The sequence below is a fragment of the Pecten maximus genome, chromosome 16, assembly GCF_902652985.1.
Source record: "Pecten maximus chromosome 16, xPecMax1.1, whole genome shotgun sequence".
Taxonomy (NCBI): domain Eukaryota; kingdom Metazoa; phylum Mollusca; class Bivalvia; order Pectinida; family Pectinidae; genus Pecten; species Pecten maximus.
In genome coordinates this window covers 5949835-6238192 of record NC_047030.1, presented here as the reverse complement: position 1 = coordinate 6238192, position 288358 = coordinate 5949835, and the positions used below count along the sequence as shown (strand labels likewise).

The following is a 288358-nucleotide window of genomic DNA, read 5'->3' as shown; positions in this document are numbered from 1 at the left end:
CATACAAACCATCTTCCATATTCTTGTTTGTCTCTCTTCTTTCAATATCAAACCAGACAAAGATGAGACATGCGAAAATAATTTGATATTTGTTTCCCTCCCTGCCATTTTCACTGTATTTCATTTACAAGTTTGTTCTTTAATTTAAAGAAATTGTTTTCAATATGTCAGTTTGTCAAAATACAATACAAGTGATAGTTTCTTTATTATCGCGGAAGATGATGGCGGAAGCTCCAGCAACACTTTTAGTACTAACGCTAGGCTATTTCACGGAAATAATGAACAGCTACCCATATCTTTGGTTATTGATTAATTATATTACTAATATCAATAACTTTTGATCTCAGTTCTCATAAAGGTTACCTACAACTATGGTAATTTTAAGTCATTAAAAATATCATTGTTTATAGATTTTTCTTTCTTTGAACATTATTTGAGGTTATATATTATACTGCTAATATCATAGTTGACAGAATTAGTGATATCGTATCTGGAAGAGTGCTATTTTAAAACTACTTTGACAAGAAACGTAATCAAATTAATGTCATCCTTTATTGTTAATGTGTTACGAACTTCTACAAATTTATTGATGTTTTGTTTTGTGGGGATGGTATCAATATACAGAACAATGATTATTTATGATCATAAACACCATATGTTTATCGCCCACAGCTGTCCACAACTTTGATCAAGAAGTTATTTGTAGAACAATGAATATTTTACAAACTAGCAATTTTACAGCTAACATATACAAAGGTCTACCTAGTGCGGATTATGGGTCTGTCATGTTACCAATTTCAATATCCATATCCTACGATGGCAAACACGACAAATTAGCATGCTACATTCAAAATAATCGCTTTATTATTATTTTTTGTAAACCAATATTGAACATTATGAAATCTATTGAATTATTGATCTTTTGTACTTCTTTTTTTCTACTATTCGTCTGTCTTATTGCCAGATGAAGGCGTACAGGATCTTATCTCCGATTGAATTATAATTCTAAAAATGAAAACACGACTTTCCATTTAAGAATGATATACTTCATAAACTTAGATCGATAGTAATGCAGACATTTTTCGTTTGATAGAATTCAGGATGACGATTTGCTTAGCTAGCAGGCGATATTCTATCTAGAGTTAGTTGTAAAAAACAACAACAACAACAACAAAAAACAACAAAAAACAAAAACAAAACAAAAACATCAACAAAATAAAACAAAACACACACACACAAACATGTTCAGACAATTTTCATCAGGTACATATACATAGTAACGTTTTCAAGGTTATGTCAATAATAATCTTGTAGTGGCTTGCTGACGTGCCTAATTTCGGGAACGTTTCAAACTTTAAGAAATAAGGCGGGATTTCGTTCAACCCGCCGAGAGGTTTCGCCTTGCTAGGATATATTCTTTTTGAACCTCTGGTTACGACCTCAATCTCTCTTCCCTGTATAATGAGATACTTTTCCGATATCGCCTGTTCTACACCAATATTCTTCTATGAAAACTTCCTTCGATAAATCTGGGTTGGAAAGATATCCCGTCATTGCCAACGGTGACCGTACCTGGATTTTACCTGTTAACCCCCTTTTGATGGGATTATCTTGGCTGTCCACGACCCTGATTTCAGCCCACGCTACGCGTTCACCAATATTTCCCGTCTGAAGACGTTCGCTGAAATTACTGATGATTTTCAAACTGATGTCTTGACACTCCGTTGCGCCATATAAAATCACCATTTCCTGACAGAGTTGTCCCACTGCTCGAATGCAGTAGTTGTCAATGATCTCACCACTAGTATGTATATATTTCAGCCTGAATCTGTCCTCTGCAACAGACTTGGGCATTTCAAGTAACTTGCGGATTTCTGAAGACGTAAGCAAAGCGTCCGAACATGTCTCTTCTTTTAAAATGCGCCAAGTAAAATCTATATTTGGACAAATCAATGTCACGTTTGTTTCCGGAAATACCCAAGTTTCACTTCGCATGACGGTATTAACAATGGATCCTAATCCCCAGAAGAATAATATGTCATTGTAAACAATACGCTGGTAGTTCTCTGTTAAACGTTGCTCGATGTTTGCACAGTCAAAGTTGGAATGACAAACCATCTTTGGTATGCCGGTACTTCCTGATGTTGAGAATATTATCACATTGTCTTCTGGATAGATATGTGGGAGTTCAGCTTCTGCTATATTTTGTGAGAGCATATTTTGATTTATAACTGGCACATTGTATAAACCTGTTTCTCTCAGAGAAAGTATTTTAATATTATGCTCAGTAGATGGATCTGCTGTTAGCGCTCCGCAGCGATCCAGTATATCCTTAAAAGGAGTTAGGAAACTGCTATTTTTACCACAATCATACAAGATGAATTTTGCATTGACAATTTGAATTACATCTTTTTTCAGGTTGGGCACGATAGTGAAGACAACAGCTCCAGCTTTTATTATTCCTAAGGTCGCAATTGCCATCTCTAGTGTATTCGGGCCTAACAAGGCCACAGTTTCGCATTTCTTAATTCCTTGTTTCACCAGGTATCTAGCCTGCTGTTCTGCCTGTTTGTACAGACTGGCAATGGTCAAACTTTAACGTGACCCGTCCAATTCTCTAAAGATTTTTTTTTTTATTTGGACGTAATTGAGCATTTTCACGTGCTGCCTGGGCAACTGTGGTATAGTTGTAGGGTTTGTCCTGCTGGAATGTGCCGATAACTTAGGTCATGTAAATATTCTGTCATGTCAGTAATTCGTAAAACTTATAGACAATTTTGACTGCAATCAACATTGAGTTCGTAGTTAAATATCGCGCAATTTTGGTTTGATCAGGTATGACTTATAGACTTAAAGTAATCAAATTAAGTTATTTGATTGAATCTGTATGCCTATCAAACTAAAAATGTGTAATTTAACTTGATATGGTATCTTTGGTAGACTTAAATGCTAGAGCTTTGGAGACAAACTTCATATTGTGTGCTCGTTCTGTCACTAAAATTGAAAATATTTTTAAAAAATCCCCGCCTTACCGACAGCTCCAACATTTCTGTTTAACAAATGCAACTTCCTGCAGGCCGGTGCAGTTTGATAAACAAAATAGTGCATGGCAATAATAATCATTACTTATTCTCAATAAAATCATTTTATTTATTACCTCATCTTTTAATGAACAACGTTATGAAATTGACTGCGTCGATTTTGGAATTAAAGTTGCTTGAATTTTTCAAAGAAAGGCGTGGACGTGGTCAGATTGTTCATGGATATCCAATCTGGTATGACGTTGCTAGCTAAGGAAGACAGGGATATGTCACCATCGTAAACTTTGTATTTCCTTGAGTTGTATGTTCCACTCTTGCACTCAAGAGTATTTACGAAGCCATACAATAGTGAGTATCTCTGTGATATGGTATCATTGTTCGACCAGAAAGAAAATTTATTTTTGTGTTTGGGTATATGCATTACTGCGTCGCTTCTCGAACTTTCTATAAATTAAACATCCTAAGGCTGTGTTGTGTGTTAATAAAACGTAATCATTCGCATGGAATGTTGTCATGATTTGTGTGTTACTTATGCTATCATAGACTGCAAACCTGTCCACTAAGTTTATTATCTATTGGGTTGTCATAAAAGTGTAAATATTCATGTATAACCGATAATGCAATTCATGAAAACCAAAATCATCCAAAAATGACCGCATATACCTATGTTAAACTGATATTATGTCGTCTCAAGTTCAAAGTCTTTTGATATTGGTCAAATACAATAAAAACCATAAAAACCGCAGATAGCCGGCGGCTCATCAGCGGGAGATTACGATTAGGTAAACAGAATCAAACACACCCAGGTGTTAAAAACCATCAAACAATAAATGAGAAAACTTGACAAACATGAGTATCAGGTGATGGAATCTAACTCAGATTTAGTGTGTCAAAATAGAGGAATTTATAAGAAATGAGAAATCGCAAGAATTGGCGTCCCTGGAATGCATATTAAGGACTTGTTCTGACCGCTGTTATGGACGAGAACTACGGAACAGGAAACACTCTCAAAATACAGTGAATATTAAGAAATCCTATCTTTTTCAGAAATATCGATCAGCCAAATTCCACCTTTCTACTGTGACTTTGGGTTGATGTGCTGACTGGGCGGTGTGTCCGGTTTGGTCATAAGGTAGCTGGTTCGGTGAATTTATCTACCTGTTGATTTACATTATCGATCGACTGCAGCTGTTGACATTCCTTATCATCATTTTAAATTCAAACTAATAGTGACAATGGCCAAATTCACAGACATGATCATATTTTTAAAAACAATCCGATAAAAGAAAAATCTCGAAATAAATGCACTTGTTACTCAGCTACATAACATTTCATTTGAACTGTTTTGAGTTCGCTGGCACTTGTTACTCAGCTACATTTGTTTTGAACTGTTTTGAGTTCGTTGTCCATCCTTCTTTATTTCTTCGACCTTTAAAATTATTGACGATAAAATCAAGAGGCTATGATGACATGGCAACTATATGAATTAAGGTCTGCGAATTCTAGTCTAGGTGCAAGTATATATTCAAAAAAACAGAAATGTTTTGTGTAATACAACAATATACTTTTGAATTACTGATGCTATTTTCAGGAATGGCGGTTTCAACTTGGGACGTCGAATACTGTCAACATATATCCCCTTGAAAATCAGCTGGTCTCTTAAAAAAAGTCAAGCATTTCTTACTCAAAAGAATATCAATTGTTGATATCAAGGTAAATTTTTGAGACCTTCCCTATTGGAAGCTCACATAGACATACCATCATCTCACCTACAGATGACGTCTATTATGACAATGATATCAAGATATTTCTCAACCTAATTCATGAATAGTCTGAGAAATGAAGGTATAACACAAATAATGTTGGAGATAATGAAGAAATTTATTGTAGCACGAAATAATTATATACATTTGTTTATTCCTTATCAGTCAGTCTCGGAAACATCGGTCTGGCCACGACACCTGTTGGGATTTATGTTGTTGATTGATATTAAAGGCATGATACAACCGTTCTGTAATCTGAATATATCAAACAATTAATCAAATATTAGCCATTTAAAAGATCCTCGTCTGATATATCATGAAATCTGCTGGAAGCAGACATTCCTGTTACCACGGTAATTGTGATAAGAAAGACCCTTGATAATATCAATTTCAATGCTTGAGCGCCTTCGGATGTCCCAGGCCGGTCAGCATTTTGTCTACTGACTGTCATGTTACCATTTTCTATCAAATTTCCCGGGAAACAGTTGAAAATATTTAATATCATGAACCTAGGGACAGAAGGTAACAATATGAAATGTTATTTGAATCATACAATACGTTGCACCCATTATACCGTTACAGACGGTTTTAATAGCATTTTCTAATTCTGACATTTGTCGAGTAGAATGGAGATAGATGAAGCACATTTTGGGATATTACAAATAAAACTTCTGCTACAGCTGAAAATTCGTCAAACTCTTGTCTCTAAATATTTATGTAGTTTTAAAGAGAAGTTTCCAGACTCATCAGTTTTAACGCACTGTAATCAGCAGGCCAAGACAAATACTACTAGTATCAGAGAATGTAACTAATGTTTATTTGATATCTCACATTTTAGACAAACATATCGTGTAGTTACTTCTTACACAAATCCTACGATTGCCTGCATTGACACTGTCGCATTATTTCTCTGTTGTATCTAAACATATTTTCGTACAATAACTTGTACATACGTTTACGGTATTTTTACTATCTCATCGCTTAGATAAACAGCTTTATATCATGTCACAAAAATTCAAAAAATAACAACAGTAGATGTATGAATAATATGTGCATATTGAATAAAAGTAATTCCTTATACATCCATAAATAATTCTTCGGTATTGATTACTTTACATCCAACTACATGTATCTACAGCTTTTCATGAAAAATATTGGACCACTAAACTCGCTGGCCTCTCTAACCGGGAAAAACTGGGGAAAGCGCAATTAATATTACTTAGCTCAACACCTCTTCCCCAAATCAACTACCCATGCATTCTGCTTATCCTAGGGAGTAAAAATCTCAGCTACGATGGCTGATTGCTAAGTTGTGAGCCTCGTATTAAATGAGGTACTCAAGGATATCATTTTAAGGATAAGGATATTATTCTCTGACTATATATCAATCAGCCCTCGTATATGCCACGGTTTCGATTCGTATCCATCATAACTTACCAAATCGAAATGGTCATGGTATCGATCAAAAGAGAAAGTAGCACGTGTGGTTGGTACACAGGCCCCGAAACTATCCTCCTAAATAAGTGTCTCAATGCGAGCTTCTAACTTGTTCATTTCCATCGCTATCACATCCTGCTTTGGATTATTAGAAATATCATGTATCAGAACTGATGTCAGAACAGCTTACATCACTACATAGTTGAATTCAGAGCGAAGATTCGCTTAGCCAGCTGTCGGTATTTTGTCTGGAGTGAGTTGCACGAACATTACAATTCACACACAAAACCCTCATTGTATGACGGAAAGATCTCATTTAGACTTTTTTTTATTGATTTTATCTTTTAAACCATGCCAAATTATATCCTTTAGGGTCCTCTGGTTTTAATTGTCAGATATCCCATGTGCTTTACGAATATACTGAGAATTTGTTTTTGTCATAATTAATTGATTTGAGTATGAAATATCGTTTAGTTGGTTGCAACATCGACAATTAACAAATACAAGCTAGTTAACGTAAAACATTAATAACACTGAAAACGTTGACATTAACTATAAATGGAGTTTTTAAACCTGTTTTTCCAGTCAGCTAAAACGTCCATTTTTACTCGTGGATATACTTTATTTCATGCGCTTATTTTCGATGTTGTTATTCTCATCGTTTAACTGTCATATTCCATTGTCAATTCTAATGTTGAAGTGGCTTGCTGACGTATCGCTTTTTTGTCAAGTTTGCCAGATCCTAATTTCGGAAATGTTTCAAACTGTAAGAAATAAGGCGGTATTTCGTTCGACCCGCCGAAAGTTTTCGCCTTGGAATGATTTTCCTTGAAAAACTGTTTAACATCCTCCGGGGTGAGTTTCCCGCAAGGTACAAAGCACACGCAAACCTCTTCATGCAGCTTTTTATCCGGAACAGGTACCACACACACTTCTTTGATTGCTTCCATGTCTTTAAAAACGGCCTCCAACATGCTAGGATATATTCTTTTTGAACCTCTGGTTACGACCTCGATCTCTCTTCCCTGTATAATGAGATTACCATTTAATGATACCTTACCGATATCGCCTGTTCTGTACCATTGCTCTTCTGTAAAAACCTCTTTTGTTTTCTCTGGGTCGGAAACATATCCCGTCATTGCCAACGGTGAGCGTACCTGGATTTTACCTGTTAAACCCCTTATGATGGGATTATCTTGGCTGTCCACGACCCTGATTTCAACCCCTGCTACGGGTTCACCAACATTTCCCGTCTGAAGACGTTCGCTGAAATTACTGATGATTTTTAAACTGATGTCTTGACACTCCGTTGCGCCATATAAAATCACCATTTCCTGACAGAGTTGTCCCACTGCTCGAATGCAGTAGTTGTCAATGATCTCACCACAAGTATGTATATATTTCAGCCTGAATCTGTCCTCTGCAACAGACTTGGGCATTTCAAGTAATTTGCGGATTTCTGAAGACGGAAGCAAAGCGTCCGAACATGTCTCTTCTTTTAAAATGCGCCAAGTAAAATCTATATTTGGACTATTCAATGTGACGTTTGTTTCCAAAATTACCCTAGTTTCGCTCCGCATGATGGTATTAACAATGGATCCCATCATCCAGAAGAATAACCTGTCATTGAAAATAATACGCTGGTAGTTCTCAGTCAAACGTTGCTCGATGTTTGCACAGTCAAAGTTGGAATGACAAACCATCTTTGGTATGCCGGTACTTCCTGATGTTGAGAATATTATCACATTGTCTTCTGGATAGATATGTGGGAGTTCGGCTTCTGCTATATTTTGTGATAGCATATATTGATTTATAACTGGCACATTGTATGAATCTGTTTCTCTCAGAGAAAGTACTTTTATATCATGCTCAGTAGATGGATCTGCAGTGAGAGCTCCGCAGTGATCCAGTATAGCCTTAAAAGAAATAAGAAAACTGTCATTTTTACCACAATCGACCAAGATGAATTTTGCATTGACAATTTGAAGTTGTGCCATTACATCCTCTTTTTTCATGTTGAGAACGATAGTGAAGACAACAGCTCCAGCTTTTATTATCCCTAAGGTCGCTATGGCCATCTCTAGTGTATTCGGGCCTAACAAGGCCACAGTTTCGCCTTTCTTAATTCCTTGTTTCACAAGGTATCTAGCCAGCTGTTCTGCCTGTTGGTACAGACTGGCATTGGTCAAACTTGACCGTGACCCGTCCAATTCTCTAAGGACTAAGATTTCTTGATTTGGACGTAATTGAGCATTTTCACGTGCTGCCTCGGCAACTGTGGTATAGTTGTAGGGTTTATTTGCTGGATTGTGGATATAACTGAGGTCCGATGAAAAAGCCATGTCCGTAATCTGAAAAGAGGTCAATTACAAACCATTAAGAAAAAAATTGAAGACAAAAATAAGTCTGAATTGTTATGGGATGTCTGTTCTTATTGTAACACCCATAATGCTTCAGATGACCATTTCTTATGTAAGGTATCTGTTGAGGCGAGCGAAATGTGCTTTCTTTTCCTTACATATACTGACGTATATTCCTAGTGCAATCATGACTGCTAATATGACAGTATAACATATTTCAATTCATTAGAAGATAATTGAAACACGACAACTACACTAATGGTTTTGTTATCTATCGATGTAAATAACTTTGGACATCAATACAGATTGCCAAAATATCTTAGTTTTGTTAAGTAAATGCAGCGTAATATCCGTAGATAATCTACTATGCTGGTTTTTAGGAACTATTTTAAATCGTGCTATATTTTGCTTCCTGCTGACTTTCCCTTGGAGCTGTTAATACGCTGAAAAATACGGTAGCAATGATTTCGTAATAACATATACTGGAATAGTTTGTTTACTATTTGTTACGAATTTACAATTATCAAAATCACTCATTTGATGGGACATTTGATAGTACAAATGTACAGTTGTCTGACTCGATAAAATTCTCATTTCAAATCATCCGAAATGTGAGAACCCTATTTGGTAATAGAATACCCAATTGACAAATTCAACATAGTTTTTATGCTTTTCGCTTTGCAGTATCATATAAAAATACATGCTTTCGTATGCACCCGGTATCACAAGATTATTGACTACTAGTGAATTCATTTATATTTTCTTTGAAAAACGCAAATGTTTATATATTGGACGACATATCATATAAAGTGTTATTTACATTACTTGTATTATTAGCAAACGTCCTGATGTGCTGATATCAAATAATTATTATTAAGCTGATTTTTGTCTTCTCAAGCTCATAGAACTTATATCAAACATGTGAACATACTGTAAAAATTGCAGATAGCCGGTGATTATCAACGGGAAACTTCGATACGATAAAGGCAAGTTTTAATAAACCCACTTGACTAGTGAATTAGAGATGTTTCAAATGAGTGTTAAAAAACAGAGAAATCACGTTCCTATCGACAGCCCCGACAGCCTGGCCAAATAATATACGGCTCTGCCACCTTTGCCAAACAAACAGGTTCCGTCAGCTGACGTAAAAGGACCGTATTTGAAACTATGTAAAAGTCACACCGAGATTTAATTGTCATTAACCCAAGTCTCAACCCGAGCCTCTCAATATCACCACCATTGGATTTTTGTTAAGCGCCGAAGTGTTAGAACAGGGAAAACACATTCCCGACAGGAATCGAACCTAGGTGTAGCCACAGGCGCTTGCATAGAAAATGAGAGTTTAAAAAAAATGATATCAGTGGTATGTGTACTGTGTAATACGGAATGTTGGCAACTCCGCCACGAGCGAAACGTGCACCTGACGGCAGCCGACTATACACTCACAAGACCTTTCAACTTCGTATGGACAGGGCTGAATGAGCCGTTTGAAAAATGGCGTTCAGAGCGAGGAATTCGGCGATGTTATCATGGATTATTGTGTTTTGGATGTAACAATTCGTATTGAGTAACACGGTAGGTTAAAGATGAATGCTTCCTGATGACGGTAGGATATAGTATGCACCGTGTCAGTTTGAATAAATGTGTTTTAAGTCGATTGAAGTAAGATGGGGTGCCGTTTCGCTAGTGGCGGAGTTGCCAACCTTGAGCTTAACAGATTACACATACCGCTGTCAAATAAGAAAAAATGCAAATCAAATTTTCTATGCAAGTGCCTGTCGTGTAGCATGTATCATGCTCCGTCAACTGAGTAACATAGGCTGTATTTAACCCTCACCGACCTATTCATGTAATACTACCACTATATTGCGTGTATTTTGGAGACAAAAAAGTACTAGTACATTACCACCTCCATCGCATATCACTAGTTGTCACCAGAGTGAATATTTGAAGCTTTTGAACACTTGTTGTCATTGACTACATCATAACTACATTTTCAAGTGCTTGACGCTAAAACAGAACGAGGTCACCGCGGATGATGAAAAGAATTCACAATGTGGGTTTATATGGAGACAATTGTGATATCGCTCAATACTTTTAATAGAAGGACCTATATGACTCTATTTATAACATATTGTTTGAGGCTTCAGGTCCGTGACATCTCACTGATGTATCAGAAAATATCCAAACAATGAAAATAAGAAACAAGGAATTGGAATAAAAAGGATAATCCTGCATGTACAGTTAAAGCGAAAGTAGAACGCGACAAAATAGTATTTGCTTTTGCAAATCTGAATATATACGTGATGAACAAGTTAATGTAAATAAAGTGTTCAGCCGAAATTTTGCGGGGAAAACAATAAAAAAGGAGATTACAATCCGAGACAAAGAATTGTCATCAATTCTTAAACAACTATTATTACAGAATATGTAGAAATGTTACCTTTTACTGAAATATAGATTTGTCAGCGTGCACCTGTCCACTGCTCCCCGTGATTTCTCTGTTGGGTTGGCGATGTGTCTGGTTTGGCCACAACATGGCCGGGTCCGGTATTGTAGTTGATTATTTTTATCTATTGATCAACTACATCTGTTGACACGCCATTGAACTTGTTTCCAAACGAATTCAAAGCAACAAATCGAATTAAAGAACACCTAATTCAAAACTAAACTTTGAAATTACACCGCAGCACGCTTTGAACACAGCATAACGACGTAGATATACAATCACATCTGTTTGCCACGTTTAACTCATTATGAATAGTGAATATGTTTCGAAACAGAAATCGGAATACATAAATCATAAAATAACTTCCCCTTCTGCATTTTAACAATTGGTTCGACCTGTTTTTATTTCCCCGTAGTTGGTTCTAGAACATTACTATTCCTCTCTTGGTTTTCTGGTGTTGTTCCTATAGATAATACATAGTAATATTGACGGCTGACCCCCAAGGCCCTAACCTTGGCAGCTCTCCAATATTAACATGTCTTGTGGAATAAAATGTTTTTTTTGCACCTAAAAAAATAAAATAAAAAAGACTCATCTTTGCTACATGCATGTGTGTACGTTTTCGGAGCTGCTGTACCTTCGCGGTTTCTTCCTTGTAATAGCGCGGACCTTATGCCGCCTTCATAGTGCTACCTTACTGAAGTATATTTTAATTTAGTGATATTATAGAGACAACTGGTGAAGCAGCTGTAGGCTTGTAGCACTCGCATAATGCTAAAAGTTTAAGTAGGAGCAGCAAACTACTTTTTAAGACTTTGGTGTGTCTCTTTTGCCTGGGTACACAACTTAAACTCTTCTTTACTTATTCGGTATAATTTCTATAAACCCTATTTATTTATTTTTTTGGCGAAATATGATTTAGTTTAGTTCATAAATATATTCTTATATAGCCGTTCCTCTTTCCTGGAAAACAAATCTCTCGTTACAAGAGAACGAGATTTAAGATGAATCAACAGATCTTTTAAAGATTAGACAGTATCACAATAAGACTGCAGGCCCGACTTGTTGATTGTACTAAGATAGTAATTAGAAATCTAGATAAAGGTTTGTAGGATGTAATCATCAGAGCAGAATTGGACAATTTTTAGGTGAACAATATGTTGCTAGGGATACTCTGGTAACCAGAAAGCCTTACCCAGCGATGATAGTGGGCTATTCAATAATCGTCTATAATAATAATAATAAGTCAATGGTTCATGACCTATGGTCCATCGTCCGTCCGTAAAAAAATTGCTATGACTATTTATTGAGATTTTCGGGAACAGTAAATGGTTCCTAATTGTACCTTCTGTTCAATTTTAGTTAGATCAGGAAAATAAAATGACCGATACGCAGCTCTATTCGATTTTAACAGTTTTGTACTACAGCTGTATTATTACTATTTCTTGAGAAGCACTGGGACGATGATTCTTAAACTCTATATTTAGGTTCTCTCTAGTTTCTTATCGTGCCAATTTAATTTGGAGACAGATTGGAAAAGAAACATTGCAAACAGTCAATCATCTTAGATTATAAAAGTTGAAATTTGTTATCGCTATTTTCCAGACAGTTCTTCTTAGGTTTTCCCTGTTATCAGTTTGACTTAATACGCATTTCATATTATTTTATAACAAAAAGTGACAGTAAGATCATTTCTATTTCTGTATGTTCCCGGTTTTAAAGTGCTCTCAAACTTAAACAGGCATGGATGAATTTGTACAACAACAATATTATGATATCAACAGTGAACAATATACAGAAACATTAAACTCCTGTTCAGTGATCAAAGTACATACAGATACAAACATTTTAGCCAAAATCCTTTTTTCGCTCCCGACAAATTACAAATAACATTTCATTTCTCAATTTTATCAAGAAATCAAAACTTATCTTATTCATATCGTATATGTCCTTTTTCACAACCCGTTCATCTTGATAGCCAATGGATGCATATAGGGCGAAACTACTAGGAAAATTAATTAAACTTAATTAAAAGCAAAGAGTGTTAGGGGGTGATATAAATATACATATCACCAATAAAATAATTCTGTCGAGGATTCAATACATCTTTTTCATTTCAGAGGTGGTCAAGTGTAATCATTTACCTTTAACCTTGATCAATGACCACCAAAATCTAGTCAGACGTTGTGTTGTAGTTCACAGGAAAACGTATACAAAAGTGTTTCTTTATTTCAAAGGTGATTAAATGCGAGATGTGGCCTTTGACCTTGAACTGATAAAGGCATATTCTAGTAAGACGTTGTGTTGTAGTTCACAGGAAAACGTATACAAAAGTGTTTCTTTATTTCAAAGGTGATTAAATGCGAGGTGTGGCCTTTGACCTTGAACTGATAAAAGCATATTCACTATTTTATACAATCATAGATTAAACTTTTTTCTCTGATTAAATAAACTTATTTATTTCCGGTATTTTTGTCGTCACCAAGGACACCTCTGCTTATTCTAAGTTTGTGTGACTCGCACAACTGAGGTGGTGGTGAAGTCGTCACAATAACACGAGATACAAACTAATTAGGCTTAAAGTATCTTTTCATTATGTCTTAGTGATATTTCCTATTAAGTTTGATTTATATAATCAATTTATTTTAAAAGTTTTTAGATTATTAAACATTGACTACCAGATATTCAGTAGTTGTAGAAAAGATCACCATCGTTTAATTATTGTTTGTATTCGAAACTGATTCTTCCGATCTGTAAAAAAATATTGGATTGGGATGGCTGTGTTTCATGTTTTTTTAATTACTGGAGAAACACCAGAATCATTGGGTGACGCTAGCATAAATCCGTAAAATGGAAACCAGCAAAATAACAACAATGAAGAGTGGTTGGTCAGACTGCCAGAAAGGGATGCTTTGTCAGACCTGCCAGACGGAGGATGATTTGAAGGACACATTTCTCCTAAAATATCTCGTGATTACGCCACATATACAGTATCAACTACCTTAAAAACCATTAAGACCTCATCGTAAGAGATTGAATATATACGTAATAGCGGACGTAAAACCCATAAATAAATAAATAAATAAAGATTGAATATGAAACAAGCAAGAATAATCATCAGATTATCATTGTTATTATCTTTAGATTAGATTGTCATTTCATTTACATGTATGCTTATTAGTATTACATCTCCTGAATGTGATATACTTCTTATTTTTATTTTTTTTTACGAACGTACTTATGAAGGATATGTAAGTTAAAAGATAATTGATATTTAGCAAGTTAATTGTGCCAACGACAAAAATTGATCACTTAAGGATGGGTTTCCAAAGTAGCCAAATAGCAAATTAAAATACAGTACTTCCTTTTTTGAGATTCTAAATTAGAAAATACATGTGTATCCGTTATACAACATTTTTTGCAATGGACTAATGGTGTGATTTCATCATAAAGGGGAGATCACTCGTAGAACGTTTCCGGAATTCTGACTCATTATCTGACCTCTGTCGGTATTATTGTCTGCATTCTCTGTCTAGAGAACTATAATACATGATCAGTTAGTTGTGTACTTGATGAGTTGTATTGTAATATCAAATAATAAAACCACCTCAGTATAGATAAATAACCATTCATATATTTATTCAATAATTACGACAAAATGATTTTGTTACAGAAATATTTAGATTAACGTATCATTTTGAAGGACAAAAGATTTGTTTATTGATAAAGAAAAAACATGTTATTATTGCACTGAGCCACACATCAACACATGATGCTTATAACATTAGAGACTTTATTACCTAAATTTGGCTAAATTACCGAAGCATTTATTTTTCAGCAAACGACCACTATTCTCATCTGGAGAAAAAATATTCAATTTCCGGTTCTGCGCAGAATGTTGCACACATCAAACAACAGGTTGTAAATAGGAGGATCGACACTGGAACGAGGCTGATCCCTATCGCTGTGAGAAACCAGGCTGTGGGAAAGAAGAAGATGAAAGATATAGAACAATTCAATCTAGATGCATCATGGGCAGGATTAGGAACATTAGGTTAAGAACAATCCTTTGACGAAATAGAACATTGAGGAAGGAAATTAATACTAAATACGAGTGCATTTTGAAATCACACATAACACAATGAGGTTTAGAGGTGATGGACCTCAGGGTTTATCAGTGGGCTCACTTATTTTAAATATATTAAAACATTGTGAAGAGTGATAACTACAAAATTCAGTAATTCCTGGGGGTAGATACACTCCCTTAAACAACTCGTTCAATCCGTTTCAACATGTACTATCATTATCTACATTTTTGATATGTTTAAGAAACTTACTTGGAGGCGAATATTGTTTTTCTTTTTGAACATCGGTAATAAATACTTCTAGAAAATTTGATGAAACTCCATAAGAGTCGGAGCAGCAGAATATAATTCTGTAATAATTCGATATCTCCTTATAGTCAAAGGCAGCTTGTTTGGTCGTGTAGAGATGATACTCTAAAAATACAATGATTTTATATCAAGATCTCTATGAATAACAAAAGAAAACAAATGTATCATACATCATGTAAAATTGTTTTATGTTTTGATGATATAAACAATAAAACATTTCATTTTTTTCAGATGGAGCGATAAAACGTATTACTAGCATTCAACGTCCAGTCTTTTCCAATTGCAACATAATTGTATTGACTTTCAATATGTCAAAATCAAAATTAATATTTACATGTGTTATTCTGCAGTGGTATCCACTATTACAAATACGGGGAGATAATTCTAAATTAATTTGAGTATTATATTAATTCATTAAACCATTATCGACATACTTAAATGCATATTTACTGATAAGCTGCCACGTACTGATTCTGTGGGAAATTGTGTGTAATTTAAAAGAGAGAAAGAAGGAAAGAAATTTGGATATGTGAGGTTAGACTACAGACAGTCATTACTTCATACCGTTATTTGTAAACACCAGTTCGAAGTTGGGTGACCAAGGAATAACCTCTGATAATGTACAACACACGCTGTCATTCTCAGAGAAGTCCGCAACATCAAGTTCATATAACAGGGAGGGCGTCGCCACATCCTCGGATATAGACATTTCCTCCGGTAAGTTCAGAAACACAGGAGGCTGGAAAATATGGTTATAGGCAATAAGCAAAATATCACAACCTAGAACGCAGTAAAACAAAAAGTATAGACCATTTGCCTTCAGTAATTTGTGTAGCAAGGAACAAATAATTATTTAAACAAAATCACTACAAAAAAAATCTTTTTTTAGGGATCATGTACTTTATCTTGTTTCTATGCACCTGTTTTCTTTTGACCCCTTGGATATGTCATATCAAATTTAAAGGTTCGAGGTCAACCTGTTTTACTCGTTCAATACATAGATAATGACCTATAACTACGTTGATACCAGTTTATCTGTACATCTATCATATTTAATAGCAGTAGGAAAACTCATTTTTATCGCACATCGTCATATATATAGGCTCTAAGTATTATTTGGCGGAATGAGTTTAGCGATAAAACTAAATTAGCAAGTTTTTGTAAACGTGTCTTACCGCATTGTATGTTGTTATTTCAACTGTTGTTGTGGCAGTGTTTGAACACATATCCCATGATCTCAAAACCAGTGAGAATACGTTATAGTCTTTGGGCATGTTGGATTTTGTTTGTATATGTATGTCATCTGCAGAATAGAAAGTAAGGTTTACTTTCAGAGTTTGCTTAATTATATTTTTTTATCAATATGTTACGATAGTTTTGTGCTATGAATATAAAATATAGTACAAGTTATATCGCGTAATCCACAACATATTGTTGAAGTAAAAATATTGTTATTATTCATACATCGAAGTCAGGTGTCCTGGTCATATTCAACATCTCCGAACAATATCGCTAGACAGCAGCACCAATAGGGAAACGTTTCTAACCTAAAGTTACGGCGTATGCAATAAGAAAAAAGACGCTCATCCTCTCAGAACACCTGGTCTTATCATGCAATTATCTATTGTTTTATATGCTGCCTTTGTTTTATTCATTATTTATCAAAATAACGATTTCATTACCATGACGGAATTATATTTGTCTTGCCAAGAACTTGGTGGTTTGTCATCACGAAAAAATCCCATTAATTACCACGATATGTACTTAATTATCTTTACATAAGATAAACTGACTTACTTGCAAACGTAGTATTAAGTTCAAAGAGTTCGTTTGTGAATGAATGCGTGAGAGTATCATCAGCATCTTCGTCTGTTATCCAATACGGTAAAGTCCGTGTTCCGATCGGACTGGAGTCTTTCACTAATGCCGAAAACTCAGTCTGGTTCACATATGGCATTGTATCTATAATTACATTATTTAAATTGTTTACATTTACAAACTTATCATAAGTGGTAATATCAAAGTATTTTCTACATATTCTCCAAATCAGCAAATACGTTCCTACCATGTTATGATTTAAAAAGATGACGAGAACGTAACAATGCTAGTTTCCACAATAGGAATTTTCTTCAGGACGAAAAAGGTTTTTTGATAAAATTCACATTGCAACGTAAAACGACAATCTATATTCCCTTCGACCTCAGCAGCCTTCAACAAAGCTCTTGGACATTAAAAACAATTTCAACCGTTCTTGATATACCTTTAACTTGTACTATATTGCCTAGGTAGTAATTAAATAATTAAGGAACAATATCAGTACAGACGTTTAAGTCACGTGGTGCGAAGTTGTGAATTCACCAATTTACATTTACCGAAATGAAATACATGTACAGGTATATTGGTATACAAAAATGAAAAATACAAACCTTATCAACTCAATTACAGCAAAAACTTAAAATAGCAAAATCATCTGTAGCAGTAAGATGCGGGAATTTACAATAAACAACTTTGTGAATTTAAATAATGATTTAAACATTTACAACAAACTTGAAAACAATATCAACGGTTCAAACTTACTTGCATGTGTGAAGAATCGTATGGCATAAGCTCTGTCAGGTATACTTGGTAGAGTTTCCCAGTCAAATATTTCAAATTTTGAGGGTCTAGTAGAAAATGAAGACTTGCGAGTTTTGTTTGGACACATTTCACCACTACACTCAGTATACGGAATCATATTTTCTCCGGAGCAATACCTGTACAATGGATAGTAAATGGTTCTTTTAAAACAGTTCGTACCACACAATTATATACACCATTATTGAAATCGCAATTCGGTAGAATGCATTTACCTTAACCAATAAGCATACCGGAGTGTGCTAGTTACACAAGTCATAGTACATGTATTACTGACAATGAAAATGGTAAATCTGTTCTTTAATTATTTTGTTCTTTCTTTAAATATATGTTTTTTCAATAGTCTATTTTTGTCGTTTGTTTTCTTTCACTCCAAGCTTGGCTTTATTTTTTTCTATCTAGATATTGTTTTTCGTCACCTACCATCCAATTTCATCTCCTTCGAGAACAGTTATCCGTTCGCCGGGAGGGAGAGTAAAATTAACCAAATGTCCAACCTGTGATTCTGTAAGAAAACATCATGTAGAAGTAAAAAACAAATACAGTTCCCAAATCATGCATATCAATATAATTTTAAATAATATTAATTTCTATCGAAATCTGAAATTCTATATAAATAAGCCGACTTTATCCAACCAAAATGAAACGAAAAAAATATTTGTATAGCCAAGTTATCAAGTGCCATGTCCGATTACTAACAGTGTCGTATTTCAGAATTTGAAACACAATTTCCGTCACTAGCACCACTAACGAGTTCTAGAATAATGCAATAGCTGTATAGTGAATTTTTATTATCCATGTTTTTACATACTTATTATATTTCAAGTATGGCATTTGTACTACCCGGTACCAGAAGATTTGTTGTTTGCTGAATGTTACAAAGTGCGGACTAGATGCCGATCTGTAGTACAGATAGCTATCCGTTATTTTGATAATCATCATCCACATTGTGTGTGAAAGGCTAGGTCTCCAACACCAATTATGCTGTTTGGTTATTGTAGTGGCATATTTCTGTCATGGTGTTAATTCAAGTCGCTGTACCGTAACATTACTTTTTTGATAAAATTATTGCGACACGTCATGTCGTTTTGTTTTACAATGCGACTTTTACCAAAGTTCATGACGACATATCGAGATAATCCAACTATATTTATCAAATTAACAAAACATATGGTGATGCATAAAATATGCCACATAGTTAACACTGGTAGTACACTTACCGTTCACCATATATGTTACTGATGAAGCTAATTGGTACAACCCGTTGGCCTTTTTTCGCCATATATGGAAATCAATGAGCCCTGTTACTATGGGAACAAACTCCCACGCTGATATCAATTCACAACAGGGGATATCCCAGTTAATGTCCAACAGGATATAGGCATGCTCTGGTAATACAGAATATGTTAATTAGAATAAATATAACACAATTATTACAGGGGTTATGTTATTGGTGCTTACATTCTAAAATATCAGATCGAAAACATTGACATAATCATACATGCTAACGTTTCAAGAAATTCATCTTCAATGTGATTTCATCTTTTAGAGATTGGTAATATATGACATTATATATATTTTATATAACATAGCATATCATATTTTATATAACAATTCAGATGAATTGACACTGATATGAAATCTGAATGCTTATATAAGATAAAACAGAATGTTAAAATCTAAAATGGCCTCGCATGCATGATGTTTAAACATTTGATTACTTCTGAAAACATCATATAGAATGGTAATAAAAAAATATCTATTTACTATAAAGAACTAGCTTCACATATTTATTATGTATCATATGGTAATCTGGATCAAATATATAAATAATAAAACTTCCGTTAAAAAAAGTATGATGATGATGATGATGATGATGATGATGATGAAAAGGATAAATTTGAATATATTTCTCACCATAACCGAATTATTTAGAGTACCTTCCGTTTTGTGTTACGGCTCCATAACATGAAATAAAACTTCAAACTTAATCTACATTACACTTTTTATATGAAAATACGCTTTGATTGATGGACTATGTTACAAACGGCGACGTCATTTTTTAACCACATGAATCTTAAAGCCAGTGAAAAAGCTTGTGTGAAACAAAATCAAATAAAAAACAGTGAGACATTTTTTAACTGTTTACATTCATTCGTGATATCTTACCGATATTTGTGTCATTGTAAATACTTATATTCTTCGGGTCATCATATCCTGCATAATGGTTTCCACAAACTGTTGATGAAAATAAACAATTGAGTAGATCAACATCGTAGCATTTCATACCTACCCAACGTAATCTAATAACCAGGTTAGTTGGTTCTTTTCAAAATTGGATGTTATACAAAAATATACACGTGAAAATATATAACAATGGACAGAAATGGAAAGAATGCATGCCAGTTAACATCTCCTTATTATACAGCGTCAGCAACATAATCTAATTACACGTACCAGTTTATCAGGTCAATTTAAAAGGTGTTTGTTATTCAAAAATGTACACGTGAAAAATATTATTGATAGACAGAAATGAAAAGAATGCATGCCAGGTAGTTGAATTCTCCATTTTATGACATTGAAGGTATGTCACCGTCGCTGCCTACGTAAAACCATTTCATTGGTGAAACATGTATATAGCATTCCCCGCTAGTTTCAGAGACTAGATCATCATGGCATTGTAAAATTTGTACCTGGGCAAGGTTCCGTCATACATGTTTTTGAATCATCTGGTGAGTCTGCGCAGTAAAGTCCAGGTGATACGGTAGTGGGACTGTCACAGGAACGTCTGCGTGTCCTGATACCCCCGCCACAGGTGACGGGAACAGTAACTCCAGGCTTGCCATGTGTTCCACTGACCGTCTCCTTTCAACAAAAATAAGTCAGGTATAGAAACAACAGCACCCTTGTAACGACCGTTTATTAGACCGAACCTTACATACAAAATATAAAGCTGACTTTCTTCGGAATGCAATGTATCATTTTCCCACTTCAATTCAAAAGATGAAATTAGATGTTCATTTTTTTTGTATTGACAAACGAGCCAATACTAGTGTTTCCTGTAGACACTATCTATACGCAGCATCTTAGTATATGCAGTACATAAACCATTACCAAGAACACAATGATGATCAATAATTAACTTACTTGCACAATAAAGAGTTGCGTTCCCTTGTTTTGTATACTGCCAGCAGGGATCGCCAAAGACGTTGTTATTGAAACTAAAAGTACAATTTTCACTGAGACCGTGGCATAGTGATGTTAGTTTTGCTGTAGCAATCGGGTCGTCACAGTCATGGTCGTCATTTCCATAAAATGCAGACCCGACAAAAACGTAATATCCTTTCGGGCACACCATTTGGTAAGCGATGTCTTCCTCCAAATAACCCGTATTATATTCTAAAAATAAAATACAAAATATGTCTTTAAGAAAATTTGGGAATATGTGTAAATTCAGATAACGTCAAGTCTTATCGATGTTTTCAATATGAAGTTTACTTGGTTAGATAGAGATGTATTTGCAGGAAATCTGGAAATTGTATCCTCGAATTTTTGTTGTTGTTGTTGTTATTGTTTTTGTTTTTGTTTAATACTACATTATCATGGCTAGGTATTAGCCCACATACCGTCACATATAGGAAAGTCCGGGATACAATCGATTGTCTCCAAGGCCTCTCCTGGACAGTCCAAGCCCTCTCCAACCTTGGATGGATTACTACATTGCCGGACCCTTGTTTGAGTACCGGCAGCGTAACATGTTGTGCTACATACTGTCCAGTTTGACCACTCAGTCCAACCGCCGTCCACTGGAAGGAATCGGTCGCAAAAATATGTCACTAAACTTATAGCTGCTCGATATACAGATTATCTACATAATTACCATTTTCAGACAAAAATATTATAACTTTAAAGTGAAGTTGATATGGATACAAAACTAACCTTTTCAGATTTCCTATTTCCTTCACACAGCTTAAAAGATCATTGGATATTCTGATCAATTACATTTATAAATTGATATTAGTAGAAGCTGTACACGTGTGTCTTTTGTACAATATCTTAAACTTGTTTACTAAAATTAAAATGCATGTAGAAATACCTTCTTGATTGACAATTTACTTACAATTTTCACACAATATTCCATAAAAGTCGCCAACACATTCACAGTCATAGGTAACTCCTCTGTCGTAGCACGTGGCACCGTTATCACAAGTTACTATACTACAGTGGTCCTCCATACCTGTAAAACAGGTGAAACAGCAAAATAATTAGTATATTATCATACCTGTAAAACAGGCGAAACAGCAAAATAATCAGTATATTATCATACCTGTAAAACAGGTGAAACAGCAAAATAATCAGTATATTATCATACCTGTAAAACAGGTGAAACAGCAAAATAATCAGTATATTATTCACATCATACATGAACAGCAAAATAATCAGTATATTATTCCAATCATACATGAACAGCAAAATAATCATTGTATTATTCACATCATACATAAACAGCACAATAATCATTATATCATTCATACATAACATTGTTATCAATTAACATAGCTGTCTTAGATAATGGAACTCCGCTATGAATAAAGTCGATTGACGTATATGGATAATGTTCTTCGTGATGCTTTAGCATTGCATGTCAACTGTTGGTGCATAAATCTACTTTCGTAAACACTTAAGTAACATGTAATTTTTTCATTTCTCTTGGAAAACAAAACTAATTATCAAAATATTATCAATTTAAGTCGCTTGTCCTCCGTATTTACAACTGTAAAGAATATCTTTATAAATGTGTCACCTTATCTATAAATACAAGTCTCTATTCCATACAAGATCAAACAGTCATGCTTAACTTACCGACGGATATCGCAAAGACATCTGCAATCGCCATATCTGTAAAACAATGAGATCCTCATAGGTATGTCTGGCAATACTATGTGATATATGTATGGTAATGTTATTGTCTTTTTATACGAAAAGCAAGTGAGCCAGATTAGATTTGATTTTAAACATATAAATAATAGAAAATTTTTTTCAATAAATGTATAATTCTAAAACCTAAAATGTGTCTTCTGCATTGGCACAAATCACTGCTCAGTATAAAAATTATGAACAAATAACCTATCAGCAATACAGTAGGACCCATTCGAACAGAGGACACATTAAATCATATACATTGTCAAAACACCAGGACCTTATATACATTGGCAATACACCAAGGACCTTATATACACTGGCAATACACCAGGACCGTATATACACTGGCAATACACCAGGACCTTATATACACTGGCAATACACCAGGGCCATATTATACATTGGCAATACACCAGGACCGTATATACATTGGCAATACACCAGGACCTTATATACATCGGCAATACACCAGGACCGTATAAACATTGGCAATACACCAGGACCTTATATACATTGGCAATACACCAGGACCGTATATACATTGGCAATACACCAGGACCTTATATACATTGGCAATACACCAGGACCGTATATACATCGGCAATACACCAGGACCGTATATACATTGGCAATACACCGGGACCGTATATACACTGGCAATACACCAGGACCTTATATACACTGGCAATACACCAGGACCTTATATACACTGGCAATACACCAGGACCGTATATACACTGGCAATACACCAGGACCTTATATACACTGGCAATACACCAGGGCCATATTATACATTGGCAATACACCAGGACCTTATATACACTGGCAATACACCAGGACCTTATATACATCGGCAATACACCAGGACCGTATAAACATTGGCAATACACCAGGACCTTATATACATTGGCAATACACCAGGACCGTATATACATTGGCAATACACCAGGACCTTATATACATTGGCAATACACCAGGACCGTATATACATCGGCAATACACCAGGACCGTATATACATTGGCAATACACCGGGACCGTATATACACTGGCAATACACCAGGACCTTATATACACTGGCAATACACCAGGACCTTATATACATTGGCAATACACCAGGACCGTATATACATTGGCAATACACCAGGACCTCATATACATTGGCAATACACCAGGACCTTATACACATTGGCAATACACCAGGATATTATATACATCGTCAAAACACCATGATATTATATACATTGGCAATACACCAAGACCGTATATACACTGGCAATACACCAGGACCGTATATACACTGGCAATACACAAGGACCTTAGATACATCGGCAATACACCAGGATATTATATACATCGGCAATACATCAAGACCGTATATACATTGGCAATACACCAGGACCTCATATACATTGGCAATACACCAGGACCGTATATACACTGGCAATACACCAGGACCGTATATACACTGGCAATACACCAGGACCGTATATACACTGGCAATACACAAGGACCGTATATATATTTGCAATACACCAGGATATTATATATATTGGCAATACACCAGGATATTATATTCATCGTCAAAACACCAGGATTATTATATACATTGGCAATACACAAGGACCTTAGATACATCGGCAATACACCAGGATATTATATACATCGGCAATACACCAGGACCGTATATACATTGGCAATACACCAGGACCTTATATACATCGGCAATACACCGGGACCGTATATACATTGGCAATACACCAGGACCGTATATACATTGGCAATACACCAGGACCGTATATACATTGGCAACACACCAGGATATTATATATATTGGCAATACACCAGGATATTATATACATCGGCAAAACACCAGGATATTATATACATCGGCAATACACCAGGACCTTATATACATCGGCAATACACCAGGACCGTATATACATCGGCAATACACCAGGACCGTATATACATCTGCAATACACCAGGACCTTATATACATTGGCAATACACCAGGACCGTATATACATCGGCAATACACCAGGACCTTATATACACTGGCAATACACCAGGACCTTATATACATTGGCAATACACCAGGACCTTATATACACTGGCAATACACCAGGACCTTATATACACTGGCAATACACCAGGACCTTATATACACTGGCAATACACCAGGACCTTATATACACTGGCAATACACCAGGATTATTATATACATTGGCAATACACAAGGACTTTAGATACATCGGCAATACACCATGACCGTATATACATTGGCAATACACCAGGACCGTATATACATTGGCAATACACCAGGACCGTATATACACTGGCAATACACCAGGACCTTATATATATTGGCAATACACCAGGACCGTATATACATTGGCAATACACCAGGACCGTATATACATCGGCAAAACACCAGGATATTATATACATTGGCAATACACCAGGATTTTATATACATCGGCAAAACACCAGGATATTATATACATCGGCAATACACCAGGACCTTATATACATCGGCAATACACCAGGACCGTATATACATCGGCAATACACCAGGACCTTAGATACATCGGCAATACACCAGGATATTATATACATCGGCAATACACCAGGACCGTATATACATTGGCAATACACCAGGACCTTATATACATCGGCAATACACCGGGACCGTATATACATTGGCAATACACCAGGACCGTATATACATTGGCAATACACCAGGACCGTATATACATTGGCAATACACCAGGACCGTATATACATTGGCAAAACACCAGGATATTATATATATTGGCAATACACCAGGATATTATATACATCGGCAAAACACCAGGATATTATATACATCGGCAATACACCAGGACCTTATATACATCGGCAATACACCAGGACCGTATATACATCGGCAATACACCAGGACCGTATATACATCTGCAATACACCAGGACCTTATATACATTGGCAATACACCAGGACCGTATATACATCGGCAATACACCAGGACCTTATATACACTGGCAATACACCAGGACCTTATATACACTGGCAATACACCAGGGCCATATTATACATTGGCAATACACCAGGACCTTATATACACTGGCAATACACCAGGACCTTATATACACTGGCAATACACCAGGATTATTATATACATTGGCAATACACAAGGACCTTAGATACATCGGCAATACACCAGGACCGTATATACATTGGCAATACACCAGGACCGTATATTCATTGGCAATACACCAGGACCGTATATACATTGGCAATACACCAGGACCGTATATACACTGGCAATACACCAGGACCTTATATATATTGGCAATACACCAGGACCGTATATACATTGGCAATACACCAGGACCGTATATACATCGGCAAAACACCAGGATATTATATACATTGGCAATACACCAGGATTTTATATACATCGGCAAAACACCAGGATATTATATACATCGGCAATACACCAGGACCTTATATACATCGGCAATACACCAGGACCGTATATACATCGGCAATACACCAGGACCGTATATACATCTGCAATACACCAGGACCTTATATACACTGGCAATACACCAGGACCGTATATACATCGGCAATACACCAGGACCTTATATACACTGGCAATACACCATGACCTTATATACACTGGCAATACACCAGGATATTATATACATTGGCAATACACCAGGACCGTATATACATTGGCAATACACCAGGACCGTATATACTTTGGCAATACACCAGGGCCATAAATACATTGGCAATACACCAGGATATTATATACATTGGCAATACACCAGGACCGTATATACATCGGCAATACACCAGGACCTTATATACATTGGCAATACACCAGGACCTTATATACATTGGCAATACACCAGGACCTTATATACATTGGCAATACATCAGGACCTTATATACATTGGCAATACACCAGGATATTATATACATTGGCAATACACTAGGACCGTATATACACTGGCAATACACCAGGACCTTATATACATCGGCAATACACCAGGACCTTATATACATTGGCAATACACCAGGACCGTATAAACATCGGCAATACACTAGGACCTTATATACATTGGCAATACACTAGTACCGTATATACATTGGCAATACAGCAGGACCTTATATACATCGGCAATACACCAGAACCTTATATACATTGGCAATACACCAGGACCGTATATACATCGGCAATACACCAGGACCTTATATACATTGGCAATACACAAGGACCTTATATACATCGGCAATACACCAGGACCTTATATACATTGACAATACACCAGGACCGTATATACATTGGCAATACACTAGACCGCTTCCAGTACGAATGAGATTCCAAACGTAACACATTGACAATGCATCAGGGCCCAGTTGTTCAAAAGATTATTAGCTAAATTACTTGGTAAGTGAAAATCTTATTTTTCCTTTACTTCAAAACCTGGGTGTGTATATTTCTTAAAATGGCAGGTAGGAAGAGGCTGAGGAGATCTATAGTTTCATAAAAGTATGTCAGGCTAGTTTTACCAGAAATAATTTTATCAGAACTTTAGAATTGTTGCTTAACACATAAACTATGACTAGCCTAATCACCATTTGAAAAACTGGGGGTCCAAGACTCAAAGAGAACAAATGTGATACCAAACGTAAAAAAAATGACAAAACATCAGAACTCAAACAGTACGAAAGAAAAATCAAAGTAAAACATATATGATTCGGCCGAGACGAAGAATTTCCTGTTTCACATAATATATCATTCATGTATATTCCCATCAATTTCAGATATGGTAATTAATCATTGATGACTCCGCTATTAATTCTGCACAGACACAATGATACTTACTCGTGTTTATTTCGAACCCGTTGTTGTTGTCGGAGTAAATGGCGTAAGGTGTAGCCAGTCTCTGCTCCCAATGACATCCCGACCCTGACTCCATTACTCCAAACCAACCCGAATCTGCCATACAGCCATTATTCTCCTCGTACTCCAGAAAGAAGTAGCGTTGTAGTGTGTTTTGTCTATTGAGAGAGCAATAAATTTTGAAAACGAATACATATAGAAATATAATGTTCATGCATATTAGAAACTTTGGGACAACTGATTAAATGTATAAATCTTGTTGGTTGGGACTGATCCCGTTGCCCCTCAACCCTAAAGCCCTACCGTTTTTGTCGAGGGAAATACATTATTTTGTTCTTGACCCTAAAAGTTAGTGTTTCATAACCTAGAGGAGTCAGTTGCAGCCTCCTTTAAGCATCATATTACAGTCAATAAAATAATCTTATATTTGAACCGCAATTATTTATTTAATTCATTTTAATTTTCATGTTTTTCAACTATGGCATTTTATACCAAATCGTGTGATTTGATAACAGCGCTCTCTACATTGTTGGTATAAGTAGTCAATATTAAAAACTATGACACATGTGGTAAGGTTCGTGTGTGACACAGTTACTACAATCTAGTGATTAATGTTATATGGATGTTTACTGATATATGAGTGTCATACCCTGGTATACTGCAGTAGACCGTCGAGGTGTCCCTATTAAGGTCTTTGTATGATGTATAAAGGATCCGGTCACAATCAAACCAGCTGATCTTGTCGGATCCGTGTGCATCAAACACAACGTAGGCCTGTTCTACTCCGGACACATAAAAGGAAACTCTCACCTACAAAAAGATAATTAAAAAGAAATGTCAAAAAATGTATAAATAGATAGGTAAGTAAATAAATAAATAAATAAATTGATTAATTAATTAATAATGGCACACGCGGTATATGACACAAACGATTGGACCCAGCTAATGATATCAGCGTCTTAAACCTAGTCGTTTTTTGGACCAAATGTCACATACCTGTGTAGAGGCGGGGTAAGAAATGAAATTAATTACTTAATCACTTAAAAATTAGAATAAAATGGAAACTCAAATTTTTGGAAGGTGCTTTTAGCGTAAAGTATCTCAATTTTGATATTGTTTTAAATTGTAAAGAAACCTATTCTTGTTTACAGTCGAGCCTTACTCTTTGTCGAAGACGCAACATATTTATGGCATGTTTTGATATTTTGATTTTAAACTGATGAATCACGGCCTATCCAGCAATACAAATGTTTCTATGTATTTAATCAACCATAATTATTGATGTAGCAGCATTGAAACGACCTCATTTGTCTATTAATGGAGGCATATGTCCAACTTCATTCATCTCTAATGAAATTACTATTCTATAAATGGAGGGCAAATCTTTGAACTTACCGAATTAATATAGTAATTGTTCCATGAATCCACAACACTAGATTTGTACGACTTGGTACCATATTGGAAAGACAACGCATCCTTATCAAACTCATTAAGTATGTAACTCTTTGTCCAAAGGTCATATATTCCTAATGCAGGGTAAACTGATTGACCACGTGACACTTTCATAACAGGAAACCAGCCAATCACAAACACCCCTAGTACATCAGCTGAAGGAAATCCAACACTGTCCCAGTTTCCACCTGCAAGAGTTGATACACTAGAAATGTCATGCAATGAAAAGATACCATAAATGTATGGTATTGAATGGATAAACACATTCCTGTTAGATGAAGATTTCCTTAAATTAAAAAAAGAGACGAATATACCTATCTATTCCCTATTTTATGAAACAAAGTAATAATATAAAGTTATTCGATGTTTCAAGTAACGAATAACAATTCAACTTCACTATGACATTTTATGACACAACTAAAACGATACTTGTAACTTGGTAATTATATCTAAGATATATATCACCGACAGCGTATCAACTTCATACCACGAAATGTATAAAGTGGTACCCGATGTATATGAATACATCTTGTACACAATTAAATTAAAATAATAACTTCATAGAAATAATCACTTAGAAACCGAGTGTTACGTAAAAAGCAGAGCAAGAAAGAATTTCACCGGGGTGGAAAGAATCAATAATTAACTTTTTATTAAAACAAAATGGAAGACCAAACATTTAGAGTGCAAAATTGTCTTTTTTTCTGAATTCCGATTATTGATATATTAAGACCGCCTTACCTGACTCAACCAGGCCAGCGTTGGTTGACGCGCTATATAAGAAGTAAGGCTTCGATCTTCCAGTATTGTCAAATGTACACATTGGTGAACTTCCTGGACTGTCCACGACCATCATCCAAGACCGGAAGTTGGGACAACTGCTGTCGTCATTGACAACAGCAAATGTGTTTATTCCATCTCTGTTATAAGTAAAGCCATGGAAATGCTTGTAATGAAAGTATCATATAAAGAATATGTGATTGGATTGTACAAAACACACACGACATTGGCTCATTTGAATACGAATTGAGAATACGATTCAAGAGAACTAAACATATATTCGCCTAAACCATACAGCTGTTAAGTCATGAGAGAGAAATCTAGATAAGAGATTTAAGTTAATCGTATCAAACTTATGAAAATTAGACTTGCTATTACCACTCCACTGCGATACACTTCAATACAATACTCGTATTGCAATGTATCGTAGAGGAGCGGAAATTACAAGGCTAATTTTAATTAGATTGAGTGATTAGTTAATTTGCCATCTCGATGTACGATTTTCACCTCTGTATTCACCTCATTTATCTCGTATGGTGATGATACTGTATAATAAAAGTGAAACAAACCCAGGAATGGAACAGGTTGACTTGACTGTCGTGGAAATATCGGTGTAATGAGAATAGAGTATGTTTGAGCTAGACAGCCATGATGATTTGTCTGTGTCTTTGCCGTTGAACACCATCCACGAGACTTCCTCGGCATTGGTATAGAAGGAATATTTTACCTGCAAATAATCCATATATCAACATTTATATTTCTATGTAGCATTCCGTTTATCAGGCAATTCCTATCTTGCAATATGATAAGAGGTGGTTTATTCCCGAGAGGAGTTGGTCTACCATACCCTAATCTGCAGTTACCACTATGCATGGTCTGATTTGAATATCATTTCCCACTGTCTAATATAAGACCCATTCGCTCAGCTTAGAGTATGGATGTTTTCTGGTACAGATATGACCGAAGTTGTCTCCTCCTTATTTTCTAGAAAGTAATGCCTTCGTAAAAGTCCGAACCATTTAAGGACGGATGTTAAGAGAGACACCATGCCAAAAAGGACACAGTATGAAGAGAAGAAAGGAAGAAAGGAAAGGAAGAAAAGAAAATCCCGAAATTACTTTAGTAAAATGGTTCACAGAACCCCGAATCCTTAGCAGGACCGACATTAGCTCCCTCTGGAGAGATATAACAAAAACAGTAATAATCAATAATTTGAAGATCTTTAAATACATCACAGCAATATAGATGTCTCAAAGTAGTTCACAAATTATGATCCTTTGTTGGTTGTGTTTTAGGAACCAACCAATGTCTTTTTCACTTTCCTGGAGAGCATACAGCCGGAGCTGCCATTTCAATGCCAACATATATAACATACGACATTTCTGTCACTGCCCAATCACGTACTCTTTTATAGCTAAGTCGACTGGTACACAAAGGAGTTAAGTATCTCATTCAAGGATACAACACTGTGTCAATGCCAGGACTCGATCTAGCGACCCTTCGGTCATTCTGTCCAGCGTCCTACCACTAAACCACCATGCCTCCGTGAAGAATAATTGCAATGTGATACAGAAGGTCGTTAATTGGTGTTTTTATGTCTGTAGATAGAGGATAAAACTTTACCATATCAAAAATCATGAATGTATTCGTCCATTCCTCAATCAATCCCGATTTATATGTCTGAAGATAGAGGATAAAACTTTACCATATCAACAATCATGAATGTATTCGTCCATTCCTCAATCAGGCCCGATTTATATGTCTGTCCTGGAACCTTGGTGACCGTCCGTACTGATGTATCGTTATCTCGCTCGGTGTCACTGCCTTCCCACAGGTCCTGTAGAGATCCCACTGAAGGAGGCGCACCACTAATTCCCTTGAATACCATATGCCAGTCTGGTAAACAAGAGCAAAATATATGAACGTACCAACTACAATGGAGGTGAAAATATCCTCTAAACATACATAAATATCTTATTAAAATTAAAAATTTTACTCTTTAAAATCAATGATGGAAAGACACGTTTACAAAATTAATGATTTTATAGAGAAAATACGTACCCATTACAGAAATAGCTAAAGCATCGCCGTATCCTTTATTACCTGGAAAACAGATATACGTATCAATGCCAGCTCTATTATGTCATCAACGGGTGATAGAAATTATCGATACTGCGCTGTACCTAGCACAACCTGTATGCGTATGTGAATAATTGAACCATCAGACTCAGTTGCTTCTTGGGGTTACATTTTATAAGTTCATTAGTAAAGATTTTCCATTTTCAGTCGTTATGCTTGTTATATGTAATAAACCTTCACGGATATTTCAATTCCTATTAGCGGAACATTTTATCTCACGTTATGTTTCATGACCGTGAATACATCAAAAATGAATTCCTCACAAATATTAACAACTATATATTATCATATCTTAACAAACCATTATAATCTGTATTGTAGAGCACTCTAATATAAAATATATTGTTAGTTGATTTCTATGATATATTACATGTCAATGATAATTATTAAAAACAACTTTACAAACCATTGTGCCACGTGACGTAAGTGAGGTCAGTAGAGTATAGTATATAGGGCAATGACCCTTGGTTAGTGTCCCATTCATCGCAGCCACCACTAGCACCCACGTCCTTCAACATTAACCATCCCGCATCACCTTGGCAACCACCATAAATGTTATTGATAAAGAAATTCCGTTTAGCGTCACCAGTATCACTGTAAACATAGAACATATTATCTGATGTTGGATTAGAACAGAATGGTACCATAAAGTTAAAACATATACATTATATATTATTGCATAGTTAAATAAATCTAACGTGAAAACCACAGCAACCGAAACAACCTGGAGAGAGACCAAAAACAAAGGAAATGTAATATAAATTGATGAGACATCAACGAAAAAGGGAAAACTCACAAATTCTACGAACTATTGACTACGTGATCTAGAAGCGTTTCCGGTACCACATGTGGGTAGCGTCAGGTCGCCGTATATATAAACTATAGTAAATGTTAAACATACTCGATGCCACATAGGTTTGGGCTGCTCGCCTGTAGGTCTGTCCAGCTTGAGTCTAGAATACGAGAACAATCCATCCATCCTGTTTTACTGGTCACGCCCACTGTGTCGAACACTACGTAAGCCACTTCCCGTCCATCTTTGTACACTGACAATCGAACCTTGAAAATAGAAATGGTGATAAAGTTAAATCAAATCAACATAGAAACCGAGACACTGGTGTGCCTGATATTATCATTCATGAAGAAAGGTCTATCATTAAAGTGCACAAAAGGCCCAAGCGGACAGCTATTAGCTCCAGTATACTGGATAATAGATGTACTGCATCATGTTGCTCTTTAAACCCTCTAGGATCGCCTCAGACTAAAATCGTGTGCAAATGAAGAAAGTGATGTCCGGAATGAATCGATATGCTACAGTATATAACTGACAAACTTAATTACATGTGTACTTATTCTTTTGGATAACAACCTAGATGATAAATTACTATCTTTACCGCTGATATGCTATGTTTTGTAGCCCAGTCGTCCAGAATGGATGACTTATACAGAGATCCTCCTGCAGAAAAGTCCCGCATCACCGACACGACGTCCTCATTGTAAGATCCAGTGTCCCTCAGAAAACCAGCCACATCTGTGTGTCCGGCGGGGACGACTCCACTTGGTGCTTTGAAAACCAGTCTCCAAGCTAGAAAACAGTAGCTATAGTTACGACATAGCATGCAGAATATAGTCCAAATTAAACCTGTACGAAAATCGGGAAAAGCGTAATTACTTAATTATAAAAGATTTTTACATCTGGAGGAGAAGGCTATCATCACACAATTTCATGAAAAAAACAATCGTTATGATAATAATGGTACTATACTTACGTCCTCTAGGATTAACGAGTTGTGCATTTTCTGTCAAATAAAATGAAACAAAATGATGATACAATTATTACAATATGAATTTTTTTATATAGTATACCCAACAAACCAAAAAATACTACGATATTAACTGTTTGATATGTTACAAAACATTAAATTTTATTGATAACATCAAAATTGGATATATCTAAATACAGAACACAAATGTCCCCTACACACCGCTTTTTATTGATCCAGCGGATAAACAAAGCTTTACTTTTAAAGCCCTTAACACGGCTAGGATAGATAGATATCTAGACGATTAGCCATTTAAGTCAGTAATATTTGTCTCATAAGCTGCTAACAAACATAATGATTTGATGGATTCCCTACACATTCGTTGTCGGTGGTTTTCCGCTTCCAAAAGGCCTTATTATAACTTTGATGTTTCCTAGTTCCTGTAAATATCTCGTACACTACATCAGAGGTTTTGCTGAAGTGTGTGATATGTAATGTATTTATTACTGTGTTGTTTGGAAAACAACTCGGCCATTAGATATAACACGAAAATAAATATATATATATTAAATGTATAGACGTGTTTACTGCAGAATATATACTAATAAGGTTAGGCTGTGCGAAATTTAAAACATACGAACTATGTCCGACCTTGATAACCCTGTCGTCGGTAACCCTGTCGTCGGTATCCCTGTAGTCGAAAACCCTGACGTCGGTAACCCTGCCGTCGGTAACCCTGTCGTCGGTAACCCTGACGTCGGTAACCCTGTCGTCGGTAACCCTGACGTCGATAACCCTCGTCGGTAACCCTGACGTCGGTATCCCTGACGTCGGTAACCCTGACGTCGGTAACCCTGTCGGCGGTAACCCTGACGTCGGTAACCCTGTCGTCGTTAACCCTGACGTTGGTAACCCTGTCGTCGGTAACCCTGTCGTCGGTATCCCTGTAGTCGAAAACCCTGACGTCGGTAACCCTGTCGTCGGTAACCCTGACGTCGGTAACCCTGTCGTCGGTAACCCTGTCGTCGGTAACCCTGTAGTCGAAAACCCTGACGTCGGTAACCCTGTCGTCGGTAACCCTGACGTCGGTAACCCTGTCGTCGGTAACCCTGGCGTCGGTAACCCTGTCGTCTGTAACCCTGACGTCGGTAACCCTGTCGTCGGTAACCCTGGCGTCGGTAACCCTGTCGTCGGTAACCCTGGCGTCTGTAACCCTGACGTCGGTAACCCTGACGTCGGTAACCCTGACGTGTAACCCTGACGTCGGTACCCCTGACGTCGGTAACCCTGTCGTCGTTAACCCTGACGTCGGTAACCCTGACGTCGATAACCCTGTCGTCGGTAACCCTGTCGTCGGTAACCCTGACGCTCGTGGACAGAGATCGTGGGTTACTGACGATGGGATTACCATCACGTTTAACAAAAAATATTGTACTTGTACCAGTTTATTGATATATTTTGTCAGTATGTGATTGGACTCCTATAAGCAGTGTTTTCTTTTACCTGTGTTGGGTGATAAATAAAAAAAAAACAATATTGTGACATTTACAGCTCTGTTTTGCTGTCTGGAATATCTGTCATTTTTAATTAAATGATTTGTGATATGGTAATCCATGATAAAATATTATATTATAATCTGATAGAACCGCGTAGTTGTTTATCAATTTTTTTTCTTTTAAAAAAGAATGCTTTAACATATATATCGTCGACAAAACCAGCAGACGGTATGGGATGGTTGTTGATATTGGTATTTTCCTTTGTATATCTGATTTATCGGGATAGACATTCTTTTCAGATTTCCAAACAGCCGATGTCATATGATTATTTTCTTACTTAGAAGACCATCAGAACATGTATGCTATCTGATAGTAGATATGTTAGATTCCACGTGACGATTACAGGGTAATGCCCTTACCCGTCAGGCAGGTGATTTACATTGTGTTACCGTCAATCCAGTGTTTGTGATATTGTCAGGGTATGGACAGGGTATGGCATGTAGGTATCACTGACGTCACACGCGGCCGGGGAAGTCAGTAAGTACATAGGGCATGTTTATCAGCGATTGTTTAGGTTCAAGTTTATTCTGATCAGATGATATAGTCTGATCAGATAATACCGGTCACACCCTGTATGGACTCACCGCGCAAAATATCTCACAATTCGGATACTATTTATAGCTTATAACGGACATGGTGTGTGGCATGTTATGACACAACATTTTTGTTGTTTTAAAATTACATTCATTGGATAAGACACGAGCCTCACTCTTCCTTCTATTGTAAAACATTCATTTGCTAGATATTTTGCGTATTCTCATGATACTTTTTGTATTTGTTTTGTTTTGTTATTATGATTTATTTATTTTTAGATTTATCTACTTCCTCAAGACAAACACCCCAAAAAAAAACAAATAAATGTTCGATGAAGGTACCTACTGTCTACTAACCCTAATGTTCAACATTTGATCAATACTTTGTTTACTGCAGTTCCATTTGTTTTGTCTAATCACTTATAGCGGAGAAAATATATCAAATCCATCAGAACTGCAAAAGCCCTTGTTGTAAAACTGGACATTTTAGATACAATAACATTACTGTATATATGTACTATTTTTGGCGCACTTGTTTTTCACACATTTTCCAATAATAACAGTAGTAAGTGTAATTAGCGCAATTCTCAATTAGCTCCATCAGTACTAAGATAATTTACCACTAAAACAAATTACCACTGAAACAAATTACCACTAAAACAAATAACCACTGAAACAAATAACCACTGAAACAAATAACCACTGAAACAAATAACCACTAAAACAAATAACCACTGAAACAAATTATCACTAAAACAAATAACCACTAAAACAAATTACCACTAAAACAAATAACCACTGAAACAAATAACCACTAAAACAAATTACCACTAAAACAAATTACCACTGAAACAAATTACCACTGAAACAAATAACCACTAAAACAAATAACCACTAAAACAAATTACCACTGAAACAAAATTACCACTAAAACAAATTACCACTAAAACAAAATTACCTCTAAAATGAGATTACCTCTTAATTAAGGTTACCGCTAAAGTAAGATTACCACTAAAATAAATTACCACCACAATAAGATTAGCGATAAAATAAGATTATCACTAAAATATGTACATTTGCAGTATTGTGAAGTTGATAAATAATCCGTCTATTAAATATTAACTTTACAAAAATTGTGAAGAATACCGATATACCTGTAATATCGAAACCATAATTCTAACCGGCCACAAAGTACATATATTTGTATGGAAACTCTTGAAAATGTACAAGGAGGAAAAAGGTTGTCCTGACATAATATCTCTTAACATGGAGGTTACTCGTACACATGACGTCAGAGTGAAGTTCGTCATAACATCGAAGCCTACCTGGACATGTATGACTATTGCATGACTGTGTTTGGTAGTCCGAGCCATCACAATAACTTCCGGGATACTCATTGGCGGGGTTGTCACATGATCGTGTCCTTGAAACCACTCCTCCACCGCACAGCACAGGACAGGAAGTCCACGTGGTCCAATCACTCCATCCGCCGTCCCCTGTAGAGAATGAGGCAATTCGACTTTTATATACAATATAGACTCGTTACATCGAATCAGATGGACCAAGAAAGAAAAAAAACGGCCGATTTCCGGAGTATGTGAAATAACGGAGTATCTTTTATATATATATTTTTTTTTCTGTTGAATTTGAATCAATACTCCCATTTAAGCCGAATATTCGAGTTATCAGAGTTCCAGTATAGCAAATAGGGTTCGGTGCGTAATAATGGTACAGCTGAATATGAATATCGGGCCCGAACAAACTTGTTCGGGATCGTGAAACACTTTTAAACTTTTATTTTTGTTTATATCATAACATGTTTAATGAGACCTGATGTTCGTTTGATATGCATTTCGTTCATAGATGTAAGAAATATTGAAATTTTCACGATTTCTAGGATTTTGTCATAACACAAAGATGCAATTACATAAACATAAAGACATTGAATGGACAGATGTTTTTCATCTTACTTCCGCAATACCACTTGGCAACTCCCTCTTTAGATATTCCCGGACAGGGGTTCCCAAATAAGACATTGTTGAATTGGAAACTGCAAACTCTCAGTTCTGCGCACGCATCATGAAGGTTTGTTGTTGAGTCCGTATCCCAGCAACTGACGAAATTGTTTTGCTCGTCCCAGTAGTTAGACCCCCAGGTCGCAAAATAAACGGAAATAAAATAGCCGGATGCACATGTTATCGTGTAGTCTTGTCCTTGCTGTTGTGTTCCAGATTCTCCTGTGTAGGCTGAAAAATATTCAATTTTGGTTAGTCTTCAACCGAGACGTTATTGAATTCATATGACCTGCTTAATTTAATATTTATGCCGTAAACGTTCTAATTTTGGTGTATTCAAATCTTCATGTCTAACTTGAATATAACAGATTTGCTCATGATGTATCGACGCGCCCACAACACTTGCCACTGAAAACAATAAACAAAAACAGCAATAATCTAAATGATAATTCAGTACAATGTTTCAATGAAAAAAAATCGCTAAGATTACTGCTAAAATATATACGTTCACACTTTACATTGGTAAATTTAAACAATCGCAAAACTGTTAAGCAAACTGATTAGAATAAATTTTGGTTCTTTTTTCCCCATATATTGCGGTTTTTGTAAGATTCACCAAACCGCAGGAAACATAGCAATAAAGTTATCTAACAATCTAGCTAAAAACCTACCGAAAAAGCATTTACATGTGCTTATAATAGTATATAGTCTTGTTTATGTTAGGCAAATGCTGTACAAGTAAAATAATCTAAAAGTAGATTCGAAGGAGAGAATATACTAGCGATTCGCTTAACAGTTATAAATCTCAGAATAACTTGTATGTGGCAACATTGGCTCTTTGGTAACCAGATTTATGTCCTAATAACAGGTTGGTATTACATAACAGTCTGTTACTTTCCATATCAATCACACAAGTTTACTAAAAGCTATGTCGAATATAAAGATTACCCGGTTAATTGTTCTTACTAAAATGGATGATAACGAAAGAAATTGAGTGAGTAGGCTTTGTTTTGTTTTTTCTGTAAACTGAGTGTTGCCTGAATTGGTAATTATGACAAAGGTACTTCTACATTAAGAAACTTCTTAAAATAGCTGACATTCACTTTTTGTTAAAATTATTTGTAATACAATCTCACATCGAACTGGTAAATGATGTTATTGTTATGTGTAATATAACTACAGAATAAATTAATACCATTTCTCTATTCGAATATGTAGACTATTGTGCATTAATTACATATTGTATATTAAATAAAATGATATATATCGTTTTTTATTTCTTTCTTGTCAGTTATTTGTTAATTAAGATTATATTTTTCTATCATATTGATAGCGAGATAGTATATCAAAATAGATGTGATATTAAACAAAATATTCTTGTGGCATTCACTTACCTGAAGTTTTCTTTAGATATGCCGATAAGCAAAAACATATTATAAATATCCTTATGAAAGATAGTATTTGCCCCATCGTATCAGCGTCTATTCCGAGTGAAGTAAATTCATTAATCTGGTTGTGTTTGTGGATTTAAATTTAATTTGAAACTTATTGTTCTGTAAAATCTAATAGGTGTAACCGACCGCTCAAACTAGTTTACTTTAACTTGACAGACAGGGTGTGAATCAAACCCCTATCTGTATATCCGGGATCATTGGTTTATACATGTGTTTACGTCGTTAGATTACTATCACTTATATACAAATAAAAGAAACTGTCAGCTTTGTATTGTTTCCCCACCGTGGTCAGCACCGGAAAAACGTAATCGATAAGATATCTCAGATTTCCAGACAACAAAGCAATTTGCTTCCGTGGTTCAATACATGATCGATCTGATTGATTTACCTGTTTACTCATTGTTGACGTAGTGGATTCATGAATATTCATTAGTTTTCAGTATAAGACATAACCGACACAAAAACACATTTTTGGATAACGCAATCATATATCTAATGCATTATTATTTCTCATTTGATTAACATGTACTTAAAGATTATGTAAAGTTGTTGAGTTGTAATTTCACAGAGAAACGATACGGTACTATGAATGACACTTCTCCATAACATCAGTGTCGAACTAAATATTTCGCTGATTTTGACGGCTAGCGGATTTTAGTAATAAAAACCAGCATAAATAAGAGTTATATGATGGCATATGTTTGGTCTGGAAAGAGTGTGTTTGAGTGCGAAATTGAAAACAATTACGCGACAACAACCAGTAATTTGCTTTTAATTCCACCTAATCAACAGCTATCGCCATTTTTAAGGATGCATCGCCACTGTCCTATCTATTTATAACTAACTATAAATATATTGTCGCCATTCAAAATCCGAAAACGAGGCTTGTTTACAAATGACGGTGCGTTCCTGTCTCCTGACGTAGACCGTAGTAATGCAAAGAAAGTCGTAACGCCTGGAGCACTGGCTGTTATGGTGCAAGCGAAGCGCACAACTGATACAGATTCAGGACTTCTGGCTTTCAGATGTCGACATTTTTTAGTTGTGAAATATATGTCTCTGGTCGACATCAAAAAAATGTTGATGGCACATCCGAGCACAAATATACAAACACGATGTAAAACCTAGTTTCCGACTTCCTAGATAATTATCACGGCGTTATTATCTCGGCAAGTAAACTAATAAGACAACATGATTTTCGGTTTATGTCGACATATTTTTTTCATGGCATTCCAAAGATGATTTGCCATCCAAACTTCGACTGTGCAAACATCGAAACACGTTTTACAGCGGACTATCAGCTTACAAGTATCAACAACGGTTTATTCTTCAATGGGACAGGGTCCATTGTAAACGCTATCATATTAAGCAAAACTAGGGTGTTTTTGCAAACAATTATAACAATGAATAGTCCAAATATATATCTTATTTAAAGAAGAGTGGTCTTCGGACGCTTTGCTTCTGATTTCGGAAATTTGCCAATTACTTGAGTCAAAGTCAAAGAAGATGGATTCAGGATTGAATACATATTAACTGGTGGCCAGGTCATATATAACTTCTGCGCTGAAGCATTAGACAAACTCTGTCACAGAATGACGGTATGAAATGACACTTCTAAGCGTCAAGGCATCGCTATGAAAACCCTAAATGGTTCCAAAGAACCTTTTCAGACAGATGTTGGTGGACCCGTACCGGAAGTGGAGATCAGTGTCGTCGGAAGCCAGGATAATCCTATCAAAAGGATTGTATTAGACAAGGTTCAGTCACGCTCATCGGTAACAATGAACGGATATGTTAGCGATCCAGATATCACAGAGGTGGTTTTTACTAAAGAACATTGGTATAGAACAGGCGATATCGGTAAAATATCATTAGATGGTAATCTCATTCTACAAGGAAGAGAGATAGAGATCGCAAACAGGGGTTCAAACTATATATGTACTAGGATGTTGGAGATGTTTAAGGAGATGGAATATATCAAAGAAGTACGTGTGGTACCTGTTTTGTACCTTTTAGGCAACTCTCTTCAGACCATGTTAAACCGTGAAAAGTACTACAAGTAGAACAATTCCAAAGCGAAAACACTCAGTGGGCTTAAGGTAATCCCGCAAGACTTCTTACAGTTTGAAGCATTTCCGATATTAGAGCCTGGAAAACTTGACAGAAAAGAAATACGTCAAAAAGCCAATGAAAGATTAGGATTAACAATGGAATATGTCAATTAACCGATGAGAATAACAATGTCGAAAAATACACAAGAGATAAAGAATGTCAGCTGATTCACCTTTCACGGACTCAACAGTAATGCTAAGGTCCTTAAATGGCCATTAGAAGAGATCGAATTACCGAAATATGTCACTAGAAACGCTAACATCTGGATTGTAGGTGCAAAAAACACAAAATGCAATAGATATCATTTTTTTTTTATTTTGGATTTCAGAACAAAATGAATTATATGTGCATATTCTGAACCGTGTCCCAATTCAAATGAATTAAAACATGACAAGCAAAAAGCCATTAACATTCACAATCAACTGAAAACTACCTGCAAGCGGCTTGGTCGCCTTTTGTCTTTTTTCAAATTGGAAAGCGAAACTGGTAACATAACGGAACCATAATCAAAAGACAATGCAGATTTACAAAAGACAATGTAGACTTACAAAAGACAATGCAGATTTACAAAAGACAATGTAGATTTACAAAAGACAATGCAGATTTACAAAAGATAATGTAGATTTACAAAAGACAATGCAGATTTACAAAAGACAATGCAGATTTACAAAAGCTTTATCGTTTCTATGGAAATGAAGACCATGTTTGACGAAAAATGTTAAAGTTTTCAAATGCGATGGACTGTAGATAACCTGAGTGTTATTTCATTATAGCTAAATATTTCATTGGCGGAGTATTGTAAGCGGTGCTCACCTGTCGACAGGTGCTGATTTATGTACATATGTACATGATACCTTACATTCTTTTTTCTCCTTTTTAACTTGCTAGTATCATAGGGTGCTCGTTCATGGTTATTCATTGTCAACACTCAAGAGGCCTTTGTGGTTGTTAGCTGTAAAAAAATCACAGTACGTAGAACATTAATTATATCACAAATAACTTCTCGATCAAAGCTGTTGACAACTTTGTACGATAAACATATGGTGTTTATGATCATATATATGTTTTCTGTATATTGTTATATGCAACTTTCATTACAAATAAAGCAAATGTTCAAAACAATTTTGCGACAAGCAATTGTGTACCAAAATTATTTGTTTTCAAACTTTTTATGTGCCTGCTGTTTATCACACTAGACCTTTGTTTCTTTTACCGGAAATAACGGCTGTTCAGGGAGTTAAGCTTACTGACAACATTGTTGTTACTAGGCGACTTACTTAAATGTTCCCTTTGATTAAAAATGTTAACGTGAAAATATAATCTATTGCCTTTTACCAGATAAATACAATTTAAGTGACGGATAAAAAAAACGAACTTTTAAGGCCAAAATGCAAACCACGTGCATGGTCTCTGTACCTATAGATCAGTCTATAAAAGGTGCTAAAGCGAGTGTAGTATAGTGTTTTTTCTTTCTTTTTCTTCCCGGTACAAGCGGTAAGACCAAGGTTAGTAGTATTTCTATTCTGAAACTAACTTTCAACTTTTTATTTCAATCGCAGATCTACCTAAATCATGTTATTTGTGGTCATTTAGCGTGTGTTCTAGTAGGATTCGAGTAAAAGCAGGACGAGTAATTATTTTCCCGTGAAGTCCAGTAAAGTGTGTTCTAATAGAAAAGCATCTGTCACTTTTGAAAGTAATAAAGTGGAGTCCGATAGTCATTCATTCTAGTAAGCAGCATGAAGTCGATGACTATGACGAGTTCTTTGTCGATTGTTTTGAGCAGCCCTCCGTCGACGTTCTTCCGAAAGTTACTGTCGTCAGCAGTAACCGGCCATGAAGTGGCAGAAAGAAAGAAGCGTGGAGCTTTGGCGGCACTTGGTGTACCCAAACAATAGGTAGATGATAAGATGGCTTCTTTGGGACAGTTAAAGCAGACGTCGACGAAAATGAATGAGTTAGAAACTTAGTACGGGATATGTATACAGATTAATGAACGGGTATATGTAGAGCTACATCATATAGCTTAGTCGGTAACCAATATAAAAGCAACGCTAGCTGAATTGTTTTTCATTCAAGCAACAATTTCCTTGGTCCGCTTATTGAGGTACATCTAAGGGTTGGGGAGTTTGTCTTCGAGAACAAATAAAAATTCACTGATTCCACTTTACCGACTTTTCAACAGTTGTAGAGGTTTTTGTTTTAACACTCCTAAAGAATGCTTCACTTAATTTCGTCTCCAGAAAAAAATACCTGGATCATCACTACAGTCATGTTTACCTGTTAAAGTGACATCGTGGATGAGATGTATTATGAGATTAATTCATTTGTACCGGTTTAAGTGACATCTTGAGTGATATGTATTACAGAATTCAAATAAAATTACCAGAAACGTCATTAAATGCTTACACAACAGTGTACATTGTTTCATACGAAAATAAATTTCTTCAATGTATCCAGCATAAACTGTTCATACCCGAATGACAGGCGGGCTCGATGAATTTCCGGCATATTTCTTACAGTTTGAAGCATTTCCGAGATTATGGAATGGTAAACTTGACAAGAAAGCAATATGTCTACAAGTCACTTAAAGATAAGGACTGACAAGGTAATCTGACAACTGAGCTACAATGATATAGGAGATACAAAATGTAATACGGAAAATGTATTACAGAAGTAAAGGAAAAGGGAAGTGAATTAGCCAGAACACCGAATCAAGATCGTCATTACAGAAAAGCTCAAACTTTGTTAATACATGTATTTACTTGATTAATATACAAACCTTTATGGATTTGCATACTAAATATCAACGTAACTGTATCCGAAATGAATCTACTTTATTATCGGTCCAGCCAATTCAAAACGAAATTACTCCTGGTAGCTGTAGTTAGGAAGACTGTTCCACACTCTACAGTCTCCTTTCTAACATTACTCCTGGTAGCTGTGGTTAGGAAGACTGTTCCACAATCTGCAGTCTCCTTTCTAACATTACTCCTGGTAGCTGTGGTTAGGAAGACTGTTCCACAATCTACAGTCTCCTTTCTAACATTACTCCTGGTAGCTGTGGTTAGGAAGACTGTTCCACAATCTGCAGTCTCCTTTCTAACATTACTCCTGGTAGCTGTGGTTAGGAAGACTGTTCCACAATCTGCAGTCTCCTTTCTAACATTACTCCTGGTAGCTGTGGTTAGGAAGACTGTTCCACAATCTGCAGTCTCCTTTCTAACATTACTCCTGGTAGCTGCATGTGATAAGGAATATTGGTCCACACTCTGCAGTCTCATTACTAACAGTACTCCTTGTAGCTGCACAGGGTTCTCTTTCCTGAAATTGTAAGATATCTTTAAAACGCATAGGATCTTCGACATTTCCTCCCCAAAACATCGTCTGTTTTCATTGATACATATATGTAATTATTTTACTTTTCTGTGAATTTTGTATTTGAAAATTGTTAGATAAGTATCATCAGTAATGAGTTGGTGGATAATAGTAGTTGATGTTTCCGTAATTAATAATTAACAATGAAACAAAAACAAAAAAAAGCAATGCATGATATTTCTTTAAATGCATTCACTCAACTTAAGAGTCGTTTGCCTGTAAACTGGATTAACATTTTTCACGTGAATATCGCATACATCCTATAGCTGGATTGTCAGGTTGCGGTCAATGTACTTACGAAGATGGTACGATGTTCTACTTAAGGTCACGCTGAGAATTATGGTGTAGTAAGTATAGGGTCATCATCCTTAGTAAGACAGGTATGTACCACGTGGGTGTGTAAAATTTACATACTATACCGTAACATCGAATCCTGGGAGGATTTTTACTCTCGGCTTATATACGGTCTTTGGGTCATCATCCGGACCAGGATGTTTCGATTTGCAGGTGACCTCTACGATCAGGTCACTGAGACATCTCCACGTTACTGTTTAACTAGAGTTCTCTGATAACGGCCAAGTGATACAATTTAAGTTTACTATAGATAAAATACTGTTTAATTAGCGATAACAACCAATCTGACATTTGAAGCTGTGTGAAAGATTTTCGTGAATGGAAATTGATATTGTTTGTTAATTTTTCAGTGAGAGGATTGTGGCAGACACTGGGGTGTGTTCTATACGAGAACATGGGTAAATCGTTTAGATATTTGGGAGGAGTTTTCTTAATGTAATTTAGGTGGAAGGTCTAGAAAAATAGATTAATAATAAAGTTGAGTGTTTCATCTGAAATTGTTATGGATATTGTACTAAGGAAAATGTTGTCTACGTGGTACAGAGAAGCATATCCGAAAACTAGAACAACCTTAAAGTATCACTATGAAGAACAAGGACGAGTTACGCAAGTCCTCTGTGCCTCACCATCCTGATGCCAAGAGTAAAGACGACAGGGTATGGCAGAACGTCCTTCAGATCTGAAGCAGCCCCGGTGTCGAACAGCTTGTCGAATGACTTAAGAAAAGCCGAGAGCTCCAAGACATTCCGCAGGATGTTGTAAACCTGGGATGGTCATACATGACGGTGCAGAATATGTGTTTTGAGTTCTGTGTAATACTGATTTCCACTGGCTTACAGCAGTTCATTTATTATCTTTTATGCACGAGTATCCTGCTGCTTAGGAGCTTTTAAGTTATGTGATTTTTTTCTTGAGAAATGTACATGTGTATATGGCTGTGTCATTTAGCGGCTTCGTCCTTTAATTACTACATCTGTTGTGATAGTTTGTTTATCTGTTTTAATTAAATAGGCGCGATATTTATTTTATTTAATTGTCTAAATTTTCTCTGTGACATGCTTGATTAAACAAAATTTTAATTTAGATATTAATATAATCCTCTTTACGCTATATATCTATTGTCTTACAGCTGTTGTAAATGTGTATGCATGCCATTGCTGTTAAGTTATATTTATAATGTTTTATTGTTGTAATACGCGACCCCAAAATAAATTTTCTTGTGTCTTTTTCTGTGATGGAAAATAGTGAACAGTCAACAGAATGCATAATGCACTACAGTTTTCTGCAGTTAATTGTCCAGGAAAAGATAACGCTACTGATATATACAGGCTAGGTCAAGGTAATTGTATCACAGCCTGGACGATACGGAGTCCACGTGTATAACACCGGTACAAATCCCCGACCGACATATATTACTTCACTTTATGTTTTATAACGATACAGTCTCGTAACATTACATTGACAACCAGTGCATGCCGAGGAGGAGCGTCGACAAGCCATCGCCTCATGTCGTGGTAAAATGACATTGGAAATTATCTCATGTAAAATTAGGATTTCCACATGTGCACGAATTCTAACTTACTACAAAACTACAACAGGGAGCTGTGTTTAAACCATTTCTCGTGCAGCTATTACCATCTTCACAATTACCATTTCCGGTAAGTACTATAAAAGTGATGTAGGCAATCAGTATACACTGTAATACTTTATGGTGTAGTGTATTGTTACGTACATTACGGTATACTTTGTAATACTGTATAGTGTAGTGCATTGTGCATTACAGTATACATTGTAACACTGTGTAGTGTAGTGTTTTGTACATTACAGTATACATTGTAACACTGTGTAGTGTAGTGTTTTGTACATTACAGTATACATTGTAATACTTTCTAGTTTAGTGTATTGTACATCACAGTATACATTGTAATACTTTATAGTGTAGTGTATTGTACATCACAGTATACATTGTAATACTTTATAGTGTAGTGTATTGTACATCACAGTATACATTGTAACACTTTCTAGTTTAGTGTATTGTTCATCACAGTATACATTGTAATACTTGATATTTTCTTTATATACCTTACACTTGCATGCCACAAACAGTACGAAAACTATATAGTAAAACTTTACGTTTTACTGTAATACTGAACAGTGTAAGATTACATTGAATACCGTACACGTTTTACTGTAATACTGTACAGTGTAAGATTACAGTGAATATCGTACACTTTTTACTGTAATACTGTACAGTGCAAGATTACAGTGAATATCGTACACGATTTACTGTAATACTGTACAGTGAAAGATTACAGTGCATATCGTACACGTTTTACTGTAATACTGTACAGTGTAAGATTACAGTGAATATCGTACACGATTTACTGTAATACTGTACAGTGTAAGATTACAGTGAATATCGTACACGATTTACTGTAATACTGTATATTGTAAGATTACATTGAATACCGTACACGTTTTACTGTAATACTGTACAGTGTAAGATTACAGTGAATACCGTGCACGTTTTACTGTAATACTGAACAGTGTAAGATTACAGTGAATATCGTACACGTTTTACTGTAATACTGTACAGTGTAAGATTACAGTGAATACCGTACACGATTTACTGTAATACTGTACAGTGTAAGATTACAGTGAATACCGTACACGATTTACTGTAAAACTGTACAGTGTAAGATTACAGTGAATACCGTACACGTTTTACTGTAATACTGTACAGTGTAAGATTACAGTGAATATCGTACACGTTTTACTGTAATACTCTACAGTGTAAGATTACAGTGAATACCGTACACTTTTTACTGTAATACTGTACAGTGTAAGATTACAGTGAATATCGTACACGTTTTACTGTAATACTGTACAGTGTAAGATTACAGTGAATACCGTACACGTTTTACTGTAATACTGAACAGTGTAAGATTACAGTGAATATCGTACACGTTTTACTGTAATACTGTACAGTGTAAGATTACAGTGAATATCGTACACGATTTACTGTAATACTGTACAGTGTAAGATTACAGTGAATATCGTACACGATTTACTGTAATACTGTATATTGTAAGATTACATTGAATACCGTACACGTTTTACTGTAATACTGTACAGTGTAAGATTACAGTGAATACCGTACACGTTTTACTGTAAAACTGTACAGTGTAAGATTACAGTGAATATCGTACACGTTTTACTGTAATACTGTACAGTGTAAGATTACAGTGAATACCGTACACGTTTTACTGTAATACTGTACAGTGTAAGATTACAGTGAATACCGTACACGATTTACTGTAATACTGTACAGTGTAAGATTACAGTGAATACCGTACACGTTTTACTGTAATACTGTACAGTGTAAGATTACTGTGAATACCGTACACGTTTTACTGTAATACTGAACAGTGTAAGATTACAGTGAATACCGTAACGTTTTACTGTAATACTATACAGTGTAAGATTAAAGTGAATACCGTAACGTTTTACTGTAATACTGTACAGTGTAAGATTACAGTGAATATCGTACACGTTTTACTGTAATACTGTACAGTGTAAGATTACAGTGAATATCGTACACGTTTTACTGTAATACTGTATGGTGTAAGATTACAGTGAATAACGTACACGATTAACGGTAATACTGTACAGTGTAAGATTACAGTGAATACCGTACACGATTTACTGTAATACTGTACAGTGTAAGATTAAAGTGAATACCGTAAACGTTTTACTGTAATACTGTACAGTGTAAGATTACAGTGAATATCGTACACGTTTAACTGTAATACTGTACAGTGTAAGATTACAGTGAATATCGTAAACGTTTGACTGTAATACTGTACAGTGTAAGATTACAGTGAATATCGTACACGATTAACTGTAAAACTGTACAGAGTAAGATTAAAGTGAATACCGTAACGTTTTACTGTAATACTGTACAGTGTAAGATTACAGTGAATACCGTACACGTTTTACTGTAATACTGTACAGTGTAAGATTACAGTGAATACCGTACACGTTTTACTGTAATACTGTACAGTGTAAGATTACAGTGAATATCGTACACGTTTTACTGTAATACTGTACAGTGTAAGATTACAGTGAATACCGTACACGATTTACTGTAATACTCTACAGTGTAAGATTACAGTGAATATCGTACACGTTTTACTGTAATACTCTACAGTGTAAGATTACAGTGAATACCGTACACGTTTTACTGTAATACTGTACAGTGTAAGATTACAGTGAATATCGTACACGTTTTACTGTAATACTCTACAGTGTAAGATTACAGTGAATATCGTACACGATTTACTGTAATACTGTACAGTGTAAGATTACAGTGAATACCGTACACGATTTACTGTAATACTCTACAGTGTAAGATTACAGTGAATACCGTACACGTTTTACTTTTACTGTAATACTGTACATTGTAAGATTACAGTAAATACCGTACACGTTTTACTGTAATACTGTACAGTGTAAGATTACAGTAAATATCGTACACGTTTTACTGTAAAACTGTACAGTGTAAGATTACAGTGAATATCGTACACGATTTACTGTAATATTGTACAGTGTAAGATTACAGTGAATATCGTACACGTTTTACTGTAATACTGTACAGTGTAAGATTACAGTGAATACCGTACACGTTTTACTGTAATACTGTACAGTGTAAGATTACAGTGAATACCGTACACGATTTACTGTAATACTGTACAGTGTAAGATTACAGTGAATATCGTACACATTTTACTGTAATACTGTACAGTGTAAGATTACAGTGAATATCGTACACGATTTACTGTAATACTGTACAGTGTAAGATTACATTGAATACCGTACACGATTTACTGTAATACTGTACAGTGTAAGATTACAGTGAATACCGTACACGATTTACTGTAATACTGTACAGTGTAAGATTACAGTGAATATCGTACACGATTTACGGTAATACTGTACAGTGTAAGATTACAGTGAATACCGTACACGATTAACTGTAATACTGTACAGTGTAAGATTACAGTGAATACCGTACACGTTTTACTGTAATACTGTATAGTATAAGATAACAGTGAATACCGTACACGTTTTACTATAATACTGTACAGTGTAAGATTACAGTGAATATCGTACACGTTTTACTGTAATACTGTACATTGTAAGATTACAGTGAATATCGTACACGTTTTACTGTAATACTGTATGGTGTAAGATTACAGTGAATATCGTACACGATTTACTGTAATACTGTACAGTGTAAGATTACAGTGAATATCGTACACGATTTACTGTAATACTGTACATTGTAAGATTACATTGAATACCGTACACGATTTACTGTAATACTGTACAGTGTAAGATTACAGTGAATATCGTACACGTTTTACTGTAATACTGTACAGTGTAAGATTACAGTGATTACCGTACACGTTTTACTGTAATACTGTACAGTGTAAGATTACAGTGAATATCGTACACGTTTGACTGTAATACTGTACAGTGTAAGATTACAGTGAATATCGTACACGTTTTACTGTAATACTGTACAGTGTAAGATTACAGTGAATACCGTAACGTTTTACTGTAATACTGTATATTCTACCTTGACAGTGAATACTGTACAATATTTGCTGACTATTATTGATCAGTGTAATCTATGGCGTCAGCTTTTGCTGTATGACCTCGACAGAATTGTATTTACTTTGTTCTCACATTTTTTTTTTTTTTTTTTGCGGTAAGCGTCCAATTTGATAATATTCGGTTATCGTATGATATTGAATTTGTCACATTTAGAATGACAACGTCTGCTAGCATTCTTGATAGAACGTAATACTTGTAACAAGGAGGGTACCCGGATATCTTAACAGACTGGTATATCAGACATCATAGTAGACCGGTATATCAGACATCATAGTAGACCGGTATATCAGACATCATAGTAGACCGGTATATCAGACATCATAGTACCCCCTTCATAAGATGTTTACCTGGATGTTAACAAACCGGTGTATCAGACACAATAGTACCCCCACCACCCACCCCTCTGGTGTATCAGAGACCATGGTCCCCCCTCCACACCCACCCCCCACCCCTCCGGTGTATCAGACCTATCACTCTATAACCGATCATCCTATATAAGTAAACTTTGTGTAGGTCACACTAGTTTGATGACCTATAACTCCCTCACTATCACACACAGGTAACACGAGGTATTTTGGGCAGTCCGGTTGTACTATGTCGTAGTGCATGTTTCCTGTTTTAATACAACAGTAGCACCGGCATATCTGATAAATCGCTGTTATCTTCGGTCAGCAATTATATATACCTATTTGTAACTACAAAAGTGATAAAGACAGGGTACAACAATTCATAAAAAAGTTACTCGGGACACTCAGTGGGATATCCAAGTCACGGGAAAGGATCACGTGCTGTGACTTGGAGGTCATTGAATTGGTGCACGAATAGGGGTCATCTGAGTCCTTTGGTGAAAAGGCACGGGAAAGTACTTAAAAACTATACTGAATTATCATGTGATGTTATGTGTGTGGACATGTATGGTATGGTATGGACGGGTGTGTGTAGACTTGTATGATATTATGGACGTGTGTGTGTGGACATGTATGGTATTATGGACGTGTGTGTGTGGGCATGTATGGTATTATGGACGTGTGTGTGTGGACATGTATGGTATTATGGACGGGTGTGTATGGACATGTATGGTATTATGGACGGGTGTGTATGGACATGTATGGTATTATGGACGGGTGTGTATGGATATGTATGGTGTTATGGACGTGTGTGTGGACGTGTATGATATTATGGACGTGTGTGTGGACATGTATGATATTATGGACGGGTGTGTATGGATATGTATGATATTATGGACGTGTGTGTGGACGTGTATGATATTATGGACGTGTGTGTGGACGTGTATGATATTATGGACGTGTGTGTGGACATGTATGGTATGATTGATAGATGTGTGTGTGGACAGTTTACACGTTGGTTCGAGCCATAGCGTGGGCAGGCTTTTTTTCATTATTCCTTCCAATTACAATTTTTCATATTCCTTATAAACAGACCATATGGGCTCACGATGATATATATGATAAGAATAAAATATGAAGACAAAATTCGTGATAACACATAACATAACACCCTGTTGTTTGATGGTATTGTATCATATATGAACGATTCGGCTTTCTTTTTAATAGATCGACTATGATCATGTTGACAAGCAACAGTCAAATTGAACAATATTCAACCCCGGAAATATCATGAACAAAAACAGCAAAGTCGACGGTATATGCTCGTGTATCGCCTTATCACGGGTATATCTAATTATCTATAGGCAGAACTCTCCGCTTCCTGGAGGCGAAATCTAAGTAATAGCCGCTTTAACATCTGGGCCCAGTTGTTCAAAAGGCGATTAGGCTAATCACATTTTAACAACATTTTTCAAATCCTGATACAATAATTTCTGGTAGAACTTACTTGACAAAACTTCATGAAATTCTGTAATTCTTAGTTCTCTTCCAACTGGCATGATTTCAAGACGATAAACTAACAGGTTTTTCAACAAATGAGAAATGAAATTTTCACTAATCAAGTGATTAACCTAATCACCTTTTGAACAACCGGGTCCTGGTATCATTGGTCTAATTAAGGTGTAGGGTTCAGGCCAGATTTATGCGGATATCTATCCATCTGTCCGTGCGTGGCGTATTTCAATTATAATCTTTATACTCATGTACGACGAAACTTCACGTAAACACATTTTTTGTTGTTTTGTATTGTGTTTTTGTTTTCCCTTAATTACATCAAAATTGATTTTTCATCAAGGTCGTGTTGATTTAAAATGAAAATCGATTTTAATTAGATTAAACCTGTCACGATGTTGCTCCAAGATATGATAGAAGGAGGGATTTTAATTGTCTTGGCACGAGATTGACCAACATAATCTACCATGTCTTGATTATTAGGTACACAGGTAAGGTAATGAATATTTATCGGATTTCAAATGCATTTAAATGACATAAGTGTAATCAAGCGAACGCAAGAGCAGTCCTATCCACAGACTGGCCTTGTTTAAAGAGAGTAAAACTAGGTGTTTATGGAGTTTGGTCAACACTGCTGTCAGCAAAACCACTCTGTGTTGCTCTATGGACTTCAAACTTTAACACAGTATACTTATTCATATGATCGCAGTAACGGAATTGTCATGAATCTTATATATCTATTATGTTAAATGTCCCCTAAAGAGCAATGTCCGAAGGTTGGTCATTACAGTCTTACTCACACTCGTGAGCTCTAGGGATACGCTTTGTACAAAAGTTTATAATACTGGCAAATTACACGCTTGTGCGATGCCTTGGAAAAGCATTACAGATAATTTGAAGTTTCAATATTTGAATAATATAATTTACTAAGTTTATAATTTCAAATTCAACCAACAGTTTTCCCGAAAGATTTCATGTTGTTAGAGTCATGTCCCTTGGGTCCATGTGGACTAAAGATCCGTAACTCTGCCGACCATACATCCTCTGTCACTTTTAAATCCTGGTGTCGTTGATATCGTAATTTTAATTAAAAATCTATGTAATGAAGAAATAATGAAATGATTAAATGATATGAACAAACGAAAGACAAAATGGAGAAAATCTAGACACAAAGAGCAGGGGAAATTTAAAACCATGTTTTTCGGAACGGTAAAAACTGTCGTCTGCTAAGGTGAAATTTTCCAACAAGATCGTAATGACGGCAGTGCTCTTCAAGCTGCATCTCCTGAAACCACGTGATGTTACAAGTATTTTCCGGTTCCTAACATCCATTGCGACATTTAAACTGCTTTTGTTCGTCTTTGTCTTTTTCCCCGATTTTTTTCCCGCAAATAAAAATTAATAACAATATATGTCAGATTTAAGACGGACAACTGATTACAATATAGCACTTTAACTAACAAATACACTGAGGAGAACTGGCCGTTCTATACGAAGTCTTTATGTAGCAAATCAATATTCCACATCTTATCATAATTGTTATGTAATATAACGAAGGTGTGTGTCTTTGTAAGCTGATGGCAAGCTAAAACTGGATAGTTACTCATTAGGTGGAATAGAGAATAGCTGTCTAAATTAAATTACAGTCCTTTGTTTTAGCTTACATTGTAAATATAGCAGTCAAGTATAGAATGACTTATCCAGAACTAAGTCGAGTTTGATCAAATCACAGGTACTTGTTGACATGATTATGATGTTTTTAATCAAAATGTTACGTTATAGACGAGTAGATTATTGTAATGGATCAAATTTGGTCAGGAGCATATTTGGGAGAAGGCAAATGGAATCTGACCCCAACACAAGGAATGATTGGGAGATTTTGATCGACATTCCTGGAAAAACTTGATTGTGGTCAAGCGCCAAAACTCGTGTGGTGCCACAATGTCATAATACATGGCATGGTAATAATAATGGATGTAAACTTTATCTATTTTACAACAATTGCGAAATAAGTTATATCAACTTATATTAATCACGCTTGTTGGCGAGTACCTGGGGAAAACCTACGTGGTCGGGCAGGTGACGTCCGATCGGGGAATCGAACCCCGACCGCCTAGGTGAATGGCAAGTGTGTAACCACTGTGCCACCCGACCACCCAACATGGAGCTATCGAATACTGTCACTCATAATAATTGAAGTCTATTCCGGGGATCTCTTACACTCGCCCTGAGCTGGACGTATCCCAGTGTGTAAGCTGTCCAGTAGCGGTGTAATCGGGTTCTCCCCGGGTATTGTTGACACAGGACTGACCGTAGAGTACAGCGATGCTGTTAAATAGCCATGAAATCCTACTTAAAATCCTTTATCTGGTCCCCGTGACCGTCGGTCAAATATGTGGTCAATCTTCACGTTAACACCTTAGGCTCAAGTCTTTTGAGTTATGTTGACATTTCACTTTACTTAAATATTTGCGTCTGAATAGTAGCCAATTGTAGTCACTTAAATTAACCAGTACTGGATCAGTAGGTTACACCACAATAAACAATGTTTGTGGGATGTGGAGGGGTGGTGTGTGGACGGGTGGTGTGTGTGGAGGGGTTGTGTTGGGGTACACCATAATAAACAACGTTTGTGGGATGTGGAGGGGTGGTGTTGGGGTACCTTTACTATACCCTTAAATTGACGCCTTCAACACCAGATAATCATACCCTCATCTCCTCCCCATATACCCTCATCCCCCTTCCATCCTTCATCCCCATCCTTGATACCCTCAACCCCACCCCCCTGATACCCTCAATCCCACCCCTTGATACCCTCAACCCCACCCCTGATACCCTCAATCCCACCCCTGATACCCTCAACCCAACCCTTGATACCCTCAACCTCACCCTTGATACCCTCAACCCCACCTTTGATACCCTCAACCTCACCCTTGATACCCTCAACCCCACCCCTGATACCCTCAACCCCACCCCTGATACCCTCAACCCCACCCTTGATACCCTTAACCTCACCCTCAACCCCACCTTTGATACCCTCAACCCCACCCTTGATACCCTTAACCCCACCCTCAACCCCACCTTTGATACCCTCAACCCCACCCTTGATACCCTTAACCCCACCCCTGATACCCTCAACCCCACCCTTGATACCCTTAACCTCACCCTCAACCCCACCTTCGATACCCTCAACCCTATCCCTTTCCTTCGATGCACTGCTTAATTGTATATAATCGGTAGAGTATTTTGGGCGTTGGCAGTTATCTCCACGTTTCGTTGCTCGACACAAAAGCCTACTGATTGGAAGCAGTAGTCGACAATAATGTCCGTCGTTATTGGGCCTTTAGCAAGCAGCCAATGTCTTCCCTTGGGACCATACAGCCGGAGCTGCCATTTCGGCGCTGACAGATTAAATACCTGACATTTCTTGCACTACCCTACCACGTACTCATTTACAGCCGAGTCGACTGGAACACAACGGAGTAAAGAATCTTGTTCAAGGAAACAACACAGTGTTCCATCGTCGGAGACCCAAGACTGAGTCCACCACGTGTCAACTTGATGTGTGTAGCGTAGTGTAGTGCAACCAACTGTATCCGACGGTGACAGTGCCCGTGCAGGGACTCGAACCAGCGAACCTTCGGTCACGTAGCGCTGCGTCCTACCACTAATTTTCCATGACTCCATTGTATTATAAAACCAAAGTTATTTGGAGCGACTTTGCACTGAACGTAGTTGAAATAACATTCGAGTTATCAGGGAATATTTGCTACAAAAAAATGTATTCTAAAGTTGAAAAAGGGGGCATAACTCAAAGTGAGATACAATATTTATGACCATATTGTATACGTACGATACATAAGTTTGTAACATTGCCAGACAGTAATGGCCAATTCTATCAGAAATCTTCTTTAATGGCCTTTGTAATCTTGTTGTGGAAAATCATATTTTCTCAGTGGACTTTTGAAACATATTTCAAACCATTATCAAAGAACCTTTCTACTAAGCATGTTCGTATCAGACTCAATCTTAATTTCGTTCTTAAAATTGTCATTCACGTTTACAAATATTTGCTCTGAGAATTGCATTATTGATGGTTTTCTGCACTTGAACTAGAACTGCAACATCGGCTGCACATTTCGATTTTGATATTGTGTTCCAGTGATCGAGGGCCCAGCATCAGAGCTTATACATTACGTACAGCTTACCTGTGATTTGTATTTTATCTACTAAGCGCCTGTCCCACTCTGTGACCTCCGTAACCCGATCTCGTGCACATAATCTGCAGGTGTGCGTAATGTTATTATATTAATTCCAGTTTGACCCACATTCGTACAATGGTGTCATTAGAGTATTTATGTCAATAATTACCTTGATAAATCCTACTTCCACCGTCTTACAGGATACGAGAGTTGTATTGTGCAGAGACGGCTTGCTCATTTGCATATAAACCGTATGGTTATGCGATTAAGACCCTTGAAATTAATTAAAAAGCGCATGTAAAATATAAGCTTGTATCAATATATGGCCAAGGATAGTTAAAAGGGGTACAGAAGGGCAGTATCGTGAAATAATTTGTAAAATGATACAAAGGTAAACAAACTTGACTAAATTGCCCCTAGAAAAATCTCACAGCACGTGCTAACACATGTAAACTATGACGTGCGTTGTACGTCATCACATTGTGGGGTCTACAGGTGAAGGTAGAGATGGTATCAGTTTGACATAGCAGCACTAACATCCCCAGACATGGAATCATTCATGTATGTTTGACCATAGTCAAATGTTTTCTGAAATAACTAGAATATCGTCATAACCATCGCGCGACAAATGACCCTCTAGTGACCCCTAGTCAAGCCCCGGTTTCTTATTTCTTAACTTACAATTACTTATTTCCCATAAAAAGGGAAAAATCGAATTGGGGTGGGTGCTTGATTGGTTAATTGGTTAGGGAACTTTCCTTACGTCTCTAATGCTTCTCTATGGTAAATTTGAGGTTTAGGATTTTAAGGAATTTCCGTAAGCTAATGGATGATGATGAAACAAGGACCATATCCCTGGTTTCTAGGCAATGTTACATATATTCATCAGAATTACCTATGACCCCAACATTAGTAAGACTCTCTGATTAACGAGGTGTCCTCATAGCCTCCGTTACACTTATGTGACAGTTCTGAAATTTATAGCAACTATATTCCGACTGTGCCATTCGCGAAGGATAATATTCTATGCGAGTTCCATTTATCAAAGTAAGAGATAGTTATATCACGATCTATGATTTCTTCGAAAGAGAGAGAGAGAGAGAGAGAGAGAGAGAGAGAGAGAGAGAGAGAGAGAGAGAGAGAGAGGGGGGGGGGCGTGGCGTGGTGGAGTGTGAGGTCTCTAAGCAATACAGAAATATGACAGCAAATTCATATCTTTATCTTCGATTAACAACACTTAGTGCATATAATACACTGTGCTAATAATTATATATATAACATAGTAACACAATTGACGAAGGAAGACAACTTTACGACTCGTGCCCTTGCCAGACCTCGAACTCACGATCTATGGCACCCAATCGCCTTGCCAGAAATACCAGCAGCTTATACCACTGCGCCACATCCACGTTGTTAATGTACGTACTTAAAAATAGATTTACACCACATTAATATTACGCTTCTCAATGGCATACCAGGTCAGACAAGAACAGTCTATTTCAGGAAATATCGCTACCATTCCTGTTGTGTCCGAATTATCGGTAAGTAGTATGTATCGCTGTTCTATTACCCATAGTCGTACGTGTATAAGCGCGAGATGAAGCACGTGCCGCAAACCCGCTGCTACAGGAGGCGTTGTTTGTATATTTACATAAATAGCCAACACGTTCAACATCAGCTGTCGGGCATGTGTCTTAACGTGGAAACCGTCATATTTAGTTCTGTTAAAAATAAAAGGTGGAAACATCAAACGATACTGCATGATCAAGGTTCTGAGTGGTTGTTTGTACTACCAGATAACGCAACAAAATAGCTTGGTTTAGTCTTAACTTTTAATTTGGGAGATACAAGCTAGCATTGCACGGAAGTGTCGAAAAATTATGGCGGATGATACGATTAATTTCGTTTTTTCGCTTTGTTGATCAAGTGGCAAAGCAGAATAAAGATATTTAGACCTAGCAGAAACTTGTGAAATCGAAAAGTCGCAAACTCACCAAATCAAAATAACGAACAGACGCCAAAGTATAAAATTAAATTTAGATTCGTCTTTTGATTTTCGCGTTTTTAAAGTTTCTAGTTTTTTTCCGTTTTGGCGCGTTTTCCCTGTGCCGTTATTTCTGCTTTGTCGGAAGTGTTTTAGCGGGATAATAACGCGAAAAGACAAATATCATACAAGCCACCGTAGAACAGATAGAAGGAAGGACGGTTTGTATGGGCCAGGAGAAAGACAAATATCATACCAGGCACCACAGAACAGATAGAAAGAAGGACGGTTTGTATGGGCCAGGAGAAAGACAAATATCATACCTGCCACCACAGAACAGATGGAAGGAAGGACGGTTTGTATGGGCCAGGAGAAAAACGAAAGTCAATAATAACCGCCAACCTGAGTCCAGTCATTTAAAACATTATTTGCAATCAAAGGAATTTAAATTAAACTAACAAAACGTCAGGAATGGCAGTGTCAAATTGTATTGTACAGGATGTTACACAGAACAGCTTCGACAAAGTGTCACTTGTGTTTAGGGCTAACGTGTCGGATTTTATCTGTAAAATGTAAATAATGTTTTGTTGTCAACCATTTATTTTTAGTTAAACTGGATAAATTACATTCACGGGGTTATAAATACATTCAAACTATGACGTCATGTGTTGTCATGTTAACCTTCGTTACATCAACACTTTACACATGGCTTTAGTTAACATTTAGACAGTTTTTATTTTCGCTGAACTCTTTTAGAATAATTTTCCTATAATGCAAATATAAACGAATGTGGACGTCATAATTTTTTTATGTCGTTCAGATGGCATTCATATTTACATTAAATACCATTCAATGCACATTCGCTCCTTTCCTACTCCAGTTAATGCACAGACATTTGTAATATACCATACTAGGTATTTTTTATTAATAGCATTATTCAATTTATAGCTACAAATACCTTCATGTTTCACCTAGAATTTGTAACTATACGCCAGTTTGAAAGCAAATAAATACCAAATAACACATAAACTAATAATATCAATATATATATCATCTATAATACAGAAATACCTTAACAGTACTATTTAACCTCCAGTTGATTTAATATGTATACGTATCGCAACCGTAATATCTAAAAGCGGTTCGGTTAATGTAACGGGCCTATTTTATCAGTAAATGTGTGAAACAATCTGCATTGTTTAACTTGTTTATATTTTTTCCACGGTATGGGACAATATCGGGATAATTATTAGCATTAAGTTCGTATTTTGAATTATCTGTGTATAATTTATACGTGGCTGTCACATTTGAGGGAAAAAACGAACGAAATGGCTCACGTTCTGCCCTGCACGTCACCAGCAGACAAATCACAGAGAAAACAATCGATAAGTCGGTGCTACTAGACACGTACGCATTCCAAGATTTTCCAGCTTCAGACCGAACCGTGGTCCGAAAAGGATGGATTCGTGTAAACAAATACAAATAAACCTCTCTATACAGGTCACCCCAGGGATATCCTGTCCATACTGGCAACTGAAGGGATTACCTGTTTTTACCGGCCATTCCAGGGATAGCCTGTCTATACCGGTCACTCCAGGGGAAAACCTGTATATACAGACTACTCCAGGGATAACCGTGTATACAGGCTATTCGAGGGAAATCTGTCTATACCGGCCATTCCAGGGATTACCTGTCTATACGGCCACCCCAGGGATAACCTGTATAATAAAGGCCACTCCGGGGATAACCTGTCTAAACAGGCCACTCCGGGGATAGCCTGTCTATAAAGGTCACTCCGGGGATAACCTGTATATACAGACAACTCCAGGGATTACCTGTCTATACAGGCCACTCCGGGGATAACCTGTATATACAGGTCACTCCGGGGATAACCTGTATATACAGGTCACTCCGGGGATAACCTGTATAATAGAGGCCACTCCGGGGATAACCTGTAAATACAGACCACTCCGGGGATAACCTGTCTATAGAGGTCACTCCGGGGATAGCCTGTATATACAGGCCACTCCGGGCATAACCTGTCTAAACAGGCCACTCCGGGGATAGCCTGTATATACAGGTCACTCCGGAGATAACCTGTCTAAACAGGCCACTCCGGGCATAACCTGTATATACAGGTCACTCCGGGGATAACCTGTATAATAGAGGCCACTCCGGGGATAACCTGTCTAAAGAGGTCACTCCGGGGATAACCTGTCTAAACAGGTCACTCCGGGGATAACCTGTCTAAACAGGTCACTCCGGGGATAACCTGTCTATACAGGCCACTCCGGGGATAACCTGTCTATACAGGTCAATCCGGGGATAACCTGTCTATAGAGGTCACTCCGGGGATAGCCTGTCTATAGAGGTCACTCCGGGGATAACCTGTATATACAGGCCACTCCGGGGATAGCCTGTCTATAGAGGTCACTCCGGGGATAACCTGTCTATACAGGTCACTCCGGGGATAACCTGTCTACACAGGTCACTCCGGGGATAACCTGTCTATACAGGTCACTCCGGGGATAACCTGTCTATAGATGTCACTCCGGGGATAGCCTGTCTATAGAGGTCACTCCGGGGATAACCTGTCTATAGAGGTCACTCCGGGGATAACCTGTCTATAGAGGTCACTCCGGGGATAACCTGTCTACACAGGTCACTCCGGGATAACCTGTCTATACAGGTCACTCCGGGGATAACCTGTCTATAGATGTCACTCCGGGGATAGCCTGTCTATAGAGGTCACTCCGGGGATAACCTGTCTATAGAGGTCACTCCGGGGATAACCTGTCTATAGAGGTCACTCCGGGGATAACCTGTCTATACAGGCCACTCCGGAGATAACCTGTCTATAGAGGTCACTCCGGGGATAGCTTGTCTATACAGGTCACTCCGGGGATAACCTGTCTATACAGGCCACTCCGGGGATAACCTGTCTATACAGGTCACTCCGGGGATAACCTGTCTATACAGGCCACTCCGGGGATAACCTGTCTATAGAGGTCACTCCGGGGATAACCTGTATAATAGAGGCCACTCCGGGGATAACCTGTATATACAGACCACTCCGGGGATAACCTGTCTATAGAGGTCACTCCGGGGATAACCTGTCTATACAGGTCACTCCGGGGATAACCTGTCTATAGAGGTCACTCCGGGGATAACCTGTATAATAGAGGCCACTCCGGGGATAACCTGTATATACAGACCACTCCGGGGATAACCTGTCTATAGAGGTCACTCCGGGGATAACCTGTATATACAGGTCACTCCGGGGATAACCTGTCTATACAGGCCACTCCGGGGATAACCTGTCTATACAGGTCACTCCGGGGATAACCTGTCTATAGAGGTCACTCCGGGGACAACCTGTATAATAGAGGCCACTCCGGGGATAACCTGTATATACAGGTCACTCCGGAGATAACCTGTATATAGAGGCCACTCCGGGGATAACCTGTCTATAGAGGCCACTCCGGGGATAACCTGTATATAGAGGCCATTCCGGGGATAACCTGTCTAAACAGGCTACTCCGGGGATAACCTGTCTATACAGGTCACTCCGGGGATAACCTGTCTATAGAGGTCACTCCATGAGTATATTGTATATACAGCCCACTCCAGAGATACCCTGTCTATACCGACCATTCCAGAGATAACCTGTATATACCCCGGGCAATTCCAGGCATTACCTGTCTTTACAGGCCACTCCAAGGATACCCTGTCTATACAGGCCACTCCAAGGATACCCTGCCTTTACAGGCCACTCCAAGGATACCCTGTTTATACAGGCCACTCGAGGGAAATCTGTCTATACCGGCCACTCCAGTGATAACCTGTATATACAGGCCACTCGAGTGATAAGCGACCTTTTAACGTTAATACACAGTCAATTGCGTTACGCTGAGAACCCAAACAGATTGACTTTAAAGTGTTTTATCAGGTTGATGTGAAATACAGGGGACCCTAAAAGACGGGTTTGGCAATATAAAATTGCTATTATACACAGGTTTAGAAAGATAATGGTGGCCTTGATAGACAGATTTAGAAACATTCAGGTGGCCTTTATATACGCGATTAAAAATATTTAGGTGGCTTGTATAGACAGGTTCAGAAAGATACTGGTGGTCTTTATAAACAAGTTAAGAAATATACATGTCGCCTTCATTGACAAGCTTTTTCCTTTTCAGGTGGCCTTTCTAGACAGGTTTAGATATAAAAAGGCCTTTATAGACAATTTTCTATTATACATAGGCGGTCTTAATTGACATTTATTTCTTATGTGCTGGTGGAGTTTTAGACTTTTATGTCAAGTTGTCTTAACAGCCAATTTTCTTGTTATATACAGGTGGCCTTTATAGACAGGTTTCTGTTATATACAGGTGGCCTTTATAGACAGGTTATTTACATGCAGATACATGTATAATAAGGAGTCGCTCACGCGATAATGATTTTTTTTTTTTTTGTATATTATTTCTTCTTCTGAATTAAGAATTAAACACACATTAGCCTATAGCTTGATGTCGCTTCCGGTTGATCCCTTATCGCTGTATACACGCTATGGCGGAAATACGTAACCGCCAGAGGGAGGCAGATCGAGGCAGCTGGAGTGGGGGTACTGAAGGTACAAATACTAACGTTGGGTTGGGTCTTACTACATAGTTGCATATCCTGTTCATGTAAAACGGCACGATCGTGCAAACCACATATGAAGCACGTATATGGTTAAGAAGTTATGCTACCTACACGGAAAGTAGATATACTTATGCAATGATGAAGTATACGTATCATGACGTATTTACATTCGGATGCAAGTGTAGGAAGTCACGTACAATTCGTTACATGACAACAACCATTATGATAAGCAATACCGTTTTATCTATGAGGCATCTATATCTATACGATTTTAGAATCGGACCGACAAATGGGACTGATGTGTAAGAGGACCATGAGGAGTTCTGCGATGATCCGTGCTAAATAGTAGATACCTTCATTTTTGTTTCTTTTTTTTGGCCGTGTTTAACGCCCCGTGAACAGCCGGTGCTCATTTTGAGGCGAGGCATAATTGTAGTAGTTGGTGACTACCTCACTGAACAACATATGGGAAGCCCGTCACATGCAATCCAGAGTAATTAGGGTGAGGTGTCTTGCCTTAAGTCGCAACCACAACCGCACAGATCGGCCCGTTTCTCAGCTTCTCGAGAAACACAAACCGACACGTGTAGGGAGCGTCGAACCACGCACCTGAGATTATGTAGACAGCACTCTAACCGACTGAAATATAGCGGCCCCTTCACCTGAGGTTACGTGGCCAGTGCTCTAACCGACTGAACTAAACCCCCCCCCCCCCCCCCCCCCCCCCACCCTTCACCTGAGGTTACGTGGCCAGCACTCTAACCGACTGAGCTATAGCGGCCCCTTCACCTGAGGTTACGTGCCCAGCACTCTAACCGACTGAGCTATAACGGCCCCTTCACCTGAGGTTACGTGCCCAGCACTCTAACCGACTGAAATGTAGCGGCCCCTTCACCTGAGGTTACGTGGCCAGTGCTCTAACCGACTGAAATATAGCGGCCCCTTCACCTGAGGTTACGTGCCCAGCACTCTAACCGACTGAACTAACCCCCCTCCTTTACCTGAGGTTACGTGCCCAGCACTCTAACCGACTGAAATATAGCGGCCCCTTCACCTGAGGTTACGTGCCCAGCACTCTAACCGACTGAACTAACCCCCCTCCTTTACCTGAGGTTACGTGCCCAGCACTCTAACCGACTGAAATATAGCGGCCCCTTCACCTGAGGTTACGTGCCCAGCACTCTAACCGACTGAAATATAGCGGCCCCTTCACCTGAGGTTACGTGGCCAGCACTCTAACCGACTGAACTAACCCCCCTCCTTTACCTGAGGTTACGTGCCCAGCACTCTAACCGACTGAAATATAGCGGCCCCTTCACCTGAGGTTACGTGCCCAGCACTCTAACCGACTGAAATATAGCGGCCCCTTCACCTGAGGTTACGTGGCCAGCACTCTAACCGACTGAACTAACCCCCCCCCCCGTTCAATCATTCGTCAATCATTCTGAAAGCCGCTTGAATTTACATTTCACTGGGAAATTCTGCATACAAATATCGTATGCGTGTACGGTGATAACAAAACGATGGAAAAGTAAAAATGTGTGGTGCAGATTAAATACAGGTGAAAATACTAAAGAAACACTAAATTCTGCAAATTTATGGGTACGTATGACTCACAGGTCATAAATCAGATCTACAAAGTAATATACTTCAGAGGACGATATAAATACATTTTAATCGTCTGAGTGTTTATACTTTACAACTTCTTTAAATGTGTGATAAATCATTATCTTTACAACATCTTTATACTTAAACACATCGCCTCGGAGAATGTATGCAGTATGTTTGTACTATAAATAATAATTTCAAGTTAGAAAGTTTCAGAGCTTTTAGAACGCGAGGTAAAGGTCAATGGAGATTAGATCTTTAACACTAAAGTCACGACAATACATCAATCAATATTTAGACATGAGTTTGTTTGTATTCATCCTTTACAAGGTCGAATGACGATATTTTAGGTTTTGAGGAGACAAAGTAGTTGCCAGGTACTGACCGTAGGTCGGTGGTTTTTCTCCGGGTACTCCGGCTTTCCTCCACCTCCAAAACCTGGCACGTCCTTAAATGATCCTGGCTGTTAATGGGACGTTAAACAAAACAAACAAAACCAAACCTATCAGTTATTAATGCCATGGTGGTCGTGTTGACGTTATGAATATTGTGACGTTATGATTTTAACGTTGGAAATCATTTAAACACTTTCGCAACTGACTGTTTATATACAATATGAAAAATGTAGTTTTCCGAAATGAAAGTTGATACATATATCTATGATCAAGTATTAGTATGAAAATGTTTTGTTTAATTTGTCATTTTATTGTATAAAAGGCATGTGAGGTGGAGTTCAAGGTTTTACTAACAGTAACAGTACCTCTGGCCATATGACGACGGTGTGTCAAGTTCAAGCGAGTGTCATTCAATGGGAACATACAACCTTGACACACTTATATAGGTGTTCTCGACCCGTCACGGTGGACAGCGAGACTCAAAATGAATAACTTGAGTATAGAAAATGATTTTGTTTCAAACGATTACTGTTGGTGTTGTTCCCGTCCCTGAGTCGGTCCCACGATACATCGGATATCACCAGTATCAATGATTAAACTGAAGTCCGCGGAGTAGTGAGGTCCTTTTGTTCCACCCCACTGGATATTTAGGCACGTCAGTCGTCACGCGATGACAAAATAATTGAAATCACGTTGTGACAAGATGGACGACGTCACGTGGTGATCGGATATATGACGTTATGCAGTAATCGGTAAACTGACGTCATGTGGTGACAATATGGGTGACGTCATGTTATCACCGGGTAGTTGACGTTACTTTTGACTGGATAGTTGATGAGAGTTGACGTCACGTGGTATCAAGATGACTTTACCCGACATAATTTTACTCAAAAAACGTTACGAAAGTGAAGTAAATGAAAGCCTACCTGACACAATTTATACCTACCCGACACAATTTATACCTACGTATACCTGACACAATTTATACCTACCTGACTCAATTCAGTATACCTACCTGACATAAGTTTAAATCCCTGACAATTTATACCGAAAAAACAAGTGAAGGTGCTAAAGAGTATGCAAGCTTATTTGAAATAATTTGAACGTCCGAAAAAAACTTGCATCTAAATTAGTTTGTTTCAATATAAATAGTGTTTCCTAGTTTGAGAAACGTAGTCATCTTTGCAACCGTGTCAAGGTATGAAAAATTGTGCTCGGTTTAATACCGGATATGTGATTTTAAACCAATCCTAAGGATGTGAGATATCCTAAACAAACACTTCAGACTTAACGACTTCTCAGTAAAGGTGTAAAGGTGTGATGCACGTGGAATCGAGGACCCTAAAAAGGCACGGTTCAATTGACGTGAGATCCTATTTCAAATTCCCCTCACAACAGTCATCAATCCATTTCAACCCCTCATTTCCAAGAAATTTGTTCGGGTCTTCAAGATAAATAGTTACAGACGCGCACGGTCATCTGCACCAATATGCCCTCGTGAAAGTGGTACTTTGTATATATGACGTCATTAAAATATACATGTATTTTATTTCGGTCTGCAATTTTCATTTTGAATGCCACGCACCATCCAATGAGGTTTCATTGCAGTTAGATAGAAGGCGCATCTAACACGAGATGTTTTAAAGATATTTTTTTTTCAAAATCACACAATAATATTGTTATGTTTATATAAACTGGTTTGTCCAGGATGTATAATGTACTACGAAGTACTTACCTAGAAAACGTAAAGTGTACAATAGTATGTAGCATCGTCATCAATGAATTATATATATAGTACAAATACGGATGTCGAATTGGAGGGACAGGTGCCCCGACCATAAATTTAAAACCTTTGTCCGTGTCCGGTACGCTCGGTGATATCCGGTAATACTAACTAAAGTATATGGATATATCCGGATGTCGGTTTTATTTCGATGAAAACATTTTAGATACGTTGGGTGATAATTTATTAAAAAGCCCCAATACACGCAGGATGTTCACGTTATCAAAGTTATCGCAAATACCTTTAAAAACACAATTAATCGTATAGAAAAAAAGTTACTTGAAAATTGAATGAAACATCATCAAGGACTACATATAATGTACTCGGCGTCTCACAAAAGTCTAAAAAAAATATACTTCAACTCAGATATAATTGTTAATATGTCCGGTTTCGATAAAACTGAGTTAATTTAATACAAAGTACAGATCCGTTTGTAAGCTGCATCAAAGGGATTAGTTTTTGATTTTGTATTTATGATTTTATTAGATCGTAATTATTCTATAAATATAATTTATACAAAGTAGTGCGCTTAGCTCAGTCGAAGCATGTAGTACTAGTTTAGACAACAAACTAGTTGGGAAATCGGTGACGTAATTTGGACAGTGAATTGAAGTGGAAAATGGTTCAATCGTAATATAATTTTTCTCCAAAATTGGACTACCTTTAACCACGATTATGTATTCATCACACGATCGGGAACTCCGTGTTGCCTTCACTAAAATCTCCTCAATTAAAGGTGAAGATCAGTGTATGCATCAATCATTACATATATATATGTATGTATGTGACAGTACAATTTATCGTATAGAATAAAAAGTTACTTGGAAATTGAATCAAATATGATGCATGAACTACAACTATGTATATTTTACTCGAGCGCCTCACAAAGTCTAAGAAAATGCACTTCAAAGATATAAAAAAAAATCCGGTTATAGTGAATCTGGTTTCCATATAATCTCCACTTTTACACTAATGTACAGCCTGACCTTATAAGGTGACCTATACTCTCCACTTTAACAATATAATCTGTGTCTTAATTGGACATCATCGGATCGTTCCCGCATTCCGGGACTCCTGAGAGGTATATATAAGTCCCTACTCTTTCCCCTCTATAAATGGCCACAGTTGTCTTTATAAGTTACGTCTCTACATCTGCTGAACTCCTCTCAAAAACCATATAGTCAGTAGACAACGGGATCTTCTATTCCATACCTTGACATTTCATTGGGATGACACTATAAAACGTAGTCCGAGATTTTTTCTGACTCGATCCGAAGGTTTCTGATGTTCAAATATTTTTTGTATGGGCCGGCTATCATCAGATCATTAAAAGACCGAAATAAAATCAGAAGCCTCTGAATTACTTCTTGCTCCGACACCAGACTTGGACATTCTAATAGATAGACGTCTGGTAGATTCCTCTGGTTCTGGCTCGGTTATCGAATGATGTGCTTGCAACACAAAAATGTAAATCCTTGTATTGACGGATGATCTTGTATATTGCATGCATTGTCTGAACGGAGAATGAGATAGGGTGTGCTTAAGATATTATAAACCAGTATTTATGATCGGGAACGTCCTGATACCTTCACTTATAGCTGTACAGTTAAAGGACAAATCAGTTGGAAAGTTTATACATCAATACATTATCATGTAATTATATATATATATATATCGGTGGCAGGGACTTCCAATTCTTCTTTCGTTATACACGAGAGCGTCCTTATGAAACGGAGAGTGTAATGAGAGTCGGGCGTGGCCATATAAAGCGAGTTGATAGTGTAATTGTATGTATTTTGTGTGCATTGTTTTAGTATAACTTATGTTTTGTTTAAATGTAATATTTAACCCTAACTACGCCGACACTTGGCTTCCAAATACCTTCTTCTCCCTTTCACTAACTGCCAGGCGAGTCGTTCGGTTGCCCTTCTTTGTAAACTACCAGTTGTGGCCATCGCACCGACCGCCTCAAGCTTCCTTCCTCGTCGACTTTTCGGGGAAATCCCTGTATTCAACCGTCGTAAACAGGTTCCACTCTCCCTCACTCACCCAAACCCCACCAACCTGCTTTCCTACTTACAGCGGGCTCCCCTCCGACCACTTCGACATTTCCACGATTTGTATATTCTTTTTTCCCTTGGACAACGGTACAATGTCTACATGAGGACATTTCTGTGCCCCCCTAACAATTTTCTTTCTTGATAAACTACATATACAACGTTCTTATTCGCTTGTCGGACATCAGTTCCCAGATTTCACGCGGTGCCTTTCTCACCTTGTCATTATTTGTCTTGCCTTACTCAATTTGAATACCTCCATGGCCAAGTTGCAGATTCAATATCTTGTTTTACACAAATGATTTACACAGCGGGATTCCTAGTCTCGGCCGTATATTCGCCGTTGGGTTTTGAAGCAGATTCTTCTTAAGTAGACAATAACTACATCGCTGAATAATATGCAATCCAGATAAATTGGGGGTAAAGTGACACTTCACATGACTGAACCAGTCCTGGTAGCCAAGTTACGCTTTAGTCTTCCCTATCTACGAGAGGTCTGAATGCTTTTATGTATCGCCACAAAACGTCAAAGGTCTACAGTAATGTAGAATGATTGCCACTAGTAAAAATGCTCCTCTCACTAGGTATGGTTTCCATCAATTTTCCTTAGCTTGCCTTAATGAAAGTCTTCAAATTAGTAAAAAGCATATCAAAATTAAGGAAAACTTCATAATTGAATTATTTTTAACAAACAAATTAAAATTCGGTAAAAATGACAGCCGCGGTGTTCATTTATTTATATAACAGGTACAAGCGTTGAAATGGTGTACATGCAAAAGACGTTTCGTCCCTCTCGGACTATTCCAAACATGTGATATAGGGACCAATAGTAGAGTATTCCAAAGGGGAAGTCAGTGAAGTAAAATTGTGTGCTAAACCCCATTAAATTTCTTAACACCCTAAAGTTTGTATAATTTTGAAATGAAGATGGGCGTGGTACTCTCGTTATATCGGTTACCTAGGTATATCTGTCATTGGCCTTATATAACCTATACGCTTATGGAGCTCATTGGTTTTGTTTCTCCGCAATCCCTAGCCCGAGTTTTCTCTGGCCTACACCAGACATGGTGACAGGGCCAGAGAAAACTCGGGCTACATGGTGACACGGCCAGAGAAAACTCGGGCTACGCAATCCCATGCAACGCAGCTCCGTAATTTCTTTTCTTATGGGTTCAAATTGATACCCGTGAAAATATTTAATCACGAATCGACATCGTTTGTGATCAGTGAAAGTATAAATACGAAACACTATGAAATTTACTTTGATATTTCATGAAGCTTTCGGTGAAATTATGATCGAATCCTGATATGTGTGATTGGATTAGGTACGTTGAAGGAGCGTGTTATGGGAACTAGATAAAACAACTCGGTATATAATAAGGACAGTGAAAATTACTTACAAAAAGCGACCAAAAACTGTATGATGCAGACAGAGAATATTGGAATACGTTTTTTTCTCTGACCGAAGTTCGGCACTAAACTTTTATAAATCGTACCCTTGGGTAAAGACTAATATAATCTTCCCATGACCTTGAAGGCGTGACAGAGTCGTATCATCAGTTGTGATAACTTGTGTCCGATCACTTTGTCTACTTTCAAGACAACAGAATATATTAAGCTAAGGAACAATTGAATTATGACTGGGGAATCCCCAAAAGAAAGAAATCGTAGTCCCGACGTAGGGGAAGCATCGGGTCTAGGGGAAGTATAATTCAGAAACTATATATAAAAATATTCAGTATCATTGATTTGACCAAATAAAGGCATATCTAAAAAATCATCAATGATCTTACATATTTTATATGCCGATAAATTCTCATAAATGGTCTCACAATATCAATATGCCGATACTTTTGAACAAGTGATCAATATTTATGAGAATAACTTTTGAATTAGTGATACAATTATGACAGTAAGCAGTTTCTATATTCGAAATGATCACGTGTCTCTCGAATAAGTTAAATCACCTGAAGATTGAACATCCAATACACACTTAGTTAGATGCAGTATAGAACCGAAGTTTCGTCCTTCTAGGACGATGGATAGTAAAAACGGCCCTCATTAGTGCCATTGGGAAATACGCACCCATTCTGATGACATTTCCCGCCAAGATTAACATTTCCCGCCAAGAGGGGTCATCTTGGCGGGAAATGTCATCAGAATGGGTGCGTATTGCAACAATGGGTAGATAACAGAACGGCCCTGTCGGATGTTTTCAATTCAGCGTACAGTATTTTCATTCATAACGATTTATTTATCTTTTTAATTTGCTCTTTATAATTATTAGATTATTCATTATGTACGTGGACTTTTATCAAATATATAGATCTAATTCTAAGTGTGATGAAATACTAACATAACTTAGAAATAAATGAAAATGGACAAAATCAAAAGATGAAGATGTACTAGTGTTTACCACCAAACCTGTGGTTGTAACTTGTATCGTACACGTGTATACAATACATAATCTATATAAAATATATGTAAGATAATGAATGGAGGTACAATTAAAACGGGGTATCGTATTTGATTGGATCTCGAGTATTTTCAACTTTGACATCTAATATGCAAGAAAAAATACCGGATTTGTCCCCACCTTATAAATGTGTAACACGAGAGAGCATTTTCAGAGTGACAATTCATTCAATCCGGATGTTTGATAGACCTTTCTCATAATAAAACAATCATCTGTCCATGATACATGCACCAATCAATTAATTTAAGGACATATTCTTGATAACACGTACTCGTTATTTATATCTATAGATTTCAATAAGATATTAAGTTTACACATGTATATAATATTGTACTACGTACGTAGCCACATGTCATAGGTGTGTCCCTCTCGACCAATCAAATTGCTTTAATTTTCTTTCAAGGTTGATACACATTGCCGGTGTTCCACGGTCATCATTTTGATTTGATAACAGCGAAAATCACGCACAGACAGCATGGCTGGGGTAAGTGTGATACGATTTCTAAGATTCATCACATTAACTTGACTATTGTGTATGACATTCGGTGCTAGAACACAGCAATGGACAGGAGTATTGTCAATAACACCGACTGAAGGTCGCCGTTTGTTTCGCCATTGAGCGCTATAGACATGGAAATGTTTGTGTTATGTTTTGTATGCATACAGATATTTAATATTCTATTTTTTTATCAACATATGTTGGAAACATGAAAGTGGTACCAATGTCTGTCCATGTATTCGGAGAATATTATTGAACAACAGAGATTTGTATTACGTGCTTTCATAATGGTCTTTACTACCAAGCTAAACATGTGTCCGCCATTTATACAGTACACAGTAGACCCTAGTACACTGCAGGAGTTTAGTTGGTGAACCGTAACGTCGAAGGCCAGCTACTTGTAGCAGGTCAGGAGCGTGCCCTTACTACTAGCTAGACTTGACCATACACACGTGATACGATGATTGTCACACAACATGTAAATACAGGTCCAGACCACGTGTTGTTGTAAACAATATTAGTATGGCTACTGTATTGAGCTATGGCTTCAGGTAGGCGTTTTATGGGCTTCCTTGTCCTTCACTGAAAGACTGAGGTGTCATAATTATTATATATGATACTCTATAATAATAATAATATCATAAAAATCTTAATCAGTAAAATCAAACCCTAACGTTTGCACCGTATTGACAACATATTTTATTAAAATAAAATGATTAAAAAAACCCCCCAAAAACCCTGTCTTTTGGCCAGAGCCGGAGATCTATAAAGCGACGGACGGACAATTTCTGACAGATGGACGGACGGACAATTTCTGACAGATGGTCGTTGTCAGAGAGCATTGTAGGCAGGGTATGAATATTCGTTCTATATACAACTGTACATAACCTATTGATTAATGAAGACATTTTTTTGGCAAATGACTTACATCAATTGATGTTTTACCTTCCTCAATTGGATGTCAAAAAATTTGTATGCCCCCCCCCCCCCCCCCCCCCCCCCACCTCCACTACTACCACCAAATCTTGCTATACATCATTAATTATCATCACCATAACACAAAAGTACATTTTAAGGATGGTATCCTCAAGTGACAGGGCCAATGACAGACATTTATACTGCTGTGTTAACACAGACACACCTGGATAGGACGACACCACTCACAGATCTTAACTACAATACACAATTCTACTAAAATCCTGAGGTTCGGATCGTATTTCAGACCTGAATAGTTTTTACCTTAAAAAGTACCCATTGTCATTAATTCCAGGTACGGTTTGTACTACTGCATTTTGTACCTCTTTTTGTAATACAGAGTTGTCTGCTCTTGTGAGTAGGTAATGATTGTTATGTCATTTGTTTGTGAAAAACGTCATGTGAAAGGATCATATAATTTTCTCATGCAAACTGGTGATCAAACAATCAATAGCTAATCACAAGAGCAGATAACTGCATTTGGAAAGATGGAATTGAACGGGACTCTGGTCTCTACTAGTAAAACATTATAATTGACTAGTGTACTTCTGTCAGAGCTGACATAATTTTGCACAATGAACAGAGAGTAATATATCTAGTGTGTGTGGGCGTCTAATTCACATCACTGTATCTATAGGTGTACATTATTTACGTGTATATGTTGTTGACATAACAAAAGATGATGAAAGTAATATTGAGGATGTCATTGAGTCATTATAATTATAAGTGTATAAAGTTTCAGCATGATATACTGTCACGATCCATTTCAGGTCTCATTCTGCATGACTTACCAAACACATTTTCATGACATTTTTCTACAAGTTGCCAACTACATATCTGGTGACAGTTGATGTGTACATGATAACACAAAATTACAGTTTTTATTTTTACAGTATTTATAGGTGTAAAATATGATCCTTAATATTGACATTCCGAATGTTTATATGAACATACCAAGTGAAAACTACAAACATTTGGCCATGAAAAACCCTATAGATACAGTTTTTATTTCACATGTTTTATAGACCAAATTTGATCCCATAACTACTGCTCCACAGGGGCATGTCTAGTCTTATATTAAAAAATAGCCAGAAATACCTATATATGGGACATGTCTAGTCTTATATTAAAAAATTGCCAGAAATACCAATATATATATTTCTGGCGATTTTTTAATATATATAAATGACAAGACATGCCCCTGTGACTGCTCTGTACAGAAAAGGGATTAATTAATTTACCCATATTAATTTATCTTAGACATTTTCCAATAGGATATTAGTACTTGCTGTATCAAGATAACTATATGAGATTTAAATGTATGCTAATCAGTTGAGGCCATGTTCTACCTGCACTTGTGTCAGATCATGATTTGTGTAATATAAACATCAGGTAAGAACTGAATGTCATTAAACAGTCCTAGCAGCCAATTAGATAACAGTCGTGGAAAACAGGTCTTAAGGGTTTCATTCAGTGCTTTGTACTCCCTGACCTTGTTAGATTTTAGTCTCCACAAATACTCTTGACAAGGTAAACAAACAAATCTGTGTGCTATACTGAACACAATTTATATTAAGGTTGCCTTGTCAGGATTTTCAGGTAGGGTGTCATTAGTTGATGACATGTATATATGTCTATCAGACACCTGCAGTATTTCAGGGAAAGTCAATAGGAATAGTATGACCTATATATATATCTACATGTAGAATTAAGTGATAAACTACTATACTATACTGAAGGGGAATTCCCACAAACCAGAGATTATACGTAAGGTAAACTTCCTCCTATATAAAGTCTAATTGCCCTCAACTAAGTCAACCACAACTCAGAAAAGTCTCCTAGTCTCCTGTAGCTTCCTCTTGTAGTCAATGGCACCAGAATGCATATATGGTCAACTTCACCAAAATTTAAACCTCTAAAATAGGTTAATACTCAAATAGAAAGTGTAAATGAAAAAATACCCTGCCCCTGTTGGGGCTCGACCTATAGTACTCTCTCACTCTGTAAACAGATGTATGTCCTACCAACAAAGGGAAATCCCCCCCCCCCCCTCCCCCTCCAGGTCGAGTGAGATCATAAGAGGTGACCTGTGCTGTCCTCTGTTATATTGTCATTATTACAGAAGTCACCTTGAGAGAGAGCAGACTAATCAATAATCCTGGATCTTTATTATGTATAGTCACAGCTGCTGGAGCATCAATGATTGTTTACAAAGGGCAGATAATTGATTTTACTAAAACTGCTAGTGGGCGAAACAGCTGTATGATTCAGCAATATTAGTGTGTTCTGTATCTGTTACTAATTAATATCTAAAGGTGATGTGTGTATGTCCTAATAAGATATTAGGATTTAATTATTGGATCATCCATCAACATAAAATCAGAAATTAATGATATTCAAAAAAAAAAAAAAAAAAAAAAAATTTCAGAAGAAATAAAATAATGTTGGTATTTTGATTGTTTGAATTACCGATAACCTGCTTATGAAGTGTTTGGAATCCACAGTATCTTATTATTGATCAGTTGTGACATAACAATGCCAGAGTTGGTTGGATATTCAGTCTTCATAAAGTCAATCAGGGCCCAGATTATAATAGGGTCACTAAATGATCGGTAAATTTCCAAACGTCTTCTGAACAAGTATGATCCAGAACTGCTGGTGTTTTGGCACGGCTTCTAGTTGAATGTATATTTATCCTGGACACTGATGAAATATATTCAATAGCTGAACAGTTTATAGTATGGTGTTACTGATTAATTAGATAAGGTGTCAATCAATGTATGGCTATTGTGTGTCATGACTGATTATTACCTTGACCTGATTATAACATTCCAACAAATGTGACAAACTGGTAATTACAATTCCAGAATGTTTAATTATAAAATCGATTATATATTGTAATTGAAGAAGACTATTTCAAACGTATTAATCCTATTATATAATCAGAATAAAAGGCTTTGTTTAATTCTGACATTTAGTTTGAAAATTTCCAATTGACTATATGAAAAAGACTGATGCAATCAAGTCTGATGTAATAGGAAAATTACCAATTGACGACATGAATGTGATACATGGTATAATTTATAATATTATTATTCAAATATATATATCCATGATTAAATTTCAAAGCTTCAAGTTAAGATTTTTCATTCTAAATTGCCGATAATTTCACAGATAATCAAACATAATTTAGCTTGCACCTAACGCCAAGGTCTCCTGCAAAGCCAAGGTCTCCTAAATGTATTCATTTTAGGATTTTTCCATAATTCAATCAGTTTTTTTTTGTAAATTCTAAGAATACAATCTTATTAAAAAGTCTCTCAGCACAAGTTAATTACCTGTGGTATATTCGTTACACAATTATGGAGTACTTTCATTATTACCGATTTGAAAAAATTGCTGTACATGTATAGAGTTTGACCTAAAGGTTAAATTTTATATCCTAGCTGTATGTATATATAAAAAAAAAATGTTTAAATTTGATATTTTTAGATTTTAACAGCCAAATAAAAATTTGAAAGTATTATATATTTGTCATTTGTTTGGCTGTATTGGCCAAAGTTTCAGATGGGGCTTTTGAGTTTACTTTTTGGAACTTTGAATGGCAAAGGTATAAAAATCCAAAAGCTCAAAAGTTCAAAACAATATTGGATATTGATAGTTTAGGTTTTTGGTCAAAAAACTTAAATTCTAAACATTTTTGGATAATTTGTATTTTAGAACTTTGATCAAAAATATTTTAAAAGCTTTTAAGTCAAATTGTGGAGGGCAAAATCCAAATGGCTATTTATGTATGGAAGTAGCCATTTTGTTGCGCATAATCAATATATGACTGGTACAGGTAACAGTAACTACTAAAGTGTATCATTTTCACACTGAAAAGTGACACATGCAAAACTACGACATAGGCATAATCAATCCCTGGGTAAGAGGACGCTTATATATCTGATAGATTGGTAGGTTTTGTAATAACATATGGGTTCCAATGTTGCCTTTTCTTTCCCTTGATTTCAAAAATCTGTGGTTGTGCTATATCGTCATGTACATGTACATATAAGCACTGATTAAATCTTCTTATACACACGGATAATCCAACACAAAAAATTTACAACTGTTGTTGAATTTTTTATAATATAGTACATTAATACTGCAAATGACCTAAATCTTAACTAATTCTCCGAGTCACGCAGACATGAAAGGCGTTTGTAGTTTGACCCAACCAACCATTAGTAAATAAATCAATGGAATGTATTGTGTACTGGGTGTTTGACAACCTTGTGTTCAAAATCTAGTGTATTGTATTTCTTGTCCCATATATATTTCTTAACCTCTTAATCTTGATAGGCATTTCTGGAATTATTTAAATTTGTTTCTGGTCTACATGTCTTTAATGAAAAAAAATCAGAAAAAATATAAAATGATTAGTCAACACTTAATTACATGTAATAGCCATATATAAAGTACTGTCCAATGATGTCTTTTGGGTTGATTTAAAGTGAAAATCAAATAGGTAAAATCGGTAAAATAAGATAATATTTCCTGTGAAGATAACCATGCTACTCCCGTCATGTATGCAAGTCTGTGATTGTCTACAACCTATGACCTACGTATATATATATGTAAGAATTCATTGTTAGATCATAAAACTAGGCTTATGAAGATTAATGAATTTTGTCTATGGATTAAAGTATTTAACACAAGTTTTGGTATATGCTGAGAAGTGGAACAAGTTTGGTACAGTAGAGTAGGTCACCCTCTATCCATTTATTAATAAATACTGGCGAGGTTCACTAATTATTTACCTGAGTTAACATCTCGTCAGTCACTCTGTCATTAATGTAAACAAACAAGCCATGCGTGACGTGTCTTATACAAATGAAAAATGTCAAATAAGGGGACAGGTGTATGTGCAACTAATTTTTTATGAAAATGTACATAAATCTGAGGGAATGACATCAACATCCCGAAATTATGACATTAGTCGTGTCTAGTGGTGTTAGGAATGCCTCTGACCATTGCTTGTAATATCAATGGGTAGCTCTGCCACATTGTTTGAAGTAGACATGAAAGCGTTAATCATGAAAACTTGGCATATTGAAGTATACATGTAAATTTAATATATATTTGTATAATATTTCTGTAGTACAGTACATGTATTATTTGAAAATAAAGTGAAACCTGACTTTAACGACCACCGATAGTGATTTAAATGACGTCCTCTAACATCCAACCATACCAGGTATCCACCAGAACTGTGACATGCCCGACCCTGTCCACCAGAACGGTGACATGCCCGACCCTGTCCACCAGAACGGTGACATGCCCGACCCTGTCCACCAGAACGGTGACATGCTCCACTGTCTGATATACTGAACCTGACTTTATCGACACACTGTCATATCTGACCCTGTCCACCAGGACAGTAACAGGCTCCACTGTCTGACATACCGAACCTGACTTTATCGACACACTGTCATATCTGACCCTGTCCACCAGAACAGTAACAGGCTCCACTGTCTGACATACCGAACCTGACTTTATCGACACACTGTCATATCTGACCCTGTCCACCAGAACAGTAACAGGCTCCACTGTCTGATATACCGAACCTGACTTTATCGACACACTGTCATATCTGACCCTGTCCACCAGAACAGTAACAGACTCCACTGTCTGACATACCGAACCTGACTTTATCGACACACTGTCATATCTGACCCTGTCCACCAGAACAGTAACAGACTCCACTGTCTGACATGTCGAACCTGACTTTAGCAACACACTGGCATATCTGACATTGTCAACGAAAATGGTAACATACCCTACTATAACTGCCGACACTGACTTTACCGACAAACTGTTATATCTGACCCTGCCCACCAAAATGGTGACATGTCCCTCTATTACTGCCGACATTGAACTTTACCGACAAACTGTCATATCTGACCCTGTCACGTTGTCCAATACAGTGTCAGTAAAGTTAGGGCTCACTGTATTGGGAAATTATTATCTCTAGATTTAAAGTTAATAATTATTGATATTTCCTCATCTCTGTCTGTTATCAATGCACACCCCAATCTAGACAACAGAATGTTATTTAAGTGAAATGAAAAGAAAAAGTATTTTATTGATTTTATGATTCTACATAAAAGGGAGCTTTTGCTGATGATGTACAGGTGTGATTGATGAGGATGCAGGTCTCCCTTTTGTGCGTCACTTCTCTATCGCAATACATACATTTTTTTTATTAATCATATTACCATGGAAACACTGAGGTACATATGATACGATATTATGCATTTAATTAATTACATTTTCACTTTCATGTTATCAAATTTTATGTATAACAGTATTTGTAATGTTCAGAAGTATTAAAATGATACCCATGCTAGGAAATAAAGCTTGTATAAACTAATGCTTTAATGACAAGATAAATTTTTGAAAGCACTAGAATTATACAATAAAATTCAACATTCTAAACTTTAACTCGCAAGAATCTATTTTGAACCGAGCATTTTTCTGAAAAATAAATGATCAAGCTGTATATATTATTAACTGTGATTGTGTTAAGAGTTATTGCCTTAACACCATATATACCTGTGATTTGTGTTAGAAGTTATGTCCCTTACACACCATATATACCTTTACCTTTGATTTGTGTTAAGAGTTATCTCCCTTACACACCATATATACCCGTGATTTGTGTTTAGAGTAATCTCCCTTGCACATTTTATTTGTGATTTCAGTTGAGACTTGCCTACCATGAATATTTTTAACTCTCATTATGTGTTCAGGTATGGCTTCACTGTATGTCTGTGTGTGCACCAATGTGTACTGATAAAACACCTCTTTATAAAGTATATACCTTATGTAATTAGATGAAATTATTCATTACACTCAATGACAGTTGACAACCATACATACATTTTTCCTACCATCATAATTAATATAAGTGTGCCATATCGTATTTAATTAAAAGGACCTTGATTTTAAGATTAATTTAATAAAGGACATCCGTGAACCTTTGAAATTGTAAAGGAATTTGAATAGGAGACACTAACTGTTAAAAAACTGAAGTGGAAAGGAATTTCTGTAGAAGGACATGTAACAAGTTTTGAAGTATTTGGTAATTTTACAGGGGAAGATACTTATGTGGACTTTGTAATTCTCGTACACAAATTAAAATTTTGTTGTTGACATGGACTTTCATAGCCTCAAAGCAGGTCTCAAGAACAATTTCGTTACACATGATTTGTTTACTTGAATTCAATGTTAGTTGTTTGTATAGTAACCTGTATGAGTTTAGTCTATATAACTTTGTAAAACCCAAGTTGTTTGGAATTGACTGTTGTTTTGTAATAGAACTAGAAACCTTGACATTTCGCTGTGATCACAAATTTATCTCTTTTTTTTTGTACCGGATGTAAAAGTTCAGATCATATTTATCATGTTGTCACTGGGATGTGATTTGGGTTTTTTTCTGCAGTTAAGATTCAAAGACCATATATATATTTGTCAGTGTACATGATGCCTGCCATTAATACTGAATTTTTCTAATGACTGTTTCCCAAATAAAAATTATTTAGGAAAACACTGAGGAGAATTCTTATAAAAACTTAAGGCCATAGTTATAATCATTATTTCAGAAAATCCTTGGTTGGGCGAGTTATGTATAGATGTACAAAAAGTTTAAAGATATTCCTTAAGTGCAGAGACAATTTGCAATCTTATCGCTGACATTGTTTCATTTTTTTTAATATTTTTTTTTCATTTAATTCTGAAAAAAAAAATAGAATAATTTACCTAATATTGTATTGGCACACTGTCTGGATTTCAAAACTTTGACATTTCACATTGATAACAGCTCTGGTATTAATCTGTAATACATGTGTGTTACCTGTTAACCTCACAGTGCCTCCTGTACAATCTGTAATACATGTGTGTTACCTGTTAAACTCACAGTGCCTCTGGACTGTCACAGTTTATAGAGTACACCTTTCTTAAAACCTAATGACCACTATTATCTACAATACATGGGAACAGAAATAAAGTGCCTTTCACATTACAGATCACTTTAAACAAGAAGTGTATTGATTAGAGTTAATGTGGTATATCTGTTTAGATGTAGAGAATGTGTATCAGGTTTGATAAAGGACTACCTTTATACACGTGTACAAGTCAGTTACATGTTAGTTATGTAATTGGTAAGTGTGTAACTATGGTTGCGTAAATGACTTAATGTACATGTACAAAGAAACAAGTGTATTTTCTCTGGTAAAAATCTTCTATACACAATGACCTTTTCTTATCTGTTACCCGGAGCATGATATTTATCATTCAGGATAGTTGTGGTTATTGACTAGTTCTAAACTAGGAGTAAGGTTCTATGATTTTGTTTGTTTCAGTGTGAAAGATAAAGAAAAATAAGAATGTTGCAACAAAAATAAATCTGTTGGTTTCCTGTAGAAAATGTAGAATAAAGTTATTTATCATGTCAAATACGGTAGGCTTGCAGAGCTACATGAACTTACCTGGTATGTACATACTCTACCTGAATAGTAGGCATTTCTAACCTGTTGACAGGTGTCTAAAAACCAGACTCCAACCCAATGTATATATGTACATACATTATTGCATAAGACCAGGTCTGTACCAAGCTTTAAAGATTCAAAGATATTGGGCAAGTTCAAGAGGAGATCTCTTGACAGGTTTAAATATTGAAACAAATACACACAAAACAAGGGCAACTACTCTTTCTAAAGTCTTCTTAAGTCATTGAATGAAAAATGCCACTCAGGAAGAACATCTGTAGTAAAATGATTGGAAGTCTTGTAAAAATTTTATAGAAATCAGTTAAAAAACAAAAGTGAAGATCTCCAGACAATATCATTTACAGTGAATGTTATTAACGTCACATCATGGTATTTAATGCTACTATTAAATTTTGACGTGTAAAAACCACATACAGAAAATGGTCTAGGCACGACTAAATATATGTATATTGCTATGTAACATGTACACAAAACATTTCATCAGGTATTGATAGTACATTGATATCATCTAAACTGGAGATTTCATCAGGTATTGATAGTACATTGATATCATCTAAACTGGAGATTTCATCAGGTATTTATAGTACATTGATATCATCTAAACTGGAGATTTCATCAAAAAATACCTTGTATACTGTAACAGGTTGCATCTGGAAGAGCATAGTTAATATCATCAAGTCATAAAAATCTCATTACTCAACTTAATATACAGAATAAAGCAAACTATCACAATTTATTAGTCAGATCGTAAATTTATGAGTGCTTGTGTTGAAGGTATAAAAAAAATCATAAATGTGTTAGTCAGATCGTAAATTTATCAATATGTATATGTATATACAGTTTATTACAAAGATATAAGTACTAGTCAGAGTTGATTGTTTATACAAGTACCTTCAATTTATTTATAGATAACAAATAGATTTCTGTATGGAAATATGTATCGTAATAAGTGGTTAAAGCTATGACGTTAGGAAATTCATAAACAGGATACAATTTACAGCAGGATACGTGGAGGTTGTAGGTCGTCTCGCTTTACAGTCAATATTTCTAATTAAAGGCCGATTGAGGTATATGTACTGATAATATTAATGAAATGTGTACAAAAATTGTATATATATATGTAGATTTATTAACAAGTTTATGAGTTATTTGTCAACAACTACATGTAAACTGATACTAATTGAAATTTAAATCACGGAAGTTAAAAAAAACAAAAAAAAACTTGTGCTATGTTATATATTGACAAATATGTTAACAGAAAATGCATGTAATACTGACGTCACATTGAGGTGTGTCTGTTTCTGCCAATCAGAGTCTACCATGCTAACACACCCATTATTGAACCAGGAATGTAAGGGCCATATATAGTAAGTCTGGTGTCATTGGTGACGTGGAGAAATATCCATTACATTACACATGTTACACCAGTACAAATATTGAATTGCGGGTATACATAGAGGGTAGACATATTGATTTTATAGTACTCCACGACATACATGTTGTCCATTGAATAAATACTTCTGATGAAACTCACAACAAGCCTATATGGATTTTATAGTACTCCACATGTACAGTTGTCCATTGAATAAATACTTCTGATGAAACTCACAAGCCTATATTGATCTATATCTTCAAAGCCGAGATATTTGTTGATGCTTTCATGGACATGGAAATAAAATTGACCATTGACCTTTGCACTTTTACCTATAGTATCCACACACAAGACCATTATATAATTAGTGAAATTAATATTGATATGACCAATAGTTATAAAATTTCATTTTCAAAACTATTCCTTTAGTCGATGGCCATGATTGTTTAAACCTTAGAGATCACCCACAGTAGAGGCAGCTCGTAAAGTAGTTTGTTTGGTGTAACTTGGTGTGGTGTTTTCTGGGCTTTTTCTCACTGGTTTGGGATGGGGCCTTTTTGTCTCTTTTTGGGAAGAAAATTGGCGAATCGGGAAAGATTTTTGCAGGAGTAAACTTCAAATTTTGAGAATTTGGCTTTAAAATGAAATGATTCCAATTGGGAATGGGGCCCATTAACAGCCCCAAAAAGCCCTCAGAAAAAGCCCTGGTTTTTAATCCGAAATTGGTAATTTCAATACGCTACTTTCAATACAGGATCTATGTACCTATGCAATGAACATATCAGTTGAAGTATGAATCATACGCAGTGTATGAAAGTATATATGAAAATTCCTTAGACTATTGGTCTACGGAAAAGTGAAATCTCATGGCCCTAGTCATTTTTCCATATACCCATTTTGTAAACACATATTGTTAAAAGTATCATATACTTTGTCGCTCACACACTTGTATCGTCCAGTTCATACTCGCTCAAATGTTTGAAGCCAATAATGCACTATTCTTGGTAAAATCATCTTGATTATAATGTTTGATTTCATATGATCGTTTGTCAGAAAATATAGGAATGTTGTTTTCACAAATCCTAATGTATGTCAGGACTCAAACTTTTCAAAGCCAATTGGGCCAACATGTAGAAATTTTGCATAGACCAACCAGGTTTTCTATAGCATCGGGCCATCGGACCACCTTTACTTTCGTACACTGCATACGTAATTATATGGTATAAATATATGGTACATGTGAAATTAAATAGGTTTTTTTTTATGGATGTCTTGTTTTAGTATTAACCTCAATAAAACGTTCCAACCTTTGAAGGTTTTGTATACCCATGAACATTTTATGCTAATCAGTATCAGAAAAAAATATTTCTCAAGTGAACATATTTTCTCTTCCACTGAAGTACTAGTGTTGTACTGTAGCTGAAAGGGACTTGCCAGTTTGTCAGATATATGTGTTTATATTGGTCACACATCTAAAGGTATCTATCCTAGATATTTAAATAGAAAAGATGAGTTGGACAGGTATTTTAGAAAAAAAATCATTCTAGTTTATCCTTGTTGTGATATCGACGAGGCGATCTTGTTGACTTTTCATATGCGGCCATGAATGACATCTGTGAAAGGTTTCAAAAAATGGGAACCATACACCTTGAAGACGAGATATCAAAACTTAAGCAAAACCTGAGTTTTTATTTTTCTATACACAAACACATTTCCCATTAGGTTATCAAGATCGGAGGATTTGCTACCCATTCAAAATTCCTCGTGTAACTTAAATAGTATAGGGAGATCTGAAATCTTTACTTAATGACAAAAATATTGGGGCCATCCACAGGGTAATGCAATTTTTATAGAACATCTATAAATGTCAGGTGTGTTGAACTCAGACTCAATGTAACCAGTTGTGAATTTGAATGGTATCAAAATGTATTTATAGGGTTGTAAATATAGCTATTCAGCGGAAAATTGGATTGCTGAGTCTGCTATTTCTGACTTCAAGTACATGTGTATATTGATATCTTATGACAATTGAGGAGCTGTTAAGAAGGAAAATAAACCTTGAGGGTTTTCATCATATTTAAGTGGCTTCCTACCCATTCTTTAATATCCAGTGGCCTCACTGTTGACAGCTCAAAATGATTAAAAGCTAGTATAGAAATAAAAATTAATTGAATGAAGAAATGACGGGAATAGAGTTTGTTGTAACATGTATGCCATGTTTAAACTCATTACAATCATAGTACGGTTCATAATCTTTTGAAATCAATTATTGAAAATTAAAACAAATTAATCGAATTACATGGCTATTGTACCTTCCAATCCAGATATTGACATTTCTTTCGACCTAATATAAATGCTGACGTCTCCTAGGTATCAAATTAGCAAATTAGGCCCTTAACATCACTGACGGGTTCTAGAAAGACCAATCAGATGTATGATGTCCCTAACATCACTGACAAGTCCGGCTAGAAAGACCTGCAAACAGCTGTATGATGTCGAAAACATCACTGACGAGTTCACGAAAGACCAAACAGCTGTACGATGTCCCTAACATCACTGACGAGTTCTAGAAGGACGAAACAGCTGTATGATGTCCCTAACATCAATGACGAGTTCTAGGGCGACCAAACAGCTATATGATGTCCCTATCATCACTGACGAGTTCTAGAAAGACCAAACAGCTGTATGATGTCCCTAGCATCACTGACGAGTTCTAGAAAGACCAAACAGCTGTATGATGTCCCTAACATCACTGACGAGTTCTAGAAAGACCAAACAGCTGTATTATGTCCCTAGCATTAATGACGGTTCTAGAAGGACGAAACAGCTGTATGATGTCCCTAACATCACTGACGAGTTCTAGAAAGACCAAACAGCTGTATGATGTCCCTAACATCACTGACGAGTTCTAAAAAGACAAAACAGCTGTATGATGTCCCTAACATCACTGACGAGTTCTAGAAAGACCAAACAGCTGTATGATGTCCCTAACATCACTGACGAGTTCTAGAAAGACAAAACAGCTGTATGATGTCCCTATCATCACTGACGAGTTCTAGAAAGACCAAACAGCTGTATGATGTCCCTAGCATCACTGACGAGTTCTAGAAAGACAAAACAGCTGTATGATGTCCCTAACATCACTGACGAGTTCTAGGGCGACCAAACAGCTGTATGATGTCCCTAGCATCACTGACGAGTTCTAGAAAGACCAAACAGCTGTATGATGTCCCTAGCATCACTGACGAGTTCTAGAAAGACCAAACAGCTGTATGATGTCCCTAACATCACTGACGAGTTCTAGAAGGACGAAACAGCTGTATGATGTCCCTAACATCACTGACGAGTTCTAGAAAGACCAAACAGCTGTATAATGTCCCTAACATCACTGACAAGTTCTAGAAAGACAAAACAGCTGTATGATGTCCCTAACATCACGGACGAGTCTAAGAAGGACGAAACAGCTGTATTATGTCCTTAACATCACTGACGAGATCTAGAAAGATCAAACAGTAGTATGATGTCCCAAACATCACTGACGAGTTCTAGAAAGACCAAACAGCTGTATGATGTCAATCATTTTTTGGCCTATATTGTATCTTGCTCTGTATTTGTATTGAAAGGTGTTAATATTTTGTGTGTTTTTAGTAAAATCCATAATCCCGAACTCAAGCTGAAATTTACTGTAAAAATAACATAACACTGAACTTTTCTATAACTTGGTGAACTGTGCCACCCCATTTGTTAAATCTCAGATAGCCTAACACCTATTGTAAACATTAACCTATAGAAAAATTGATCAAAGGTCACATGAGCTTGGAACAAATTTTCCCAGGGTATGATGTAATATATATTCACAAACAAATACAGTGACATTTCCCAATCCTCTTGTTTTTGTAAAGCGAAACTTTCCCATTAGTAATTTACACTAAATGCTGAATGCAAAAAGAGTGAATTAAAGTACACACATAAAATCTACTGAGGATTTGTTACAGATTCTCCGTCTATTTCCTGTTTGACATAACAATGCCATTAAATCTAACTGTATCTTTGGTGTTACCAAAAAAGTTATTCGCGTACACATGCATTGACACATGTATGTCAGCTGTATCTCTTGGTGTGTCATTGACACCTGTCTGCTGTATCTCTTGGTGTGTCCTTGACACGTGTCTGCTGTATCTCTTGGTGTGTCCTTGACACATGTCTGCTGTATCTCTTGGTGTGTCCTTGACACATGTCTGCTGTATCTCTTGGTGTGCCCTTGACACGTGTCTGCTGTATCTCTTGGTGTGCCCTTGACACATGTCTGCTGTATCTCTTGGTGTGTCCTTGACACCTGTCTGCTGTATCTCTTGGTGTGTCCTTGACACCTGTCTACTGTATCTCTTGGTGTCTCCTTGACACCTGTCTACTGTATCTCTTGGTGTGTCCTTGACACCTGTCTACTGTATCTCTTGGTGAGACCTTGACACGTGTCTACTGTATCTCTTGGTGTGACCTTGACACCTGTCCTTGTGACTCTAGCTGTTGTGAGGATGAAAAACCTGGTACAAAAACACCAGAAAAACTAGCTCATTATTGATATAATACAGAGTAAGTGATGATATGGAACAATGTATATTAAGACTATTTTCTTTTCATGTTTTTCAGCAAGAAGCAAAGTTGACCCTTAAGCTACTATTAAGTATATTTTTCACAGTATTTGGAAACAGTTTTCTATATGGGTACAATATAGGAGATGTCAACAACCCAGCACCTGTGAGTATATATACTTATATATATATGATCTGAGAAACATGTACAGGTAACCTTACTAACCTGTAGGTAACCTTAGTAACCAGAGAGTAACCTTCCTAATCTGTAGGTAACCTTAGTAACCAGAGGGTAACCTTCCTAACCTGAAGGTAACCTTAGTAACCAGAGAGTAACCTTCCTAACCTATAGGTAACCATAATAACCAAGGGTAACCTTCTTAACCTGTAGTTAATCTTAATAACCAAGAGTAACCTTCCTAACCTGTAGGTAACCTTAATAACCAAGGGTAACCTTCCTAACATGTAGTTAACCTTAGTAACCAGAGAGTAACCTTCCTAATCTGTAGGTAACCTTAGTAACCAGAGGGTAACCTTCCTAACCTGTAGGTAACCCTAGTAACCAGAGAGTAACCTTCCTAACCTGTAGGTAACCATAATAACCAAGAGTAACCTTCCTAACATGTAGGTAACCTTACTAACCAAGGGTAACCTTCCCAACCTGTAGGTAATCTTAATAACCAAGAGTAACCTTCTTAACCTGTAGGTAACCTTAATAACCAAGGGTAACCTTCATAACCTGTAGTTAACCTTAATAACCAAGGGTAACCTTCTTAACCTGTAGGTAACCATAATAACCAAGGGTAACCTTCTTAACCTGTAGGTAACCTTAATAACCAAGGGTAACCTTCCTAACCTGTAGTTAACCTTAATAACCAAGGGTAACCTTCCTAACCTGTAGGTAACCATAATAACCAAGGGTAACCTTCTTAACCTGTAGGTATCCATAATAACCAAGGGTAACCTTCTTAACCTGTAGGTAACCTTAATAACCAAGGGTAACCTTCCCAACCTGTAGGTAACCTTAATAACCAAGGGTAACCTTCCTAACCTGTAGGTAACCTTAATAACCAAGGGTAACCTTCCCAACCTGTAGTTAATCTTAGTAACCAGAGAGTAACCTTCCCGACCTGTAGGTAATTACCTTAATAACCAAGGATAACCTTCCTAACCTGTAGGTAATCTTAATAACCAAGAGTAACCTTCTTAACCTGTAGGTAACCATAATAACCAAGGGTTACCTTCTTAACCTGTAGGTAATCTTAATAACCAAGAGTAACCTTCTTAACCTGTAGTTAACCTTAATAACCAAGGGTAACCTTCCTAACCTGTAGGTAATCTTAATAACCAAGGGTAACCTTCTTAACCTGTAGGTAATCTTAATAACCAAGGGTAACCTTCCTAACCTGTAGTTAACCTTAATAACCAAGGGTAACCTTCCTAACCTGTAGGTAATCTTAATAACCAAGGGTAACCTTCCTAACCTGTAGGTAATCTTAATAACCAAGAGTAACCTTCCTAACCTGTAGGTAACCTTAATAACCAAGGGTAACCTTCCTAACATGTAGTTAACCTAAGTAACCAGAGAGTAACCTTCCTAATCTGTAGGTAACCTTAGTAACCAGAGGGTAACCTTCCTAACCTGTAGGTAACCCTAGTAACCAGAGAGTAACCTTCCTAACCTGTAGGTAACCATAATAACCAAGGGTAACCTTCCTAACATGTAGGTAACCTTATTAACCAAGGGTAACCTTCCCAACCTGTAGGTAATCTTAGTAACCAAGGGTAACCTTCCCGACCTGTAGGTAACCTTAATAACCAAGGGTAACCTTCATAACCTGTAGTTAACCTTAATAACCAAGGGTAACCTTCTTAACCTGTAAGTAACCATAATAACCAAGGGTAACCTTCTTAACCTGTAGGTAACCTTAATAACCAAGGGTAACCTTCCTAACCTGTAGTTAACCTTAATAACCAAGGGTAACCTTCCTAACCTGTAGGTAACCATAATAACCAAGGGTAACCTTCTTAACCTGTAGGTATCCATAATAACCAAGGGTAACCTTCTTAACCTGTAGGTAACCTTAATAACCAAGGGTAACCTTCCCAACCTGTAGGTAACCTTAATAACCAAGGGTCACCTTCCTAACCTGTAGGTAACCTAAATAACCAAGGGTAACCTTCCCAACCTGTAGGTAACCTTAGTAACCAGAGAGTAACCTTCCCGACCTGTAGGTAATTACCTTAATAACCAAGGATAACCTTCCTAACCTGTAGGTAATCTTAATAACCCAGAATAACCTTCTTAACCTGTAGGTAACCATAATAACCAAGGGTAACCTTCTTAACCTGTAGGTAATCTTAATAACCAAGAGTAACCTTCTTAACCTGTAGTTAACCTTAATAACCAAGGGTAACCTTCCTAACCTGTAGGTAATCTTAATAACCAAGGGTAACCTTCTTAACCTGTAGGTAATCTTAATAACCAAGGGTAACCTTCCTAACCTGTAGGTAACCTTAATAACCAAGAGTAATCTTCTTAACCTGTAGGTAACCATAATAACCAAGGGTAACCTTCTTAACCTGTAGTTAACCATAATAACCAAGGGTAACCTTCCCAACCTGTAGGTAACCTTAGTAACCAAGGGTAACCTTCCTAACCTGTAGTTAACCTTAATAACCAAGGGTAACCTTCCTAACCTGTAGGTAACCTTAATAACCAAGGGTAACCTTCCTAACCTGTAGGTAACCTTAATAACCAAGGATAACCTTCCTAACCTGTAGGTAACCATAATAACCAAGAGTAACCTTCCCAACCTGTAGGTAACCATAATAACCAAGGGTAACCTTCATAACCTGTAGGTAATCTTAATAACCAAGGGTAACCTTCCCAACCTGTAGGTAACCTTAGTAACCAAGGGTAACCTTCTTAACCTGTAGGTATCCATAATAACCAAGGGTAACCTTCCTAACCTGTAGTTAACCGTAATAACCAAGGGTAACCTTCTTAACCTGTAGGTAACCGTAATAACCAAGGGTAACCTTCTTAACCTGTAGGTAACCTTAATAACCAAGGGTAACCTTCTTAACCTGTAGGTAACCATAATAACCAAGGGTAACCTTCTTAACCTGTAGGTAACCATAATAACCAAGAGTAACCTTCCTAACCTGTAGGTAACCTTAATAACCAAGGGTAACCTTCCTAACCTGTAGTTAACCGTAATAACCAAGGGTAACCTTCCTAACCTGTAGTTAACCTTAATAACCAAGGGTAACCTTCCTAACCTGTAGTTAACCTTAATAACCAAGGGTAACCTTCATAACCTGTAGGTAACCTTAATAACCAAGGGTAACCTTCCTAACCTGTAGGTAACCATAATAACCAAGGGTAACCTTCTTAACCTGTAGGTAACCATAATAACCAAGGGTAACCTTCCTAACCTGTAGGTATCCATAATAACCAAGGGTAACCTTCTTAACCAGTAGGTAACCTTAGTGATATGATCAGTAGATATTCCAAGTAACCAGACAGTAGCCTTTCTTACCATTAGACAATCTTAGTAACTAGAACTTTATCCTCCGGACAAGTAATTAACCTTAGTAATATAACCAGTAGGTAACCTTAGTAATATAACCATAGATATTCTTAGTAATCAGAAGGTAACCTTCTTAACCAGTAAGTAACCTTAGTAACTAAGGGGTAGTTTTCAAAACTAGTAGATCTTAGTGACCATAAGGTATTCTTTGTAACAGATTGGTGTCCTTGGTAACCAGTTGTCAAACTTGGTATTCAGTTGACCAGCATATTTTAAATTGGCTAACACTAACAGTAAGTTATATGATAATAAGTTTGTTAAAAATTACGATACAAGACTTTTATATTGATGTTACCTAAAACAAATAATGCTTTGTTAATTACCAAAAAATACAAAGTTGATAAATTACAAAGGATACATTTACTTTGAGTGTTGTGTTTTGAAATTTTCACCAAACATATATTTACTGATATATTAACGTTGAGTTGTGTTTTGAAAATTTTCACCAAACTTTTACTGATATATTTACGTTGAGTTGTGTTTTGAAGTTTATATTGAGTGTTGTGTTTTGAAGATTACACCAAACTTTTACATAAGTTTCTTCATCTTATAGGTTATACGAGAGTTTTATGCTAGAATACTATTAGAAAGAAAAGGACTCTTCCCTCTCGCGGAACTTTCACCAAATGAATCTGCAACATTTCTTGCCGACCTTGCCAAAGGACCAGGGTATGAAGCTAATAGTTCTTCAGGGGGCATGGCAGCTATGGCCAATATGAGTTTGGAACAAATTGAGGTCCAGATCATTAAGAAGATGGTGGAAAACGAGCCTGTCATTGAAATCCTGTGGTCCGTCACTGTGGCTATATTTGTCTTATTCGGAATGATCGGAGCGTTTGTGTCCGGAAGTGTGGCAGATCACTTCGGAAGGTAAGGCTGCCATGTTAACACGATATTTCACAGTGCTAGTCTATAAAAATGGCTCCATTGTCTGATCATATGAAGATATTTCCATCGTATGTTAACATGATATTTCAGTGTGCTAGTCAATAAAAATGGCTCCATTGCCTGATCATATGAAGATATTTCCATCGTATGTTAACATGATATTTCAGTGTGCTAGTCAATAAAAATGGCTCCATTGCCTGATCATATGAAGATATTTCCATCGTATGTTAACATGATATTTCAGTGTGCTAGTCAATAAAAATGGCTCCATTGTCTGATCATATGTAGACATTTCCATCGTAGGGAGTTTCTGTTCAGTGATTCTGAACTCATGATAATAACAACAATACTTTATTATTTCATGGTTTTTACCAGAAATTAAAAAGCAGTATGCTTGAAAAATAGAAATAACAGTTTCAATCAACCACATTTTTCGAAGAAGCCAGGAATGCCCTCAAACTAATACACTTTGTTGTATACAATCATAAATGCTAATGCATTCCATCAAAGTAAAATTAACGGACAAATTTCATGTCGAACTGTTTTACAAAGGATGGATTTGATACGTGAGTTACAGATATATTTTTAACTAATTGATTGCTGTTTTGTCGTGCTATAGGAAGAAGGGTATGTTACTGATCACGGTGTTGATGTTCCTCGCCGCCCTGTTTGGTGGTATCCCCATCGTCACTGCATCTTTTGAGATGCTGATTGTACACCGAGCCCTGGTCGGCCTCCATTGTGGTAAGAGAACTCTCAATATAAAGTTTTAACAGATACCCAGTAAGAAGTTTGGTGATTGAGGATGATTTTTTTCAGCGAACGTGTGTATTTGTATTTGGCGATAGGCTTCAGTGAGGTAGCACGGTAAAGTCGGCATTAGTTCTCGGCTATCACAAGGATACAAACATGAACATATTAAAGCCTCCGAAAAACATCAACAAATACTGTATACCTGGTAATTTTCGCCCCAGGTTATTTTCGCCTTTGAGCAACAAAAAACATATTCGCCCCGTTTTAAATTCGCCCTAAATGGTTTTAAAGAAATATCCTTTTCCTCGTTTGTAAAATCGAAAAAATCCATTCAGAATTCCCAATACAGTTGCACTCGGAACACTCGGGACTTATCGAGTTGCCCAATTGTTTTACCAGCATGAGATGTGAAATGTAATCAGATGTCAAATAAAGAACGTTTACCTGTGCTCATATTTTCTTTTAATCCCTATTGATTCAAGGGGAGCCGATTCAAGTAGTTATGGGTATGCATGGGTGATTTTAAGCAAACATGATTAATTGTAAGTTCACCGCGCCGTGACTAATGACTGACCAGGGGGATAAATAATGACAAACCATGTAGTTTAAAACTGACTTTTCATACAAACATTTAACATTGAAAAAAGAAAATCACATAATCGAAAATAGAACTACAAACCGAAATATTATGTAATCAAGCTCAGATGTGTTGTATAACTTATTTTGAATATTTTGAACTTTTCATAGGTATCAACATCAGTTTGGCCTCCATGTACCTGGCCGAGATCTCTCCCCGAAGTATTCGTGGTGCTGTAGGTACCTGCCATCAGCTTTTTATCACTGTCGGTATCCTGTGGAGTAACATCATGGGAGTGTCAAAACTCTGTGGTACGTAGAGTCTCTGTAGATATCATAGGTAATGTTATGTTTTGTAGAGCACGTCTAGAGATATCATAGGTAATGTTATGTTTTATAGATATCATAGGTGATGTTATGTTTTATAGAGCATGTCTAGAGATATCATAGGTGATGTTATGTTTTATAGAGCATGTCTAGAGATATCATAGGTGATGTTATGTTGTATAGAGCACATCTAGAGATATCATAGGTGATGTTATGTTTTATAGATATCATAGGTGATGTTATGTTTTATAGATATCATAGGTGATGTTATGTTTTATAGATATCATAGGTGATGTTATGTTTTATAGATATCATAGGTGATGTTATGTTTTATAGATATCATAGGTGATGTTATGTTTTATAGAGCACGTCTAGGGATATCATAGGTGATGTTATGTTTTATAGATATCATAGGTGATGTTATGTTTTATAGATATCATAGATGATGTTATGTTTTATAGAACACGTCTAGGGATATCATAGGTGATGTTATGTTTTATAGAGCACGTCTAGAGATACCATAGGTGATGTTATGTTTTATAGAGCACGTCTAGGGATATCATAGGTGATGTTATGTTTTATAGATATCATAGGTGATGTTATGTTTTATAGATATCATAGATGATGTTATGTTTTATAGAACACGTCTAGGGATATCATAGGTGATGTTATGTTTTATAGAGCACGTCTAGAGATATCATAGGTGATGTTATGTTTTATAGAGCACGTCTAGGGATATCATAGGTGATGTTATGTTTTATAGATATCATAGGTGATGTTATGTTTTATAGATATCATAGGTGATGTTATGTTTTATAGATATCATAGGTGATGTTATGTTTTATAGATATCATAGGTGATGTTATGTTTTATAGAGCACGTCTAGGGATATCATAGGTGATGTTATGTTTTATAGAACACGTCTAGAGATATCATAGGTGATGTTATGTTTTATAGATATCATAGGTGATGTTATGTTTTATAGAGCACGTCTAGAGATATCATAGGTGATGTTATGTTTTATAGAGCACGTCTAGGGATATCATAGGTGATGTTATGTTTTATAGATATCATAGGTGATGTTATGTTTTATAGATATCATAGGTGATGTTATGTTTTATAGATATCATAGGTGATGTTATGTTTTATAGATATCATAGGTGATGTTATGTTTTATAGATATCATAGGTGATGTTATGTTTTATAGAGCACGTCTAGGGATATCATAGGTGATGTTATGTTTTATAGAACACGTCTAGAGATATCATAGGTGATGTTATGTTTTATAGATATCATAGGTGATGTTATGTTTTATAGAGCACGTCTAGAGATATCATAGGTGATGTTATGTTTTATAGATATCATAGGTGATGTTATGTTTTATAGAGCACCTCTAGAGATATCATAGGTGATGTTATGTTTTATAGAGCACCTCTAGGGATATCATAGGTGATGTTATGTTTTATAGAACACGTCTAGGGATATCATAGGTGATGTTATGTTTTATAGATATCATAGGTGATGTTATGTTTTATAGAGCACGTCTAGGGATATCATAGGTGATGTTATGTTTTATAGATATCATAGGTGATGTTATGTTTTATAGATATCATAGGTGATGTTATGTTTTATAGATATCATAGGTGATGTTATGTTTTATAGATATCATAGGTGATGTTATGTTTTATAGATATCATAGGTGATGTTATGTTTTATAGAGCACGTCTAGGGATATCATAGGTAATGTTATGTTTTATAGATATCATAGGTGATGTTATGTTTTATAGATATCATAGGTGATGTTATGTTTTATAGATATCATAGGTGATGTTATGTTTTATAGATATCATAGGTGATGTTATGTTTTATAGAGCACGTCTAGAGATACCATAGGTAATGTTATGTTTTATAGATATCATAGGTGATGTTATGTTTTATAGATATCATAGGTGATGTTATGTTTTATAGATATCATAGGTAATGTTATGTTTTATAGAACACGTCTAGAGATAACATAGGTGATGTTATGTTTTATAGATATCATAGGTAATGTTATGTTTTATAGATATCATAGGTGATGTTATGTTTTATAGAACACGTCTAGAGATATCATAGGTGATGTTATGTTTTATAGAGCACGTCTAGGGATATCATAGGTGATGTTATGTTTTATAGATATCATAGGTAATGTTATGTTTTATAGATATCATAGGTGATGTTATGTTTTATAGATATCATAGGTGATGTTATGTTTTATAGATATCATAGGTGATGTTATGTTTTATAGAGCACGTCTAGGGATATCATAGGTGATGTTATGTTTTATAGATATCATAGGTGATGTTATGTTTTATAGATATCATAGGTGATGTTATGTTTTATAGATATCATAGGTGATGTTATGTTTTATAGATATCATAGGTGATGTTATGTTTTATAGATATCATAGGTGATGTTATGTTTTATAGAGCATGTCTAGGGATATCATAGGTGATGTTATGTTTTATAGATATCATAGGTGATGTTATGTTTTATAGATATCATAGGTGATGTTATGTTTTATAGATATCATAGGTGATGTTATGTTTTATAGATATCATAGGTGATGTTATGTTTTATAGAGCATGTCTAGGGATATCATAGGTAATGTTATGTTTTATAGATATCATAGGTGATGTTATGTTTTATAGAGCATGTCTAGGGATATCATAGGTGATGTTATGTTTTATAGATATCATAGGTGATGTTATGTTTTATAGATATCATAGGTAATGTTATGTTTTATAGATATCATAGGTAATGTTATGTTTTATAGATATCATAGGTAATGTTATGTTTTATAGATATCATAGGTGATGTTATGTTTTATAGATATCATAGGTAATGTTATGTTTTATAGATATCATAGGTAATGTTATGTTTTATAGATATCATAGGTGATGTTATGTTTTATAGATATCATAAGTGATGTTATGTTTTATAGAGCACCTCTAGAGATATCATAGGTGATGTTATGTTTTATAGATATCATAGGTAATGTTATGTTTTATAGATATCATAGGTGATGTTATGTTTTATAGATATCATAGGTGATGTTATGTTTTATAGATATCATAGGTGATGTTATGTTTTATAGATATCATAGGTGATGTTATGTTTTATAGAGCACCTCTAGGGATATCATAGAAATGTACTGTAAATGAGCTGTGAGATACCTTTAACCTATTGTGATTGTATCTCGAAAATCTCCATCAAAACAATGACTGGATACAAAGTACGTGATTGTTCAGTAAATTCCTTTTCCAGGTACTGCCGACCTATGGCCAATGGTGTTTGTCTTCAATGCTATCCCTGCCTTTGTCTGTCTTATCGGACTGCCCTTCTGCCCAGAAAGTCCTCGCTTCATGTTGATCAAGCAGGGCAAGGAGCAGGAAGCCAGAGATGGTGAGATTTATTATTTTTATTTCTTTGAATGTCTTCTTTTGATGCCATCACATGATGGAATATTTGATTGGGTCATGTACACTTTTGGACAATTTTGGTCATTCCTGGTTATATTAGGAGGGACTAATAGAATCTTTCCCTACCTTGAGGGTGTGACAGAGAAATCTCAACCTGAGGGGGAGATTCTTGAATGTCCAACCCGAGGCTTGCGATCTTTTTACTTGTGACAGTTGAACAATTTTGTCGCGATCGGTGCAGGTAGGTGCACTTGTGCTCTCAGTTTCAGTTGTAGGCCTACAGTTGGGGGATTAATTTGTATTTGAAAGAATGGCAGACATTTAGACGCTTTGTAGACCTGTATTATTGTGTACACAATTTGTTTGTTGACGTAGCAGACGACGTAATGTAAACAAAAAAAGTAGTTCCAGTAGTACTTCCGGTGAAGAAAGTGAGCGTGTGATATCTGTCACACCCTAGGGTATGACAGATTGCACGCGCTAAAAAAGACAGAGAAATCTTGTACACTCAAAACGGGAGACAAATCAGTGAAAGGTGGGAGAAAGTTATATCACATTTGCCTTTTGCCGTTCACCAAGATGGTTGTCCTTTGATTCACCAATCGGATGTGAAAAAGTTTGGGGTCTCCTGCTCAACCACGTGGTTTTTTCCGGGTACTCGGTTTCCTTTAGTGTGGGCTAATAACAGTGATTATTATAAATTAAGATACCCTAGGGGTCGCAGTGGTAGAATGGTTAAGATACCCTAGGGGCCGCAGTGGTAGAATGGTTAAGATACCCTAGAGGCCGCAGTGGTAGAATGGTTAAAATACCCTAGAGGCCGCAGTGGTAGAATGGTTAAGATACCCTAGAGGCCGCAGTGGTAGAATGGTTAAGATACCCTAGAGGCCACAGTGGTAGAATGGTTAAGATACCCTAGGGGCCACAGTGGTAGAATGGTTAAGATACCCTAGGGGCCGCAGTGGTAGAATGGTTAAGATACCCTAGAGGCCGCAGTGGTAGAATGGTTAAGATACCCTAGAGGCCGCAGTGGTAGAATAGTTAAGATACCCTAGGGGCCACAGTGGTAGAATAGTTAAGATACCCTAGGGGCCGCAGTGGTAGAATGGTTAAGATACCCTAGGGGCCACAGTGGTAGAATGGTTAAGATACCCTAGGGGCCACAGTGGTAGAATAGTTAAGATACCCTAGGGGCCACAGTGGTAGAATGGTTAAGATACCCTAGGGGCCACAGTGGTAGAATGGTTAAGATACCCTAGGGGCCACAGTGGTAGAATGGTTAAGATACCCTAGGGGCCGCAGTGGTAGAATGGTTAAGATACCCTAGGGGCCACAGTGGTAGAATAGTTAAGATACCCTAGGGGCCGCAGTGGTAGAATGGTTAAGATACCCTAGGGGCCACAGTGGTAGAATGGTTAAGATACCCTAGGGGCCACAGTGGTAGAATGGTTAAGATACCCTAGGGGCCACAGTGGTAGAATGGTTAAGATACCCTAGGGGTCATGGTGGCAGAGTGGTTAAGGTATCCTGACACTTTATCACTTGCCCTCCACCTCTGAGTGATACGTTAAAAACCGATGTGGGGCAGTTGCCAGGTACTGACCGTAGCCAGTGGTTTTTCTCCGGGTACTCCAGCTTTCCTCCACCTACACCTCCAAAATCTGGCATGTACTTAAATAATTCTGGCTGTTAATAGGACGTTAAACAATTGTAACTGCTGTGAAATAAATATGAAGTGTTATACATGTGGCTGTGATTTCTTGAGCAGAATTTTACTGTTTACTATTTTAGCTTTGAAGGCATTGCGAGGCTGTTCCGACGTTGACTATTGTAATGTTTACTATATCAGCTCTGAAGGCGTTGCGAGGCTATTCCGACGTTGACTATTGTATTGTTTACTATTTTAGCTCTGAAGGCATTGCGAGGCTATTCCGACGTTGAGGAGGAGATCGATGAGATGAAGGTGGAGGCCCGTAAGAGTCAGAGCGTGGAGAGCTTCTCTATCAAGAAGCTTCTGACTACTCCGGACCTGAGGATTCCCGTCATCATGGCCTGTGTGTTACAGATCTCCCAGCAGTGGTCAGGTATCAATGCTGTAAGTGACAAAATACACTAAATTTTGCTATGAAGCATTCCATTGGAACAGATCAAGGATGTAACTCGCCATTTCCAAAATTTGAAAGGTTGAGTCAATTTCCGAACTTTAATTTACTTCATTGTAAGCAAAAAGTTGTAAAGTTTTAAGGGTACCCATTTGATAGGTTATCAGTTCCCATTAAATTTAACATTGTTTCATGTCTTATTTATATGAAATAGGATATACATGTATATATTTACCATTGTATGGCACTGCCACTATATAACCCTACCAATTCAGTTGCGAGTTCACCAGCTTATGAACTGCCAACTGAAATTTGAATTTGAAAATTTCAAAAAAAAAATCGCTGATGGTAAATATAAGCATTGAACGGCTTTCAGTTGGCATTCATAGTCAATATGAATGCCAACTGAAAGCCGTTCAATGCTGAAATGACAACATTTTATCGTTGTTTGAAAGTAAGAGAATACAGACAAAACTGTAATTCCAACTAATAATATAAAAAAAATGAAGGTATTGTATGAAAAATAATTAGACCGAGCTTGGAGCTCCTATAAGGGCTATTGTAGTAATGTATATCTTACAGGAGGATTTCAGTAAAATAACTTGTGTGGGTGGTCTCTGTTTGACAAACCTTGAGTCCTTCCCATTTGGTAGATATTTTACTGGAACAGCCCTAAACTGTACAAACAAATCTATCGGTAAAATATAAAGCATTTCACTGATGACTGGAAGTGATTATAGTGTCATATGTTCTGTAGAGATGCTAGACAAAAGGTTTTAAACACAGCACTGGGCAAAAGTTTAATATTTTATCAGCAGTGATTATTTCCCTGTCAAATAATTGTCAAAGCAATTGGTAAAAATGTACAAACGGAAAAAAAATGTGATTATCTCCCTTTGTAGGTAATGTCCTTCTCCAGCTTCATGTACAAGAACGCCGGAGTACCCACCAACGTGATTGAGTGGGTAGTGTGTGGAACCTCCACGATCAACGTCCTCACCACCATTGTGGCCGTACCACTGATGGAGAAACTCGGACGACGCCCACTCATGATCTACCCAATGATGGGAATGGCTTTGTCCTTCGTCATCCTGACAATCTTTCACAACCTCCAGTATGATACGGATCTTGTTGTAAGTTGTGGGCACTAACATCTTACAAATGATACAGAGTTTTCTACGATTTGTTTTATCCTTTTAGAGGGTAAATCATTTATATTATCAGTCCCCTTCCTAAATGTATGTAGGTAAAACATTGACAATAAAAATATTACTCTGCATATCAATATGGTAAGCTGAAAATCAAGACCTCTTTTAAAAGTGATTTTCATGATCATTTTGTTCATTTCTGGGAAATTTAATCTGATTTAAGTACCAGTTAAGTAAATATTTTGGGATAAATTCCCCAAATTGTTAATATCACTTTCATATTATTGTTTAATTGACACTTGCAGGAAAACCATCAAACATATGCTTATGTTGGAATCGCTGCCATGCACACCTATGTCATTGGTTTTGCCCTCGGTTTGGGTAAGTATTTTTAAAAGTGTAATTATACATTAAAACTAGTGATCTAATAGAACTGTAAAGACCTTGATATCGACATTGACCTTGAATTAATGTTGACCTTGATAACGACATTGACCTTGAATTAATGTTGACCTTGATAACGACATTGACTTTGAATTAATGTTGACCTTGATAACGACATTGACCTTGAATTAATGTTGACCTTGATAACGACATTGACCTTGAATTAATGTTGACCTTGATAACGACATTGACCTTGAATTAATGTTGACCTTAATAACGACATTGACCTTGAATTAATGTTGACCTTGATAACGACATTGACCTTGAATTAATGTTGACCTTGATAACGACATTGACCTTGAATTAATGTTGACCTTAATAACAACATTGACCTTGAATTAATGTTGACCTTGATAATGACATTTACCTCAAATTAATGTTGACCTTAATAACAATTTGACCTCGCTATCAATGTTGACCTCAACAACAGTGTTGACCTCGATAACAATGTTGACCTTGATGTCAATGTTGACCTCAATAACATTTGTTGACCTTGATAACAATGTTGACCTCGACAACAGTGTTGACCTCATTATCAATGTTGACCTTGTTATCAATGTTGACCCTTAATCACAATGTTGATCTCAATAACATTTGTTGACAATTTAATGTTGAACTGGATAACACTGGTATTGTTTGGTAACAGTCGAACTGGTCGACTCTTTAATGTTATTACATTACAAATGTATCTTTATAAATGGGCTGATTTTATTGAACTTTTGACAATTTTCTCTGTCTGCGCTCTTGATATTTCTTTTGTATTTATGCCTGACCTTGGACAAAATGGCAAAAATTAAATGGAAAAAATAATCTCTGTACTTCCGTTATACAGTAAACTGAAAAATTACAGTTAAGATAATAAAGCCATTTTAGGTTAAGATATATTTAGAAATCTATTGTTATAACCCCTACTTTGTAAGCAGCCTATATAAATTAATCACTTTGTGAGTGTTTCCATGGTAACCTTGTGTACATATCTCGTATACCCATGAACAGATTCAGTTCATAATCACACCATAACATCACAGCATCAAGTTCTACACCTGATTAGATTGTGGTTGTCATTGATCAAGGTTAAAGGTCAAAGGTCACACATGACCACTAAGTGTATTCAAGACATATGTTGAACCCCCTGGACAGATATATTTTACTGATGGGGGGGGGGGGGGGGGGGGGGTATTAGGGGTATATCTATGTCAGCCCCTGGACAGATTTATTTGATGATGAAGGGGTAGGGGTATATCTATGTCAGACTGTGGGCCTACTTACTGTGCTTTGACTTTATAATCTGTTTTGCTTTCATAGGTCCTATCCCATTTATCATCGTGAGTGAGATCTTCAGACAGGAGCCTCGTGCTGCAGCCATGAGTATTTCCTTGGCGTTTAACTGGGTGTGCAACTTCACTCTCATGTTGGTGTTTAGATTCATGCAGGTAAGTGTTATGTATTGAGCTGATATTATCATCAGTACCTCTAGGGGTGGAGAGGGGGGAGGGAGGCTGAATACATTTGTAATGGGTCTATAGCTGGCAGGACGTGGACGACACAAGGTAAAAAGATGTACAGTTGTACTTGTGTGATACACCACTGTAGATGTAACACACATCACAAGTCAGTTCCTGATGTGGAAAGAAATTATTTATTAAATGAATAATTTCTTTTAAATTAAACATTTTTTTTGTTTTATCATTTTTACATTAAAAGTTATTCTACTGTTGAGGTAGATATTCATACGGATTCAAACTCCACTTATATCTAGTGTTTTATGTAATATACTTTGTGCATGTATATAATTAGCATTCTTCACCAGCAGAATAAATTTAATTCTTATTTTAAATTTTTTGGGAATTTGATATTTATTGAAAATGATTTTGAAATTTTAAAGCAAGCATTTTACCTACCAGCAGTTTGATTTTCGATGCCCTGACCAAACATATATGTGTTAGGGAAAATCTGGGTAATTACGAACAGGAGGGTTATTGCGGACAAACACTGTTATACATGTATAAAGAAACTATGCTAAAAATTGGCAGTCATGCAGGTCCACATCCCTGATAATACACGTACTGCTTTGATGATAAAGTCGGAAAATACCTTGTACTAAAAATAGTCACCCTAAAATATGACTTACAGTTGGGAATGAATGCTGGGATATTGTCCTTGATTGTAACTTAACGTTTTTATTTGTTTAACAGCACGCCATGAAGGGATATGTTTACCTGCCATTCATCGTCATTCTTGTTCTTGCCATCATCTTCATCATCATTATGGTGCCGGAAACGAAGAATAAGACATTCGATGAGATTGCAGTACAGATTGGAATGGGCCGCGGTAAAAAGGGATTAACTTACGACCAGGATGAAGGACAAGAACTCAACAGCATGAAGACTTAAAGATTGTAGTAATAACATCAGAATATTTAAAATACAAACTTTGACTAAGTTATAGAAGTTGTACTTCTTATACCAATTTAGCCATGTTTCATTGTTGGGGGTTTGAATGTAGTAGTAAAATTGATATGTGTTATTCTTTCCTTTTTTATGTTAAAAAATAATAGCACTTTAGGGTATTTATAACCAGTTCGGTACAAAAATTTCACTAATAGTCCAAATGTTATAAACTGCAGAAACAACATTGACAAATTAACCCTTGTCCATTAATCGGTTTGTTGGTGTTTTTGCAGTTTCGTTTTTTGTTGTAGGTGTCCACAAGCATTTTACAAATTATTCTGTAAAAACAATCAATCCTTATTTTATTTCGTATAATTTTTATGCCGACAGGTAATATTTTTCACATGAATTTGTCAACTATAGAAAAAAAATGACAAAGCAGCTCAAAATTTAATACCTACAAACTAGTTCTGGATGAAACGACTGCAAAAAACTTGCTTCACGAAATTTAACAATTCTATGTATATAAAAACTGTGTAAAGGGATAAACTCAAGTTTGTTTCCTGGGTTTATTGCCCCATTTACAACCAGGTTCATTTTGAGGCTGTAAATGTAGTAGCTGATTGCTACATTGTTAGGCTGAACTACATGCAAAAGGTCTGTTCCATGCTATCTGTGCAATTGGACTAAAGTGTCTCGCCCAAAGACACAATTACGTCAGTGCAGGCAGTCAATAATCCGAGGTTCCTGAGAGAGGAACAATTCAGGAAAGGAACTCAACAACACACCTTTGATCTGTAAATGAAGCATCATCGAGAAGCTCTTATTGTCTGAGCTTTTTTCCTAGAAGCTCTTATTGTCTGAGCTTTTTTCCTAGAAGCTCTTATTGTCTGAGCTTTTTTCCTAGAAGCTCTTATTGTCTGAGCTTTTTTCCTAGAAGCTCTTATTGTCTGAGCTATAGCAGCTCTTAAGCGCAACACTTGCATAATAATGAAGTGCTGGAGATCATTTTCATTAGGCATTCAGTTTACATTCAATTACTTATCAGAGGATGAAGTATAAAATAAATGAATGTGTGTTTTAAGAATTTGAATCTCACAAAAGATGCAATATGTGTACATCAATTGACAATGTAACTTTTAAAGACTTATGAAGAGAGGGTTGTTTGAAAAGGAATGATTGAAAACTAATTTCACATGTTGAGTTGAAAGACATTTAAACACATATTAAAGATATATTTTGCATTAAGTTATATATCCAGCAAATATGCATGTTAGACTTATTGTTGTAGTTTGGCTGTATGTCTGTACCTCAAGGTTTCAATATGCATGACATTTGATGTTGTCTTATAAGGACACTGTTACATTGGGTACACTCCGAGAAAATCTGTCAATCTCTGCTTAACTAAAACAACTGTCAAAATAAAATTTTATCAACAAATTGCAAGTACTTCTAAGAATATACATTTTAGCAGGACATTCATGATTCAGAAATATCAAATGATATGTTCTGCATACAGTTATATATAAAAACGAAAAAAAAAAAAAAAAAAGAAAAAAAAGACAAACCTCTAGATACAAGTACGTAGCTCAGGAAACATTCACATATAATACAACTATAAATGCATTTCAAAGCTCTAGTCCTGAATTTATTTTTGATATATTCTTATTTTGATTATATTTTTTTTTTATTTTTTGACTTTTGAAGATATATATTTATTGGAAAAAATATTACATTATTTACCTTTCAATATCCAAGAATTTTATTCTTTATACTTATATCTACTTTAAAGTACATACATATATCTAAAATTTGTGGTCACATTTGAAATATATTTTCATTTCAATAACATTCTAATTTGCTTTTAAGTATTAGATACAGAATACCGATGGAGAGAATGTGTTATGTTCACATTTTCTGATCAGGCTCTGAAGCACAAATGTACCTTGTTTTGTCTGCGAACAGGTAGAAAGCTTAATTTAATTTTAGCCTCTTCATTTCAAAATGGTGTGCTTTGCTATTTACCCACATTCTGCCATTCTATAACAGAAAAACTCTTTAGAAAATATCTATAGTGAGAAATGAGATTATAAATTTACTTTAGATTTGTTGTAAAAATTATTTTAAATAATTCTAAGATGTTGAATTTGGAGGAATTTTTGAAAAATTTCTGACCACTTGGAACTTATCTATACTTTAAATGCAAGTTGTATGTATATGACATTGTATAAAGTGCTAAAATGTATTTTTCTTACTACTTGCAATTGAGTTCATTAAATACATTACTGTAAGTTTGATGAACTGAAAATTTTATAGAAATATTGAACCTTGCTTAACATGTCTGTTGGTATAACACCTATATTCCTGGTTGTGTTAATCTGCCTATTAGTCCCCTATCAGTAAAACCGGGTGGACTACGGGTTCCTTCCCGTCTGTCTGTCTGTAATTCTGTCCACTCAGTTTTCCACTCTTTTCTCAGCCATGCTTCAAGGTATGTTGGTTAAAGTTGGGTTGTAACTTCAGTACGAACAGCTACAGATCAAGTTCGAGTTTCAGGGTTTTTGGGTCAAGGTAACGTTTAGTCGGGGTCAATAGGGGACATGTACCAAGCATGCTTGTTTACTTCGGACATTCAGTAGTATATATGTACCCTCTCCTTGTTACTGAGACCTTTTAAGTCTTAATATCAAGAAATCAATGATACATTGTATTATGATTTGATTTTAATAGTTAAAAAGAAAATTACTTCAAAACTATCTGGAGTCTTTCAAAAGGAGACGATAATTTAGATTATTAAAGACATTTATGCAGTCTTTTGTGACAGCTGTAAATGATCTAGAATGGAGTGAAGATTTGAAAGGTATGCTGTAGCAGAATGCTTCCTCTGCCAGAACATGACGTTCATCTTATTAATTCAGATTATCTTCCCATATGTAAGTCTATTCATCGCCCAGATTCCTATATACAAAGTGTATGTGATTTTTTCCCGTTGCTAGAGTGAAATTGTAATTTTGGCCTTGTTTGGGTATCAATCATACATTCATATTCAAAATCCAACATTATGTTTGCCATTAGTTATCTGGTACATGAAAACTACCTCTGGAATTACGAAGATGTGGAACATTTTTCCACACAGATTTGCTATTATGAAACAGGACTGAAACAATTCTTATCATTCTGACAAATTGTCTACTGTGTCTGTAGCTAAGATATTGTACCGATGAAACAGTTTTACAAGATAACATGACATCATTGAGTACAAAATATGATGTAACACATTATGTGTTAGGATTTCTTCTCTCACATGGTTCACACAGGCCATGAATCACATGATTCACACAGGCCATGAATCACATGGTTCACACAGGCCATCAATCACATGGTTCACACAGGCCATCAATCACATGGTTCACACAGGCCATCAATCACATGGTTCACACAGGCCATCAATCACATGGTTCACAAAGGCCATCAATCACATGGTTCACACAGGCCATGAATCACATGGTTCACACAGGCCATGAATCACATGGTTCACACAGGCCATGAATCACATGGTTCACACAGGCCGTGAATCACATGGTTCACACAGGCCATGAATCACATGGTTCACACAGGCCATGAATCACATGGTTCACACAGGCCATGAATCACATGGTTCACACAGTCCATGAATCACATGGTTCACACAGGCCATGAATCACATGGTTCACACAGGCCATGAACAGTGCTGGAATTTAAGTTAGTAATCTTTACTTAGTGCTTGCAATATACTGAAAAATGTGTACTTTGCAAAAGTGTTGCAATTTAATGAATATTCTTTGAAAAGTGCTGGAATATTTACACTTAATAGTTAAGAAGCTAGAAGTACTGGTTGAAGATTTTCTCATGAAGATATATTTCAAAAATTTCGAGATATAAACCAATCGCCAAAATCAGTATATTATTTTAAACTGTCATGATGTATTTGTAATTTGTATTAATACTATATTACAGTGTATAATTATATGCTAAATAGTTATGTAACGGTATACATAAGAACTATCTTTCCAAACTTAAAACGTTGGAACTACCTTAAGTGGTGTTTTAATTGTGCTAGAAATTGAAAGATTTCACACAGAAATTATCTACAAAATTTATGATTTGTTGTCACATTTCATGTAAGTTTTTGATTTGTTGTAGAGTAAACCAAGCTGTGGTTTATATTATATGGTGTTACGTTAGGTGTGGGAATATTTGTCAGATTATTTTGCATTGACTTATGACAAGAATTATCTGTTTCATTGTTTTATTATAGTGAATATAACAATGTTAATATTCCTAGGTCATCAAAGGGTAGTTATTGTTTATAGATATTTCCGTGATTGTTAAGCCTATCAATGCAGAGCAGAACAAATTAGTCATGTTATATATATATATGTTTGTGGTGTGTTGCAATTGATTTTTAACAAGATGTAAAATTTTGAAATTGTTGTAATAATATCATTTTTTTCACTTTTATCATTTGTTACATGAGGTCTGTAAGGATGAGGATAGTTCTAGTAGTTCGGTAGTGTGTTGTTCTGTTACAGTATTTTACTCTTAGTATTAACCTTGTTCTAAATCTGATAAAAAAAAATCAGACCTGTAAATTTGCTTCTCAGTGATTTGAAAGTATCACATTGTATTTTATTTTAGAGGATTTGATTGGCCCATTCTCGGTTATTAGCCACAAACTTATTGGCCCATTCTCGGTTATAAGCCACAAACTTATTGGTCCATTCTCGGTTATAAGCCACAAACTTATTGGCCCATTCTTGGTTATAAGCCACAAACTTATTACACATTTTTGATAGAAGTACAAGACTTATAGATGTAATTAGCTTCGGTGTATACCTGGGCTGTTTTCTGTTGCAGTCTGATTGTTCAGATGTAATTAGCTTTGGTGTATACCTGGGCTGTTTTCTGTTGCAGTCTGATTGTTCAGATGTAATTAGCTTCGGTGTATACCTGGGCTGTTTTCTGTTGCAGTCTGATTGTTCAGATGTAATAAAACTAATTAGCTTCGGTGTATACCTAGGCTGTTTTCTGTTGCGGTCTGATTGTTCAGATGTAATAAAACTAATTAGCTTCGTTGTATACCTGGGCTGTTTTCTGTTGCGGTCTGATTGTTCAGATGTAATAAAACTAATTAGCTTCGGTGTATACCTGGGCTGTTTTCTGTTGCAGTCTGATTGTTCAGATGTAATAAAACTAATTAGCTTCGTTGTATACCTGGGCTGTTTTCTGTTGCGGTCTGATTGTTCAGATGAGCCTTGACAACGACTTAGAGGCCATTATAACATCTGCTTGTCTGTTAAGGTTTATGCTTGAAATGCTACATTAAAAAAATCTGTAAACCGTTTTAACCCCATAAATGAACAGCTTGTACAGTATTACAAAAAGGCTTATACCTATTTCAAACATCATGTTAGGGATGGCTGGTGTTACTTTTTAACACGCAATCAATAAATTTAGTTCATTTAAGCACAGGTTGTTTAGGCTTTTTGGGCTTAATGATGGTAAAATATGATAGAAAGCAAGGACATGATGGTGGAAGTCAACATTTGTATACAAAAATAGTCATATTTCTAATAGGGCATTAGAATATATGTCATTGCAATGCATCAATTACATTCTTTCATTTGAAAATAAGTTTAAACAGTATTAACTTAAAAATTAATTGATATGGAAGAGCTAATATTAAAAAAAAAAAAAAATGGAAGATTTTTTTTTATCCATTTAATGTTATGTACAAGAGTTTTTTCTATTGGTACTGAACTCAACTGAAAACTAGGTCTAATTTGACTGTATACAGAGTATTGAACAGAAATTTGTCTTCTAGATCTTTTGAATTCCATACTACCATTTTTGGAGTGTCATGTTGAAATTCTTTATTGAGTACCTGTTGATCAGGTAGAAACACAAAATGAAAATGTATATTGTGTGAATGCTGTTTTAGTGGTAATGTTTGTTAAATTTTCAGCTGAATTTTATTTGGACCAGCAATCAATCATGACACTTTTTACTACACTTCAGAATTTGTTCATTTTGATATTGGATTCTTTTTTATCTTTTTTTTTTATGTTTATTGCTTCCACACAATTAAAGTGCTTCTAATTTTCTTTTTTTAATACAACCTTTTTTTAGTTTTGATAAAAAGAAAAAAAATTACAAATTCTGTATTGGAATATTTAAAACAGTGCTTAATTATTTTCTTATTATTTTATTTTAATGTCAGACCATTTCGTTTTAATAGTGCTTATTTGAATTTTTTAAAATTCTATTTTAAGTTTGTTTTTAGTGCTGATGTACATAGAGAATACATTTGTTTGAGTATCCTAATTTAATTGTTTATGTTATTGGAAATACTGCCATGTATTTCTCAGAAGAGTGAAATCATTTGTCATTATAATTGTGCACTGCATAATCAATAGAGTGGGATCGTCACCTGAGGTTACGTGGCTGGGTCTCTAACAGACAGAGATATTACGACCCCGTCACCTGAGGTTACGTGGCTGGGTCTAACAGACAAAGCTATTACGACCACGTCACCTGAGGTTTGATGGCTGGGTCTCTAACAGACAAAGCTATTACGACCCCGTCACCTGAGGTTTGATGGCTGGGTCTAACAGACAAAGCTATTACGACCCTGTCACCTGAGGTTTGATGGCTGGGTCTCTAACAGACAGGGCTATTACGACCCCGTCACCTGAGGTTACGTGGCTGGGTCTCTAACAGACAGAACTATTACGACCCCGTCACCTGAGGTTTGATGGCTGGCGCTCAAACCAACTGAGCTATCAGGGCCCCTACACATTTTAAAGAATAATTTTGTTTCATTTTGGAAGGAATATATATATTTGAATGATACACTTGGCCAGTCATATTTTGTACCATGTATTATAGTCAAACCAATAACGGTTATGTTGTGATCTTTAAAGCCAAAAAACAGAACAGATCAGATTAGCATCTGATAAGTTATACAAGGGTACCTGTCTTTGTATGACATTATCTAGATCTATAAGTAATACAAGGGTACCTGTCTTTGTATGACATTAGTAATGGGTCTAGATCTGTAAGTAATACAAGGGTACCTGTCTTTGTATGACATTAGTAATGGGTCTAGATCTGTAAGTAATACAAGGGTACCTGTCTTTGTATGACATTATCTAGATCTATAAGTAATACAAGGGTACCTGTCTTTGTATGACATTAGTAATGGGTCTAGATCTGTAAGTAATACCAATATTCCTCATAACATAGTGTTGTACAGTACAAGTTTTTATGTTTTAAAACATACAATATACTCTGTTACTTCTGAACTTGTGATTTCAAGAAATTTAATCATGGGGTAGTCTAGACATCAGATATTTATAGAATATTCAGTGTTACAGTGGATTCCAAAATTTTGTTCAGGAGCAACATTGTGAAAATGATTAAATTTTAACTGGTATAGATGAGTCCACTTTGGTGCTAGTAGTTATATTGCCAGTTCACTGAACGTTTTAATCATGATATTTCCCCAGTCTACTTATGACCATGTATTGTGACCTAAAGATATTTGAAGTTATTTGTGTTTAAGACAGCATATAGAGGAAGTAGCAAAATATTTTGTCTATTTATCAAAATAAAATCATTTATATTTTCATTAGGTCTGTAGAACATTTGTACATATAATATCATTTTTAAAAAAGTATCATTAATCCTTACTAATATAACCATTCTTAAAGCCTGGTCATTTAGTTTTTAGCTGAAAACCATCGAAAATTCTTACAAATTATCCAGAGGATTAAATTCAAAAAGACAAACTTAACCATAATGTAAAGTTTTATGGCTTGACTGAAGGTAAAATAAAGATGTACAGGTAGTAAGTACAAACTTTAGGTTTTTTTGTGTTGTACGAGTTTAAACATAATGAATGGTTTGGAAACATTTATGTATGTAAGATATAACTGATTATTTTTTAGTGTGCAGCATTCTTTCGGATTTACTTAAAAGCTATGATTTTTTTTTTTTTTTTTGAGAAACTGCATCGGCTGAGTTCATTGATAAAGGAGGAAGGAATCCTGGCTAGTTACATAATGTATTTCTCTCTTTACTGAAAATATTTGATGACATTTCAGAGAAAAAAAAATTATATATAGAAAAGACATGACATGAAGATGGTATGTTATACTGACATTGGCATGTCTTAGATAATTTGATATATATGTGTAACGATGGTGAGGTGTTCAGTTTTAATTTTGTTCACTATTTATTGGTACAATAATGCTTAAATTTTTTCTTTCATCATAATATTACTGGTACATTGATTTTGTATCTTGTATTTAAAGAGGTAAAATATTTGTTTTTTAAATCAAAATTACTACTTCTAATATCATCTTATTCTCATTTATTTCCTTTTGGACAATATGATCCAATAGTTGAAAGATGCTACACCACCAACAAGAATATACATTGCTTGTCACAAAATGTCACCCACAGTATAGAAATATGTCCAACACAAACACATTGAACAGTTATAAGACACAATAGTTGCATATCCAATTTTGAGGTGGAATATAACAGAATTTCTTTGGAATGCAATTAATTATTTACTCATTTTAAGTTTAAACTGACCATATATACTGGACTTAACTATTAACTGTGGATTCTTTGGTCTGGAGATATATTTTTTCGATTCTGCTTTAAATATAAAATGTATGCTTGGCTAAATTGTTCTTTTAATATTTTCAAATTAAAAGATAAGCTCGGATTTTTGGAGGCTGGTAATGGTATAAAGTAAGCAGCTTTTGGTATTATGAAAATATATAACAGATGATTCTTGTTTTAAATCGGTCATAATTACACATTGTTGGAGGTGTAGTACCTTTATATCATTCCACTAGTATTTGTTTTAACCCTGAATTCCTCTGTTGTAATGGATTGTTTATAGTGTAGCAATAAATGAGGTTCTGTGTATGCCTGCTATTTATTGTCACAAGAACTTGTGTCACTTGATGTACAAGATCGTTATTTGTTGTGGGTTGTGCCTTGTGTAAAGAACTGTAGTATTGGATGAAACATATATACCCGACTTGTGTGTGCTCATCAATAAAAGAAATAAAATGGATTTTTGTTGATTGATCATTTGATAGACTAGACTCTGACTCCTACATTTACTGCATCACTGGAAATTATATATTAGGGGTACAAGTTCACTAAGGTAAAACAGTGTGTCATGTATCAAACGTAGGTCACTCTGACCTATATTTTGACCTTTGACCTATATCTGGTCGGGACTGTAATTCACCAAATGGTCTTGTTTTTGACTTAATAACTTCTGTTTTATCTTTGATGGGCCGTAACACAATTCAACAATTCACTTTGAGTAAGACATCAGAATAAAAGATCCTACTGAGCATTGGTCTTCAGCTCACAACCAACTGTGTCGGAAAGCTTTTGGTATATGGTGCAGCATCTGTCATCCATCAGGCAACAATTAACAGCTTCAAAATAACTCTGCAAACCTGGGTACTATTATTTGTCCAGTCTGTACTTGGTATAGTTTTTCATATAAATGACCTTTACTTAGCGGGTACTTACAAGGTCATCAGGTTAATATTTTGCGAATTTTTTAAAGAATCTTCTTATCTAGTTTTGGAAGACTTACAGTCCAACTACATCTACTTTCATTTAGCCAACAAGTGCCTGAATTTTGGTACTATAATCTTCCTCGTAAAAATGACCAGTCCCTACTTTCAAGTTCATAGGGGTAAAATATGTTAATATCTTCAAATATTATCTGAAAGTGTAATACAGCGATATTTTGGTGTGTAATAATGACCAGCAGTGTAAATCTTTTTCTTAGATATTAGGTTAAAGGTTGTGATAACAGCTTAAAGGTCAAGATATTAGGTTAAAGGTCAACCTAAAGCACTGAGATCCAGGTTCATTGTATTTTGCCAGCATGGTATTGGATGATGTAAAGTTCCCTAATATAAACAACCTTGACCTACTTTCAAGGTTACAGGGGTCAACTATGTTAACACAACATTATAAGAAGTGTCGATACCTTGGTAGGTATTGTAATTTTTTTTTTACATAATGTTGATTTGGTTTAAGTTTAATATTCAAGAACTCTAAGGTAGTGACAACTGAATTTCCTAAGAAAACTAACAAAGAAAACCACTGATCTTCTATAACAGACTCTTTATTCAAATCCTTAACATATTACAATTTCGTAAATATTTATTTTTCAGTGACAAGACAACATGACAATATACATGAGCCAGCACTGAAACAATGATATAATATGGCAATGCTCCTTGTGGTCATTTTACATGTATTAAACCCCCTAAATGTCATTTGACACGTTTTAAACCCCCTAAATGTCATTTGACACGTTTTAAACCCTCTAAATGTCATTTTACATGTTTTAAACCCCTTAAATGTCATTTTACATGTTTTAAACCTTTACATGTATTAAACCCCCTAAATGTCATTTTACATGTTTTAAACCCCCTAAATGTCATTTACATGTTTTAAACCCCCTAAATGTCATTTTACATGTTTTAAACCCCCTAAACGTCATTTTACATGTTTTTAACCCCCTAAACATCATTTTACATGTTTTAAACCTTTACATGTATTAAACCCCCTAAATGTCATTTTACATGTTTTAAACCCCCTAAATGTCATTTTACATGTTTTAAACCCCTTAAATGTCATTTTACATGTTTTAAACCCCCTTTATGTCATTTGACACGTTTTAAACCCCCTAAATGTCATTTGACACGTTTTAAACCCCCTAAATGTCATTTTACATGTATTAAACCCCCTAAATGTCATTTACATGTTTTAAACCCCCTAAATGTCATTTTACATGTTTTAAACCCCTTAAATGTCATTTTACATGTTTTAAACCTTTACATGTATTAAACCCCCTAAATGTCATTTTACATGTTTTAAACCCCCTATATGTCATTTGACACGTTTTAAACCCCCTAAATGTCATTTTACATGTTTTAAACCCCCTAAATGTCATTTACATGTTTTAAACCCCCTAAACGTCATTTTACATGTTTTTAACCCCCTAAACATCATTTTACATGTTTTAAACCTTTACATGTATTAAACCCCCTAAATGTCATTTTACATGTTTTAAAGCCCCTAAATGCTATTTCAACAGAAGCTTAAGTAAAGCCCATAGTTGTATATAATACACAGAGAGAATATTCATTTAAAATTGTTCAGGATATTTTAAAACTTTTAACTTTTTCTTAACAGTTGGCAGTTGGCTGTGCTGTATCATAAAACCTTAATTATTTACTTGAACACAATGCATCTTAGATTTCCTATGATGACAATTGCAATGCATGATATCTATTGAACCAGAGAAACCCGAAAAATTCAACAACAAAGAAACTAGAAATTCTTCTGAACATCAGTAATTTCATGCCACAAAAACTTTTAACAAACAATTATTATAACAGATTTACATCAACAACTATATAGCTATGATAATTCAGTAACTTTATCAATGAAAACTTTCTAGTTTAAATGAACACAACCTGGCACATCAGTCCATCTGCATCCTCATGACTTCTCTCTAATGGTTCCAAACCAAGAAACAAAAAACACAAATATCTGCCACCATAAAACACGTTGAATCATTTGACAACATCTACCATTTGAGTTACACTTTTCAAAACTCTTGAGTTTTCAAATTCTGGTTTCTGATAAAAAACAGTGCCATCAACATTTAACTTCCTGATTAAGGAACACCCATTTCATTACTGTATTGCCAATTTGAAGGATTTTTGAGAAAGAAATAAGAGTAGGTCATATAGTTAATTATGAATTGCAACCGAATCAAATCCTGATGACATGGGGCAGGCACCGATAGTCTTGGTCGAGGCTTTCCAGGAAATGAATAAGATCACATGGTCCATTGACCTTTATTTAAAAACAAACAACCTTTTTGGTCCAACAAATCAAAGCCACAATTAACGAAAACATATAAAATATCGAAGATTCAAACTAATTTTTCCCAAGGCATTAGCTGATAAGGAATAGAAATGTTTGGCATATTGTGAATATTTTGCCATATATTTATTGTCCTCATTACAACATCTGGGACGTTATATGTACTAGTATACTTCAGATATATCCTTACTTGTAATAAACAATTCCACGGACTGCACGTATTTATACAGGATAAAATTGACAAGTCAGAAGACAGGTGTGACAAAATCCAAGAAATGTCATTGTTGCTAGAATGTTCAACAATTCTGTGGAGATACAAACTTCTGCTTTTAGGTATCCTGTTCAATGATATGATACATTTTCTTTATCACACTACATTTTATTTCGATTTGATTTTGTCAATTTCTGAAAAGAGAGCATCTTACCAAATTCATCAAGATTTAATCAAGAATAAAATATGATAACACAAAAAGTTATTCGTTCCCAGAGAAGCTATGGGAAGAAAAATTGATCAAAGTATCAATGTTTTTTCCTGATGTCTTGTATTAACTGCTAAAAAAAAATACCTCCTCCGAACTTTTGGTAAAAGTTATCGTACAATCCTGGAGAACGTCTAGCATCAGATCTGAATAACTCCCAATATCATCTACAACTTAACAAGCTCAACTTAGCACTGGCTTTATTTTCGGAGAGCCCATGTTTATCATTAATTATCAAGCTCATCAACATATCAAAATCATCGTTCACATGAACCATCCACCATTTTATTTTTACATAATGCCTCTGCCTGGATTGTAAAATCCTGATATTATTTCATTTGGGATACACGTAAATGTTCCCATACACATGACTGTTATCATAAATGACTTGTTTTGTTTCTCTCCAAAAATGACAGAAGCACTGGAGATAAAAACATGATGAAATATCCTCCATGAGAATTTCAGCAATACAAGGGAGATAATTCTGTATAATTTTCTAAAGATAAAAAAAAAATAGTCATAGATTTCACAAAATTTGCCAAAAAAAGGATGAAATAAAAGATATTGGGTGATAATGATACATTTGAAATTGTATATTCATACAACACCTGCAAATATTCAAATTTACACAAAAGCAAAAACATGATATGTGAAAAAACTAGAATACTATTTAGTGTTTGCTGATCGGATGTCGGTACGGGTTTATCTGAGGACTAGACGCCTGACTGGCAGGCAGATAACAGCACATTGTACCATAATAATTAACTGTAAACTAAAATGTTTTGACAAACTTTTAAAATATCTTGTTTGTAAATTAAAGTAAAGTATCATTTTTCTTTTTTACTTTCATATTCATGTTCATCAACATCTTCTTCATCAATTTCCTCTTCTTCATCTTCATCAACCTCTTTCTCATCCTCTGATATTTTCTTTTCACTTTCATCTACATTTTCCTCTACATCCTCCTTTTGCACTAGCTCAAATCCTTGCTCCTGTGCTTCCTGTTTTTCCTGGACTTCTTTTTCCTTTTTCTGTTTTTTATCCTTCTTTTTCTTCTTTGCATCATCATCTTCCTCCTCTTTCCCGCTGTACATGTCACACTTATACAAAGGTTTGAAAGAATCGAAAAATCCAACATCTTCTGTCAGATTTGGTAAAAACCAAAAATGAATTTTTCCAACAGTCACAATCCAGATGACACAAAAAAGTAGGAACCGAACTAAAAAAAATAAAACAATGTGATAAGTGAACAATTCAATTATACCTCCTATTGTTACCTAAATAGTTAATTTCCCCTGCTGAGAAATCAATTAAGAATGAATGTCATTACCAGGAAAATTAAATTTTGCCCTTTTATACATATTTTGATTTTAGAGTATATTCTGTTATGTAACTTGTCAGTAAGAAAAATAATTTTGTTCAACAAATTAAACTCTTCATACAGAATAAAAATCATCAATTTTACAATGTTTAATGTTCCACAATGTCCATGTGTGATTTCAGTACAGAACTGATTTACTGAAATTGATCAGTTTGTGACACACATTGTGATTTTTCATTATACTTTCAACCTGGATACTCTTCCAAATTACAAATTATTTCCTTTCATATGAAATTAAAAAATTTGTTCAATTAATTCAATCTTTCATCAATTCATCAATATTGGTGTTGTAATCAGATGCAAACTTCTTACCTAATACGAGGAATAAGATAAATCCAACAAAACTGGCCCCGGCTAAACTGCAGTAGTACACACCGACCCGCAACTCGTCTGGCCACAGAGGGAATACACACAGAGCTGCGGCTCCCACCACTGTTGGATGTATGATATAACATTGTTATTGTGATACAACACATTACAATGTCACAATGTATGATATAACACTGTTATCGTGATAAAATACATCACAATGTCACAATGTATAATATAACATTGTTATTGTGATAAAATACATTACAATGTAACAATGTATAATATAACACTATGATATCACACATTACAATGTAACAATGTATAATATAACACTGTGATACCACACATTACAATGTAACAATGTATAATATAACACTATGATATCACACATTACAATGTAACAATGTATAATATAACACTGTGATACCACACATTACAATGTCACAATGTATAATATAACACTGTAATTGTGATAAAATACATTACAATGTCACAATGTATAATATAACACTGTAATATGTGATACCACACATTACAATGTCACAATGTATAATATAACACTGTGATATCACACATTACAATGTAACAATGTATAATATAACACTGTGATACCACACATTACAATGTCACAATGTATAATATAACACTGTGATATCACACATTACAATGTAACAATGTATAATATAACACTGTTATTGTGATAAAATACATTACAATGTCACAATGTATAATATAACACTGTGATATCACACATTACAATGTCACAATTTATAATATAACACTGTGATACCACACATTACAATGTCACAATGTATAATATAACACTGTTATTGTGATACCACACATTACAATGTCACAATGTATAATATAACACTGTGATATCACACATTACAATGTCACAATGTATAATATAACACTGTTATTGTGATATCACACATTACAATGTCACAATGTATAATATAACACTATGATATCACACATTACAATGTCACAATTTATAATATAACACTGTGATACCACACATTACAATGTCACAATGTATAATATAACACTGTGATACCACATGTTACAATGTCACAATGTATAATATAACACTAGTACTGTGTTAACCTCTCATTAAATACAATAAACTGTACACTTAGATACTTTTCACCAGCACATGTAAGATGTTTACATCAAAAAGTAATGAAACTTCTCTTACTTTGAAATTATTGCATCAGATAAAATTTGTCATTTTTAAAAGCATCCGTATTGTATATTTAGATCATAATGATAAAAAAGTTGGTTAAAAATGGTAAAATATATACATGTACGAATAGATTGAATGAGCAAAAATGGTGGAAGTTAAATGGTGGCAAACATTTTCTGGCATTTTGTAGTTTAAATACTAGAAAAGTGGTAAAAAAAAAATAATTGGAAAAAAAAAATGTTGGTGACCAGAAATACATAAAGATCAATTAAAGCACCATTGTCCACAAATATTGGGTTACCACATCAGTCATGTAAGTACATACCAGTACCCTAGTTAAATCTTTACAATGCCAGGCACTGATGGTATATCATTAACGATGACAGCTTCATCAATCAGAGCCTTTCCATTATTATTTATATATCTTGTACCCTTACCATTCTAATAATTGTTGATACTAGGGCGATGTACCCTATAAATATTTATACAATTTTTCTCACAGAGGTTTGATTAGTACCAGACATACCCATTAACAGACCAATAACGAAGGTCTTCGCTGGAACAGGATCGTAGATCCACACGTACACCTGTAAGTAAACGCCAAAAGTTAGAAACTTACTGCAGGAACAGGTCATCAGAACTGGATAATCTCTCTAGTTTCAGGTCAATATATATCCATCTCTCACATTCTATGTTTATCTTGTCCTATTAAACTTGCACACCTTTCTTTTCTGAGACAGAGACTAAATTGTTTTGCCCCTTAAATACAAATGAATATCTGCAAAACTTGTTTGTTATTATTCATAGTTTTAAAACCCAATAATTAAGTCCATCGAAAAGAGCAGTATATGTATTTTATTTTATGATAATAAAAGTACATATAATAATTCATTAGTTTGTCAAATGTCTGTGTATGTACTTTTCTAAGACTTGAACAGACTTGAACAAACAAAATCCCCATATGGAAAATTAATAATTTATTAATTTAATGGCATAACTTATAGTTTCATGCATGTATGAGTATATTTGTATGATTTAAAAGGTTAGTCAATTATACAATTCTTACATCGTTTCCATCTAAGAAAACCTGATCGTCGTGCATGTCAACTTTTAATTTCCTTTCTTTCTTCTTCTTATCATCATCTTTCTTCTTTTCCTCATCCTACAAAATTACAAATAAAAACAAAAAGTGTGAATGGAAATATTATTCCAAATCTGGAGAAAAGGCAAACTGATATTTTTCTGTCTAAAACAGGAGTGGTCCTAGGGATGTGGGAGGAACATTGCCTTATGTTACGATTTATCTACAGGACTTACAGAACACTAGTCAATGCTGATTGATATGTCACCAACCACTTCATACCTTCTTTTCTTCTTGCTTGCTTTTGTCATCACTTTTTTCTTCCTCTTTTTCCTCTGTTTCTTTCTCTTCTATTGCTTTGTCTTTCTTACTTTTTTTGTCTTTTTTCGTGATCTTCTTATCCTTGAATATGAGATTTTCAATCTCGATAACTTGGCAGTTCAATACATTATATAGATTCTGTGTTATTAAGATGAAGTTTTGTACAACATTTTAAATACAGGAACAAAATTAAATCATTTCATACTTGTGTTTCATTATAAACAGGTAGCAGAAACAATGACTTAGAATATTCAGATTACAAATATGTACATTCTTATTGAGATTTACATGATTCACAAGCAGATAACCGAGCAAAAAAATCTACACAAGTATCAAAAGCTTTTTCATGTTGAAATGATATTTTTATAAACATGACAAATCAATTCCAAACTTTCCAAATTTTGTATACAATTTGTAGGTGACAGTTCAACGGTTTCTTGCAAAACTACTTTCCTAAGACTGTTGTGAAACAAGCATTAATAGCTGTGACAGGTTTCAATTTTTTTTTTTTATCAAATTGGAGATAAAAATCTCTTTAATACTGTTGAGAATACATTTTCATAACTTTTGACTTGAACAAGAAACACGAAAGAGAAAATCAAATGCTGTTTTTCCCTATCTTTATGTCCCTGAATATTACTTGATATTGCAAAACAGGGTATAAGAAATAAATGATTTATACAATTATAAATCTTGTCTATTCTGACTTTACTGGTTATATCCGGTAACAGCATCGTGTACCACCCCTTATTCACCACAATGGCTGTAAATATGTTTGTCCTCTACTTGTTTGTATCTTTTTCTTTCCCTACCTTATCTTCCTCAATTTCCAATTCATCTGCCTTCTTCTTTTTCTTCTTTTTGTCAAGAATTTTATCTTTCCGTCTTTCTAATTTGAGCGCTCGATGGAACAATCCCTTCTGTAACAATCTGAAATAATAGAGGAAAACTACAATAAAATGTGGTTACTAGTCAATGTACTGTTACCAAGCAACTAAGAACATCTTAACAACAATCACCTTTGTTGGCCTAAATCTTTTAATTTATAAATTTCATTCTCACAAAATAGGATTTTACAATTGTTTGACAGCCACCTCAATCATAAAACATTAATCGAAAGAATTCAAAGTTTGATTGTTTCTTTCAAGTAATATTTTTGCAATAAGATAAGTCTACACACAGATATCAAAATGTGTATCATTCATCACAAACTATAACTTTATAACCAATAATTTATGTTTTCCAGTTGCCCTGATAAAAACTTAATTCCCATTATATAGAGGCATAAGGTGAATCCTCTGTACTGTTAAACATGTATTTGATGAGTATATATAATGAACAATTTATGACTGTGACTTAACACCATGTTGATTTCACGTCAACTTACCTTTCACAGAATCTCTCACAAGATTTCCTGTCTGACAATAAAATATCACTCTTGCTCGGTTGGGCCCATTTTGATTTCAGCAGCAAGTCAATTGCATCTGATGCTGAAATAAATAATTCGTAATAATTTATCATCATTTCTTATTTTCTTTAAAATCTAAATATCATATAAAAGCAGTGAAAAAGTAAGAAATTTAGATGCTTAGATTTTCTGATATTTTGGGATCATTTTTTTGAGACTTTGTTTTTTAAAATGATAATAATATTCATTTTGTTGATAGCATTTTAATACCATAAATCATACATGAAATTTAACAGAGCATCATCCAGTAGACCCATGAGAGTATGTTACCTAAAATATAGTAATTAGACTTCTGAATATTGCTAAAAATCAGGAGTGAACTGCAACTAGATGCCCTAATCTTATAAAAAAATAATCATTATATACAGTATCTTCTGTGTACACGGCTAACATCATTATATACAGTATCTTCTGTGTACATGGCTAACATCATTATATACAGTATCTTCTGTGTACATGGCTAACATCATTATATACAGTATCTTCTGTGTACATGGCTAACATCATCATATACAGTATCTTCTGTGTACAGAGCTAGAGCTATGTCCTGTCTCAAGACTAGGCTGAAAATTGTAGCCAGTCTGCAGTCAAACTTCTAAAGACTCTGTCTATGAAGAGATTTTTTTAATCAATTGTAAAACTGCCTTCAATATATGAACACATTAATTTGTTTAACATCATTGCCACAGCTTAAGGTCATGATAGAACACTGTCTCTGTATGATGGCGCCACTGACAGTTATATTGTCATCACCCTATTGTCTCTGTATGATGGCGCCACTGACAGTTATATTGTCATCACCTTATTGTCTCTGTATGATGGCGCCACTGACAGTTATATTGTCGTCACCCTATTGTCTCTGTATGATGGCGCCACTGACAGTTATATTGTCATCACCCTATTGTCTCTGTATGATGGCGCCACTGACAGTTATATTGTCGTCACCCTATTGTCTCTGTATGATGGCGCCACTGACAGTTATATTGTCATCACCCTATTGTCTCTGTATGATGGCGCCACTGACAGTTATATTGTCATCACCTATGTATGGCGCCACTGACAGTTATATTGTCATCACCCTATTGTCTCTGTATGATGGCGCCACTGACAGTTATATTGTCATCACCCTATTGTCTCTGTATGATGGCGCCACTGACAGTTATATTGTCATCACCCTATTGTCTCTGTATGATGGCGCCACTGACATTTATATTGTGATCACCCTATTGTCTCTGTATGATGGTGCCACTGACAGTTACATTGTCATCACCCTATTGTCTCTGTATGATGGCGCCACTGACAGTTATATTGTCATCATCCTATTGTCTCTATATGATGGCGCCACTGACAGTTATATTGTCATCACCCTATTGTCTCTGTATGATGGCGCCACTGAGTTATATTGTGATCACCCTATAATGTTAAACCTTGACAGAGTAGCATGACACCCCACCTGGTCACATCATATTGACAACAGACTAACCAGTTATTTTAGAAAACAGTAAGTACTACAAGGATCACTTTGGCAGCAGACTACAGAAAGACAGGCAGCCATGGGTGATTACTCCTGTGTTATGATATGCATAAAAAAATGAAAAATCAAAAGTACACTATATTTGGCATATTCATTATGAAGTAGTACATACAGGCTTCACATTTGTTAGAAATAAAATAAAAAATTGGTTCCGGATTTTAAATTTCCGGATTTTCTGACAGTGTGTTTATTCTATTTACCAGAAATTAAGTTTTGCCTGCAGCGAAAAACGGTGCATCATAGTGAAGGTAAGATTGTGGGAAAACTTGTACAACATATGTCAAAACAAGATTAATTCTGCCTTTGAGATAGAGATATTTAATTTCAGATACATGGAGGTTTCAGAAAAAAAAATTGTGTAGAGAATTGTGTCATTTTGGGTCAAATATTAAAAAATAAATAATGATATTTTGATTTTTTTTATAGGTTTTTTGAAGTCGTTACCATGGTATTAACAGGTCTGAAAAACATAGAAAAAAATCAGTTTACTGATATATCCTTCAGAGCTGTTACAGTATTAGAATTGCCAATGTTGTATAGATTTTAAATATATATACTTTATTAGAGGTAATTATAGGGTTAACAGGCTATGTTTACATATCTTAAACATGTGCCATATTTTTCAGAATTGGCCATTTTTACTGTACCCTGCTACCTTTGTTTTTTTCTGTCTCTGGATCAGGAGAGACCCCACAACTTCCCCCAGCCCTATTTAAATGCCAAATTAGGCGAGGTTGTACCAGCTTAAGGAAGGAAAATGGAAGTAGGAAGTAGAGTAGGTTATTTATCAAGCAGAGTAAGCTCTAGGTCATCAATGTAAACCCCCACTCATCAGGGGGAACTCCCACATTAGTCTGTGATCATTGTAATCATAGAAGCTACTTGTATTTTGAGACTTGTCGAGTTGTGTACAAAATATAATATTGTTCTTGACACTTAACATTTAATGTGGATTTTTTTACATCTATAAAAATTTATTAATTCACAAAAAGTAAAAATAAAGGAAAAAAAAAAATAATAATCAATTTTCTTTTCAAGGAAAAGTACAGAAACCTTTCCTGATGAATCCATGCACACAGAAGTCTAGTATATTAGTAACCTAACACATATGTGTACTCTGTACAGCACTGTACTGTTGTATTATACCAGGATGTCACGAGAAACCAGTCGAGAAGATAAATCATTATTGTGTCTTCAGGGTATACTGTACAGAGACAGGAAGAACATATGATGTAATGTACAGCCAGTCCCTGTGTAATGTTCTATATCCCAGGGCTATAGATTAACAAGTATGGAGCAACTGACAGAAATATAAGTATTTTCTATAAAAAAAAAACAACAATAAAAAAAAACCATTACATTTTAAACTTGTAACTATACTTTAACTGCAAATTGGCATTATTCTACACTTATATTAGAGATTAAATTCAAAAGTTCAAAGTTCAAACTTGAGCCAATATTTAATTTAATGCATATTTAAAACAGGAAATGATATACTATTCTACAATTATTTTTTAAATATACAGAAATTATTTTCTAATTTGATTCTTACCAACAAATGTCTTGACAACAGTTCCCATAGGAATAAATTTGGCATCTCTACTTGGACAGTTGAAACGCAAATGCTTTGCGATGGAATATTCTTCTTTACTACAAGGTTTTTCATTTTCCTGTAAAAGTAAAATTTCAACATGAAAGCCAGCATTTACAATCAAGACTGCACTTAAGTGTCGAAGACAACTTCAAACAGTATAATCCATCACTCTTATTTCAGCATAGGTCAGCTTGAAAATTATTTTCAAATATTAGTCTGGAACATGTAACACTTATTGAAGTACAATAATTGTAATAAGTTACTGTTATTATCATCTTGATTATAACCACAATCAGACATTACCCCCCCCCCCCCCCCCCCCCCCACACACACACACACACACACACACACACACCCCTCCCTGTGAGGATACACTTAACTCCACTTCATCCTCTCAACTCTAGTGATTATATCCTGATCAACCTGCTGATGCTGAGACACATCCCTTCAACTTCATACTTGAGCCAAATTCCCAAAATTTGCAGTTTATTTCTGAAAAATCCTTTCTTGATTCACCAAGTTTCTTCCCAAAATGAGACAAAAAGAGGCTTAGATTTTTAGTATAGGTGTACATATAAATGTACCACAGTTAGGTACACAAACATTTTACTGGAGTTTTACTGATGCAGGATTCATACATAAACAGTACTGATGCCTTTTGCATCATAATTTCTATGAATTGTTATTTTTTTTAAAGATGACAGAAAAATCCAAAATAAGCATAAAAGGGGATACGAAACACAAATATTTTTATGTTTGGTCTTACTGATGTTAGTAGTGATGAGACATATTTTTATCATGTAGAATTTTTTCACAAAAATATGTTTTTAGCTTTCGACTAAGTACACATCACGTTCTATTCTTCCTGCTGTTGACATGTAATCCTTGGGTCAGAAAATATCTGAACAAGTACAGAAGGCTTTATCTGGAGGCTTTTTATAGCCTTTAATGGGCCCCATTCCCAATTGGGGCCCATTTCATACTTTTAAAGACGAATTCCACCAATTGTATATTGGCGTGTCAGATCACAGTTCACAGATGTGACACCATTGTAAACTAGCTTCTTTGAGCTTCTTGAGAATTCTAGAGTATTACTGCTCATGATATCATAAACAAACTGTAAAACAACTTATATATTCCCAATCTTTATCATCATTATTGGAATTAATATTTTTTCAGTGTCACCAAATGATATGATTTTATAATATATGGTCAACCTAACATGAGCCATAAAACCTGCTCCAATCGTCAAAAATGTTGATAAGATATTAAACTTAACTTTGAAATGATTTTCATCAAATATCAGTGTAATGCATACACAATCTCACCATTGACTATGAAGGGATAGAGCGATATATAGTCAGAAAGTTGATCACTGCATGTCAGCAACATTCTACTCAAATATTCATTCTTTCCACATATAACAACAAAATGGAATCTTCTTCCGACAGTAGCAGTACAATGCATAACACTAGAAGACTTCAAGCACGCATACCCTTGAAGCCCTCATCACACACATACGCCTGTTTTTGCTGGGTTTTTTTTATCTTATCTCCTACACACACAAAAAATCAATAATAATTTTTTAAAAATCGATGTAAAGAACCACTTTTAAGCCTCTTTGGCAGTCTGTGCTAGGACCCCCGAGGGCATATACATCAATTTTAAATGATGGAGCACCAGTTTTGCCAGTAATCGACAAAAGAACTAGGCATTTGTAAAATAAAGATATTCCAAGTCCCTTCAATATTTCGTGCTAAAATTTAAACAACTAAAACCAAAGTGACGAGTGAAGAAATGTCCTGAGTTTATTTTCCGTTTTTTATGTTTGGCAATTAACACTTTAGCTGTCTGACAGGGAAACAATAGTGTCTCGACTCGTAACAGATTTACTTAATTTGTGTCAGATTTCTCAACAAATGTTGACCAAATCTAGAATATCTTGGTCATTACAGTTGCATGGATATGTTTTGATATGTGTGGTTCATCACATGAACTACACAATTGGGGGAAAATATATATACCTTCTCTGTTCGCTTTCGTGTTCGCCGTTTGTCAGCCATGTTTACGTGGACAGCTGCTGGCGAACGTTTGAAAACAAAGGAAATTGTGAATAACACCAAAGCACTTTTCCGATAATGATTCCTGCTCTAAATATTGGGATAGGCCTTTAGACACCGTAGGAGTTCGAACCAGATCATGGTCAGATGGATCTCAATATTATTATTTTTTTTTTTCTTTAAGACAAAGCATATTTTTTCAATGATACCTAATAATATACATAATCCAGTCTCTAGTACAAGAGTTAATGTAAATAGGTTCCTAACAGGCGAGTCCAACAGGGATGATTAATCAGTAGTATAATATTTATTTATTTATTTATTTATTTATTTATTTATTTATTTATTTATTTATTTAAACTGATATGTTGTACTTTATCGGGGAAAATTCGTTATATATACTTTTTTCGAACAGATTTAAATAACTTTCTCACATGTTAGTACAGTATACAAATATTTCTATATATCAACTGTATTACTCTTTTGATATGATTACTATAGATACTTTCAATGAAGATGCTTTTGGAACGTTACTGAGATTTGGAGTTTTGGGCTATTGTGTTTCATTTTTTATAGAAACAGTGTTTTGCGTAATTTTCGAGCGACGTGGGGCTTTTTGAGAAAAGTGTGTGGCTCTAAAAAGAGCCTTTAGGGCAAAGCCCTGTGGCACAGGAACAGAAACTCTAGATGAGTTCGATAACATCGTCGTCGCCTTCGTAGCTGGAGGAGCGATGATAATTGTCGTCGCTGCCGAATATCTCTGTCCTGAGTTTGGTGACCTGGATGGCTTGCCAGTGAGCGTAGTCGTAGTACATGTTTCTCATCCCCTCCACGACGGCCAGCCTCAGTCTCAGGGAGTAGCGGAATGTGCGTCGGTTGTTTGCCTTGGCTAAGTCGTATCGGTCTTGTAGTCCCTGAAGCTTCGAGTTGAGGAGGACGATTTGCTCGCAGGCTCTTCGGAACTTCCTCTCGGCGTCGACCAGAGTGAAACGCATGTCCAGACGTCCGGGGTTCTCCTCCATCAGACTGCGGAGTCCGGCGGCGTACATGTCTCCGGTGGTCTCTGTGTCCGACATGCTCGAATGTTATTCTGGTTTATCGAATATTCTTCTAAGATATGTTGGGAGATATCTTGTATAGTGAAGTCGAAGAATGGCTCTGGTAGTTGTAGTCGAGTGGAAGGTAAATGGGTACAATGAAGATTCGAGACCATGGTGCCGTTTTATATACTAAACCAAACATCTCTCAAAATGTCAAATAATGTTTGGGGTGTCAGGTAGATTTCTGCTTACTCCAAGTGTCATGCAGGTCCATATAATGGTCAGTCGTACTTGACCACTCAGTAACGGCCAATGACGCGCTCAGCTTGATGTGGTCACCCGTCGTTCAATACACGCTGAGGGGTGTTGGTTCGGTCATCACCACGCGCCTGACACGTTCTAATGAAAACAATCGGGCCGTATAACGGTCAGTCTGGGATCTATGTAAACAACATCCACGTTAATCCGTGACATGTCACCTTAGTTGATCAGGTAACAATCACATCCACGTACATTTTGTATTTCTGAATACACGGATATCTAGCTAATTACCAATTCAATTAAGAAAATGAAGAAAATTGTGAGCGAGAAATTATATAATTGTACTTGTGAAATGTAACCTGTTGTTGTTTATCATGCAAAATGTTTAAAAAATAAAAGAAATATAAAATAAAAAATTCAATGAAATTACACGTAGTTCATTAGAGTCTCGCCCCAATAAAATGATTCCATCACGTGTGAACAAATTAATTGTTTCTTAACGATAAGCAATATATTTGTATAAGTTGCACAGTCATACAGTTATTTATGAAATACCGACCAAATATTAGCGGTATAAATAGACCAGTCGTTCAGATATAGAATGTCCAGCAAATAAATGAATTCGTGTTTCCCATTTACATAAGTCTAGTTCATCAACATGTATGATGTTTATCATTACCTTATTCCGTAATATTTTCAAGACAGCGAAAAGGTTAATTTAGAGAAAGACATTCACAGCCTATCATATGCACTTACAGATTTTTTCAAGAAACTATGCATGTTTAGCAATTTTTAAAAGAAAAATGTATTTTTGCTGAATTTTGTAAACAGGAACGAATATTGATTACACAGCTGAGAAGGTGAATTTTCGGTAAATAAAAATCGAACCCGGCAGATTAAGATATAATATGATAAAAAGTTTATATAATGTTATAGGTGACGAGGTATACTTTAAGATAAAATGGTTCTATAATGTTATAGGTGACGAGGTATACTTTAAGATAAATATAATATGATAAATGGTTATATAATGTTATAGGTGACGAGGCATACTTTATAATAAATATAATATGATAAATAATTATATAATGTTATAGGTGACGAGGTATACTTTATAATAAATATAATATGATAAATGTTTATATAATGTTATATGTGACGAGGTATACTTTATAATAAATATAATATGATAAAAAGTTTATATAATGTTATAGGTGACGAGGTATACTTTAAGATAAAATGGTTATATAATGTTATAGGTGACGAGGTATACTTTAAGATAAAATGGTTATATAATGTTATAGGTGACGAGGTATACTTTAAAATAAATATAATATGATAAAAAGTTTATATAATGTTAAAGGTGACGAGGTATACTTTATAATAAATATAATATGATAAATGGTTATATAATGTTATAGTTGATGATGTATACTTTATAATAAATATAATAGGATAAATAATTATATCATGTTATAGGTGACGAGGTTTACTTTATAATAAATATAATATGATAAATGGTTATATAATGTTATAGGTGACGAGGTATACTTTATAATAAATATAATATGATAAATAATTATATAATGTTATAGGTGACGAGGTATACTTTATAATAAATATAATATGATAAGTGTTTATATAATGTTATAGGTGACGAGGTATACTTTATAATAAATATAATATGATAAAAAGTTTATATAATGTTATAGGTGACGAGGTATACTTTAAGATAAAATGGTTATATAATGTTATAGGTGACGAGGTATACTTTAAGATAAAATGGTTATATAATGTTATAGGTGACGAGGTATACTTTAAGATAAAATGGTTATATAATATTATAGGTGACGAGGTATACTTTAAGATAAAATGGTTATATAATATTATAGGTGACGAGGTATACTTTAAGATAAATGGTTATATAATGTTATAGGTGACGAGGTATACTTTAAGATAAAATGGTTATATAATATTATAGGTGACGAGGTATACTTTAAGATAAAATGGTTCTATAATGTTATAGGTGACGAGGTATACTTTAAGATAAATGGTTATATAATGTTATAGGTGACGAGGTATACTTTAAGATAAAATGGTTATATGATGATATAGGTGACGAGGTATACTTTATAATAAATATAATATGATAAATAATTATATAATATTATAGGTGACGAGGTATACTTTATAATAAATATAATATGATAAATAATTATATAATGTTATAGGTGACGAGGTATACTTTATAATAAATGTAATATGATAAATGTTTATATAATGATATAGGTGACGAGGTATACTTTAAGATAAAATGTTTATATAATGATATAGGTGACGAGGTATACTTTAAGATAAAATGTTTATATAATGATATAGGTGACGAGGTATACTTTAAGATAAAATGGTTCTATTATGTTATAGGTGATTAAGTATACTTGTTGATTGACAGACCATTAGTACAGTCGGCTTCTTTAATGATATAATGAGAATCGGTGAACATTACCATGATCGATAGTTTTAATAAATATCCACGGACTCATTAGAGAGCTCAAGGACGCATACATAATACATATGTCCCTGGAGTTGTTAAGGTCTCTAAAATCAATCTACTTCTAATTACAAAAAAACAAAACAAACTCATTAATAAATCAGAACGGTCTTCAGTTTTACTGGAATAATGTTTTATTGAGTACCGCCGTGTAGCGGGAACGTTTACATTTTTTTTTTCAAAAACATCAATATGTGTTACGTACGGAAATAACAATTAACATTAAATCAATGACAATATCGACAGAACGCTATTACATCTGTGTTATTCTGAATTACATGTCACAACAAAGTTAGCTACATTACAAATAACAACACAATAATGTTGACGCACATTACATACATACTGCATAAATGTTTATTGAATAATCAATTTAGGTACAATAGCATACTTTACTTAATACTATATAACATTAAGTATACGTATCTAAAGTAGAAGAGACAGTTTTTTTTAAGTTATATATAGGACTCGTTTATTACATATTGACAATAGACTTCATTTTAGTTTCATTTGGATTTGAAAGGTAATAATTTAGAATGCCATTTCTTTCAACGGCGCGATGTTACAAATCTGAAGCGGTGCTAATCCATAAGGTTGGCTTTGACTAACAGAATCTCCGAGTTAAATACACATAGTACCATAACCTGTTTTACAAATATCTAACCCCACTCCCACCGTCGTGTACGCTGTGACAGGGTCCGTCCAAGGTTGGATAACGTGCATTTCGATAGTATTTGTTGTTATGCCCCATCGTGGGACCAACTTTGGAAATTAAGCTTTGCACATTTTATCTTGAATACCATCGTAAAACGTATGTTATATGTTATAGGAATCTGACTGGCTATTGTGTGACCTGTGATCATGGTATCATAGATTATACCGCCAGTAACGAACCGCTGACCGTTAAATTAACTTTGTCGTTTTAATTGGCACGTGGCGAGCACGTGACGGTGACCCAACTAACAATGGTTCATTTCCGCTTAGCGAACACATCGTTTTTGTAAAAAATGTAATTTTGTACTGAATCAGAAAAGGGTAAAATTATGTTTTTCAGGACTAATTATTGTTTTTATTTATAATATTATTATGTTAATCAAAGTGATACATACAATATACACCTGTATAGTTTCATTACAAAAATCCACACCCTACCATATTAGGCTTATAGGATACACTATAACTGTACATGTACATTTTCTTTAGAGAATCCATTTGTAAACGTTTGATAAAAGATTCTGTTTTCGCTGATGCATATAAAACAATGATTTGGCGACATAATCATTCTACGTTAATTGAATGTCATTCTCATTAATTTTTCTTCCTGGATGTGATTGTTACCTGTTCAACTCAGGTGACAGTTACAGATTAACATGGATGTTGTTTACACAGATCCCAGACTGACCGTTCTACGGCCCGATTGTTTTCATTAGCACGTGACACGCGCGTGGTGATGACCGAACGACGGGCGACCACATCAAGCTGAGCGCGTCATTGGCCGTTACTGAGTGGTCAAGTACGACTGACCATTATATGGACCTGCATGACACTTGGAGTTAGCAGAAATCCACCTGACACCCCAAGCATATTTGACATTTTGAGAGATGTTTGGTTTAGTATATAAAACGGCACCATGGTCTCGAATCTTCATTGTACCCATTTACCTTCCACTCGACTACAACTACCAGAGCCATTCTTCGACATCACTATACAAGATATCTCCCAACATATCTGAGAAGAATATTCGATAAACCAGAATAACATTTGAGCATGTCGGACACAGAGACCACCGGAGACATGTACGCCGCCGGACTCCGCAGTCTGATGGAGGAGAACCCCGGACGTCTGGACATGCGTTTCACTCTGGTCGACGCCGAGAGGAAGTTCCGAAGAGCCTGCGAGCAAATCGTCCTCCTCAACTCGAAGCTTCAGGGACTACAAGACCGATACGACTTAGCCAAGGCAAACAACCGACGCCCATTCCGCTACTCCCTGAGACTGAGGCTGGCCGTCGTGGAGGGGATGAGAAACATGTACTACGACTACGCTCACTGGCAAGCCATCCAGGTCACCAAACTCAGGACAGAGATATTCGGCAGCGACGACGATTATCATCGCTCCTCCAGCTACGAAGGCGACGACGATGTCATCGAACTCATCTAGAGTTTCTGTTCCTGTTTGTACCACAGAGCTTTGCCCTAAAGGCTCTTTTAAGAGCCACACACTTTTCCCAAAAAGCCCCACGTCGCTCGAAAATTACGCAAAACACAGTTTCTATAATACCTGAAACACAATAGCCCAACAGTCTAAAAAAAGAACACGACGATCGAAATTTACGCATTACACTATTTCTACACCCCCCTACCCCCAATCTCACAAACAACTCCACAACTTCATCAATTTAGGGAACTTCGACTTATTCACACATATATGTATATATGGTAACTGATCTAAATATTTACTTATATTTGTAATGAGGATATTCCCAAAACAACTTATTCACACATACACACAATAAAATACTAATATGAAAACGTAAAACCCAACGTAATTCACACCGATTATTGAATGTTTTCACATGTTATAAAAATTCTCATGTGACATGACGTGGCCCTGAGCTCTGTATTACAATGATCTACCCCCTTGTACACTATGACCGGGGTCCACCCAAGGTTGGATAAGTTACATTTCGTTTAGTATCGTTTTTACGTCCCATCGTTGGTCCATGGACTTTAGAGAAATACACTTAGTATAATCTATCTTGTATATTTATTCCTCCATCAAAAGTATTATTATGACAGGGACATTGTAAAACAAGTGAAGAGACATACAATTTTAACGGAATCTGACGACCTAACATACCCTGCCAATTGTCCTCATAAATTATACACCGTCATATTTAATTCATTTTAATGATTCCGTATGTATCAGCATATAGGATTATATCAAGTTTAAGTTCTTTAGTACATACATATCAAAACGTATTTCATTTTGCAAGATTGGAGAAAACACAGCCAGCATAATTCGTAACATAATTATTATATAGCTCAATGCGTCATAACATTATGACGTCACCATGGTAAAAATGTATACAAATGAGTTACGGGTAATATGCAAAAACATCGTTTTGAAAAGTAGGGGGAAATCTCTTAATTTTTATGATCAAAGAACCCAAAGAAACTGTTGATCCTTAACTACTTTCGTATTCGTGAAGTATCTACATATATCGAAATGGAGATTATTTGAAAATCGTACACTTTTCACAAACATCTTAATTGTACTTGTAAACAACACGACAAACAATGCGTTACGAAAGAAAGATAACAAATTAGAAGAAGAAAAATCTGAACTCTTAAAAAGTATTTCTCTCTTAGCCGTACCGTGAATCAAATATCTTACAAAATTCCTAAAATCTTTAAAATCATTGCCAAAGAATCGCTGAGCGTTATATTAACTCCGTTATTTTGGCACGTGCCAAGCACGTGACGGTGATCTAACTAACAATGGTTCATATCCGCTTAGCGAACATTTCGTTTTTGTGAAAATAAACATTAATCAACATAACCTCGAACAAGTTACAATGAAGTTTGTATGTATATATATTAGATTGTAATATTAATTATTCATGAAGGTTTTTTTTTTTAAATTTTATTCGCGTAAACAGCATAAAAACATATTGATGACTTTTTAATTATGGACTGTTCAGTTATGTTTTACCTATATATGCTAACACCGCCGATATTGTAAGTATAAACTCGAACTGCAAAACATTAAATGACCCCTAAAATAGAAATATTTCAATTTTACATCAATTACGTTATTGATACGACCAGGGGTGACGTATACAAAATGGCTGCCGAGAACGTAAGAACGTAAGTTTTGTTTGGGTTGTAATCAATTATTTGTTCACTTCAAATAGAAGAACAGCTCCAACCTTTGGAAGGTTGTAATATCAGAAGGCATATAACTGCATTATTGTATAAAATATAAAATACACAATAACTTAATCTTGTTTTCAATTAATCATAATTACACTTTGTCGGAGTTGTACTATATGGAAGTATTTTTAAATGATGTAATTTTGTACTGTACTACATTTATCACAAGAGGATGAAATTAGACTCTTCACGATTAAACATTTATTTTTCATAGTTATTAATATAAATGTCACTCTCGTTAATTATTCTACCTGGATGTGATTGTTACCTGTTCAACTAAGGTGACATGTTACGGATTAACGTGGATGTTGTTTACATAGATCCCAGACTGACCGTTATACGGCCCGATTGTTTTCATAGCACGTGACAAGCGCGAGGTGATGACCGAACTAACACCCCTCAGCGTGTATTGAGCGACGGGTGACCACATCAAGCTGAGCGCGTCATTGGCCGTTACTGAGTGGTCAAGTACGACTGACCATTATATGGACCTGCATGACACTTGGAGTTAGCAGAAATCCACCTGACACCCCAAACATATTTGACATTTTGAGAGATGTTTGGTTTAGTATATAAAACGGAACCATGGTCTCGGATCTTCATTGTACCCATTTACCTTCCACTCGACTACAACTACCAGAGCCATTCTTCGACTTCATTATACAAGATATCTCCCAACATATCTTAGAAGAATATTCGATAAACCAGAATAACATTCGAGCATGTCGGACACAGAGACCACCGGAGACATGTACGCCGCCGGACTCCGCAGTCTGATGGAGGAGAACCCCGGACGTCTGGACATGCGTTTCACTCTGGTCGATGCCGAGAGGAAGTTCCGAAGAGCCTGCGAGCAAATCGTCCTACTCAACTCGAAGCTTCAGGGACTGCAAGACCGATACGACTTAGCCAAGGCAAACAACCGACGCCCATTCCGCTACTCCCTGAGACTGAGGCTGGCCGTCGTGGAGGGGATGAGAAACATGTACCACGACTACGCTCACTGGCAAGCCATCCAGGTCACCAAACTCAGGACAGAGATATTCGGCAGCGACGACAATTATCATCGCTCCTCCAGCTACGAAGGCGACGACGATGTCATCGAACTCATCTAGAGTTTCTGTTCTATTTGTACCACAGGGCTTTGCCCTAAAGGCTCTTTTTAGAGCCACACACTTTCCCCAAAAAGCCCCACGTCGCTCGAAATTTACGCAAAACACAGTTTCTATAATACCTGAAACACAATAGCCCAACAGTCTAAAAAAAAACACGACGATCGAAATTTACGCATTACACTATTTCTAACCCCCTACCCTCAATCTCGCAAACAACTCCACAACTTCATCAATTTAGGGAACTTCGACTTATTCACACATATATGGTAACTGATCTAAATATTTACTTATATTTGTAATGAGGATATTCCCAAAACAACTTATTCACAAATACACACAATAAAATACTGATATGAAAACGTAAAACCCAACGTAATTCACACCGTTATTGAATGTTTTCACATGTTATAAAAATTCTCATGTGACATGACGTAGCCCTGAGCTCTGTATTACAATGATCTACCCCCTTGTACACTATGACCGGGGTCCACCCAAGGTTGGATAAGTTACATTTCGTTTAGTATCGTTTTTATGTCCCATCGTTGGTCCATGGAATTTAGAGAAATACACTTAGTATAATCTATCTTGTATATTTATTCCTCCGTCAAAAGCATTATTATGACAGGGACATTGTAAAAGAAGTGAAGAGACATAAAATTTTAATGGAATCTGACGACCTAACATCCCCTGCCAATTGTCCTCATAAATTATACACCGTCATATTTAATTCATTGTATTGATTTCGTATGTATATCAGCATATAGGATTATATCAAGTTTATGTTCTTTAGTACATACATATCAAAACATATTTCATTTTGCAAGATTGGAGAAAACGCAGCCAGCATAATTCGTAACATAATTATTATATAGCTCAATGCGTCGTAACATTATGACGTCATCATGGTAAAAATGTATACAAATGAGTTACGGGTAATATGCAAAAACATCGTTTTGAAAAGTAGGGGGAAAATCTCTTAATTTTTATGATCAAAGAAACCAAAGAAACTGTTGATCCTTAACTACTTTCGTATTCGTGAAGTATCTATATCGAAATGGAGATTATTTGAAAATCGTACACTTTTCACAAACATCTTAATTGTACTTGTAAACAACACGACAAACATTGCATTACGAAAGAAAGATAACAAATTAGAAGAAGAAAAATCTGAACTCTTAAAAAGTATTTCTCTCTTAGCCGTACCGTGAATTAAAATATCTTACAAAATTCCTTAAATCTTTAAAATTATTGCCAAAGAATCGCTGAGCGTTATATTAACTCCGTTATTTTGGCACGTGCCAAGCACGTGACGGTGATCTAACTAACAATGGTTCATATCCGCTTAGCGAACATTTCGTTTTTGTGAAAATAAACATTATCCAACATAACCTCGAACAAGTTCCAATGTCGTTTGTATGTATATATATTAGATTGTAATATTAATTATTCTTGAATTTTTTTTTAAATTTTATTCGCGTAAACAGCATAAATACATATTGATGTCTTTATGTAATTATGGACTGTTCAGTTATGTTTTACCTATATATGCTAACACCGCCGATAGTGTAAGTATGACCCCTAAAATATAAATATTTCAATTTTACATCAATTACGTTAACAACTAGCTAAGAATGATCACTTATTGATACGACCAGGGGTGACATATACAAAATGGCTGCCGAGAACGTAAGAACTTGTTTGGGTTGTAATCAATTATTTGTTCGCTTCAAATAAAAGAACAGCTCCAACCTTTGGAAGGTTGTAATATCAGAAGGCATATAACAACATTATTGTATAAAATATACAATAACTTAATCTTGTTTTCAATTAATCATAATTACACTTTGTCGGAGTTGTACTATATGCAAAGACATATATAGATGTCTCTTCTATATGCAAGTATTTTTAAATGATGTAATTTTGTACTGTACTACATCAGGGACGTATAATATCTTATTATATGTCCATGACTACATTAATCACAAGAGGATGAAATTAGACTCTTCACGATTATAAATTTATTTTTCATAGTTATTAATGTAAATGTCACTCTCGTTAATTATTCTACCTGGATGTGATTGTTACCTGTTCAACTAAGGTGACATGTTACGGATTAACTTGGATGTTGTTTACACAAATCCCAGACTGACCGTTGTACGGCCCGATTGTTTTCATTAGCACGTGACAAGCGCGAGGTGATGACCGAACTAACACCCCTCAACGTGTATTGAGCGACGGGTGACCACATCAAGCTGAGCGCGTCATTGGCCGTTACTGAGTGGTCAAGTACGACTGACCAGTATATGGACCTACATGACACTCGGAGTTAGCAGAAATCCACCTGACACCCCAAACATATTTGACATTTTGAGAGATGTTTGGTTTAGTATATAAAACGGCACCATGGTCTCGGATCTTCATTGTACCCATTTACCTTCCACTCGACTACAACTACCAGAGCCATTCTTCGACTTCATTATACAAGATATCTCCCAACATATCTTAGAAGAATATTCGATAAACCAGAATAACATTCGAGCATGTCGGACACAGAGACCACCGGAGACATGTACGCCGCCGGACTCCGCAGTCTGATGGAGGAGAACCCCGGACGTCTGGACATGCGTTTCACTCTGGTCGACGCCGAGAGGAAGTTCCGAAGAGCCTGCGAGCAAATCGTCCTCCTCAACTCGAAGCTTCAGGGACTACAAGACCGATACGACTTAGCCAAGGCAAACAACCGACGCACATTCCGCTACTCCCTGAGACTGAGGCTGGCCGTCGTGGAGGGGATGAGAAACATGTACCACGACTACGCTCACTGGCAAGCCATCCAGGTCACCAAACTCAGGACAGAGATATTCGGCAACGACGACGATTATCATCGCTCCTCCAGCTACGAAGGCGACGACGATGTCATCGAACTCATCTAGAGTTTCTGTTCCTGTTTGTGCCACAGGGCTTTGCCGTAAAGGCTCTTTTTAGAGCCACACACTTTTCCCAAAAAGCCCCACGTCGCTCGAAATTTACGCAAAACACTGTTTCTATAAAAAATGAAACACAATAGCCCCAAACTCCAAATCTCAGTAACGTTCCATCAGCACCTTTATTGAAAGTATCTATAGTCAAATAATATTTATATCAAAACAGTAATACAGTCGATCTGTTTATATGTGTAAATAATGATGAAAAGCGTAATACTGTAGGTATTTGTGTTCTGTACCAGAGACATATATATAGTATATCTGTATATATGTCTCGGACTGTAGTTACATGTAAGAAAGAACCATATTAAAACCGCAAGTTGGAAAGAAAGAAAGAAATAGCTCAAAAAAGAGTTTATATATAGATTCGGAAACACCATGAGTTTTATTTCCCACAAGGAAAATCTATTCGAAAAAGGATATATAACGGATTTCCCCCGATAAAGTACAACATATCAGTTGAAATGAATGAATGAATGAATGAATAATGGATGGATGGATGGATGGATGGATGGACGGACGGACGGACGGACGGACAGATAGATAGATAGATAGATAGATAGATAGATAGATAGATAGACTACTACTGACTAAACATCCCTGGCCTGTTAAGGAACCTATTTACATTAACCTCTTGTACTAGAGACTGTATTATGTACATTATTAGGTATCATTGAAAAAACCTGCTTTGTCTTAAAGAGGCTTGCCCGCAGAGAGATCAGAAAAATTGGCTAATAGAAAAAGATTTTTTACACATGACAGATTGTTGGAATTGTTGAGTTTTTCATTTTATTTTCCTTATAAAACGCTGAAAAGTGATATTAAAACCTCATTTTTAAATATTATTTATTTAATCGCAACCCGCATTAAGTCTAATTTGATTGACACATCAAAGAAACAAGCACGTGCACAGTGCCGCACAGTGATAACTTCAAAGGCAGCGGCGATTTACAAAGAAGATTTGCCGTTATATTCCATACATTTCCCTCTCAGGTTGAGTTTTAAAACGTCTTTTAAATACATATTCTGTAATTGTTTTCAAGAAATAAAGTCGGAAAGCCTCTAATTTTGTCACATAGAAACGTGTACTGAAGTTTATTTAGTGATCGGAGATGTGCCGTTTACCGGTCCGTCTGCGGGTAAGCCTCTTTAAAGAAAAAAAAACAAACCCAAAAGCCCCACGTCGCTCGAAAATTACGCATAAAACTGTTTCTATGATATCCTAACTGTCCACACAGAAAAAAAAAACCACGACGATCGAAATTTACGCATTATACTCTTTCTAAGAAATTCGCAGTCTCCTCCCCCTTCCTCCCCCCCCCCCCCCCCCCCCCCCCCCCCCCCCCCCCCGCATCCCCCTACCCTCAGCCTCTCAAACAATTCCACAACTTTATGAATATACATATACATGGTAACTGTTCTAGCGTTACGTACAAAGCATTACTTATATTTGGAATGAGGATATTCTCAAAACAGGGAACGTCGACTAAATTCACAAATACATGTACAAACGATAAAATACTGACATGAAAATGTAATACTCAACGTAATTCCACATCGATTATTGAATGTTTTCACCAGTAATTAAAATTCTCATGTGACGTGGCCCTGAGCTCTGTATTACAATTACCACCCCTTGTACACTATGACCGGGGTCCACGTAAGGTTTGATCAGTAACACTTCGTTAATATTTGTTTTTATGTCCCATCGTGGGCCCATGACATTTTAGAAAAATAAACTTAGTATAATTTATCTTGTATATTTATTCCTCCATCAAAAATAGTATAGTAACATCGTAAAACAAATGAAGAGACTTAAGATTTGAATTAAATCTGACTGCCTTTTATGCGACTTAACATCACATGCAAATTGCCCTCATAAATTATTCACCGTCCCATTCAATTCATTTTATTGATTCCGTATGCATCAGCATATAGGATTATATCAAGTTTAAATTCAAGTTCTTTATTACATATACATTATAACAGATTTCATTTTACATGGTGAGAGAAAACAGAGCCAGCATAATTCGAAACATAATTATAATATAGCCCAATGCGTCATAACATTATGACGTCATCATGGTAAAAAATTGTATACAAATGAGTTACGGGTAATATGCAAAAACCTCGTTTTGAAAAGTAGGAAGGAATTCTCTTAATTTTTATGATCAAAGAAACCAAAGCAACTGTGGATGTTATATCTAACTACTTTCGTATGCGTGAAGTATCTATATCGAAATGGAGATTATTTGAAAATCGTACACTTTTCACAAGCATCTTGTTGTAAGCACGAAAAACAATGCATTACGAAGGAAAGATAACTGATTAGAAGAAAACAAAATCTGAACTTTTTAAAAGTATTTCTCTCTTAGCCGTACCGTGAATTAGATATCTTAAAAAATTCCTTATATTTCTAACATTATTACAAGAGAATCCCTGAGCGTTATAATGACATCGTTGTTTTCATTGGCACGTGTCAAGCACGTGACGGTGATCCAACTTACAATGGTTCATTTCCGTTTTGCGAACATTTCGTTTTTGTGAAAATAAACATTAGCTTAACTTACCTCGAACAAGTTACAATGTAGTTTGTATATCTATATATTTAATTGTTCTTGAAAGTTTTTATTTTATTCGTGTGAACAGCATAAAAACACATTAATGAGTGTTTATATAATTATGGACCGTTCAGGAATGTTTGTCCTATAGATGCTAACACCACCGATAGTGTAAGCATAAACTAGAACTTCAAGAACAAGAAATATTTCAATTTTATATCAATTACGTTAACAGCTAGCTAAGGATGATCACTTATTGATACGACAAGGTGTGACGTTTACAATATGGCTGCCGAGAACGTAAGTTTTATTTGGGTTGTAATCAAGTATTTGTTCACTTCAAATAAAAGAACAGCTCCAACCTTTGGAAGGTTGTAATATCAGAAGGCATATGACTGCATAATTGTATAAAATATACAATAACTTAATCTTGTTTTCAATTAATCATAATTACACTTTGTCGGAGTTGCACCGTGTGTAAGTATTTTTAAATGATGTAATTTTGTACTGTTCTACATTTATCACAAGAGGATGAAATTAGACTCTTCCCGATTATCAATTTATTTTTCATATTTATTAATATAAATGTCACTCTCGTTAATTATTCTACCTGGATGTGATTGTTACCTGTTCAACTAAGGTGACATGTTACGGATTAACGTGGATGTTGTTTACATAGATCCCAGACTGACCGTTATACGGCCCGATTGTTTTCATTAGCACGTGACAAGCGCGAGGTGATGACCGAACTAACACCCCTCAGCGTGTATTGAGCGACGGGTGACCACATCAAGCTGAGCGCGTCATTGGCCGTTACTGAGTGGTCAAGTACGACTGACCATTATATGGACCGGCATGACACTTGGAGTTAGCAGAAATCTACCTGACACCCCAAACATATTTGACATTTTGAGAGATGTTTGGTTTAGTATATAAAACGGCACCATGGTCTCGGATCTTCATTGTACCCATTTACCTTCCACTCGACTACAACTACCAGAGCCATTCTTCGACTTCACTATACAAGATATCTCCCAACGTATCTGAAAAGAATATTCGATAAACCAGAATAACATTTGAGCATGTCGGACACAGAGACCACCGGAGACATGTACGCCGCCGGACTCCGCACTCTGATGGAGGAGAACCCCGGACGTCTGGACATGCGTTTCACTCTGGTCGACGCCGAGAGGAAGTTCCGAAGAGCCTGCGAGCAAATCGTCCTCCTCAACTCGAAGCTTCAGGGACTGCAAGACCGATACGACTTAGCCAAGGCAAACAACCGACGCCCATTCCGCTACTCCCTGAGACTGAGGCTGGCCGTCGTGGAGGGGATGAGAAACATGTACCACGACTACGCTCACTGGCAAGCCATCCAGGTCACCAAACTCAGGACAGAGATATTCGGCAGCGACGACGATTATCATCGCTCCTCCAGCTACGAAGGCGACGACGATGTCATCGAACTCATCTAGAGTTTCTGTTCCTGTTTGTGCCACAGGGCTTTGCCCTAAAGGCTCTTTTTAGAGCCACACACTTTCCCCAAAAAGCCCCACGTCGCTCGAAAATTACGCAAAACACAGTTTCTATAAAAATGAAACATTATAGCCCAGAACTCCAAATCTCAGTAACGTTCCATCAGCACCTTTATTGAAAGTATCTATAGTCAAATAATAATTATATCAAAACAGTAATTATCGAAACGCAATAGCCCAACTGTCCACACAAAATCCCACGACGATCGAAATATACGCATAACTCTTTAAAGTATTGCATTTAATAATGATATAATATATATATAAATAATTATAATATAATGTTTGAATATATGATATAGCATATACGTAATTATAATATAGCATACACGTAATTATATTATAGTATATACGTAATTGTATATAATATAGCATAAACGTAATTATAATATAGTATATACATAATTATGAAATAGTGTATACGTAATTTTAATATAGTATATACGTAATTATGAAACAGTGTATACGTAATTATAATATAGTATCTTTGAATTTATGATATAGCATATAAGTAATTATATTATAGTCGTATAGTACTGTCGTTATTACTAGTTGACAATTATCTATTTCTAGTGTTAAGATCCAGTACCTATATTGGATTATACCGTCGTTATATGACTTACTAGACCGTAATTATGATATAGCATGTTCATATCATATACGTAATGTTTATTCCTAATTATAATACAGTATATACGGTATACTATAGTCTACAGGTCGCATAGGAATGCTGACGTGTAATTTAGTGGTTAAAGAAACAAGCACGCCTAATCCATTTATACGGTAGTGACATCGGTTAGTGACATTGGATAGTGACATCGGTTAGTGACATCGGTTAGTGACATCGGATAGTGACATCGGATAGTGACATCGGTTAGTGACATCGGTTAGTGACATCGGATAGTGACATAGGTTAGTGACATCGGTTAGAATCACATCCTCATTTCATGTTCTTTTTAACAGCTATCCAATATTATAACAAATTATTTAATTATGATGTAAATGCATATTGACTTTTATGTTTTAACATTTTTTCGACCAATTTTGATTTCCCGACTTCCTTTCTGAATTTCCTCACGTTTGGCCCCAGGCAGCAATGACGAACTCAATAAGGACGATATGATGCTATTCTATACTCACTATACTCGGGATACGGTGTCTGTGTCTTAATTCATACTGAAATGCGATATTCTTCACATCTGCCCTTCTCAATCCTTTGAGAAGTAGTTTTTTTTAAAGAAAAGAACTGTTGAACAGTTGTGAAAAGTTGTATCCAATTCTTTTGCAAATATTCATTTGCAATAGAATATACTTAAACTAATGATGAAGCCATAACAGAAATTTGTATAAACTTTTGTTTTTGAACTTATCTATATTTTGTTATGTGCAACCTAGCTCAATACATATGTAGTAACCCGACTCACCGCTGATCTAGATAATATACATTGTACATACACTATAACGTTTTTTTCACTGTTCCCGTTAGTTTATTCTCCAATCAATGATCATGAAAAGTTTTTTCAAATATATTTTCATCTGGAAATACGACGTTGATACTTCAGACCTGCTTCATTCATTAAACAGTGATTATAACTGAGGAAGATGGTCATACAGGTCGGCTCTCTAACGATTCCAACGTATTTTATTGTTTAGACACAATGAGATTGGGCACAAGTTTTTAACAACTTTTAAAAGCCCTCCCCACAAATATATATTACAAAGATTGTGATAGCGACACAGTATACTTATAATGATTATAAAGAAAGAAAAGCAAAGAAGAATGACAAGAAGAAAGACAGATCTAGAGATGATATACATGTACAGTTAGACTCTCTATGATATACATAGGTATATGTATATGCATCTATATGTCGACTTTATGTCATCCAAACGTTATTGACATGTAGTAATTGTTTATAGCCATCAACCCATTAATGTTATCATAAATGTCCCAATAAATCGGAGTTTAATTGGATATTTCTCTATCGTAATATGAAGATTTAGAGGCTGTATAATTCCTTGGGAAGATGTTATGAAGATTACCCGTTATCGCTACATGGGGTTCGTACTAGCGACCTCTAGTGTCGTTTTCTATGGAGATACCCTCCCACTAAAATAAAGGGAAATTCACACTAGCCTGAGTTCGTAAGGGTACCTATGTTATCCACTAAACAGCAAGTTACGACTATACCAAAAAATTTATCCTGAACTAAAAAAAAAAAAGAAATAAAAAGAAAAAAAACCCAAACATTTAATTAACCTTTCGTGATGAAAATAAATGAAAATATTGTTAATTTGGAAAACTTAATTATTTATTACGTACCTTCACTTGCTCCTTCCAACTGAGGAAACTTTTCTTCTTTTTATTCCGTTGTTTTTGTATATCTTCTTCCACCTTTTTCTTGAAATAATCAAAGTCGTGATCGTGGATTGGGCACCCTTCTCCGTCACCATGACTGTGGCCATGACCTTTGTGAGAGTGACTGTGACCATGACCTCTGTGAGATTGACTGTGAACTACAACCTCTTTAGACTGATCTTGACTTTGGTCTTCATCTTTTAGAGAATTATCCTCATCTTTGATACATTGATCTTCCTTAGGCGTATCCTTCTGTACGTCCTCGTCTGCACTTTCGTCACTTCCCTCGGACGAGGAAAAGTTTCGGATCAGTAAGCCGTATATAGGCCTATTGGGATCTTTTTTCTCCTTCTTTCTCCGAACGAATCCCATGATTAGATATATATGAAAACACTTTAAAAATATATATCAAAACAATAGATAATGTTACTAAGATTAGAAACAATACTCCAACACAATACCCCAGATAATGGTATAGAAGGTGTCCGGGCACGGGTCTGTAATGTTACCAGTGTCTCTAACACTCTCCCACGTATCGAGTTTAACCCGTCCTAATATTCGGGTAGATCAAACTTCCTGATCCTTTTAGCCCCTGGGTAATATATGTATCCGTCATAAGCCACACGTCAGTTTGCCCGTCCCCCCGGGCGAGCTAGATTCTAACTTTGACTGTAGGTAAGATAAGTGTGTACGGTGTTAGGGGTATATTATTTAGCTGACAATCATGAAAACCTGACGCTCCAGCAGTCTCGATCCTGATACTATTTTAATGACAGTTTATTACAATGAACACAACCTGAAACTTTATTCGTCCGTTATTTAGAAACTGACGCTTTTCGTTTTTTATTAGTTTGTTTAAACATTTTTATTTGCCAAGAATAGACTAGAGGAGTGGCTACCAATTTTGATAATATTATCAACGCTCTCTCCTTCAGTGTACTTAGAGATCTATTTTTTTTATTTAAGGAAGTTTGTATTCCAGGACTGGAAAAGGAAAATATTGAAGTAAAACATTATCTGTGAAAAGACGAAATGCTGAGTCAAATAATCTGTTATATCGTTTATTTCCAACAAAGACATTACAGGACCCAGCATGGAGCTTTGAGGAACTCCTGTATCAATATAACCTAACTTAGAGGAAGTCTCATCAACACATATCATTTATCCAGACCAATATCTCCACATCTCCTCCATGGGATTTTAACTTTATTTGTACAAATCAATTCCGCGCATACTCGATCAAAAGTTTTCAGAATAACATAAAAAAAACAACAAACAAACAAACAACAAAAACAACAACAAACAAACAAACAAAAACAAAACAAAACAAAACAAAACAAAACAAAACAAACAAACAAAATACATGTATGTTTACTTTCCACAAGCGATAAACATATGTTATGAAACATTTCAACTGCTTGACATATATACTTGTTGACCAGCCATATACGTTTGGAAATAACTCATTCAATACCTTTTCGAAAGAAAACTAGAGAGAAATCAGTCTGTCATTTCATGGAGACTGTTTAAACTGTGCCCTGGGTTTACCTTTGTGGATTATTTTCCTAATTTCCACAACATTTACAGTGGCAAGTTTAATAGTAATTCATCTCACACATACAAAGCTGTCTGGCCGATGGAAGTTGATTTAGACTCAACTTTATTTTCGTTCAGATAAATAACTTTAGAAATTGTCCAGATTAAACTTTTGACGTCATTGTATAAAACAAAATCCACCATACTGTGTTTGTTGTTTTGTATGAAATACATGTACATACAGATATTGATTCGCATGTCCTTAACACATACTGTACCTACCATTAATATTTTAGGATAAGCTTAATTAGACTTATCCTCGATGAACAGTTTCTAGTCCCTAGGAGATTGATAATGTCATTGTATCATCGTCAACACAGAGCTAAACCTGACAGCTAAAATAAAACATTCAGGTAAAAAAAATCTATTTTTGTTTCAGTACTCGACCACGAGGGATGTTCACGGTCACAGGTAGAGTGACAATCGATTTTTTACCTGGAATACCTGGATAAAGAACCTACATTGTGATATACCTGTACAAGTATAGAGGGCCTGGGGCGATTGTCACACTGTTTTATATATTACGCGTGAAACACGGAAAAGCGGAACTGATTTGACGAGTAAAACTTAAACATATCCGGAAATATTGATTTGTTCACAGGAACTTGACATATTTCAGTCTTCGATTTATATACGTAATAAAAATCATATGCTCGTACATGGACTTTGGTTGGGATTTTGCGCCAACTCATTGTATTCATAGTAGTATTTGACTGTCAATATTCGCTTATGTATTTTCAGTATACATGTACAGTATTTGATTAGTAATGCGGGCTTTCTCTCACAGGGGCTTGTCATGTTCCTACGACCCAGAATGAAATTTTATCCAGGGGTCCGTTCCCAGATCTCATATCGTCGATAATAAATGATCTGGGGATAAAGCCTGTCAAGCCCCTGTGATTTCTCCAGGTACTCCGTGATTCTTCAATATTTTGACCCCTGTCAAGCCCCTGTGATTTCTCCAGTTACTCCGTGATTCTTCAATATTTTGACCCCTGTCAAACCCCTGTGATTTTTTCAAGGTACTCCGGAATTCTTCAATATTTTAACCCCTGCCAAGCGTCTATTCCAGCCAACAGGAGTGGCTGAGTAATTTGTTTCACAGTTGTTAAATGATTAGTAACAATGGCATAATTTCGGGAGTGTTCAACATATAGGACAACCATGGACATGTAATATTAGCTGCGAAGGTCCAAACCAACAATATTTTAAATGTAGTATTGGATGACAAATTCAAGACCAGTTGTATTTGAAATGTACTTTTGACTTTCTGACGGAATTTCACTAACTAGTGGTACCATCCCCAGATTAGACTATATAAAATGGTGCCGTTATTTGTTTTGTTATATTGCTTTTTATTGGTAGGTTGCTGTTTTAACTTGATATTGTTCATGACAGAAATTAACTAATAAAACAGCAATAAATTATAAATGTTAACTGGAAGAGCTTTCATAGTGTGTGTTAATGGAGCGACGGAGTTAGCTGAACAGATAATTATTCATCACGTGGTATTTCAATCATTCTGTATTCTCTTATATGGTTCCACGCGCGTCACGACATTTCTAATAAATCTTTGATTTGAATGCTTACCTACCATTATCTATATTGATCACACAGTTCCTTTACAGAGATGGACTTCCATAAATAAACAGGTCTGAAAACCAAGTGATCCGTGTGTATGTTAATTTACATGATCGATAATTCAGCTGCTGTCTCCAGTGGGTAGTTAGAAGCACCCATACCCGCCATTGTGGTGACAAACGGGCGGTGTAAATATATGTAGCGAGTCATTCCAAGGACAGTCGTCAGGGACATTCTACCGTTAGGACGGTCGTCAGGTATAGACCAGTAAAGGTACCCAAGGTAAGTCTACCGTTAGGACAGTCGTCAGGGATAGACCAGTAAAGGTACCCAAGGTAAGTCTACCGTTAGGACAGTCGTCAGGGATAGACCAGTAAAGGTACACAAAGTAAGTCTACCGTTAGGACGGTCGTCAGGTATAGACCAGTAAAGGTACCCAAGGTAAGTCTACCGTTAGGACGGTCGTCAGGGATAGACCAGTAAAGGTACCCAAGGTAAGTCTACCGTTAGGACGGTCGTCAGGGATAGACCAGTAAAGGTACCCAAGGTAAGTCTACCGTTAGGACAGTCGTCAGGGATAGACCAGTAAAGGTACCCAAGGTAAGTCTACCGTTAGGACGGTCGTCAGTGATAGACCAGTAAAGGTACCCAAGGTAAGTCTACCGTTAGGACAGTCGTCAGGGATAGACCAGTAAAGGTACCCAAGGTAAGTCTACCGTTAGGACGGTTGTCAGGGATAGACCAGTAAAGGTACCCAAGGTAAGTCTACCGTTAGGACGGTCGTCAGGGATAGACCAGTAAAGGTACCCAAGGTAAGTCTACCGTTAGGACGGTCGTCAGGGATAGACCAGTAAAGGTACCCAAGGTAAGTCTACCGTTAGGACGGTCGTCAGGGATAGACCAGTAAAGGTACCCAAGGTAAGTCTACCGTTAGGACAGTCGTCAGGGATAGACCAGTAAAGGTACCCAAGGTAAGTCTACCGTTAGGACAGTCGTCAGGGATAGACCAGTAAAGGTACCCAAGGTAAGTCTACCGTTAGGACAGTCGTCAGAGATAGACCAGTAAAGGTACCCAAGGTAAGTCTACCGTTAGGACAGTCGTCAGGGATAGACCAGTAAAGGTAAGTCTACCGTTAGGACAGTCGTCAAGGATAGACCAGTAAAGGTACCCAAGGTAAGTCTACCGTTAGGACAGTCGTCAGGTATAGACCAGTAAAGGTACCCAAGGTAAGTCTACCGTTAGGACAGTCGTCAGGGATAGACCAGTAAAGGTACCCAAGGTAAGTCTACCGTTAGGACAGTCGTCAGGGATAGACCAGTAAAGGTACCCAAGGTAAGTCTACCGTTAGGACAGTCGTCAGGGATAGACCAGTAAAGGTACCCAAGGTAAGTCTACCGTTAGGACAGTCGTCAGGGATAGACCAGTAAAGATACCCAAGGTAAGTCTACCGTTAGGACAGTCGTCAGGGATAGACCAGTAAAGGTACCCAAGGTAAGTCTACCGTTAGGACGGTCGTCAGTGATAGACCAGTAAAGGTACCCAAGGTAAGTCTACCGTTAGGACAGTCGTCAGGGATAGACCAGTAAAGGTACCCAAGGTAAGTCTACCGTTAGGACGGTTGTCAGGGATAGACCAGTAAAGGTACCCAAGGTAAGTCTACCGTTAGGACGGTCGTCAGGGATAGACCAGTAAAGGTACCCAAGGTAAGTCTACCGTTAGGACGGTCGTCAGGGATAGACCAGTAAAGGTACCCAAGGTAAGTCTACCGTTAGGACAGTCGTCAGGGATAGACCAGTAAAGGTACCCAAGGTAAGTCTACCGTTAGGACAGTCGTCAGGGATAGACCAGTAAAGGTACCCAAGGTAAGTCTACCGTTAGGACAGTCGTCAGGGATAGACCAGTAAAGGTACCCAAGGTAAGTCTACCGTTAGGACAGTCGTCAGAGATAGACCAGTAAAGGTACCCAAGGTAAGTCTACCGTTAGGACAGTCGTCAGGGATAGACCAGTAAAGGTAAGTCTACCGTTAGGACAGTCGTCAAGGATAGACCAGTAAAGGTACCCAAGGTAAGTCTACCGTTAGGACAGTCGTCAGGTATAGACCAGTAAAGGTACCCAAGGTAAGTCTACCGTTAGGACAGTCGTCAGGGATAGACCAGTAAAGGTACCCAAGGTAAGTCTACCGTTAGGACAGTCGTCAGGGATAGACCAGTAAAGGTACCCAAGGTAAGTCTACCGTTAGGACAGTCGTCAGGGATAGACCAGTAAAGGTACCCAAGGTAAGTCTACCGTTAGGACGGTCGTCAGGGATAGACCAGTAAAGGTACCCAAGGTAAGTCTACCGTTAGGACGGTCGTCAGGGATAGACCAGTAAAGGTACCCAAGGTAAGTCTACCGTTAGGACAGTCGTCAGGGATAGACCAGTAAAGGTACCCAAGGTAAGTCTACCGTTAGGACAGTCGTCAGAGATAGACCAGTAAAGGTACCCAAGGTAAGTCTACCGTTAGGACAGTCGTCAGGGATAGACCAGTAAAGGTAAGTCTACCGTTAGGACAGTCGTCAAGGATAGACCAGTAAAGGTACCCAAGGTAAGTCTACCGTTAGGACAGTCGTCAGGTATAGACCAGTAAAGGTACCCAAGGTAAGTCTACCGTTAGGACAGTCGTCAGGGATAGACCAGTAAAGGTACCCAAGGTAAGTCTACCGTTAGGACGGTCGTCAGTGATAGACCAGTAAAGGTACCCAAGGTAAGTCTACCGTTAGGACAGTCGTCAGGGATAGACCAGTAAAGGTACCCAAGGTAAGTCTACCGTTAGGACGGTTGTCAGGGATAGACCAGTAAAGGTACCCAAGGTAAGTCTACCGTTAGGACGGTCGTCAGGGATAGACCAGTAAAGGTACCCAAGGTAAGTCTACCGTTAGGACGGTCGTCAGGGATAGACCAGTAAAGGTACCCAAGGTAAGTCTACCGTTAGGACAGTCGTCAGGGATAGACCAGTAAAGGTACCCAAGGTAAGTCTACCGTTAGGACAGTCGTCAGGGATAGACCAGTAAAGGTACCCAAGGTAAGTCTACCGTTAGGACAGTCGTCAGGGATAGACCAGTAAAGGTACCCAAGGTAAGTCTACCGTTAGGACAGTCGTCAGAGATAGACCAGTAAAGGTACCCAAGGTAAGTCTACCGTTAGGACAGTCGTCAGGGATAGACCAGTAAAGGTAAGTCTACCGTTAGGACAGTCGTCAAGGATAGACCAGTAAAGGTACCCAAGGTAAGTCTACCGTTAGGACAGTCGTCAGGTATAGACCAGTAAAGGTACCCAAGGTAAGTCTACCGTTAGGACAGTCGTCAGGGATAGACCAGTAAAGGTACCCAAGGTAAGTCTACCGTTAGGACAGTCGTCAGGGATAGACCAGTAAAGGTACCCAAGGTAAGTCTACCGTTAGGACAGTCGTCAGGGATAGACCAGTAAAGGTACCCAAGGTAAGTCTACCGTTAGGACAGTCGTCAGGGATAGACCAGTAAAGGTACCCAAGGTAAGTCTACCGTTAGGACAGTCGTCAGGGATAGACCAGTAAAGATACCCAAGGTAAGTCTACCGTTAGGACAGTCGTCAGGGATAGACCAGTAAAGGTACCCAAGGTAAGTCTACCGTTAGGACGGTCGTCAGTGATAGACCAGTAAAGGTACCCAAGGTAAGTCTACCGTTAGGACAGTCGTCAGGGATAGACCAGTAAAGGTACCCAAGGTAAGTCTACCGTTAGGACGGTTGTCAGGGATAGACCAGTAAAGGTACCCAAGGTAAGTCTACCGTTAGGACGGTCGTCAGGGATAGACCAGTAAAGGTACCCAAGGTAAGTCTACCGTTAGGACGGTCGTCAGGGATAGACCAGTAAAGGTACCAAAGGTAAGTCTACCGTTAGGACAGTCGTCAGGGATAGACCAGTAAAGGTACCCAAGGTAAGTCTACCGTTAGGACAGTCGTCAGGGATAGACCAGTAAAGGTACCCAAGGTAAGTCTACCGTTAGGACAGTCGTCAGGGATAGACCAGTAAAGGTACCCAAGGTAAGTCTACCGTTAGGACAGTCGTCAGAGATAGACCAGTAAAGGTACCCAAGGTAAGTCTACCGTTAGGACAGTCGTCAGGGATAGACCAGTAAAGGTAAGTCTACCGTTAGGACAGTCGTCAAGGATAGACCAGTAAAGGTACCCAAGGTAAGTCTACCGTTAGGACAGTCGTCAGGTATAGACCAGTAAAGGTACCCAAGGTAAGTCTACCGTTAGGACAGTCGTCAGGGATAGACCAGTAAAGGTACCCAAGGTAAGTCTACCGTTAGGACAGTCGTCAGAGATAGACCAGTAAAGGTACCCAAGGTAAGTCTACCGTTAGGACAGTCGTCAGGGATAGACCAGTAAAGGTACCCAAGGTAAGTCTACCGTTAGGACAGTCGTCAGGGATAGACCAGTAAAGGTACCCAAGGTAAGTCTACCGTTAGGACGGTCGTCAGGGATAGACCAGTAAAGGTACCCAAGGTAAGTCTACCGTTAGGACAGTCGTCAGGGATAGACCAGTAAAGGTACCCAAGGTAAGTCTACCGTTAGGACAGTCGTCAGGGATAGACCAGTAAAGGTACCCAAGGTAAGTCTACCGTTAGGACGGTCGTCAGGGATAGACCAGTAAAGGTACCCAAGGTAAGTCTACCGTTAGGACAGTCGTCAGAGATAGACCAGTAAAGGTACCCAAGGTAAGTCTACCGTTAGGACAGTCGTCAGGGATAGACCAGTAAAGGTAAGTCTACCGTTAGGACAGTCGTCAAGGATAGACCAGTAAAGGTACCCAAGGTAAGTCTACCGTTAGGACAGTCGTCAGGTATAGACCAGTAAAGGTACCCAAGGTAAGTCTACCGTTAGGACAGTCGTCAGGGATAGACCAGTAAAGGTACCCAAGGTAAGTCTACCGTTAGGACAGTCGTCAGGGATAGACCAGTAAAGGTACCCAAGGTAAGTCTACCGTTAGGACAGTCGTCAAGGATAGACCAGTAAAGGTACCCAAGGTAAGTCTACCGTTAGGACAGTCGTCAGGGATAGACCAGTAAAGGTACCCAAGGTAAGTCTACCGTTAGGACAGTCGTCAGGGATAGACCAGTAAAGGTACCCAAGGTAAGTCTACCGTTAGGACAGTCGTCAGGGATAGACCAGTAAAGATACCCAAGGTAAGTCTACCGTTAGGACGGTCGTCAGGGATAGACCAGTAAAGGTACCCAAGGTAAGTCTACCGTTAGGACAGTCGTCAGGGATAGACCAGTAAAGGTAAGTCTACCGTTAGGACAGTCGTCAGGGATACACCAGTAAAGGTACCCAAGGTAAGTCTACCGTTAGGACGGTCGTCAGGGATACACCAGTAAAGGTAATCAAGGTAAGTCTACCGTTAGGACGGTCGTCAGGGATAGACCAGTAAAGGTACTCAAGGTAAGTCTACCGTTAGGACGGTCGTCAGTGATAGACCAGTAAAGGTACCAAGGTAAGTCTACCGTTAGGACAGTCGTAAGGGATAGACCAGTAAAGGTACCCAAGGTAAGTCTACCGTTAGGACAGTCGTCAGGGATAGACCAGTAAAGGTACCCAAGGTAAGTCTACCGTTAGGACAGTCGTCAGGGATAGACCAGTAAAGGTACCAAAGGTAAGTCTACCGTTAGGACGGTCGTCAGGGATAGACCAGTAAAGGTACCCAAGGTAAGTCTACCGTTAGGACAGTCGTCAGGGATAGACCAGTAAAGGTAAGTCTACCGTTAGGACAGTCGTCAGGGATACACCAGTAAAGGTACCCAAGGTAAGTCTACCGTTAGGACGGTCGTCAGGGATACACCAGTAAAGGTAATCAAGGTAAGTCTACCGTTAGGACGGTCGTCAGGGATAGACCAGTAAAGGTACTCAAGGTAAGTCTACCGTTAGGACGGTCGTCAGTGATAGACCAGTAAAGGTACCAAGGTAAGTCTACCGTTAGGACAGTCGTAAGGGATAGACCAGTAAAGGTACCCAAGGTAAGTCTACCGTTAGGACAGTCGTCAGGGATAGACCAGTAAAGGTACCCAAGGTAAGTCTACCGTTAGGACAGTCGTCAGGGATAGACCAGTAAAGGTACCAAAGGTAAGTCTACCGTTAGGACGGTCGTCAGGGATAGACCAGTAAAGGTACCCAAGGTAAGTCTACCGTTAGGACAGTCGTCAGGGATAGACCAGTAAAGGTACCCAAGGTAAGTCTACCGTTAGGACAGTCGTCAGTGATAGACCAGTAAAGGTACTCAAGGTAAGTCTACCGTTAGGACAGTCGTCAGGGATAGACCAGTAAAGGTACCCAAGGTAAGTCTGACGTTAGGACAGTCGTCAGGGATAGACCAGTAAAGGTACTCAAGGTAAGTCTACCGTTAGGACGGTCGTCAGGGATAGACCAGTAAAGGTACCCAAGGTAAGTCTACCGTTAGGACGGTCGTCAGGGATAGACCAGTAAAGGTACCCAAGGTAAGTCTACCGTTAGGACAGTCGTCAGGGATAGACCAGTAAAGGTACCCAAGGTAAGTCTACCGTTAGGACAGTCGTCAGGGATAGACCAGTAAAGGTACCCAAGGTAAGTCTACCGTTAGGACAGTCGTCAGTGATAGACCAGTAAAGGTACCCAAGGTAAGTCTACCGTTAGGACAGTCGTCAGGGATAGACCAGTAAAGGTACTCAAGGTAAGTCTACCGTTAGGACAGTGCCAAATTCGACCTTATAAGTATAAATATCTACCCAGATACATCACATATCAGTCGGATGGGGTTCCATACGTTTACATAAATGTGTCATGGCCGTTAGAGCCGTGTAGAAGTTGTGAAATAGTGGGAATGAGGATTTATTTATGAACAAATGAACCATTTTCTGAAATGCTTATTTACCAGTTCTGATCATTATCGAACTCTAGACTTAACAGCATGGTGTCGGGGAAAGTCTAGCAGTATATACAAGTGAATATCATTTATAGTCATTGCCATATCTTGTAAAACTGATCAAACGTTTCTATTTGTTCAACTACGCAGCACTTTGATTACTTAGTAAAATAATCAATCATACCACGAATGGTTCTACGTGTATTTCATTGCAGCGCCAACCTTAACAGAACTGAGATACTGAAGCTGAGATGGATAGTAGGGCCTGGTTATCCAGCATTTTGTTGTGTGTTACTATCCATACATACCAATGTCTGGACTACGTCTCCTACAACTACGAGACGGATAAAGGCCTGTCCGAGCCATTCTTTCTCAACCTCACCATTCCAGACATGTTTTCCTGTTTTTCGCTCTGTCAGCAAATCAACAAGTGAGTTGACAGTTTAAATATTTTATAAGAATAATTATGTAACCATACGGGATCAAACAGGGGCTACCGGTCACCATCTATAGTCATTAGGTCACCATCCACAGTCGCTAGGTCACCATCAACAGTCACTAGGTCACCATCAACAGTCACTAGGTCACCTTCCACAGTCGCTAGGTCACCATCAACAGTCACTAGGTCACCATCAACAGTCACTAGGTCACCATCAACAGTCACTAGGTCACCATCTATAGTCACTAGGTCACCATCTATAGTCACTAGGTCACCATCTATAGTCACTAGGTCACCATCTATAGTCACTAGGTCACCATCTATAGTCACTAGGTCACCATCTACAGTCACTAGGTCACCATCCACAGTCACTAGGTCACCATCTACAGTCACTAGGTCACCATCTACAGTCACTAGGTCACCACCCACAGTCACTAGGTCACCATCTACAGTCACTAGGTCACCATCCACAGTCACTAGGTCACCATCTATAGTCATTAGGTCACCATCAACAGTCACTAGGTCACCATCCACAGTCACTAGGTCACCATCCACAGTCACTAGGTCACCATCTACAGTCATTAGGTCACCACCCACAGTCATTAGGTCACCATCCACAGTCACTAGGTCACCATCTATAGTCACTAGGTCACCATCCACAGTCACTAGGTCACCATCTACAGTCATTAGGTCACCACCCACAGTCATTAGGTCACCATCCACAGTCACTAGGTCACCATCTATAGTCACTAGGTCACCATCCACAGTCACTAGGTCACCATCTACAGTCACTACGTTACCCTCTATAGTCACTAGGTCACCATCTACAGTCACTAGGTCACCATCCACAGTCACTAGGTCACCATCCACAGTCACTAGGTCACCATCACAGTCACTAGGTTACCATCCACTGTCACTAGGTCACCATCCACAGTCACTAGGTCACAATCTACAGTCACTAGGTCACCATCAACAGTCACTAGGTCACCATCAACAGTCACTAGGTCACAATTCGCAGTCACTAGGTCACCATCACAGTCACTAGGTCACAATTCACAGTCACTAGGTCACCATCCACAGTCATTAGGTCACCATCCATAGTTACTAGGTCACAATCTACAGTCACTACGTAGGTCACCATCCACAGTTACTAGGTCACCATCCACAGTCACTAGGTCACCATCCACAGTCACTAGGTCACCATCCACAGTCACAATCCACAGTCACTAGGTCACTATAAAGACTCGCCATACAGTCAGGGTAAACGAGTCATCGTGTATGACACAGTATCACATGAATCTATATGTATATTACATCAAATTAATTGCAACAACCAAACACTACTGGAGAGAGAATCATGTTGTTATCAAGAAAGGGAATGTTCAAGAGGAAAAAATCAAAATGCTCGAGCTCATTATACAGTTCCGTAGTAAGTCAGTCTTGTTGGTAATACACAAAGTAAAGGTTCATGTGATCAGGTGATACAGAAAGGCTTTGTTATGCGATTGGTTTTAAGGTCGGTTGGTGATTTAAGATCGATTTCCTCGGTCAGTCCAAATCTAAACCTACATATCGTATCAGTTATTTAATGTGGGGATTCTAGGATATTGGAAAGTAATTGATTTCTATTCTCATAAGCTCTTCTATAGCGTCATGTTTCTTCTAGAACAAAACAAATGGGTGTTACCATTGGTATGCCAACAAACAGCCGAACAATCTGGCGACAGAAAAATAAATAAATAAAAGAACCCCCCCCCCCCCCCCCCCCCCCGCCCCCCCAAAAAAATTAAAGGCACAAAAAAAACCCACTATCACCCAAAAATGTATTCTAACTATGTTCTCGCCATCACTTCACATGTCGTGTAAACTTTCTTGGATTAAAACAGCAAAATGAATGCGTCCTTCCTTATTGTATGGGCCTTCTGATACCATAATAGAACAATCATGGATGGAAAAATGGCCGAGGTTGATCAAACGATGTTTGGACTTCTGGAAATCTATATTCCATCGACTTTGCTTTTGAATATTTGATTCGATTGTACATTGTTATAAAAATGGTAGCCATTTGATTTATTGGTTTAGTTGACCTGCCAGTGTAGAAACTTTCAAAATAAACACGATAGTTCGGAATTAGAGCTGGCTTAATTCAGAACATGTTTTGGTTACGATGCTCTGTCGCCGACTTCAGTGAAATCTGAATTTTTTAATCAATATGAAGGCAAAAACACCTCACTCATAAACTGTCGGCTTTTCATGACGTCTCTAAACCTGCGTCTAGTGGTAGGGAGGGATTTAAGTTTTTGCTCACCATACAGAGAGGAAAGACTACGTACACAATTAAGTTGATACACCAAGGACATCTACATATCTATATGATAAATAAAGTGTACTACATGTATATAATTTATATTGTCACATATTAGCATGCGAGGTATATAACGTGGGCTCGATATTGATAAACACACAAACGTATGTACAGGTGTGCTGTACCTGAAATAGGCTAGTCGTGGTTTGTTCGCTTTTGATTGGCTGGTAGATGTGGGTAGTGATCTTTTGATTGGCTGGTAGATGTGGGCAGTGATCTTTTGATTGGCTGGTAGATGTGGGCAGTGATCTTTTGATTGGCTGGTAGATGTGGGTAGTGATTTTCAAAGGCAATACATATACCATTTGTACTCACATCTTTCTGACACATTTAACTTATAATCTTAAACTTATAATCTTTATTTCATTAAAATTCATGGTTATGGTATAAGATATAACTTTATTTCGTTTATTTATTACGTTGTCACACCATGCTATCGGACATGGCAGACAACTCGTGGATGGTGGTCATTTTTGTCGTTCCATATAGCCGTACATACTACTAGTAGTTCTATAACGTTTAAATCTCTAAATAGGTCGATTATTTTATTTGGTGCCGTCGACTACGACTTATCTGAGGTTTACTCTATCCCATTCAAATAAAGAGGACAAAACTCGGGAGTTGTGTTTACTAAATAAGTAAGATTAGATCTAAACTAACAACTAAAAAAGCATGTAGTTTGTTTAGACTGCACATTTTTAGTGCTTTGAGCCAATGACGTAATTTAATTTGGGTTTAAGCGTGTATAAAGATCGATGTAGGACGAACATACCTTATAAAGAATCTGTTTCCCCAGGTGTGACTCGGTCAGTTTTGACACAAATAACAAGGTTTGTGAGATGAACGCCAACAACTCAACCAGTGGATCTCTGTCGGCCAGGACCGGGTACCTCTTCTCTGACGTCACAGCCTCCTCGGTAAGTAGTGTGGATCTTATCTTGATAAAAATATCATTCTAATTATCATGTGTTGATAAAAATGTGTGTTGTTTTCAGATATTTCCACGTCAACCGTATAGATAAATATCTTAATAGAATATCTTCATAGTTTACGGGAATCTTGTTATTGTGTAAGGCTGACTGGCTGACTGGCTGACCGGATGTTTTATCGTGATTTTCTGTCTCAACTTGCCGTCCTTAATGACCATAGCTGTTTATACGACGTTAAACAATACGAAACCAAACCTTATCATTGTCCTTAAATGACCATAGCTGTTTATAGAACGCTAAACAATATTATACCTAACAAAACCTCTTTATGCATTTGTTAGACACTGGTCGGAGGCTGTGCCACAAGTTCTTGTGCGGATGAAGATATCTGTATCCTTGACAACGACGGAAATATGAGTGGATGTTCAACTGTCAAAGAGTAGACGGGTCATCTGTTGTTACTAGCATATTACATTTTTCGTATCATATATTCTATGAAACGAGTCTTAGGTTTTATTTTCGCGAACCTTAATTACAATTTAATAGTCACAACTTACATTTGGAAATGTTTGAAAGTAAAAATGTGGTGGACTTAATCAAACGGGACTGCATATTTTTTTGTGCCACTCACAATTTATGACATCACGTCATTATCCCTATTATGACGTCAAATTGAATTTTTGATTGACACAGCCAATAAAAAGCACGCCAGAGTTGTATTACAATGCTGACATACGCCCAACTATTACACTAGCGAATTTACATTCATTTGTGTTGGCTTTCATAACGTTCTTTTTTCTTTTTACAAATGGCTACGCAGGTGCCATTCAAAATTTTGCACACAGCAGTGACTTAAGTATGTGATGGGATAATAGCATATATTTTAGCATATTCAAGCACTTGTTTCAATTAAGATTAAATTATAACCACATGCCATACATCATTATATCTCAATTTCCTTGGACACAGTTACCAAATTTCTTTGTATTTTTGGAACTGTTATTCGGATCCATTTGCTCGTCACGATCTATTGATTATGTTGTAGTAAACGTGAAACATGTCCTTTAATACAACATAACCAATATATCTACATACAAAACAAACAACACAATAGGATCTATCTATATCATATAATATATTCTCTGTTTGCAGCATCATCAACATTCCGGGGGCACCTGTTGTAGTCTGAATTTTTCTTTCCCAAGGCTAATTGTTGTGCTAGTTTAGTATTGTTAAATGTGTTACATTGTTTGAGTATTATCTAGAACTAAATATTTTTACTCACTGTAAAAATAATGAATTTGTACATCATTCATGTGATTTTTGAATATGATGATATGTTGATGTTTAGTTTAACGACAGAACAAATTTTAATTCAACGATATATCAACTTTTAGTTTAAGGATATAGCAATTTTATTAGATCTGTATCTATTGGGGATATATTTATATGAATGTCAACGGTTTATTGTTTACTATCATTCACTGATAACATAATAATCTAGTAAGTATTTCAAATTAAGTACCCTAGTTAAAGGGTTACTTTCATAAGAAAAGTTGACAAGAATACTTACTTCAAGGAGTTACCAACCCGATCATAATTTATTTACGGTGATGGGACAATATAAAACTCACGGTTTCTGTCAAATTCCTCCTCTTCTTCTTCTTCTTCTTATCATCATTTGTGTTTTGCTTTTGTTTTTCGGTTATATAAACTTTATTTACAAAACGGAATCCATACCGAAACTGTTGCAGGTTAGATTGAGCTCCTGTAGACATTTAGACCGTTGATGCAATACTATGGTAACGACAGTAATTATCTTTTTATAATATCAGGATTTTACTGTATAATCTTTTAGAAAATACGCCTACAAATAGTCTGGTGTTTCCCAGAGGAATGCGAAATTTTATAGTAGATTCATCTATATATGTACATGTTTTAAATAAAATATGAATGAACAAACTCATTTCTACTTTCATTTCGACCTGTGTTCGGCGTGGTCGTTATGAGACTCTATGTCAAATGATGTTTGACTGTTCAATGAATGTCGTTATACTGACGAAAGAAGGACGTGTAGTACTGGTTATATCGGTATTATCAATGATGTTATTGAACGGATATTTTTAGCATCGGAAGCTTCTACAGTTTTTATCCAGACTATTATAAACTTAACTGTTGTCGACACCAAGAAGTATGAACATAAATGTCGGTTAAGAGCTGGTCCCATGGCCCAAGTTGTTTAAAACATGATTAGCTTAATCACTTAATAAGCGAACAATTTGTTTCTCATTTCTTGCAAACCTTGAGTACATCTTATATAAGGTAACAGTAAGAGAGTAGAGATATGTAGAATTTCGATAAATTTTGTCAATTTAATGTAACCAGAAACTATTTTCATCGTGATTGGGAAATAGCTGTTAAACTGTGATTACCCTAACCATCTTTTGAACAACTGGACACTGTTTGTATTGAGCCTCATGTTTTTATGGGAGTTATGCCCCTTCCCTTTGTCTAGACTCATGTTTTTATGGGAGTTATGCCCCTTCCCAATGTCTAGACTCATGTTTTTATGGGAGTTATGCCCCTTCCCAATGTCTAGACTCATGTTTTTATGGGAGTTATGCCCCTTCCCTTTGTCTAGACTCATGTTTTTATGGGAGTTATGCCCCTTCCCAATGTCTAGACCCATGTTTTTATGGGAGTTATGCCCCTTCCCAATGTCTAGACTCATGTTTTTATGGGAGTTATGCCCCTTCCCTTTGTCTAGAATCATGTTTTTATGGGAGTTATGCCCCTTCCCTATGTCTATACTCATGTTTTTATGGGAGTTATGCCCCTTCCCAATGTCTAGACTCATGTTTTTATGGGAGTTATGCCCCTTCCCAATGTCTAGACTCATGTTTTTATGGGAGTTATGCCCCTTGTCTATGTCTATACTCATGTTTTTATGGGAGTTATGCCCCTTCCCAATGTCTAGACTCATGTTTTTATGGGAGTTATGCCCCTTCCCTATGTCTATACTCATGTTTTTATGGGAGTTATGCCCCTTCCCAATGTCTATACTCATGTTTTTATGGGAGTTATGCCCCTTCCCTATGTCTAGACTCATGTTTTTATGGGAGTTATGCCCCTTCCCAATGTCTATACTCATGTTTTTATGGGAGTTATGCCCTTCCCAATGTCTAGACTCATGTTTTTATGGGAGTTATGCCCCTTCCCTATGTCTAGACTCATGTTTTTATGGGAGTTATGCCCCTTCCCAATGTCTAGACTCATGTTTTTATGGGAGTTATGCCCCTTCCCAATGTCTAGACTCATGTTTTTATGGGAGTTATGCCCCTTCCCTATGTCTAGACTCATGTTTTTATGGGAGTTATGCCCCTTCCCAATGTCTAGACTCATGTTTTTATGGGAGTTATGCCCCTTCCCTATGTCTATACTCATGTTTTTATGGGAGTTATGCCCCTTCCCAATGTCTAGACTCATGTTTTTATGGGAGTTATGCCCCTTCCCTATGTCTATACTCATGTTTTTATGGGAGTTATGCCCCTTCCCAATGTCTATACTCATGTTTTTATGGGAGTTATGCCCCTTCCCTATGTCTAGACTCATGTTTTTATGGGAGTTATGCCCCTTCCCAATGTCTAGACTCATGTTTTTAAGGGAGTTATGCCCCTTCCCTATGTCTATACTCATGTTTGCTAGCCCCCTTTCACTCGTAATTAACTGTTTGGGGCAGAAAGGGGACAACATTGAGTACATTAGACAAAGGGGTGTACTAGTCAGTCATCCTCGCCACACTTCTATTTGGGTTTTATATAGAGTAATACATTTCCACAAAACAACATGCCATGAATTGCCAGTATTAATAAAAGGAATAATGAAATATGCTGACGTCATGTTTCACCAAGACATAACTCCCATAAAAACATATATCTGGTCTTAATGGATCTACACATAATGTAGTGGATACTACTTCAAGAAATCGACAATACGACGAATGAATGAATGAACAAGAAATAAATGCGTCGACATACAAGAAAATGAAAACTAGTGTTGAAATTTTAATATTTGCTTTGAATATTTCAATATTTACCATTCAAGTAAATTGAGGAAGACTTTTAAACCGAATACTTAAATAACAACATTAATACAGAACGTTTTAATTAACCATAAGAAACTTGCAAGCCTAACACTTAAGATGTTTGCTCAAATATAAAGAAAAATGAAATGATTTCTTGGTTACAACCGTTCAGGGTGTTATTAAAAGTGATTATCAAAACCTGCCGTCTTTCTCCAATATTCGTTTTAAAGCATTCTTTCTTAAGAATCTTCATCGTTATACGAATTCGTAGGTTTCGATTGTCATGAATCACAATGGTATTTTAAGATGACCATTATATGGAATGTGGCATGCCTACTGTTGATATTGACGTTGTATATCGGGAATAATGAATCAAATGTTCAGTCTGCACATGAAAGGTATAAAAATCAAATACGTGACGCATATTGCACAACTTCTGAATCGTCTTATACCCTGAATTCACGGAAACCGCTAGATTATCTGCAGTGTCTCAACTTGCAGGTTCCTTCTTTGCCGCTTCGGGAAGATCTCCTGTTCTCTTCGCGACAGCGGCTAATACATCACGTACCTGTAGCAAATACACAGGTATAGTGATTGTGTCAAATTCATATAATTAATTTTCTATTGTTCGTACGCAGAATGCGGCTTTCTAATATGTTGAAATTTGTTTTCATACCTCTATGAAAGAAAAATAAAAAAAATCGAAAATTGCCAGAAAAATGTGACGTGACAATACAGCGATAAACTTTGCGTATTGATTTGTGAAAAGAATCCCTTATTAGATCATTCAAATTGCACATAGAACATGTTTTGATTTTAAAAATCAATTTCAAAAAATTATTTTTAGCATTGATGTCAATTATGTTTTAGTTAAAACATATGACATAAATGGTTAAATAAAAGAGACTTTGGGGAAAAAAAGCTAAATCATATCAAAAGATTTCCCCGAAATAAATTGTTCATTGATTAATAAATATACATACCCAACGGAAGAAGGAGGTTGAAGCTAAACAGACTTTGGTGATTTGCTCCTCTGTGATACCCTCGACATACCCACGCGCCTTCACAGCCACCTCAGGGGAAATAGAGTCAGTATCTAGTGTTGTCACTCTTTGTAAAAATGTCGAATGAGCCAGTACTCTTTTGATATTCCTGAAATCCTAAAGTTAAATTCATTTGTCAGTATGAAAGACACAACAGGAAAAAAAATCCAGTTTTCCCTATCAAGTTGATGAAGGATGGTCGGGTGGCACAGTGGTAACCCATTGGCCTTTCACCTAGGCGGTGGATGATTTAACAATGACGGAAAATGCGTTTTTTTACGATAAATTTCATTTCTAGAATAATATTAGAGTTAAAATTAAAAAAAATAAAATAAAATAATATAATAAATAGTCTATCTGTATGAATCGTCATATCAATATTCAGTTATCCGTTTTGTAGGTTGCGATGTTATTGAAACTTATATGAGGCAGATGTTGGAAAAGTTTAGCATTGAAAACACTTCATCGCCATCGGTTTGGGATTTTATACTGAAGAGAAACGCGACGGCATTGTTATGTATTTTCATTTTTTTCAAAAAGCAGGAAAACGATGATTACTCAAGCTACGTAATAACAGGATTACACATAGGAAATATCACCTTTGTATATAAATTGAGAATTATAAGATAGAGCCAAACTTAAATTAAACTGAATCAAACAACTGATTCGTCCTTGTCATGACGATAGGGACCTAAAATGTGGATAACTGAGGAATCAGAGGAAACTAAATTAGTCCAAAGAAAAAAGAAATGTCAAAATCTTGATGGAGAGTTTCCAGAAACGCGTTACATTACAGGACGTTCAATATTGGATATCAAAGGCGCTACAGGAAAACAATATATCTTAGACGTTTCTTGAAAGTGTCCGCAACGTTCAAGACATTCCGCATTGTCCCTACTTCACAGGATCAGTATTCAGACTTACCCCTGGGTTCACCTCTCCAAGCAGTGTCATTGTAGCTGAAAGGACTTGTACGACGGAACGTGGAGGGGAGCAAAGAGCCTTTACTTCAGCAACGTCCCCTTTCTTGATCCCATACATGTTCAATATAATTTAAATCTGACTTGTTTATACACCTTCCATACACCATACTGACCGCCCGTGTACACGGTCACTTTATATACAGGGTACGGGTAAGTCCAAAGTTATAATACATATAACGTATAAAACCATTGTGTTGGTGTTACCTGGACTTTAAGCCAGTCTATACTTGGGGTTTACCTGTGCCAAAAACGTCACCAGTTTGATTAATACGAGATACATATATACAACTATAGAACAATATTAACTCATATAGACTCTTACTACGTCAGAGGATATCCATCAGGGGACCTCCCCATGTCTGAAATTACCTACAGTCATACCATGGGGAATTCCAGTGAGGCCAGGCCCATTTCACTCAGCACTATAATATGACGGTATTGATTGACCGAGTTTGACCAGTGATAGGTGTATTGACTACTCATGGTTTTAACTAAACACCCGGTTATTGTCGTACACCCAACATCAGGTATATCAAATTATCTTTTCTTTGTAAACTCTGGTGTCATCTTAAAGTGTTTTTTTTAACTGTTTAAAATATTATTTCCAAGGAAAAAAAAAGAGTTATCTAAACCGAAGAGTGAATTACGAAGACATTTATTTGTTATTATGTTAAGTCACATGACGCTTATTAGCTGAAAAGGTATTGAAATGATCAATTCAATTCATTTATTGACTTTAGGTCTATGACCCATCAGTACATAAATTAATATACATGTATTTATATATGTATATATATATATATGAATACAACATGTATTATAATAAAATTACAAAACGTAATTGACTTATTATAATTAAATACAGAAACTGATTAACCGACATATGTACTATATTATGAGGAATATTAATCAACCATATTGTCTACTGGCAACATCAGCAAAAAATACATTGTATTCCACTTAATCTTACAAGGGCTGCGCCCAATCACAGAATTGATACTAATTATAATACACTGATACAGAATAAGGATTATAGGAGAACTTTTATAACAGTCAGTCAGAGAGACATGGAAAAATGTATCAGATAATACCATTTGGTAAACACGACAGACGGACACCGGGAGGTTCAACAATTATAAGTACACTATTATGCAATAACGTGTTACATCAAAACTCAACACCTACACAAACCGAGTATATTTACACAATTCTGCAACTAAAAGCTTCTTTGATAAATCTTCCTAGCAAATTCAATTCTTTATGACTATTTGTGTTCAGTAATTCTATTACTTTGAAGACTGAAGGTTTTTTCCAAAAATATTTCTTTATATATTTTCCTCTAAGAGTTGAATATTTTTGACATACGAGTAAAAAATGAAATTCATCCTCAACTTTTAAAGAATTACAGTTAATGCAATACCTATGACACCTGGGAATATTCCTATACCTTCCTGATTCTATAGCTAGATTGTGTGCTGAAAGTCTCAATTTTGTTATCATGATCAAACATATCAAAACGAATATTAAAGGTATTCTTTGGTCACGGCAAGGAGATGTGAAATGTTTTGAGCAACTTGTTAAAACATTACCTTAACTGCGCATATTTTAGCGATAATCGTAATTGACATTGCGATGAATACTAATTACGCTAATTGCACACTTTATGTTGTTTTTTAGGTAATTATTCTGGATGCACAAATCTCCAACTGATATTATCTGTTTAATTTCTGCCATGAGCTAAATTTTGAATGTCTAAAAAAAGAGTGTTTGCAGGCATGGCTTCCCTATAATAACGCTTCATTTTTTTTACATTGCAGTGTATTGCTTCTTTAAGAAGTGTAAACATAGAGCCTGTGAATTGTTAGGAACATGTTACTTGTATTGATAGGACAGTACAAACAACAAACAAGTGCGTAGCATCTTAAACATTATTTAAGTAAAAAAAGATCTACCCCGTTGATCACTCGTCATTCGGCCCTTTCTTTAGTAACGTGAAGGATCTCAGTTAATAAAAAACTTCTAAGACTTCCTGTACACGTATCCATGTTTAAAACACGCACAAATGATGCCTACCAGGTCGTTACTAAACAAGGATTTCATGGATTTTAGAAATATAAAAAGGACACATGATGACCTGAGATTTATGTAGAAAAGGCCCCCGGTGTTGACGCTCTCCAATATGCCACAGTAAACCATTTGGTTAGAGGCATGCACACATGCATTTAATGTTCGTGATAAATTGTCAAAATATCCAACATTGGTTAAACCATATGTTAAATATCAGCGTAGACCATTTATTTTAACATTTATCTCGGCCCTCTTTTACCTTCCCTTTTTGATTTTCCAGACCTCTGCGATCAATATTGCATTTAATGTTTAATGTTTTTTTTATCAAATGTAAAAGGATCTAAATCCACATTATCCAGGTTTTCCTATGACGAAATACTCATTTTTTTTGTATAAACATTTATCAAAACAATAGTTAATGTCAAGGATGCGAACCAACTCGTTTTTGGAAGTGGACTGAATGAATGTTGATTTTGAGGAACTCTACAAAACTATACTCAGTCTTAATATCTGCTCTTTAAAATTGTCTCATTCGTTCAGACATGATGAGAGCTTTCCTTCATTCTTGACATACGTCTAGGGCCCAGAGGAAATTAATGGACATCTTTATTGAGTTTGGTGTCAAGATCTTTCAAAGGAGCATTCACATACAAGATATCCAGCAGGGACAACATACAATATAGCTATATGATTGACACGATGATTTCAATTTCCTAATATCTAATTTAGATTATTTCTTGAAATGCCCATATTTCATTCTCTGGAGTGACATACTGTACACTATATATTGCATAATGCGAATCGTAATGTTTTATAACTTCTCAGCTCTGGGATTCCGGCTTTGCTGTCGCACTCAAAAATCATGTTCTCTTTTCGTCACCTCATGTAACAGATAAACAATGATGTACCCATGAACAAAGTAAGAAGATAATTGAAATAGAAAATAATTGAAATAGAAGACAATGGAAATAGAAGACAATGCAAAAACGAGAAGTTTGAGTAACTACATGGCCATGTGACTAAAATCAAACAAGAAACCTCCTTATATAGAGATAATGAACTCCACGGACAATCAAATTTTTGTTTTAAATGTAGCAATAAAAATGGAAAGAAAAGTGTTGTGAGTATAGAGTTTTAAACATCATAAGGACCTTCCAAGCGAGTGGAATAAACTCCACAATTACTTATACGATAGAAAAACTCAAATGTATTTCAAACAAAAAGTGGTTGTTTTCCAATGTGGGACGGATCTTGAATATTTTTATTTGATTCGGATGTTAACATTAAAGGATACTCAACGTAGCTCTCTATGTAGAAGGTTCAAACAGCTGTATTAGGTTCCTAACATCACTGACGAGTCATAAAAATTGAAGGACGAAATAATTGTATGGTGTCCCAAACATCGCTGACGAGTCCAGCAAGCAGAATGCCAAAAAAGCTGCATGGTGTTCAGAACGTCACTGACGAGTCATAAAACTTGAAGGACGAAATAACTGCATGATGTTCCTAGCTTCATTGACGAGTCCAACATGTAGAATGACCAAATGGCTATATGATGTCCCTAGCATTACTGACGAGTCCTGCATGTAGAAGGACCAAAAAGCTGTACAGTGTCCCTACCATCACAGAGGTGTCTTACATGTAAAAGGAAGAAGCAACTGTACGGTCCGCTTTATTGTAACTAACTCTCAATATGTATACAAAATTGTTAATGTCTCGTATGTCGTATTGCTACAACTCGTCATGTTGATATTTGTAGATTATCCTCCATGGTAAAATTTCCCTAGGTTTATTACAGACATAACATGAATGGTTAAGATATAATGCTATAACAGATATATAAGAGTTGATATACATTTATTTATTCCAAACCCAGCATTTACAGCCTGTTTCTTGCTATCAAAATACACATCGTTGAAGAGTTGAAATCCAAAAGAAAAAAAAAATGAAAATCTAATTCAGCATGTATATACGACGTAAGATATATATGAACAATGCACTATGTATCTGCCAAGTATTTAGTAATAGAATGAACCACGCTGCTATTTCGTTATTTTAGAGCTCGTCATCGTATGATGAAACAAATGTTTAAGTACAGAAGTGAAGGAATGCAGGTGTACTTTCCAGAAGTATTTGATAGGTATGCTATCAAAAGAAAAACGTTTCTTAAAAAAGTTTCAACGTCCAACATAATGGTAGATATACCAAATGTAAGTCAACAATGCTGTTTGAATGTAAGAGAGATGTGTTTGCTGTCCCGTATCAAAATACAATGTATTTGATCTGACGTAATACCTACTCCTGTCCTTGTTAGCTTACTTGGGTTTGATTTTCACATTACGGATACTTTCTCTTATATATATATTCACCTCCAAAAGAAATAAAAATGAGAAAACAATAAAATTAAACCTAAAATCATAGTTGCCTTCTTAAATAGAGCCGATGACAAACTTGACTATTCATATTCTCTACTCACATACATAATAAGTAGTACTCCGTAGACCTACCTCTATGTACTTGAAAGAACGTGCACGACGAGTGGTGGGGATTACTAGGACTGTTTATTTAAGAAACGTGACATTTATTGTTTTCATACATGTTTAATGTCGACCAGGTTGGGTTGTATAGATGGTACACGTTACAGTAATTATATTTGGAAGTCCAAAATATTATTCCATGAAATATACAAGACCTCTACGTTAGCAGGTGTGTATATTTTGAAACCACGAAGTTAATGGGATCTATGCTTCATTTTTACCGCTACCAAAACGCCATCAGATCGATATAAAGTATTGATCCTGCTGCGTCACACTGGCCAGCCATGAAATCTTACAACGAACTTTTCTCGTCGAAGTATGTCTTAAAATCACATCTACCAAACCACAGGAATATCAGTCAAATAGCGTCTGGCCAGTCTCACTTAGTACGTTTACCTGTTACTATTAATTTTGCGAGTTGGACAAATGGGATGCACGTGTTCCAAAGAAATACCTTTTGCATGTTTAAGATTTTAAATCAGCTTTCTGAACCTATTCGTGTACGCCAAACACACACGTACCTAACATTATCTCCCCTTTTTTCGTAATCTTAGTATCTTAAGGTTTAGAAATCAGTGTCTATAAAATTGGCGCAAATACATTAACCAGAATGTGGAGTATTTCATTAGCATCGGCGGATGTCGTCGGATATGTCAACTGAATAAGCTTTTTTTTTTTAAATTTTAAATGTTTTACTTTTGTCGTAGTATCCGAATGAACCTCAAAATCAATAAATCTTTTGATCAATTAATGATTCACTGGATTGTACATTGAAACTACATACAATAGAAAGATATTTATTTTCCCCTTCATTTTGCCAAATATCTACAATATTCACCCAGGTTTCTCTGTTATAGCATGCTGCTTAATTGACAAGTTTTGTTTAGCACGCCATATTTGAGTTGACATGAAATTCGTGATATACTTTGCTTTCCATTAAGAAATCATGTGTACCTCAAAGAGGATATTTTCATTCTTTCTAGTACTGAAAGGATAAATAGTTAAAGATAAATAGTTAATCATTCACTAAGAAAAGAGGGGTGACAATTTTGTCCTTTCTGCAGCCAATCAGTGGTGGGGCTTATAATTTGGAAGAAGAAACTTCAAAATCAGCTGCATATTGTATTATGTTCAGAACATCCGATTTTTGGTGGGCTCAAAGAAAATTGGAGGGTCAAATTGGTAAGAAGTTGATTAAAGCTGAAAATGCCCCATGCGACCCTTTTTGGGCTCCACCAAGGCCACCAAAATATTAGCCTTAGTCTTATCATTGATTGGCCGTAGAAAGCCCCAAATTAGTATCCCCCTGCGTATGAAAAGAATCGGCACCTGATTTTGTCGTCATACGTCATACATTACCTACATGTTTACACAACGAATAATTATGACGTCGTCAGTAATAATGGTAACGTTGTAATATGTTGTGATGACATCCTTCACTTTGGGAAAAATCTTCAGCATATCATGCGAGTCAGATAGTTTGCTTGATATGTTTACATACCTAGGCTGTACCGAATACAAAGTACTGTGTTGGGGAAACTATCGATACATTCACAACGCAAAGAACATAGTTAGATGCCTAAAGATATAAATTAAGATAAACGATACACAATCGTTGCAAAAAATAACTGTATATTATATGTATGCTCTTTACTATAAAATATTTTCAAATCATACTATTCCACGAAAGTTTCTCATAATTCCATGATGAACCAAACTGAGATATGAAAACAAACGGAAGACCAAATAGTGTTTTAAAGTTTAAAGCTATTTTTATCTGTTTAATGTTTTGTTTTAAAACATCATAAAACACAGCATGATGTACATGTAGTAACTTAAAGAAGAATTCGGAAAAAAACTAAATAAAAAACCAAATCTCTGCGGTGTGGCCTGGTTCTGCTTTGAAAGCAATGTGAATGTCGATCGTAGTGTAAACATAACCAAGTAAATGAATTAAAGCATGCCGATAATCTTTACCTTAGAATATAAACTTGATTCTTTTGAGGGGTTGGAAATGGGGGTTGGGGTAGTGGGATGTTCAAACAGCAGTAATTAATCATAAAAACATCAATTGACGTGTCATATTTATTGTTTTGTAAACATATAGACACTGGAACTGCATTATTGTTTTTTCAATTTAAAAAGAAATGGTTGAATAAATTATGAGGTTGATGCTTCTCCACTTCTACATATTAACACTTGTACAGATCCACTTAACGTTTCCCGACTTCCATTCTTGATTTCTGCACTTTTGACCTTTTATTTCCATAACATCACAAACGAGTCCTAGACGAACATAAGGACTGTATGATGCACAGCACACACAGACAAGAAGTCTCGGTGAAGCAAACAGTCAGATATGACTCTGAGATGTGATATAAGTATTGCACAACATATGAATATTTTTTTTTTCATGATTTCTTAAAGAACCTTAAGTAGTTTGGGCTTTAACAATATTTCAACTTCAGGCTTGTGGCTTTGCTGTCGCGCTCGGATCGCTTGTTCTCTTTTCGACTGCAGCTAATATTTCATGTATCTGAAACACGTAAAAATGATGTACATTATGATAATGTGAAACAAGGAAATGAAAATGTAAAAAGATACGCCTTATAGCTAATATATGCCCATATCTATAGCTGACTAATATCTTCCCATATCTATAGCTGACTAATATCTTCCCATATCTATAGCTGACTAATATCTACCGATTTTTATAGCTGACTAATTTCTACCCCTTTTAATAGCCGGCAAATATATATATCCTATTATATAGCTGATTAATATATATCCCGTTATATAGCTGAATAATTTACCTACCTCTTTTAATAGCTGACTAATATGTATCATATTATATAGCTGATTGATATATATATATCCCATTATTTAACTAATATCTACCCCTTTTAATAGCTGACTAATGTATGCCCCTTTCTATAGCTAACTAATATCTACTCATTTTTATAGCTGACTAATATCTACCGATTTCTATAGCTGACTAACATCTACCGATTTCTATAGCTGGCTAATATCTACCGATTTCTATAGCTGACTAATATCTACCGATTTCTATAGCTGACTAATATTAACCGATTTTTATAGTTGATTAATATCTATCGATTCCTACGACTGAACAATATCTACCCATTCCTACAACTGACAACTACCTTCCCATTCCTACAACTGACCAATATCTACCCATTCCTACAACTGACAACTACCTTCCCATTCCTACAACTGACCAATATCTACCCGTTCCTACAACTGACCAATATCTACCCATTCCTACAACTGACCAATATGTACCCGTTCCTACGACTGACCAATATGTACCCATTCCTACAACTGACCAATATGTACCCGTTCCTACGACTGACCAATATCTACCCATTCCTACAACTGACCAATATCTACCCGTTCCTACAACTGACCAATATCTACCCATTCCTACGACTGACCAATATCTACCCATTCCTACGACTGACCAATATGTACCCGTTCCTACAACTGACCAATACCTACCCATTCCTACAACTGACCAATATCTACCCATTCCTACAATCGACTAATATCTACCCATTCCTACGACTGACCAATATCTACCCATTCCTACGACTGACCAATATGTACCCGTTCCTACAACTGACCAATACCTACCCATTCCTACAACTGACCAATATCTACCCATTCCTACAACTGACCAATATCTACCCATTCCTACAACTGACTAATATCTACCCATTCCTACAACTGACCAATATCTACCCATTCCTACAACTGACCAGTATCTACCCATTCCTACAACTGACCAATATCTACCCATTCCTAAAACTGACCAATATCTACCCATTCCTACAACTGACCAATACCTACCCATTCCTACAACTGACCAATATCTACCCATTCCTACAACTGACCAATATCTACCCATTCCTACAACTGACTAATATCTACCCATTCCTACGACTGACCAATACCTACCCATTCCTACGACTGACCAATATCTACCCATTCCTACAACTGACCAATACCTACCCATTCCTACAACTGACCAATATGTACCCATTCCTACAACTGACCAATATGTACCCGTTCCTACAACTGACTAATATCTACCCATTCCTACGACTGACCAATATCTACTCATTCCTACAACTGACCAATATGTACCCGTTCCTTCAACTGACTAATATGTACCCGTTCCTACAACTGACCAATACCTACCCATTCCTACAACTGACTATTCTCTACCCATTCCTACAAATGACAACTATCTTCCAATTCCTACAACTGTCAAAAAATGAGGATAAAAGTCTTGGAGTACATTGATGTCCTCGCTCATAGAACTGTATAATCAATAATAATTATAGAAATATTCAACCCAGAATTACGTACACGTTGAGTAAAGTTTGTTATCACAAGTTTTAATATAGGTCTTTATAAACCAGGTACATTAAGCATAAATGAGGCCGAGTAACAAAGAAGTACTATGTTGGTGTAGCAATGTTACATGGAATGTTAACGAACCAAAGCAATGCTTGTTTGTTCATTGCAGCATTCTTCTCCTTCAAATAAACATGGGTTTGATAGATCAGATGTTTACCAACTTACCCAACGGAAGAGGGAACATGCCGCCTTACTAACATTGCGGATTTGATCCTCTGAGATACCATCAATGTAACCACGTGCCTTCGCAGCCACCTCAGGAGGAATAGAACCGACATCTATTTTTGCTAAACTTTGCAAAAATGTGGAGTCACCCAATGCTCTTTTAACATATCTGTAATCCTACAAATATATTAGAAACGAAATCATCGTTATTTTAATGGTGAACATCAAGGCATTGCTACATTTCTTCTGATTTTGATCAACATCTTTTTTATGTTGCAATTACGATACACAAAATAGAGGATGTAAACTATTTCGATATATTAAGGATATTTGATGAAGTAAATCACTGTTAAGTAATGGAAAGAGAGGTAGACCTACCCCAAGATTTAATTCAATCAGTATGGATATTGAATATTATATAAATGTTAAGACGGGTATCATCTACAGACAAATACAGATACGTAGACCAGTATTTGTAATATAAGAACGATCTTTCACATTTACAACTTTGAATTTCGCACATGATAGATAATGTGAGTATTTCTGTACTATAAAGAAATCAAAAGTTAAGAGTTATGACAGCTGTTTTCAAATTATGCTAACAATTCTGATTGAATATAAACAGCATGAGTATTTTACCTGGCTTATCAGCGACACAGGTGATCTGCCCTAGGTAATATAATCTGCATTGTTAGCTTAATATAATTTAAAATTTCTATGATTGGAAAACGTATTATATCTAAAATTGTTTCAAAATAATTATCTCTTGTTGTTTGCAACAATTAAAATAAATTTACAACTCAAAAGACAGAGAAAAATAGTTAGTTAGGTTAATGCTAACACGAGTTGTAGTGTTAAGTACGGTTCCGGTCAGTGCCGATAACATGCAGAATAATTCAGATTCTACTGAATCAATATGTACTACTTGGTTTTCATACCTCTGCGTTTTCCTCCCCAAGCAGTGTCACTGTAGCTGTAAGGACCTGTTTGACGTGTTGCGGAGGATTACTGAGAGACTTCAGCTCAGTAACATCGCCTTTGCTTACCATGCTCAATACTTTTGGTTTGTATAGTTGACAAATTTCAAATGTTACCTGACTTGTTCACATACACTAGCGTAACACGTAGACATCCATGTATGTGTATATGATCTCTATATACACACTCACTATATGGGAAGCCCAAAGTATTAAGAAATAGACCGACCGATTAGACTATCCACTGTGTCGTAGTTGCCTGGATATTTAAAAACATAACACTTAAGCCGACCTATTACCTGACCTTAAACAGGCCCCACAAAACGTTATATCAATTCGGTAAATGTGATGTATGTGTACCTTATGATAATATAACATCTAATATAGGCTACGTCATTGGAAATGCCTAGGAAATTTGTCTCGAAACTACCTTCAGCTATACCACGGAAATTCCAGACAACGAAGCCCCTACTCTGTTATTCATTGTAAGATGGTAATATTGCGTGTACCCGCAAATAATGGGAAACGTATGTAAGGGTTGAAATGGTCGAACTCTGGAAAATGTTTTAGTGCATCTTGAATGGAAGCTCCGTATACCTGCTTAGCAACATGGAATTGATTTTGTGTACGATAAACATGTAGTGTAAAGCCTCACCTGCTATCTTAAGAGTATCTGAAGTTTAAAAATATAATCATTAAACTGTAGAAATGCTACCGTTAATACACATGAGACACCGACGGACATTTTTCATTAAATCATAGAATACGGTCACTTATTTGTTGTCGGATGTATCATATGAGGTAGCGTTTCTGTCCTTTATTATTGTTGATTGTTATTTACAGTAGTCAATACTACAAATTGATCTCAAAGAAAAAAGAAGACACAAAATATCAATACCTATGCTTACGAATAAATGATATACTCAAAATACTTTGATTCTAATTGAGATTTCACCATTTCCTCAAGATGTATCGTTATTTCTTATAGATATATGTTTAATACGGGGGTATGTTAACAAGGGTATACACCTTTGATTGACTACTGTATACCTGGTATTTTTCGCCCCAGGTTATTTTCGCCCTTGAGCAACACAAAAGATATTCGCCCCGTTTTAATTTCGCCCTGAATTACTTTTAAGAAATGTATTTTCCTCGTTCACAATCGGAAAATTCTGTTCGGAATTCTCGATGCAATTGCACTCGGAACACTGGGGATTTATCGAGTTCCCCAATTTTCTTTTCTTCGCATATCTCGCTGAGGTGTGAAATGTAATCAGGTGTGAAATTTACAACGTTTACCTGTGTTCAGATTTACTTAAGCCTATATTGATTCAAATAGTATTAGGTATGCATGGTCGATTTTAAGCAAACGCGATGAGTGGTAAGTTCACCGTGCCGTGACTAATTACAAGTCTATAGCTACTGACCAGTGTTTTCTTTTGTTCATTTGTCATTGATTGAAGCCACAAGCGACGGTGAAGTCATACAATCAGCCTTCACAATGGCAGAGACCTATTTGTGTGCATAATTTTAAAACATGTTTGGATTTTAAAAGTTACTTAGTATTTAAAGCTTTTGTTTGAAATGAAATATACTAAACCTAGTACGCTGTCTTAGCCGATATTTTCGATTTAACTCCACGTGATATCGCAAATTTACAAGGCCTATATTTAGATCTAGATTTTATTTCACATGCACAGATTGGAATAAAACAATTACCTATTTTATAAACTAAGTGTAAATATATAACACGTGTTGCCTGTAATTGTATAGGATATAACACACTTGGAAAGTACGAGGGTATGTTTTGGATTCGACTACAAGTAGCCTATGTACGATAACTTGTAAATCCTGCAATTGAGCTTGATAAATAATTGATACCACCAGGCTTCTCGGAAAGTCGATATTAACCAGTTGACCATCTTTGGCATGATACTTTATATAGATAAATTATTATGGCTACAACAATAATTCCGGTCATGGAGGTTAACATGGATTCGAACATATACGACATAAGATGCAATTGCAGAGAGGAAACAGTAACAACCAATAATTGGACGTCTATAAACATCAAATCAGTCAATCATAATATGTGTCGTCGGCTTAATTTAAACTTGAACAATGATAACATGTAGACCGAAAAAACTGCATGTTTTTATCTGTGTATTGACGTAAATTTCATTTTGTAGACACCAAGCCTGTATGTTTTTATCTGTGTTTTGACGTAAATCTCATTTTGTAGACCCCAAAACTGTATGCTTTTATTCTGTGTTTTGACGTAAATCTCATTTTGAAGACCCATAAACTGTATGTTTTTATCTGTGTATTGACGTAAATTTCATTTTGTAGACACCAAGCCTGTATGTTTTTATCTGTGTTTTGACGTAAATCTCATTTTGTAGACACCAAGCCTGTATGTTTTTATCTTTGAATAGACGTAAATTTCATTTTGAAGACCCCAAACCTATGTTTTTATCTTTGTATTGACGTAAATTTCATTTTGTAGACCCCAAAACTGTATATGTTTATTTGTGTATTGAATTAAGTCTCATAGTAGGCTATGTGTTAAAGCTGGTATTTGCGTAATTAAAAAATACAAGATGACAAATGACATAAATACGAAGGTTTCAATACGGATGCTGCATAATGCCTTGCGCAATATATTTGATAGATACCTCACATTGCATGTCATATGTCTTTTTATTGCCTAAAACGTATGTCTACCTGCATATACACCACATTCAAAAACCATTAACTACTTCACTATTTGCTCTATAGAATATTGAACTTGAACACATGTCCATTTCCGTTACGGAAATGTTTCATGTGCCCTTTTCCCCGAGATGAACATTGCAAAAAATGTTCTTGTATTTAATGTGAATTCAGAGCAGAATTACTAGTATAGTAATTTGCAAGTTGTCTTTGAGTTATCGTTGAAAGATGATTGTTAAGGGGATACGACACGGTCAAGAAATAATGACCCGTGTTTTTTTTTAGTGGAGTTAATATTTTTTTGTTTGGAAATGTATTGAGATAATAGGCACCTATTGATTGTTCTCGTTCGTCGTTTATGGATGCATCGTCTCGGTATTATAAACACAATCACTTTCCCCTTTATCACCAGATGTAAAAGTCTTAAAGGACACTACAAGGAATTACTGGATTTGTAATCTTGTCCGTAAATGTTTTCGAATGGAGTTCATGCGATAAGATAATCATCCCAGTGTAATATTTGCCTTTGCTTGTCCTCTATTTTCATATGGAAATACAGTATGCATTCCATGTTTTTAATCTGAATGGCACGATTCAGCATATAACATGTTACAAATGTTTTGGATTTTTTTGAAGGCCGATATTGAAAGCTGCTTATATCTTTAGTGTCTCCTTTAATCAACTACATTTTTACATGTATCGAACAGAAACTCAGATGTGTCAAGCTATCTACTACTGAATTATTATATCTGTAGACACCCGTTTATTCCTAATCAGATTCCTTCTCAAACCAAATATTTTATTTGGTTCTGAAGACCAAATATACAGCAATATCGATGACCTTTGATCTACCTTCAAAATAACTTCATCTCAATTATCATAACACTGAGACGATGCACTTAACAACGAACAATGAATAGGTCCCTATTATTTCAATTTAATTGTCTAATTTCAACAAAAATATCAAAACATTATAAGAATACACACGTCAGTTTAAACAATCATCCATTAACTTTTTGAAATCGTGAAAGTGATTGATTTTTTTTATCGACAGCATATTTTGTTGATAAGATCTTCCAACAGACTATTGACATATCCAAACTATATCTCTCTTTTGGTTGCCTTTTTTGTTTGAATGCAGAGCTGACTATATCGATGAGACTACTAGAACCAATGCCAAGTCCTTCAATCTCACCTATAGGTATATTGACGGTGAGTAATCTTTGAATAACAAACACTTTATTTTCCATGTCGTTCAGTTATAACCTGTATCATTTGAAATCAAGGACACTACAGACTCTTTAACACCAGCCACCTGTCTTTACTAAAAACGAAACCAGGATCGACAGCTTCAAACTAAGCTATGTGATAAGCGTTAAGATTTCAAATTCCTAATTTTCCATTTTAGATAGCAACACCCCTGCATACCCTACCTACGGTGTTTACATCTGATTAGTCCTGAACTTCAAATAAAGAATCATCATTGTGATTACATGTAAGTGTTAAGACATGTCCTGTTTGACATAGAATTTCCCATCAGCGATTATGATGGACAGGGGCGCAACCACTACCGAATTTGCATGTTATTAACCCGACGTCACAGTGTTCGACTTACTGAAATCTAACCATTTTCAAATGTTCTATGAAGCCAAACGACAATTCTACTGCATGATATATTGCATTGTATGCTAGTATGCTAAATAAACAAATGTGTCTTTTAATTAAGATTATTCCAATTGAGATATGTTGAACGGTTTTCCGACACTCAAAATTATACAGAGCTATTTTTTGAGCGTTTTTATGCCCGTTGATATGACTGTTGTTACCACTCTAGATCAAACTCTTATTTTATATTGTGAACCTGGAATTGACCTATATTTGTATGGTGGGTGTTGTTGATGACATAGAAGACGCTTTCTCTTCCGGAACACCTGGTCTTTCTCCTTGGATTTTTTTTCAAGAATATTCCTTAAAATCTACAATCTTATCAACAATAAACCCCCTTCCAATCGATATGAGTCTAAATATGGTTTCGTTATTATGTTGATGTTCTTTATTGTTTTTAAAATAAATTATAGCATCAGGTACATGGACGTATACGTGTTTCCACATTGCTGCCTTGATAACGATAATAAAACGTGACCAGGTGTAAATGGAAAAGGTCGGTTGACATATAACATTTGTTTATACTCTAATCTGGAAGTTATTTGATAAATTGTTATTGACTGTTGGTGATAGGATGTATCTGTCCAAATATCTCACAAAAAAGGAACACGGTATTAAATTTCGAGTTGTTTATTCAATGCTATTAATAAATCTAAATATGTGGTGACAAAAATACCAGGTGCCACAAGCGGCTACCTTGGGCAGAACGCTGAAATGTTTGGCATATTCAGAAGTGAAATTGTCCTCGTATGCAAATCAAATGTTCATGGATTTGAAATGATGACGTATATGCTGGATGAACAAGATGAATCAGTTCAGCTTTACAAAAGCTTGTTAGGAGTCAAGTTTTATACCAGGTAGCAGCCCCTCATTCTCCTTTAGATACTTGACAGTATTTTGGTAAAGGCCCTTTATCAATCCACCTTGGCCGTACAGTATACGTATACATCAGTCGATTTGGTCCACCTAGGTTTTATTCAGGTTTCCTGTCCTCTCCCCCACACGGGATAGTACATCTTGTAACTGAAACATAATTATAATAATAATCTGAATTAAATAATCGACGAATTGGGGTAATCATTCTAACAGAGCCGGGTTTTCCTTCCCCCATACAACTCATCAATACCGGAAATGACGTCATAACAGGAATTTAATTTATATGTGTCATAGTAACAATTACATAGGTCAAGACTTACCCCGGACATTTTTATCGGTATTATATCTACTATTATCAAAAGCATGAATGTTGAACATTTATCAAATTTCGCGCGGTTGACTTAAAAGGATTACCGCCAAATAGTTTGACTCCACAATCTGTTGAAGACAACCGTTAAACATTAAAATTGCAGGAAGTCAATGGTCGTCTTTATATTTGATTAATTATCTACGAGATGTAAAGTACAGCATGATTGCAAATTTTTTAATAGTAAGGTGATGTCATTATTACAAGCAAGTTCTTATTTTTAGAACGTAGACTAACCTGCATTTGACCAAAGAATTGATTCGCGAGTGTTATCAATGAGGCCGACACACAAGTCTTATAACCCATATAGGTTTTCAATTGTCTTCATAGTAACGCACTTTTCCTATTTGTTTGTTCACTAATGTATGTCATATTAATCTATTTATAATGTCACGCTATTGTGGTGTTGATGAGTTTGCCTTCGAATTTAATTAATTTACAGATGAACAAATAAGTGCGTCCAATACTTATGCCTTGTTGTTTATTTTCTATAAATCTCCTGATATTTCAATATATACTGAAACGAAAAAGAAACGCAACATGGAAAATTGTGATTAATTTTGTATTAAATATACATATCTGTATAAAAATCGCGGAAATAAACATGCACCCTGCCTAACACCCATACCAATCTTCAAAATCACCCAAGTGTGACTAGAGACCTATGCACTTCCGGCGCGGTAAAAACATCAAAAACCGTGCCTGTACAAACATATGCGTTCTTTTTTCATTCAAACCAGTATCAATTCATCACTAACATTGAGCCACATCATCGCCAATACTTTTGCAAACAATAATTCCTTTTACAATTATGCCACGGTTATCAAAGGTTGATAGAGGACGTGCTATAGCGATGCTTCTGGCAGGGAACACGCAACTTCACGTCGCTCGACAATTCAGAGTTCACAAATCGACTATTAGTCGATTAGTTTCACGTCTTAACGCAACAGGAAGAGTCGATGACCAGCCGAGATCAGGACGTCCACGCGTAACGTCGCGACGTCAAGACCGGGTTCTTAGGTTGGCACACCTGCGTAACAGGAGATTAACGGCCGCTGAAACGACAAGGAATACGATTGGTAATCATAACCGTCGAATTCATCCCCAAACAGTGATCAACAGACTGCGTGAGGCTAATTTGCGTGCAAGGCGACAGTACGTTGGTTTACCACTAACACCGCAACGTCGAGCACGTCGTATGCAATGGGCAACGGCACATATGCCCAGACGTTTTCCTATGAGACGTTGGAGGTCTATGCTCTTCACCGATGAATCTCGATTCACGTTATTTCGAGCAGATGGCCGTCAACGTGTGTACCGGCGTCGAGGCGAACGTTTTGCTGACGCCTGTGTTTTGGAACACGACCGATTTGGGGGTGGATCAGTTATGGTTTGGGCGGGAATCTCCCATGGTTTGAAGACGCCTTTGGTGATAGTCAATGGGAATTTAACGGCCGTACGCTATCGGGATGAGATCCTTAGGCCCCATGTTGTGCCGTTTGTTAGGCAGCATCATCTAACCTTTCAGCAAGATAACGCGAGACCACACGTTGCAAGAGTCTGTAGAGACTTTCTTGCGACACAGAACATTGTTCCTATAGATTGGCCTCCATATAGCCCCGACCTGTCCCCAATCGAGCATTTGTGGGATGAATTAGACAGAAGAATTCGAAATCGCCGTAACCCCCCAAATACCCTCCCTCAGTTAGCAAATGCACTCGTCCAAGAATGGAATAACATTCCAATACGGAAAGTCAATGCCCTGATGAACTCAATGCAACAAAGAATTAGAGATGTGATAACTGTTCGAGGAGGACACACACGATATTAGGGCACGGTTTCAAAACTGCTGCCATTTCAACTTGGATTCACGTAGGGTACTACCAATCATGACCTTCTAGCAAAGTGACCTGTTCTTAAAAATCTCTAAACATTTAAAGGATGTTACATCAATATTCAATATTAACTATTACATATGAAATTTAAACATAATGCTCACAAGTATTATTTTATTAAACCTACAATTTGAAGTTGCGTTTCTTTTTCGTTTCAGTATATATACAGTTGTATATATTTAAGCATTTTTTCATTTTCCTTAGGGTATGAAAAAAAAACCCAAACAGTACAAACACTGGGCAAACAATTATATAGAAATGAAACATGTATATATACATACCCAGGAAAAGATACCGCAGGCAGCCAAACTAACTTTTTGAACATTTTCTATTGTTATTCCGTCAACAAGTCCTTGTGCTTTCACAACTTCCTCCATAGGGATAGTGCCGACATCTAGTGTCGAAAGTCTTTCTATCATAGAGTTGTCATATGATCTCTGCGATAATACTTTTTGAGCTGTTTTATACTCCTACAACAGAATTAGAAGGGACTGATATCAAACGATATTTACTATTTCAAGACCTTTTGGCGAGTTCTCTTGCAGCGCTGTTGAAAACACATACATTTGTATATGCATCAAAGCTACTTTAAAGGTCAAGGCACAAAACGCAAGTATGACAGGGATATGGTTATCTGTCAATTTAAGTCGAATTTATTTAACAGATATAACTGATAGACGTTAAACTATGGCCATAAGTCAATGCTATTGTAACTAATGATTATAATATATCATTCAGAGGAAGCTGTGAATACATATTCTTAATTTCATTCAACTTTATTCAAAGTATGGCGGTAATATACCTTACTCTCGGTAGTATGTAATTAACAGTTTAAACAATGAAGTTAAGGAAAATAGAAATAAGTTGAATTTCCCATAGGTTCATATACTCTAATAGACCTTAATTATATTCGATGTAAATAAAGTAATTAACTTTTAGTTTGTTTATAGAGGTATGAACGCTATGGTATATGCAGTAATTCACTTTTAGTGTGATTATGGAGGTATGAACGCTATGGTATATTATGGAGGTATGAACGCTATGGTATATAACAGTCAAGAAAGTGCTGTAAATGTCTTGAAAATATTTGATACTGACGTGTTTAACAATCGTTGTAGCTTTACTTGTTAGTGTGACTTACATATATTTATATACAACTTTAGAAAGTAGCTTTGATATAAAGAAATCCTCGTTGAAATTTCATTCAGGCTATTTATCGTATGGTATATTGCAAGTGCTCACGTATATATATTTTACTTTGTTTTATATGTACATACGATTGATTGATATACTACTAGTATATTAAAAGTATATATATATACTTACCCTTGGATTAGGTTCCCCTATCAATATCATTACAGCTGCCAGTACATCTTTAATGATCTGCGGAGGAGCAGCTAGAGATTTCAGCTCACCAAGTTCCTGTTGTGTTACTTTAGCCATGTTTAGAGTGTTCTGTATATTTGAAACACGTTCCTCTACAGTACCAGACGTATAGTTAGGGCTGTGATCAAAACGTTAATATAACCGGTACGGAATTCCAATGTGTGTAGCTCTGTTACTTAAAAACAATCTAAAAATGATCCCCTTGTGGGCATTACCTTTACAAAGACCTGCTATATTGGACCACGATACCATATTCATTACAGGGACGTCGAAGTTTAGGTAGATTTGTAATATATCCTTTTGAATAGTGTAAGAATTGAACAAAAAGTGATCACTGCTTGCGAACTTCACTACACAATGGTCTCGATATCATGTTCATTTACAAGACATTATATAAAGGTATTTGAAATGTTAAATTAATACTCACCGGTATATATCACCTTGTTATTGTATTTTTGCAACGCTGATCACGGATAGGACATATCTGTCCATGTAAGATTAACAGGACGAGTCGGGTAACATGTCACAGGTCAATGTTAGAAAAGTGGTGATATGGTATATAATTTTGTACGTGATGACAATTTAAAAAAGGATGTTATTCCGTGATTATCTAAAACATAAACGTCGTTTTTGAAATATTTAAGGACAAAATCATATAATATTGTTGACAATAATGTGTAGATGATATCGTCCGATATCTGTATTCCACAAGCATTAACACTCTAAACGATATTAACCAATCATGGTGAGAAGCTGATAAGATTGTACCAGGTTGGTATAACACTATAATAACCGAATCAAAGGTCCCAGATTTTTTTTATTAGATAGAAAACTTCTTTCCAATAGGGAGAAATCGTTAAATGTATATACTGATAATAGGATTTATATTTGGGTTTTTAACATCTCAACAAATATGACGTCATAAAAGTAAAAAATGGCTCAGTGAGGAACGTCTGACTATATCTTTGATTTAATGAATAATGAAATCTGTCTTATCTTGGAATGAGTGGAGGAAATCATAACCCTTGGCCAAGTAGATTTCCCTTAAATCTTTGGACCAAATAGGGCATACTGAAACAATACAAATGAAATTAGCTTATGATGATTAGTAAGCATCGGCCTTGATATTCAAAATCCGGGTACTGATTTTATCACGGTCATGTCTCAACAAAATAAGTCCAGTGTAGGGACGACGTGCGTTTAACATGTAACAGACTGTTTAGACAGACTCATGTCGGTACAAAAAATAACAAAAAAAAAAAAAAAAAACATGAAAAAAAAAAAAAAAAAAAAATAAAAAGACTTTTTCTACTGCGAGTTTTTGCTGGTTCGGCCGTTTTCGGGCACGATCGAACTTTGACCCAGTTTTATTTAAAATTGATAACACTGATAAAGAGCAAGTTTTGATAACCATACTAGTCGTAGGGACTCCTGGGGAGATCTTCCGATAATTTGTGCATTCGCCAAAATCAAGAGAATCGGCGTACTAACAATTACTTTCTTATAATGGAATTTCCGTGGCTCATCAGAAGGAATACCAAGAAAGATGTTCACGAATATATCCACGACGCAACAACAGGATATCCGTTAAAGTAATCAACTGATACCTATGAAATATAAACATACCTTTGTATCTGTGTCTATATATAGTAATGACCCGGTGTGTTCACTTGCATTAGGATCATCGGTATTGGGCGACTCCATTGTGTCTTGAGGTATGCCGACATGGTTATTGTGTACTCACCTTTAAAATATTATTCTTTAAATGCATTGGGTATGATTCATTCTACAGAATATACATAATAAAGAAAATACTGAATTTAATATCAAGTTATACATTGCCTTCATATGCTGACATATCAATAAAAAATAACACTAATGCTGTTGTGGATCATTATTTCTACTAATTATTACCTTGATATAATTAAATTGATTTTTGTTATTCAGAAATTCTAAGAAGATTAAACTAAAGAATCACCCATTACCCCCTATAATGGGTTGGACTTGTCCGTAATGGATATGTTATCGTAGTCCAATATAGCAGGTCTTTGTAGACGTAAATGCCCACTAGGGGATCGATTTGATTGTTTATAAGTAACATAGCTACACTCACATTGGAATTCCCTTTTAACAGACCCGTTATATATTAAAAGTTTTAATTCTAGATGGAAAACACGTCTATTACTTTATAGGACTCAGCTTGGTGAATAGGTCACAACAAAGTATACGTAGGTAAACAAAAACACTCTCAACATGGCTGAAGTTTCACCACAGGACATACGTGTGCTGAAATGTCTGGCTGCTCCTCCACAGTTGGTCAAAGATACACTAGCAGCTGTAATGATACTAATAGGGGAGCCTAATCCACGGGTTAGTATATATACATAAGTAGATTATTTGATTATTTGTGAATACACATGTACATTTGTAACACCACATATGGTATCCGCACACATTTTCAATGTACCATGATATAAATTATATGAATGAATACTCTTAATTTCCTGCAGAGATATTTCTGTTGTAGAAGCTACTTTCCAAAGTTGTTTATATGTAAATCGCAATTCAAATCAAAGCTCCAGTGGCTACGCTTCAAAAAAAAAAAAAAAAAAAAAAAATTCTCCACTATCTTAATGTAAATCTTTCTCTACTTTCTTTAATGCAAGGCACATTTATGCCTAAAACATTCTGGTTTTAATGAGATTAAGGAACGCTTACATATTCTACTTTCAAGACCACGAGACATGTTGAAGTTTGCTTCAATTCCATGCCATTTCCCAATACTAATTGAGAGATTTATTTATGTTTTCATCCGCTTACGGTGATATGAAGTATAATTGATGTGATACACACATGTTCTATGAAGCGAACACGCGCAGCATTTAGTACCTGTAAACCGTCGCGTTTATACTACCGCTGGCAAAGTAACAAATTAATTACTATATATACATTGTATATTGGATTATATCACATTCAATTATAACCCTTTTTAAGTTGTGATGGAAGGTTCAAAGTATTGTTTTTAATTTTTAAGCAATAGAATAGTTTAATTGATAATTTATCCAGAAGTTATAGGATTTATGTCTGTGTCCGTCATTGATTGAATGAAATGGTGAATAAGGAAACATTATCCGCCATTCACTTAATTTCAGCCATTGATCGATATTCTAGGGGATAAAATGTTCCATTTGACTATAGATCAATGAAAGTCATGACTAGTTCGTATGTACATTTTTATTAATCAATCCTACTTACACATGACAAATTAAACCCCTAAAGTACTTGATTACTTCCCCTAAAATGTTTAAATGCCCACACGGATTCCTACATGGTTTTAATTAAGTCGCCAAGAAATTTTGATATAATCATGGAGTACTGGTCTCATTCACTTCTAATTTTGTTGTAGGATTACAAAACTGCTCTAAGAGCACTATCTAACAAATCTGACAAGTCACTGAATCATAGACTGTCGTCACTAGATGTCGACACTATCGCTATGGAGGACGCTGTGAAAGCACGAGGACTTGTTAACGGAATAACAAAAGAAAGAATTCGAAGTGTCTGTGCAGCTGCTAGCGGCATCTTTTGTTGGGTATGTATATATATGTGGGATATACGTTACATTCTGGCGTTAAATGATCAAACACTCGATAAAGTGACATGACAGACAAACATATAAATTATTGAAAAAGATATAATCAACCAGACAACACCTTATGACATGAATCTATTCCATGTCATTTTCCTCATTCATTCTAATTATTGTTTATTTGTTTCAGGTACAGACTGTGCTATCCCGGGTAGAGGAGAGGAAAGGAAGCCTAAGTACAGACAAGGTAGACCTAACCAACTGATCTTAATACTTATACTATCAAGTATTTTACAGAAAGACTATCTATGCAATATTGAAAAAGGCCAAAGAAACCTGCGCCCTTTTCATTCTTTCACAGTTGTCCAAATTTCAAGGGATAGCACGCCTGTTCGTCCGAATTGGAAGGAATTGTCACATATTTTGTACGTCCGAATTGACAGGAACTCTCAAAGACATTATACGTCCGAACTGGAAGGAACTGTCAAAGGTGTTTTACGTCCGAATTGGAAAAAACTCTCAAAGACGTTTTTCGTCCGAACTGGAAGGAACTGTCAAAGATGTTCTACGTTCGAAATGGAAGGAACTGTCAAAGATGTTATATGTCCGAATTTGAAGGAACTGTCAAATATGTTAAATGATGAAACAATTGAGCGTTAAATAGATTGACAAAACTGCGGACCAAACGATATTAACTGATAAGATACTAAATTATTTAAACCATTGGGAATGTAGTATGATGCTTTGAGGATCGTTAAAATGATACGGTTTAAGTGGAACAAATATTAAACTTTAAAGGAAATATCCACTTGTGTGTTTCGTAAAAGTCTTTAAGTTTGGGGAGAAGCGCGTTATCATTTCCCGTCGTGGGGTTGTGCTGTAATGCTAAATTACAGATAGATAGCATGGGAATAGTTCTCGAGCCGATTCATATCGGTTTTTTTTTTATTTTGTTTAAAAATAAGCACTGTCCTAATTTACAAAACAAATTGTGGTATGCGTTTCTTTGTTTTTAATAATAAAACAATTACGAATATGCACTTAATATTCTTGATATTAAATTCAACATCAAAACTGGTTTTGCATCTCCCCAGCCATTGGTATTCTTGGTTCGTATTTCTAGTTATAGTAGCCTTCTCATACATGATCTATACTTTAGACGCATGGAAACACTGACGAGTCCTTAAGGGACGAAAAAGTTAAATATGCTAATGTGCTCATCTCCTGTGTGACTTTTGTTCAATCTTTATAATACTTCCTCTTTGTTATCGAAACTTTGTTCTGACCATTTTGTTTATTTTCATAATTTTACTTTGGAACTCACGGCTTCCTTGATTGGCCATAGGAATACGATTTAGCTGTTTTTTATATTGATATTTATTACTTAGAAAAACAGTATATATTACTTCATCATACATATTCAGGCCTGGACACCATTATATATAATTGTTGTTGTCTTGGTAACGTTTTCCTAAAGACCAATGATCAATGAGCGGGCTGAAGTTAGTAGCGGATTCGTTATTCGTTATCGGGGATTCGAATAACAAATCCGCTGCGATTCAGTTTTTTTTTGTTTAAATGATATTTCATTTTATTGACGTTTGGATTCAAATAACGAATCTGGCAGCGGATTCATTATTCGAATCCCCAATAACGAATAACGAATCCGCTGCTAACTGCAGCCCGCTTGATCAATGCCTTTTTTCACATAAACGACTGTGATGTGAATGGGACAAATAAACATAAAAAAAATGTTCAAATGAAGGAATTGTAGATACGTCCAAAACAATGAGAATATTTTCACTGCAACGGAAACGTGTGAAGCGATGACCAATCTAAACAAGCTAAACTGATTTCGTCAATAACTTTTTACACATAAACGACTTGCGTTAAATATGAAATGATGAAATTATTAGGAGATAACTAGTTCCATCGAAATTAATGGAAAAATGCGATTCCGCCATTTTATATCTTGAAATATGAACTACAAATGTACATAATCGGCAAAATAAGATTATTTCAACGTGAAAACCAAACCATTATTCTAAATAGCGGACTTAAATTAGCATATTACATAGTAAAAGATATCAATTAAGATCAAGTCGATTTGTAAGGTACATTACCAAAATTGTGCCGTATATGCGAAAAAAGCAAGATCAAATAAAAAAAAGATAAGTTTCTTCTTAGGTATATTTATGTGAACTTTCTGTTAACAGATACAAATATCTAATATAATGATTATGGACCTTTGTTTCGGTCAGTATGGTGTTTTACCGACCTTCTAGAAGCAAGCCGGGTCAATATTTCATATTCTGCCAGGTTGTATAAACCACATTAACCTCACTAGAATTCCATAATGGATAAATAACGGCAGTTGAAACTGACGCAGATTTGACCATTGGTTTTAAAATGTATTTGTAACTGAATTAAATCAACAAATAGTTAAATGGCGCAACACTGACCACGTGGAAGTGATAGTGAAAGTGAAAGTGAAAGTAGGTCGTGACAAGATAATTTCCCGTTCTCTTTAAAGAATAATGACACCGATGCGATTTATAAAGAGGACATTTAATACAACGTATAATCAAAACGATAATTAAAAAAAAAAAAAAAAAAATGTGTAAACATGAAAAGTTCATGGATTTATAGCAACAGCGCTTATGGCAACAAGATGAATCGGTTGAGCAAATAGATGAGCCATTGTATTTGTTGTTCGATATCGGGTAGTGATCATCTAGTTAAATACTGGACAGTTATCGGTGTACATCAGGTTTTTATGTCGTCCTTCGCTGTACTTAGGCTCCCTGTCCTCTTCTCTACACTGGATAGCACTTCCTGTACCTGGAACATATAAACAATAAACAATATGAAAATCCGATAGAGATAGATGTTTTCCCCATTGTTTAACGCCCGGATTATACTTATTAACAACGTAACAATAACGATGTCCCGTGCACAATAACTGTTACTTATATCCAGGCATTCTCTTATCCAGGTACAAGTGTAGTTCACTTGAAGTATACATACCCAGTTAAAGATGCCGCACGTGGCTGAGCTGACACTACGAACTTTTCCTACTGTTATGTCCCCAAGAAGACATCGTGCTTCCTCAGCCTCTTCTTTAGAGATAGCATCAACATTTACAGCCGACAGTTTTTGTTTCAGTGAGTTAATATTGGCCAATGCTTTTTTAGCTGTCTTAAAATCCTACAACAAAAAATTAAGGTAAACGTGATCAAACTATTTACTTTTTACATGAAAAACGAAAAAAACCAGTGGATGTGATCAAAGGCAAAATTTTCCAGATCGGCAAAAAGGCTCATTCAGTAAATAAAATAAGATAAAATGTGGATGCAATCAAAAGCAGAGTAAGTCTGAATGTCTGAAGAATTTCCAGACTTCGGGGAGAGTGTTCTTTGAACAGATGAACAAGTTCTAAAATAGAATAAGACATATATGTGTTCAAAACATATACAGTATTTCCAGATCTCTAGGAGAGTCCTCTATTAACAGTTTAAAGACAGACGATACAATTTCTACAAAGGGCCTGTTTCCAAAATGGCCCCTTCTCTGATTCAAATTTCCTGTTGGTGGTGCATTGCCCATGCCGTTGTGGTCACAAATCTATAAAGTATAAAGATTTAGGTCACTTGGTTTGTTTTTTATGGCTCCTCAAAGTTGTACCTTTCAGAAGCTGTCTAAGTGTTGATAAAATGTGCATGTTATGTAAAATATTAATGAAAATCTAATCAAGTGATGGTCACCGTAAAGAATACATTCATGGCATGATTGTGACAAAAATCATGTTTCCATCGCGCCATTTGGCTGTTTTATGGAAGAAACAATCTCAAAAATTCCATTTTCGATGATAACATTTTAGACACAAAAACTGTGTTTTTTTAGAGAATACACCCTTTTATGGGCGTTGGATGCAAACCAATTTTTATCCTATTAAACAGTACGTAATATGCTATTGATGAGAGGAAACATCATCAACATGTAAGTGGTGGAACATTTTCAAATCTTGGGTTGAATTAGCCTATGGTTGAATTGCCGATTTTCGACTTTCTTTAGATAATTAACAAAAACACGAGAGTATTTGCTCGGTATGTTGAGAATATGTACACAGATATGAAAAAAAGTTGGAGAAACACTTTTTCGTAAAAAAAAAATTCAAGATGGCTACTTCACAAGTCCCCGTGACAATACTTAGTAGTACTTAGTAGTTTGGTACAATTATGCGAAAATGTGTGATAAATAACGAACAACTAATTACACAAAATAACAAGACAATATAATAAATCACATTCAATACTTCCAAGAAGCGCAGAATTGATTGATTACTTAGAACAAAATAAAGTATTTCATATGGATAATCTATCTATTCGATGTGGCGTGGTCGGCAGGCACAAAGAAAGTGAGACAAGTCAGGGTCCCAACCCTGACAGAGCCACAACGCTTTGGAGATGGGAAATTAAACAAGGAAAGTGAGACAAGAATAGCAAGCGTCGATTCAATGATTCCGTAAACGTATAGACAAAGACAAGAAGATACGGATAAATGTACAAGGCCACACGATCAGAAAATTCAAAAGAGGACAACTTGAGATAGAACAGTTTTCATGTATCAGGGTGTCCTCAGTGTAAATCTTTATATCGATACTGTTTATTTAGTCGTTAGATATCATAAAACTGTCATGAAAATATCCGCTCTGATATTCAATATAAAATTTTGTATATAATAAGCTATATAATAGGGTTTCAGACAAGGTTGTTACTCATTTCCCCTTTTCTTTCAATTTACAACCACATTCAGGCGGCGATATGAGAACGTTCAACCACATGGAATTAGCTGATTTTTGGTACACATATGAAACAAGTAAAGCTCTATCCGATTGTGTGATGGAAATTTGCATCCAAAACTATATAACGGGAGAAAATTGCAATTTTATGGCATTTTTCTTCATAATTGTGTCTCTGCAAGTGCATTTTCATCCGAGAAAATTTTTGTTTTATGTTTTATGAATAAACACGATGTTTTGGAAATATCTATCAAAAGAAATTTATACTATGTTGCGAATTACAATTTCGAGATAACCTTCTTTTATTTACGACCTTATGTCTTTGATGCTCAAAATGACAACTTTATAAAAATACATTTTCACTGACATTATGAAATCTGGGTGTCGGAAAGGTGTAAAATTATTCTTCGGAAAAGAAAAAAACTGTAGTTGAGCTAGATAAGAAATTATACGGGGGCAGGCTCCTATAGAGAATTAACATTACTGGAAACAGGCCCTTTCTTAAATCCCTTTTCTATATTTATTTGGAATTTTGCATGCCTTAATATAATCATATTGGCCCAATAAGTATTATTTCTATTAATTTTCAAAAGCTAAAGCGATGATATGCTCATATTGTGTTATATTATAAACTTTAAATAGAATACACTTTGCATCAAATACACCTATTGCATATCTATTTGTATAGGTATTTAAACAACTCTGGAAACGGGATCAGTATTTCGGTGTAAAAACATACCAACTTCGAACAGATAAACTTTCCATTTCATATATAGAAGTAATGTTGAATTTCATCCGTTTTTCATTATGTAAAGGATTGCCTTCCGTTTCCGGTTAGATATTTTGAGGTCTTTTGCCGCTCCTCGAGGCGTCTCCCTGCCAAGTTGGCGTTTCTAGTAGTTGCGTCTTAATTAATTATATATCTAACAAAAACAGTTGTCTACGCACATAAATTTATTTACTTCTTTGGACATTTCAATGACACACACTACAATAATATTGGGAGTACGGCTCTTGGGAATATAAATATATTTGGTCGAAAATGCGTCCTGCACTAACTGGCGTAATATTGGCGTTCGCGGGCGTTACGCCGGCGTTAATAACAGTGCCAATTGATATTGCTATAAAATGTAATACGCAACTCAGTGAGGAGGTACCAACATCGCCGTTGTCGTCTGTCTGCCCTCGCCCGTCCCGCAGTACCGTCACCGGCGCCCTGGCAACCTTCCGCCAAATCGCGGCGTCCGCGTCACCCCTTACGCCCACAATTTCCCAGCGTCCGCGCCAAACCCACGTTCTGCTGTTAGCGGCGATCCCAGACTTCTAGCGATGGTAGCATTCCCCTCACTGAGTTACAAGATGCTCTGTCATTATACCAATCTTCACCATTTGGAACGTCTGTCCAGTTCAACCCCAGCAGAAGAGAGAGGGACCCGTATTACTGGTACCCCGACCTTATATACCCGAGTGTAACCTGACCAATAAGGTCGTACTCCCGTATAACTCCACAGGTATGCTACACATGGTTACATTGCACGTGCTTCGTCAGTGAATCTAATTCAGTCTACAATACAATACGACACGCACAGATGACTACAGGTAAATCCTGCACGAGTAAGGAACAATTATCAAGTGTACAGGATAACGACATAAATACAATTAAGCAATAGATACTGTAAATAAAACAAATTATATTACAAAACATTACAATTACATAGACATATTTAAAGTCGTAATGCTGGAGAAAACTGTAGGCATAAACACATGTAATCGTCGTGAAACTGGTGAAATATTTACAAATTAACACATGTCATCGTCGAGAAACTGGAGAAAGCTTTAGACACCAACACATGTAATCTTCGTGAAACTGGTAAAAGTTTGAGACATAAACACCGTGTAGTCGCCGTAATGGCCGTGAAACTGGAGAAAACCTTAGACATTAACAGATTTAATCGCCATGAAACTGATGAAAGTATTAACCATTAACACATGTATTCGCCGTAAAACTGGTGAACTATTTTTTTAGATAAACCATTTTCCATCCAGGAGATTTAAATATAAGCGTGACGTACAGACATGGATCTGATAATGTATTTCTCATTGTGTGCTATATTATATATGTAGTGAATATACTTATATATATGAGTAATATGTACTTATATAGGTATACTTACCCGTGGATTAGGCTCCCTTAACAGTATCATTGCAGCAGCTAGTGTATCTTTCACAATCTGCGGAGGAGCTGACAGAGATTTCAGCTCACTGATGTCGTTTGCATTTAGATTAGCCATGTTTAAAGCGTTTTGAAAATGTGCTGTATTTAAACTGACCTGTTCACCAAACACGTTTTATTGAGAAGCAGACGGAATTTAAAATCTATAAATATATAACCGGTCTGTGAGGTACGGAATTCCCTTTGTGTATTTGCGTAGCTATGCTACTTAATGAGGGTTAACTATTCAGTTCAGGCGAGTCTAAATCCATATAGGTAGTAAATGAATATTAACTAACTACAGAATAACTTCTTACATGATCTAAGTAAATATTCAATCAAACACATTTATGAAAGAAATAGTGTCAAACGTGATCATTCCAATTAGATTTCATCAAATATGCTACAAACTCTCTCATTAATCTGTTAATTCATAGTAAAATGTCTACCTAAGAAATATGCAACATCTTAGTAAATTTAAATAGTATCTACGCGGCCCGTAGATTGGATTATATTTATGTATTTAGAGTATGGTAATTAAAATGACGCAGATGAAAGTACATTTAAGTAACATCGATTAATGGTATATACACATAAAGCAGGAACCTGGCATACCCTGGGGACAAAATGGAACCATCCGATACCAACAATCCGAGTCACCGGTCATTGCTATATATAGACTGTGTCAACAATCCGAGTCACCGGTCATTGCCATATATAGACTGTCAATGTGTTAATATATGTAAGTGATATTGATTTTTAATGGATATTCTCCTGTTACGCTGTTAAATGTATTCCCGTGGAAATCTATCCGAAAACCCCGTCTGAAAAACCAAGGAAATCCCACTGATAGGATAATGCGCTCTTAGCTACATTGATTCTCTCTTTTGTGAAGTGTTTGATCAATTGTATGTGGAATATACTAGAATAGTAATAGATAACATGGAAACCACGTGAGAGCGTTTTCTGTTCTACGCCAGGTAAACAACATGTTTTACCTTTTAATATTACTGAATATTTTCACATTAAACACATTATTTACTTTTTATGTTGTATGTTTTTGTATGCTTGTATGGAACGATTTATATTGATACTAGCTTTAAATAGATTTGTTTACTATAGTTTGAGAAGATGATTTGTGGCGGATTTGAATGGATTTTTCATTATATAACAGTTGAACAACGTGGGACTAAAAAGTGAAATAGTCATACACATTAGAGTGCGAAAAATTTTGTTCACAGGGTGTATTACACAAAACACCACGTAAACATAGAGTTAACAGGAATTCATGATTTGCTTTAGCAAGTCTGGTAAACCGTTATTAGATTGATGTAAAAATCTTTAAATGTCTATATCAGTGTCTGTAAGTAGAACGTTGACGGGTTCCCCCTCTTCTCTTTCAAATGCCTTTTTGAAGTTTCTATATTTGAAGCCCATAAAACTATGCAAGTTGTGCTTTTAAAACAGCTTTATCTAAAGAATGAAAATCTAATCAAGTATGCAAATCAGTAGGTTGATCTGCTTCCTTCCCTAGGTATCAACACTTTAGCCACACCATAACCACCACTGACCAGTCCTTGAAGGACGAAACAGCTGTATGATGTCCCTACCATCACTGATGAGTCCTAGACGGACATAACAGCTGAATGATGTCCTTATCATCAATAACGAGTCCTAGTAGGATGAAAGAGCTGTCTGCTGCCCCTATCATCAGGGACGAGTCCTAGAAGGACGAAACAACTGATTGATATCCCTATCGTCTCGACCTAGAAAGACGAAACAGCTGTATGATATCCCTAGCATCGCCGACGAGTGCTAGAAGGATGAATCAGCTAAATGATTCCCCTACCATTACTGACGAGTCCTAGAAGGATGAATCAGCTAAATGATTCCTCTACCATTACTGACGAGTCCTAGAAGGATGAATCGGCTAAATGATTCCCCTACCATTACTGACGAGTCCTAGAAGGGTGAATCAGCTAAATGATTCCCCTACCATCACTGACGAGTCCTAGAAGGATGAATCAGCTAAATGATTCCCCTACCATCACTGACGAGTCCTAGAAGGATGAATCAGCTAAATGATTCCCCTACCATCACTGACGAGTCCTAGAAGGATGAATCAGCTAAATGATTCCCCTACCATCACTGATGAGTCCTAGAAGGATGAATCAGCTAAATGATTCCCCTACCATCACTGACGAGTCCTAGAAGGATGAATCAGCTAAATGATTCCCCTACCATCGTCGACGAGTGCTAGAAGGATGAATCAGCTAAATGATTCCCCTACCATCACTGACGAGTGCTAGAAGGATGAATCAGCTAAATGATTCCCCTACCATCACTGACGAGTCCTAGAAGGATGAATCAGCTAAATGATTCCCCTACCATCACTGACGAGTCCTAGAAGGATGAATCAGCTAAATGATTCCCCTACCATCACTGACGAGTCCTGGAAGGATGAATCAGCTAAATGATTCCCCTAGCATCACTGACGAGTCCTAGAAGGATGAATCAGCATCACTGACGAGTGCTAGAAGGATGAATCAGCTAAATTATTCCCCTACCATCACTGACGAGTGCTAGAAGGATGAATCAGCTAAATGATTCCCCTACCATCACTGACGAGTCCTAGAAGGATGAATCAGCTAAATGATTCCCCTACCATCACTGACGAGTGCTAGAAGGATGAATCAGCTAAATGATTCCCCTACCATCGTCGACAAGTGCTAGAAGGATGAATCAGCTAAATGATTCCCCTACCATCACTGACGAGTCCTAGAAGAACGAAACAATTGTATGATGTAGTTTAATTAAGATTTTAGCTCTAACTTTCAATTTGTATTGAACAGTGTCAATGTCTTTGGGTCATTAACACAATATTTTGCATTATATCATTTGCAGTTAGACGAATAATACAAAATAAAAGGATGTAGCAGCTGTTACATATACTTATTCGGCATAGCCGTCTAATTTGGTTTTGGCCCCGGATATGACGCGACAGGTGGCGTTCTGGTCAAGATGAAGTATGTGATTGGTCAATGTAGCGGTCAATGCAAAATGCTGAATATGCAAATGTTGTGACATATACGGAAACAAAAATGGCTTCCAATGTGAATCGGCTGCGGTTGAAAACTATAACAGCTTCCGCAATGAAGAGAATAATAGGAAAATGGGTCAAACACAATCCTAGAATTAAACTTGGGAAGTAGTACAATAGATTGTAACAGTTCAAACATGAAAACAGCAGTAATACGGACGCCGCTCGTATTCTGCTTGATTGTTTGATAGTAGGTCATGATAATCTCGGTAATATTTACACAAATACAGTCTGTACCAGTACATCGCTACTGTCACTATACTATACACTTATTAACACATAAATATGTGTGCCGTAACATTTACAGAACGTGTTATTTAACATTTAAACCACTGTGTATAATATCGTTATCCAACTAACCCAGATGGAATATAGATATCGCCTTGTAAACTATCGTGTGTGTGTGTTGCCACGATTTCAAAACAGTCACGTAATGATCTAAAAATAATTTCCTCGCTATATTTAGAGGGGGATTCCCAACTAAATCGAGTGGTCAAGCTGGACATAGGGATTGACTGTGAACATTGGAACAGCACAGAAACATAACCGGAAAGGAACAAAACGCGTACATTCAGTGAAAATTGCAACGTTTTTACCGTGATGTCCCTTTTAAATTGAATGCAAGCTGAATAAGTGGATGCATCTATTCAAATGACACATTTGTAGTCTTATTATCACCAAAAATGATTCAAACTGATATAATTTTGTTATCCGTGCTGAAACTGTGCATTTATTAATTACATCGTAGTTCGTTAATTTATTTCACCAGTAGTTTTACATTATAACCACCAGCATTAAAACTATGCCGTTTATCTTTTTTAAAGACATTTCTTGTTTAGTACTGTTTATATATCATTTGATTGTATTTGTATTCGCTGTGTCTTGATAAATAGGCAAATTGTATAGACAAACATTTTTCATTGTCCACACTGTTAGAATTACTTCTTTGCCCCATACATATAACCGGAATGACAAGAATGACTTTGTATGTGACAGCTTCAACTTCTGATTAATAATATAAGGCTGCTGAAGTAATCAAAATGCCATCTTAACAATGAAACACGAACAACAAAGGTGTCATCACAACTGATACATTCGTCCAGCATATAAAGGAAGTCAATCGTCACAATCTCTCCATTGCAACAGAAATGACACAAAATGGTATTAAAATTGATCATTTTAATTTTATTCATTTTTCATTTGTCACATCACATTAATTAGCTATCAAACACAGTGTACACATTTCGATTTTACATAATCACTAAGAAACTTAACTTAATTTAACGTACAATGGATTTTAAGGATTTATATTCGCCTGGCTTCCATGATAATGTTAACCCACCCCTTTTCTCTATTCAACATCCGATTTTCTAGCTTTTGCTTTTCGTAAACGGACAAAAAAATGACGAAATGGTGTATGTTTTTGAATCTTAAGTAGATATAAAAACATGAAAATGCAAGGAATAAAGAACTTAAGCACAGCAGTGTAGTTTTCAATGCACAGTTAATGTCATGTAATATGACTGTGAAATTAGAACGATCTGTGGCGACATCTTAAACAGGATGTACACAACAAGGGATATAATTCTAAATGCTGTTATTGATACTATTATATTTACTTAGCTTTGTTTGTTACAGGACTATTGTTATTAACACATATATTATGCACATTTACCTGACAACATTTTTATCTTATAAATATGTGTGTATCTGTTTGAAGTCAGGAGTGTGAAGGCCTCTGTCGTAATTAGCCCGAATAATGAGGAAGCACTACAGGTCTATGATATAAATAATATATGTTATGGTTGATGACCGGTATACACATCATCAGTCAGGATGTGCACTCTCTATTCTATGTTTCACGTTAAACAAGTGTAATTAGTACAGGTGCAGCTATTTCCATTGAATCAAACGGTCCTCACGTAATTTTTGCACTTTGTTCTTGTATGCTTCGAATCAACATTTCAGGCTACGATAACATTTAGAAACGTCATTGTCAGCCTTGGTGCGGTATATTGCAATAGCAACGATGTTTAATTTCGATTTTTTTCAGGGCATCACATGAAATGTTTGTGCAATGAATATTTCTGTACATCCTCATAAATATATAACTTTATATGCGATTCCTTATGCAACAGGATCTTCATAATTCTAGGTCATATACAATATTCTTATGAAGGGATACATCAATCCCACGCCAAGGGACATAACACTGCATTGTTATAACTGTTCGTTTTAATCCAAGGGGCATAACTCTTTTTTACTTCAGAATGCTCAATCTTCTCGGTAGTATCACGTTAATCAATCGGAACCATGGTCCGCTCCCGTTTTCGTCTATTAGATGTTCTTGGTCTTACAGTATCTATCACTTCCGCGTTCCTCTTCTCCAACTCCTCCGTCAGTCCTTTCACCTGTAAACCATGGGGTTAGAACAGCTACGTCATTATCTTTGATTGAAAGGAATCCTTAAATATTCATTTCAGCATGTTAATCACTAATACACTTTATTTTGCATACTGAATCACTCATAGAACCAACAACATTCATATATGAATACAGTATAAGGAAACACTGATCCGAGAATAAAAGTATTGAATTATTAAACATTTGACATGCACTTGCTACTAGTTCAAAGATAGTTCTACTAATTTTGATAATTCTTACTAATCTTCATCAATACAGATGACAAGTGTCGTAGAAAAAAAAACAAAAAAAAAAAACAAAAAAACAAAAAGCAAAAACATATTTTACAGAAGTGTAGGCCCCAATTACTAAAATAGTGTACCATTTGAGTGAGTCACTTACCCACACGTAGAAGGTTGCACCGCCTGCACTGACCATACGGACCTGGTCCAATGAAAAGTCTCGTATCAGATCACGTGCCCCAAGGGCGACATCCAATGGGATAGTGTCCACATCTAGTTCCTGTATCCTGCGTTTAATAGCCTCTTTCCCCATCTTTCCCAGAGCTATCTGTACATTCTTCCAATCCTTTGATGATATAAATTAAATCAGTAAAATATGTATATTTGCGTTATTTTCATCTCACTAGTACACCAGACATATCAACAATGCATATGAATATTTTACTAAAAATTGTGTCACAATTACGTCACACAGTGCCTTCTGTGACGCTATTACACGAATACTTTTTTCGGGGAAAAAAACCGTGAATGAAGTATGTTTTGTACAATTCTTTCAGGTGAAATTTGTACAATTTTTCAAAGTAAACTTTGTAAAATTCTTCTTTGTGAATTTTGTACAATTCTTCGATGTAAATTTTGGACAATTATTAAATGTAAATTTTGTACAATCCTTCAATGTAAATTGTGTACAGTTATTCAAGGTAAATTTTGTACAATCACGCAAGGTAAAATTTGTACAATTCTTCAAGGTGTTTCCCCCTTAAAGCAGAGACAGCTGAGGGACTAATTCCAGTGTTTGTATATGTAAACAAAGCAGTAATATATTTTACTTAATTTCCGAGACAAATTATATTTTGTCAATATCAGCTACCTCAGTTTCCTCCTCCCAATGTCCCAGTAGAAGCAGAGTTGACATCATAACTCTATGAACTGCAGGAGGCGGATTATTATAGCAACGGATTTCCCCAATTGTCTTCTGGTCAAGTGTGAGAACAGCGTGTAGAAGCCTGAAAACGAATGGCACATAATGATTAAATCATTGATTCATACAGATCTACATATTAAAGGTTTAAACGGCAGCTGACTGAAAAAACATTACATCTTATTGCAACTTCGAACTTTACGTGGAAATGTAATGGAGAGATAGAATTTTACTGAAATCGGTCGTGCCTGCTTTACTAGACGATAAGTCTGTAATTATTATAAGACGAATGGTTTGTAAATACATGTATATCAACTCATCAGAATTAATCGACATGCAACACGCGTAGTGCTGATTTTCTTCTTGGTCTTTGTGCAGTAGTCGGGTTAACGATCTAGTTTATCAATTAAGACGTAATAAATACATTTAACGTAATTTATTTCTGTTGTCATGTTAAAAACTGAGAGATCGTTTTATCATGGTTCTCAATTATACGTGAGGTTGGTAATGACAAAAATTAGAGTAGGAATGAAAGGTCGTATTTAAACAAAATTACAGATTCGCTTCACGTTCATTCAAAAATACTCCTTGTTGACATCATTAAAATACCCAACTTCTGAAAATTTGGTTGTACATGTCTTTATAAATGACATTAAGTGTTTAAGGTCTAAGACTACATAAAAAATAACTACTTGTTGATATTCCGTATACGTTCGAGCATGCTGCGTGCATTCACGACCTCCCGTTCAAGTCTGTCTTCCAGCTGCTTCTCTCGTACCTTCTTCAGAGCCTCTCGTATGACATTTATGTCCTTCTCGTTTGTCGCCTCAATCAGTTCTATTAAATTATGTATAAATTGTTCATATTTGCTTTAGTCAGCAGAAAAGCAGAATATCGATCAGAATATGTAAAAAAATACATTAAATCAGACGACCGATTACAATAATTCATTTGTCGTTCAGCATTTACGTTTTCCTCTTTATGTAACAAAGGAATACATTTATTTCGATTGAAGTCATGCTGATTTGGATATTAGCAATCTATCTATATAAGTGATGTGGTGGAATACTGTAACAAATATTTTAGATGAATCAAATACATTTTGAGAGGTTTGAAATATGACTGTCAATGTATCTAGTATTCACTGTGGTATTTGATGCTGAGAACAAAATATTCACCAATTGCATATTTTGATGTAGTAATCAATTGCGATTAATTGAGTCAATATGACTGTATAGAGCTATACGTGAAACCCTGATAGACCCCTCACCTCGTCGGCATCTTAAGAACTCCAGTTCCTTTTCCGCCACCTCTATATCATTCTTTGTTGTAGGTAGACCCAGTTCCTTCATCTCTATTACTGCCTGTTCCAAGTCCTTATCGTTCTGCTCATAGATTGCGTTCCGGATCCGCTCACGAAGCTGGTTTGGCACATCTTGAAAAAAATAAAGATGTTTCATCATTGGTTGAACATTTGCCATTTCACAAAACATTTTGTTATCAGAAAAAAAGATAAATATATACACATTGAAAGATATTTTTTACGGAAGTCAGTCTCTCTTTGCAGCCAGATTCATCTTTACTTCTATAGAAGTTTTGGGAATAATCTTATTTGCCTTCAATCCGCTGTTACAACAAAGTGGGATTGTGTCAACATGAATTGATAATTAGATTCTCATTGTTTTCTTAGAAATGCAAACATTCCCTTTTTCATTTAAAACGTGGATATTTGATATTTATATCAATTGAACCTATGCTTAGTTCATCACATTTATAGTTTTGATTTTCACTATTCAAGTTGAGCACTCTGGATTGTGTCATTATTATAGATTCCAGGGAATTTCAGCATAGTGTAATTTTCGTATTATAACATTTAATCAAGTTTGTTTGCCAACTATCTTAAAAAACACTATTAGTGTTTAAAATGCGATCTCCTAATAATGAGCATTTTAAATCCCACATGTGTCTGAGGTTTTGCCACAAAAAAAGTATAGTGATTCACACAAGCCGTACTAATTTGTCATCAGTGCAGCTAGGTACCACTTATTGTCAAGTGAAACGCGGAAAACAGGTATACACACGCGTCAGTCGTAATGCTAGAATGCATTTTGTTGTAGAGTAAATGAAAACAAAATTAAAAAACATGTAATTTCAACAGACGAGAAAATGTCAGATTGATAATCACATTTTGTTAGTACAAAGAGAAGAATTGAGCGAAACGGTCGAAAGATTAGCACAATTTTTATGAGGCAAATAAAGTACATATGTACATTGACTTTTGTCGATAATATATAAATAGAAACAATTATGTTTAATCCTCACACTATGACAATAAAAAAACAATGCCTTGTGATTTTCTGGAAGTTCAAGGTCAAACTGTGTGTTATTTCACGTTGCACTTTGTAAGTGACTCAGAAGAAGTCAACAATTTTGAAATATGAGCAGTCATTTGCATGCGAGCTGTTGATATTTCTTATTTACTTTAATGACTGATAATGAGTGCCTTTTGATTTAATTTAATTTTTGAGGATATATCAATATCTAAACATCAAGATGATTATTTTTGAAAAGGACTGAATTTTTATATTCTTTTGCTCTTCTCGAAAAAGGCGAAAGACATCACACCCGAATGAGATAATTCCACAACCAGATCTTCATGGCGATCTGATGACTTATATTCTGCATACGAAGTCATTTTGCGCTTGTGCTACATGCATGTTTGCGATATTTTTGGGAGGGCTCTTCCACGAGCAGCTAGCGAACATGTCAAGTTTCATACATTGTTTCATTTCGATATATCTATATTCAAGCTCTGTGCGTAGTGTTAATTTTTCATGCTGTAATCTAATGTTAAACTTAATAACAGTAATCAGGACTTACGAGATCCCAGGGATTTGTCTCCTATTCCACTGGCCTGTGGTCTATCACTTTCTGAGATGACCGTTGTTCCGCCTACCTGGGTTTGCGTTCCAGGCGCCACGAGTGTCTTTTTTGTTCGGTTTTTCTTGTACTTAACCACATAGTCGTACAGGCTTTGGAAACCTTTTCCCGTGTTACCCATGAGCCTTAGACCGTAATTGCCGTTCTGGGGGAAACGGACAGTAAATCGACAAACATTGCCATCTTGCTCTTGTTTAATTAGTCTCTTGGCCACTTCCGGCCGCACCATTTTCCCCGACAAATTCAGGGAAAGGTCAATGTTGTTGTCGTTCTGGAATTCAAGCACAATTTCTTCGTCTTCACAATGGATAAATCCCGAGGGATGAGACATTGCCTTTATCCCTGCCTTCATTGCTCCCTTTTTGGGGCCAAGTTTCTCATTGAAACCACGAGGGAATGCAAAATTCTCACCTATTTGTTTAGACGTCACGAGATAATTGCAAAAGTTTTTGTCTATTTCCTCACCATCTTCTTTTGTAAACAACTTCAAAGCGTATTCTCCTTGACGTGGAGTGTTTACGTTGAAGATGAGGTCACCATTTTCGTATCTTTGTACGACATGGTCTGAGAAGTCTTCAGCGTTGTTTCCACCTTTGACTAGTTCAGCCCTTACTGTCTTTGTGCTCCAGTCCTTTACATCGACTGGACTGAATTTGACTTCCAACGCGCCGGTGTCTTTGGCCTGGATCTCACCGCCAAAGTGGCTCATAGGAGCCAGTCCACATTCAATTGTGTCTCGACCTGGTCCCCAGCCTATGACTGGACATTCCGGGAAAGGTTCACAGTTCTCTTTCTCGCTATTGAATATGATTTTAAATATTGTCAACCAATCATAATCGTAAGCAGGGTCATCTACCGTTACATCCTTGCCCACTAATTCAAACCGGAAGGTGTCGGCGACTGGAGAACGTATGCGGATGACGAGACGTGTGGCATTGACTCTATGGAGGAACACGTACCGGTCATATCTAAAACAAACATCCGCATCAATATTATACGTATAACAAAAAGTGCCGAGGATTCTTCCGATGTATTCAAATTCGTAAAACATCACACTTAACCATCTTAATACTTCTCACATAAAGTTTTCATATATTGATTTTTTTTATTTACACACTAAAGATAAGACATTTACGCTGACTCGTCGTAGATGCATCAATTTAACTGTGTAAGCAATGCAGTGTAGAATAATATATATAATTATATCCAGTAAGAGTGTCAATAAGACATTGTGTATTCTTGGTTCATACTTTTGTGAAATAAGTATCTTGTCAACTTACCTGTGTAAGGATCCTTGAGCAGAGGTTCGTTTCAGTCTAAACATTAGGTACTGAAAATCCATGTTCATATATTTATCTTCGGGCAGTTCAAATTTGATCTCGAATTCTCCTGTCGCGTGCACAACACATTTTTGTGGGGATATCAGTTTAAGCTTCAAATTGAAATATCTGTCCTTTAGAAATGCTCTTTCCTCAAAGTTTTCTTCCGTCACTGGCATATCTTTTAGCTGCCATATTGGATCCTGAGGGAGATGGGTACTTGCCATTTGATCGGGATCTGTCAAAAAGTAGTTTTCGTCACAAGAATAGAAAAGCTGTTTGCTGATTTGATCTCCTTTCACATCCTCCCCACCTCCTCTGTCAACCACTTCCCATTTAGTGTCCTCGACTCCACCCTCAGCGCACGTGCCCCAGTAAGCGTTAATGAATCGCCAATCTCCATTCATGAGAACGGCATTCCACTCCCCATAATGCTGTTCGTCATCCATCTTCTCTCCGACTTCGTACGTAGACCCCTTTAACTTCCCGTGAATTATCACACAGGGGATTTGTGCAAATCTGAAAAAGAAAAGTAGCAATGTTTTGAAATATTGTTTAAATTATGTTTTGGATGTTCTTAAAACAATGAAAATATGTTAAAATGAGAGTTACGTTAAAATATCAAATACTCGGTGACGTGATATACACAGAGTGCATATGATACATTGTGCTATTTATTTGATATATAACATAGTAACACAACTGACGAAGGAAGACAACTTCATGTATCATATGCACTATGTTCCGAGGATAAAGATTTGGATTTCCTGTCGTAGTTGTACTGTGATTAATATTTATAATATCCATCCATGTATGTAAATACATTGCGATCCAGGTATTCATACCATCTAATAAACGACTTTCAATATAATCATGTCAGGATATCGGGCCGCCCATCACTGCGCTATTGAAACGTTCTTTTTAAGAGCAGCGGTATAAGCTGCGGGTATTTCTGGCTAGGCGATTGGGTGCCGTAGATCGTGAGTTCGAGGCCCGGTCAGGGCACGAGTCATAAAGTTGTCTTTCTTCGTCAGTTGTGTTACTATTTCATATGTATCATGTCTGCCAATGAAGATAAGCCAAATTGTCTCCAATGTTAGACAGATAAATTATGTGTTGTGTACCCCGTGGATGCTGCGCCTCTTACCTGCAGAGGAGACTGACAAGCTGGGCATAGTTTCCCTTGCGATGTTTTATACGCCATAGCTGGAACTGTGTGTGTGAGTGGGGAGGTTCCTTCTTATCTATGCTCAATTGGTCGATAGGCTGTGCTGTCACCCACCGGTAGATGGCGCGTAGTTTCGACATATCGTCTTCATATCCTTCTGTCAGATATTCAACCAACACAGATAATGGCTGCTTGAGCAACTTGGAAGGAGCCTGAAATCAATAAAATAAAAATGAAGATAGTATTAGAAGCAGAAGAAGACATGGTCTTCTTAACTAAGAAGTTTCTTGCATTCTACATATGAAGAACATTTGACATAAACCACATCATTCGTTTCACCTTTTTGGATGGATCTCGTTAAAAAAGTTCAGAGTTTTGGTTGGTTGGCAACAATGTTTCGCATTCATTTGAATTAAGCGTTCAGATGTTTGAAAATCATATCATTACAGAGGTAGATTTTATGGATAAGAAGACAAGTTTTTGATAATAGAAAGGAATTGACCAGATTATGTATTCAAAGTGCTGATATTGGAATAAAGATAAGGAATTATAGAAGTTAATCAACGATTGTGATCAACATGGAAGCTCCCAGATATACAACACATCACACGAACCAGATTTATAGAACAATTTGATAAGAATAATACGAGCAAACTGGACATGAACAATTTCATTATACCTGAACGGCCCTTCTGTCTACATCAGAGTACCGTTTCGGATCAAAGATGGCGTCCTTGAGTAAAGATGGCGGCCTTGGTTCCGGAAGTTCATCAACTCCATTGAGAGAGTCAACATAGCAGTGGTGCCTCTCTGAGAGCTTAAAAGACGGAATCAACTGATATGTGGCGAACAATCGTCCCAACTCAGGAGCAACCTGGCAACACAAAAAGTCACGTGTTAACGGCATATTTGGACAAAATAAGTACCGCTCTCTGGTATTTGAAAATACAATTAAACAGCTGTATGTTAATATCAACGAAAGGCCGAATATCGCCGTGAGCTATTCCTTGTCTAGAATTGAGACAGGGAACACTCAATACAATAACGTCACGACACAGTGCATTAAAAGTACAATAATTGCATTGATACTTGTAAGCAGCCAAATATGACAAAGATGGAGGCCTTCCGCCTACTTCAACCTTCCTAAAAGGTTCTAGTCCCTTAAGTCTCGTGTTTTTAATTCGAAAATGCCTGTTCTTTTTGAAATCTTTTTGTCTGCCTTCCAAGGTAGGAATTATTATTTAAATCTTGCATATCATTTAAGCATACACTAACTAAAAAACGTACAAAATATGAACAACAGGTATATATCCAATGACATATTGATTAACAACTCACTGAATGATTTACTGATGTGTAAAGTCCGTACGAAATATAACTAGACATATAAAATGTATGATCACACAAATACAATGACCCAACAAATCAGTGTATCGTAAAGATGTAGGTACAAACACAAAGCTATTAAAGATGAATCTGTCTTAAAGAAATCAAGTGTAAATGACGTGCATGGTAAATATAGCATTAACCATTGAAGCGGAACAATCCTTCGGGAAAAAGTAGAATAAATCAAGATATGTATTAATAATCATTATTTCGATAAAAAGAAAGATTTGTCAGGATTATGATAACACAAAGTATGATTTACACTGTAACTGAGGTTGTTACTTATAGTCGAGGTAGACCCTCAGTCTGAAGAGGGGCCGGACACAGGGCTACACCGGCAGAGATTTGCTGATCCTGGGACGACCCTTTGAAAGCAATATAGTGATATATGGTCTCTCTTGAGATAAATCAGTGATAATCTGACAGACAAGCTTGTACAAAGATTATATCTGATGGTCTCCCGTCCGAGAGCAATGGTCCGTTGTTACAAGTATCAAGAAAATGTCCCTCGGCACGACAAGTGGTCATTTGTCGGACTAAATAAATCCGGTAGAGATCGTTGATGAAACTCAATGTGTTATGAAAGAAATATTACAACCGTAATAAAACAGTAACATATTATAGTAATATATTACGGTTATCTCAGTTCTAATACAATGATAAATTGTTATTTATAGTGCTTATACATGGCAAAAGTAAGAAACATTTTAAACGAGAGACATTGTATTTGCTTTGGAAAATAATAAAATGATCTGAAAGATTTGAAAATGCTTCAAACTGAAGACTTGAGTAGATTTGAATTATTTACCATTTTCCTTAAATGGCTCGTACTATATTAATATATAATAAAGATGGACAGAGGCTACAGAATATTATCAATACGTTGTTATTTAAATGATTATAAATTCTGTTATCTATCTTTTTATTCTTGGTCGCCTTATGTATTAGTTTGTTATTTAACTATATGTCCATTCCTAATATGACCCTGGCAGTTACGAGGACGATGAACCCCTAAACATTGAATATATGCAACCCATTTTGCGCTCATTTATGTTTGTTTATTCCTTTTATTTATTTCATATTTCTCAAAGTGCATATTAATAAAATTTACATAAAACTGCAGCATTGTGGTCTGATATCTAAAGATAAAGAAGTGAAACTTTTGTAAAGGAAAGTAAAGCATTGTGAAATATGCTGATGTGACACGACATTTAAACCAATAAAATAAACCATGAAACACGGCAATAAAACTTCTACTTTAGCTATTACTTAAGGAATATAGTCTTGTGGATAATAAAATTAATGGTATAATCACATTAAAATCGGCCCTCCGTGTGAGCACTGTGAATCAAACTATAAATCTAACTTGGACAAATACAAACGATCCGAGTAAAAGCTTAACTAATGTCACAACTTCCTACACTGTAACTGAGAATATGAATCCATACTTTTAGAATTCACTTAACAGGTTTCATGTTTAAATTTATACAGGTGTAAGTGGAAGGTTTCGTATGTGATTTAAATTTACAATAGTTAATCATCCACGTCATACATAGGTGAATAGTTATGCAATCGACATTGTGTTGAAGAGAAAGCCGATTACCTGTAGAGTGATTTGAAAATAAAAAGCCATGTATATTACACCAATATTGACGCGAGTGTTACCACTGTGATTGTCGTGTATTCAGTGATAAGTAAATACACCTTGCTAGCTAGTAAAATCTGACCCTGACCAGGCTACCATAGATCGACTCGAATTGTAAAATGGAATATCACCCAAGTGTCGACTCGAATTGTAGGGCAAGCTAACTTACCAGTAAAATATGTCCCATAGATCGACTCGAATCGTGGAGCCAGCTAATTACAAGTAAAATATGTCCCATAGATCGACTAGAATGTGGAGCCAGCTAACCTACCAGTAAAAATGTCCCACCGGTCGACTAGAATTGTAGAGCCAGTTAGCATTCCAGTAAAACATGGCCCATAGATCGACTCGAATCGTAGAGCCAGCCAACTTAACAGTGAGATATGACCCATAGATCGACTCACATTGTAGAGCCAGCTAACTTATAAGTAAAACATGAACAAAAATTCGAGTCTAATTGTAGAGCCAGTTAACTAACCATTAAAATATTACCCATAGATCGACTCGAATTGTAGAGCCAGTTAACTAACCATTGAAATTTTACCCACAGATCGACTCGAATTGTATTAACCATAGATCGACTCGAATTGTAGAGTCAGCTTACTAACCAGTAAAATATATTGGACTGGGCTTCGATAGATCGACTCGAATCAGAGTTGGGTACCCGGTCAAAAAGGGTCAATAGGTTACCTTATCCACGGAGTGAGACGATCGCCTGTGCTAACAGAACAAGGGTTGGACCTTACTTACAGGACCAAGGGAACGGCCTGGTTAATTTCTTATCTCGATATCTCGATAACCTGCCCCACAGGGCCACGAGAGTTGATCCGGCTTACAGGATCAATTGCATTACATGTTTTTTTTCATGATAGCAACCTGGGTCAAATGATCAACCCTGCCAACTGGGTAATATTATCTGTCTGTTTAAAAGCAGCAGAGGGATGCTAAAGCGTTTTACATCCATCATAAATAGTTGATTACAATACCAACTGATGGATAATTTCACGTCGAAATCAATATATAGCGAAAATGTTATAACGATAAACTCCTATAATGCTAATCAATATTACATATGCTATACAGTATAGTAGGTTTATATATGCGAACTAGATGGAAATCCAACTGCACAGGTTTAAGTATCAACATATAGCATCACATGAAATATAATGTTTACATCACATCGTTAACTACACTTCATTATCCAAATGACTAATTTGAATTGTTTACCCGCAACTTTCATTTCTTCTTGCTATCATCAAGGTTTCAAAAAAAAACAACAAAAAAACAACAAAAAAAAAAAAACAAAAAAAATGAATATATTTTGTTGACAAAATCGTGATGCAGAATTTGACTATTCATATTTTTTTTAAGTCCATAGAATAGAGTCCCTTTAAATATCAAAGTATGCGATATGCTTTAAGATTTGTCGGTTTGGTATTAACATCATTAAACAGTTATACAAATACTCTGTACAGTATATTATGTCTCTTGGGATATTTTTAGATGAACAAGTAAAATCAAAGCCACAAGCGTACGGATTGTATGAAAATATGGCATTCAGGAAAGGGAAGCTCGTGTATAAACTATGTAAACAAACCGAATTCCTGATAACAATTCAAGAAGCAAGAATGTTTAAACAAGGTATGTTTGGATATTTGTGGTTCACGGTCCAGCAAGTGACCATAAAAATCTTGAGTGGATATTTCCGTCTTTAATATGAAGTAGTGCCTGAATCGCAAACATTGTCTTTCCCTGTAAATAAAGTTGACTCTACCTTTACGGTGTCGTATTTTATTAAATGTTTTGTTCAGATTTTCTGTCAAAATCGAAACGATAATTAATGTGTCGTTGTGTCAGGTTGAATGTACAAATAAACCCTCTGTGTGACAAATAGTTTTGGTGTAAAGCTCGTCTTCGTTATTTGATTAATGATTCACCCGTAAGATCTTACCTGTTGTCAACTTTTATTCCTTGTCGAAGAAATATTTAATACTTTAAACGAAGGTAGTGAGATTTGTAACATATATGACACAATTAAACTATCTTTAAAGGTAAGAAACAAAAATGGTAATCAAGGTATACTGTAGCCGTACTATAGATACACATTATTAGTACAAATATAAATTGTCATCTGATACTAGTGTGGTCTGTCCCCAGGCTTATATATGTAATTATGAGAGAGTCTACAAACTCTGGTAGTACAAAGATTTATACAGTTGATTGAGAAAGGAATTTATTTTACAAGTATGATTATAGTCTAGATGTGTTCAATGGAGCGTGAAGACACATACTATGATAGACAACTGAGCTATCAACATGCCATATTTCATGAATTATAAACCATCTGTTTTTCATTAAGCCTGGTGTACTCAAATATATCAGAATAATAAAGCACAAAATAACCTGTTTAAAAAACAAAATCATAAACAGGTGAGGTATCAAACTACCCGATAATACAAGGAGTTCACGCTAGGATACAGGAAGTCAGTGTAATTTAGTACTCTTTGACGTAACCCTGTCCTGTTTGATCAGTCATTTCAACAGACAAACCGATACTATAGAGTAAGCATGCAGGAAGCAAATAAAACGTCAATGCTGGAGGTGTCAAAAAGCGTCATAAAATATGAATGTCAACATGATTACATACTAAAATTCAATAATTTCCAAAACATTACGTACGTGTGCGGGATAATTGTTTTTATCATCCTATATGATTTGAATCCTGACATGTCAGCTAACAAACAGACGTTAGACAGTAATGTGTATTTAAACACACAGATGATATCATACATATGATCAGGATAAAGGTTTATCAAACCACCTTTTTACTTTTTGACGAACAATGTTTGAATTTAAAGTGCCCCACCTTTTTGTTGTTACTCTTGGTTCCGTTTGATGTCCGTCCTATATCCATGTTTACGTTCTTATAGCATCGTCAACATTCAAAATAAGACAATATCATTTAAAAATGCTGGATCTCTTAAAATGTTTCACGAGGGTCAACGTAAGTTAGAGTACTTCGACCTGTTCACCAGAAGTGCCATTAAGATCAAAATCCTTAGCAATGTCACATTTCGTCCCGTGCTGGCACTCAGTCAAAATATTTGTACATAATTTCCTCGGTTTCTGATAAACTCCAAAACCAATCACTTATCAGCGGTCAACATTGGCTGTCTATACCATTGGCTACCGAATTCATTCAATGGTGGGTGTAACGCCCGTTGGTTATGTCATTAGAGTATCCTGGACATGCAACAAGTCAAACATTTTAACACTATCCGGGGTACCTGTACGGGTCTCGGGGTACACCTCCGGGCGTAGATAAGGGAGGCACAGGAGAAAGGTGCTACCTGCACACAGTCTATAGAGAAGTACTGTGGTCCCGGCCAGATAGAATCTTGAGGACTTTAAACCGATAAAACACTTAAACAAGTGCCACAAACCTATGGTATTGGCACACATATACACACACCGCTGATTTAACAACCTCCGGATACGTTTTGTCGAAAAGAATGTGTATTGTTACCTATGAAAAAGTGGTACACGACTACGACAGCTTTGATAGTGACACAGCACCTGGGACCTTTAAACGACTGTAATGACACGATTCATGGTGATCACCATGACTAAGGGGGATGAATGGAGAAGCATTTTGTTTTTGTGTTTTAGGGATTAATGTTATTGTTGGAAAAAATGTTGCAAACCTCCTTGAATTAAAGATAATGGTGCTTACTACAAAATAACAAGAGGGCCTTAAGATGATGTTACAATGTTCACTAAACCTGTATGTTATCTGTCATTCGATTTCGATTCCCGTAATATTTGGGTTGTTTAAAATGATAGACAATCAATACATACACGTTGTATATAAATTGATATGACAATATAATAATATGTCTAAATACTGTATATCCATTTCTATAATTTTGGAAGATGCATGAACCCCCCCCCCCCCCCCCCAAAAAAAAACCCAACAAATAAATAAAACTACACATACTACGGATTTCTCTTTAACTTGATTGCATAATTTGCTTCCTCCATTATTTTCTCATCTCTCTTCTGAATTCCAACACCACCAGCACCACTTACGAATCATATAAGCACTAATCAGTTGTATGATGAAGTAGTAACCTTGGGGATGTACTGTACCCAGTACCAGTGCCACACATATATTTAAAGGCGAGATCCACTTGTGTGTAATTTTGTACAATACTTTTGGAATATGACTACACAATAAAAAGAAATTAAGATATTTGATCAATCAATTTAGTAAACACAATTTGTTATATTCATTGACTACCTAGTACAAAGTACAGCATAATAATTCGGTTAACTAGAACATTAATGTGAAATACGATTGATGACAAATTGATCTTTTTGATGGGCTAGTACTTCATAATTGTCCTAGATTGAATTATATGTTTGTATCATTTCATCAATCTCTTAATAAAACTATGTCTGAAGTATGTGTATCTCATGTATGCTAGTCCTATGAGGACATGCTGATTGAAATATGGATAAAACTGTTAAGATAGCATGTACGAGGTACTTGTAACATATGTATTTAAAGGAGAAAACTATGAAGTAAATTAAAGGTTCGCTGTGTAAAGAAGCATATACTCACTAAGAAAATAAACCAAATGCAAACGTATTAGGAAATGTATAGCCAAATATTCAAGGTAAACGTCGGAAAGTAAGATGAGCCAGGTATTTGGATAAACATACATATATTGTAATTCTTTGATTATTGTTGAAACCAAGAGTGAAAAGTGTTATCACACAAAAGTCGTTAATTCTAGGAGGGTGGCTATTTTTACGTTATCTACTGAAACAATTCAACGATTACGTAAGATGAAGGGTATTAATACGTGTTTTGACAACACATAGAAAATGATCTATATTTTACATTTGATTGTAACTCGATATGAACGAATCGAAATATTAAAAAGAAGAACAGTAAATAAGCCATACTGGACGGTCACATTTACCTTAATATACACACTGTCAATCAACTAAAAATGACAATGCTGACAATAAATACGCCGACATATGTACAGATAAACAATGATAGCATTGGCAATAAATTATTAAAAATTATTAATTGAAATTAGCCATAACAATCGGTGTATCACGCAGTCACGTGTTCGTTTCAGAAAATCATGTAATGTACTCAGTCAATTTTATAATGATGGCTGTTTTAAAGTGTGTATAGAGATTTAATTCAGTCGACTGATTCGTGAGATAAAATCACTGCGTTAGGTGATTGCCTTCATAACACCACAACATGTTTAAAATTGAATCAACAAGAAATAGTGATAAACACATAATCAATAAGATATTGACACGGAAATCCTACAAAACATGCAAAATATTCCAATATATTACTTATATAATATGTACATTAAACTAAATAAGCATTATAAGTTTAGATGAATATTCATATTACACAATATGGGCTCTTTAATGTGTAATGCAATGTATTAATACATTTAGATTTAAATAGCATGATCTGTATTGTGCTGATTTCCAATTCGTATCGTGAACGTGACATTCCTTTTGAACTAAAGATTATATTCATTCATCTCTGGGCAGGGGTAAACAATATCAATATTAAAAGACTGTCATTATAAACAAGTAACATGGTGTTATAAAGTTTTCGATATTTTCACTACATGCTGATCATTACCTTACCCATATATCATCTTAAAGTGCAGCAAGTAAGACCGTAATGAAACATGTCTTTTGCCACGTTGTAAAGGATGCATGTATGCCGTCAAGCTCGTGGTAATAAATAGGTTTTTATAATCATTCGTAATGACATGCTTCTTTCACAGTTTTGTTACAAGATGATGAAAGTTCTGCAGTTAAATTAACATTTAGAATATTTAACGTTTTAGTCCTGACAGGTCCAATTTTATCTTCCCGGACGACACAATAATGCTTGTTCGTGTTGATTTACGACCTCATGTTTTTATACATATCGATACATGAGACGTCTGCATAAAAGAGATTCCTAACGGGAGTGTTTCCAATTTAAATTCACTTCAGACAACTTAATATCTAACTATTCAACAGACAGTCACAAGAAAAAAAAAGATGTAGGAATCCACTATGTCTGAATTAAACATTTGAAATGCAAATAAATTTCAAAACTACAAAAACGTATTCCAAATATCTAGATTTGAACGAAGAAGGTAATCAATGACACAAGACGTTAACTCTACCGGAACTCCCGGTCTCCTTGTACTTCTAAAAGGTTCCCATGCAAATCATATTTTGTTCATATTTTCGATTTTTGATTTATTCGACTTTGAGATAGAATTACGATTTTGGTTGCATACTTGTATTCTCTGCTTTATTGCACTTATTTGCCTAAAACATTGTCCCATATAACATGCAATTATAGCACTCATATATGCAACAAGGGTGTGACAGGACGAGAATTGACGTATCCCCGAAATTAATATACCGTCATTGTTCTGACAATCCCCAGGTAGCTGTCACCTGTAACAGCAGGATATTTTACCAAACAACAATTAACGGTATCCGTGTTGCTCAACTCTTTCCCTTTGAACACAAATCTGCGAGACGTATAATCGATATATGTTTCAAATAATAAAGTTAAGGTGCGTGGTAATAGTAAGTGTTTTTATTCAAACTTTGGTATTCGTGTACGAGGAGGTGCCACTCAGTTTGTCAATAAGTGAGGACAGTTCACAACAGACATCAGATGGGATATCAATAACTCTCAAGGTCGTGTACCGAATTATCTAGCTTTTACGTATATTTACTTCGCCTAGTCTTATCTAAAAGATTTCGTCGTGGTAAACTAATAATACCCAAGTAAATATCCACCAATTAATTTCAGAAAGTGAATTCTCAAATAGCGTTCAGATATGCATTTTACTGTCCAAAATTTTAAAGCTGGAAATAAATTCATGTTCTCATCACACATTTTGCATTTGATAAGCATAACGTTTAATTCCATTGACCTTGAGAGCTATGTGACCTTGCAATGGACGCGTACCTTTAGTCTCTGACCAGATGGTCGATTGCCTGCATTTCCGGCCTGTAAAATTGGAAGCATACTGTTCTGTATGAGTGGTGTCACATAATAATTTATAAGTCGACAATGTTCATCCAGTCTAACATGTGTAATGACAATAATTGATTTACGCTGTTTATACAGTAATATTGCACAGGGTTATTAACTCTATTGGTATACAATTGGTAATCAATACAACACTTTTATAAAGTTGCTTTTTTAGATTTTCAATTTCCCTTGCAATAAACACCATCGTTAGCTAACAATACTACCTCTCTATTGTGAATCGTGAGCATTATCCGTGTCCTACAGAAAATCTCACTCCCATCAATATCAATACTACCTCTCTATTGTGAATCGTGAGCATTATCCGTGTCCTACAGAAAATCTCACTCCCATCAATGTCAACACTACATCGTATCATATAGGGCAAGGTGTTGTCATCTTCATCAGTTTATTCCTCACCATTATCAACATAAATATATATCAGTCCTCATACCCCGGTCAACTCCTTGTTACATACATAATCCCCTCATTGGTTGTGAATACAAAACACATTCGAAATGGTATACCAATATTAATTCTTATGTGTCGATACTGAAGCTGCCTTATCCAACCTCTTATCACACTAACGCTATCTGAAGTCTCAATATCGTATGTGAATTTTGTGTAATTATTTGAAGATATCAAATACTGATTGAATTATAAGGACATTCACATTATGTTTGTATGTTTAAAATCACCAGGCTGACATATCGTTGAGGACTTTATCAATAAGGTACTGTATATGTTCTGTATAAACATGCGTTTTGGGGGAATTTGGCTTAAATATGAAATAATTTCAATTTTTTGGAATGGGGCCCATTAACGGCTCCAAAACGCCCACAGAAAAACAATCCGTTTGGTGTAGGAGTGACACTAACAAACCTATAAATGTCTGGGGTTTGTGTCAGTAAATATAAAATATAAAATCTATCTACTGAATGTAGGTAATTGTGTGTACAGCCATTGGAACGCATAGGGCAATGTGAATCCGATATATTTTCACGTAAAAATATTGTGCATTATAAAGTAAAGAAAAAAACAGACAAAATCAAATATATAAACAAATTTGTGTCATTATAAGCTCAGAGAAACTCATACAGACACAATTAAATATATAAACAACTTTGTGTCTCATAAGTACAGAGAAACACACAATCAAATATAAAAACAAACGTGTGTCTCATAAGTACAGAGAAACTCATACAGACACAATTAAATATAAAAACAAACGTGTGTCTCATAAGTACAGAGAAACTCATACAGACACAATTAAATATAAAAACAAACTTGTGTCTCATAAGTACAGAGAAACACAAACAGACACAATCTAATATATCAACTATTTTATGTCATTTTACGGTAAGTCTATTAATAGATATATATATGCTCTTTAAAAATTCTTCTGATTAAGTCTTTATCTTTCCACAACTCTGATGTACATATAAAATGGGTAACAGCAGGTATACATTACAGAAGAAGACTTCTTAAATCTAACTTGATAAAATACAATAATTTATTATTTTATGTTTTTCTTTATTTCGAAGTCGGAACACAATTTTTATTTTTACAAGTTTCAGTGTTGCTGTCTGTTTAAAAGAACAGCAAGTGTATTTTATATCGCTGTTGTTGTAAATAGTATATAATAATGATGTATTTTTTATCGAATGGACAATATCATTTCATTACCTTTATTGACAATGAACTATGTATAAAAAAACACCTTTGATATCAGTAACATACTATACGAGTAAATTTACATAAAGTTAGTATCGGGTTCGATAATGGGTCACGTGATCGGTTGAGTTTATCTCAAAAAGTCAAGTATTTGGTAACGAGTGGGCTGATATCTTCGAAATCATGGCTACAGCAAACAGTCGTCATGTTTGTGATTAGAAGAGTTATCGATCTTTAACACAACATCTATGAATGACCTTCGATATCTGGCTTTTGATCAAAATTATCCTATACTGGGGAGCGGCAATACAGTTGATTTTGTATGTATCGGAATGAAAACGAAGGTTGTCTTTTAGAGACTTGTAGAGACTGTAACGATATAAGTATGAACGATAGTGTTGTATGATATGATTATATATAAATTATATCCACATACTATAAATGATATTATTATACCTTTCCTTATTTTACACTATATAAAAAGTAGACAATAGAAATGATATTTGAACCACATTGTCCCCCTTGACATTAACTATTTCCCTCGAGGGACAATAAAAGTGCTATTTCCATCACACCCATACAATAACTGTATATAATTATATATCCACTTACTATATATAATATGATTGTATATCCACCTACTTTGTATTAAATCAATAGATACTATGTATAACACTGTATGTAATGACTACGTCTATGGCCATGTGTATAAATTACTTCCTGGTCGTATGGAAATCCCGATCTGATCACGTGACGATTTTTGTACACATATAACAAACATGGATTATAATGAAGATCCTATCTCAGTATCATTGTCAAATATCCAAAAATAAACTTCCTTGTAAATCATTGAATCCCTCTTTTTTTCAAAATTAATTAAATTTTGTAGCAAATTTCCTGAAATGAAATATTACCTCTCGATAACGAGTGTAATAATCAATGAAACAGGGTACAACCAAGAGGAACATTATGTATGTACTCAGATTTCGTATTACATGTCCTATAGTACTCCGAATTCATATTATATGGTCGATAGTACTCAGCTTACGTATTATATGGTCGATAGTACTCAGCTATCGTATTATATGGTCGATAGTACTCAGCTTACGTATTGTATGGTCGAAATACTAAGCTTACGTATTATATGGAAGATAGTAGTCAGTTTTTGTATTATATGGTCGATAGTACTCAGCTATCGTATTATATGGTCGATAGTACTCAGCTTACGTATTATATGGTCGATAGAACTCAACTTTTGTATTATATGGTCGATAGTACTCAGCTTACGTATTGTATGGTCGATAGTACTCAGCTAACGTATTACATGGTCGATAGTACCCAGATTTAGCATTATACGGTCGATAGTACTCAGATTTAGTATTATATTGTCGATAGTACTCAGTTTGTGTAGTATATGGTCGATAGTACTCAGCTTTAGTATCATATGGTCGATAGTACTCAGCTTTAGTTTTATATGGTCGACAGTACTCAGTTTTTGTATTATATGGTCGACAGTACTCAGTTTTTGTATTATATGGTCGACAGTACTCAGTTTTTGTATTATATGGTCGACAGTACTCAGTTTTTGTATTATATGGTCGATAGTACTCAGCTTTAGTATTATATGGTCGATAGTACTCAGATTTCGTATTATATGGTCGATAGTACTCAGCTTTAGTATCATATGGTCGATAGTACTCAGATTTCGTATTATATGGTCGATAGTACTCAGCTTACGTATTATATTGTCGATAGTACTCAGATTTAGTATCATATGGTCGATAGTACTCAGATTTCGTATTATATGGTCGATAGTACTCAGCTTTAGTATTATATAGTCGACAGTACTCAGATTTCGTATTATATGGCTGTTAAATGCAACCAGCAGATTGTTTTGTAATTGTATTTCCCATTTTATGTTCTTTTTTCCGCATATGTTGAAACTTTTCTTTTACATTATAAGATACATCACTGCGTGGTAGACGAAAAGGTACCAATGGAAAATTTCCCCAAATTTTAATACATGAGAATAAGAAAAAAAAAGTAAGATTAAAGAAAAAAAATATGAACAGTTTTGGAAATATCTACAGAGGCCTTTGATTACTACATTGCAGGTAAGAAGTAAGAGGTAAATAGTATAGCGATAAGAACAGGGGGTCAGGTAAAAGTCGGGGTCGTTCTAATCTACCTGATCTGTAAATCCGGGGTCAGAATAATCAGTATGACCTATTCAATGTCGGCTTAGGTTCTATAGTGAAACTTATACGATTACAATAACTAGAGACTAGGTATTTCCATGTTGATCATTGACACCAGAGGTGTTCCGGGGGGTTCACAAAGTCTTAAACAGACAATATTAAACAGAGGATCAACGGTCTCCGTTTGGGATACATCATCGAAGTATATAATACTTGTAAAAGATAGTTTTTACTCTCACGTAATAGGCGAATGCGATTTAGATATTGGCCCCTATTTCACCCTGGTTAACCTCCTATCAACCGTCTAAATACTCTACTCTTACTCTTGTAATTCCATGTACGATCACTGAAGGTAACTAGACACATTGGTTGTTGCAAATGAAAACTTCCTGAACAATTGTCATTACAGTGAACAGACTTCTATGTCAGTATATACCTGAATTACAATTCCCATAATGTTTTGTCTAAGAACAAAAGCCGAGTTGTTTGAAAACAATCATTGTATATTGTGTATAGGAAACAGATAAAGACCTTTTCGTTTTACAAATGAATTATTTTGTTTGTAAAGTCAGCTAGTATGTGGTTCATTTATCGACAAACTGCATTCAATGATGCAAAGAGTATATTAGAGCATTTCTAAATAGGCTTAGCATTCCCTTGTACTATTTTTACCATCTGTCAGTTTTTTTTATGTTGTCCTAGCCTTTATCGATGGCATTACTAGAGTATTTGAATGTTTATTTGTTAAATTTCGATGCGTGCAGTATATACTTCGCTACAAATCAATTTCTACCAAATAATCCAAACAAGTTCAATAAATCGAATGTTAATGAAATTATATGTAATATTATCTTATTAACAATCGGTATGTTAACTTTATTCTATGCTGTGTAGAAAACCAGGGTGTTTTCTAACAAAACTTTAGTCTATTAGCTTGAATTTCACTCTATTATAGCTAATGTTCGAAAACCTACAGAGGTTTCGCATTCGTGGAAACATCGTTATTCTGTCATACTCGTGAAACCTATGTGATATTCAAGGGGTAGCCTCTATATAATTATTTTTCTAACTAAGACATATTGAAATAAACAACTTAATGATCTTACCTGAGATGTTTTCTTTGTTGAAGGTCCACAACCCATTCCAAACATCACAATGCACTTTTATATTAACAAATAACCTGGTCACGTGGTATGAGTGAGTGCACCTCCATGCATCCTGCACGTTACAGGTGAATCAGCCTCCCGTGGCTCCCCCTATACCTGTGTAGAGTAGATAAGTAACACACCGATAGACCGTGGTGGTGATATATGTAGCGGTGCGTTCGATAGCAGCGTATAACTAAGTAGATTTAACGATTTAGCACTAAGCCAGTACCATAGTGGATAAACGTTCATACAAATCGAAATCTATCTGAAATACACATATAGTAATTAAATGGTCACTAGCATGGTTGTATGTAAATATATTCATAATAATTCAAATACTTAAGCTTTAAATCCGTTTTGGCCTGATCAGTGATCAAGTTGTTGAGCTTACAACAGAGAGAAAAAAAATCAAACCAATGATCAAAACGTTAGATAATCTGTCATATTATTGGCTGACTCAATGGTAATGCTTTTTATACACCAGTGTGAACTCGAAGAGTTACAACACATTCCTGGTGACTAACATATACATTGATAATTGTCTAAAACAATCAATTAATCTTTGGTGTGGTATTAGACGCGGATAAGGAACAATAGATTCTCTCCCTGGCAATTATCGGTATGATAATGAAAGTCCATCGATCAACGTACGAAAGGAAAATATCGGAAACGGGAAACACCCAACTATATTTTACGATGAATATATCGAATTTTGGTAAGATTATCGAATCGAAGTAATTAGATGCAAGCGAAAAACAAACATGGAGAATGTCTGGATTTCAGTAGAATTTTTTTTATATCAAAAATATTTCTAAACATTAAAATCTAGTTATCTGCGACGAACTGAAATAGCTTTCGGAATACTTTAATTGTTACTAATATCACATTTAAGTGTCCGTGAACTCACGAGAACCGAGTGATTCTTTGTGCTGTAGGGACGGGGGGTACTTTCAAATTATGAATTCACATGTTATACATTACAAATATACCAATATCAACATTCAAATTTCTAGGAGTAACCTGCATGTAATGAAAATCGTAATGGTGTTGTTTTTTTTTTTTTTTAATTTAAATTTATTTTTCTAAATATACAAAAATTATTTAATCAGGAACTTGTCTGTTTTAAGGTCATTTATTTTCCAAAACTTTTTTTTATCAATGTCAATGGTTTGATTAATTCATTCTATTTTTTTATTTGCGGAAGATCCATAACCTTTTTGTGGGGAAAATACACAACATTTTATATATACATTTTTGTATATGTATCAAAATACACAATAGATATAGGTTTGAATTGTAATCAAATCACGAGAAATAGTTCTGTGTTATCGATAGAACACGGAGGTAACGTTGTATTCAAACCTTAACCTGAAGCGGAAGTAAATTGTTCTGGGTAAATATACATATCGATTGGCTAACACTATCCTGACGAAAGCTATACGTATGTTTAGCTAGATAAAATGGTTTGTTCGTGGTGTTGTTTGGCACGATTTCAAATGTGCCATTTAAACTTTCCAAAATACATTGTATTTTGTGTAGTCGAGTTTCTCTGTACGGGCTTATCAGAGTCAAGTTATCCCGGTGTCACCCAGGTTTATAAATGTTGATGATTGGTCTGCAAAAAAATCACACTATACAACTGTCCGTCGGATCTAATACATATACGGGGGAGGGGAAAGCTGAAAAAGAAGAAGAAAAGAACATATCTGTTGAAGCTCCATAGTTTGAATAGGGATGCACAATTAACCACAATACCATTATAGAAGGACAAATATACCATTACTTAAACACAGGACAATACATACCTCAGCATCTACACAACAATACAATAATTTATATATTACAGACCTAGCAACAATGTAATACTAACTAGCAACAATGTAATACTACCTAGAAACAATGTAATACTACCTAGCAACAATGTAATACTACCTACCAACAATGTAATACTACCTACCAACAATGTAATACTACCTACCAACAATGTAATATTACAAATCAAGAATGTAATGTTACCTATTAACAATGTAATATTACAAATTAACAATGTGATATTATCAACAAACAATGTAATGCTACCTATCAACAATGTAATATTATCTACCAACATTGTTATATTTCAAATCAAAAATTTAATATTACCTACAAACCATGTAACATTACATATCAACAATATCATAGTACCTACCAACAATGTAACATTACCTACCAACAATGTAATATTACATTTTAATGATGTATCATTACATATCAATAATGTAATATAACCTATTAAAAATGTAATATTACCTACCAACAATGTAATATTACCTTTTGACAATGAGATATTACAAATGAACAATGTAATATTACCGACCACAATGTAATATTACCTACCAACAATGTTACATTACCTACCAACGATGTAATACTACCTACGAACAATGTAATATTACCTACCAATAATTTAAAATCCTACCAACAATGTAATATTACCTACCAACAATTTAACATTACCTACCAACAATGTAATATTACCTACCAACAATTTAACATTACCTACCAACAATGTAATATTACCTACCGACAATTTAACATTACCTAACAACAATGTAATATTACCTACCAACAATGTAACATTACCTACCAACGATGTAATATTACCTGCAACAATTTAACATTACCTACCAACAATTTAACATTACCTACCAACAATGTAACATTACCTAGCAACAATGTAATATTACCTATTGACAATGAGATATTACAAATAAACAATGTAACATTACCTACCAACAATGTAACATTACCTACCAACAATGTAACATTACCTCTCAACAATTTAACATTACCTACCAACAATGTAACATTACCTACCAACAATGTAATATTACCTACCAACAATGTAATATTACCTCTCAACAATTTAACATTACCTACCAACAATGTAATATTACCTACCAACAATGTAATATTACCTCTCAACAATTTAACATTACCTACCAACAATGTAACATTACCTCTCAACAATTTAACATTACCTACCAACAATGTAACATTACCTATCAACAATGTAACATTACCTCTCAACAATGTATCATTACCTACCAACAATGTAACATTACCTACCAACAATGTAACATTATCTACCAACAATGTAACATTACCTATCAACAATGTAACATTACCTCTCAACAATGTAATATTACCTACCAACAATGTAACATTACCTACCAACAATGTAACATTACCTACCAACAATGTAATATTACCTACCAACAATGTAACATTACCTTTCAATAATGTAATATTACCTATTGACAATGTGATATTACCTATTGACAATGTGATATTACAAATGAACAATGTAACATTACCTACCAACAATGTAACATTATCTACCAACAATGTAACATTACCTACCAACAATGTAACATTACCTACCAACAATGTAATATTACTTACCAACAATGTAACATTACCTACCAATAATGTAACATTACCTATTAACAATGTAATATTACCTATTGACAATGTGATATTACCTATTGACAATGTGATATTACAAATGAACAATGTAATATTACCTACCAACAATGTAATATTACCTCTCAACAATTTAACATTACCTACCAACAATGTAATATTACCTACCAACAATGTAATATTACCTCTCAACAATTTAACATTACCTACCAACAATGTAACATTACCTCTCAACAATTTAACATTACCTACCAACAATGTAACATTACCTACCAACAATGTAACATTACCTCTCAACGATGTAACATTATCTACCAACAATGTAACATTACCTATCAACAATGTAACATTACCTCTCAACAATGTATCATTACCTACCAACAATGTAACATTACCTACCAACAATGTAACATTATCTACCAACAATGTAACATTACCTATCAACAATGTAACATTACCTCTCAACAACGTAATATTACCTACCAACAATGTAACATTACCTACCAACAATGTAACATTACCTACCAACAATGTAATATTACCTACCAACAATGTAACATTACCTTTCAATAATGTAATATTACCTATTGACAATGTGATATTACCTATTGACAATGTGATATTACAAATGAACAATGTAACATTACCTACCAACAATGTAACATTATCTACCAACAATGTAATATTACCTACCAACAATGTAACATTACCTACCAACAATGTAATATTACTTACCAACAATGTAACATTACCTACCAATAATGTAACATTACCTATTAACAATGTAATATTACCTATTGACAATGTGATATTACCTATTGACAATGTGATATTACAAATGAACAATGTAACATTACCTACCAACAATGTAACATTATCTACCAACAATGTAACATTACCTACCAACAATGTAACATTACCTACCAACAATGTAATATTACTTACCAACAATGTAACATTACCTACCAACAATGTAACATTACCAACCAACAATGTAACATTACCTACCAACAATGTAACATTACCTACCAACAATTTAATATTACCTACCAACAATTTAATATTACCTTCCAACAATGTAATGTTACCTACCAACAATGTAACATTACCTACCAACAATGTAATATTACCTACCAACAATGTAACATTACCTACCAGGAGTGTAACGTTACCTACCAACAATGTAACATTACCTACCAACAATGTAATACTACCTACCAACAATGTAACATTACCTACCAACAATGTAACATTACATATCAACAATGTAACATTACCTATCAACAATGTAACATTACCTACCAACAATGTAACATTACCTACCAACAATGTAACATTACCTACCAACAATGTAACATTACCTACCAACAATGTAACATTACCTACCAACAATGTAACATTACCTACCAACAATGTAACATTACCTACCAACAATGTAACATTACCTACCAACAATGTAACATTACCTACCAACATTACCTATCAACAATGTAACATTACCTACCAACAATGTAACATTACCTACCAACAATGTAACATTACCTACCAACAATGTAACATTACCTACCAACAATGTAACATTACCTTTCAATAATGTAATATTACCTAACAATAATGTAACATTACCTACCAACAATGTAACATTACCTCTCAACAATGTAACATTACCTACCAACAATGTAATATTACTTACCAACAATGTAACATTACCTACCAACAATGTAACATTACCTACCAACAATGTAACATTACCTTTCAATAATGTAACATTACCTATCAACAATGTAACATTACCTACCAACAATGTAATATTACTTACCAACAATGTAACATTACCTACCCACAATGTAACATTACCTACCAACAATGTAACATTACCTACCAACAATGTAACATTACCTTTCAATAATGTAATATTACCTACCAACAATGTAACATTACCTACCAACAATGTAACACTACCTATTGACAATGTAATATTACCTATTGACAATGTGATATTACAAATGAACAATGTAACATTACCTACCAACAATGTAACATTATCTACCAACAATGTAACATTACCTACCAACAATGTAATATTACCTACCAACAATGTAACATTACCGACCAACAATGTAATATTACCTACCAATAATGTAATATTACCTACCAACAATGTAACATTACCTACCAACAATGTAATATTACCTACCAACACTGTAACATTACCGACCAACAATGTAATATTACCTACCAATAATGTAATATTACAAATCAACAGAGTAATATTACCTACCAACACTGTAACATTACCGACCAACAATGTAATATTACCTACCAATAATGTAATATTACAAATCAACAGAGTAATATTACCTACCAACAATTTAACATTACAAATTAACAATGTAATATTACAAGGAGACATGCCACTTCTATCAATTGTGTCTCCAAATTATCCAAGATTACAACTTTATTCACATATGTTAACAAATGTATACATGTCTAAAAATATCACTATTACGTAATTGACAACTCGTTAATGTTAACAATTAAAATTCCGAGTATACAGGTTTAATTGTTTCTACAATCTCCCCAATTTTTCGTCTCTATACAATCCAATCAGTGGGTTCCATCTGTATGTGAAAACAATCATTGTCCTATTCAGACAATTCGAATCATCAACAAATACTTAATCTGTTTCCATTTTTTTTTTAAAGTTTACGTATCATATATACATATTTAATCATGACAATTAGGACGTTCGTGTCGTCTGCTCTAAGGTGAACCTATTTCACCTCTTCAGTTTTCAAAATCTTTGCTGTCATGTTCTTTTCGTCGGTGCAGGCTTTGTTTTGTTTGTTAATGATTACACCGTGTCAGATAAGATACAAGGACACATTTGATAGAAAGACTGCCATCATCTCACAACAATGTCAACCATTAACAAGACATGTTTGTTTACTTTTTAAAAGTCACGGTCATTGGTGTGATTTAGATCGGAACAGAGATAGATCCATTGCCTGATTAGTACAATAACTTGAGCATTTGACACCGTCACAGAGGAGAGACGCCATTGTGGTTGACAAAGCCACACGTCACCGGGTAACCGATATGCTGGTACCCTCGTGTGTGTAGTGTGACAACTACACCAACGTGCGTTTATACTCTATAGCTTAATCACGTGTCTTCATTGACCTGCAATCAACGCTGGATAAGTGGACTCTTATAAATGTTTTATCTAATGTAAATCAAAGGTTTTAATAAAAGGAAAACAACATGATTAGTGAAAACAGAAAAGTAAAGCTTTAATAAAAACAGGGAAAAGTAACAATATGATCAGAATGAAAAGATGAAAACAGAAGAGTAAAAATGAAAAATAAAATAAAAATGGATAAAAATTAAAAGAAAGTTTGAGAGAAAAATATCTTTAAAGGGGCAAAGGCAAAGGCAGAAATAATAAAATAACACAACAGAACCGTTAAACAAAATATTAATAATACATTTTGATCACTAGCATAATTGTCGATTTGTACTGTATCTGTTAATAATCCATAGTTGAAGGTGTTTACTTCTGGGATTTTCCTTCATGCAAAGAACAAGGTCACTAAAAGAAGTTGAATAGAAAAAATATGGTTACAGGGAACGAATACCAATTCGTACACACTAATAGGGAAACTGTTCACTACACAATCGTCCCTGATAATAACGGATCATTCTGAAAATGAAAATAAATTATAATTATTAAATTAGTATTAGCAATAATGAAATACTATCTGAAAATAAAAAATAAATATATAAATAAAGTTAGAAAGAATGTTTAACATTTCAATTGATATATCCTATGGTAATTTAGTGGGACATGTGTTGTAATTACAATGACTACACTATATAGGTCTACACATGTCAAAGACATCTTTGTTTACATCAGTTGAAGTCATCACCATCATCAAATTTACTTGTTTGGTTATACAGTATCGTAAGTACCGATGTCCTTATTAGCGTCACTGCGAGATGTGCGGTTCCATTCAGTGTGTATCGGTAGTTTTCGGGTGATTTACTTGTGACTTAGAGTAAGTTTTTAGATGTATGGTATTCGTTTCCAAAGTTACAAATCTTTGAATGAAGCGATGCCGACTGATATTTTCGCCTTATCAATAAACCTGTTCTCGCATTGTTTTGAAACATGTAGATTTCGGTTTTCTGAGTTTTATATATCTGAGTTTCATATATCTGATTTTTCATCAACTGAAATTGATATATTTGAGTAATTTATATATTTTTTTATATTCTGGATTTATATGGCCGAGTTTTATATATACGAGATTTATATATTTTTTGTTTTATATATCAGAGTTTTATATCTATGAGATTTATATATTTTGGTTTTATATATCAGAGTTTTATATATATGAGATTTATATATTTTTTATTTTATATATCACAGTTTTATATATATGAGATTTATATATTTTTTGTTTTATATATCAGAGTTTTATATATATGAGATTTATATATTTTGGTTTTATATATCTGTTTTTTTTTTTTTTATATCTGGGTTTCATAACGTATTACGTATTTACATGTCAGTGTTGAGGACTTGTGTAGTTGCCTGTTACGACTGAAGTCACCCGTTGCTACACATGTTGATGTCTTTTAAGTTACTTAGGTTTTGGCAGAAGTTGTAATTCAACAAGATAAGACTGACATTTACTTTTGATATAAACAAAGTTTTTCTGTCAATGTATGTAGCCTAAGGTTGGGTAACATATGTCACCTCTGCACGTCGCTAGGACGATGTTCTAAAACACACCAGTCATACAACACTGATGCATACAGTCTAACCTGTGTATTAAGGACACACATTGGACAAGGCAAAATATGGAGAGGATTACTTCGTTCAGTGAGTTATGCCCCTTTAAAACGACGAACCAAGCTTGATAACATATCTATACTGATAACAGCTGGCCTGTATTTATGTTTTTATATATATATATATAAAGACGGTGTTCACAGGGGAATGCAATGATATAACGTTTCTGGGGGTAACTAGCATGCCCCTGTGGGATTTTAATTATACTCTGATATGTAATATGAAACAACATATAAAGGGAAGTTACTCCCACGTATACATACCATTTATGCCCGTTCAATCTCCCTTTTTTTTGAAATCCAAAAGATATTTACCATTCGTCTATTTATGTGTCCATATCTCACACTGGGAAAACATGTTGCTATCAGTATTGTTATAATACCATGAATATTGACAGGAAGTTAATACCACCTATTCATTATACACGTGTTACCGATATGTCATGTTACTAAAAGTTTGTTACCGAAATACATGTATTCCTTTTGTTCTGAGAATTGCCAAAGGTGCAATTGATGGAAACGTACATATTTTAGCAGTAATCTTATTTCGGTATTTTTTGTTTTTGTTTGTTTTCGTTTTCTTTTTTGTTTTTGCGATGAAAGCTCTCCACTAATGAATGCTTACGCTAATTACACCTTCTTTGTATTGTTTATACGGCTCATTACGCTAGTCTGTTAAAAGCACTGCCTTTCGTCTGTCATTCCTTTCCTGTTAATGTTAAAGATAATATATTACATAAACCAATCAGAGGAGACACATACAAACAATACAAAGATAATATATTACATAAACCAATCAGAGGAGACACGTACAAACAATACAAAGATAATATATTACATAAACCAATCAGAGGTGACACATACAAACAATACAAAGATAATATATTACATAAACCAATCAGAGGAGACACGTACAAACAATACAAAGATAATATATTACATAAACCAATCAGAGGAGACACGTACAAACAATACAAAGATAATATATTACATAAACCAATCAGAGGAGACACGTACAAACAATACAAAGATAATATATTACATAAACCAATCAGAGGAGACACGTACAAACATGACAAAGATAATATATTACATAAACCAATCAGAAGAGACACGTACAAACAATACAAAGATAATATATTACATAAACCAATCAGAGGAGACACGTACAAACAATACAAAGATAATATATTACATAAACCAATCAGAGGAGACACATACAAACAATACAAAGATAATATATTACATTAACCAATCAGAGGGGACACATACAAACAATACAAAGATAATATATTACATTAACCAATCAGAGGAGACGCTTACAAACAATACAAAGATAATATATTACATTAACCAATCAGCAGACAAATATAATCAATACAAAGATAATATGACGATATATATATATACAGTGGAACTTCGTTAACTCGAAGTCGACGGGACCACGAAAAAACTTCGAGTTATCCGAGTGTTCGAATTAAGCGAGTTATCGTTTTTGGTGAAAAGTTTGGTCAATATTTGTCAACATTATATAATCATTATAACTTCGCTCTGTCGCTCATCAGTTTAGTGTGAAGACTGGTCAATACATGTAAATATATATGTAATGTTTCGTTATGTCACTTGTAATTTGGTGTAGTTTTGCCGATATACAGTCACGATAAAGTTTCTTTCACTTAGTCACTTCAATAACGATCTGATGTGCAAGTCATGTTTGCAAAAGGTAAACGATAAAACGGAATTCGACAAAATAACAAGTTATTAATGTCAAAACAAATAACCGTTTAAGTTTAACAAAGATTGCATACAAAACGTAACAGAACCATTACCTTTTATTGGACATATATAAAATACTGTTTGATCGGCCTACTTACTTTTTATTGATAACCACGCCATTTCCATGTGTATTAGCACCGGAAGTTGGGCTGCGCATGTGCGTATAAAATGTTACTGTAACTGAGTTGGCGTTTTATCCGATTTAATAGACAGCACTGACCGTTACAGTTGTACTCTGAACACCTCGGCAGTAATTACGCTATTGTTTCAGCAGTTTAACGATTTAATAGGCGCCGGTGACTGTGTCATTTCTACACCTGTAAAAACATCAGCCGGGTAGATATATCGGTGTGTCAGAGATTAGTTCCGCTTGAGCGAACGGGTAGATGAGTTGTTGACTATCGTGTGTACTGATATCGGCGACCGCCTTTGGAAATTACCTGATGTAAGTAAAGCAGTACTTTTTATCACCAAGACTTGTTGTTATAAGATTCAACCGACAATTTCTTTTATGAATTTATGAAACACTTATAATAGCATGTAGGTTAGTAGTGCCGATATGTTCAGTATTACAAACGGAATTTAGCTCTTAAAAAATGTCGGCGTTTGCCACCGATCGACGGAAATTATACTTCGAGTTATTGGAACATTTCAAGTAGGATTTTTATTGTTGGGACCAAATTTTTACTTCGTATTATCCGAGTTTTTCGAGTTATTCGAATTCGAATTATCCGAGTTTTTTTTTACTAAGATAAAGAGAGAATTCGGCCGGGATCGGCGAGACACTTCGAGTTAAGCGGGGTATTCGAGTTATCCGAGTTCGAGTTAACGAAGTTCCACTGTATATATATATATAGTATATAAGAAATTGAAATCTGTCCTTGCGAAGGTGAATGTATAAAAAATAACAAAAAAACAGACTTTGCCGCAAGGCCTTTCTGCCCTCTCAGGCTTCTTCAGGCGGACTGAACTTTTGTTTATTTGTACGTTGCTTAGATATGTATGACGTCATCAATTGTGATGACGTTAACAATAGCGTGACGTAATAAACAAGGTCGGAACAGATGGAATACTGGAATACTGTACATTCAATAAACTTATTCTGCATTTAAGTTTGGTTTTAGCATTTTGATAAACATTTTTTCTTTTAACTCTCTTGTAACTACATCGTCACTATTTAACTTGTAGATAGGTAAAACATAAAAATCATTCCCAGAACACTGGTGAATATGTTTGCTTACCTTTAAAAATCTCAAGTCATCATCTTTAATTTGCTGCCTGTGTACATTCATACGCAATCTTAATTCGCACCCAGTTTGGCCAACATAAAATTCACCACATGACTTGCATATTATAGTGTAAATAACGTTTTTAGAATTACATGTAATATTAGATCGTATTTCTATTTTTGAGTCATTTATAAAAGTATAGTTTTTACACACAATAAGAATCTTACATGTACCACATCTGGGTTTCATACACTTTTGTACACCACTGTCGGCATGCGAGGTGTTCATATCAAATTTTGATCTACATAACAAACTTTTCAAATTCTTAGCTTGTCTTTTGCAATTGATAACTTTGTTATTTTCAAAAATATGTTTCATTTTCACACTATTTTTCATGTAGGTTTCATAATGTGTTATAATAGGTAGCATATTACAATTATTAGGATTATACGTAGTTACAAATGGTATGATATTGGTATCCTTATTTTGAATCCTATCGGTGTGAACAGAAATTGGACCCTTTTCCTTAGCTTTCTGAATAGCATGCTGTATTACCTCAGTAGGATAATGTTTGTTCTTGAGGTACACTGTCAAGTCATTCAGTCGCTCATTTAACTTCTCCTTATCTCTAACAACTGTAATTAGTTTGGATGCTAGACCATATGGAATATTCAGTTTGGTATGTTTAGCATGGTTGGAAAAAAAATCCAAATAATTATGTGAATCTGTAGCTTTACTATACAAATCGGTAACTATAGTATTATCAAAAAGTTCAACAAAAATGTCCAAAAATGGCATCCCAGTGTCACTGACTTCCATAGTATAATTTAAATCAGGATGTAAAGAATTTAGAATATCGAAAAATTCTGTAGGATCCTTATCAGACTCCCAAATTATAAAGCAATCATCAAGAAATCTCAGGAAGTTTTCTTTTATATAATTAGCGAATGTGACTCCAAATTTGTTTTCAACTGTTTTATAAAGTTTCTCTTCCAAATATCCAAGAACAAGTGTGGCATATGTAGGGGCCATTTTTGTACCCATTGCCGTACCTTTACATTGTTGATAGATGTGACCATTGAAATGAAATGTATTCTTTTCTAAAACAATTTTCAATGCATTAATAACAAACTCTTTATCAAATCTTGAATATGTGTTTCCAGGACATTTATCCAACCAATAACTTACAGCTTCTACGCCTAAATCATGCGGTATATTAGTGTAAAGACTTACAACATCAAATGAAACTAGTTTACAATGATCACTCTTAACATGTTTTGGCAAATGAGATAACAAATCTATATCATCACGTATAAAACTCTTAACTTCTGTGCATAGAGGCTTTAAAATGATGTCCAAAAAATGACTCAAACCCTGAGTGACATGCTCAGGACCTCCTACAATAGGTCTAAATTTAAGATCATTTGGTGATTTTAAACAAATATACTCAGAGTTTTGCTCTTTAATTGCTGTAGAAATCATTTTACTTTTGTGTATTTTTGGAAGTCCATAAAAATAACTTGAACGGTAATCAAATTCTGTCAGATATTCAATTTCTTTATCCTTAAAATTTCCATTGTGACTATTTATCAGAGAAGAAATACATTTCCTAGTCTCTCCATCTATGTCAGATGAAATTTCATGATAAAAACCCTCGTCAGACAGCATTTCTGTAATCTTATCACAATAATATTGAGCATCCATTACAACAACCATGCCACCTTTATCGGCCTCCTTTATAACAATGGATCTATCTCCACTAGGATCTTCTAATGCCTTTCGTTGTTTGTATGATAAATTTTTCTTTGCGTTATTATGATAATGGGTATGCTTTAATAGCAGAGATTGAGTCTTCCAAGTATTTATCATTACATTTTGGTGGATTCCATTTTGATACATTTCTAACAAGAGGAGGATCGCTGTCATGTTCTTTGCCGTCAAACTTCTCCATTAATCTCAACTTACGACAAAATTTATGAAGATCACTTTTCAACTCTTTCATATCTGCTTTAGGCGTTGGACAAAATTTTAAGCCCTTCTTTAAAAGTTCTATTTCATCGATAGATAAATGTTTAGATGATAGATTTATTACTTTTGGAAATACGTTAGATTTAGAATTGTCACTTACAGTTTGTTTGGTGTTTTTTTCTTTTCGATGCCTCCTCCGTCGTCTTTTGAAGAGCGATGTTCTAAAAAAGACATTTTTTGATTTATGATTTCTATTTTGAAGATTAAATCAATTAAATCACCACCATAAAATCCATTCCTTTCCAACAAAATTCTAAAGAGTACACGTAAGAAGGAATAATCTGGAGTTACTTCAAATTGCAAAGCTCTAACATATTCCAAGTACTTAGTAAACTCAGTATAGAAGTATTGTTTTTAATAAATCAAAAACCCGGATTTTCTGAGCGCGGCTTCTTTAACATCGTTCTGTCCTGCCATGGTAATTTCGTTAGTAGGAGATAGATTAGAATGTAGCCTCATGACTCCGCATATCATCCCGCCGACTCGAGCAGGCTCCATTGTGTCTGTTCAGACTGGTGTAATGAATACTTCCCCACGTGTTATAACCCAGACTGAACGGGTAGTGCTGGTTTGTCCCTTTGATTCGGTAACTGGACGGAAACCCAAAATCATGGCATAAATAGTATTATATTTTGTTCCTAGACCAATCACGAAATTCCGTGGTTGAACATCTTTGTGAAGATAACCCTTGAAGTGAATGAACTCCAGTCTGCTAATCAACTGATCGGCGAATAACATAACTGTTTACTCATGTTAAAAGTTTCCCTGCTGACAATATCCTCGAGGTTGCTACCTAACAATCCAGTAACGATAACGTTGTGTTCCCCTACCCTACCGAACCATCTTAGGACGGGGATTCCTGGAGAGCTTGTCATATGACACCTTCGGAACTACCAGATGGGTGCTGCTTGTTAACAGCGTCTTTGTCCTTAATATGATATAGACCCTTGCGTTCTAAACGAGAATTACTGTTGATAACCATACCTGTTTCCGGTCATTTTGACCCTTCCTGGAAAAATAAAGGACGATAATGCCCTGCATTACTATATACAACATGATAACATCAAATCGTCCATAAAATGTATGAGTTAATAATTATTCTTTACTAGCAGCATTTGTTACCATATAAAGATACATTTTGTATATTACAAAAGAATATAATTCCATCTTTTTTTTTGTTCACTTCTTCAAAACATTTCTTGCATCATGTTATCCTATGTATGTAAGACAATATTAACATACACACTAATATATCGATAAAAGATAAATGTTCTGTGTACAGTAGTACAGTGATATTCCGTTTTTGCTTAATATCAATTTGAGTTTACTGAAATAAGTAGCATTGGGCAAACATGGTGTACAGAATCTACAGACAGCGTATAAGATTAACAAGACAGGTCCTGTAATATAAATATCCGATCATCTTTAACTTCCGCGTCACTCGTGCCACCTCTGTACAGTTGTTATAGAAACAGAACAGTACCATGGAATTAATTATAGTCGGAAACTCTGTTGTTGGTCAAGCACTTGTCTCTCTCCTGCGTAGTAACCGAGTTCTAATATATATTTAACAATGATTTGTAAAATATCATAAAGAAAAGAAAAGACATAAGATCATCATTATATATTATTCACAAATACTCTTTCTATATATAAATACAATGTACTATACTTTCCATTCTTGACTAATAACCGGATACTAATTATTTGAAATAAATGTAATATGTTATGGAGATAACTTTAATATAGGCTTAGCCTGATGTTCAATCCATTTGATTTCCAATAAAATATGTTGAAATGAAATGGAATTAATTATATATTAATGAAGATATTTGAAGTTAATAATTCTGAAAAAAAATAAAATAAAATAAAACATATAGATCTACACTTTTACATTTTGTATATGTTTTCACAATGTTACCTATTTATGCCAAATATATATACAATGCTGTATTTAAGATCTTTATATCATTTAATATTGCTTTGTATACATGTAAATGCAGGGTATATTTTACAGCAAGCGATACAATGAACATTATAAAATAAGAAAATATATATTGTACATTAAAAAAACAACCGGAATACCAGTACTGTGTGTCATGATTACCCCGATTGCTTTTGTTAGCATAGAAGATTATTTATAAAATAACTAACAATTGATTATCGCAATAATTAGAAATGGTATAAATTATTTTTATTTATGTCATATGATGATGAAGCGAGTGCTTGATTACTGGTGACTATGGGAAAAGATCATGGTGACGATGATAATATTGATATTCAATCTTAATTATATTGCATGAAAGGTAATGAACGATGAGCACAACTTCATATGGATTATGAAGATTTATGGATGTGTCGATGACGACGACGACGATGTATACAAACAGTTTATCAAATAATCTTTACTTCAAATTTGTGAATAATGTAATTTTTTTTTATATTTCATGTGCTTTATAATATATTTTAAAGGTAACTGAACTGAGATGGGTTTTTGTCATTATTTCCCCATCGTGCCATGTAGGAATATGTTACCAAAAACCATATTTCTATTTAGAAATATCATTAGCATGTTTATTGGTGATTATGATTATAAAATAAATAAACAATTGCACATTGTTCTACTCATTAATATTTCAGGTCTTATAAATGTGTACAAAAACGATCCTTTAGTGCATCAAAAAGTAAGTTCAATAACGAGGACAAAATATTTGGTAAATAAAGACATACAAGGAGACCCGCTTCAAAGGTATAGGAACAGGTGTTCCGGAGGAGTTAGTATCTTCTGTTTCACGACATCCGCTATGAAAGTCTAGGTCAAATTCAGGTAATGCCACGTCCTCAAATGATGACTGTAAGTGATGTTAACAATGCACACAAATGTATAATTTATATTGTGTTTAAACTAATCATCTTGATTTTTTTTGCTCAGGACAAGGTTTATATTAATTTTCTCAATATTTATATCACGATGAAATAGAATAATACTAAAAACGTATTTTGGTGTCGTTATACACAGCAATTACTATTCCATAAAAGTAAGTCGTCATTCGGGATTTGTAACACATTACTACAATCAAACAAACAATATTGATCATTGCCTAGTGACATACTGACTCTGGAGATCTGAACAACATGCTCGAAATCGAGACCATACGAACCTGTTATAGGCGATTTTTGGGAATTGAAACACGACCTAGCTATGAATAATAATCATAAATACCAATATTCCGTTGAAAAATTGCCCGATTGTAGCTATGAATAAGAATGGAATTTTCTTTACGAGTAATAATCTTATAGTTACTGTTCAAATACTCAACAGCACACAGACCGAAAAGCGAGGTTTATTTAGATAACATATCGATTCATTAGCTACATTTATGTAGTTCAGCCCACAGGGAGTATGCACGAATTCCCAATCATCGGTTCATATATATATTTACTATAATATATTTATATGGACCGTGGGTTGGGAATTCGTGCAAACTTCCAATGGTTCAGTCCTTAATTAAACATGTCGGCAAAAGTATTATAGATAAAAAAAATGACAGGTGTTTCAATGATACTTCTGTATTAATAATGATGTAAATATACCATATAAAACAAAAATATTACTTTTGCAGGTGTTTAAATAATAATCCTCATTAGATAACGATGTAAATACACGTTTACTTTTCTGAACAATATATTTATAAAAATGTACAGGGCACTTATTCATGATTACGTTTACCTTTGAACTCACAACGTGTGATTCACTGATATTTTAAATTTGCACTCATTTGATAAGGTGCTGTCGGTGAATTTTATACACTAAGTCGACAACAACATATATGTTTCCACAGGTACGATGTATCAGTGAAGTTTAATTCCTGGCCCATGGCGTCAGATAGAACAAAAGAACCTTGCGGGTATTTGCTGAATTATGCGATCAGACGATAAAACAAGAGCCTTTCCGGATGATTGCATCCTGAAATTCCTCATCCAAATAAACCTTTAACGTAGATCCCAGATATAGTTTTATAATCATAAATGATTAATAATGATCATAAAATGCACAATGATATGAAAATAAGTCTTTTAACAATGTGTATTTCATAATGCATCTCAAAGTTGGTTACTGTGCATATACTCACATCATAAACAATGCACTAGGATATCGCATTGTTGAATATTATCTCGCTAATTAATCGGAGGAACACTCCATGCTGACTATCCTAACCTGAACTCTGAGGTTACCTAGTACATACATCGTATATAAATATTACAGAATCTCAGAGTACGACTGTCATTTAATAAGATTCCCCCCATACAGATATAGCGACGCATTTATTGCTAAACACACTGCCACTATCCAGTATATACATCACCTAGCGCCAGTGAGAAAGGACTTTGCTGTTAAACTTGGTCACGTGACTCGTATTAAGTTGCCTCAGGCATGGTCAGTTGGTATCTATACGCGTTGACCACTTGAGGACACAAAACTGTGACATATTCCGTGGAAAAAAATTGAAAACAACAGTGAAAACAGAGGATGTGATCTTAAATTGCATACCCTATGATGGATATAAACCTTGTCGGAAGCTGCTGAATTGGGAAGATAAACATGGCGGTAAGAATGTGTTTGATTTTATCTCAAGATATCCCCATTCAATGTATTTAAACCAACTGGAAAATTACTATTTGCCATCATTTCTTCATTACCTGTATACAGATTCATATTTATCTTCGAGAATATCATTGTTAATGAGTTCACCTTATAACTGATTCTTTCCCACATTTAGCTGTACTTCCATACTATAGCATAACTGCATTTTTAGTGATTTTATATACCATGACATGGCATTGATGCCTGTTCTGTTAATTAGATATTTTGTAATCAATGGAATGTATGTTGAAATGCTATTTAATGGTAAAAGTGTGTATGTCAGGATGTATGATTTCCTTCCTGAAGTAATGTTAACGATTATGTTTAAATTAAATTATTGTTTTAGGAAAACATTTCCTCTCGTTCCTTAATAAGACATTTTATAACGAATAAATATATTTAGCATTGTTACATTACGGTAAAAGTTGGTGAGTATCAAACAGGATTTATCATTGTTCCTTAACTTTAAAATATTCCGTACAAAAGCAATCTTACATTTAAGAAAAAAAATCCTTAGTTAAGAAACTTTCATTAAATTCTGCAAACAACTCTACGGAAATGTTCTAGTTAGTAAAGTTAGTAAGTTGATAAAACTGGTACCTATACCAGTTCAGTAAACATCCTGAATTTTCCTCGTTCTTTTATTAATTTTTTTTAAAAACTTTCTATGCATTTTCAATCACAACACACCAACACAGCGTGCGTGGGAGTCTTTCCTTGTGTTTGCTTTGATAATGATTCACAAATAATGTTCCAATATATAATAAGTTAATTGGCAATTGCGTTCACATTACGAAACACATTGGTCTAAACTGATGTACTTTTCTCATTCCTACGTAAACCAATGGAGTATATGTAACTCTATTACTAGTAGGCTTTCCTGACTGGCCATTCACTTTGGAGACAATGACCATCATTTATTTGATTATTAGATTTCGTTTATTCTTTGTTCTAATGTTGTTTAAATAATGACTCTATTTTTTTCCAAACAGTTGCTCACATTTGACAAAACTTAAATATTGCATGGTAAAAAGGCCTTGCATTTTGTTGATATTAAGATAAGTACAGTTATTATCAGAAATAATGTTTTGTCTAAATTGTTAACATTTACATGTTCACATTTGAAAAGATAATGACATGCATTGCCAATGTCATGAGAACAAAAATTGCAATTTCTATTTTATCTTGGAATCCCTGTCCATCTTCCTGTTTCTATTGGTTAAATGCATACTGGATGTTCTAAACTTAGCTATGGTTTGTTGTTTATCGTTTGGTTTTAGCTTTACGTGGTATTTTTCAAATTCAAAATTAGTTTTTAGTGGGTACGTCCTCTTGAGGAGCTCTCTTTATCGTTATACCATTTCTGAATGAACTGATCTTGCAATCTTTGTTTTACAGTAAGTTTCAAATAATTTCTATTAAATGTACATATATTACATATATATTACTGGACAAATTATAGTTTTATCTAAACACATATAGGAAGCAACATCTGTTGTTAGTTCAAATACATGTGTGTATATGGAATTATTTACTTTTAACCATATATATATATATATATATATCAAAAAATGAAAAATAATCTTACTTACCTTTTGTTACATTCTAAGTTATTAGTATTAAATATGTACATGCATATTGATTGAGGTAAGACGTATTTTGTCTAAAGTTGAACAAACATATATCTTTCTGTCTTCGCTAGCCAAGGCTTCTGATTACGTTTCACTCCACGAAGCCTTGACAAGCGAAAAAGATATCTTTCATTACTGAAAGGTAATTGAAACACCATTCCATAATATTTCGCTTTGGATTTCCAAATGTTCGGCTAGGACGACTATAAGAAGTACGAAACAGACACATTTCTATCTGATCCAGTTTTGTATTCATTGTTCAGCATGTTGTTAATTATCTTGATTAACTCATTTTAATGAAGTTTTTCACTTGTGTCTATTTTGTATAACTTTTACACAGCAATAGTAATTTAATATCAAGTCAATGACACTTCAATAAAAAGAATATGACAAGATTGACTAAGCACAAAAATATTTCCACAAATTTTACCCCATACAGATAGCGAAATATTTATTGCAAATACAAAGCATACATCGCAATATACATAATAAGTTTCTTGTATACTGTATAGCAACAAAAACATCAGATAACATCGGCACCGTGATTCTTATTCAAAATAGTTAAAAAGGGGGCAAATACGACAAAACGATAGATGTGCGTGAATACTCTTGAACTTTTATACGAAAGTTCGTAGGTGTCATCTTGATCGTAACGTTCAGGAAAGGGTTAACCTATTCTGCTTCATCGCCATACAAATTTAGGGCAAATCATGGTCAAGACACATTCACAAAATGAGAACTAGATTGGTAACAATGGAATCATTAGGAATATAAATAAACACGTCTGATTTCATTTGCATTAGGAAAAAAACATTTGCTATTAAGATCATGATGTTGATCATAAAACTCCTCTATGGTTTTCACCTTCATCTCTTCAAAGTTTGTTTTGTGTAATTATTTTTCTGTCAGATGTCGAAATCTGTCAGCAATAATGATTATTGTATTAATAGAGATATATGTAACTGTAAATTACAGGTTGATTAAAAAATCAAATATAGATGTAATAGAAGCACATATAAATCAAAAGATCACAAATAAATTCCAACATTGGACATACACTAGTACTTAATGCGGGTGACATTTTATGGATCAAATCAAAACAAATTCATGTATGTTACCATTCCAATGAATTTCAATTGTTGTCTAATTTCAGGCACCAATCGAGAAAATGATAGTTTTAGCTGCGTTCCCTCTACATGGTAACCATGGTGACATCAAGCGAGGTATGTACGCAAAGAGTAAACTGCCACCTTCCTGATTGTTTCTGTGGAGGAAAAGTTGATCCAGGAAACTTTGCCAAGTCTTCGGATATTCCCCAGATGGTTCTTTTCTCCTTTGATGATGCTGTAACCGATGACATCAAGGGAATGTATGATAAACTATTCGCCTCAAATAGACTTAACCCACATGGTTGTCCCATCAGTATGACGATGTTTATATCCCATAATTTCACCAACTACGACAACGTGCGCGCCCTCTATCGGCGAGGAATGGAGGTGGCAGTACACAGCGTCACACACCGAGTGCCTATTACGTACTGGAAACTAGCCACTTCTGACGCGCTTAGTTTCGAAATTCTTCAGCAGAGGAAATATTTGTCTGAAAAAGCAGGCATTCCGGTATCTGACATCAAGGGCTGGCGAAGTCCCTTCCTTCAGCCTTCGGGGGACCAACAATTCTCAATACTGAAGGAAGAGAATTTCGAGTATGATTCAACGTTTACATTGTCGACAAAGGACGGAAATAGTAGTAGAATCTGGCCTAGCACACTAGACTTTGGCTGGAATTATCAATGTAACATCCCTCCGTGTCCTCGGGGGAAGTATGCAGGATTATGGGAATTCCCTGTACAGATGCTGGAAAATCCCCTCGGGTACATCCGGGTGTCTGTACACAGATTCTTGTCGACCGAAGACAGTCGATGAGACCTTCCAACTGTTCTGGGCTAATTTTCACAGCCACTACACAACAACGCGATCCCCTTTATTCTTTACAATGCATCCCTGCTTGGCTGGTAGAGGAGAAGAATTTCCAGGCACTGGACTACTTCCTGTTGACTTTGCTTCATTACTATGACGACGTGTATTTCGTGAATTACCAGCAGCTTTTAAAGTGGATGAAAAATCCTCAGAAACTTGAAAATATTTCAAACTTCACACCTTGGGATTGTGAGTGGGTTGGAGAGGATCCGTGGAGTCCCTCCACCACAGACAACCAGACAAATAAGTGTGGGGGTGTCGCTCCTGGAATGTCCATGGTACTGTTGTTCGCTTCGTGTTCAATTTTTGTGATGAAGTTTTTCCAATAATGCAACAAAAACATGTGTTTTTATATAATCACGATATGGCAAACCGGTGTTACGGAGTTAGAAGGAATCCGGCTTGTCTGACGACTATCTATCAGAAATCGTTGTTCAGCGCTACCTTACCGTAGCTATTACGGACCATCTCCGTATTGCTGCTTCAAGCTTAGTCGCAAGGATATGGGTTGACGCTGATGTGTATTGCTAATCCGCCTTTTCTGTGACTGAAGTATACATGAAAAAATGACTAGGGAAGAACACGAATCTTATCGGTTTTACTTGTGGAATACATTCCACTATGTAAATCCAACCAATTTCACTTGTGTGTGTTTCTGTAAGAATCCTGTCCATTTCCTTTGAAAATAAAGTTTAATTTAAGTGTATCTATGTTTGATATGGTCACACTTTGAGAATTGGATTGGTTTGGACTGGATTATTAATATGGTTACATTATGATAATCTGATTGGTTTAGACTTGATTGTTGATATGGTTACATTATGACAATTGGATTGGTTAAGACTACCTTATATGGTTACATTATGATAATCTGATTGGTTTAGACTGGGTTACATTATGATAATCTGATTGGTTTAGAATGGGTTGTTAATATGGTTACATAAACCATGTAGTGTGAATGTCGTATAGGTCCAGGAACCTACGGATTTTGACTCATGAAACTCATGAATAATATTGATTGCATTTGTGATTGGCAATACATTGTATAAACGATTCCTGTCGATTTCACATGTGAATCTGATTATGAACGAATTAATTTCCAACTACATGACACAAGAATACAATTAACGTCCAATACAATTGACCTAAGATTAGTTTTGTAGGTTGTTCCGAGTGTTAGGTCTTCAAATTTAGGGAACATAATGAAAGTAATACCCGTGATAGCGATAATTCAATGCCACTTCTCCAGATTGTTCAGTACAATTTGGAGAATCAAGGGAAGTTGACGGAGAGGCCGTAGGTTTTAGTCCTGGTTTTAGCTGCCACAGACAGGAATCCCCAATCCACGATTCGTATATATGTATTATAGTATCACAGGAACTTTGCACGAATCCCTAACCCCCTTTTCGTATATTTATGCTGACCGTTGGTTGCGAATTTATACCAAGTCCCTATGTAGCCTGAGCTTTCTCTGGCCCTGTCACCATGTCTGGTGTATGGTGACAGGGCCAGAGAACTCTCGGGCTAGTCCCTATGGTACAAGTAGTGTTTTATTTTCTCGTTCTCGTATTTAAAGTCTGCTGGTCCAATTTTGTCAACGGGGAAATCTGATGTCATTATAGAATTGTTAGATAAGAAAGAATTGAGAAAAATGATAACAGATGAAGAAGACACATTCCACAAGTGGTTTGCCGTGAGCCATTAAAGGTTATTGAGACCTTTCTTAGCTGCCATTTACGCCGATAGTGTAGTACACTGATAACACGTGTAAATTATTGTGCATGTCTAAAGGAATGGTTCAACACTGTGATTGTGTACTGTTTCCTTACACTGGGTAGTCTGTAACTAGTCCTTATGACCCTGTTATATCAATGTACACGTATTTTGTTTGACATCCAAAAATTCCAGGAAGTCTAGTTGCCTCCATGTACCATAACTAATCGAGAGGGTAACCAGTGGACTTTCGAAGATGACTTTAATTTTGTGACACGTACACTATTGAATGTATGCTAAGTATTAAAGACAACTAGTTTAATGATGATTTTAATAACATATCATCTTGTTTGAATTGATGTGCTTGAATTGTATTTGATAATTATAAATACATTTAATATGAAGATAAACCTTACACTTGTTCGATGGGATATCGTTGAAATTGTTTGTGACAAGTATCATTTGTTTTTATTGATATATAGAATCTTCATCACTTTAGTGCTAATATCATTTTGTATATTTGATTGATGCCTGGACACATGGGAATATATGCAATGTAATTATGTAAGCACGTGTAATACAGATATACCTTTCTGATAACGTGCGTGTATATTTTTTACGATGTGTATATATCGCAATAAACGATTATCAGATATTATAGTTTTGCTACAATGTAAGTACATAGCTTTGAAGCTACATGTATTTGATATAAAATGACATTAAATTTCTCTTAAATCTATCTTTCTCTCCTTTTCTATGGCATCTATGTACCTGTTAAAATGTAGCAATATATCCGTACCGAATTCCATGCAGTCCTTTAGTCTATACATGGACATATATCTGGTAGTTTAGGCTATGTGTAAGCTTAGATTTGTATCTCCCTACAACATGTGGGTCCCCTCAGGCGAAGGTACGTTATGTAGATCCAAGTCCGATAGGTCGATATTCTTACTAAAATATTATGACAATAAAATGTTTGTTAACCAGTCTTTAGACAACATAACTATCTTTGGACATGTTTTGCTGACGGGCAGACACACGGCACGAGAGATGAAAGGTAAAAATATATGAGTCAATATTACAGAATATAATACTGAAGCAGGAGCCCCTTCATACTTACTAGTATTTAACAAAATATTCTAAACTTCTGTAAACATAATTTCTAATCATGTTGACTTTTAAAGGGTAACCAACAGTATGTGTGTGTAATTGAATGAGAAAATTCTCGAAAGGCGACTGCGACTTTAACCTTCTCTTAATTATAGAAATATCATTATGGTACGAATTGTAAACGTATGTAAAATCTCCATTTGCTTGAGGGCAGCATTCATACAACACACGTAACTGGTACATGCAATTGAAAATGAACTACATTTACGTAGGTTTTGGTCACAGAACTTTCCCAAGGAAAGATTTAAATTAAGAGGACAAGTCATCCGTTGCGCGTATTTCACCTTTTTGATATTGAGATAAAGGTCACAGTGACCTAATTTTAGTGTAATAAACAATACCTGTGGTCTTGTATCTTTCACCTTTGGTTGAAAAGTTGTGACCTAGCCAAGATTCTTTTAAAACCTTGAACTAAACCTGCTCAAATGACCACCTGCACTACGTGACCAAAGACCGGTCGTTTTTGTCCACAGAATCGGCGTTCAACAACTGTTCTCCGAGATTGTCAAACTGGAGTTGCTTCCCTTTGACCATGATTTCTTTTTACAAGGTATCAATAAATAAAATAGAACATTCAGATGCACCATGTAATATCTTTTATTAGACGAAACCACAAAAATAGATAAAATGTACACCACTTATAATAGCAGATATCTATAATACATAGTCCACCAATGTGAAGGTGTCATTTTACAGGGAGGGCGGGACACCCGGTGTGTAACACACTGACTAGATTGTTTACATACTAAAATGACTAGAGGGATTCATCGACACTGGACCATTGGAACAAAATTCAAAATTTCTTGTAAAATAATAATAATAATAAACCATACTGCAAACTATGATTATGTGAGTAATATAACACAGATTTAACATAACCTAAATAATCAAATATGAATCAGTAGTGTTTGGATATCACTCCAGAAAGGTTTAGAGCTGAGCTCAAAGAGCTGTTCAAAAACAATTTCAGAACAATTTTTTTTTTAGAAATAATCTTAATTGTTTAGAGAGCTAGTTGTTTAAAAACAGTTTAGGACATTTTTTATACCTAAGACTTACAACACTGTTAGTGGTATGAGGATATATTTACCATTATCAGAGACCTATATACTATATAGATCTCTGCCATTATCAGTGAAGTCAAGATCAGTTCTAAGCTGGAATGCAACCTCAGCATCAGTATTCCTGTTTTGATATTCATTTCGTTTGTAATCACTTAAACCATTTCCTACACAAAATATTATATTGCAATTTTGATTATTATTTCTCCTTTTTAGAATGGTTTGCTACACAAAATAATGTGTTCCTGGTACGTACGAAATAATGTGTTCCTGGCACATACAAATACACTGTAGAAAATATTTTGGCAACTCAAAAACTGCTATTAAAGTTCTACCAGATGAAAAAGGTCAATATTCATTTGATTTTTTGTCCTTAAAAAAGAAGCTGTAATGCACAAGTCAAATTGAATGACTGATGTAGATTTGTTTCTGTATTCTCCACAGAAAAAGTCAATGATACACCAATAATTACATCCTGAACATAATTCATGGTCAGACTTACCACAACAACAAAGAAAGTTGGTCCTACAGTAGACATATCTAACCCTGAAGCATTCTGATGTACCAGATTTACTTCCCCTTGTTTAACTCTAATGAAGTAACGGAAAGCTTGACAGCCAATGGGGGCCTAGAATGATCCTGAAGTGAACAGCATATACTTGTACACTTACAATAAATGAGAGGAAATAACAGAGCTAGAACATGGACAATCCTAGCTAAATTTAGTTACCAAATCAGGAATCCAGGATGCTCCGAATTCCTGGGATTGTCTATAATTAGTCACACAGAAAGAGGAAATTTCTCAAAGAAAATTAATTCCTTTAGCTTGAAGGAAAGCTTACAATAGTTGTTTTTTTTGGGTGTTTAAAAAATACAGATTTACCCTAAAAAATTGTTTGAAACTGCCATTTTTTACTATAAATCTGTATTACTTTTTGAAAAGTATTGTTTATCATTATCTCAATCTCTCCCAGAATGCATTGCATCCTCTCCATAATTAGCTTGCATTAATTTGAACCCTAGGAGATATTGATCATTACCTGATAATTTGGATATAAAACATTCTTACAACACAACCAATATTTTTATTTGAATGTGTTGGATTACATTTGCATAACAAGTGTACATAATTTCTTTTTTAGGATATAGTTGTCCATATTTCTACAAGCACTGTTGACAATATACTTTATAGATGTTGGTACATTAATTTAACGTTTGTGTGTGTTTCAGCAAAATCATAAATTGTTCACTTTGTTGTGATTTACCAGTGAATACTGTAAAAGTGGATATTTTCGCGTGTGGAAATTTTCGCTTAGCCAGCTTCCAAAGTGTTCGCGGTGTGGATATTTTCGCGCTGTCAAGATATTTTTGTGCTAACTTGTATCTTTTATATTTAGTATTTTTATGTGTTAATATATTCCCGTGTGGAAATTTTCGCGGAGATTTACTGATAGCGAAATAAGCGAAAATTTCCACACCGCGAATATTTCCACTTTTACAATATAGCAAACCAAGCTTGTGAATAAAAAAATTAAAATATGAGTGGAATACATGTTGTATTTATCCAGTAATAAGTGTTGTTTCAAATTATTGTTTATAAGTGTGCTAATTATAATCACAGAACAATGACATGAAATTTTCTACTGAACTGCCATAGATATGGGTGAGCTTAGGACTGCATACTGTGTATAGGTTATATATATGTGACTGAAAATTCATGGAAAATCTAATAATGAAACTTCACAAACTTACGCAATTAAGTATAGGGAAATTAGAGGTCGATTAAGTTAACATATGACCATATCATCAATACAATGTGTAACTTACAAAAACAATTATATTGACACAAAATGAATTTACATAACTGTTTTGCCTCTGATCATGATGTAATGTAGCAATGTTGATACTCAAGATCCCTACAGTAAAATATGTTTGGGATATAGGGCTTAAAGAACAGAAGTTGGTGTTAGTATTGAAGAATTATAAATGTACAAAAGTTCACATATATACATGTATAGATCTATATCACATCATTCTAACACAAATGTTAAAACATATAAAGTTTAATTCATATTGAACATCAAAAGTGATATGTACTTTTAGAACTTTTTCGTTGTCAGAAATTTACTGAAATGTTATGTGTTTTATCTCCCTTTTGTTTCCTTCATTAAAAATCTTAAATACATACTCAAGGTTTTGTTGTTTTTTCCAGTTAATAAAATCTATTAAAACAATGTCCGTTTTTTGTTGTTTTTTTTTTTTTTGTAAGTTCAAATATATAGCTTTGATTAACAAAATCCTTTGTCCATCTTTATATTATCACAAGGATGATGAAAATACAAATAAGATCAAGAATACTCGTAATCAAGCTACATGTAATTATAATGTTCATGTTAGTTTGGTAAATAAGAACATCATGAATAATTTCAAACATGTTTTTGCACCAAATTCAAGAATAAATGTCTAGGGACAGAGGTTCTGAAGGGAACTTCTTTTTCAGTATTTTGTTTGTGACACAAAGATAGATGGGACATATAGGTGAGGAGCATACAATCCCTGATGAAGCCCAAAATCGCTCAATCAACAGGCCGTTTTTTAGTATTCATGCTTTGGAGAAGTATAACACGGCAATACACTTTTGTACAGTGAAATAGGGTATGTCAGTATGTAACACTGAAGTAAAACATATTTGAGCCCCCTTATTAATGATTTTAACAGAATTAAAATGAACTATGACCGAAGTCTTAAGAATGAACACTTTAACTGGACCCATAGATAAATACTTTAATGACACCAGCAGAGTTATGGTTGTAAAAATAATGAGTTATCTCCCTTTCTTTCAAACACATTGTATCAATTCCCTCGTTTTGACTACAGAGCCGGCCTTCAGATGATATACCTTTCGTTCAAATGAACAAGTGTAGGAATTCAATAAGGTATGGCCGTGTAGATTTCCCTTAATTACTTTTTTTTATAAACTGGCACATTAACGGAAGAAGAGTACCAAAACAAGAGATATATTGTCTCATAATGATAGATCTGCAGAGATTATGTTAATTGTTTGTAACATTTTATCCAGATATACTGAATACCACAAATTGTTATTAGTTAATATAATGGATGTAGATATAAAATCGTTAGCAAGACAAGATACTCATGACATTGTATATACAGCTGTATTCACTTTTTCATATATTGTCAAAATTTCTGGGGAAATTTTTATGGCAAAATAGAAAACATTATGTCTGTACTATAACATTTTAAGTGAATTCCATTATTTTGTTAACGTGTTACGACAGAAATAAATGACGTAATGGTATGATATGGTGATAAAGACATTTTGTAGTCTGCTATGTGATAATATACAAAACATATTGTTGTGTCAATGAGTATGGCGATAGTGATGTACAATATAACACTGGTGATTTACCCTCTATATATGGGGCTCGAGTAATTGAATACAGAAAAATTGAAATATAATCAGAAATTAATTAACATGTAAATGGAAGTATTGCACATAGCTACACAACACGTCATTATAAAACCGTTTATAGACACAAATTAGGGGTGTATATTGCAAAGTTCCCGTCGTTTGTGTGAAGTCTGGGATGGACAAAATACAGAAGGCACTCATTCAAGTCTGTGACATTGACAACAATGAAACTTTTCAACATTCACAAACTTGTCAACATTTTTACCAGTCAAAATTATAGCTTGTAGCATCTGAATCTGTTGATAATGTATTGTAACTTGCTTTAATATCACAAAATTTAAATAATCAACTTTTCTTTGTCAGTAAGTATTGTATCTATTCAAAACTGTAACTTATAAACTGTCAAACATTTTTACGGAGCTAACACTGTACTTTTGTAAATAGTGACAAAACTGTCATCAATCTTGTCAATATTTGAACATATTATATGAAATTCAGCTCTGAACAATGGTGTCAGAATTAACACAGTGAATAATGCAACATCGTAAAATGTATCCATGTCATACCAACATTGTGTAATTATGTCAACATTATACAATGTATAGATACCAATATTGTGTAATTATGTCAACATTATACAATGTAGATACCAACATTGTGTAATTATGTCAACATTATACAATGTATAGATACAAACATTGTGTCATTATATCAATTTTAAACAATGTACAAATGTATTCATAACAACATTTTGCATTGATGCCAATTAGATATAAACTTATGTCAACTTTCAGATACATGTATTTCCACATTGTATCACTGTTGTATAACTTACAGTTTTCATATATACTGTGCTACTGTGCAGGATATTACAATTAGGGTAGGAATTCTCAGTGCTGTGTTTTGAATGGCTTGCTCATTTTACATATCAGGGAAATATCACATGTCTATTGAAAATATCTTTTTCAAAAAAAAAAAAAAAAAAAAAATCCATGAATATGAATCATTATATTTATATTCATTGTTTTTAACTAAAACAAATTCTATAAAACTGATACCATAAAAATGTGGTGGTCTTTCTACACCTTAAAATCAGAATCAACATACATGGTTCACATTTACTAGGTAAAATGACTTCCATTGTGTCAGTAGTAAGATACATGTAAACAATATCAATATTGAACAAGATAATGTATTATGAAAATGAGTAATGATGATAAAATGTACATAGGTTAAAAAATACAAAATATACATAGAATCAGGGGTTGTTGAAGACAAAGTAGAAATCAATTATTCTTATTTCAAAGAAATAACAGTTTGTATTGATATCACATGATTGAAATACACAGCAATACTATATTTATACGTAATCCCGTGTACGTATTCTTATAGTACATTGTAACTATCAAACATAAAACGTCCTGTAATAGAAGGTATGTTCTGCAACAGTTATTGAAGTTACCGAACTTTTTAATAAAAGCTGACACTTCACTACCTTATTAGCAAACTCTTAAAAAGAGAGTTTATGTATATACGTAGATATATTGAACTTCAAACTTCAAAATAATACAGTCTATATGATTTACGGTTATAGTTTGATTTAATTAATTTAAATAAAAAACCCCAAAAAACACATTGATTTTTAGGAAAATGTATAGTCGGAGACATTCCTTCTATATCTGATTTGCAATAATTTATGATTATTTAATATCAAATGAAGCATTTGGGTAGAGCTGAAAGCCCAAAGTCTTGATGAATATGAATTTGTATATTCTGTAACACAAGAATATGTAGATTTGCCACAAGTTCTGTATTTGCTCAAAAATGTTGTTAAAGGTCTAAGTGACAATTTGAAACTTTGAAGTTTGAGCCAGCATTAAATATATATTGGTTTCCCCTGGCTAGAAGGTGTGGGGTAGGTACATGTAGGTAAAATATTTGATGTTTTCTTGCTAAAAGAAAACAAATACAGGTATATCAATGATTTACCTGCCAAAACTTAAGACATTTCAGTAACATATAAAATGTAGGAAGTAAATCAAAAACAATAAACACAGAAATCAATTAATGTAAACTCTTGATACAAGAAAGTATGTTGTTTAAGAAAAAAAAAAGATATATTTTATGTCAGGAAAATCACAGTAAGATATTTTGAGTTTGGGGTATTGTGGGTGAGCAGGTAGAAAAGGGGGACAATAAAATTGATCAAATCATAAATTAAACACTTAATGAATTTGATGTCAAATGCGTTGCGAAAAAGAGAGTATTTGAAAATAGAAATTAAGAAATGAACACTCCATTTCAAATGGAAGTATAAATATAGAAACAACATTCACCATTAGTCTAATTATCTAAAAACATTTTTAACAGATTTGGTTTGAAATAAAATGCAGGTTTGGCAGCATGTAAATTTCAGGATAAATATTTTGTATCTAGCTAGTGAACAGAAAAATGAAATTGTTGGTGACATAAATGCGCATACAGGGTACAAATCATCACAATGATTATTCTGAATAGTGGATATATATATGATTTTGAAGAAAGGGGAAAAAGGAAACAAATCACCCTAGCAAGATTAGTTATGTAAATTATTTAGCTGGCACCAATAATAGATTCTAAAGGGACAGTTATGACCATATTTGGGTCAGTTTATGCTACCAAAAGAGATCTTCTAGATCTGTAAAATCAATGACTGCTTGCATAATTGTAGAAAATAAGAGATCACTTTCTGATGACCTGTCAGAGTTAAATCTGACTGATGACCTTCACACAAAATATGACCTTCAACAGAGGTGGATAGGTACACTCTGATGACTTCTTTCGTGCAATTTAAAATAATCAAGAATGACTTAATAATCACATGGATTGGAGATGTTTAGGGATATTGATGACCTTGATTGGTGACATTGGCCTTGGTGATGATCCTGGATTGAGTGATGACCTTGAATAATGAACTTTAGTAATAACCTTGAGTGACGACCTTGGGTGACGACCTTGAGTATATGCCGATGAACTATGGGACTGCACAATATGAGTATAATATATATTCTGAGTATTCTAATTCCTCTTCTTCTGTCTTGTAGGTGTGTGGCCAGTTCTCTGCCAAACATCAGATTGTGAAACGCTCCGTACAAGGATCATGAAGATGAAAATTGGAAATAAAAAGGGCAGGAAAAATATTGATTTGGGGTCATCTGAAAAAAAGAGAAAAAAACCCATATTTAATGTACGATGATGATGTTAGCTATACACAAAAATACAATTTAAATGCCAATGCGAAACGTATAATTTGTTAAACCAAATGGCTGATTCATGTAAATAATAATACTGTTTTCACAGAATGTGCATCACTTACACAACATTATGTAGAACATTAACAGGAACATTTTTATTAAATTCATCTAGCATTACCAGAGGCTCATCGGCCTAAATGGTCGTCTGACAAAGACTTACTGCAAAAACGTGCCCTCCATCCCAAGGGGCCAAACCTGTTTCATTTACATAAATTACAATTGCTCTCCCCTACAACGTTTCAGACCAAATTTGGTTATAAACCATTAAAGAATTAAGGAGGAGTTGCGTTTTCATTGATATAAATTATATGATTGCCCTCCCTAAATGTTGTTTCACACCAAATTAAGTTGAAATAAACTTTGGCTTAAGGAGTAGTGACTTGAAAGTAAAAGTTTACACACAGCAAATTGAGCAATAGATGAAACAGCTAGGATGGCTATATATTTTTGTTCAAGAATACACTCTACTTTTTGGATACTTACTTAGATTGACAGCACCTAGTGCAGGGAGATTCTGTAAATAGTTTGGTGGATCAATCTCTTCTCCATCAACAATTTGAGTCTCTGTGGCTACAGTCACAGGGATTATCTCCCCTTTGTCCACCTCTTCATTAAGGGAGGTGTTTTTAGAAGTAATATCCAAGGAGGTATCACAGGTACTTAGTTTCAATTTATCCTTCGCCTTACATAACAGTTCTCGTGTGGGACTTTCTTTCTTTTTTGCCTTAAATAAATGAGCATACTTTCTACGTTCTGCTTCTTGCATAGCATGAATACGAATTTGTGACATCCGTTCTTCCATTTTTTCTAAACGTCTATTTTGTTCATTTTGTAATTTCGTTAATGCTGGATGATCATCCACATTTAGTCTTTCATAGCTGAATGAATCTTTCATGAGATTCAAGTCCTTTGAGACATTGTTATTTCGATTTAACGACATGGTTTTTTGTTTGAAGTCTGGCCCCAACAAAGAATCGCGGGAGTGATAGCCACTACTGAGGGAGAGACGCTCTATGTCCGCTGACATGCGATTGAACTTAATTTGACGTAGAGAATCCACATCTCCTGTAAGCGTTCCCTGTGTACTGTAATTTACATCACTGACTTTTTTGGTTTTTTTCTTTTTGGACTGAACATGTCCCATTCTTGTTTCTGAAAATACAAAAAATAACAAAATAAATCTATCATTAAACACCAGCCACATTAATCTATCAATTGAAATCTAAATTTAGAAAAAGCAATATATATATACACAATTTAGTGAAGTTTGTATATCATTTTTATATTGACTACTTGTACCTTATAATTACGCACCAGACTAAAAATTTATCAAATATTGTATCATTCAGTTTTGGTCCATCAGTGTTGCGAATTGCTCTGATTTTATATAGACTCGGGACTTCTGATTTACACAAATTATTTCAGCATTTATTCAGAATGTTAACGTCACTAATTACATCCTCATCCCTTCATCAAACATTTGCTGCAAATAAAATGATTACCTATTGCGGGAAAGCACTTCGATTCGGCTAAACTGATCCCAACAGGCAGCTTTATCCGACATACGACATTCTTATAACAACATGATATTGGTAATTAAAATTTCAGATTCACCCAAATTAACACACACATTTACAATGTAACGGAGACATAATTTGAGGATGAATCTAATGCACCGGCTATACGTGTACGTGAGATTGTTCATTCATCCATCAGACGTACAGGAAATACCTACTTCACGAAATTAAGCACTTCGTGGCGCCTGTTAAAAGTACACTCAGCTAAGCCTATTGTCCTCCACAGACCAGACTAGAAACCATTTACTAACACTTTATCAATGCAACCACTGTTTTTTATTCAAATGTTTCCTTTTTCTTCTTAATGGGTTTCAGTAATAAGGGAGACAACCTTTGCAAAACTATCAAAAAATATCTCTCCTTTATATTTATTTTTAAATGATCAGTATTAGAAATACTTACTCCTTACGTTTTACTTCTCAGAACACACATACAGCTCATCAATGTATCCATCTGAAAAATATCAAAATAAATCTCATGTTGAATTATGATGTGTGGATACTGAATATGCTATCGAATTGTGATAAGTTATAGATACTGAATATGATATTGAATTGTGATGTGTCGACACTGAATATGATATTGAATTGTGATTTCAAGATACTGGATACGATGTTAAATTGTGATGAGTGGATACTGAAAAAAAAAAGAAAATCTTATCTTATTTAAAGTTACACACAAATCACTCGATGTCATTTGTATTGTCCCCAGGTAAGACATATCCAACACTGGTCTAATGTTAACACTCCTTCTTCAGGGTACATATATGATGTATATGATAATGTTAGGTTATTTTATCTAACGTCCTATCAACAACCAGGGTCTTTTAAGGATGTGCCTGGTTTTGGAGGTGGGGGAAAGCTGGAGTACCCAGAAAAAAACCCACCAACGGTCAGTACCAGGAGGGCGAAGTGATAAATTGTTTGGACACCTTAACCACTCAGCCACTGTGGCCTCTCATGGGTATATCAGAAGTAGCATTGATAAATGTATGCATAGATCTTAAGGACTTTCCATTAAGGCTGATCAAGACACCATTTTTCTTCTTTCATAATCATAATTTTTAATTTTGTTTGATTCAAATTCTTAATTTTGTTTAATTCCAAACCTATTTCCATATATTCCTGAATTCTTAATTTGTCTGATTAAAAAAACCTATAATCCCACATAATCATCATAACACAAATCTTCAATATTAAACATTATACTACAGTTTAATGAGTGTAACCTTTGAAAAAAAGAATCTCGATAAATGTACACGTTAAAGACAGCCATGATGTAAGTTAAATGTATTTATAAGTTAGTAGAAGGCTAACTAAGTTGTAAGAAATTGTGCCTAATCCCTTTTTGTCATTTTAATTTAATTAGGCAATAAAAACATGTTCAAATAAAATCACTGTATTTGGTAGAAGTCCTGTCAACTGTAGGATAATCGATAGAGATCGAGTGTATCGATCTGTATATATATATACAGATCGCTTGTATAACACATATACCCTCACACAATCAATACAACTTAACATCATTCAAATCCATCAGTTTTAAAATGCTGCATGGCATCTTGTTTTACGTGTGTGATAGCAGTAATTTTACAATCTAACTGCTTCTAATTAGATATATTGAGCTGTGTACATGAAAGGCATCATTGGAATTGACCATTAGACTAGTAACATACATTGGTTGAAACAATTTGCTGGCCCGTTACTCTAAAGGGACGGTATTTAATTATTTGGAATCACATAATATAGATACAGACGTTTTGTCTATACAAAATGGCCTAAATCAAGTTCACTTCCCAACTAGAAAAAAACCAGTGGTGAGATTTTTTTGAAATCCCTGCAAATGTACATGGAACCTGGTAATTTTCAAATGTTCAAATCGGGAAAACTTGAATTCCATTGGAATTCGTAAAGTCTGAAGCATATTGACAAATGGCATGAAATGTAGAATTCCATTTGGATTTTGAATTCTGTTCAAGCAAATTAAATTAACATAGATTTGTTGTATATAACACCTTGAATTCTTTACATCTCATTCAGAGGCCTAGTTAGGGATACTTGTCTATGTGTCAGCAATACACAGGTCCATGATATTATTTGGTAAAATATTCTTTTCTTGAACATGAGGTACAATATGCATCAGTGAGAAATTAATGCAGGAAGTGTTATCTGATGGTTGTACAGGTAATTAGACGGTTAGTAAAAGATAATTAAACCACCTTCTAATCTCTGAAATCCAGTTCAATTTTCAGTCTTATAGTTACACTGAGGCATTTTCGCTGAACTAAGTAAGATAATGTCATGAAATTGAAAAACACTTACCATCTAACATCTTTGAACACATATTCCATCACATAGTATATTAATACATGCAGTACAGTACTAATATGCTAGCTTCCTGAATGGGTGCATTTAAACCAGTCACCAGATGATCGTGTACATTGCACAATACGGTAGCTTCATGATTTAATATAAGGGGTAATATTGGTTTCTTTCCAACTCAGGTATTTATCACTTTTCTTAAGAGATGAAAAAAATTCTTCTTCACTTAGATCATACCTAGGAGTGACTTACAACAATAGGTAAGATGAGAGGGGACCTGTATGTACTGTATGGTCCTTACCCTGTAATCCGATCTTCAGGGATCTCATAATATTACCATAACAACCTGTATACCAGCAGGTGTATCTCTGACATACTCTGGTAGCTATGTAATATGTGTTGACCCAGAACCTCCCACAATGCACCTGTTTCTGAGGTGAAAACCACTAATAACCTCCCACAAAGACTGTTTACAATCAGAGATACTGTCTAGTCACTGTTGAAACCACAGTCGGAATGATACATTAAAGGCTCATACACACTATAGACTTGCTCAAGTTCCAATTGTGGTTTGTAGACTGCTGTACCATGATAATCGTATGCATTTGAAAAGGTACATTGAATCATTAAAGGTATACAAAAATGTACTTACCAGCCTCGGATATACGATTTAAAGCAATGAAATCCTTTAATTAAAAAGCTCTTTGGAATAGCATGTTGAAAATTTGAAACAGCTAGTATACAGATTATTATAATTCAACATGACAGAATATAATCAAACAATGAATTACAATTACTGAAAACTTTATTCATTGCATTTACTTCTGTTGGCCTGGATGGAAGTGCATGAAGGGTCTTACTGCTGGAGGAAACCAGAGTACCCAGAGAAAACCCAAGTGGTCCGGCAGATGATCATACCTTTTTTCGTCCGATCAGGGAATCGAACCTTGGCCTTTTAGGTGAAAGACAAGACAAGACCAATGTGCCACCCGACCACCCTGATTAAAGAAATATCTTTTTTTTTCTTCTAAATTATGTTGTTAATATCATATGAACGATCCTGTACAAAGTAATATGCAGTCAAGTTATCAAATGGATGCAAAACTGAGACAGAAAATGCTTTTTGACTTCTCAGAGGAACTTTTCCTCTCATCCTCAGGATCAACCAGTAATTTTCCTAGGGTTACATTTATATTGCATGTTTATAACTTAATTGTCAAGTAGTTACCATTATTTTAACAAAGATCTTTTTATTTTATTCCAGTAGAATCATGAAGATGTTACCATCATAATAGCATGAGTATTTCTCCACTAATTAAATTACGTATACCATAAATGTATGTAGGTATACAAAATATGTATAGGATAGGATGTGAGTCACCCAACACACTGGGATGGGATCCCAACAACTACAAACTTAAGGAGATATCTTATAAAAGCATTAATTGGTGTACCCCCCTCTCCAATCTGTCAGTGACATCACCCCTAACGTCCCTGGCTCCTACCCAAATCTGAAGTTTGCCAATATTGATGCTTAGAGAAGGGGAGATAACTGCAACATGCAATATACACTAGTTACAGTATGGGAAATTACAACATCAAAAAGTTAATTTGAGATTTTTGTACATTTATTGTATAATGATTTAGTTAAAAAAAAAAAAAATAATTCATATTAAAATCAAAATTTTTGAATCATTTAATTGCAACTGATAAATCCCCATCAAAATATTATATACATGCACTATATTTCCCCTTAAATTTCAAACCTAGAAAATAATTATATAATAATACATTTGTTAAAATACAATTTTGTGGTATTACTGAATCAGTCAGAACATGTCTTTAGAATGATTATGTTGGATTTATATTTGGATTTATATTTGGATTTTCAGTAAATATTTATGTTAATTTCCCATACAAAACACGCTCCCTTATAGAATTGTGATAGCTCTGAATCATCCAGTAGATTATGTTGCCTTTCAAATGTATGGACTTATTTGTTGATTCCCTGATTCAGAGCTCTGTTCTTGCATTTCACAAAAATTAAACAATTGTATGGGTGAATTTTATCAAATGTGGATTACACATGCACGTACACAGCAATGTACTTTCAAGTCACATATATCAAAGCGACAAAAAATAACTGTTACCTGGCCATATATAGCTGTCCAGCACTACAGCATGTCCCAGACGTTAACGCTGGTAATAGAACTAAAATTATTACTTTTGGGACTGGACAATCTCTGCGGCCCGAAACCACTCACAGTAATTTGTGCCACACTAGGTTGTATTTGAAATGACAATCAATGTTGATTTAGCCTGCATGCCTGTGAATACCGGACAACTGCATCAGATCCACATCTCATGATCTCACTAGCAAAATATTCAATCAAGCACACATATAGCTATATCACGTACTCCATTACTAGTACAGACATCATGTAATCATCAATGATTCAATTCTCTATCAGACATCAGACTTAATTTTCAATATTACAATTTTTCCAACAACTCAACTGAGTACAAAGGTAACAACATAAAATGAAGAAAATTGAACTCATTTGTGTCACGACATTGATGTGTCTTATACTATTCTAGAATATTCATATTGGGAATAGAAATTGAAAAGCTGTAAAATCGATACCATTATGTTTGTAATCTAACGTGAAATATTCTGTATGACTTCAATTACGATGTAATTTCACCATCCTCCAGCTGATCACGAGATAGATAGCCACATAGCTCACTGCTCATTGCTATAATGTAAATTTACGGCCTGTACTCAAATATAAAATATCTATCAACACCTTCAATACAGCTGAAGTAACACAGACCGGCCACAGAAATGTCTCTTGAGATCTGTGAGCTAATATACCATCCCAATAAATGTATATTTTCCAGCATCAGTGTTGTAAATATAAAATATGATATCCTATAGACACATTGTAGTACTACATTATAAAGTAGTAGAGAACTTCAGCAGCGGAAGTGTTGCAACAATTTATAATCAATATATTGACGTCAACATGACTGGTTAAAACCACAAATTAACTATATATAAGCTACAAATTAGGGACTTCAAATCTTCAGGGACCAATACATACACATATGTCATTATTAATGGACACTAAATATAAACCATATTACAGTTTGTCTGTAGACCTTACAAGGGAGATAACTCAAATATCACAGATATTAATATAAATGTAACAAGACTTGTAACAATGACAAGGAAAATATTTATCAATAAAATTAAAGAAATAACTTCACATCTTTGTGAAATTGTTCACATAAATGTTGACAATAGATGAACATTTCACCTCTATATATCAATTTAATAAGCAAGTTACTGGGTCACTTTTCATCAGTGTTTTGCACTTCATACAACTGTATAGTTGCACGTACAGCTGTTTAAACTAGGATGTTAAAGTTGACTCTAGTCCAGATGTTCCCAGGTTTGTATCTTGATCGGTTCACCCTGACGTACGTAATCAATTGTATAATAAAAGAGCAAAGTTCACTAACTGCTGGGTATAGCACAAATAAAATACATCTGTCACACTTTGACATTTGATAATAACTCTAAACTGAATCAAGCGATCACATATGACTAACAGGATCAGTATCAGGACTTCTCCTAAACAAGTAATTATTTGTATCATATTAAAAAAAACAGCTATATCAATTACAAGCTGTGAAGAGCATCCATGTGAATATGGAAGTAGAGACGGACATAATAGCATACTTATTAAATCAGTCTCATTATATTATTCATTTTTGACTGTATGTGTTGTATTCTACTTCAGTCAATGAATTATCAATATGCTCCATGCTAGAATTACAAAAAATTTAGCATTCAAATTCAATATATCATGAATCTTCGTGTAACATCGGGATTCTCACAATACATGTACACCAGGATGTACATGTACACACCAAGTAGACATACAAATAATGTAAATAGCTAGGGTTTTAAAGACTTACAATAGAGTGTTCCCCATATAAAGGTAGAGGCCCACATGTATTATATGGTACCATAAATGTGTAACAGGTTGATAAACAATAATAATGAGCATTGTTTGATCACATAAATCACCTGTTCTACAATTCTGTCATAAATACATTTTTTGTACCATACCATATTCAACCTAATAAGTGCACCCATCCATATAAGTACAGGAAAAGAGGACTCCAAATTGAACAGGCTACAGTCAAACCTTAATGCATCTAGTGGTGACACTTAAGAGTATGATGTGATTGATACCACCATCATATTTAAAATTAAACTTTAAATTATTTAGCCCCTTTTCCCTGTACTAATGAATCGGATACATCAACATTATAACCCTCACTAACTCTGCTACCAGTAAATATATTGAATTAACACTACACAGAATAGAGACTCACCTTCCCCGCCAGTGTTCATAAGTTTACCATACAGAGAAGGCTGATGCTATTTCCAGTCAGAAAGCACACACTGCACCCAACTACGCAATACCTTTAAATAAATACTCCCCCAATGAATACTCAGCCTCTCGGCCAGCAGCCCAGAATTGGTACAGTAGTGTACATAGTTGTGAATGAAATTCTGGTAAGTGTGTGCCTCCCGCCCACCTTAGCCAACATGCAAACACATATATATACACTCCACAGGGGAAAGTGATGTACATTACAACCTGTTCACTTCGCCTACGTAATCTCATCATATCAAAACTCCATAATCCAAGCTAAGAACATTTTCCACATATCTTAAATGAGCCCCAATTACCTTGTGAAAATTACTTTGCAAAAAGATGGTTTGAATACCGTACTTTAATGTAAAGTAAGTAACTATTGATTAATGTACAAAATTTGGTCAGATGCACAAATTAAATTGTCTCTACATGTGCAGATATTATTAATTAGTTGTAATTACCTGCATAACATTCTTATTAATAAAACTAAACCTGGACCAAACGTCATTTTACATACTCCTTACAAAATCATATCTGTACAGATTTTTATAAAAATTTAATTCAAGCACTTTTCAAGTACTTTTCCTCAATTTTCCAGATGCATTTTAGTCTTAACCTGTAGGGAATCAGGGTATTTTTTTTTAATTTCTAACTTGATTAAAATAACAAAAGAACATCTCCATTCTAATTCTGTTGTGTAAGTTAAGTGCTCAAAAACTGCACTTGTAATAAATAATCAGGTATATAATAATAATAATTTTCTTGATTTTTTCTTAACTTTAATTTGTAACCACATGAAAACAACCAAGCTCTCTCAGTGAAACTCAAGGACAAAATATAACAAGAGATCCCAGAGGGATCTTGGCGCCCACCATTGAATGTTCTTCATAGGTTCCATGTCAGATTGATCTTTTCTCTACTTTTCTCTTCTTCTAAGTCTTACTAATCTGTGTAAATTCAGAAGAAACCTCTAGTACTTTTCAAACAAGGGAAACCTATATATAAAATTTAAGATTTAGGCACCAAGGGGAACCTATATATGGAATTTGAGAAAGATTCCTTCAGTACTTTCTGAGAAATAGCGTTAACAAACTTCAATTGTCAAAATCCAAGATGGCTGCCTGTCGGCCATGTTGTTTTCCGATTGGTCTCAAAATGCAATATGCATAACTAGGCACGAAGGGGAACCTACATATGAAATTTCAGGAATATCCCTTCAGTGCTTTCTGAGAATTAGCGATAACAAACTTCAATTGTCAAAATCCAAGATGACTGCCTGTCGGCCATGTTGTTTTCTGATTGGTCTCAAAATGCAATATGCATAACTAGGCACCAAGGGAAACCTACATATGAAATTTGAGAATGATCCCTTCAGTACTTTTTCAGAAATAGCGATAACATACTTCAATTGTCAAAATCCAAGATGGCTGCCTGTCGGCCATGTTGTTTTCTGATTGGTCTCAAAATACAATATGCATAACTAGGCACCAAGGGGAACCTACATATGAAATTTGAGAAAGATCCCTTCTGTACTTTCTCAGAAATAGCGATAACAAACTTCAATTGTCAAAATCCAAGATGGCTGCCTGTCGGCTAGGTTGTTTTCCGATCGGTCCCAAAATGCAATATGCATAACAAGGCACCAAGGGGAACCTACATATGAAATTTGAGAAAGATCCCTTCAGTACTTTCTCAGAAATAGCGATAACAAACTTCAATGGTCAAAATCCAAGATGGCTGCCTGTCGGCCATGTTGTTTTCCGATCGGTCCCAAAATGCAATATGCATAACTAAGCACCAAGGGAAACCCACATATGAAATTTGAGAAAGATCCCTTCAGTACTTTCTCAGAAATGGCGATAATAAACTTCAATGGTCAAAATCCAAGATGGCTGCCTGTCGGCCATGTTGTTTTCCGATCGGTCCCAAAATGCAATATGCATAACTAGGCACCAAGGGGAATCTACATATGAAATTTGAGAAAGATCCCTTCAGTACTTTCTCAGAAATAGCGATAACAAACTTCAATGGTCAAAATCCAAGATGGCTGCCTGTCGGCCATGTTGTTTTCCGATCGGTCCCAAAATGCAATATGCATAACTAGGCACCAAGGGGAACCTACATATGAAATTTGAGAAATATCCCTTCAGTACTTTCTGAGGATTAGCGATAACAAGAATTGTTTACGGACGGACGGACGGACGGACGGCCGGACGGACGGACGGACGGAGGGAGGGACGGACGGACGGACGGACGACGGACCACGGACGCAGGGCGATTTGAATAGCCCACCATCTGATGATGGTGGGCTAAAAATCCAAGAACTTTTCAAGGACTTTTAAGAAAACTTGAAAATCCCAGGGCTTTTCATTCAGCACTGATATGAAATTCAAGCACTTTTCAAGTTCTGTACGAACAGACTTGAGCACCTAACAGGACTTTCGTTTGGCATTTAGAACAAGAATTTCCTAGTAGGAGGGAATGTAGAAATTCTCCACTCATTGGCACCTTCAGTACCAGCATGCTTTAGCCATAATACACATATCTCACAGGGAATTTACTGATTAACTAGAACAATACACCCATTGGAGAGGATAATGGATTAATCATCATTCAAGGAAAACAATCAACAGGAGGAATTTGAATTATGTATGACATTTGCTATATATCTTTGTAGCTCTATAAAACAAGTTGCATAATAATAAGTTGTATCAAATGTAGCACAAATGGTATACATAACCCATGAAAAGCAGTCAACATCTCTTATGATCTCTATCAAAACTCTTTCTTTATGACACTATATATATATGCATGTACAGTGATGCATTTGTCAAATCAACAGACATATTAGGTATTCCTTATCGAAGTCAAACAGAAAATTATGAAAATATATTATCTTTATCAACACCTTGTGATGTATCAACCTTAGGAGAAAACTTGATATGTAGGCTATATGCCTGTTTCTTTTAATTCTTTTTCTAATTAAAATAAAATTTGTTGAAATTGAAAGCTTAAGGTAGGCTTTACAGTTGGGTTAAATGTACATGTCTGGTTGTACAGTGAATACTCTGTTGGTTTGATTGCTGGGTTTATTGTCCTAAGAACAGCCAGGGTTATTTTGAGGCAGGGTCTCATTGTAGTAGTTGGTGACTACCTCAATGAACAACATCTGGAAGGCCTGTCATCACATGCCATGTGAAACAATTAGGCTTTTAGGGTAAGTGTCTTAATTGGCCAAGGACACAACAACGAAAGCACAGACTAGCCTGTTTCTCAGCTTTCTGAAAAACACAAATCAACATGGGTAGGGAGCGTCGAACCACACACCTCGGACTTTCACCTGAGGTTACTAAACCAGTGCTTCATAATTATAATCAACTGAGCTGCCGTGGCCCATTTACAGTGAATACAGGTATACCCAGGTGAACAGAGTATAAACAGGTAAACAAGCAGTAAACATAGGATATTTCAATTGTCAATTAGAAACACTCTCTTGCATCAATGTGAAGAAAATCTGTTATTTGGGAAGGAAATTTTCAGGAGTAAATTGCAAATTTGGAGAACTTGGCTTGAATATGAAATAATTTCAAATATGAATAACCACTATCGGCACAAAAAAGCCCTACAAATGTCTGCACAGCCATCTTGCTGAATTTGTTTAATATAAGGTAAGAACATTTCCACTTTCAAGGACATCAGATTTGTTATGAAGTTGTCATACATACAATGTCATTATGAAGATGACTTCGCACCATTCATAATAACTGTAGTGTAGAAACTAGAACTAGATATATCATTAGGACAAGAGGAAGAGAACTCGGTACAGGTGACACATCCTGCACTTTTGTGCCTCCTGTTTCCCTCATTATCAACAAGTACTACAGAAGTACATTTGTATTCAATCTTCAACATCTATATTTAAAAGGTTCAAACACATTCTCCAGACTATTCATAATGAAAATGTCACAGATATATTGTACACTAAGTGAAATTAATGGAAAAGTTGAATTCCCTAGTGTATGATTTCAATCTATATCCTCCCCATTGCAAAGGAAAACTACACCTCTACATTTCAACATGTACGGTATTAATATCCTAAAATATTCTTAACTTAGTGGAGGCCTGTGGCATTCATATAAAGATAGGTGGCTAGGTGTCTGTGGTTGATCAGTTATATGGATTGGAATGAAGGGAAGAAAAGTTCATTATTTGATGTTAAATCAGGCGGAACATATAGTTTCTTAAAATCTTTGGGTTTCAACTTCATGTACTGATTATCTTCTTCATCAAATCCAGACAAATCACTGTCATAACATAACATCACCTTGTATCCAGGTGCTAGCTATTTATAGACTACATCCTGAATCCTGAATCTCTACTTTGCTCAGCATCAAATTGCCAACAAACTTCACCTTCAAAGTTCCCCTCATCTTGATAAGCTATTTTGAGACCAAATATCACATTTTAATCTTCTCTCATTCTATATGGAGAGCCGCCAACAAGAGCGAGTGAGCCGTTCCTGTATTGCATCACTATAGTTCAGCAATAGCTCAATATTCATATGTTATACCGGCCCAGGTATCCTAATATATATCTTAAAAACTACATAGGAAGTCATAACTTAGTGTAAGTTTGGCAGACTAAAATCAATCCCTCCCACAGGAACCTATGAATTGGATACAGTTTATATCTTTATACTAACATCAGGGCGTTACCATGTATATTAAGAACCTCAGAATACAGCTTGTAATTTTTATACTAAAATCACTTTCTCCTACACCGGCCTGGAAATTAGACATTTCAGTTTGTAATTTTATGCTTATACAGTTGTAAACCTGCTCTACTTGTTTTTAACGACCCCCTGTCTATAACAACCATTTGTAACTACATATTGACACATATATAATCACCTACACAACGTGACAAACAGCCTGTCGGTTTGGTCCTCAGAATCTATGTAAAAACACCGGTCTCTGCGATTGAATGCAGGAGTTTGACCATGATTTCTTTATGATTTTTGTAATATTAGCTCGTTTTTTTCCCATCGTAGTTGAATGACCATGGCCATTATAGCAGTCATTATAAGAAGGCCTTTGAGGAACATATTGATGCCACTGACCGTTCAATGGAAGTTCAATTATTTCTTTACTAATTATCCAAGGTAGAAATTACATTTAATCAAGATCACATCGCCAAGATGAGCCAGCACACGCTTTCACACCTTGCGAATATTTAAGGAAGAACAGGAAGCAAACTTTTTTGTCGTTTGTTTTTTCCAATAGGTTTGGTACTTGTTGTACAAAACATTGAGATTGTTCACCTTGCTATTGTTCATCTTAGAAACTTATCCTTAAAGTTTAAAGGCTATAACTCTTAACATTGCTGTTTATTTTTTAAATGTTTCCATTCTGTTCGATAAAGATTTAAAACTTATATAAAATTTGAAACTGATATTACATTATAATTTACACCTGTACTGAACATATGATTACACACACATATAAACATACTGTATATTGGATAATTTCGTGAGCATTGCATTTTCACTTTATGCCCATTTTCACTAAAATCTGCGAATTTGAAACACCAGCAAAATATTTATCACAAGTTCCGCTACAGGTGTTTACACATAGCGACATTTTAACATACTCTGACAAGCTTTATACCCATATCATTCCAAAACGGATTTACACAAGAAAATCATATAAAAGAATGCATTGCAAAGCAACCAAGAATAGATATGACTGAAAATGATATTTATACAACAAAATAAAGAAAATGTGAAATAATGACCCTGCGAATATGAAGCACTATAAATACAGTATCAAGTAACTTTGTGGCGGTTCCAAATCAGCTGATTGGCACAAAAATTTTGACCTGTCTATAAAGACCACATGCTTATTAGACCATTTAGTGTGTCTCCCTTAAGTGGTCTTGACTGTAGTTTGTATATACATTTGTATATTATACCTACAGTTGTATGATGCATCTTATGTAGGTACACATCAAGCAAAATTGTCATCAGACTTCAGACTAAAAGACATCACGTACCATGAATGGAATATGACTCATGAGCTATCTTTTTTTCAGCTTTAATGGCCACAGTGTTGTCCGAAATAAAAATCATCAACTGAGTCCTTTTAGTGTTTTTAATATTATATAATTTTGCAAAGGCATATAAAATTGCAGCATCTTCATCGTAAAAACATCTTACAACACTGAATGTTTCATTATTAACTGTGTCTCGTAACATCAACTGTTTTACACATTCCAGTGATAATTATGTCACGACAGACAAATGATCAAACAGAATGCTGAAAAAAAAACGAGTGACAGCAAAACTGAAGGAGTTTTCTTGGTTATATAATTAGTAATATGCTTTAAATATAAAGTGAGTATCTCACACAAGTTGTGTTTGATCTTCTAACTGGACCCTTGGCCTCTATAGATATAAAGCTATTGAATTACAACACTTAGCATTTGACCTCTATTAACACAAAGTCCATAAAATTGGTTATTCTGCTTTTCCCTTGATATAAAAGCATTAAATGCATGCATATGGCAGTAAATAATGTTGAATGACTTATTGTCCATAGTTCATACAGTATTAGTTCCATTGGTATGTGACCGAATTGGACATTGTGCTACTGTTACATATTCTGAGGCTAAACACCAGGCTACCACGCATGTTCCATTGAATTGGTCGGTGACAGAATGGGACATCATTCTAGCCTACCATGTTCCAGTGGTCGGTGACTGATTGGGACATCATGCTAGCTAGCCTACCATGTTCCATTGGTCCTTGACAGAATGGGACATCATGCTAGCCTATACCATTTGTTCCGTTGGTCGGTGACAGAAATGCTAGCCTGCCAATGTTCCATTGGTCGGTGACAGAAATTCTGAATGGGACATCATGCTAGCCTAGCCGTGTTCCGTTGGTCTGTGACAGAATGGGACATCATGCTAGCCTACCATGTTCCATTGGTCCTTGACAGAATGGGACATCATGCTAGCCTACCATGTTCCATTGGTCGGCGACTGATTGGGACATCATGCTAGCCTTTATCCATGTTCCATTGGTCGTGACAGAATGGGACATCATGAATGCTAGCCTATATCCATGTTCCATTGGTCGGTGACTGAATGGGACATCATGCTAGCCTACCATGTTCCATTGGCTCGGTGACTGAATGGGATGTCATTGTTGCTGTATTCAAATGCATATAATAGGACATCATGCAATCATGTCAGAGAGAAAAGACCAAATGAGCAGACTTGTCATATTAAACATGAACTTCAGCTCTATAGAAAATGACCAATTTTCAAGAATCTTTGTGGCCAAACTTAATGATAATGCATAAGGACAAGTGCAAACTCTGTGGGATAAATAACTCCAAAAATTATCTTGAACCTTTCAAACAATGAAATATGACTGCACATTAGTTAGGCCATATCATTTTTCCCTGTTTATTATATATATTTTTGACGCGAGACTTTCCTGACAATGGTACTAATATTCTGATCAGAGACTATAATGCACTGTAAGTAATAAAACAATGACAATGGAGACTATAATGAGCTAGGTCACCAAATTGGAAAAGTACAAAGAGAATAGAAAATTGTCAAACATTGCAGTGATATACTTACAATTGTTCCTGATAAAAGTTTTTCTATGGCGGAATGTTAAGCTATAATTTGATTAACCCTTTTTATTGTAAATATCTGGTACAGATAATGTAAAATAATTTTGAAATAGTACTATCTGTTTAGACGATGTGCTGCTACTAAGATCCTATTTTTTAGACCTATATAACTTGTAACAATTCAAGTATCATAAAATTACATTATAAATTTATGTATTGTCTCTGTCAAGCTGACTGCGAGTTCAATTTGATCTTTAAATTTTCTCCGTGTTTGAAGATTCCAATTGCTGATATTAATCTTTAACCATGCAGGTTCCTTTTAAAATTTTACTCTACAGCTCCTGATTAAAATGTGCATTGAAAATTCCCTTACATAAGGCCTTTGGGTAAAGCAGGAATTCTAGAAATCTAGATTATTTTTTTGGGTTTTTCTCAATAAAGAAATCTTCACTAAAAGGATTTGTCAGCTAAATGCATGCCTTCAACATTTTACAGCGCAGTGTAACATCAAAGCACACATTTTCAAACTGCACATTGGATTTAAAAGCAATAATCTATTTTCAGACCTGGAAATTAAACTTAATCAACCTTTTAAACCAGGCTAAATGAGAAATCCTTTACAGACATCAAGCTGATTATCAAAGAGATTTCTAGTTACTGTAAAATGCATATATAATAGACAGAAAAAAGACTGTAGAGTGAGTGTATAGCACTAAATTCAGAATTTTAGACACGATATAAATACAATGTACTCAAGGTATCTTACTTGAATTTCACAGACATTTCAAGGGACAAGTATTTCAACAGGATGGCTTCACGCCCAATCATTTCACATATTTACAGACAAAAACAAACTTATTTTTGTCTAATATTCCATTTATATTTACATTTTACCGGGTACAATGTGACCTTGATATCTGACCTTCAGACCTAAATGTAGTTATAATTAAAATAAACAGAAAAAATTTACACATTCAGGATTTCTGTTACGACTTATTTGTAGCTACTAATTTGTTGATAATCATATTCCTGGAGTGCATTATACTTATATATATATAATTAGGATAACATGTCAAGAGTGCATGTCACATTCAACAATTTTGTGTGTTGTAATATAAATACACATTTTTTTTCTTCTGACAACTGTACAATATACACTTCGTTATTTGTTGAGTTGACTAAATTGTCTCTTATTAATCTTCATAGATTTAAAATTATTATTAAATGCATAAATTAAGAGATTAAATCCATTATTTTTCATTATAAAATGCATAGATTAATAGATTAAATCCATTATTTTTCGAACTTAAAATTTGCTGTTTACACTTTTTATTCTTGATTTATAAATATTGGCCTTGTCAGTGTCAGCTGGCTATTATATAATACTGTGCATGTTATAGTTAAGTGTCCTGTTACCATGGATATTTAATTGGTTACTAATTGACAGCTTCTTACAATACAAGTGAGATGGTCAATTCATTAACCAACGAGATTTTACTATGTATCTAAATTAGGCCATGTTTACACGTTGGAAGCCAGTGACCGACAGGCATACTTTTCTTACCTATAGCGATATCGTACTAGGGGAATTTCCGTTGATCTCATCCATACTTGATAGCAGACGATGACAATCGAATATTTTGGAAAGCGTATAGTCCAAAAATGTTCAAACTCTATAGTTGCACGACATATCGACACTTCTCTTTGTTATTGAAACATAAACACTTGAACTACAACGTGTATGTACGGAGAATGAATGAGTCATGAAATGTGCGCTTACAGCTATTGAAGAAGGCCAGAATAGTCAGTCAGGCGAATTGGTGAATCATCGCTGTATGAATCCCATCAGGCCTTGTTTACTAGCATTCTGTGTACTAGCTACATATATTTCTCACCTTATCCATCAACATGTAGACACCGTGCGTTTCTTTGACATCTTTCATGAAGTACTTTGCCACATTGCATCTTTTTGAAACTTCACAAGATACGCTGAAGCACTTCTCGCATCCAATGACGCCATTTTGGAAAATGTGTTTTGCAGTGTGTGACGTCACTTCGCGCGTAATTGGGGAATCTGATAGGCTATTCAGCATCCGTAGCATTTTTCACAGAAAATTCTTCTTAAAAAGATATTTGGACGAGTGGGGAATTTAGGGTTTCCGTCATTCATAACATTAAAACATACAGTCATCGAACAGATTAAAATTAATGAAGGACATAAACGTTTCTCAGAATGTGTATAAAATTTCATATAATTTATATATAAGATTTCCATAGAGACTGTATGGACATTAAATGCCGAATCGGAATGAATGATGACTAAGTGTATATAAGATCTATTTTCGTTTCGACAGTTTTCGTTCTGGCAAGCTATATCTGTTGAGTAACACCTGGGATGTATATGATATCGAAGTCCACGGTAACACATGCACACATGTTGAGGGATTTGGCACAATTTCCCACATGGTCCATAACGTATACATGTAGCATATAAATATCGATACCTAACATTATCATTTGTATCTTGTATACTAGATGGCATTTTACTAGGTTTATAGCACAGGGACTTGATACGTTCCCATCACCAGAATAAACAATTAGCCCAGGGTCCGACCCCTAGATCGCATAATAAGTGATCTACTTATAGGGGTCAGACCCTGGGCGTAATTTGCCATTCTTGTTGAGAGGAACCTTTCAAATCCCTATGAATGATAAGCGATTTAGGGGTCTGACACTATAATTGAGGTTATTTTTTTGTCTCTGGGTCACAAGATCGTGTCAAGTTCCTGTGATCTAGACTAGAGGTCGACGAGTAGGAAGTGTATTAAAAAAAAACCCGCACTGTTGTTAAAACAATGTAATAGCCCTACTCAATGAAACCACAATGAGACAATGTTGATAATAATACTTTTAATATTTCTCAACTGTCCCACTGTGTCAGTATGGTAGGTTTTGTTTTAAAAAAAGAACTATTTTCTGGGTTTAATTGGAACAGCAGATGGCGCTTTTTAAATTTGTGAGAAACTATGATTAACGCGAAACGTTTAATGTAAAGACTACCTTCCCCATCCCTGATTTCCGCGGATAGTCACTGGACGACAAAGTATTCCACGAATGGTGAGTGTTGAGATGGATTTTTTTGGGGTTGGGGTTGGGAGGGGGTGGGGGGATAGCATCATGACATGGTTGTCCGTACGGTCTGACGTAAACAAACACGCGTTATTCCTAATCTTGTATGGTGATTTAATTTATGATAAGAATAGTAGAATAGTAAGGAATAATTGTATGATACATGTGATATGCTAACTCTTATTATTTAATTACCAGTGTTAAAAAGGAAACGTCTTTTTTGAAAGGATAAAATACACATTTATATTCGTTCTATATTTCTGGCTTTATGCTTTTGTAAGTAACTCTGCATTGCGCCACACACTAACTAGATAGGGATCTGAAATAAGGCGTGTTATATAAACCTTTTTTCTCAATCAGTAAGTATACAGGTGAAGTGAGAGACAATGAGCACTTCTTTCAGATCGTTTTTGTTTAATAATGGTACTTTATTGTAAGATTAACAGAAAATAATAACTGTACGTATTTAATTCTCAGTTTTGATACTTCTTGCAATTGTACAAATATAAATATAATGGACCAGTTTTATAAGATTGTACATGTAAGATTTATCACACGTGAAAACGGTGAGGAATTATTATGTTGTGTTATATTAACACATGGAAACATTTGAATTCAATCTTCAGACTAAAGTGTCTTTAATATAATCGGGCTGCGGTGGTTATGTGAAATAAAATGATATCTCAATTGCTCAGTAACCCGTGCGACGGGCAGTACAGCAGCTGTTCAAGGGGCAATAACCCAGTAAACTTTTATAAACTATTCTCTAATTGAACGAGAAAAAAGGTGTTAAAAGTTATCAGAGTTGCTTCCCTTCGGTTCACTTCGGTATGCTGCATCCACATGCCCTAGACTGGCCCCCTGTCTCTAGGATATTAAAATTATAAAGAAAATTGAGCTTTATGATTTTGATCCCTAGGATATACATGTCTGATCCTAAGTTTCAAACTAGGGGGAGATAATCTAGTATTAGACTTTAGCTTGATAATTTTTAACAAAACAACGTGGGTCTGGTGGCCAGTCTATCACATGCCCGTGTATGCCGAGTTACATAGATTGAGAGGTGGTGTTTCACGTTACCAACAGTTATGCGATTGATTTTAATCTAATTACAAAATTTATCAAAATCTTATCCACTAGCTTTGATAAGGCGAGCTACTTAACAGTTCCTTGAAATTATCTTTTTAATGTGTCGGTCCCATTGAAATAATAACAATACCTATCGTTAATTGAATGTTTGTATTTTTGCTTTCTTATTTGATAATTCTGACTCAAGTTGTATTTTTGAGACAAAATTGTGACGACCACAAGGTGAAACAGTCTGTCAAAAAGGATATTGTGTTTTCATTATACAAATACATGTACATGTAAGTATTTGTTACGTTGATTACAGTGCATGCAATGCGCATGTAATTCCACTCTAAATTATTACTGTCTCATTGGTTTTTATTTTCGAAAGACAAAAATAAACAACAAAAGTGAAAGATAATTAACTTAGAGAGTAACAGTAACCAGGGTTACAGGGATATTCTTATCTATGTAATTAAGACCATTACAAATGCATTGTTTCAACAGTTCCACAGAAATGTCAATCACTGTTAGTTCCGGTATGTTTATTGTATCTGTATGTGCCATCTTCTTTTTCGTGGTTTTTAGGTGTCAACTTCTGGTATCCGATTTGAATTGATGGCTATCCCAGAAATTCCGTTACCTTATTTCGAGCAGTAGGGCCGTGTGGGTATATATCTATAACAGAGTAAACACAATGTATAAGGTACACCCATCAAATATTGTACTTTAAGTCTATTGAGACATCTTGGTAATTAGCGTAATTATAGCAGACATTTCAGAGTAGGTATTAAATGAACTACCAGGAGGAACAGATATGATATAACCTGTTTTCCCACAAAATTCAATCGTAAAAATATAACCTGGCTGTGCTGAAAACAACTTGATTTTACTGAAATAACCGATATTACAAGACATACACAACTGAACAGTACGTTTGAATATGAACTTAGTTTAATATAAATTTGTATCGTATCTGTATGACTCTACAGCGACGCGTCGGGCCAAAGCATCAATGTATTTTTTGGTAATCGATAATTGGATACGTTTTTTGGTAATGTATAATTGAATATGTTCTTTGGTAATGTATAATTGAATATGTTCTTTGGTAATGTATAATTGAATATGTTCTTTGGTAATGTATAATTGAATATGTTCTTTGGTAATTGATAATTGAATATGTTCTTTGGTAATGTATAATTGAATATGTTCTTTGGTAATTGATAATTGAATATGTTCTTTGGTAATGTATAATTGAATATGTTCTTTGGTAATGTATAATTGAATATGTTCATTGGATATGTTTATTGGTAATGGATAATTGGATATGTTTTTTTTTTGTATGAGTTTAGATGCGACATGCTGTTACAGAGGAGGTTTCGTTTACGGCCTAAACACACTATCCCACAAAGTTACCACTTGTCAATTTCAAATGAGTGCTTAAACACATAAAGGTGCATTGTTCCTTTTGATATAAATTAAATAATTAATACTTCTACTTGCACCAAATGACGTATAAAACGGTGTCATTTCAAGTCAAAACATACTACCAAGGATGAACAGGTCTTCGAAAGGCCATCACATTTCGAAAACTTCCATCAACATGGGCGCCATCATGGCTGCCTGTAATGACATGCGACCTCCACGCTGACGTTGATGTTGACGTTGATGTTGACCTTGATGTTGACCTTGACCGTCTTGTCTATCAACACCATGTCTTGAACCTGAACAAATAAAAAATCATAATAAATTTTACCTTTTTGTTTAAAAAACTTTTTAACGTGAATGTGGCTTTGTTTTAGGAAGCATAAACGTCAGCTTTTGATATGACGTCCAAGCAATACTAGTAATTAATGCAAATAATCTAATTATCTACAATAAGGCATCATATTCTATGTGTTTCCGAGTTTCTGGAAATACAACGATACACTGTGATATGTCTTTATAATCATCTGAAAATAAACTATAATACATTCAGAATGTTGTCTTCCATTGAAAAAGAGGGTGACCATAGTTGTTGCAACGATATGATCACTTAAAAGAACAACAAAGAATACCGATATATTAGCGAAATCGTAAGTCTTACCCAAAATCGATAGAACGAGAGCAAACTATGAAAATAAATATAGATTTGCATTTGAAGATCCTTGAAAAAGTAAAGTGGGGATGAGCACTCGTATAGTTAAGAGTTTCGGCAAGGTCATCGTCATCCGCTTCATCAATACAAGTCTCGGTCAAATCCGGGTTAAGTTACATTCTCAAAATGAGAAATAGTAAATATTCTGGAACATTTTCTTCAGGTTGGTAAAGTAAATATGATAGAAATTATATGACACAACCAATATATCATATAACTTCTATCATATCATGAGAAGTAGTGATGTGGGGACAAAATCACCAGGTAGATCAACAAGCATCAAACACATCTGACTAACATGGCACAAGAAAATAGAACATATTCAAATGAGATTATAATGTCTACCATACAGTCCCCATCAACCCGCATCTCTCTCCAAACATTTTATTGTAATTTTTCGCCGTTAGTTGACATCTGTCAGGGTAATCGCGACACGGGAACAACTGGTATCGAATCAAATGGGACATGCTAAGTGTTATCTGTCACTATTGGTAATATTGAAAATAAAGATCGAGGTATGCGGCTGATGTTGAAGAGTCTGTAGTGTCCTCGTTACATTGTAAGTAAAGATCGAGGTAAGTGTCTGATGTTGAAGAGTCTGTAGTGTCCTTGTTACGTTGTTAGTAAAGATCGAGGTAAATGGCCGTTGTTGACGAGCCTGTAGTGTCCTTGTTGTTTACGTTATAAGTAAAGATCGAGGAAAGCGGCTGATGTTGAAGAGTCTGTAGTGTCCTTGTTACATTATAAGTAAAGATCGAGGCAAGAGGCTGATGTTGAAGAGCCTGTAGTGTCCTTGTTACGTGATAAGTAAAGATCGAGGAAAGCGGCTGATGTTGAAGAGCCTGTAGTGTCCTTGTTACGTGATAAGTAAAGATCGAGGAAAGCGGCTGATGTTGAAGAGCCTGTAGTGTCCTTGTTACGTGATAAGTAAAGATCGAGGAAAGCGGCTGATGTTGAAGGGTCTGTAGTGTCCTTGTTACGTGATAAGTAAAGATCGAGGAAAGCGGCTGATGTTGAAGGGTCTGTAGTGTCCTTGTTACGTTATAAGTAAAGATCGAGGCAAGAGGCCGATGTTGAAGAGTCTGTAGTGTCTTTGTTACGTTTTAAGTAAAGATCGAGGCAAGAGGCTGATGTTGAAGAGTCTGTAGTGTCCTTGTTGTCAAGTTCTTCAGGGTATATCCGATCGACTGTCGAGTTTTCATTTAATATAACATATTGTCAATGTACCTGTAGGAGAACATGAAGGACTTTGCAAGTTTTTTTTTTACTTTGTATTGATAAGCTCATCAAAATACAAGCTGGTTAACATTCTGGAGTATTAGTAGTCTATTAGATGTCATGATGACCAAACTCTACAAACATGTGTTCTCTGGATGTTTCTATGATAAACCCTATACAGGTAGTAGTGTTGTTTTAACTTCACTTTACCGGTTTATTAAAACGCGTTTTTTTTGGCCATCCTCGATCTGTTTACACAGCATTCAAATGTATGATGTTATTGTATCCACTTTTGATACTTGAGCACATATTCCGAATGTATTTCCTTTTCAAAGTTTTGATATACATGTATATAATGTTCGTGCAACGCACGCGCGTCATACACAAGCTATTATGGAATAACAGCATAACCTTTACCGGAATACCAACATGTAATTATACACCACAGTAAAAGGTTTCCGATAGTTAACGATGAAAATGAACGGAGTTTAGGACCACTTAATATGTTAATATTAATTCATGATTATATACATAAGCCTTGATTGTCCGGCTATATTCTCGTTCTGTTACTTTGCTTTCCCATTTTCCAGAACTAGAAACATTTCTCTGTGCACATATTTGTATCCATTTGAATTAATTCACATTAGCGACGTAATTTAATGATTTACAAGACATCGTATTTCATATTTCATTTAGATACAGGATGCAAATTGCTATTACTACAAATATTTTTGGACTAAACAATGAAGTTCTAGTCACAAGTTGATAGTAGTGTAATGTGTACGCTTAGAAACAAATACGCGTATGTTGGGGTTTCATAACAGAAGTTAGGGAATGGACGTTTTTGACACGGACAACGGGGCATTTGTGTGCGATAATAATGGAAACCACACTAAAATAAAAACACAACTTAAAGTGAATTCTTCTCATTTCTTCTGATGAGCAATATTGTTTTTAATGATAAAATAAAATTGATCTCATGTCTTGTATGCATATTCAATGATATTAACAATGATCTATATTTGTATTCAATAATAACAAGTGACCAACTAGCTTGCAAGTTTTACGAGCCATCAGGAAAATAAATGTTAATAGTCCAAGTTTGAGTAATCCAATAAACAGATATTTAGTTTTGAATGAATGGACCGAAAAGTTGGACAATAGTAGTGTACTGGTTGATGTGCGATGTGATGAATTTCCACACACAATGTGATTATGAGTTATAGCAGTAAGCTATGATACTATTTAGATACAAGTTTTTTCTGAGTAAATGAGTTTACACACATAATATTAAATGACCTACTATCAGGAGAACGTTTAATCATGGGGGAATGCCTCAGGGAGGTATGTAAGGTTAAATTCTTTACCTAATTTATATAAATCTAATTTACTAAATACCGGGATCCTCCTACCTGCCAAACTGTATTGTTAACGGATGACCACAATAAAATTAATGGTTACTGACCTGACCTTAACGGTAAAAAATTCAGATTTAAATAATTTGTTGAATTTGTAAGAGAAAGAGAAATTACACCCCAGACAGTGTAAAGATCTGTCAGTTTCTAGTATACTACCTGGAATTCCAATAAAAACACCAAAGGACACATTGTTCACGTGGTAAACCATTATATTAGAAAATGGCATGGCATTAACCAGCAACCTGATTACAACATGGGCGCAGTTCTTCAAAAGGTGATTAGCTTTATCACTTGATTAGTGAAAATCCCATGTTTGTATTCATTAAAATTGGTTGATACAGCATAGAACATAGAAGGAAGACAAAACATTGTTCCCGTTACTAGCATTGTCTTATCGTGTATTTCATGAAAATTTCCCTGACAACAATGAAGCTACGGAAGAGCAAATATTTCTGGTTCAGGAACGCGCTCGTTAATAAAAGGAGCTTAATTGGGTTAAGAGTTGTCACTAAATACCTAATAAGACGTTACTGATGTGACAGTTGGTACTTAATTGGGACCTCTGACATTGCTCCCTTAATGTAAAAAAACAACATCTCTTTACTCACCTGACATCATCTCTGACATCATGCACTTCATGACCCACCAGCGTTTGCAGCACCTCCTACCCGACCACATAAAGCCACATGGGAACACCTGTAATTCAGTTTCCTGACAGTCCATTCGGGAACAACGGCAGTACAGCGACATCTGGGGGTCACAGGTTTGAGCCCGGAACCGGTAGTGCATGGCTGCTACTCTTCGTCTAGCCTAAATATTAATATGTATACACAAAAGTAGAGAAATATATAAAGACAAAGTCCATCCTAGTACCTACTTAAATGAAATATAAAACAACGTCAGGTGAAGTTGCCAAAATGGGGATCAGAGGCTGTCTATACAAAAGTCGTCAAAAGCTAGTGGATGAACCTAAACACATTCTTTGAGAGAATGACTAGCAATAGCTATGCCTAGGAATTGATAAAAGAAGACCACCTGCTGATTTATTACTGTGCCATGATGTGTTTTAAAACTAACCATACCAACGTAAGTCACATACGTCGGTACATAGTCTGTGTTTGCATTTTATCTTAAATATAAACTTTATTTATTTTACTACATTTGCGAAACAAGTAATATCAACTTATGTCTATCACGCTTGTTGGCCTGGATGGAAGCGTTCGAGGGGTCTTAGTATGTGAGAAAACAAGAGTACCAGCAGAAAATCCACGTGGTCGGGCAGATCACCCCTAACCTTTTCACGTCCAATCGGGGAATCGAATCCCTTACCGCCAAGGTCCAAGGTGAAAGGCAAGTGTGTTACAACTGTGCCACCCGACCAATCATTTTATTTTATTTTGATTTCATACATACCATCATTGTATCATAATAGCTTTGACGGCTGGATGCTTTAGTTTTTTTCGTTCTGTTCTTCCTTTTAGGGACGTTTGTGTTCGTTGGGGATTGATGCGTCCCAACCTGTCGGTTTGCCGGTCTCTGTCCAGGTCTTTGAGAGTACGTACGTTTTGGGTTGTAATTGGCACTAAAACTCTGTGATTGTACCAGTCTAGGTGTCAGTTGTTGGCTCTGTGTTGGGTTTTGGTTGTATATTTCATTGCCGTAGTATGGCACTGTTGGAGAAACAATTTACTTATTTACCTTCATGGTAGACAATTATAATGGTGACGCTGGAATACAAGGTACATGTACTATTAACTCCAAAACACATTTACCTTATACCAATATCAAGACTAAGCTATCAATATTGAAACCTCAATTAGTAAAAAAAAAAAAATCGTCATTGGGTTATCTTTGCTTTATATATGGCATGTCAATTACTGGCCATTTCTTTTCACTGTGATAACTTTTATCATGCATTGACTGAAATGGTAAAACTATTTCAGCGAAAATGACAAACAAGTTTATATTGGTCTGTAGTTACTACATGCACAATGTTATATTATTGCTAAATATGTTTTATTTATTTTTAAAAGTTTAATGAAATTGTTTTGCATTAATTTGGGTAGTGTTACTATTTGTATTTGCTTATAACGTGACACTACCAATGTCACATGTTGTCTGATTGGATAAAGTAAAATTTTGTTTGTTTCATTAATACTCTGTTATGGTTTTACACGGACAAAGTTGACGTAATAAACTGTTACAGGAAATGAGTTCATGTTTTGCAGAACGACACATTGTTTGTCATAAGATGATGACATAGGGAAACCAAGATTAGTTCTACTTCGCGATGCAATCGAGCAGAAGAGACACTTGGATTATGAATGATAAAACATAAAACAGGGCAACCTGGGTCAGTTCTGTTAAAGCGCTATCCCCTGGAACGTTTTAAGATTTATTGGTTAGGTATTCCGTTGACAGCAAGACTGATGGAGAACAACATAGCCCACTAATTGCCGACCTGTTCGTATAAAAGCTTAACGATCAAAAGGAACAGCCGAACCGGTTTAAATGATATTATGACATCGTGAAACAAAGGATTAAATAAGCACAGTTTGATACATATTTGAAAATTCGCATTTGGTAAATATTCAAGGCAAATAGAAGCATCCTACCACAAGTATTGAATGTAATAATGATCTCTTTCATCAAGGGCCAACGCAAACACCAAACGCATTAACCCTTCAAATCTAAAAGACGGTCTTGAAGTGAATTATATTAATAAATTTGTAAAGAAATAAATATTAGATGGCATATGTTTTGTCTTTGAATATTTTGACAATTTACTGAACGCAGTTTCTTCGAATGTATTCTTTTTACTTTTACGAGGACAAAGGAGAACGGTGCTGATTAAAGTATCCACGTGTTTGACTGTAAGTCAATACAATCAAGGAAGCTAACATGAATCTCGAACCGTGGAATAGATAATAAAAAAGCATCTGTTTTGAAATTTACCTGTAGATGATCAGATGACGTTATATATTAGTTTCTTTATCAACTATACTTACAAATATATTTTGACCTAGATATGTATGTCGGGTGTCGTCGTGACCTAGATTTGTATGTCGGGTGTCATCGTGACCTAGATTTGTATGGCGGGTGTCGTCGAAGAAGTAGAAGACACTTACTCTGTCGTTGTACCTTTTAAGTTGTGTCCATACAAACGAATGTTTTATTTGTATTTTAAGTATTTTGCGTCAGAGTAATGGCTTCGAATGCCTGTTGATATTCTCTGTTGTTTTCGCAATATCTCTAATGTGCAAGCAACGCATATAACTACTTACACAATAAATAAGATATTCGCTATAAACGTTTATTGATAAATAAACTATTCTATTAAGTAATTCAATTTTATTTAGAATTTCATTGTTTACGGAAACTACTTACTCGACCTGTTCAAGTACACTTTTAGCTAAACAAATTCTGAATCAACAATGATAAATAAGGAAAGCTATTACCTCACTTAATCATGGATAAAACAATGATACAAGTGTTCTTATGTTGACATTAATTTATATACTAACGTGAATGACCATTTAAGGCGTTCATACAAAATAAACATTGTTGCAATTAATTAAAATGGCGTCATATCCCCCACGGTGTATGATTGTGTACCGTCTGACCTGTGCATTTTATGATTTATTTTACAGTGTCCCTATCTAGCGCTTTATACACGATCAGCAAAGTTCTGTCCAGTGGTGTACATGTTTAAATATTATATTCCCAGGGTAATGCTATTATTTTATTTCGATTCTGACTTTGAATTCTGTCAATTTGTTTTCTATTAGTCGGCTGCTAAGGTGCGTATAAATATTAGTTAACAGTACCTTGACATAAGTACAGATATTGTTTAACAGTACCTTGACATAAGTACAAATATTGTTTAACAGTACCTTGATATAAGTACAGATATTGTTTACCTTACCTTGATATAAGTACAGATATTGTTTAACAGTACCTTGACATAAGTACAGATATTGTTTAACAGTACCTTGATATAAGTACATATATTGTTTAACAGTACCTTGACATAAGTACAGATATTGTTTAACAGTACTTCGACATAAGTACAGATATTGTTTACCCTTACCTTGATATAAGTACAGATATTGTTTATACTTACCTTGATATAAGTACAGATGTTGTTTACCCTTAGCTTGATATAAGTACAGATATTGTTTAACAGTACCTTGACATAAGTGCAAATATTGTTTAACAGTACCTCGACATAAGTACAGATATTGTTTACCTTACCTTGATATAAGTACAGATGTTGTTTACCTTACCTTGATATAAGTACAGATATTGTTTACTCTTACTTTGATATAAGTACAGATATTGTTTACACTTACCTTGATATAAGTACAAATATTGTTTACTCTTACATTGATATAAGTACAGATATTGTTTATTCTTACTTTGATAAAGGTAAACATATTGTTTAACAGTACCTTGATATAAGTACAGATATTGTTTACTCTTACATTGGTATAAGTACAGATATTGTTTACCCTTACTTTGATATAAGTAAAGATATTGTTTGCACTTACCTTGACATAAGTACAGAGATTGTTTACACTTACCTTGATATAAGTACAGATATTGGTTAACAATACCTTGATATAAGTACAGATATTGTTTGCACTTACCTTGACATAAGTACATATATTGTTTACCCTTACTTTGATATAAGTACAGATATTGTTTGCACTTACCTTGACATAAGTACATATATTGTTTGCACTTACCTTGACATAAGTACATATATTGTTTACGCTTACCTTGATATAAGTACAGATATTGGTTTATCCTTACTTTGAAATAAGTACATATATTGTTTACTCTTACCTTGATATAAGTACTGAAATTCATGTATCTATTATGATGGGAACATATGTGCCATACCTAATCGTCAATTTTTGTTTAAGTCATTGGTTGAAGAAGTTAGTTTTCCATTGATTTGTATTTGTAACAATCAATTAGTTATCGTACAAATTTATTATTCCATCCTTAATTGTGACAATACTTTACGTCATTTCAAATATTTTGAATTTAAACTCAAAAACGTTAGTTTCAAATTATTGAGCTATTTAGATTATTGACGACACCAAGACGCGATTCAATCAGAATAACAAGATACGACTTAGAGAAATGTCTGTTTGACAGTTTAAATAAAAGCAGCATATTGTTGTTGTGTTGGTAATATATCGTCTATCAACATAACATTACACATGTTTCAAAGCAGAAAATAGATTAAGGAATACCCAGAATTCAACTTATGGAAACGGAAACAAGCTAAGAGCAGTTTATCACTGAGAAGTACAATGTATACTTAACCTTAATTCTTTGAAACATACACTCTCTGAATGCACTATAAATTGTCTCGTATATTCATATAATTATGGCTAAGCTATTTTCAAGAAACATTATCTATTTGTCAAGGAAATATAAGACAACCATATTTAATCTGAAAATAATGTTAATTACATATTCAAAGCAATTAATGTTTTAACGTTAGTTTGGAAGTACCGTAGCGTTTCATATTGCGTAGTTACCCTTTTGCTTCAAGGACGAGTTAAATAGTCTTGGTTGTGTTTAACCAAATGAAATTGAGGTAAGTATTATACACAAAGATACACATTAAGCTGCATCTAATTTTTACGGTATGTATGTAGAGAAAACTTAGTGTTAAGTTAAAGTGTAGGGTCCACATACAACTGTATATATTTTAGCATTGTGTGGACGTCCTTTGTTGAACTGCTGATTCATAACGAAGTGCAAGAAACGATGCTTTTGATTGCCGCCAATATGGGTTTGGATCCCTGTAGCGCTCAAATTAGAATTGATGTACCCCTCTTACATTTGACGTTTAGGACAATATAGCGATCAAATGCACTATTTAATTTTGCTACCATAATAACACCTTGACCTCATTTCCTCTGTTGACTTGATTTGTTTTTGTAACATACTCTCCAGTTACCCTGAAGATTCCAGAAATTGCATGTATCTATATTCACCTAAGCTTAATTTATTTCCCATCGCTCATCGCTTTGATCTCCTGTGCCTAAACGAATATACTTACGATGTTTTGTCCATTTGATTGCAATTTCAATATTCATGTTGAATGTTGCCGATATTAGATTTAAGAGTCAAATCCTACCCGATCATGTTTACGCTTACTACTACTTTGATGAGAATAGAGATAAAATATTTGCAAAGTATTGCGGCAAAAATATAAATCAACCGGTCTTATCTGTTTTCTGTCATGTAATAAAAAAAATAATGCATTATACATACTGATCGCATTTGGACAAGATGTTTTTTTAATCTATCTGATATACTGTTATCATTCTAATATCCGTTGATATTTCAAATATTTCCCTGGCTTAACTAGCACACATTCCAAGAGTAGGGTTAAGCCCACATTCTAATGTGTCACAATTTGTAGTGTCATGTATGTTTTATTAAACTTTTACGTTTTAGTAGAGTTGGGATATTTTTTTATAAGTTTGAATGTCGAGGGTCCTACTGGTCTTTGTCCTTTTTGAATTGAGGTTGTTTCTTGGTATATCCGTAGATGTTACAAAGGAAGCACATTTTTGTAAATTTGCAAATCTTATTGTATTGTTTGATAAAGCGTATACTATTTTGAAAGTTTGCATGAAAGTTAAATAACATATATACCCAAACGTGAGCCGTGTGGTGATATTAGTTTCTGGAACACGGAACTCTTTAGGAGTTTTTGGCTATTAAGTACACTTTAACATTCTCAATACACTGAAAGTGACAGAAATGAAAATGCAGACGAAAACTGCAAAAACAGCAATGTGACTTTTGTTAATTGTTCTTAAATGTATATTGCCATAATGTAAGACCTGTCACATCCTACCTTGTGCTGGAGTGTTGGGATACATCTGATAGCTTGCCGTGAACTCGAGGCCCATCCATGCTAGAGTGACCAGTTGCACCACCTTTCCCCACATCCTGGATGCACAGACACTGATTTCACACCTGTCTCTCACGACCGTGTTTCAAGCCGTGGACATGAAGCAGATGTGTCTAGTGGCTGCCTTGGCTAATGATGACACAGCAAGTGTGGTCATAGCTACGTGGTATACATCTAAGGTGGACGGACACGATTGATGTCGAATTGTATATGTCGTGTCAGCTTCAGTCTAAATATATATATATGCTAATTGCTAAAGGGAAAAGCAACGTTTTTGTTCTCAAAATCTGAATCAAAATAGTTTAAAATGTTGACTCATCTATTCAGCAATAAACTGCTCTAAACATTGTTATTGTAGGTTCAGTCGGTAGGTACGAATATGTTGATGGAGAACGTATTGGATAAATACTTTCGAGAGTGTTACATTTACACATTTAAGCCTATTTAGAACATTGCGTCTTGAAGATGCAAATTTGTAAAAGCAAATATATTAATGACAAGTACGTCCATCAAACCACAATTTTATTTGGAAATATTTTTTATTGTGTCAAAGAAATATTCAATTTTGAATATGTTACTTTCTATACCACGTTATCATTACCCAATTTCTTACTTTAAAAACTTTATTTGAATTTCACAAACATGTTTGATTGAATGTTTGGTTGAATATGAAGGAAAAAACATATGATCTCCCTCAGTTTATACTTTCATTGGAGTGTTTTGTGGACACTTGACTCCACTTATGTTATTCTGTCCATCACTTTTTGTGTTAACGTTTTGTGGACATTTGACTCCAGTCATGTATTTCTGTCCATCACTTTTTTTTGTGTTAGCGTTCTTTCTGACGTATTTCTGAGGAGGATATACCTATTCTATCTATAAAAGAAATTTTGTAATTTGAAAATTATATTATGAAGTTAAAAACTAAAGAAAGACCAACTATTATTAAATTTAGAACTTCAAATATGCACTTACCTATAGAAACAGGAAGATGGATTGGAATACCCAAATAAAATAGAACTGGTGATCTATGTTTTAATGAATCGGAGACGAATATCATTATTTCATTATTTATTCAAATGTGAACATGCAATTGTTAAGCAGATAAGAAAATTATTTATTCCAAATTACTACTGTACTAATCGTAGCCTTATTGAAATGCAAGGATTATCTACCATATGTGATGTGAAGGCTTTTTCGAATGTCAGCTATTTTTTACAAAAACTTGAAAAGCTGTTGGATGTATATATTAGTTTTTCATTGTAGCATTTATTCTTTGTCTTTGTATTTTGATATCCGCCATGTTTACCTGAATTTGATGTATCGTGACCTCCTGTCACATACTGACTCTGAATGTCTTAGAGAGAAATAAAATCTGAAATCTTAAATCTATTGCAGTTAATCATTTTATTATCTAGAATTAATAAAACTATTTTGTTAAACCCTTTTATAAAATGCATTTTATTAACATTTGGTGAATGCGTTTAATAAGCTACTAAGATTGCAAATTTTAACGATTGTCTTATTTTAGGTTTTGTGCAAAAAAAAATCCTCCTTATCTTAATTGTGCTAATTACAGATTCTTTATATTGTTTTTATGACCAGCATTGTGTTGCTCCAATTAATTGTATCCTTTCATTGGCTGATGCGCTAAAAGTATATAATATTATGCACAATAGGTGAGTCTACACCACATATTTAGCTGCTTACCCCTTAAACCACATAGCTATAAGCAATA

General features: G+C 35.5%; 16 protein-coding genes and 1 pseudogene across 31 annotated transcripts in view; 4 read left to right on the top strand and 13 right to left on the bottom strand.

Moving 5' to 3' along the window:
* The window catches only part of LOC117314572, a 3534-nt gene extending 1053 nt beyond the window's left edge, over positions 1-2481 (bottom strand). The window contains exon 1 of the mRNA XM_033868639.1: positions 1573-2481. Within this exon, the coding sequence (XP_033724530.1) occupies positions 1573-2481 (909 nt within the window). The remainder of the gene's footprint in view (positions 1-1572) is intronic.
* Positions 2482-4974: 2493 nt separating this feature from the next.
* LOC117314571 (medium-chain acyl-CoA ligase ACSF2, mitochondrial-like) lies at positions 4975-8587 on the bottom strand. The gene has a single exon (XM_033868637.1). It carries the CDS (start codon positions 8581-8583, stop codon positions 6904-6906), a length of 1680 nt encoding a protein of 559 aa, XP_033724528.1. The 5' UTR covers positions 8584-8587; the 3' UTR covers positions 4975-6903.
* Positions 8588-20247: 11660 nt separating this feature from the next.
* Positions 20248-38176, bottom strand: LOC117314570. Its single transcript, XM_033868636.1, has 19 exons — positions 38111-38176; positions 37466-37636; positions 34054-34087; positions 33683-33873; positions 33190-33347; positions 32695-32882; positions 32211-32252; positions 31855-32045; positions 30719-30876; positions 30111-30289; positions 29313-29557; positions 28567-28727; positions 27900-28075; positions 22942-22977; positions 22199-22315; positions 21705-21884; positions 21226-21477; positions 20772-20943; positions 20248-20316 (listed from the first exon to the last, which is right to left on the bottom strand). The coding sequence occupies exons 1-18, from the start codon at positions 38174-38176 to the stop codon at positions 20855-20857; spliced, it is 2634 nt and encodes an 877-aa protein (XP_033724527.1). The 3' UTR covers positions 20248-20316; positions 20772-20854.
* Positions 38177-46898: 8722 nt separating this feature from the next.
* LOC117345163 (solute carrier family 2, facilitated glucose transporter member 1-like) lies at positions 46899-112945 on the top strand. 3 transcript variants are annotated; one of them, XM_033908165.1, is made up of 12 exons: positions 46899-47111; positions 72541-72621; positions 88186-88293; positions 92277-92593; positions 93231-93355; positions 94112-94252; positions 97574-97711; positions 99636-99823; positions 100733-100963; positions 101284-101359; positions 102728-102855; positions 103618-112945. In XM_033908165.1, exons 2-12 carry the CDS (start codon positions 72613-72615, stop codon positions 103813-103815), a joined length of 1659 nt encoding a protein of 552 aa, XP_033764056.1. In that variant the 5' UTR covers positions 46899-47111; positions 72541-72612; the 3' UTR covers positions 103816-112945. The 3 variants fall into 3 exon arrangements, 1 of the variants encoding a protein (XP_033764056.1); XR_004536367.1 differs by lacking the exon at positions 46899-47111 and having other exon boundaries at positions 72390-72621; positions 103618-110286; positions 110340-112945; XR_004536368.1 differs by lacking the exon at positions 46899-47111 and having other exon boundaries at positions 72390-72621; positions 103618-110443; positions 110601-112945.
* A 1059-nt stretch (positions 112946-114004) lies between these two features.
* Positions 114005-146092, bottom strand: LOC117345162 (translocation protein SEC62-like). Of its 4 annotated transcripts, XM_033908161.1 has the most exons (11): positions 145525-146092; positions 125118-125235; positions 121951-122053; positions 121376-121493; positions 120525-120644; positions 120228-120323; positions 119688-119748; positions 117973-118092; positions 114756-117498; positions 114334-114452; positions 114005-114286 (listed from the first exon to the last, which is right to left on the bottom strand). In XM_033908161.1, exons 1-9 carry the CDS (start codon positions 145930-145932, stop codon positions 117107-117109), a joined length of 1536 nt encoding a protein of 511 aa, XP_033764052.1. In that variant the 5' UTR covers positions 145933-146092; the 3' UTR covers positions 114005-114286; positions 114334-114452; positions 114756-117106. The 4 variants fall into 4 exon arrangements, with proteins under 4 accessions (XP_033764052.1, XP_033764051.1, XP_033764053.1 ...); XM_033908160.1 differs by having other exon boundaries at positions 114005-114452; XM_033908162.1 differs by lacking the exon at positions 114334-114452.
* A 2773-nt stretch (positions 146093-148865) lies between these two features.
* LOC117345206 lies at positions 148866-161371 on the top strand. Of its 5 annotated transcripts, none has more exons than XM_033908220.1 (4): positions 148866-149019; positions 155872-156086; positions 159257-159377; positions 159731-161371. In XM_033908220.1, exons 2-4 carry the CDS (start codon positions 155908-155910, stop codon positions 159830-159832), a joined length of 402 nt encoding a protein of 133 aa, XP_033764111.1. In that variant the 5' UTR covers positions 148866-149019; positions 155872-155907; the 3' UTR covers positions 159833-161371. The 5 variants fall into 5 exon arrangements, with proteins under 5 accessions (XP_033764111.1, XP_033764114.1, XP_033764112.1 ...); XM_033908223.1 differs by lacking the exon at positions 148866-149019 and adding an exon at positions 153145-153161; XM_033908221.1 differs by lacking the exon at positions 148866-149019 and adding an exon at positions 155294-155358.
* Positions 161372-161817: 446 nt separating this feature from the next.
* LOC117314569 (GATA zinc finger domain-containing protein 14-like) lies at positions 161818-162540 on the bottom strand. Its single transcript, XM_033868635.1, has one exon. It carries the CDS (start codon positions 162538-162540, stop codon positions 161818-161820), a length of 723 nt encoding a protein of 240 aa, XP_033724526.1.
* Positions 162537-163085, bottom strand: LOC117314568 (serine/threonine-protein phosphatase 1 regulatory subunit 10-like). Its single transcript, XM_033868634.1, has one exon. It carries the CDS (start codon positions 163083-163085, stop codon positions 162537-162539), a length of 549 nt encoding a protein of 182 aa, XP_033724525.1.
* A 355-nt stretch (positions 163086-163440) lies between these two features.
* LOC117345207 lies at positions 163441-165672 on the bottom strand. The gene is made up of 3 exons (XM_033908225.1): positions 165441-165672; positions 164457-164633; positions 163441-164041 (listed from the first exon to the last, which is right to left on the bottom strand). Exons 1-3 carry the CDS (start codon positions 165555-165557, stop codon positions 163964-163966), a joined length of 372 nt encoding a protein of 123 aa, XP_033764116.1. The 5' UTR covers positions 165558-165672; the 3' UTR covers positions 163441-163963.
* Positions 165673-172174: 6502 nt separating this feature from the next.
* LOC117344550 (dynein heavy chain 6, axonemal-like) lies at positions 172175-176067 on the bottom strand. The gene is made up of 3 exons (XM_033907327.1): positions 175650-176067; positions 174712-174888; positions 172175-172639 (listed from the first exon to the last, which is right to left on the bottom strand). Exons 1-3 carry the CDS (start codon positions 175758-175760, stop codon positions 172568-172570), a joined length of 360 nt encoding a protein of 119 aa, XP_033763218.1. The 5' UTR covers positions 175761-176067; the 3' UTR covers positions 172175-172567.
* A 4610-nt stretch (positions 176068-180677) lies between these two features.
* LOC117344549 (dynein heavy chain, cytoplasmic-like) lies at positions 180678-185251 on the bottom strand. Its single transcript, XM_033907326.1, has 3 exons — positions 184530-185251; positions 183485-183673; positions 180678-181088 (listed from the first exon to the last, which is right to left on the bottom strand). Exons 1-3 carry the CDS (start codon positions 184644-184646, stop codon positions 181032-181034), a joined length of 363 nt encoding a protein of 120 aa, XP_033763217.1. The 5' UTR covers positions 184647-185251; the 3' UTR covers positions 180678-181031.
* A 707-nt stretch (positions 185252-185958) lies between these two features.
* On the top strand, positions 185959-189275 carry LOC117344546. Its single transcript, XM_033907324.1, has 3 exons — positions 185959-186959; positions 187996-188181; positions 188369-189275. Exons 1-3 carry the CDS (start codon positions 186843-186845, stop codon positions 188441-188443), a joined length of 378 nt encoding a protein of 125 aa, XP_033763215.1. The 5' UTR covers positions 185959-186842; the 3' UTR covers positions 188444-189275.
* Positions 189276-190347: 1072 nt separating this feature from the next.
* On the bottom strand, positions 190348-195400 carry LOC117344547 (dynein-1-beta heavy chain, flagellar inner arm I1 complex-like). Its single transcript, XM_033907325.1, has 3 exons — positions 195154-195400; positions 191206-191385; positions 190348-191019 (listed from the first exon to the last, which is right to left on the bottom strand). The coding sequence occupies exons 1-3, from the start codon at positions 195268-195270 to the stop codon at positions 190945-190947; spliced, it is 372 nt and encodes a 123-aa protein (XP_033763216.1). The 5' UTR covers positions 195271-195400; the 3' UTR covers positions 190348-190944.
* Positions 195401-199455: 4055 nt separating this feature from the next.
* LOC117344545 lies at positions 199456-222588 on the bottom strand. Of its 3 annotated transcripts, XM_033907321.1 has the most exons (11): positions 222385-222588; positions 217344-217385; positions 207965-208159; positions 207265-207497; positions 206079-206636; positions 204739-205766; positions 203129-203293; positions 202551-202695; positions 201808-201943; positions 201097-201282; positions 199456-200702 (listed from the first exon to the last, which is right to left on the bottom strand). In XM_033907321.1, the coding sequence occupies exons 1-11, from the start codon at positions 222427-222429 to the stop codon at positions 200589-200591; spliced, it is 2847 nt and encodes a 948-aa protein (XP_033763212.1). In that variant the 5' UTR covers positions 222430-222588; the 3' UTR covers positions 199456-200588. The 3 variants fall into 3 exon arrangements, with proteins under 3 accessions (XP_033763212.1, XP_033763214.1, XP_033763213.1); XM_033907323.1 differs by lacking the exon at positions 217344-217385 and having other exon boundaries at positions 222385-222587; XM_033907322.1 differs by lacking the exons at positions 217344-217385; positions 222385-222588 and adding an exon at positions 213183-213780.
* Positions 222589-240185: 17597 nt separating this feature from the next.
* On the top strand, positions 240186-252406 carry LOC117344543 (annotated as a pseudogene).
* A 980-nt stretch (positions 252407-253386) lies between these two features.
* LOC117344544 lies at positions 253387-272741 on the bottom strand. 4 transcript variants are annotated; one of them, XM_033907319.1, is made up of 4 exons: positions 272269-272741; positions 256686-256736; positions 255190-255858; positions 253387-254607 (listed from the first exon to the last, which is right to left on the bottom strand). In XM_033907319.1, the coding sequence occupies exons 3-4, from the start codon at positions 255848-255850 to the stop codon at positions 254471-254473; spliced, it is 798 nt and encodes a 265-aa protein (XP_033763210.1). In that variant the 5' UTR covers positions 255851-255858; positions 256686-256736; positions 272269-272741; the 3' UTR covers positions 253387-254470. The 4 variants fall into 4 exon arrangements, with proteins under 4 accessions (XP_033763210.1, XP_033763208.1, XP_033763211.1 ...); XM_033907317.1 differs by having other exon boundaries at positions 272600-272729; XM_033907320.1 differs by lacking the exon at positions 272269-272741 and adding an exon at positions 258906-258975.
* A 2573-nt stretch (positions 272742-275314) lies between these two features.
* LOC117344542 lies at positions 275315-286743 on the bottom strand. Of its 2 annotated transcripts, none has more exons than XM_033907314.1 (5): positions 286564-286743; positions 281088-281344; positions 280283-280484; positions 276449-276625; positions 275315-275579 (listed from the first exon to the last, which is right to left on the bottom strand). In XM_033907314.1, exons 1-4 carry the CDS (start codon positions 286655-286657, stop codon positions 276480-276482), a joined length of 699 nt encoding a protein of 232 aa, XP_033763205.1. In that variant the 5' UTR covers positions 286658-286743; the 3' UTR covers positions 275315-275579; positions 276449-276479. The 2 variants fall into 2 exon arrangements, with proteins under 2 accessions (XP_033763205.1, XP_033763206.1); XM_033907315.1 differs by having other exon boundaries at positions 276452-276625.
* Positions 286744-288358: the final 1615 nt, after the last annotated feature.

What these genes read in the sequence shown, in the direction of transcription:
- LOC117314569 (XM_033868635.1), bottom strand. Translation starts at nt 162,540, where the DNA reads ATGAGTATAGACATTGGGAAGGGGCATAACTCCCATAAAAACATGAGT.
- LOC117344550 (XM_033907327.1), bottom strand. Translation starts at nt 175,760, where the DNA reads ATGGTAAGCAAAGGCGATGTTACTGAGCTGAAGTCTCTCAGTAATCCT. An exon ending in TTGGGGAGGAAAACGCAGAG is followed by an intron (nt 174,889 to 175,649) that starts GTATGAAAACCA and finishes ATATATTTGTAG; the next exon opens with GATTACAGATATGTTAAAAG. An exon ending in CATGTTCCCTCTTCCGTTGG is followed by an intron (nt 172,640 to 174,711) that starts GTAAGTTGGTAA and finishes TACGTGTTTCAG; the next exon opens with ATACATGAAATATTAGCTGC.
- LOC117344544 (XM_033907319.1), bottom strand. Translation starts at nt 255,850, where the DNA reads ATGGGACATGTTCAGTCCAAAAAGAAAAAAACCAAAAAAGTCAGTGAT. An exon ending in ACTAGGTGCTGTCAATCTAA is followed by an intron (nt 254,608 to 255,189) that starts GTAAGTATCCAA and finishes TCTTTTTTTCAG; the next exon opens with ATGACCCCAAATCAATATTT.
- LOC117345206 (XM_033908220.1), top strand. Translation starts at nt 155,908, where the DNA reads ATGGATAGTAGGGCCTGGTTATCCAGCATTTTGTTGTGTGTTACTATC. An exon ending in CTCTGTCAGCAAATCAACAA is followed by an intron (nt 156,087 to 159,256) that starts GTGAGTTGACAG and finishes CTGTTTCCCCAG; the next exon opens with GTGTGACTCGGTCAGTTTTG. An exon ending in CTGACGTCACAGCCTCCTCG is followed by an intron (nt 159,378 to 159,730) that starts GTAAGTAGTGTG and finishes TGCATTTGTTAG; the next exon opens with ACACTGGTCGGAGGCTGTGC.
- LOC117314571 (XM_033868637.1), bottom strand. Translation starts at nt 8,583, where the DNA reads ATGGCTTTTTCATCGGACCTCAGTTATATCCACAATCCAGCAAATAAA.
- LOC117345162 (XM_033908160.1), bottom strand. Translation starts at nt 145,932, where the DNA reads ATGGGATTCGTTCGGAGAAAGAAGGAGAAAAAAGATCCCAATAGGCCT. An exon ending in TGTGAGAGATTCTGTGAAAG is followed by an intron (nt 121,494 to 121,950) that starts GTAAGTTGACGT and finishes CTATTATTTCAG; the next exon opens with ATTGTTACAGAAGGGATTGT. An exon ending in TATCTTATTCCTCGTATTAG is followed by an intron (nt 117,499 to 117,972) that starts GTAAGAAGTTTG and finishes TATTTTTTTTAG; the next exon opens with TTCGGTTCCTACTTTTTTGT.
- LOC117314568 (XM_033868634.1), bottom strand. Translation starts at nt 163,085, where the DNA reads ATGAGTATAGACATAGGGAAGGGGCATAACTCCCTTAAAAACATGAGT.
- LOC117344542 (XM_033907314.1), bottom strand. Translation starts at nt 286,657, where the DNA reads ATGTGGGGAAAGGTGGTGCAACTGGTCACTCTAGCATGGATGGGCCTC. An exon ending in GCTATTATGATACAATGATG is followed by an intron (nt 280,485 to 281,087) that starts GTATGTATGAAA and finishes ATTAATATTTAG; the next exon opens with GCTAGACGAAGAGTAGCAGC. An exon ending in GATGTCAGAGATGATGTCAG is followed by an intron (nt 276,626 to 280,282) that starts GTGAGTAAAGAG and finishes TTATTTGTTCAG; the next exon opens with GTTCAAGACATGGTGTTGAT.
- LOC117344547 (XM_033907325.1), bottom strand. Translation starts at nt 195,270, where the DNA reads ATGGCTAATCTAAATGCAAACGACATCAGTGAGCTGAAATCTCTGTCA. An exon ending in TAAGGGAGCCTAATCCACGG is followed by an intron (nt 191,386 to 195,153) that starts GTAAGTATACCT and finishes TTTTTGTTGTAG; the next exon opens with GATTTTAAGACAGCTAAAAA. An exon ending in CGTGCGGCATCTTTAACTGG is followed by an intron (nt 191,020 to 191,205) that starts GTATGTATACTT and finishes TATATGTTCCAG; the next exon opens with GTACAGGAAGTGCTATCCAG.
- LOC117344549 (XM_033907326.1), bottom strand. Translation starts at nt 184,646, where the DNA reads ATGGCTAAAGTAACACAACAGGAACTTGGTGAGCTGAAATCTCTAGCT. An exon ending in TAGGGGAACCTAATCCAAGG is followed by an intron (nt 183,674 to 184,529) that starts GTAAGTATATAT and finishes ATTCTGTTGTAG; the next exon opens with GAGTATAAAACAGCTCAAAA. An exon ending in CCTGCGGTATCTTTTCCTGG is followed by an intron (nt 181,089 to 183,484) that starts GTATGTATATAT and finishes ATTATGTTTCAG; the next exon opens with TTACAAGATGTACTATCCCG.
- LOC117345207 (XM_033908225.1), bottom strand. Translation starts at nt 165,557, where the DNA reads ATGTATGGGATCAAGAAAGGGGACGTTGCTGAAGTAAAGGCTCTTTGC. An exon ending in TTGGAGAGGTGAACCCAGGG is followed by an intron (nt 164,634 to 165,440) that starts GTAAGTCTGAAT and finishes ATTTAACTTTAG; the next exon opens with GATTTCAGGAATATCAAAAG. An exon ending in CAACCTCCTTCTTCCGTTGG is followed by an intron (nt 164,042 to 164,456) that starts GTATGTATATTT and finishes TATTTGCTACAG; the next exon opens with GTACGTGATGTATTAGCCGC.
- LOC117314570 (XM_033868636.1), bottom strand. Translation starts at nt 38,176, where the DNA reads ATGTCTTATTTGGGAACCCCTGTCCGGGAATATCTAAAGAGGGAGTTG. An exon ending in GTTAATCCTAGAGGACGTAA is followed by an intron (nt 33,874 to 34,053) that starts GTATAGTACCAT and finishes ACTGTTTTCTAG; the next exon opens with CTTGGAGACTGGTTTTCAAA. An exon ending in CAAAACATAGCATATCAGCG is followed by an intron (nt 33,348 to 33,682) that starts GTAAAGATAGTA and finishes TCTATTTTCAAG; the next exon opens with GTTCGATTGTCAGTGTACAA.
- LOC117345163 (XM_033908165.1), top strand. An exon ending in GGGAGTGTCAAAACTCTGTG is followed by an intron (nt 94,253 to 97,573) that starts GTACGTAGAGTC and finishes TTCCTTTTCCAG; the next exon opens with GTACTGCCGACCTATGGCCA. An exon ending in AGTGGTCAGGTATCAATGCT is followed by an intron (nt 99,824 to 100,732) that starts GTAAGTGACAAA and finishes CTCCCTTTGTAG; the next exon opens with GTAATGTCCTTCTCCAGCTT.
- LOC117344545 (XM_033907321.1), bottom strand. Translation starts at nt 222,429, where the DNA reads ATGTTTGGAATGGGTTGTGGACCTTCAACAAAGAAAACATCTCAG. An exon ending in TAGACAGAAGGGCCGTTCAG is followed by an intron (nt 207,498 to 207,964) that starts GTATAATGAAAT and finishes TATTGATTTCAG; the next exon opens with GCTCCTTCCAAGTTGCTCAA. An exon ending in CGTATACGGAATATCAACAA is followed by an intron (nt 201,944 to 202,550) that starts GTAGTTATTTTT and finishes ATTCGTTTTCAG; the next exon opens with GCTTCTACACGCTGTTCTCA.
- LOC117344546 (XM_033907324.1), top strand. Translation starts at nt 186,843, where the DNA reads ATGGCTGAAGTTTCACCACAGGACATACGTGTGCTGAAATGTCTGGCT. An exon ending in TAGGGGAGCCTAATCCACGG is followed by an intron (nt 186,960 to 187,995) that starts GTTAGTATATAT and finishes ATTTTGTTGTAG; the next exon opens with GATTACAAAACTGCTCTAAG. An exon ending in CTAGCGGCATCTTTTGTTGG is followed by an intron (nt 188,182 to 188,368) that starts GTATGTATATAT and finishes TATTTGTTTCAG; the next exon opens with GTACAGACTGTGCTATCCCG.